Here is a 284302-nt window from a genome sequence, read left to right on the forward strand (position 1 = left end):
ATAGGAGGGAACAGAGGAGTCAGGAAGAAGAGACAGGAAGTGCTGGAAAGTGCATGGAAACCTGGTTAAGAGAGCAAGTCAAATTGTGTATGTTACAAAGGCATAAAGCAAAGAGGTGAAAAGTTTAAAAGAAAGAAAGAAAGAAAGAAAGAATCAGGAGAAGATAGGCAAACAGACTGTGAAATACCCCCTGGAAAGGTGAGAGACAACCTTGGTATCATCTCACCGTATTGAGGGTGAAAAGCCAAGCCTCATTGAAATATAATGGTGAAAACTTTCTTCAGTTAATAACTCGTGTTTCCAGGAAGCTAACTAGTTCTTCTGACAGGTAAATAGGTTAAAAAACTCACACTATTAGTCAGGGCTTTTTTTCAGGTGGAATGCACTGGAACGGAGTTCCGGCACCTTTTTTCCATTAGAACACCAGAAAAATATTTACTGCCAGTCCTGCAGTAGTGCGGGGACCAGGGCAGGAGCCCCCACTGGTTCTGCAGCAGTGTGGGGACCAGGGTGTTAAAACTGAACACCCTAACCTATATGAGGAATCATCAGACTTGAGTTCCAGCACCATTTTTTTTTTGGAAATAAGCAAGAAGTCCAATATTAGACCACAAGCTTTTGTGAGCTACAACTCACTTCCTCAGATGCTGAAGAGAAAAGAAATCAGAGAAGGAAGAGAGTGATTTGTATCTCATGAATACTTATACCCGAACACCTTTATACATTTTCTGGTCTTTAAAGTGTCACTGGGCTCCTTATTGGTTTTGCTGAAAAAGACTAACATGGCTATGCCTCTGAAACCTGTCATCTTGTTAGTTCTAAGGATTTCATGTGATGTCGCTGCCAAACCCCAGTACTGAACTGCTATCTTCTGCATTTCTAAAGGCACCCATCACCATACTAGTTAGGTACAGAATAGGGGCCTGCTGTACCTCTCTCCAAGATGCTCTCTATTCATTGTTAAGAAATTTACAATTTCTTTAGGTAGCTTCTGCAGTCACTATAGCACATAAAATATAGTGTAGGAAGACTTTTGGCCACCACATTTAGTTGTCATCTCTGCTAAGTGGTTGTAACTTGATGTTATGTTTACACTGCAGGTTTTTTTTCGATGTTACTTATTTCAAAGGTTCTAATGTCTAAATAAGTAATGTTGGAAAATTGCACTTCCACAGCTGCAGCATTGTAAAATGGAGTGCTCTCATTTACAGCCACAGTGTTGCAAAAGGAACCTCCACCAGCCAATAATAGCCATGTGCATTCCTTGTCAACCTTGAAAGTGGTGCGTGTGTGGAAGGGCTGGCAAAAGTTGTCCTCAGAGCTGGAGTAATGATTTTGAGCAAAATGGTCTCTTACCTCAAATTATCCTGTTTTGGATTTTTTTTTTATTTGAAAAAAGGTGTTGTTTAAAAAAAAATGTGTAGACAAGCCCTAATTGCCAGCATTTGTCACGTTACCGCAGTGGTGTCTGAAATGATTATTCGTACTTCAGTCACAGGTATCAAGTGCTAGATACTGACCAACATATGAAGACAATTTACTACTATAATTGAAATAGAAAATAACTACTAATAAAGATGGAATAACTATTAGAGAGTTACTTTTTAAATTGCAGCCACTCTGTGATAGCTTGACATCTTTTCACTTAAGAACTTATAAAGTGCATGTCAGCACTTCCATTATAAACCCATATTCAGAAATTGAGAGAACCAGAACTGCCCTAAGATTTTCAAATTTTCACTTGCTACTCATAAGTGATTGCAGTCCAGACCATCCTTTCCACCACAAACTATGTACTGCTAGGCAATCTGCAAAGACAAGCCTTGGAAAATGCAAACATTTATTTTAAACATGTAAATGAAAAGAGGAAACCAAAAAAAAAAAAAATCCCTCTGAAAGTGAAATTAGTATATCTTGTAAAGGATTTTTCCACATTTTTGTTACTTTGTATAGGATCTGATGTTATTTACTATTTTGTTTGTTTATTTAAACATTTGGAAACACCAGCTCCTTCCTTGATTTTACTGGAGAACCTAGAGAAGCAGCCTGAGAGCTTTCCTTTCAGAGAAAGAAGTAGTTTAACAGTTCTTCTCTCTCCATTATTAGACAGTGATTCTCACCTCTTCAAGATTAACTACATGAAAGACAGTAAATGGAGGATGTATAGGTGTATTAACTATACTAAATGTGTGCAAAAAAAGAGACATCCCAAGCAAGCCCTGGAAATTAGGACTGAACACAGGTGACTATCTAGAACACATAACACTTGTTTATAGCAGTCATTATACCTGCCCTCAGCTAATCAATTTTAAGGTGTAAACTATCCCCGCTTCTCATTTATTGACTTGGTAACCTAGCGCAGACTCACAATTAAATTATCTGTTTTAATAAACACTTTCCACCTAGGGCAATCTTCTCTTTTTTAAAAGCGTTAAAATAATCCCCCATTAAATTCAACTCATTATTGACCACAAGAGTCTCTTATTCATTGTGTGAGTCATTTCTTAGATACATCAAGTTTAATTAATGAAATAGCTTGAAGGGTGTGTGTAGTTCCATGATTGACAAACATAAGTCAGCAATTTTTTCTTAAATCCTCCTTTTTTAATGTAACTTTAAGTTTGATCTTGGAGCCACTCAGTCATCTAGATCCTCAGATAAATTAGTTTGATCTTGTATGACTGCCTGCCAACACGTGGAAGTGTGTTTTATTTAACTTTGTATTGTATTGGACCCTCTCAATTTCTCAGTCACTGGGTACATTGACAGCCACTTCCTCTATGTAAATTACAGACAAATCGCCCAGGAGGTTAATTGCTAATTGATATAAATTGATATCAGTCCTTTGAGTTCAGCCTTTATGCTTAATAATAATAACAAAAAGTAGAAAATTTATAGGCCTCATGGCTGTGGGGAAAGCTTCAAAATATGACCACAATGCACTTTAAACACTCAAAAAGCAGAATGTAAATTAAAAGAACATCAACTTTATTTTTGTTATGTAAACTAATGATTTTAAAGCTAGTCTCATGCATTTTGAAAACATAACTCATGAGTTTTGAGCATGCAGGTGGGGGGATTTAAAAAATAATGTTATCCTTCCACCAGGTTGACCACATGATAGCTTTAGAACCGTCTACTATCTATGGGAAGTAATCTCCCTTTATATTGGAATTTTCCACAGCATGCTCCAATTTTTGCAAAGGACCTTTAAATTACAGGAGAGGAAACAACATGAGCCCCTATAGCAGACTTTTAGAAACAATGAATGGATTGTTGCAGGTGGGAAATATTTCTTTCTCATGGTAAGCATTTATTTTTTAATTTCAGGTTTTGGTTACAATTTTTTTAAAAGCTCAGGTTTGTTTTTTTAATAATGACACACTCTTTATGGGGCTATAAAAGTCTGCATTTGTTTATTTCTCCCTAATTTAACCTTTATCTTCATCTAAACTAGTTCCTTACTGGCTAGAGAGCATCCAAGCTCTTTTCTGTTTCTGAATAACAATAAAAAGGAATTGTAGGCTCAAAAAAATCTGTCATTGCCAGTCATCTTCTTGTGCAAGTGCTTATGCTCACATTATATTTTGTAATTATAATTAATTCAGTAGCAGAGGCAATAAGATTTTCACCTAAGAAAACATTTGTCCACTTATCCTTTTACGAGAGCTTCTCTTTCTAATAAGAAAAATAGTTTCTGCTCCATAATGTCTCAAAATTACTACTTTTTTGAGGCGGGTATGATATTTTTCTTTTTGTATGAGTGAATCTCATGGGTCTTGTGGAAACACTTTTAGTACCACATCCTCATATTTTATATTTCCTCTCTCTTTAGCAGATTGCATATTTTCTTTGGTATCACTCAGTTCCTTCTTTGTGTCCCAAAACAATTATTTCCACCCTAAAGATGGCTTTTAATTTTGCTACCTATAAGCTAGCTATATTAGTGCTGTCATTAATAAAAAAAATGGTTTAACTTAACCCATTTGCTTTTGTGTTCTTGTAATTAATAATTTAAGGTAAAGAAAGTATAGTTTATTGCACTCTTTTCCACACACACCCCTGGCTGCTTTAAAAACCTCTATCCTGATCATTTGTCTGTTGTAATTGGTTTTTGCTGCATTTTTTTCTCACTGCTCATGAGAAGTTCCCAACTGTGTTTTATATTGAATACTCATTATTGTGTCAGAACTTTTGCAGAAATATTTCCACAAAATGTGCACCTGACAATTTCCACAATTCTGACGTTCATGTCTGGGCTCTTCAGTGAGCAAACTGCAAACCTTTGTTTTCTCAGGGTACGTTCTTTATGTGCTACTTGAGACTGAGTCTATATTATTTGGTGACGCATAGTATATAATCACATAACTACAGGTCGAATCTCTCCAATCTGGAACTCTCTTGCCCGGCAACCTCGGTAATCCAGCATGATTTTAGATAGTTGCATGACCACTTATTATGGGTGTGGACAAGCTTCCCATGGTCCCATAAAGTTTGTTCATGGCCACCAGTCCTGGCTCTGTGTTGTGTGCTGTTATTTAGCTGTAATGTACTCTTAAATGTCTAAGAGCCCAATAAGCAGTGGAAGTGTTATTAATGTGCTGTGCATGGTGACAAGTATCAGAGAGGTAGCCATGTCAGTCTGTAGCTTCAAGAACAACAAGAAGTCCTCTGGTACCTTATAGACTAACAGATATTTTGGAGCATAAGCTTTCGTGGGCAAAGACCCACTCATGCATCTGATGAAGCAGTTCTTAGCCCACGAAAGCTTATGCTCCAAAATGTCTGTCTATAAGGTGCCACAAGACTTGTTGTTGTTCTTAATGTGCTAGACACTACCGATGTCCTGTTGTGTGGAAAATTCTCTTGTCTGGCACTAGTCAAGTCTGGAGGGTGCCAGACTAGAGAGGGTTAACCTGTAGATTATAGTAAACAAATGTAAGGGAAAATTTAATTTTCTGAATTCTATTCATTTTTACATTTCCTGATTTAGGAGTGTCTGTGTAAGGAATGATGCACATGAACTCAGTGAGAGGCTCTTGTGTAGGGAGAGCAGCGTACTATAGTTGAATAATATGAGGATCAGGAGAACTTGCCTCAGAGACTTTGCAATTTTGCTTCTCTTGGTTTGCTTGACCAAATGCTGTCTGTTGATCTGCCCCAAGCTGCAAAGACTCATTTATTACTTGTTAAAGTTTTTACATTTGTAGTTAAATTGTATGTATAATTACCATTTTGAAGTAATTTAATTTGTTAAAATGTAGATTATGCAATTTTTCCAATTTATAAGTATTAGTATAAAATGTTCCCTTTCCAAAAAATAAATGTACAGGAGAACTAAACTGAAATTATTCTAGTCAGGGGATGGGTACCAGATGGTCAAGCAGTACGTGTCCCTTAATAACTGGCAGGATGACAGAACTCCTCTGGCTCCAGAGCAGGGGCAGGGAGAGTAGGAGAAACTTCACTAGGAACTATAAGCTGTGTATTTGTCAGAGTTCATCAGAATGTGCTGCTGTTGTTCCTTACTGTGTAGGAGACAGTGATAGATCCAGGTAAAAAGTTTAATATGCTCAGCTCCAATTCTTAGATAACCTGCTTTAATCAAAACAGAAAGGGTTCTGAGAGAAAAGATGGCTTTCCAACATGTCTGGACCTGTCTGGAAATTTAGCCGACTGCAGGCTGGCTCTGGTGGACCAAGTTGGAAGCAAACCCCAGAATCAAGGGGCTCTCACAGAAAATGCCCCACTAGCCACTACTTCACCTTTCTCTCATTGCTTCAATCAATAAGATAACAATAGGAAGGAAGGAATATTTTCAAAAACAGGGTTGCTGGATGGATATTACATTGAAAAGATGAGTAAAGTGTATCATAGAATCAATGTATCCCTGCCGTGGTATCTTTGTTTAGCATAGCCACAACCTACAGGATGGCAAAATGTCATAAATTAAACTCCATACCTGTTTATGATGGCTGTGGGGTCCCTGGCCAGGGCATGGGGAGACCGACAGTCCTGTGGCTGGCTCAGGTCCAGCCATGGGGTACCTGGCTGGGTGGGTGGGGACACCTGCAGTCCCATGGCTGGAGTGGAGCCATCTGTGGGGTCCCTGGCCTGGGCGCTGGGAAACCTGCAGCCCCACCCAGCCCGCTCCCAACACTCCCCCTGCAACAACTCCCTGTGCATTCCCCCAGCCCACTCTCAACACCCACCCCATCCCATTCCGAACCCTGCAGCCTGCCGCACCTCCCCTGGTAGCTCTGCTGCAGCCCAGAGGAGCAAGCTGCCACCTACTCTACCAGACTGCCTGCAGGTTTTAACCCTCCCTCCCTGCTGATGGCCCCAAACTGACCCCAGCCTTTAACTGGGCCTGCCGCCCCCACCCCAGGTTTACTTACCTTTCAAAAGCAGTGCCACCAGCTGCCACTCCGAGAACTTGGAACCAGAGACTTTTACATGTATTTCAATAGTAATTTAATGTCTCTCATGAGTTTTCGCCTATGAGCAGAAAATTGGGAACCAATTGCGCTAGTAAAGCGAGGGATGAGTGTACAGTTAACACCATCAGTTTTCAACCTATAAAATATTTAACATTTTGCTCTTGTGATGTGTGACTAGTTAAGTCAGAAAAAACAAGCACCTTAAAGACTAACAAATTGATTAATTAGGTAATGCACTTCAGTAGGTAAGACCCACTTCTTCTGATTTTTCTGAAAATTTGAAGTGGCTCTTACCCACGAAAACTTGTTAGCTAATAAATACATTTATTAGCTTTTAAGGTACTACAGGACTGCTTATTTTGTGAAGTTATAGACCAAGATGGCTATCCCTCTGAGACCAAGGATACATCTACACTTATTGGAAGATAAACTCAATCACAGATGACCTTCTGGGTTCTGATTTAGTGCACCTAGCAGGGACATGCTAAATCAAACCAACAGGGCTCTACAGTCGACTCGGTGGTACTCATTGTCAGGAGGTGTAAGGGAGGTTGATGGAAGAGTTTCTATGGTTGACCTCCTGCTGTCTGACATTCCTTTGATATCTTACACTGCTGGTATATATTTTCTGTTGTTAAAACCAGATACAATGTTACTACTTCATTGCTATGATCCCTGATTAAATTTTTGTTTTTGCTGTTTATATTGCTGTTTGGTGTTCTTGGTCTGACAGGAATTTTTTTAAAGAAAATTTTTGTAGATGTTCCACATAAGAAATATTATTGTTTGTTTAGTGTTCCGTGTCTCAAAAAGTTTAAGAAATGGCGCAATAAAAGATACCACATTCACCATGTCTCTTCCTGAAAACTTATTTTATTGCAGATTTGTAGGTAATACAGAGAATCACACAATCTCTTAATAGCACTGTATGAAAGTGTACAAGCAAAGGAAACCAAAACAGTTAGAGGGACACTCATCTTAACTTTGATCCAAACTTTAAACTTGTTAAATAAGATTGAATAAGGACTAAGAGCAGTAAAAACAGTTCCACAAAACATTTAAACAAACAAAAGTAATGTTGCTGGTTTTTAATTAAAACAGACCCTTATTTAAAACTCAAATATTAGAGCAGTAGTTTTTCAAACTGAAATGACTAGTGGTTTAAATTGTCCAAATGACAGCGGGGGGGGGAAGTGTAAACAGGGACAAGCAAATAGGTTTTACAGTTCTCCCCCCCCCCCCCAATCAAAGGTGTGAAGAATATATGTAAACTTTGTTTGACAACATTTTAAAGCTTTGGTCCTAACATTGTACCATATACTCTATATTCACATACATCCATCTACCCAGAGGAGAGGTGGTAAGAGTATAAAAATGTATCTCATAAAAAGGGTAAAAGGTGGCTTTCCCACTGATGAAACAATGGATAAAAAGATCTTCTGATCATTTAGATCATAGTGCAGCCAAACTAATATTCTCAACTTATCTCTTCCCTCAAGAAGGTGAAGGCTGTATACAAACTCAACTTGTCGTCAGTTTGATTATTTGCCTCTGAAAAGAGCTGCCACAGTGAGATAATAGAATACAATTGCCAATAAATTTAGCTGTGACTAGAGCAGACTATGAACTGCTAATGAAAAAACCACTGATTGAATGAAAGAAAAAGTCAGTAGTGCAAGAATAAGAAAAATTCTAAAAATTTATAAAGAATGTAATAGCTGCACAAAATTACAAATTTTGTTTCCTCTCTCATCTGTTAAGATGACAAGACAAGGTTCCAAATACTTAGGCTTTCATACAAGCAGACATTCCAGGCATCCATACTCTGATGGAATCACAAATGAGATGGGAAGACCGTATCACTGCAATGTCAGATGGGCAATTCCCAAAGATGTTTAATGATGAGTTAAAGGAGGGAAAGTGCTCTCAAGGAGGTCAGAAGAAACATTTCAAGGACTCCTTCAGGTTATCCTTGGGACATTTAAACCCTAGCACTGACCCAGAGCTTTTGGAAGATCTTGTTAATGACCGTTCAGCCTGATGCAGCCTCACACTGGAGCTACAGTATATGAGCAGACAACTGCTGGGAAAGCATAGAAGTGCCAGCAGTTTCAATCTCTCAACAGCAGCATGTTCTCCATTAATCAAGTAATCCACAGTGGCATCTCCTGATCAGTGTGCCACAGACAATTTAAACTTTAAATTGTCCTGATAAGCCATTCATGTTTTCACAGAACTCAAAGCAACCTGTGATTTTTTTATAAAAACAAGCAGCCCTATAGCACCTTAAAGACTAACAAATGTAAAAAAACAGTGCAGAACAAATCAGTACACTCAACCTATGGGCATACCAAATTTTCCAAGACTTGTTGCAGAGTGAGAAAAATCATTTGCTAGCTTCCAGATATGTTCTATCTGGACCTTGTGAACAGAGATTAAGAAAAGAAGTTGGGACTCTTCGAAGTTCACATGGATGCTAAGAGCCTTCTGGGTGTGTAAGTGGAATTATTTTGGTGAACTCTGTTCATGTGCTATTAGATTGGAGTCTATTTACATAGACACTGCAGTTCATTTGAAACTAAGGTTAAGGATTGAATAGGCAGAGAGTGTGAACTGCTTTAGAATCATGGAATACTAGAACTGGCAAAGACTTCAGGAGGTCAAGTCCAGTTCCCTGCCCTCATGGCAGGACCAAGCACCATCTAGGTCATTGCTGTTAGATATTTATCTAACCTGTTCTTAAATACAGTGAACACTTGATTTAATGGACTAATGGGGGAGAGGGGTGTCCATTAAATCCCAAAGTCCATTAAATTGGAGGGTTTACTGTCCATCCACCCCTGCCCCTCCCCCCAGCCAAAATCCCCACAACTCACCTCTGCTGGAACTGCCACCACTGGAGGAGCTGCTGGCACCTGTCGTGGCAACAAGAGCCCCACTGTGGCAGCCTGGTGGGAGCCGATGCAACTGATAGAGCTGCCACATGCTCTCCCACCAGGGGTGGGGTGTGTATGCAAGTGCCATCTACCCATGTATGTGCCCTACACTGGTGGGAGGAGCATGTGGCGGCTCTGGTGGAGGCTCCTTCAGGCTGCAGCAGCATTGTCTCTTAATGTAGTTTTTGAGGGGTGGGGAGAATTTAGGATTTTATGAGCCTGGTTAAGCGGACTTCGAGAACAAGGGAGGGGTTGGCAAATGTTCTTGAAGTCTGCTAAATTGGGATCCATAAAATCAGGGCTTCCTGTTATTTCCAATTATGGAGACTTTACAACCAAGCAAAGCAATTTGTCCTAGTAATTACCTACCCTGACAGTGAGAAAATTTCTCTTAATGTCCAATCTAAACCTTCCTTGCTGCAATTTAAGCCCATTGCTTCGTGTCCTATTTTCTGAGGCTAAGGACAATAATTTTTCTTCCTTCTTGTTAACACCCTTTTAGGTACTTGAAAGCTGCTATCATGTCCCCTCTCCACCTTCTGTTTTCCAACTAAACAAGCCTAATTAGTGTAATCTTCTCTCAAAGGTCATATTTTCTAGGCCTTAAGTCATTTTAGTTGATCTTCTCTGGACCCTTTCCAGTTTCTCAACACGTTCCCTAAAATGTGGGGCCCAGAACTAGACACAATATTCCAAATGAGACCTAATCAGTTCAGAATGGATTGAAATCCTCTTCCCTCCAAAGTAGTGATGTGGAACTCAAAGGTGAAACTAAGCCAGTGAGCACACCAGTAAGAAAGTGAATGGCTGGAGTTGGGGCTCTGATCCAGTCCCCTTATACCTATCCTTTCTCCCCCTGCCCCAGATCTGACGCCAGGATCAAAACCTCAGTTGTGTGGAACCATCAGCCAGCCAGTAGGAGAACTCCAGGCATGTGGGGCCAGAACTGGGCAAGGAAGCTGACGGGTGTGTGCTGCAGCTCCCTCTGTACCTTTAGTTCCCTTTCTGGGCCTAAGGGCACTACCTCCACAGCTCTCATTTAGCAGGGAACAGGAGCAGCATAGGGCATGGTCACCAACTGGGACTACCCTAGTCTTGAGCCTTCTCTCCCGCACTCCACCCTAAATTCCACCCAACCCAACACCCTGACCTGACTGCACCCCATACTCCACCCCACACTTAAATTTCTTACAGGCACTGTCTTACAGCAATCCATCCAACCCTCTGTCCTGAGCCCCAACCCTATGTGAGTGATTGCAATACAACAGTACCTGTAAGAAATTTGTTACTTTACTCCTTGTGGGGATTAACGGGCACAGTGGTGAGATAGTAAAGGAAAATTTGCATAAAAATTTCCTGATGTGCTTGATGTGTTCTGTAGAAAAACATAACATTTCTTTTTGTTATTGTATTAACAGCTCTTCTGAGTGCTAATACAGTAGGCTGAAACAATATTACACGCTTTTTACACTCAGCGTACCATAAAATCTACTACTAACTGCATTCTCCAGCCTGAGTGTCCTGTCTTTTTTTTTTTTTTTTTTTTTAAGAATTTCTTAATTACTTTCTATGGTGTCAAGTATAGGAGGAGTAGCAGTGTTAGTCTGGATCTGTAACAGCAACGAAGGGTCCTGTGGCACCTTATACACTAACAAAAGTTTTGAGCATGAGCTTTCGTGAGTGCAGACTCACATCACTTCATTGCTGATGAAGTGAGTCTGTGCTCAAGAAAGATCATGCTCAAAACTTTTGTTAGTGTATAAGGTGCCACAGGACCCTTCGTTGTTAATTACTTTCTGTGATTTCTATACAGGGCTTGTCTATGCTAGCTCCCTACTTTGAAGGGAGCATGGTAAGTAAGGTGTTGGGAGTTTATTAATGAAATGCTGCAGTACATATGCAGCACTTCATTAAGGAAATTCGCCCCCTGCGGCAACTTAAAAGTTTTAAACTTCGAAGTGCTGGATCAGCTGTAGCCACGGCTCACTGGCTGGTACTTCGAAGTTGCCCAGGCACTTTGAAGTCCCTTAACTCCTCAAAATTTTGAGGAGTAAAGGGACTTTGAAGTACCTGGGCACTTCGAAGTACCGGTGGATGAGCCGCGGCTAGATATGAGCTGGCACTTTGAAGTTAAACTTAGGGAGCCAGTGTTAACAAGTTCCACAATGAGTTACTCTTTGTCACTCTCTAAGAAAAATATAGATGAACCAACAGTTTGGATACTTAAAGTCTTTAAATCAAGATTTAGGGATTTCAGCAACTGAGCTAGATGTTATGGGTTTATTACAGGAGTGGAGGATGAAGAGATGTAGCCTGAAATGTGCAGATCACATTAGGCAACCATGTTGGCTTCTTCTGGCCTTAAGTCTATCACCTAGTTGTTGTGAGAACACTTCTTCCACAAAAGTTTTCAACGGTGACATTATACACTCTCTGGCATCATTGCCAGAGTTGGATGAACTGGAGAGGCTATGAATTAAAGGAAGAAGGAAATCTTTTATGCCTGTGGGGAGCAGTAATCACTCCCCACAGCCATGTCAGCAAAACAAAAGGAAATGCCTGTGCTTGACCTTCATTCATACAAGAAAGGAGATACAACAACACTTCAACACAGCTTTTGCAACATATCAATGTATAACTTGTATGTATAATATATAAATCACCATTCAGTAGAAACAAATATATAAATACAATATGCAGTAGTGGGCCCTTAGTGGGCAATTGCTACATCTAAAAATCAAAGAATGTTAAGTATGGACTGAGCTTTTCCTTTTGAAAATCACACACACACACACACACACACACACACACACACACACACACACACACACACACACACACACACACACACACACACACACACACACACACACACACACACACACACACAGTGTTGAGTGTGTGTGCGTATATAAAATGTTACTTTTAAAAAAGTTGCATTTTAAATACTGAGAATTTTGAGCATACATTGTGTATATAAAGATGTAAGGATTTTAATAGTATTCTAATGATTCAGAATAGTCGAGTTTAGTTTTGTACTTAGTTATCAGAACATTAATGGAAGGTATTCATAACTTGAACTTAGAAAAATAAGTTCTGATTATTTTTCTGTGGCTCATGTTCATAAACTTTTGTCATTTACAGATGTATGCAGACCAATCTTTCACACAAAACAAAATAGGAAAAAGGATGTATTTTTTCAGTAAGAAAACAAACTTATTGCAAAATAGAAATTAATGTCCCACAAAGTCTTGACATTTTGTGTCATTGGAATAATATATTTAAAATATTGTTGAATTACTAATTGAGAGCACATCTCAGTCTTTCATCTGTGGTACAGTATTTTCCCCTGTTGACTACACTAATTGTGTCACTTTGTCTATGCTCCTGAATTGCAAGAGAATTGTAATGCAAGAGTGTATTTTCTATGGCTAGCTTCATGTTGAGAGTCAGTAAATATATAGCTGAGAAAATTTTGCAACTCCATGGAATCCTTCTCTATTCAGTCACTATCCATTATATGTACAGAGTATAGGATATTTACATACATATAAAGAATATGTATTTTTACAGCCTGAGTTTTTTAGTTATCACATTAACTATTACTGGAAGAAAAAAAAAAAGTTGTTTGAGACTGATTTTGACACTGATTTTTCCAACATAAGATTAGTTTATAACCAAGAGATGTTCTCTTACAAATAGGGTGACCATGTAAGTTACCAAAGGGGGGAAAAAGACAATCATTGGTGGTGGTGGGGGGGAAGCCCTTATTAGTTAAGGAACAATAACTCTTCAATATATAAATGCTGTCAAAATTGAACATATCCTTGCATGATTATTGATGAAATACTAGGTGAAAGTACATGCTATGTTAACTAGAGATATGGCAAAGGATCTCAATCAGGCAATGTGCTGAGCATTTTTTTCATATCCCCAGCACTCAAGTACAGGCTTGCCTGAGTAAATGTGCTGTCTCAGGTGTGAATGGGGTAACACAAGCTTAAGTAACTTGCTGGATTGGGGCCAGCAGGCCCAGGAATTAGCCCAAAAAAGGTCGCCATTTAAAATAAACCTTAATGCTAAGGGCAGTAATTCACATTTGTTTGAAAATCAGATATTTTTCATTAATATTCTTTTTGAAATAAAATGGCACATTTTATTTGTGTGTGGGGATTGGCCATAGTTTCTGAAAGTTGTTTTGGGTCAGAGGACACAATGTTTGATAAATTCAACTAAAATATATAAACATAATAATCTGTAGTGTTTGCAAACTTAACAGCATCCATATTTTCCACAATGTACTCCTAGATAGAATTAATTAATATATACCACAGCAGTAAGTTACAAAAGGAGAAGAAAAAGATGGATTCTGAAAATGTTAGTACCTTTTTGGTAGGTTTAAGGCACTTATCCAAAGAACAGTACACCTGATTGAAAAAACTGAGTTAGAAATATTAGAGGATTTTTAAGTATAAAAGTAACTGCAAAAAAGCAGAATATAGTAAATGCTACAGTAAAGGTTGCAATTATTTTTCATTTTAGTTCCCTGTTTTCACTCACCCATAACTTTGCACAACATTTCTTTTGTTAGTTGAAACTTCCTTTGTTTGGTCTAAACTGAAAGATGAATATTTTGGGAATATCTGAGTAAAAATCAGTCTAGCTATTTTTAAATAAATAGGAAAAAGTCTATAAAACTGTTTGTTTTTTACAAAGCTCACTCAAATGGCTTTATCTTAAACACAAAACTTGAAGTGTGGCTAGTACCATTTAATGAGTAATCTCTCTGTAAGAGAAGGCCCAAACCTGCAAGCAGTCTAATCCAGGTGAACATACTGAATTCATTGGGGCTTTTTGTGGATTCAGGGTATGCCCGAGAGAAATTTTGCAAGATTGGTGGCCTACATTTTAAACAAAACATATATATTGAAATAACACATTTATAAATGAGCATTTTGCTTTTCTGCATATTGCTATCATTTGTTATCTACTGCTGGGGAACCACAAGAGTGCAACATATATTTCATTTTAAGCTACTCAATGGTGTAGTTTAAATGTTGTGGAATTTTGGAAAACCCATTTGTATTCATCTATAGTTTAGGAAGTAGGGATTTGTGCATTCTAAGAAAATGTTTTGTGTCACAATCACCTCCTATCTTTTGTGCAGACAGAAGAAAACATATCTTTAAAACACATAAGAACCCCTTTTTTTAAGCTCAGGTACCAACAGCTATATAAAAAGGTACTTATTAGCGGGGCAAAGCTATGCCAGTGGGGGAAACGATATGCATTTTAGGGAAATGCCAAGTGTTGACTGTTTGAATTTGTTTATGGAGCTGTACAAAATGTAACCGCACAACACAACTTCATTACAAATATTTTGTTTTCTCTAAAGTGACATGAAATCAAGACATGTTAACTGAAAGTGTCAGGAAATGCAAAAATGTCATCTCATATTTTTGATTGGTAGCTACCTATATAATTTCATACATGACTACGCAAAAAAGCTACACTAAGCATGAAAATAATTCCTCAAAAGTTAGGAAATGTCAAAATTAAAGCTGCCTGTGCAATTTTAATTCATCCCTCTTCTGTGTATTATAATAGTCAAATTATATGATATACTATCTTTTCCACTGGATCCTTGATTTTTTTCATAAGAATATAAAGGCAGGTAATGTGGTAGTTCTAGTTTTTGCAGTTATATTGAATACTTGCATTGTGTTGCAGCAAGATGTGTTCATGTGGACACTTTTGTCTTCCTAGAGATGCCTGTATTTGGAAAATGCACTTAACACCTCTGCAAGTAAAGTGAAACAGTTGGAGTCTGGAGGGCTCTTGCAAAACAGAAAATTGGGACAGAAGAAAGTGAAATGAGGCAGAATTGCAGACATTCTATAGACTTGCACTTTACTGTTTGCTTGGGGGGGAAAGGAGAAGAGAGGTTAATGACAAAAAAAAAATGCAATAGAAGAAATGAATGATCATGCAAAGGGAGAAAAGGGATAGTAAGATATGAGACATCAAAATTACATTGTAGGAAGTCATTAAAACTAAAATAATTGGGCTATGTTTGATGCAGTTCTGAAAAGCAAAGGCTGTTAGGCCTAAATTTTTTATTAACTCTTACAGTGCTTATAGTTTGAAACTACTACCTTTTTTGATTAATTCCTTGCATTTATTTTTTGTTGGTGGTAAAAATATTGAAAACTAGTCTGACAGGAAACAAACTACTGCATTTGTATTTTGACAGGAAAGCAGTGTGTATAGGCTTGTTTACTAAGTTGTTAACGCTACAGGCCTGATATACACAACAAGGTATATTAACGTATACAACTTTGCATTTGCCAAGCTGTGTAAGGGTCTTGCTTAAACTGGTCTCCTGCCAATGTGGGCCCTCTTCATGCTCATTTAATAATATCACCACCTCAAGTGGTGCAGAACCACAGCTGATGTAGGTCAGGTCTACACTAAGGGAAGAAAAAAGATTGAGATGCAACTCCAGCTTCAGAAATTGTGCAGTTGGAATCGACCTATCTTAACTAGACTTTTGCCACTAGGCCACAGTAGGTGGCTGACAGGAGAAACTCTCGTGTAGACTTCCCTTACTACTTGCTCTTGTGAAGAGTACTGGGGGTGATGGCAATGCCCTAATCATTCGAATCAGTACCGCCCTACTAGGTGCGTTACATCAAACCCTAGAAGATAACCACCAGCACATCAACCTTCTGAGTAAGTACAGGTGTACCCATAACTAAGTAAATATGCTATCAGTGTTTTATTCTGATTTTTTTTTTTTTAGAGGCTTTCAGGAGGCATTGCGTTATGTTCCACACTGACAGTACAAATGATACAAGTGTTCCTAGTGAGGACAGGGATGACTGACACAAGCCTGAAGATTGGCGGGAAGGGATAGGTGGACACAGGAGGCAACTGTCCTGAGGCCTAGCAATACAAAAGCATCCAGAGCTTCTGGCCACTGCTAATGCTACTGCTGAAGTGGCTAAAGCCCCCTGCCTTTTAAATCACAGACTGAGTACCGTACCATGCATTTCTGGGCAGCACTGTGGGCTGGGAGGGATGCCGTGGGCTGGGCCGTGCTGATGTCTGGCTGCTTCAGCCCTGCGCCTTCTGGGGGGCACAGAGTGAGGTCCACTAACTTGCTCAGTGCCCTGGTAAGGCTGTTGGCCCCACTGCTCACACAAGGAGCCCCAGTGCGCACACAAGTCATTTCACAACTATGGTGGCATAAACTAGGTTAAGATGTGCTTTTGCTGTCCTGTGCAAATGGTAAGGATTGGCAGAAAAATGTAACTTAAGTAAATCAGGAAACTGCTCCATAATTCACTCTGCACTGTCAATGTTTTAAAGACTATTTAAAGGAGAATCCCCCTGAGCCCTATCACTATGACTAGCTGCTGTTTTGGTCTTTATAGATTGCAAATAGCAGAGAGAAACATTTTTCACAAGTTAGGGTCATTAGCTCTGACCTCCTGGGAAAATAATATCTCATTACCCTACTACATAAAGCTACCCATTCACTTTTAATTAGATGCTATTGTCTTCACTTCCTGTCCTGAAACTATGATCCAGCATTATTTTGTATGATGCTAAGGAAAGACTATCAAGTGGAAATATATTTCTACAGGTAAAAGTAGTTTCAGGTGCCAGATCTGGATGATGAGTCTCCTGGTCAATTTTTGTGGTTTTATAATACGCTTTCCTATTTTTAAAATCTCCCTCCTTACTGTAGAGGAAGCCTGCAGGAAGGGAGCAAAGGGATTTTTTTTTTTTTTTGTGAATTTACTATGTAAAGACAGAGCAGTCAGTGCAGTTCCCAGACTAACTTTTTTTTGGCGGGGAACATAAGGAGCCCCAGGCCCTCTGCTCGTTTTTGCAGCTAGACAACCAGTGCTACACCTCTGATATATTCTAGAGATTGTCCAGAAGAGGAAACTGGAGAAAAAGAAAACCACTTGTTATAGTAAACAAAAGTGTTACAAAAAGGGGGGATAAAAAGAAGGTAAACTTGTGTTTACAGAGCTATGCTTCCATTGTTTAAAGGGCGTCTTAAGCTAGTGACAGCTGCACCCCCTGAAGGAGGACATAACTGCTGTATGCAGAGGCGCTTGGGTGCCAGTTAAGGGCTCCGTTTGGGGTAAAACTCCACGATCTGGCTCAACTGCAGCCGGGGCTCGTAGCTCAGGAAGGCGGCTAGGGCCGAAGGCTGCTGGAGGCCGGCGAGCGACGCCTGAAAAAACAAGTGGGGCAGCGCGTCCAGGCGCTCCGGGGCTAACCGATTTGGCCCTGAATTGTTTCTCCCCTTCCTACCAGCCGGGTCAGGCTGAAGCGCGGGGGCGGTGCTCGTGCGCGACACCGAAGCCCGGCCGCCGGCGTGGGGGGAGCGAAGTGCCGCGGAAATGCCCTGAGCGGGGCTGCCGGTCCAGGCTGTTCTCCGTCCCTTCGCCAGCGCCACCCCACTGGGCCGGGAACCGCGGCCCGCGGACGGCCTGCTGCAGTCCCAGCCCTTCCCTGGGCCAGCGACGCTCCGGGCCTGGGGGGGGAGGAGGGGAACCTCGGCGACTGCGCCCCAGCCCCCAGAAGGAAGCGCTGACGTCACTGCCCGGACGCTCCGCGCAGTGCGCGGGTCACAAAGGAACCCGAACGCGCCCAACCGACGTGAAACGGCCGCGCTGCCACCGCCCCTCCCTCCGCGCGCGCTCCTGTCTCACCCCCTCCCCACCCCCCGCGCGCCCCCGGCTCCGCGCGCCCCGAGGGGGCGGTGACAGCCGCTAGGCCTGCCCCGCTGCCGGGCTGAGTGACACACGCGGGTTGGGGAGGGGGGGGGTCACGCTGTTTGGGTGGCGGGGCCGCCGTCGCGTTGGGTCGGAGTCTGCGCCGCTGGCCCAGCGCTGCCGGAGTCGCCATATTGCCCAGGACGTAGCCAGACGCCAGCGCCGGGAGCGAGGAACCGGCCCCGCCACCGTCACTGTTCTCCTCCACCCCGTGCACGTAGCCACCGGCCAGTGCCGACCCCTCCCCGCCGAGCCCCGGCCAGAGGCGCGGGGAGCGCGTGCGCCCCTCGCCGTGTGTGTGTCGGAGCCCCGGACGGGGCGGAGCGCGCAGGCCCCGGCCAAGCCCCAGCCAGAGCCCCGGGCTGCCGGGCAGGAGGTGGTGACGCAGGAGAGACGCCCCGGCCCTGCTGCCGGAGGGAGCCGAGTAGTCAAGCCGGGAGCTGAGCGCGGGCAGCGCTGCGGGGCCTGGGAACGGGCAGCCTCTTCTGCCGCCGGCTCCGCGCCGAGTATGAGTGGCTGCCCTGCTGGCTGCCTGGGATGAGACAGACCCTGCCGGCGGGGCGTCGTCTGCAGCAGCACCCAGGGGGGCCGCGAGCCGCGGCATCAGCGAGAGGAGCGGACGCCGTGCGGCGGTGAGTATGGGGCGGGGGAGCGGTGCCTGCTGCAGCCGGTAGGTTCAGGGAGGCGCAGGCTGAGCGGGCCGTGGCCCTGAGGGACGCAGCTGCCCGGGCGGGGTGGGGAGCCCGAGGCCCCTTGGCCGTGGCTGCAGGGGGGAGGGGAAGTGGCGCCGCCGCCTCCCCCGCAGCCCCCGGCGTGTGTCCGTGCATCGCTGTGTTTTGGAGCGTGAAGGAAAATGGCTGACGGCGTCTCATTCTCTCCCGGTCCTGTGCGGGGTTGCGAGGCGAGCTGCAGGGAGAGCAGCCCCCCGGGCTCTGAGGGAGAGGGGCCGCCCGGCTGTCCCTTCCTGCGCGGTTGCGTGAGGCCTGAGAGGGGCTCCCCACCGAGCGGCACCCGCTTTTATTTCCCCTGAGTCTCGTTTCATTTCACACCAAGCGCCATTACTGAGGTGGAGTGATTGGAGCCGTGTAGGCCTGGGCTACGCCTGGAAATAAGGCCCTGCTCAGACTCTTCCTCTAAACCGGAGTGAAATCCGGCTGCACCAGCTCGATGCCTCCCGCTCTCAGCGTTGTTAATGCGTGTGCAGGCGAAGTGTGTCGTTCCGCTTGTACTAGCTGCTAATAAAACTGTTTCCATATGGAAAACGGCGTTACCCCTTTATGTCCTTTTTCTCTTTAGTTCACACCTGTTAGTTCTCCAAAATGACAACTTCAGTTTTTCAAGCTGCATTTCTCTTTAACGGTGTCAAAACTTTACTTTGAAACTGTAATGCCTCCGGTTGGAGGATGATATGTAACATCTAGGTCGTCACTTTTTAATGACAGTCTGAAAAATAACCAAGGAAAGGAACCCTTAGTCCACTCACCTCTACCTCCTTACCTACTGAAGTTGTCTGTCTGCTGTCTTATTTCACTTCGGACACAGTTGGCTGAGTACAGGGAGGATGTATATGGAAAAGCGGCATAAACTTGTTTCCATGTAGATGTCATAGAAATGCCATGGATTGTAAGATTTAAGTTATTGTATTTAATTTCATTGTTGTTCACCAATCAAGTTGTATATTGAATGATCAAATAGAAACATTAATTATCAGTATAAACACATTTACAATCCTAATTAGAATTTTGGAAAGACTCTACAAATCTTTACACAAGTTAGATGTTTGTTATGGTTCTCTTAGGCATGTTTATTTTTTATGTGCATTTGTTTTAAATCCCTGACCTTGCAATTAGGCTGAGCGTGGGCAGACCCTTGTATCTGTAATTATTTTGGATACATGCAGGAACTACACATGTGAACCCAATTCATGATTGAAGGCTGAATTTTTAAAATTGGGTCAACTTATTTTTGATATACGTTGCTAAATATACTGGGAACAAGGTGCAGACTTAGAGGTTGGTTTGTCACTGGACTTACTGTCCTTATGCTAGATACCTGCATTTGTGCTCTATCAGTGTTTCTCGACCCTCACCCTTTTTTTAATAAAGTACCCCTTTAAAAATACAAGTACCTCCAGACTTCTATAGCATACCCCTAAGGGTACCCATACCACCATTTCAGAAACATGGTTTTAAGAAAATCTGAGGTCTTGAGAAACAAATTCCATTGCACCTTTCCAGATAACTGTACCCTTTGCAGGGGTCAGATTTGGTTTGAATACCACCAAGTTACACCTCACTTAAAAAGTACTTAGAGAAACATGCAAAAATATCACAGAAGACTGTTACTGAAAACTTGCTGACTTTCTACCATCTTGTCAAATAAATGAATTGGAATAGAAATATTAAACTTAACATTTCAACATATGAAACAGTAGAAGCAATCACTGTCTGAATGAACTTGTAAATTGTGGTGAGTTTACTAGTGTTTTTTATGTAGCCTTTTGTAAAACTAGGCAAATATCTAGATGGGTTGGTGTACCCCCAAGCATACACATGCCACTGTTTGAGAAACACTATGCTGTACCAAAGAGAAGTCCTGTGGCACCTTATAGACTAACAGATTTTTGGGAGTATAGGCTTTTGTGGGTAAAGGCGTACTTCATCAGATACCTGAAGAAGTGGGCCTTTGCCCATGAAAGCTTATGCTCCAAAGAATCCATTAGTCTATAAGGTGCCGCAGGATGACTTCTTGTAATTTTTGGAGATACAACTAACATGGCTACCCCTCTGATATTGTACTGTAGGACTGGTTGGAAGTGTTGAGAGGACTGTCTTTTTCCTTTTAGATATCTGTAGTGGCATGTCTACTTTGAGAGGTTATGGGTAACAGATTAGCAGCTGTTTACAAATTTCAAACTGCTATTGACATCCTGGATCTTTTGGGTGCTGGTGCTTTAGTATTCCAGATTGAGGAACATGTAGGATGAAGCCATCTATTTCAGTAAAATCTTAATTCTACTTTTATGTTGAGGTTTTTGTTAGGCATGTAATGGTGTTTGTTATCAAGGCAATAAAATCATTTGTTTTCTCACACCAGAAGAACACAGCAGTTTTCTTGGTCATATTTCTCAAATACTAAAATTATTTCCCTCTGTTGTAGTGTTTGGAGCAGGAGAGTGAAGGACAGATGTGTTGGGTGTCATGGATACTTAAAAGTAGCTCTAAATGAAGACATGATCGTGTCTTGGTAAACTTGATTTCTGGTGGTGGGGGGTGGGCTGCTTATTTAGATACAAATGAATAAGGGCAGCGGGAACAAACTGTGGGTTTGTCTGTACTGCTAGTTGAGTGACTTGTCTTGCACAGGTGCTTAACCTTTCTCTCTCTGTCCCCCCTACCCCATTACAACAAATGGTATTGTAAAGGGTGTGTTGTGGGTAGAGAGTGCGCTCATGTTGACAACACACACGTCCCTTGTGTGGGGAGAGAGGAAGTGTTTTGTTGGCCAAAATGCCACAGTGTTTAAGTTGCCTTGACTTAGTAATGTGGCTGTATCACTAAAAGCTGGGTAATGTAGACAAAGACCATGTATGGTTATGCATCTTCAGAATAAAACCACCTTTAGAGGTGTTTTTGTTTTCTTTATAGTGCATTCATGTTTGAAGGTACCCCCCCCACGGTGTCAAGCAAACCATGTTTCTATTATGTACCCAGTCTTGTTATATGTGGTATTGAAAATGCTGGATTGTCACTAAGAAAATGGGAATAAATAAGTAAATAGCTACTCGAGGAACTAGAAATGCTTTTAGTAAAGAGACAATAGTAGTGTTTTCTTGCAGGAAAGTCTAAATATGCATTTCATGTAGGGTTTTTCAAAATGTCAGATATTCTGAGTAAAATTGAATAAGAATTTTGTTAATGCTGATAAAATTAAGTAGATGTGTCTACTATTAAACTTATTTCTTTGAGATTCATAAGAATATTTTTATTTTTTCCCATATATTCATCTGTGTTTAAATTATTTTTGGAATTTAACAATTGCATGGCTTTCAGGCAATGTAGGGTCCCCCCCTTTGGAGAAAGTGTGAGTTAGCTGCTAAATAGAATTGAAATTACAATAACATTTGGAAAACACTTACTGATAAACAGAAAATCTAGTATAAAATTAAATTACTTCCTTAGTCTAATATAATATTTTTAAGAAGAAAACTATGCTTTATCCTTATTTGCATTCTAAGACACATTGAAATTATAATGCTGAATCAGAGGAGTGGTCTCTCTGATACAATATCTTCTTACAGGTAGAAGTCAAAACTGAACATTTCCAGTGCAGTGTTGAAACCCTATTGGGGAGTAATTTGCACATGGAGAAATTTTCCTTCTAATTTCTAGTAGTTAGATTATAAACCCTTATGTTTATAATCTCTCTTCCAAAACTGTTGCATCTAAATGCTTAGGTGAAAATTCTTTACATGATTCAAGAATCATTATTTTTCTAGGAACATTGTGCTTTGGAAATGTCTGCTTTTCTGAACCATTCATTTGATTATTGGGTAAATCCTTAAAATGAAGTACACAATGGCTGTATTCCTCTTTTCATATTTGTTTTAAATGTAGGGGCTAAAGTTGTGGAGAAGTAGTAGGTGAACTAAATTTGAGTGGCCATAATTTTAATGTCATAGATAATTGATTTATTTTTGCAAAAAATAATTTTAGATATTCGTGGTACTGGGTTGTAGACTTCCTCCTTTGTATTTTACCATATGTTATCTAACATTATAATGTAATAATACATGCAGGCCTACTTAAGAAGCAGTTTGGATTGCTATGCACAATATGTTTGATACCAATCCAGACACAAGGAAACGTTAAGCAGTCTAAAGGTACATCAACAATGCATCTGTGTGCAAGTCTCCCTGCTTGGGTACAGTGACCTGTATTAATGGGGCTTACCTTAACTTCCTAAAAATACTGTTGTTGATGGTGCTTCGATGTTGTTTGGAATTTGGGCTGTGAAGCCCCCTTGTCGTGTGACTTCAGAGCCCAAGTTCCAGCCAGAACTGCAACATCTACACATCTGTTTTTAGTATTTTAGTGCAAACCTCACTAAGCAGGTCTGTGGACCCAAGCTAGGAAGCTTACTCTCATATGCAGTATAGACATGTCCTCTCAGTATGTATTCTCTAGTCCTCCACCTGTAAAGCACCTTATCCTTAATTGATCCGCTGTATACTGCAGACCGTACATCACAGCTGCATCTCAGTCATAGGCCCCTCCCCATCATCTGTCCAGGAAGTCTGACTGCCCCTCCATGAGGCTGGAGTGCAGGAACCAGCTTATCTTGCTGCCTGGAGCCTCAGTGCCCCGCCCCACCTCTTCCTCCTTGTACCCTCCTCCCCCAAGGAAAGCCCCAAGTTTCTCATGAGATAGGTCAATGAGGTTGGGGTTTTTTTGTTGAAAGCCAAGTTATTGGGTGGTCCTCAACTGATTTTTTTTTTTTTTTTCCTGTGGGTCAGTGGCTTCTGAAGGAAAAATGGTTCCTCACCCCTTTTTAAAAGATCTTTTAGATTCTTGAATTAGTAAAATTATCACTAGACTTCTCATAGTTAAATCTTATATTTTTTTTCTGCTGTGGATATGATGACACTTGAGGGGGGGAAAAAAGTTTTGATGTAATATTGTCATAATGGGTATAAATGGCCTTTTAAAAATTTTTGACCATGTTCCTAAGCAGAGCCCTGGTGATAGCTTTGATTGGGAATGCAATTAAAAAAGGATTCCCACCGTATTTTAGTACAGAATAATGTTTTGATTTGGATGGGAACAATTTTGTTCCAACTAGGTCCTTTGATACAGTTGTTGCTTAGTGCAGATAGGGTCTCTGCGTTCATCTGTCTTAATTTTAGTCTTTCAGAACTTTGCTTGTGGACCTTTGGGGGGGACTCCTGGTATTTCCCCCCACACCACATGCATTTCTTGTGAGTAGGATAAATCTGGCTTAGAGGCCTGCTGAATGATAGGTGAGGCTGGACATCAATAAAGATACAAGACAGCACGGGTTTGAGCATCTGGTGCAGGAGGAGGAGAAATAAAATAATTTAAAAAGTGACAGCATTTCAAGTCTCTTTTTTTAAAAGGAAAGTTGAATAATGCGCCTTTACTAATATTTCTTCTTTGTACAAAATAATGTTACTGCCATTATATTTCAGAACGTTCAGTCCTGAGTTACTGGGCATGACTTGCTATTTTTTCTTATGTTTGTGCACGCAAATGTTTGATTTTTATGTTGCGATCCAAACCATGATGGACTAAAACACAAGTTTTACATTTTGATGCATGGTTATTTTGAAAAACACCTTAGATTGTTATGAGCCTTTTTTCACTAGATTCTGGACTGTTTTCCAGTGGTCCCTGGAGTGTAATAGACATCTGCTTTTCTTGTAGACAAATGCTACTGTTTGCAACAAGCTGAATATAAATATTGACTTGAAAAGCTGTTTGTATTTACAAATTGTTCTGATGTGCCCACCTTTGATGCACAAGGCATATAGAATAAAATGTGCCTGAGGCACTCCTGTCAGGAGCAACTTTTTGCAGAAATCAGAATATGTACGCTGTCTGGCGTGCAAACCTTTGAACAGAGACCATATCTTACAAATGGTCACTTTTTGCCAACTCCCATGTGTGGCTGGTTTTGGCAGATTTTACTGTTTTTGCATCCCATATACCAGGGTGTGGAGCCTTTTTACAATCACAGGCCACTGACCCACAGGAAAACTCAGTGTTGGGGCACACACAAGTAAAAATATATTTGCAGTAATCCCTCATGTACCTTTAATTTCACATAAGTCGGGGAGGGCTTGGGAGGATTGGTTGGGCCCTGGGAGGAGGCAAGGGGGTTAATCCTGAAGTGGGTTAGGGCAGCAGAGGTGGTGGGAGGGTGCAGTTGAGCTGGGGCTTGCAGGGGGTTGGACCTGGGCAGCAGGGGATTGGAGCCTGGTCAGGGGGTTAGAACCGAGGCTGCAGGGGTGGTGGGTTGGATCTTGAGCACTGGGGGTTGGGAGCCCCAGGCGTGGGTTGAAGCTGGAACCCCACATGCTGGGGAGTGTGAACTGGGGCCATGGGGGTGGGGAAGTTTGAATAGGGTGAACCTGGGTGGGGGGATAAACTGAGGGTGTAGAGTCCCCTGTGCGTGCTGGCGGCCCCCTGTGTATGCTGCAGGAGGGTCAGCTGGGGATGGGGGGATTGAATGGGGATGAACCAGGGCAGGGCTGGGTTGAGCTGGCAGCGAGGATAGAGCTGCTGAGCACACCGACAGCGGTGACAGTCGGAGCCCCAAGCGTGTGTCTGTGTGTGAGAGAGAGCTGGTGCCATGGGCGGGAGGGCTTGAGCTGTGTGGGGGAGTTGAATGGGGGGCACACCAGGGCAGGGTGGCTGAGTGGAGGGTCTGGGAGCTGGAGCCCCAGGCATGGTTGAGGTTGGAGGGCTGAGCTGGAGCAGCGGGGGCGGGGGCAGAGGTTTGAGCCAGGCAGGGGAGGGGTGAACAGGGATGCACTGGGGCAGGGTGCTTGAACAGGGGGAATATTGGAGACCCACATGTGGTGAGTGATCTGGGGCCACACAAGGGCTGGGGGTGGTTGGATCTGGGTCTGCAGGGGCTGAGGCCCGGGCCTGCGCGTGGGCGGGGGGGGATGTTGGTCACAGTGGTTGGAGTTGGGTCCATGGGGATTGGAGGGGAGCCCCTGGCATGCAGCTGGAGCCCCTTCTTGGGAGGGGGAGTGAGCTGGAGCCATGGGGGAGTTGGAGGGCTCAGCTGGGGGGGGTGGCTTCATGGTGGTGAACTGGCATGGCTGTCAAGTGGTGCCACTCTGGGAAGCAGGGAGAAGGGGGTTTTAGCCCGCCTGGCTGCCCGCAGGGGCAGGTAGCTAGGCAAGCTAGAAGCCTTCTGTTGTCTTCCTAGCACACTGCCCTGTGAAGCAGGGGGAAGGGGCTTTTAGCCTGCTTAGCTGCCTGCAGCTGTGGGAAGCTAGGCAGGCTGAGAGCCCAGCAGCTTTGTGTTGTGTGAATGTGAAGCTGCATAAAGTGAGGGCTACTGTGGAAATTGGGGATCAGCTGTGTAAGAGTGAGGTCGCATACTCTGGATTTGTGTACTCTGAGACCTTATTGTAGTTAGTTTAGTTAGCTTGGAGAGTGACAGAAAATGAGCTTGGGGCTTGCCCCTGCAGTTGAGCAAGATAGCACTCATGCGTTGAGTCCACTGGGGAGAGGATGCTGATGCATGGGGCTTTGTTGCCTGTTGGTCCGGCCCTGTGGGGTAGGAACCAAGACTGCTTCAGATTGGATGAAATTAAATAGGTTAGATGTAGCCTTTGGGCGAGAGGTTCTCCATCCATGTCCTACTTGCTCCAGTGTGGCTGACGCTTAAAGCAGATGCTTTAGTTTATGCACATAACTTCAGTATGGCTGCAATAAAGTACATGCATTTGCAGTGTGGGAGCTTTAATATTCTAGTTTATGGGTTCTCAACCTTTTTCACTGGGAGGCCCCTGACATGCTGTAAGGCCTTTAGGAATAGGCCTTTGGCATAGGTATAGTTTGACTTTTGTTTTGGGGGAGTAGGGATCAGCAGAGCTTGAGCCATTTCTGCATGGTGAGGTTCAAGGAGGGAATACCTCCTCCACTCCGAGTCACTGAGCAGTCCACCCAGCTTGTTTGGAGGGTGGGGAGGGACACAGCTAAAAATTATAACCTAACAGTCAGGAAGCTTAGCTCAGAAAGTTTGAAAATAGCTTAGGGTTGGGGGAGAGGGTTGCTTTGTGCAGGCAGGCCTTTAAAACAGAGAGAAGAGAATAGGCAACATGGTAAAACTTTCAGCACAAAGCTTCCACCACCCTGTGCAAGATTAATCCCTGACTCCCAGAACATTTTTCATCATGAAGGACTTAAATGATTTGGATATTATCTCATGGTGAAGATAAACCTAGACAAATCAAAACTAAATGTGTGGTATCTTTTAGCTGGGGTACTCAGGTGATTAGCTAGTATGAGGAATACCGAAGCTGTCAAACTGCTAGGGGACTCTGTTTCTCCAAGGCACACACCTTGTCCATTTTTCTTTTGCTCTTCTGTGTGTTCTCTATCCCTCCATCCCTATCTTTTCTCCCTTCTTCTCCTCTCTCCCCACATTTGGTGAGAGGAGGGCATAGCTGTGGTTTCCAAATTGGCATGGAATAAGGTTTGTGCTTGCCTGTTTGCACTAAGTTATTTTCAGCTGTCCTGTTATTGACTTGGTGTCAGGAGTAGGTAATTTTACTGGTGTAGACTGGTGTACTTAAGATGTTGACTCCCTCTGAGACATTGGGTAAACCATTAATTGCTTTGTCTTAATTTCCCATAGATAAACTGGGAAAATGGGGTTTGGAATTTTGATCAGTATGAAAGAAGGGAATGGAGGAATAAAAGTGTGTGGAGGGGGAGGTGGGGGGACAAGACTTTCGAAGAGTCACACCTACAGCTGCTGCGATTACTTCCAGGATTCTGTTCTTTGATGCTGCTCAGAGACTCTGTCTTCAGTATCAGCTTTTGCTAGTATAGGTTGACTGCCCTTTGTCTGAGAAATAACTTCACTTGGGACCACTCATGTCCTGCGGCTGCCGGATGAGGGAAGTACAACCTGTAGTATTTCCCACATGGGGGATGAAGATTAATATGTGTAAAATATTTGTTTGCAATTATTTTATTCTTGATACTTGTCTTCCAAAGCTTTCAGTTTGCGAACATGGATTATCTCTGTTTTATAGGTGCAGAAATTGAGATAGAGAGACTACGTAACTTGTCTATTGTGAAACAGTAAGTTGTTTTGAGTTGTTACGCAGAGATGTCAAATTTCTTGACTCGGAGCCTGTGCTTTAGCCACTAGTCTGCTAAAGGCTGCACCGACACTCGCATTCCTCTAAAGAGGCATGGAAATAAACGAAATTGAAACTGCACGAGGTGCAGATTTACATATCTGGTGCCTTGTTTGCATATTCTTTCAAAAGAATCATCCGGCACCCTTGGGACCTGAGTGGTCCTGAATGAAAGTATTTGCCAGACAAAGGGCAGTCAACCTATACTAATAACCTATACTGCTCTTTTGAAGGTAAACCCCGTTTTCAAAAGAATCCTTCTTCCCAAGATAGAGTTTACTTTTGAAAGAGCCGTGTCTATACTGCTTCTCTTGAATGAATACGCAAATGAGGCACCAGGGATGTAAATCTGCACCTCATTTACCCTTTAGATTTGCATGCCTGTTTCCAAAGAGGAGTGCAAGTGTAGACGCAGCCTAAGTAGGGGTGAGATACACAGACTGATTCGGTGGATGAACCAAGATGAACAACCCCATCTCTCCTTAAATTCAGTGAGATTTGCCAAGCATCTCTAAACACTATGATAATATGAGCTGAAAACTGGTGTGTCAAATATATAATCAGGAATGGGTTCCAACTTCATCTTTTTATTATGCCAGCTGACTTTAGGATAACTACAATTATTTAAATATTTTAAAAAAGACTTGGCAATTCTAAATTCTTTAAATTCCAAATGAAAATTTGCTGATCAGAACTCTTTCTCACTTCAGTTCTTTTGTTTAGTCTAATCTCCTAGTTGTGTGTCTGGTACCAGAACAGTTAGAAGTAATACCTAGTTGAAAATAATATTCATTCAAAAAATTCTTAACTGTTAATGTTGGTGCTGTTTTGGCCTCAGCCTGGTTCCTATTATCTTGCTGCTTCTGGGATCCAGGAAACTGGCCAGCCATGTGCTGGGAGCTAGGAACCAGCAGCAGCCTGAGTCCTGGCTCTCTGCTGCTTGTGGGTGTCAGGTGTGGCTTCTTTCTGGCTCCTCCAGCGAGAGGAAGCTGGGGAGCTGCTGCATGATCATGGTTGTCTATGCTGTGCTTCTGCCACACCCCCTCCCTGCCCCCCACTAACCCAGCTGAGAGAAACTGTGCCTCAGCAGCTCTCTGGCCGCCGGGCTCCCCCAGCTGGGGGAAGCAGGGGAGAAGCCTTGCTGTAGTGGCTGTCTGCCCACCAGGCTCCCCTGTTGCAGTGGGGCTTCTCCCCTGGTTTCCCCCAGCTGTGGGGCTGGAACACTTTTGATTTGCACTTAATTTGTGTTTAAGCGCAAATTGAAATTACACATACTTGGGGGTTACTATATAGTGATTCTAAACCTTTGGGCTGCTTGTTACCCCATCGGAATACATTTGTGTCCCATGTAACATCTGCGGAGCCCTGTGAATAGTGTATGTATTGTGTGGCTGTGGCCCACATAACGCTTGGGGTTTTGCATGTGTGACTCATGGTGTTAGATAATCAGTAGTTCGTTTTACAGTTTTGTTCACTTATGAGGTTTGCATAAGAGAGAGTGGGGAGTCCTGCTATTCCAGGGGTGCTCAAACTTTGGTATCAGTGAACTCTGTCATATAGCAAACCTTTGAGAGTGAATGCTTTTATAAATTAACACTATCCAAGCCTTGCTGTATCAATGACTTGTCTTTAGGGGGGTTGCTGCCAAGCAGCTAGGCTCCACCATGAGGGCTGGGACTGTTGACCATGGGGCCATTGAGCATGGTTGGGCTGGGTGGACTCGGTGGTCACACTCCAGGAGTCTGCCCTGTTCCCAAGTGCGACTTTGGCTCCAAGTGGTCTCTGCTGCTTCTGTAGGATTGAACAGGTTGAGAATGGTGTAAAGATCAGTACGGGGAGGATGGTGAGGGAACGGGAAGCCACATGGGGAGGAGAGGTGGGAATTGGCTGAGCCCTGTTGGATCCTGAGGGAGCCCAAGCCTGAACAAGTCCCAGTCTTGCTGTGGCTTGACTGATGCCCACCATGGGACCAGCACTGGCTGTGCTGCTGGCTCAACCCAGCAGACACTGTCAACTCCCAGCAGGAAATGGGTCTCTGGAGGGGTGAGTGCAGGGCAGTAGGGGAGGTTTGTGTGCCATAATCTGGATCAAGAAACATAGGGGGTCTGAGAGACAGGATGCTGACTAGTGGGAGGACTCTGTGTTGGGGTTATGAGCTGTGAGGTGGCCTGGTTAGGGGGTGGTGGACAGTGATGGCATTGCACAGGGTGTGCTGCGATTCTGGTGGAGGGTCTGTGAGTGTTTCTAGGTAGGGGCCGGAAGGGCCTGTTGGGATCTCAGTAGAGAGGCAGTGTATGTGTGTGGGGGGTGGGTGTGTGTGTTTTTTTGCGGGGAGTGGTGTCAAGCATGGCCCCAACCCAAGAGGAAGGAGTGTGCTGGCAGTATATTGGTGAGTGTGCTGGTGTGTGTCTGGCAGCTGCCAGTTTGTAAACAGTGCTCTTGTGCTGGGTTAGGTGGAGCAGGGCTGCCCCTGTGACTCTGTCCCATTGCTCCCAGGTGTGCCCCGTGTGTATCTTTATCACCAGGCCTGCTAAAGGTAATCTAGTCCTGGTTAAGTGCTTCATCAGGTGGATGCTCTTGGAAAATAAATGCTGTATTTGAAACTTACCTGCCATGGGGAGGCTAGGTAGGTCCGTGGTTCCCAAACTTCAGCATCACGCCCCCCTTTTGATTTTTGAGAAAACCTCAAGCTCCTGCAATGGCTAGCTACCCAAGCCTCATGCTGCCAGGGTCAGCCTGAGTCAGCTCCCAGCCCGAGCCTTGAGCTGCTAAGGCTAGTCACCTGAGCCCTAGGCCAGCTGCCTGAGCCCTGCAAACCCCATGCTGCCTGGGCCAGCTGCCTGAGCCCTGCCAGGGCCAGCCCGAACCAGCTGCCCAAGCCCCATGCTGTCGGGATCAGCTGCCTGCCTGCCAACTACCCAAGCTGCAGGCCAGCTGCCCAAGCCCCATACTACTGGGGCCAGCCTGAGCTTCGGGCCAGTCACCCAAGCTGCCCACCTCAGTCACCGGAGCCTTGTCCAAGCTGCGGGCCAGCCGCCCGAGCTGCCCACCCGAGTCACCTGAGCCCCGTTGCTACTGGGGCCAGCCCTGCCTGTAGTGACCCGAGTCCTGCCCACAGCTGGAGCCAGCCCTGCCAAGCTGGGGCTCGGTATGGGCCAGCCACCTGAGTCCCATGCTGCTGGGGCCTGCCATGGGGCCAGCCAGCCCAAGCTGCCTGCACTGCCCCTGAACTTCCGTGAGCCACCCACCTGAGTCCCTCTCCTCCCCCAAGCCAGGCACCCCAGCCCCCCTCCATTAACTCCATCCCCGCTACCCAAACCCACATTCACTCACCTCTGTAGGAGACAGCTAGGTCCACATGGGTATTCACTCGCTGCCTGCTTTACAGCTGCTGTGTGATTGCCCATATCAAATGGCAGGGGCTGAGAGCTGGAAGCAAGGGCTGCCTGTTTTCCTGGGGTGGGGAGAATGAGGAGGGGGGCTGAGTTGCCTTGTGCCCCCCCCCCAGAATTTCTTCATGTCCCCCCACATTTGAGAATCCATGAGTTAGATGAAATTTTGAGTTTCTGTGAAATATTGGATTTTCGTTTATTTTATTTCAGGACTAGTGCTTTCCTCTCATGTACCACAGTTTGATCAAATGTTAGTAATTTTGTATGAATAGTTTCAGCTGAGTTTATTTTTAATGTAAAGGTGAATAAAAGTGGAATTTGGGTGGCAGTACTGTTTTTGGTCATGTATAGTGTATTTAATAAATAGGGTATCTAGTTTTTTAACACCAATATGTTAAAAGATATCTTAGCAAAGGAAACTGAAAAGCTCAGTTTTCTTGGTACTTATTCATCCACTTTCCACCCAATGCTCTCCCCAGGTTATCAGCTGTTTATTCTTGCTCACTGAAGTTTTATGGGAATAATGTGCACTGGAGAGCCACTGTTGCAATGAATTCTGAACGGCACAAATGTTTTAAAATAGGGATTAGTACAGTTCCCGCTGTAGATATTAGTTTCAACTAAGTTGGAAGGCTGCATACAAAAATTACTTTAAAAGAACATGAAGTTTGCAGAGCCATGCACTTGTATTAGGAAATGTCGGTATTGGGGTGGTCTTTGCATCCTTGTTTGATCAATTACAGTGGTCTGTTTTAACTGATCAAATACAACTTTTCTCATAGGATCCCTGTCTTGTTCATTTCATAGGATGGCTGTTGCTTGTTGAACAGGATAGCTTTTTTTTTATGTATTATAATTGTATGGCCATATGGTGATGTTTTAGATCATCCAAATTTTGCGTCAAGTTTTGTAGTATTAATTTCCTTATGGATTTTTCTTTAATGCTCATTGCGATAGTATCTGAGTATGTCACAAACATTGACATTAATCTTTGCAACACCTTGCCTACGTCTACGCTAGCATAAAACTTCAAAATAGCCATGCAAACAGCCATGTTGAAGATTACCAATGAGGCGCTGACATGCATATTCAGCTCCTCATTACCGTGCCGCTGGCCGCAGCTCTTCGAAATTGCCGCATTTCGCTTCCACGCGGCTCATCCAGACAGGGGTCCTTTTGGAAAGGACCCCGTCAACTTCGAAATCCCCTTATTCCTATCAGCATAGCCTGTTCAACAAGCAACATTCCCATCCTCCCAAGCTGCAGGCCAGCTGCCCAAGCCCCATGCTACTGGGGCCAGCCCAAGCTGCGGGCCAGCCGCCTGAGCTGCCCACTCGAGTCACCTGAGCCCCGTCAGATCTGCTGAGAGGAATGTTGCCTGTTGAATAGGCTATGCTGATAGGAATAAGGGGATTTCGAAGTTGATGGGGTCCTTTCCAAAAGGACCCCTGTCTGGATGAGCTGCGCAGAAGTGAAATGCGGCGATTTCAAAGAGCTGCAGCCAGTGGCATGGTAATGAGGAGCTGAATGTGCATTTCAGCGCCTCATTGGTAATCTTCAACATGGCTGTTTGCATGGCCATATCAAAGTTTTGTGCAAGTGTAGATACGACCCTTGAGATAACATGGTCATATTATCCTTGTTTTACAGATGAGGAACAGAGGCGCAAAGATTAAGATTTGAAGTGTCACGTGTGTTTGGGTTCCCGACTTGAGACTTCTCCAGTCTGATGGTTGAAAACTTAGCATAAGTATAGCATGTTGTGTGTTCAAAGCACAACTTCAATTTTAGTTGTTTACTCATTATTTCTGCAGATTAGGCCCCAGATGCCTCAGAACAGTCAGGCTGAACACCATGGATCAGATGATAGAGGAACAGAAGAAACAAGTTCTTATTCTGTGCACCAGGATAGACATGAGAAGGATGTAATGTTGAGTATCTAGGAAATGAAAAGACTAATGGCCAGTTTTAACATGTGGTTTTAAGTGATTTACCCGATATCACATAGCAACAGAATCAGAGTTGATTCAGTTTTCCAGGATGACATTCCACTGTCTTAACTGCAAGACTGTTCCTTCATTTCCCTGCCTCATTTGCAAAACACCTTTAGGCTTCTGACACAAGTAATGGAGGAGACCTGCAGACAACCTTATACTTTGCAAAACCATGATTATGTGAGTGCCATCTGTCCTGCATGCTGAATAAGGCAGGAGAATTGTGGAAATAAGTATGTAAATAAAAGATTTGTGATGTGTATGTTGAAGGGTGCTGAATTAAGGTTGCTCATGCATCTGTGATTCTTTCATTTCCTAATCTGAGTGCTTCCTTCTGCAACTTTAGAACACTTCTAATGTAGTTTTTAATTGTAATTTATTATTTAAGAAAACAAACCACAAATTCTGTCACATGGAACCAGGTTGGCTTTGTGAATCATCAACAGGATTGGGACATTTTGGAGCCAGGACACAGACCTCTATCACTTACGCTAATTAACTAGGTGGACTTTGTGAGTCATCAATAGGATTGCAATGTTTGGAGCCATAATAGGCTGTTCTTCAGGTGGACCATCCAGTAGAGGAGGATGGAAACAGGCCCTTTTAAAATAGGTTTCACAGTGCTTGCTAATCGGTAGAAGAATGATGAGTCAGAATTTGATTTAATTCTGGTTTCTGGAGGAGTGTGTGCTATAGTAGTTGCAAATCCATCTGTGCGTTACTGCTCACTTGCCTCTGTTTCTTTCCTTAGTGTCTTTGAATCAGGATACTTCCTTTTTTTTTTTTTTCCTTCACATTGCCATCCTGCCAGCAGGAGGGAAAACTGAGAGTACAGTAGAGGAGAGAGTGTGTCTCATCAGCAGTGAAAGGAACAGTTGTAGAGTGTGTGTGCTGTGTAGGGATGGTGTATGCAGTAGTGCAGCTGGCATATAGGAGCTTTGTGGGAGGTGGATCATACTTCGTGCAGTTTGAATTTGCACAGAATTTAGCTGCTACTCTAAGCCTCTCTGGAGCATGTAAAAACAATTTTTAGAGGTTTAGAAGGTAGACCAAATTTGAGAGGATTCACACTGGGAGAACAAAAGGCATTTAGACCCCAAAGTTCAGAATTCCTTGTTGCAGGGCATAGAGGTACTATAGGTTTTTTTTGTGGTGTTTTTTTTTTTTTTTTTTAAATAAAATGGTTGTAAGAATTTAACATTGGGAAAACAACTTTTTTCTTTATCCTTGTTCTTGGAAATGACTGAACCATTTTTTGTTGAAATTTTCCAATTCAACTGTAGGCAAGTGTCCAGAATGGAAAACTTCAACTCAAGGTTTTAAATTCTTAAAGTTTGGCAGAACTGTAAGACCCTGTTTTCAGTTGCTTACAATGGGAATTATTGGGCAGCATTATCTATGGGGCAGTGCCATCAGCGCAGTCTGTAAATATGTAGTCTGTATATGCAAGCAGGGAGGGTTTTTGATTGGAGTTGACATTGGCTTTCTCATTTTGCTGCATCCAAAGGCTTGTCTATATAGGGAAATACACGTGCATTACTATATTGGTATAACTATAAACCCTATTACACTGGTGTGACTTTCTCTGAGGATACTTTTAACGCTAGAATGTGTCCACATGGAGAGTTATGTTCGTACACTGATAGTATATTTTATGCCAGTAAATTTCTCCATCTAGGCAAGCCCCAAAGCAGAAATCTAGTTTAGTCTTTGAAATGTGATCACAGAAGAATGGAGATCACTGAGGCCCTGAATTATAAAAGCACTTAAGATCATGCTTACCTTTAAGCATGTCTGTTTATAGTTAACTGCCTTTATAGTCAGTGTGATTTAAGCACGTTTAAGTGCCTTCCTGAATTGTAGTTGTTATAGCATATAACTACTGTTATAGCATGTAACTAGTATGAATGGAGCTAAAAAGGTGAAATAGAATTTAAGAGGGAAAAGTTTGTGATGCAGAATGCCGACCTCGTAGAAGACACCATGATGTTTTTGCCAGATACGTACTCATTACTTGCCAACTCCAGGAATTTTGTACAGTTTCTGAATTTATGGAGAACTGTATATTTTACAAGGTTAGAGTAATCCGTGTAAAAGTAAAGATGGAGTTGAGAATAATTTTAATTTGATTGAAATGAGATCACATTAAAAACAAGATCAAATTAGCCTTAAAATCCGAAAGTACTCAAGCATAGAAAGGCAGTTTGAGCTTTGAACTCCTACTTCAGATGTATTAAAAATCTGCAGATCTGAAGGAGGGTGCCATGACCGTGTAAAACTTGTTGCCAAAAGTACTAGACTTAGATTCTTTGTCAGTTGTGGACAGCTTTATCAGCATTGGTTATTCAGGTTCTAAATCTGGGACTTATCTGATTTTTTTACTGTCTACATCCATGCATTCAGGCCTTGTCTGAACCTTGCCATTTTTTCCTACATAACGTTTCTGAAAAATCCAGTTTTTTTCAGTAGAGTTAAAACTTGTGTCTAATACTACTTTATTTCTTAACTAATGCAGCCTAGATTACTGCACCTTTATTCCCCTCAAATCTGTTGAAAATAACGCTGTTAAGATCACTTTCTGGCTTGTCATTCTGACCACATTATTCACCTCTTTGATTCCCTGTGGCTCCTTCTTAACTGCTCTGTCAAACACATGAATTTCTTGTCCTTGTCTTCCAAGACCTTTCACAGTTCAGTCCCATGATGTTCATTTGATCTGGGAACTTTTCATACCATCAACTCCTGTCTTCTTGCTGCCAGTGTTCTCAGTCTCTGCCATGTATGAGCAAGTTTCATATATAGCTGCCTTTATGTTCTCTCATGTTATCCTTGTGCATGGTGAAAATTCCTTATGATAGCTGTTTCCTTATTCTAGGCTTTATTCATTGTGAATCATTTAGATTCAACACTGAGTACAGAATAAATTATTTAGTTCTTCGCAGATTCGTCTGTGGTTGTCTTACTTTAAATTCATTAATGATTACAAAGCACACAGATGTTATCTTCACAACAGAGAAGGCAGGTTCTCACCATTTTACAGGTGGGGAATCAAGTCACATCAAGCCCTTCATCCATTTGAAACAGTTGCTATTGACTTCACTTGCAGCGGAGAGCATTTAGGCTCCAGCTGTCTCAAGATGGGGATCTAGAAAATGAGGAACATGCATTTAGTTGCAACCTATGGAAAATTTTAGTTTGTGACTTACCAACACACAGGAACTTGGCTCCAGAGACAGCGATAGAATCCAGTTTTCTGGAGTGGCATTCAACTCCCTTAACTGAAGGACCCTCCTTTCTCTTCCATAATTTCCTACCTCACAAACCTGTCAGCTTTCTCAGCAGAGGCAGCAAAGGTCCTTCAGGCAACTTCGTTCACCAAACAGTTCACCATGTGAACTGAATGAGGTAGTTGTCCTGTGGAAAAAATTCTGTGTAACTTTGTAACCACAGATTTTTATCAACATGCATGCACAAGAGGGCCAAAACTTTGCCCATGCAACCTTAGTTTTGTCATTTTTAATTGCTTAATTTTGTAACCTTAATGTTCTTTTAATGTAGTTTTTACAGTCTGTATAATCTGTTTTTTAAAGCATCTGATGAAACCAGAAATTATGAAACTATTGATTTCCATATTGTTCATCAGAAGGGATAGCTCTCTTAAATGCACAGCATAGCCCATGTGAGGGAACAGTTGAAGGCTGCAGTCTTTTCTGTGGATCTGTCATTAGAGGGGAATAATGACACACTTTGCCAGTGAGTTTCGCATTCATTTAGTAGACAACAAAAGAATGTTGAGAGCCTGGAATAATGGGTTAAGTTCCAAGTTCTGGAAGGGAAGGTGCTCTACGCGTTGTCAGTGGTTCTTCCCTTGTCCCTGTTTGCTTTAATTCCTTTCTTCCCATCCTGCCCACTATCTGTCCCTCACTACTGCTCACCCTCCTTATCAGCTCTCAGTTTCAAGCCTCTCTGCATTTGTCAGGCTGCATCCTTCACTTGGATGTTACCTAGATACCTTCAAGACAAACGTTGAAAACATAGGTGAGAATGTACCTGTTTGTCTGTTCCTGTGCCTGAAAGAGCACTTCCTGGAAAATTCCTCTTCAGCCGTGGGTTGGAGTATATGCAGTCACTTATTGGAAATGGGTATGCTTGGGCAGATCAGGTCCAAGACTTGTGTGAGGATAGAGAGTATTAGGGCAGACAGGATCTTCAGATTTTAGCTGTAAACCTCTAACAAACCTGTGAGCTTGTGTGGAATGTGGGTTTTTTTGTTCCAGAATCTAGAGTTTTTTTTGAATGTGGACCAAACATTTTTTTAAATAGCCTTTCTAGAAAACCATTTTAGTGGAAACTTAAAAAAAAATTCACTCAATGAGATATTAGATGTAGAAAATATCATCCTAAATGGTTGAAGTTTGATAGTTAAAGGTACTGAAAACTGTCTTTTTTATAATGAAAAGTTACCAGCTTCTTCTGTACTTGACCAGTGACCTAAGTTGTGCTTTATGATGAGTCTCTTTGCTCCTGCACTAGATTAATCTCTTGCTGTCCTGTAGTACAGTAAGCTCTGTTTTTAGTCCGGTATTTGAGTAACTGGAACACTCAAATAACTGGCATAACTCACAGCTACGTAGCTCTGGGCAGCTGACACCACACAGGAGCACGGAGAAGCAGCGTCATAGCTAAGGTTTGAGAGTTACTGAGTGCATGAGCAACACCTTGCCCTTGGGAGTTGGCCCATGCTGCATCCCGCCATGCTAGCAGGCTCCTCTACCCTCCCATGTGGTGTGTGGTGCCCAGAGTGGCTCCCTGTGAGGTGAGTCTTCCATCATCACCTTCAAGCAGCTCTCTGCCATCCCCACCAACAAGGTAGCGGTAGCAATTGAGCAGGACCTGGCAGTGGGGTGCCAAGGGCTAGGGGAAGAGGGTGAACTTTATTTTGCTTCCCTCCATCTGCTCTCCATTAACCAGAATATTTGAATGTTTGGCAACCTCCCAGTCCCAGGGCTGCTGGATTTGGAAGAGGTTTACTGTAAAGTGAAAAATGGGTGTTTAAAAACTACGGTACACGCATCCCTCAGTCCATGAGCACAGTTGGTTCCCAATTTTGTGCTTGTAGGCAGAAACTCTTAAGAGGGACATTAAATTTTCATTAAAATACAAGTAAAAATTTCTGATTGGGTCCTAGAGCTTGGGAAAGGAGTGGCAGCAGGTGGCGCTGCTTTTGAAAGCTAAGTGAGCCTTGGGTTTGGGGATTGGAAAAGAATAGAGGCTGGGGGCAGTTTGGGGTCATGAGTGGGAAGGAGGATTGAAACCTGGTGGTCGGTTGGGTCCATGGGATGGATAGGGGGTTCAGGCTGCTGAAGGTTGGGTGTGGGGGTCAGGTTGTAGCAGATTAGGTCTACCAGGCTGGCAGGGAGGGGAGGTGGGGAGTCAGGCTGCTGTGGGCTGGGGGAGCGTCAGGCTGCCACAGCTGGCAGAGGTACAGGGTCAGGCTGCTGTGGGGCTGGCAGAGGGTGAAGCTGCCACGGGCTGGCGGAGTTTTGGGGTCAGGCTGCTGTGGGCCACCAGAGGGCGGTGTGGGGGGGCATCAGGCTGCTGGGGGGGGAGGGGGGGTGTCAAGCTGCTGCAGGTCTGGCTTGGGTGCAGGGTCAGGCTGTTGCAGGCCAGGGGAGGGAGTCAGGCTGCTGTGGGGCTGGCGGGGGCAGCAAGCTGTGGCACGTTGGGGCCGACGGGGGTGGTCAGGCTGCGGTGGGTTGAAGCTGCGGGGTGGGATAAGGCTAGTATTAGCAGTGGGGGGGAAGGGGGAGTTCACTTGTAGAGTGAACAAAGGTAAGTAAACCTGTCCCTTGTTTAAGCGAGTACTCATAAGTAAAGTACTAGTTTAACAAGGGATGAGTGCACTAGATTGAACTGGGAGCATTAGAAAAGGAACAAAATATTTGTTAAATTGAGAAAACATTTAAAAGAAAATGTGGAGGATTTTATATCCTTGTGTCAAGATTTGAGAATTAAATTAAAAATTTGCCTCTGTTTTTCCTGTTGGTACAAAACCATTGCTGACTATCGTAGGAGAGCACGTGGATCACTGCTCTACAAGTTCTATGACAATAGAAGCTAGCGTGCAGCAAGTTGTTTGCTTACGTAGTTTGCGAGCATAATTTAGTCCATAATTAGTAAGAAAAATACAGTGTAGAATTCTCATTTTGTTCAAAGTATTTTTAAATATACTTTTTTGGAAAACTTACTTAGAAGAAAAGTCTGAAGTGGGATTCTTACTTTGTTTCTAATGCCATAGCAGTGTTTTTAATGTTGTTCATCTCAGGCTGTATTTCCATGTAAAATTCTATGGCACGTGACTGCAGTGCTCCAGTGTAGACACTTCGCACAGTGGGGGGAATGGTTCCTCCATTGCTGTAGTTAATCCACCTCCTAAAGAGGCAGAAAAGAAGTCGATGAAAGAATTCTTCTGCAGCTGTCTATGCTAGGAGTTAGATTGGCATAGGTACATCTCTCTAGGGCTATGTCTACACTAGCGCCAAACTTCGAAATGGCCACGCAAATGGCCATTTCGAAGTCTACTAATGAAGCGCTGAAATGCATATTCAGCGCTTCATTAGCATGCGGGCGGCCGCGGCACTTGGAAATTGGCGCGTCTTGCCGCCGCGCGGCTCGTCCCGACGGGGCTCCTTTTCGAAAGGACCCCGCCTACTTCGAAGTCCCCTTATTCCCATAAAATAAGGGGACTTCGAAGTAGGCGGGGTCCTTTCGAAAAGGAGCCCCGTCGGGACGAGCCGCGCGGCGGCAAGACGCGCCAATTTCCAAGTGCCGCGGCCGCCCGCATGCTAATGAAGCGCTGAATATGCATTTCAGCGCTTCATTAGTAGACTTCGAAATGGCCATTTGCGTGGCCATTTCGAAGTTTGGCGCTCTTGTAGACACGGCCTAGGTGTGGATTTTTCACACCCGTCAGAGACAACTGTGGCTATGTTTTCAGTGGAGACTGACCTTATCAGAAGTCATAGTGTGGGTAAGAGTGCACATTGTGCTAATGCTCAGGTGAAGTTTCACAGGGAGCTGGATGAGCTAAATTTATGGCAGGTGGTGTGAGACTGTTCATTACTGCTAGGTCACTTTTAAAAAACATGGGCGGATGTCTTCTAAACAGACACCATGCATGTGTACAACATATTGCACTTACACAAATCTTTATCTGCACAGTAAGAAGATGCAGCTGAGAGGGAGAGCACATTTAGCACCATCACAAAAGTAGTTTGGGAAGTACAGCCATTATTTTCTCTTCTTTCAGTGTGCTGTGTGCGCCTCTTTGAGAATTTGCTGGACCCATAATATATGTTCATATCCCCATGAAGGGAGAGGAAGACTAAGAACATCCGCGTGTACATTCTGAACATGGCATAATATACTGTGTGCCGTGTCTAATGAGTGGAAGTCAAAATAGTGCCCTAGTTGCATTTTGGTTTCAAGGATTCAAAACAGGTGTCTCTCTGAAACGCTGAAAGTATTTCTGTTCTGTTGCTTTTGTTTTTTGAATCCATCTGAATCAACTCATTTTCATTGTTGGGGTCCAACCCCATCACTTGTGAAGCCACTTTCAAAATGGTTCTATAATGTGTACCATAATTAACATTCTATGTCTGGAGCTCTTCTGGATCACTTGAATCCAGTGCCAAGAAGCAAGCATGTTTGTCTCTGAAACAGAGATTGCCAAAGAGGCAAGGATTCCCAGATGCATTTGTCTATGGCAGTGTTTCTCAAACTTAAAATATTTGCGTACCCTTCTCTGGACGTTGGCCTTATCAGCAGTGTTGTCCCAGTGCTTATCTCCTGATTTTTAGTTAATTTATTTTCTGCCAAGCACCCCTTGAAATCCTTTCACAAATCACCAGTAGTACCTGTACCACACTTTGGGAAACACTGACCTATGGTATGCTCTAAATGGGATGGAAGTCAGTGTTGGGTGATAGCCTGATGCTTAGGTTTCATCACTGCAGAGTGGCTTCTTAACATGGCTCTGAGTGAACATAGAGGTCTGTATGGAGGTTTATTGGTTTTCTTACTCATGCTCATGGATAAGACTGCAATTTGGTGTTTAGTGCTAGACCAGCATTTACTTCGCTCGTGTCCTATGCCATGTATGCGCCATCTATTATTTCTTTTGTAGTCTCTCTGTTCCTGGTGACCCACTGAACTACTGACTTGCTGCTGCAACTAGCTTCCAGTGCTAAACCAGGAAGAGCACTTCTTGGAGTTCAGTTCTGAAGTGACTCTCTGCTAAACCAGGAAGAGCACTTCTTGGAGTTCAGTTCTGAAGTGACTCTCTGCTATGGAGTGGGCAGCTGTTGTCTTTAGCATCCACTCAGAATATGGGTGTTATCATTGCTATTCCTGTGATGCTGATTCACACCTTCACGTTAGAAAGTTGTTCTGAGTGTCTCCTGGGATCCAGCAAAACAGTCATACTTCATTTATTTAACGACATCTCAGCTGGTCTAGCTTTAATTATTTAGAACTTGTTGGTTGCAGTCTATTTCATTTCCTTGAACATGTTTAAATACAACCAAAGATGGGGTCTTGGGAAGAAACACTAGTCAAGGAATGCATGGTTTTACAGCTAAGGATAAAGACTTTAATTACATGGGCTTGTTGATGGAAAAGGTTTATTCCTTAGCCAGCAAGGAAGCAGTGCTAACCATTATTTCTTTGCACATGGCTTGTGATTGCTCAGATATGTTGCCCTTCAGGGAATTGATACAAAAGGATGCTATTGCCTTGGGGATCCAACAAATAAAAGGCTTGCTGATTTTCACACAGCCAGAATTATTTCTTTTACATACAGTGTCTGTCCATTCAGCTTCATTGCAGCTTGCAAATTGCAGTTTGTTAGCACACTATGGTACAGTTTTGAAGATGCCTACTTTCATGTTTGGATCTCTCAAATTTAATATAAATTTGGTAAGTATAATGGAAGACCGCTACCAAATAACATAGTATTCTGTATTTTGGTATTCTTGTAGTACCACCAGTTTTCAACAAAGGCTTGGATATCACATTTTTTGTGAGATACTAATGCATTAAATTTGGTGTGTAGATTTCAGCTCACAGGAATGTGTATCTTTCAGTTCTTGGAACTTCACATAAACAAGCCGTTGTTCATTTTAATCCCTATGAGAAAGGAGTGGGGTCATGGAACCCTGATGGGGCCAAAACCATCAATCTTTTCAGCTCAGAGGCAGGTTCCTTGTGCAGCTGGGTGCAGCCTTTCATCAGGCTGTACTGTAGGCCTCTGTGGGTAGAGCCCTGTGCGAATGCAAATTAATCTGCATCTACAGAAAAGATCCAGAGATATCAGCATCCACAGATGTAAAATGGATATCTGACTTGAATGATAGGGTACCGGTAGAGATCAGTATGCTCTGCGAGATTTTCTTGACTGAAACCAGCTATTTTATCTTGTGTATACCGTTCGAGCAGGGGACCATCATGATATGCATCCCTTTTTTTGGACTTTAAGAAGGCAGCTCATCTTGGCTTTTTTTGGAAGAAGGCAGATTTAGTCCAGGTAACAAAAGATGCCCCATTGCTAAAGAAGCGAAAATGTTTCCATGTCTCACCTGTCAAATTGATTGATATGTAGATGTGTCATGTTCCAGGACTTCTCTATATACTTTGATACAATGCATCATTGTCAGTTACAATAGCCCAAATGTCGTCGAGGTTGAGCTGGTCTCTGTTCATTAATGCATGATGGCAAGAGAGAAGGTAAAGTGGTTGCTGCTTTTCATTAGTGTAATATCAAAGTATTTCAACTCCTCAAAAAATAATTTTTGTGCTTGTTTGTTAATAGAGGATTTCATTGAACAAACTTTAAATTCAGTAATGGGAAAAAATTCAACTTCAAATAACTATGGTATCGTTTAATATTAAAACAATTTTAGCATTATAATGGCATAATGTAACAGTTGCATTGTAATACACAGTTAAATTTACCAATGCATATTGAAATGAAATGTGATAAAATAGAAGGCCTTTTATAGAATAGCTCCAAAATCCCCATGTCATTTTTGGGCAAAGGCTATGTTAAAGGGTTACATCATCTTAAATGATCTGCACTTTCAGTAAATAAGTGGTTAGTCTTTCCTAACTACAACAAGCTTTTTCCTAAAAGCCAATGTACGCATTATAAAAGTCTAGTTAAGGATCGGTCATATAGTAAAAGAAGAAAAAAAGTAACCTATGACTGTATTACTCAAGACTGCAGTATAGTAATCTCTTGTCTCATTGATCACCGTTGAAATGTTTCCCCATGGATTTTGGTCAGCATTACTGCCAGATGTTCCTCATAAACATGTTGCAGCTGAATCTGCTGAGTACTTTTTCTTAACAGGACTTGTAGATCGGGGGAGATGGTAGATGTGGTATACCTAGACTTCAGGAAGCATTTGATAAAGCAGGGGTGGGGAACCTTTTTCAGGTTGGGGCCGTTGCCTTGTAGACAAATGAGTCAGGGGCCCATGGTAGTGATAAGCAAAACAAACAAATAAAAACCTCACTGAAGTGGCCCCCAAGTCTGTATGGGGGCCAAGTCCGGGTGGGAGGGAGGGTGGAGGCGCGAGCAGGCTGAGAATTGGGGGAGGTTTGGGAGGGAAGATGCAGGAGTAGGCTGGGGGTGAGTGATCTGGGCAGGTGAGGGTAGAAGAGGGGTGGGGATCTGGGCAGGAAGGGATACAGGGGCAGGCTGGGGGGGTCTGTGGGTCTAGGTGAGAGAGAGGGTACAGGAGGGTTTGGGGTGTGGAGTCTGGGGGGAGGGGTTAGGGTTCTGGGAGGGAGTGGTCAAACAGGGTGAGGGTGCAGGGTCTGTGTGGGAGGAGGATGAGGGGTCTGGAGTAAGAGTGTGGGTGGGGAGTCAGAGATGAAGGGGGTGACAGTCTGGATGGGAGAGATTGTAGGAGAGGGTGTCTGGAGGCACAGGGTCTGGGCAATGGTGGTGCACTTACTTTTACAGCACCCTGAGATGCACATGACTCTGTGCCCCCTCCCCCTTGCTCCCAGACATCACCCTCCTCAGTTCTGATTGGCTGCAGTGGACCCTGGCTTGCCTGGTCCAGCCTGGATGCCATGGAGGGGAGCCCTGAGTCTTGAAATCCAGATCCAGACAAGCCACAGTCAGGATCCAGACTGCTGTTTGTGGGTTCCATGCCTCTGTGATAGTTGTACATGAACTTCGTATAAGCAAATGAGGAAAATACAATCTAGATGGGGTTACTATAGGGTGGGTGCATAACTGGTTGGATATCAGTCATTGACAGTCATGCTGCAAGGGCATAGCAAATGATATTTTGCAGGGATCAGTTTTGGGACTGGTTCTCTTCAGTATCAACAATTTAGATAATGGCATCAAGATTATAGTTACAAAGTTTGTGGATGATACCAAAATGTGAGGAATTGCCAGTGCTTTGGGGGCTATGAGTATAATTCAGAATAAAATGGTCTGAGGTAAATAAGGAGAAATTTCATAAGGACAAGTGGAGGGACTAATCACTTTCACACACAAAATGGGAAGTGACTGTCTAGAAAGAAGTACTGCAGAAAGGGACCTAGGCGTCACAGTGGATGACAAGCTAAAAATAAGTCGATAGGAAGGTGTTGAGGGCTAACACCCAAGGTATTACAAAGCCCACTATTCACTGTTCAGTTCATTGTGGCAGTCAGGCACATTTGGATCTTATTTTTCAAAGAGACTCAGGGTGTTCTTGAAAGTGTTCTTGGAGAACGTGATCCAAGATGCTGTTACTTACGCTGCATGTGTGAAGTGGAAATCCGTGACTCCTATGGATATAGTTTATGCACTGAAACACCAAGGTCTTACTTTCTATGGGTTCAGAGGCTTAACGTATGTCAATAACTTTCAAGGAAAGAAAAATCCTCCTAACACCCTTTTAGGTACATGTCTGCTGCTATCATGTCACTTATCAGCCATTTTTTCAACACTAAACAAATTCAATTCTTTTAATATTCTCTTGTTGGTCATATTTTCTAGACCTTTAATACTTTTAGTTGCTCTTCTCTGGACCCTCTCCAATTTCTCCATATCTTCAGCGCAGGGTAGATTGGAAGAATTACTTGTCTTGCTCATAATACTCCAGTTAGTGCGTCCCAGAATCATGCGTGTGGGTTGTTTTTCTTTTGCAACAGTGCCACTGTTGACTTGGACTTTTAGCTTGTGGTCCACTATGACCCATAGATCCCTTTCTGCAGTACTCCATCATAGTGAGTCACTTCCCATTTTGTATGTGTGAAACTGATCATTCCTCCCTAAGTGGAGGGGTAATTTGCATTTGTCCTTACTGAACTCCATTCTGTTTTCCTCAGACCATTTCTTCAGTTTGTCCAGATCATTTTGAATTCTGACTCTATCCTCCAAGGCACTTGCAGTCCCTCCCAGCTTGGTATCCTCTGCAAACTTAATAAGCATACTCTTTCTGCTATTAGCCAAATTAGGGGTGTGCAGTGTGTGGCTCTGGAGCCACATGATGCTCTTTAAGGATTTCTTGGTGGCTCCTGACACACTAATTGCAAAGTTTAAAAAAAAACAACCCTCCTGATTCATTTTGATAAATGGTGACTGTCTAAAACCCCAACAGTGAACAACTCCTACCTAAATAGCCAATGATATGTAATCTCAAAACATCAGATAACCCCCCCCTTTAATATGTGCAGTGCATTATGGGATATACTGTATGTGTGCTTGATTGTATTACTAATAGTTTAATTTTGAAATGGAAGCTTGTGGCATTCCTGCTGTGAAGGGCAACACACATTAAGACAGAAAACTGAAATTAAATGTGAAGTAAAATTGGCATAATTAAAGTGGGGTCAGAAGTGAAAGTCAGGAAGGTAGTGCAAACAAACACATGTAGAGAGTGAGGAAATAGAATGTGTAAAAAGTTTGTTAATGTCCTTCAACAAACATGTATCGCATGACAAATCGTGTATGCGCTGTTCTTAAAATACGGGTTAAAAATATGGTTTGATATTAGTTATGAAGGATCCTCTCATTCACATGTATTGCAGCTCTTGAAATACCAAGTTTTTACCAAATTCAGAAAAAATGGTTTAGTGCTATTTTGGTTGCTGACCCCTCATCTAAATTATTGATGAAGATATTGAACGGAACTGGCCCCAGATCTGACCCCTGTGGAATCCCACTTGTTATTCCCTTCCAGCATGGCTGTGAACCATTAATATCTACTCTCTCTGAATGGTTATCAAAACACATATCCAACTGATAGTAGCCCCATTTAGATTACATTTCCCTAGCTTACTGATAAGGTAATACTGTAGCAAATACCTTACTGAAGTTTAAGTATACCATCTCTGCTGCTTCCCCCTTATCCACAAAGCTTCTTATGCTATCAAAGGAGGCTGTCATGTTGGTTTGACCAGATTTGTTCTTGATAAATCCAGGCTGACTGATACCTGTCACCACCTTGTTTTCCAGATTTTTGCAGATGGATTCTTGTTTCCTTCATTATCTTTCCTGCTGTTGAAGTTAAGCTGTCTGATCTGTGATTTCCTGGGTTGTCTTTATTTCCTTTTTTATAGGTGGGCACTATATTTTCCAGTCTCCTGAAATCTCTCCTGAGTTCCAAGACTTTTTTCAAAGGTGATAGCTAGTGGCTCAGATATGTCCTCTTTCAGCTCCTTGTGTATTGTAGGATGCAGTTCATCAGGCCCTGATGACTTGAAGATACCTAAATTTTTCTTTTCCTATTTTAACTTCTTGACCTACCCCATTTCTAACATTCACTATGTTAGGCATCCAGTCTTAATCAGACTTCTTGGTGAAAACTGAAACATTAAGTACCTCTGCCACTTCCACATTTTCTGTTACTGTTTCTCCCTCTTCATTGAGCAACAGGTCTACCCTGGTCTTGGTCTTCCTCTTGCTCCCAAAACACTTGCAGAATGTTTTCTTGGTTCCCTCTGTCTCTGTCGTACTATTTATATGCCACCACCAGGGTAGCGGTGGGTGGTGGGAGCCCTTTAAATAGCAGCAATTTAAAGAGTTCCATGCTCGTCGCTGCCAGCCCCTGCTGCTATTACTCTGCCTGGCGGTCACCTGGGGTTCCTATAGATATTTTAAAAGATCATAGCTCTTGAACAGCCCTGCCACCACCCTGGTAGCCACAGATAATTAGTATGCAGGCCAGATACAAGTGTTGGGTGGGCTGGGTCCATCCCATGGACTATAACCATTAATTCATTTTTATGAGATTCTAAATCTATATCAAGTTTGTGATGAGATTTAATTGAAACTGATTTTCAAATGAGAAACTTAGTATTTTATTCATGTTTTAAAAAATAAAGAAAATGTGATTTTAAATAAAAATCCAATTTTTTTTTAAAATCATCCATTTGTATCCATCCTACTCAGATGATTTAGATCAGTGGTTCCCAAACTTTTTGGCATCACGCTGCCCTTTTGATTTTTGAGAAACACTCATGACTCAACCCCCCCTTTAACAAAAATGTCAATTTGTAATTTACAATAAACAAAAACTTGATATGCAAATTGACGATGTGCCGACCTACTCCGGGTCCCGTGGGTGCGCGTGGGGTGTGATACAGCGGGGGAAGTCGGGTGGCCCGGGACCAACCACCCCACCTTTATAGCAGCCTGATATAGTGTAGCAGCAATATGTGATTCAGTGTATCCACTTTAAAACCTAGGTTTCCACAGTATTATGAGTACCAGGAACAGTAACACTCTGATTGTGAACACCACAATGCCCTGTGGCTGTTCTAAGTCCCAATAATTCTCTATACAGACCCAGCTAGACCAGCTAGTGGTATTTACCAATAGTGATTTATTCATTTATTTGTAACTACAATTACTTAACACTTGTTACATATAGTTATTTATTTGGCATAGGCTAAATACTAGGTTACATATAACTATATATAATTACATGTGACTTACCAATAACATCCAGTGCTCCCACATCTCACCAATAACTACGTTACAGCGGCCCTTCAAGTCAGAGATACGGCTTGGTTGGGACCTTTCGTGGTGGTGACGTCCGGGTGATCAGGCCGGGGTCTGCTGTCTGGACTGGAAGTTGCTAGCCTCCGCCTCGTGTCCAGGAGCCCACCCCCTTATTCCTGCTAAATCACCTTTTATACTGTTTCTTACTTGGGGGTTCGATACCTGGCCAATTAAAGCATTTGTTACCTAATTTGGGCTTTCTATCCTCCTGGCCTGTCAGAACATGTTACAAGATTTCCTCTGTCCTTGGTCTTTTTCTGAACCTCCCCTGGGACCCTCTGATGTTGTACAACCAAGATGTTCTCTTTGGGGGGCTTCCAGCTACTAGCCCCAGCAGTTCTCTTTGGGGGCTTACTATCTGCTTGTCAGGATGTTCACTTTGGGGACTCTCCCACTACTTGTCAACTTTCTGATTTCTTTCTCCTGGCCTGACTTCAGACCTTCCCACCGTTGTATGATAGGGTTCCAAGATGGAGTGTATGGTCATTCTGCCTTGCGAGTGAGGCCCGGCCACCAGGTGCTCGTGCTCCCACACAAATGTTATTTAAAATTAAAAATAACCACAAATAGTTTTCCTTGGCCCCTGGTGGGTGCCTGGTGTAGCCCCAGTTGGCCAGCTGCCAGGGCTGCCCACGCCAGCCACCCGCCCACCTGAGACCTGTGTTGCCAGAGCCACCTGCATGAGCCCCACACACCTGGGGCTGGTCACCTGCTCACCTGCCAGCTGCCTGCCTCAGCTCTGGGCCAGCCACCCACCTGAGCTCCACACTATTGGAGCCGGCTGCCTGCCCGCCAGCCTGAGCCCTGCAATGCTGGGGCTGGCCACCTAAGCCCCGTGAATCCTGCAAGCTGGCTGGCCATGCAAGCCCTCTGAGCTGCCCTCCCGAGCCCCTCCTCTCCCCCAAAGCCAGGCACCCTCAGCTCTTACTCCATCTTCCTTACCTGAGCCAGGTACCCCCAAGCTCCCATCAAACCCCATCCCCATTCTCCTCCTCCCCCCACCCCAACACACACACACTCACATTTGCAGGTGGGTCTTCTCCAGCTGCCTGCTTTTTATAGTGGTTGCATCAGGTCATCAAAGTTAAATGGCAGGGGCTGAGAGCCAGAAGCAAAGGCTGGATCAATCTTCAGATGGGGAGAATGATGGGGGTGGGGTGGGGCTATGTTGCCTTGCACCCTCCGGTTTGGGAAACCGTGATCTAGATGGTGTTTGGTCCTGGCATGAGTGCAGGGGACTGGACTTGATGACCTCTTGCAGTCCCTCCTAGTTCTAGTATTCTATGATTTTATGATTGATTTTCAGGCAACCACTCTCTCTCCATCTCTGTCTGCAGTGTTTGAAGAGGAAAAGTCCAAGTTTCACTCTTTTCAATGGGTTATCAGCCTCAGCACAGATCACCACAGAATCTTTAACAAATGCCTGTCTGCCATCTGTAAATTTCATACCGTCTGCAGTTGTACTACGTAGAGAGCGAGAACTCGAGTCTTCTGATTTGAAACACTTCTTTAGATGGGTTTTTGACATTAGATGATTTTTGCAAGTATTTTGGGTTCAGTCTGTTGTACGTCGATAGCAGTTGCAGAATATTGTACTGCCTGATTCATAGACATCATTAGGGAATTGCTTGGCTCTTGGGTGTTAGCATGTCATTTTGTAGCTTTGTGGTTGGTCAGTTAGTTTATGGTGATGGTGAAGGATGAAACGGCATATATAGTATATTGTTGCCATAACATTCTTTGCAGAAGTGAATGTTGAGCTATAATTAACCTCATCCCTGGATCCCAGCTTGAATGGGTGGGGGCATAGTGCTCTTCTGGTTAGAGACTTTTTTTACAGCACTGGTTTCTGTTTTGGTTTAATTCTGCAATTCCATCTGTGTTCTCTTTAATACTGATTTCATAAGGACCTAGAGATTTGTGCTATACTATGGAAAAAGTGTCCTGAGCCACTTAGGATGAACAGACATGCCTGTAGTCTAATCTTTTTTTGTCCTCCATTGTCAAGTGAAATAAAATTATCAATGGTAGGGTGAGAAACTGTGATCACCACTCTTTTCAAGGTTTTGAACCCTGCAGTGGATGATGTTTCCCATTGATATATTGAAGCTGAGGTCTATTTGACCTCTAAGGCCTTCTCCCACTAGCAAATTTAAACCAGTCCAAATTCTGACTTGACACCATAGTATGGGATAACATTAGTTGTCAAGGAGGTGTGTGATATAGTTGGCAGTGTCAGGGCGATGATCTTTGAGGATAGTATTTAATCATGGGTTGGCTCTGAACTGTGGTTAAATACCATACAGTAGACCCCCGAGTTATGCAAGGGTTGTGCTCCTGTGCACCATTGTATAACTCAAATTTTGCGCAAGTCGGGGAGCAGGGAGAAACAAACCAGCCAACAAGCACTGGTCAGTTTCCTGGCTCCCAGAGGGATGGATAGCTGGGACCCAGGCTGCAGTCTGGCTCCTGGCTCTCCTTCCCTGGTGGGAGCCAGGAAACTGACCAGTGCTGGTTAGTTTCTTGGCTGCTGGGAGCCAGGCTTCTGCTTGATCCTGGCTCACCGCCACTCTGGGAGCAAGGCGTGGCTTCGCCCCGGCTTCCCTCAGCTGTGCCACTGTGGCTGCCTGCTTGGCTTCCCCCAGAGAAGCCGGGGTGGTGCAGCTGTCCGTCCACCCAGCTTCCCCCATCTGGGGGAGACAGGAGGGCATACAGCTGTGGGTGGTGCAGCTTCTCCCAGCCGGGGGATGCTAGGGAGAAGCCATGGTGTTGCAGCTGTCTGTCCACCCAGCTGGGAGGGCAGACAGTCGCAGCAGAGCGATTTCTTCCTGGCTTCCCCCACCTAGGGGAGCCAGGGGCTGGAGTGGGGCGGTGGGGTGGGGATTTCAACTTGTTCTTAACTCAAATTAATGCAAGTCGAAATCGTGCCTGTCAGAGGTTTACTGCATTTTTATAGTGCAAGTTGCTTAATTGCAAAAGAGTGTCATTTCCCATTCTGTTCCAAGGATGAACAAGACTGTTTAATTGATGCTCATTTTTCCTTGGCAGAGGTCAGAAGTTACTCTACATAAGCTTTCCAAATCTGTTTGTTTGTGATGTCCTTCTGTATAACAGTCAGGATAGAGCCAAGATGCTGTTAGTCCTGGGCTGGGGCTGGGTAATTGTGTTTGAGACATAGAGTCTGGTCTGATTTTAATAGCTGCAAATCCTACTTTACAAACAATTGGGTCTCTTGTTACAGGTTGAGATGAGTCTCCGAATAGGTCAGAAGTTCCTCACTTTGTCAGCCGGATTTCTGGGTAACTAGAGCACTTTGAGATCCAAGCAATCCTATTGAAAAGCAGGAGACTTTGATCAGACTGCAATATACTGGAAGCAGTTCCACATTAAAGGAGCTGAAAAGGAAGTATGTCCAAGAGGATGTATCTTAGCTTAAAACTTGACTGCCTATTATATTTGGGTTGTTATTAATATAATATTACCTATCCCTTAGTGGTTTTTCATCAGTAGATTCAAAGTGCTTTCCAGAAGTAGTATATTCAAGTTGGACTACTTTAGTTTGGCATCCTGAAGGGTGCTCTCACAGCTGGAGTACTCATGGGGGTGGGGGGGAAATGCTGTCCCCCTATGGTCAGCAACTCCTCTAATCTCTCTCCCAGAGTTCCTGGAGCATTATGAATGGCTCACTTGCAGTACACAAGCTCAGGGACGAATTGAGAGGGACAGTAGCATGCTTGGGGGTGGAAGCGGGAAGAGGCAGGGTGGCTATGGAGCCCCACGTGGTTGTGCTCCTGGTCCTTAGATATGGAGAAATAGGGAGGCTTTGGAATTCTGAATGCATACCTTTGCCCCAGTCTGTACGTGGTCAGTCTCCTGCTGGAGCATGGCTCCCCAGCCAGTGGCAGAAGAGGGGCTGACATTGTTTTCCCCGGGTCCAGCAGCTCCCCCCTTTAGAGACTGGTCGAGGTGAGGGTCGTGGACCAGGGAGGTACAACTTACATTTCCATTTCACAAATGGAAGGAAACAAGTTACAGAGACGTGAAGTGACTCATCCAAGATTACCCAGAAGACCAGAGGGATAGCCAAGAATCTACTATTGCTACTCTGTCTTTAAATCCATACTACCTCTTGGACTCTTCTGCTAGAAAGCATTTTGCTTCTGTCACAGCTTGCTATTCTCTGAAATACAGTTCAGGGACCTTTGTTCCTCTTGCAGTAACATTTTTGAAGGGGTTGCTATTTTTTCCATAAGATTGCCCTGGACCACTGCTCTATGTTAGCAATAGGAAAAAGTTTGACTTTTCTGTTGAATTTATTGGTGTACCGCAATGGGACAGGTTCATTTATTCCCCCTTTAGGGAATATTTCTTTCAGTGTATGAACCTCCGTAGCCACTTGTTTGTAATCTTGTGGTTTTCCAAGCTCATGGAGCCTCTGGTTTAACACTGGTTAGACTGCTTTCTTGTCCATATAACTGAAAATGCTGTTTGTTAAAACCACAGCTTCAGCACAGAGAGAGTGAAGTACAGGCGTAACGATTAGTCCTGCATGGTAATTACAATAACACCTAGAGTATCTTGTCCCTTGTAATGGGAGGACATAACCTGCAATGATGGAAAGGTATCTGTTGTAGGCAAACCCATCTTCCAAAGCAGTGGTAGCTAGGTGGACTGAAATTTCTGTTCCGTTGGTAGAACTGTATCTACACTGGGGGTTAGGTAGGCATAACGTTCTCTCAAGGACGTTTGTTTTGTTGTTCATTTCCCCTCCCCACCCCCGCTCATGCTCGAGAACTTTGGATGGAAAGTGCCCAAGATATGCATGTTAAATATGTACTTTTTCCTTTAACCTTAAATATATTGAAATGTTATACTTTGTGTTATTTCTTATACTAAAATAAATGCACGTTTCTTGTATATCTTATTTTATCCAAAACTGTCTGGAGGAATTGTCTGTCTCCATTGAAATTTCCTTTAATTTTGTTCAGAAAATCATCGTCCTACCATGTTGATATTCAAGTGGGTATGATTATGTTGAATTGAAACATCGTCCAGTCGTTCTCTTTAGGCCGGAAGATTGAGAGGAAAGGTAGTGAAGTTCCATTCCTTTCAGTGTGTGAGGAAAGTGGAGCTTGTCTTTCGGCTGGCAAGAAAAAGGTGCTATTCCTTGACTTGCTTAAGAGACCTAAATAAAAGTTGTACAGAGATACAGCAAATTGCAGAAAAAAACTTCAAATAACAAAAGTTCTTTTAACATACTAGCATATTTTGAACAGGCATATAACTACTCGATTGGTTACTGAGTGTTGATTGATGTTCCTTCTGTGTTCATTTTCCCCTAGGAAGAAGGTGATATTAGGTTTTTTAATGGAAGATTACTATGGAAATCCATAATCAGTGACCCGAGTAGCATGAAGTTTACGGAAATGGTTAGACATAATTAAAGCAGTTTAGGCACTATGTCTGGATAGTAGTACATTCATGAAAAGGAAGCATGGAGGGAAATTGGCAAACCTGTAGTGGATACTTTTAAAAGTTCTTCAGAAGGGGTGGGTTTGCAAAACTGGTGAAGAGATTAAGAACATTACCAACATGTAAACTGTGGTTTGTGAGAGCTTTCTGAAATTTATTTTAAGGGAGATGGTGGATGAATACTTCGAGTACAGTTGAGGAATAAGCATCAAATAGTCTCCTGTGGGCAGTCCTGCTGAACTACTTTGGAGCTCACTGAAAATACTGCTTGTCTCAGGGAAATTGAATAAAGTTTAATTTTGAAAAGCATCTTATTACTGTTGGATAGGGTTCCACTAAAAGATTAATGACTAAGGTTGGGGAGTCAAGGAGTAGAAGATGGAACAGGTGCTTAAAAAACACCTGTAAGCTGGTTGATTAGATTTCCATCTGAAAGTTTTGCACCTGCTGGTGTAGGCAGGTACCATCTAAGATTGCTGCAACTGAGAGAGTGAGAGGATTATTTTAAAAAAAAAAAAGGTCACCATATACATTTGCTGGACTTCGTATATATATTTTTACCTATTTTTACAGTTAGCTGTGTTCATTATATCTCTTAGTCATTTGCTGTCGTTCTCGTGTGTTTCTTTGGGGTACGCATACAACTTCCTTCTTCCCCAGGCTCAAAGAGATTGTTTACTAAAAAGAACAGCAAAATTACTGAAATGGTGGCCAGGAGTTGTGTGTGCACTGAGAAAAAAGGAAGAAGAATTGCCTGAATATAAATTTTGTTTTTAATATTGTGTTATCTGCTAGAGGCCTAAATCAGGCAGGTCTCATTTTGCTAGTTACTAGAAAATATACAGTAATTGACAGTCCTCATGCCAGAGAGAGTGTCTTGTTCACACACTGATCCCTATCCAAAGAGCTTTCATACCATCAGAAGGGAACAAGCTGCTAAATCCTTACAGAAATGACCATTTCAAAAAAGGTCACAGCATTACTGAGTAGGACTTTGAATTTCTAAAAGATTTTTTTTCCTTCAAACAAAATTCAAACTGAACAGTGCTTCTGTAAAACTTGGAAGACTTTTTTAAAAAAAATTACACAACCATCAGTGTACTATTTCAGTCTTGGAATAGGTTACACTTGCTTATAGTTCCAGAATAAGTTTTTTGCTTTGTTCAAAATGCAAAATTTTATTAGAGTGAGACTGTTGAGAAGAAATCTCAAGTTTGCAGGTTCTATTAAAATGAGAATCAAGGTGAGTTGGAAACAATGTTCAGAATTACAGGTATTTAGATTGTATAGGTAATTGGTCTAGCAAATTTACGTATGAATTGTAGTAAAGTGTTTCAGTCAGCGAGCAAGTAATCGATTGCACTGATCTGTGACTTTTTTGAAGGTCTAATCAAATGGAGTGATACACTTGACTAGTGTAGTGGTTGTGACTTACTAGATGTTTTATAATTAGTCCATGCAAATTAAAATGTGGCTTTTTCTGCTTAAGTTTGTTAAGCTGACAAAGTCAGGCTGAAGTTTGATCACTGTTTATATAGCAGCCAAAAGTATACTAGGTCTCTCAAAAACGTATCAGTTTGATTTTTGCCTTGTGTATTTACATAGTGCTCCAAGTTGCTGGGATAGATTAATGAGATTTTTATTAACAGTTTAGTCATCTTGTTCATACTCAGGGCATTTTTCATAAATTTAAAAAAAGTACTGAACCCAAAAAATTTTATTAATGTTTACAGTTATTGTAATATTACTACAAAACCAGCAAGTTAGATTTATGCCCACGCTTTCTCTATATGTTCTACTTCCACACTAAATAAATGGTAGGGGAACTGATGAGCTTTGTAGTACAAGTTGAACCTCTCTAGTCTGGCACATTGTGGTCTGCCAACATCTGTGATACGGTATCATTTTTTTTGTTAGCTGAATGCCCACTTACCATGGCTGTGGACAAGTTTCCTGTGGTCCCATAAAGTTTGTTTACAGCCATTAATCCTGGCTCTCCATATTAAGTGCTGTTGTTTAGTGCTGATTTACCCCTAAATGCTTTCGAAGAGCCCGGAAAGGCATGGAGGTGGTGTTAATGCTGCTAGATTATATTGACCTCGTGTGGTTCAATAAATTCTCTGGTTCAGCACCAGTCATGTCTTAAGGATGTCAGACTGGAGAGCATCAACCTATGTGTCTGGAAGGTTAATAAGTCTGGGCTTTGGAAGATCAAAGGTGGAAGAAAGGAATAAATATAAGTGGGCATTCATAAAGAGCACCTTGCTGGCAGTCCCCATGTCTCTGTAATTGAGAACTTTATCTTCAGGGCCTTTGCTGATCTTAACAGAAAGTATCTTGAAGAGAAGAATCTCAGGTAACCAGACCCTAAGCATGTTTGGCACTATATGTTTAAACAAGCAACTTTAATTCTATCTGGAAATCTGATGATGGCCAATATAGTACTGTGTTAGGATAATTATTTTTGTCCAGGTACAGAATTAATTTTGTTTTGTGCACCAGAATGGAGGTAATGTGCAACACATCAACTCTATTTTGGTACACATAGCAAAATTCATTCTTCACAGGACTGACGTATGTGAGGGCCAGGGTCAAAGGGTCCAGTGTGGAGGAGGGGGCTCAGAATTGGAGGGATGAGAGTTCTGGCTGGAGATGATCTGTTTGCGGGTGTAAGAGAGAGCTCCAGGTGAAGGGGCTTGGAGTGTAGAACTGGATTCAGGGAAGGAGATTGGGTTGGGGAGGGCAGGTTCTAAACAGGAGTTAGGGTGCAGGAGGACTCAAGGTTTGGGCATGGATTCTAGGAGGGAGCTCAGAGCTGGGGATGGGATTTGTGGTGCTGGGTGCTTGGAGCCACTTCTGTTTGGTGGTAGGGAATAGGTATCTCTGTCCTGCACCACTGTCACAGCTCCCATTACCTGTTCATGGAACCACCTTTCCTTTTGCCTGCCCGCAAGGGCTGGCCTAGAGCACAGAGGCTTTGCAGAGTGCAGCCCTAGACCAAGGATGCTCCTGTTAGTCAAGAGCCCTGGGCTGCAGCCCCTAAAGCCCCTTTCTTAATCCAGCCCCGCTGCTGGAGCTGGAAGAGATGTGCATTCCTCCAGCCCCAGAAGCAGGGAGCAGCTGCAGCTGAAAGCTGCACTTCTCTGGCCATGGCACCTCTGTGCACTGCTGCCCTGATAGTCCCTTTACAGGGACTCATCAGGCAGTTGCATGGCTGCGCAATTTAGAGTGACCCTTGTTCAGGATGCTCTTTTTATAATATACTGCTGCTTAAATGGTGGACAGATTTCATTTTCTGAACAATCTTGAGGCTGGTACTAATGTAGTTTTATATGTAGCATTACAGTAGTTGTGCATTATTAGAAATGCTGCCTTCTGACTGCCAAGGTGTGTTATACTGTGTGAAATGAGTGAGTTTTCTTTATTGAAGTTGTATTTGACTTGATACTTTTGTTTCTTCCTTGATGTGGATTTAAAGTAAGTTTTGTATCAATTCTAATATTTTTATGTTTTTCAGGTTATGCAATGGTCTCTGCAAGATGGCTTGTTCTTGAGTTGGAGCTTTTCAAGGCAGACATATGCTGGTACTTCAACTTTATTAAGCGGACTATAATTTCTTCTCTCACAACAACTACATAAGCTGACAAAATTGCAAAGATCTGCCCTGTGTCGAGTATGACAGCCACGACCCGTGGCTCTCCAGTAGGAGGGAATGATAGTCAGGGGCAGGCTCCTGATGGACAGTCCCAGCCTCCCCTACAACAGAATCAGGTATGATACTAACACAGTTAGTAAAACTGTTTAGAAAGACAATATGTAGTTCTGGAGCATATTACACTTCCTAGGAATCCTTTCAAAATCATCTCATGGTATGATTTTTATGTCACGTTAAAACAGGGTTGGCCCTACTTACACTTCATTGAAAGACTGTTAGTGAGTCGCTGCTGAACAGCATACGAAGAAAGCTTGTACTGCAGAAGGTGCTGCCTTTAGATAAAATACCATAGTGTTGAAGTAAGCTGCACTTCCAAGTGTCTTTATTTTGGGAAAGAAGTCTGCTTATCAGGATATCAGATGCTCTTTCAGAGCCATGGGTGATTCACCTATTTCAGAGTTTTATGATATCAGCTTGGGTACTTAACAGTCTGAATATCTATCTGACATCCCCTCCTCACCCCCCAAAGGAAGGTATGCTTATTTTCATTCTTTAAAATTGTAGCTGATACATCCACCCAAATGGCTTCAGAACTGGGGGGCTCTATTCATAGAAGAGCAGTGCTCTGTCTTCTGTTTGGGTAAAGTAATACACCAGTGTCATAAACTTCATTCTGCAGATCAGTTTAATCTTTCATCATTCACAGGCAATAGTTGTTCCAGAAATGGAAAGAGAAACTCTATCACAATCTGCATCTATCAATAGCCATTTCATAAAGTCCTGCACCCATTTTGTTACCTTCATCATAAAAGGGATGAATGCTTCAATTGTACTGTGTGAGAATTAGGAATATTTATGGTTAACTCGTTAACCGATAAGCCTCATCTGTTTAGGAGGTCAGGTTGACAGGTAGGGGCTGGAGCAGCTCCCCAGCCAGCATGGGCAAGGGCTTTTCCAGCCCCACAGGGCCGCCACAGGTGGGGGTGCTCCATCACCAGTCCCGCGGCTGCAGACAGGGATTGTTCCAGCCTCCCCAGCCACTCCCTAAATTGGTTAACCAGTTAAATGGTTGGTTAGTCTACTGGTTAAGCAGTTAAATGGGATTTTACATCCCTAATCAGAATGGTCCATTTCCAAATGCTGTAGGTGGAGAAGAACTGGCAGTTCACATTTGCTGAAGGATTTACAAACTGTGGATCCAGTTGTTTGCCAGAGGTAGGACATCATTTCATTCTGTATTCTTCTCATATCAGAGAAGTGGGCTAAATAGTTCTGTCCTCCGTGAATGTACGCTGCTATAAAAACCCCCGCTCTCAACATCCCTGTTGATTTTAAAGTGGAGAACAGAAAAGTTGGATCCTTGTTGATCAGAAAAATGTCTTTCTGGGGTGGTAAGGGGTCAGTGATCTAACTTTCCCTTTTCAGAGTTTTACATAACTTTAACAAATTTCAGAACTTTTCAAATTGGAACCCTTAAATAGCATGGAAAAGTCTTAGTGCTGCATTAAATTCCATTTTACTCCAAATTTAAGTCGACAGTGATGCTTTTATGATGAATAATTTAGGGAAAACTTATTTTCAGTTATTAGTAAAGTGTAGCCTTTTCTTCCTTAGATTTTTTTTCTAAGTATTTCTTCGCTGTTTCTACGAGTAGAGTAGTTTTGGTAGTAAGAATAGCAGGTATTTTAAGAAAAGAAGGGGTGGGGTAGACAAGGCAAGAGAGTTGTTCTTAATTTGATTTGACTCTGACTTATGTCACTACTGAGTAAAAATGAACTGAATACAAAACAGCTGTGAATATGCAGTTTTCTTAGTGAAGAGAAATCCAGGTCAAAACCCACCTTTATAATTGGCATCCTTGATAGTAATCTCACTCCTGGGACCAAGGATTACATCCCATTTTTATTGTCCTGTGAATTGTAGATGATGTCATCTGCAACTTGGAGCAAATGAATAGATCAGTGTACAGAAACTTATGCTACTGGACATACATGTTAGACTTTGAAAGCTCAGTTGTGGGATATAAAAACAGCACAGAAATGTAAATTATACAGATCTTTTCTTTAGCAAAGATATCTTTTTCTACCCTGCAGTTTTCATGAGTCAACATTTCTGATGAGAATTTAAATAGTACAGATGAAAAGTAGATTTGTGTGCGGCAGAAAAGATAAGTCAGGGTATAAAATTCAGGAATAGTAAAGAGTTCCTGTTTAAAACTATATTTGAAATTGATTAACTGAAATCTTAAACTTACTATACTTGATTAGAATAATTTAAATAGAGAGGGGCTGAATCAATGAGTCCTCTCCAGTGTTAGTAAGTTAGAAGGCACTGCTTTTTAAATTATATTTAGAATTTTGAGACAAGTACCTTAAATTTTGAGATGAACTGAAGTTATTTAAATGGTAGACTATTATATGCACCATTAAGTATATTATTTTCAATCATTACTGCAGAGAAAATTCTGGTATTGTTTTTGCAGGTGTAAGTATACAGTAAAAGCTTTGTTGTTTAGCACTTTAATATCCAGAAAACTTGGTTAACTGTCATCCACCATAGATGGCAATACAATTTCTCCTTCAGCTAACTGGAAGAAATTCCAATAGATATCTGGCATTTTGTAGAATTTGCAGTATTTGCATTTGTTTGATGTCTCTGAGGCAGTAGAGGAGCAGTATATCGCAGTACAGCATACTGTGTCAAAAAGGCATATTGTTAAGTAAGGTTGTTCATATTTCTTAAATATTGTTGCAGTTAGTGAAAAACCTTGAGTAACCGGCACGATTGAGGAACTGGCAATCCCAAATCCCTGTGCATGCCAGATGATAAAGGTTGTACTGTACTTTGTTTCCATTGTACAGAAAAGCTTTTACCTGTATTACTTCATTTCATTTTAGCTGAAGTTGGAAAAACAAGGAGACAGGAAACCTCACCTTTTCCTTGTCTGTGAATAAAAAAGAGGTGCTTAAAGGATAAGATGTAGCTTTCAAGCTCTAAAGAAGTGGGGCAGATTTTCCTTCAGATGTGTAATAATCTTCAGGCATTCATGATGACACAGTTCATCAGTTCACTCACTACAAGTTGAAGCTTTCCAGTCCAGCACTCTCTAGTCTGGCCTCATGTGCAATCCAGCATGATTTTAGTTAGCTGGTCGATGATTTATCTGCATGGCCAAGTTTCCCATGGTCCCATAAAGTTTGTTTACAGCCACCAGTTTTGTATCTGTGTTCTGTGCTGTCATTTAAGCTCTAATTTACCTCTTAAGAATTACACCTCCACTTCAGCATCTGAGAATGGGCCACATCCCCCCGACTGATCTGACTTGTTCTCTCCTCTTTTGATGGTCACAACTCCACATTAACTGCTGATAATGGGCCATGTCCACCCTAAATGCGTAGATGACATCTCTGGCCCTCCCCTTTACTGAGAACCCCCTCTTTAAATCTTCCTCTGAAACCGCCCCCCACTCATGCATCTGAAGAAGCAGGTCTTTGCCCAGAAAGCTTATGCTCCAATCTGTCTGTTAGCCTATAAGGTGCAACAGGACTTTTGTTGTTTTTGAAGATACAGAGTAACTTGACTACCTCTCTGATACTTGAGAATACAGTAAGCAGTAGAAGTGTGGATTGGGTAATGCTTCTAGATAATACTGACCTCCCATGATCTGGCAAATTCTTTTGTTCGGCATTAGGTGGGTGCTGGATTAGGTGCCTGTTCAATTTTATTGAATAAATCAGTTTAAATAAACATGGTTTGATCTAACTCTCTTGTTTTAGCACATATTTAAGATAGTTATATTTAATAACTTTAAAGTGCTCTTTCTGTGTACTTTGAGTATCAGTTTTCATCCAAATGTATCTTAACATGATGAATTTGGACTAAAAAAGTTATCTAGTGAATAAATGCATTACTCATTATTTTCTAATATACTGAAAAAATGAGTGACTAAATATGTTGAGCAGTATAATTGCTTAAATATATGTAAATATGTCAGTCTGGTTAGCAAAAGCTAAGCACCAAATGCAGCGGAAAGGTTTTATTTAGTTGCAAATCGGCGTGTGTAAATCGTAGTGCCAACCAATTGAAGTCTCTTTTTAGGAGTATAAATAAAGTACAGATGTAAAAACAAGATGAAGGTAGTTAAATCAAGGTTCCTGTTTTATTTAAATCATGATGAAATTGATGGTTTGTAATTTGACAGCTCCTGCAAAAAGTGACCGAATATTAAGTTCACATTTGCTCACTTCAGCAAGGCAGGAACTTATTGCTGTGTTTTGGACAAGTAAAGAAATTGTCTGCAGCTGGCAAATTGTAAAAGATGGACTAACAATAGTCACAGTAAAAGAAAACAAAGGTTTGAGTGGCAGTTACTGGATTCCCATGAGAGAGAGAACAGTGCCAAGCATGTTTATATAAATATAAATCTTTACTATGTGTTTCTTCATGATCAGAGGAATGCCTGTATAGTCTGTGTGTAAGCTGTCATAACTATTTGTGAGCTACACAATCAGAGCATAGAATTCATAGTGGCAATGCTTAATTTTGTCCACTGCTGATTCTGTCTCCTTTTTCAGTGCGAGTCAGCTATCTTGACTGAATTTAGTACAATCTCATTGTCATACAACAAGTCAACATTCCCCTTCACAGGGGCTCCTGACTGGTGGAATCCATGTGGAATATATTAAGGATATAGGAATGTTAATGGCTAACTGATAAGCCCCATCCTGATGCAGGCAGGCGTTTGTTCTAGCCTGACTTTTCCCTGGTGTGCCAGGGTCTGGCTGGCTGGAATGTCTGCAGTACGCCAGGGGACCCAGGCTGGTCTAGCTGGCTAATAGGGAAATTCCTGCTTGCTTGGAGCCACCCCGGTCCCTGGTGCACCACTGGGGGAGGGAACAGGGACACCTAATTGGTTAGTCGGTTAAACCTATGTTCAACAATTAACAAATTAAACAGGATTTTACATCCCTGATTAAGGAAGGCTTGTAAGGCTTGTATAACTGAGTCTTCAGAATGTGTTGCTTTCAGTGATACTACAGTCTTATAAATATGGAAGTCGGGGAAAGCTACAAGAAGATAAACTAGGGCTCCGATTTATACTGGACAATCGGCGCTTGTAATACAAACAGATTTGTATGTGCATTGGTGGTTGACTTGTTTTGTCATAAACACGTGGAATGATTTATTGCCTAACAGTTTTCTAGTTTGCATGTTCCCACTAGCTGTTCTTTACGCTTGAGTCTCAACATGCACACTTCTCTCTCTCCTAATGACTTCATCCATTTTGAAATGGGATGCCTCATCTCCTTACACTTCCATCATTCCAAACAGGATATCTCCACTTTTTCTGTGCATCCTTGGAAGCCCTTCTTCCTGCAAAAAGAGCACCTCTCCTTTCATTAATACTCTTTCAAACACACAATTCCTAGAACCCTCATTTTGACCTGTTTAGTGAGAAACAAAGTTGGTCCACTGTGAAGAAAACATGTGGTCCATGATTTTAAGGAACTCCCTTTTCTCTCTTTCAGGAAACTGGCTTTGTTTTAAACTAATGGAATAGTACAGAAAATATTTAATTGGACTAATCATTCTAATTAGGAAATCTTAAAAGCTTTAAACCATGTTTTCTGGTGAATAAATTTTAAGTGTTTCTACGTTTTGACTTTTTCTGTTTTCTTTTAAAAGTCATATGAAATTTGAAGGTGAAAAAAGGAAGCCAAGAGTAAAGAATGTACGTTTACTACTGTGTTTGAGAAGTAGTGTGACTATTGTGCAGACTGTTGAATTTAAACCCTTAATATTTTGGATTCAGACTTCTTCACCTGATTCTTCCAATGAGAATTCCCCCGCCACTCCCCCTGATGAGCAGGGTCAAGGGGATGCCCCACCTCAGCTTGAAGATGAGGAGCCTGCATTTCCACACACAGATCTGGCAAAGTTGGATGACATGATCAACAGGTAATTTAAGATTGATACACTATTCTGAATCATATGGGTTACAGGTAAAAATTTCTTAATATTGTCACCAAAATGTGTGGGTATTACCTTGTTCTTCCATTAGATTACATATTTGGGACTTGGGGGGAATAAGCAAGAGATGTGGATTGGTGATTTTTTTTTTTCTTCTAAAGTTCAATAATTTTAGTGGATTAAAACAGTTTTTATACTTTATCCCAACCTAAGGGCATAGTGAAGGGGAAGATACTCTTTAATTTTTTTTCAGAAACGTTATTAAAATGAAGTACTTTTTTAAAAATTCAGACCTCGATGGGTTGTTCCTGTGTTGCCGAAAGGGGAGTTAGAAGTTCTTCTAGAAGCTGCTATTGATCTTTGTAAAAAAGGTAAGTTGAAAATGTAGAATGAATGTTTGCTGGAGGAATCTGTATATCTTAATCCCTAAAGTCCTCTGTGTGTCTGTTAGAACTTTAGTTCTGTAATAAACAGGGATGCAAGTTTCTCAAACTGTGGACTAATGTAAAAAGCTGCATAGATCTTGAGCAAACAGCATGCTGTGAGTTTTTTGCCTTGATACAGGTACTGGAGAACACTGAGCCCACAACTATCAAGTCTATAAGGTGCCACAGGACTTGTCATTGTTTTTGCAGATACAACTAGCACAGCTACCCCCTTGTTTTTTCCCCGTATGTTTCAATAGTTGATGTTAAATACAACTGGTCATTCTGTCCCTGAGGTTCATGATGTGGATGAGTTACTTTCCCACAAGTGGAAAGAAAGGGTTCAAGAAACTGTTGCTAAGCATATTGCTTGTATGGGTGCACTTCTGTCTTTTTTTTCTGCGTTTACTTATTGAAGTAATGAAGGATGACTGAGGCTTTTGTCCTTTTTGTAACTCCAAAAATTAACGTTTGAGCTATAAAGCATGTATTACAGCAAGTGAAAAACACTACGTTAAAAATGACCTCTGACTCTCATGCTCAGCTTCCCCCACAACACCTCATCTATCATTTATCTCACAGCTGCTGGTTGTTCCCATTCTGATTAGTGCTATGGTAATTTAGTGTTATGGGCTCATTCTTCATAAAGCTGATGTTCATTTATTTTGTCATATTGCTTGCACAACTCAGGAACATTTTAGCAAGAGGAAAGGAAATATCACGTTTAAACAGCTTACAACTCAAGCCTTTATATTTTGCTGAACTTTCAAAAATCTGCTGCAGTGGAGTTGTTAATTTCTCACAAATATCAGAAGAATTCAGTACTTTGTTATAATGGAAGGTATCGGGCAAACTATATATAGGCATTGCTGCCAGCTCTCCGTATGGAACTCTTTTTCTGGTGACATATTGATTCTGTTGAATTGTGGAGGAGGCAAATTCCTGCTCCCAAACCTGTATCTTTGTAATGCCTCTTTTGAAGACACGTCTTGATCGTTATTGCTCAACTGAATAGAAAAGGAAATATTTTTTTTCTGGAGGTCCCGGTATTGTCACATCCGTATGGAATGTGATACCAGAAGGCCAGTTTAAAAGCATAAATGAAAATAAAACAATCCTGCACAATAACAGTGCAGAATACAACCTCTAACCTATTATTATGGTAGGTTTGTATTTGCATGTATCCTCTTTTAATAGATAAAGCCGTAAGACACCCTTGTGATTATCTAGTTTGAGTTCCTGGCTATTGATTTCCCTGAATGAATGTGTTAGAATTAGTCTGCAAACTGTTGTTTTCAATGTATGTGTGACTCAATGTATAAAGGTATATTTTCTGTCTCTAGAACTGAGTTATTTTCAAATGAAAAATAAACCTGAAAGGACAATGTTGGCTTAAAACTCCATTTGTGTGAAAATTTAGTGCCTATTTCAGGTAAACCTGAAGGTTAATATAATTGAAAGTGGTGGTAGTATTTTGCAATTTTTTTTTTTTTATATATGACCAATTTCACTGTTTTTGTTGATCGGTTTCACTTTGTCACCTTCACTAGCATAGCTCTCAGGTACTGCACTGGAGAGAGTTCAGGGCAGAAACAGCAGCAGGTTTCACCTTTTTCTCACTTCCCTGGAGAGGCAGGATAGCAGCAAGGGTTGGGTGGGGGAACCTTTAGTGTTTAGCCCGATGGGGTATTATATCTGTTAGGTGAATGAGCAGGGCCCTTTCTAGTTTTCCCTGTGTCTCACATTTTTTCTGGGATAGTGTTGGTGAGGCCTGTTACAGTGGTGGTTCTTAGAATTAACTCTGCTTTGAGATGTGCAAACATTGTTTCAGGCTCTCTGCAATCCTGATTAGCTCTCTCTGCATTTGTTGTGCTTTGGTCATATTTTCAAGTGTTTCTTTGTAACACAGAGTGGATACTTTTTTTTTTTTTTTTTTTTTTTTTTTAAGAAAATGCAAACTTGGGGCCCTAGGGATGGGTTTTTAGTGTCTGCGACTGTGACCAGGTAGCCTGAAAGCAGGTTTTTATCACTAACGGCAAACTGAAGAGACAAAAGGCAAGTGTGTACAAAATGAAAAAAGGAACAGGAAGGGGTGCTACTTTATATTCTTGATTTGGCATGCTCAGAAGACTGTAAGGGTCAGGGGAGCAGAAAACATCTACAATATTGAAGCAGTTTGAGTAAAAGACATACTATTTAAAAGGGTCAAAAAAGTACTTCAGAAAGTACTTATTGAAATTAAAGTTTATCATGTAATTTAAATAAAACTCTGAAGCTGACCCATTAAGTGAAATTTGATTGGAGAAGAGAAAATAGAGGGATCATTATTTGGAAATTTCAATATTTGGTTACTTAATTTTGGTGATTTGTAATATGAGAACACTAATCCTTCTTCAGTGTGAAGGCCTCTATCACTTTTATTAAGAAATCTCTATAGTTGAGCGAAATTCTTCAATGTATATTGAAATTGCTGTTTGACTATTAAGAGCTGAGATCTAAAAGTAGGGAGAGGACAGTCTGGTGGTTAGGTGACTGGGAGCCAGAGCTGCTGTTTCATGTTTGGTTCTGCTTCTGACTGTGTCTAACAAGTAGGGAAGTCACTGAAGACCCCCAGTACCCCCATTTCCTGTGTACCAGTCTATGAAACAGACAGGCTACACCTGGTTAGAACTGGAAAAGATGGTCCAGAACACAGGACGCTGATGCATGGTTGTTAGTGGCCTATGTGCCAAGATGTAGGAGTGGAAGAGGCTTATTACTATTACTACTAATCTATGAAAGGAGCTTGATAATAGCTATCCTACTCTGTTTTAAGTCTTCATTTTTTTGGAATCCCTGGTTGTGGAAAGTGTTGTAAGTCCAAAATAAGACTCTCTTTAATGCTAAGTGAGCATTGTAGACAAACAATAAAATATTTTATTTGATTTTTTTCCATTTTTCTCTCTTAAACAGGCCTTGATGTTAAAAGTGAAGCATGCCAGCGATTTTTTCGAGATGGGCTAACAATATCTTTCACAAAAATCCTTACAGATGAGGCGGTGAGCGGCTGGAAGTTTGAGATTCATGTAAGCTTGTGTTCTATTTACGAAAAGCAAATAAGTTAAACCTAGAGTTGCAGAGGCTATCTGCTTATTTGGAGTTATGAACGACTTTTGAAAATCTGCTTCTTTCTGCCGGTTCTCCACAACTCCATGATTTAAGGGAAATAAATTTTTCTTCCCTCCCTTCACTTCTCACAGCTTCATGGACTGACCTGTAGAGGGAATGGTGAATGAAAATTAAAATTGAGTTAGTAGGAAGTCACACCTGAGCAAGTAGTAAGTTTGAGTTGGAAACAATTAACATTTGGAGCCTTGTATAATGGGGTATCAAGGTTGCTTTTGTGTTTATCTGTGCAACCCTTCATTGGGCTTCTGGTTATGCTGGACACCTGTCTGTCTTTTCTACTCTCCACAATTATCATCATCATTCAGGGGCATGGAAGCCTGGTTTTAGATTTTGCTGAACTCTGTAGAAACTTTGATTTATGCATGTTCATTATATGCCAAATTTTTCCTCTAACTAAGGACTGACCATATTGGAGGTTATGGAGTTAACTGGCAAGTAAGTCTGGAAAAAGATTGAAGTAGAAAAACCTTGTATTTCTCCTATCCACTGACTGATAAACACTGAGAAGATTAGCTCTGAATTTATTTTAATTCAGGCCTCCCCCAATTAGGAAAATATGTGCAATAGCATCAGGTCAGACAAGCAAATGACAAAGATTTATACATAAATTAGTTTTGTAAATTTGCTTCTATGAATGCGGAATTACGGTTTGTAATTTGTTACATTTCAGTCACTGGCCAAAACTTAAATATGTTTTTCTTAATAGAGGTGTATTATTAACAACACTCATCGTCTAGTAGAGCTATGTGTGGCCAAGCTGTCACAAGATTGGTTTCCTCTTCTTGAACTTCTTGCAATGGCCTTAAATCCTCATTGCAAATTCCATCTCTACAATGGTACACGTCCTTCTGAAACTGTTCCTGCAGGAGTTCAGCTGCCTGAAGATGAACTCTACGCCCGTCCTCCTGACCCACGATCGCCAAAGGTAATTGATTTTTTTCAAATTTAATTCCTAAAGCCTTAAAAACAAAGTCCATACTAAAATCTGTAATTAAATAAAATCACTCTGTATTCAATTAGAAAAAATAATTTAGGCAGAAGGAACCTTCGTAAGACTTATATCTTTGAAGACTTGTCGCTTTTGGTTTTGGTATTTGATTGCCTTGTGATTGTAAGACTTTTTCCTTAAAATCAACGTATCTTTTTCCTTCTTCCACACACTTTTAATCTTTGCTTCACTATCAGGGTTCACATGGTGATATTCCCACACATGATCAGTGCTGGCATAACTGTATTTGGAATGTCAGTCCCACTGCTGTAGTTGGCCAGAAGTAATAGTTAGTGTGACTGGATTTCACTTTTCATGCCAATTTTACTTTGTAGCTGTAGCATGATTGTAAATACGCTTCCTCTGATTAAAAATAGTCAAAAGCTTGGTTATATTTCAGATAACATCTACATGTTTACACTTGGCTGTGGCATTGATTCAAGTTGGATCAGTGGATCTAGCTAGTAGTAGTACATGTTGGAGTCCCCTCATGCCTCCACTCCGTTCCTTGTGGCTTTGATTGTTCAGAGTTGTATCCCTAAAAGATGGAGCATGGAGCAGTGACTACCCCAGTTTGTTTGACAGTAGCACGTGCTTCTGGAGCCTTGCTGAGCCCTTGGACCCAACTTCACTGGACTGGATCGCTTCTGGTGTTCAGTCTTAATTTTGTCAGCTGCTACTTTTTTCTTTTATTTTCTTGTTTTTACTTCCTGTCTGTCATTATGGATACCATATGTGACAACCAAAGACAAAGAAATCTGAGCTGCAGAGATGAGCTTCTTGCCATGCTTTTTTTTTTCTTGCTTTGGACCTATCATTTGGCCTGCTTGTGAGGAAGGTCATTTTGCCTGAAAGTTGCATCAGAATTACCTTTAGGTTATTTTATTGCATGAAGTATTTTAGCAAAGCCTTCTGGCTCCCACGTGCAGACATCTGTAAGTGCTTGGAAACCATCCTCATTTCCCATCATCAAAGGATTTATAGAGTACTGCCTATTCCAAGTGCAGGTGTCTGCTTCCTTGGCTGGAGTGAAACCAAAAGGCTGGTCATGAAGATTCATAAAGGTTCAGTCTGACTGAGCATAAGTGTGTGGCTTCACCATGTTAGTTTTTGCTTAAAGACTTTAAGCAACTTCACAGTATACTTGTAAAGGTTAAGTACATTCATTTCCATGAAATGATATACGAAAGCATATCCGTAAGGCCTCACCGCAGAAACGACAGCCTATAGAGGGACAAAAGCTTACTACAGAACTGCAAATACCTTGGAGCTGAGGTCATGAGTTCCATGCTTGACACTTCATTGTAAGCTTGATAAGGCCTCTGATACTTGCTTGTTTCTCTGGTTTATTGAGTTGGAACCCTGAAACAGCTTAATTTGTATCTTCTTTGGATTTGTGGGCGCCTCATGCAGGCTGCCTGCAACATTCCTCTCTTCCTGAGTGGATAGAGCTTGCTTTACATCTGCCTGCTTTGTGATATCCCAAAGACCTGCCCTCGCCACACTTAGTTTTGCAATACTGAGTGAGAAGGACAGTCTGTCAGTGTCCCCATTAGAATCTCTTCTCTCCACTTCTCCCCACTCCGTGGTAGTGATTTATGTCTTTATTATCCTGTGGGGGATGGGGGAAGCACTCCAAGATTTTGGTAAGTGATCAAGGGCTACATTTTCCTATGAAGAAGGTGTGGGATCTAGGATGGTGATTGGGTGCAGAAGGTAAGGGAATGCAGGGTAGGAGACTGGGATGCAGGAGGGGATGTGAGGTCTGAGAGGGAGCTTGGGTGAAGGAAAGCGGTTGTGACCTGGGCTAGGTTATTGGGTTGCAGGGTCCCGGAGGGAGCATAGGTACAGGAGAGAATTTTGGTCTGTGAAAAGGATGTTGGAGCAGATACAGGATCTGAAAGGAAATTGTGATTGGGGATGGGAGGGGGGGAGGTGGTTTAGAGGGTGTCCTGGGGCAGGGGATGGGGGTGCAGAGTCCAGGAGGAAGTGTGGTGCAGGAGAGAATTCTGACATGTGAAGGAGGGGGTTCAGAGTCTGGGGAAAAACTTGTGTTGTGTTGCCAGAAGCAGGCTTTGGCCAGGAGGTGCTAAGCAGCTCCTAGATGGCAGCACTGTCAGACAGGCTTTCCTGCCTGGCAGCAGCCACAGCCTACTGACTGTTCCATGTGTGTGTGGTGGGAGGACTTTCCACACTGTTCCTGCCCCAGCAAAAGCTCTCATTAAATACTGGACAAAAATAGGTCAATGGGAGCTGAAAAACTTTATTGCTCTGCCTCCCCACTATAATACCTCAATTTCCATTGGCTTGTTTCCAGTCATTAGGAGCAGAGCTGTATTGCACAGGGTGTGGGAAATGAGGAGAGGTCTCTGCTTCATTTGCAGTTCAGATTAAATGGCTTGGTGGGCTGGATCCAGCTGGATCTTGCCTGCCTCTGTGGTGTTGGTTGCTTTGGACACCAAAACCAACCTGCCTGTGCTGTTGGGGAAGGGTGTGACTGGTCTCATAGCTCTTTCATTCTCTTATTGAAGTGAATTTTCTGTAGGGGACATGGGTCTGCAATGCACAGTGTTGCAGAAGTCCCCAAAGAATAGGGATTGGGTGGTACTGGGAGCTTCAGTAAGCCAGTTGCATCCTAGAAGGCCTCCATTGTTCAGGTGGTTCACAGGCACAAGGGACGTGGTCCTGGAAATGGTACATGGGTCACAAATAGAGTATGATGCCCTTGGTAGGGTCACTGGAGCAGACTGCAGCTCTGGGGAGGACAAGTGATCCTGCATGGGTCTCAGCATATCACTTGATCCCTGCATGTACCTTTTATGGGTTGGCCAGCACACTCTCTCCATATGGTCTTTCATGTACGTCTTTCTATGGGAATTAATAGAGTTAATTCTTCTCTGATTGTTATGTAGCACCAGTTGAAACTCTCTAATCTGGACCTCTTATCTGGCAATTTATGTAATCCTGCATGTTTCTAGTTATCTGGACAGCCAATTATTTTGAGTTTGGCCAAGTTTCCAATGGCCCCATAAATTTTGTTTACAGCCACTTGTTCTGGCTCTCAATGGTCTGTGCTGTTCTTTACCTTGAATTTATCCCTGAATGTCTTCTCAGAGCCCTGTGAACAGGGAGGTGTTGGTAATGTGACTAGAAAATATTGACCTCCCATGGTACAGCAAATTCTCTCATCCATTACTGGTCAGGTTCCGAGAGTGCCAGACGAGAGAGGTTCAACATGTAGAACTTAACAGGATTGTCTACGTTATGCTTTGCTTTCTTCACAGGCCATAAAGCACTTTGTATTGAAGTCAACAGATAACTGATTGATTTGTTACATGAATAAAACTTGAAGCTGCCACAAGATAGAACATGGGACAATATTTTAATTAAATCAAACACTTCATTATTATAAGAAATTAATCTTTTGGGAAAGTGCCTGGCTTAAAATATGTTGCTTTGTATACATTTTGCCAGATTCAAATAAGTCATTCCTTCAGAAAAGTAATGAATAAACAGCAAATTGTATAAGGTATCTGGAAATTTAAATTTCAGCCTGGAATTAACTGTATAATTTAAGTGTCAAACTGTTACTTCCTCAAATGGGAAAAAAAAAATAAAAAAATTGAAATGCTGGGAGAATTGTGGAAATTCTTGTCAGGGAAAATAACCATACAAACATACCAAGACTATTCCAGCCTTTGATACTCTCAAGTTCATTATGAGAAGCCTTGCATCTTCTCATTGGAAATTAAAATTCCTTATTCTCTCTCTAACTGTACCCCAAACCTAAAGGGTAGTTCTTCAACACACAGGTTCATATTTATGGAGAACATAATTATTAATGATCCAAAGTAATCTAAAAATGTTAATATTACTGCTATTCGCTGGTTCACTGGTGATGAGCATTCTACCAAGCCAAAAATCAGTATGAGCTGGCTGACTTGGAAATGAACATTTTGCTTATATTATCTCCATCTCTGCCCCCTGATTTTCCTGTACTCATCCCAGATAGAAATAATAGGTATAGGGAGGATGACACTATAACGTATACCAGAGTGGGCTAGCTGTTCCAAACAATGTGTTCTTGTTTTTCCAAGTCAGCCAGCTCATACTGATTTTTGGCTTGGTAGAATGCTCATCACCAGTGAACCAGAGAATAGCAGTAATATTAACATTTTTAGATTACTTTGGATCATTAATAATTATGTTCTCCATAAATATGAACCTGTGTGTTGAAGAACTACCCTTTAGGTTTGGGGTACAGTTAGAGAGAGAATAAGGAATTTTAATTCCCAATGAGAAGATGCAAGGCTTCTCATAATGAACTTGAGAGTATCAAAGGCTGGAATAGTCTTGGTATGTTTGTATGGCCATCTTACTAATGAGACTTTAGTCATTTTTAGATGTCAGAATGAACGTTAGTCTGCTTATCCAGAAACTTCCAGGTTAAGCTTAATGTTTCTCTTATTTTCAGCGAAACTGTTTATTGTATTGGAAACTAATTTGAATAGAACTAGTGACTTCAGGATGAACAGGAAACAAACATTTCTTTGCCCACTAATTTGTCACTTTTTGGTAATTACATAAAATAAAAAATTAGCACTGGTATAGTATCCAAGTTTCATGTGATCAGTAGAGGTAAAAAGGTTGGGCAGACAAATGACCCTGGAGGAAAATGGACTTTCACGTGGAAAAGAGAATTTTGATTTGCAGCTCAATAAGACAAAATGTATTTAAGGTTGTTCAAAGGCGATTGGATAGGAATAGGAGTTGCTGAAAGGAAACTTTATGCAATTACATGGTCAAGTATTAAAGAATATTGGGAATGTGTATTATAATTACAATTTTTTGACATTTATTACCAAACTATTAATGGATTATCTTTCCGGGACTTCCTCGTGCAAAATAGCTCGGTCCTGGAAACAAATTGACGGGCAAAGTTCTTGCCATTTTGAAGTCAGATTTTTTTCAGTGGTGTTCAAATCTCACTTTATGAATCGTTAATCTTTCTTTTAATTTGTTAGTGTCTGATAAATTAATTTAATCAAAATTAGAAGAACAATTTTAAAATATATATTAAGAGAAAAAAATCAGATGCATAAACAGGAAAATGAGTAAAGAGCAGAAATATGTGTGATACACTCATATGCAAACGAGAGAGCCATCTATATACTATCAAAACAAAAAAGCAGTCAAGTAGCACTTTAGAGACTAACAAAATAATTTGTTAGGTGAGGTTTTGTGGGACAGACGGTGTTTTCTGTCTCACGAAAGCTCACCTAACAAATTATTTTGTTAGTCTCTAAAGTGCTACTTGACTGCTTTGTTTTACTCATACTAGTGATTTATATTTTACGAAGTTCCTTGAATAAGTATGATACCCTTGCTTGGTTTGTTAGTTAACGAAGACAGAAACAACACAATCTAAACACAGTATGTCCTGGTTTGTGTAGAATATGAATAGCTAAGCATGAATGTGTATTTTTGTGAGAGTCTCTAAAGAGGTGGTTTTACAATGGCTAATATTGTACTTCTGTCAGCTTCAATGGCAACAGTTCTCTTTTTAAAAATGAGGAAGTAACTAATTTATTGTGTTACAGGGATGGTTAGTAGATCTCATCAACAAGTTTGGCACATTAAATGGGTTTCAGATCCTGCATGATCGTTTTATGAGTGGCTCAGCATTGAATGTTCAGATAATTGCAGCTCTCATCAAGTAAGTTCCTCAGATAGCAGTGATTTTTGGGGATATGTTCATTGAAAATAAATCTGAATGTTGAGATAAGGATTTCAAGTATAAAATTACCTTTTTCTTTTGAAAAGATGTATTATTTCTCTCCAGCAGTATTCACTTGAATATCCAGAATCTGTTGCCTTTTAATGTTTCGTTTGCTTGTAAATAAACCAGTTTCCTGAACAAAATATTCTAATATCTTAATAAAAGTAGACATATATTCATACTACATCTGATGTTTTATTTTTAGACCATTTGGACAGTGCTATGAGTTTCTAACGCTACATACAGTGAAGAAATACTTCCTTCCAATTATAGAAATGGTTCCACAGTTTTTGGAAAACTTAACTGACGATGAACTGAAAAAAGAAGCAAAGAATGAAGCCAAAAATGATGCTCTGTCAATGATAATAAAATCTCTGAAGAATTTAGCTTCAAGAGTCCCAGGACAAGAAGAAACTGTAAAAAACTTAGAAATTTTTAGATTAAAAATGATACTTAGGTAAGGCCTTCTTTCTGTTGGAAAGGTTATTTTTTGAGTTTTTTTGCATTTCTTACAGTTCCTTTTTCATACAGGTTATTGCAAATTTCATCTTTCAATGGCAAAATGAATGCACTAAATGAAGTTAACAAGGTGATATCTAGCGTGTCATATTATACGCATCGGCATGGGAATCCTGAAGAGGAAGAGTGGCTTACAGCAGAAAGAATGGCAGTAAGTGTTTATTATCCGAATTAGGTTAAGACTTTCTTTAAATGTCCATGGTAATTTTTAAGAGGTGGTGTAGTATGTACATATTGTGAATCATCATTGTTGGGTTTTATCCAACATAATGAAAATGAACTGCTGGTTGAACCTCTCTAGTCCAGCACCCTTGGGACCTGACCGATGCCAAACAGAAGAATGTGCAAAGCCACCAGGAGGTCAGTATTGTCTAGCAGAATTACGAACGTTTCCATTGCTTGCTGGCCTTCTGGAAGATATTTGGGGGTACATTACAGATGAACAGCAGCACAGGACACAGAGAGCCAGGATTAGTGTCTGTAAACAAACTTTATAGAAGTATGGGAAAACTGACCATAACCATGATGTGGTCATCCAACCAACTAAAATCATGCTATATTATGTATATTGCAAGATGAGAAAATTCAAAACTGTAGACTCAACCTGTATCTATATAATAAGTCACAGTTGTTATTAGTCTCATTTGGGCTTTGCTCTTGGTGTTTGTTTTTATCTGTAGTCACTTTATTTGTGTCAGGGTTACTATTAAAAGATATTCAGAGATTTGTAAGAGATGGCAAATTTTTTTCTTTAAGGCGGCTCTTGTATACCAAAGTATAGAACAATTTACAACATTTTTAAAACTGAATGTAAAAATAGGTCTGCACTGAAGTTGACACCTTTGTACCACTATAATTAATCATCAGTTTAATCAAAATTTCATGAGTAATTGCTCAGAGAGAAATGTTTAACTTGAAAAGAATTATTTAAACATCTCAGATTAAATTTTGAGTGCAGTTGCTCTGCATGTGATAGTTCAGCATGTGTCCTAATTGTTTGACTGAAAAACTTTGCAGAATAGGTTTGTGGTTAGGTAAATTTTTAAAAGTCTTAAGATATATTTTACAGGTAGAATGGCTCATTCTGATTTGGTGTAAATAGATTGATAATCCTTTTTAAATTTGATTGTAAATTCACATGCTTTGAGTGCCAATTTGTGCCTGAGTAGAGTTGAGGCATTGCTGAAATAGAATTCTTATCAAGTTTCGGCTTGCTTTATTTCAACAATTATGTGCTATGTGTTTCTGGTTGGAATAATGTTCCAATGGGTGCTCCGCTCTGGGTGTTGGTGTGTCCTCGTGTGCTGCTCACATATTCTTCTGTAGTTGTGGTTCTCCATCAAGCAGTCCCTGCGGGTGCTCCACTCAGGTGTTGGTGCCTCCTGGCACCAGATATTGGAACGCTTTTAGAGCAGTGTGCTGCTCCTCACTCCCCTTTGCTGCATATATGCACTGGCCATCTCGATCTACCACTGCTCTGAAGAGTGTGTGCACAGCACTCCTCAGTTCCTTTTCTACCGTCGTCGGCTGAAGATGAATGCAGAGCAGCTCCTCTACCTTATCTGAAAGAAATATCAAATTTTTAGTTACCCTCCCACTTTATCTCATAGTTTTTACAGTTATACCTTTTTATCTTTTAAAAAAAAAAAAAAAAAGAGTGGCTCCTGCAGCAGCGACTTTCTTTCTTTCTTTCTTTCTTTCTTTCTTTCTTTCTCTTTACAGTGCTGGACTTTGCAGTGACAAAGAACTGTGATTCTTGCAGGAGCTGTATGCCCAGATCCAGTGGGCATGCCTCCTGTGTAGAGTGCCTTGGGGAAACTCATAATGCCAGTTAGTGCTCCCATTGCCTCAGTATGCCAGCAAGGTTTTGGAAATTTAGGGAAGTGTGACTAAAGATTCTATTCTGGCAAAAGCCCCTACCATTCAGGGACAAGCCAGACAACAATCAGGTGCAGCAAAAGCTGTCAGATAGGGCAGCTCTGTCACCGCAAAGGCTCCCAAGCTATAAGAGCTTCACCAGCATGCTCTTTATTGGCATTGCTCGAAGCCTTGCATTCCATGGTGCCACAAGTATCAGGTGCCGTAGAGACAAGGCGAGACATGTCAGTTGTTGCCATTGAGGTATCAGCTTCAGAAAAGCTACGTGTGCCTCCACGGGTAACACCTACTGCCTCTGTGCTAAAATAACGGTGAACAACAACGTAGGAAAGCGCCGTGAAAGACGCAGCATCCGCAGGGACAAACCAGAGGAGAGGCAAGTGCAGCACAAGCCCTTTGAGAGAGGGCAGCTCTGTCACCCCAAAAAGGCTCCTAAGCCACAAGGGCTTCACCAGAACATTCTCCATCAGCGCTGTCCAGAGCCTCGCTTTCCCTGGTGCCATCAGTATCTGGTGCTGTGAGGAAATGCAAGTCCACCTCAGTCAGAAGAACTGAGGCAGAGACCAAGTGAGCCATGTCAGTTGGTGCTACTTAGGCATCAGCTTTGGAAAAACTACATATGCCTCCACCGGCAGCTCCTACCAGCTCTGCCTCTGTGCAAGAACCAACACCACAGCACAGAAAAGCGACATAAAGGGTGCGGCACCTACAGAAATCCCCCATTCCTTTCAGCCATTTTTCTGTCTTTACTGCAGGGAACTGTTTCACATTGGTCCTCTCAACCCCTGCCCCTCTTCCACTCTTTCTGCTTTACCTCAGGCTTATAGCAGCTCCTCCTGCTCATACTTTACACCTCTTGCTTTTGTGTTTTACCAGGTGAGGGCCTGTTTATTTGTCTGAATGGAGGCTCAGTGAGCACAAAGGCTGTTTTTGAAAATGAGTCCTATTTTGTCTCAGCATTTTACACAGTACAGCAGTATTTTTTTTTTCAAATGCTGTTTTTCTTCAAGACTATCAACTGTGCTTTAGACGAGCATTCTCTCTGCTTGTATTGCCTGCCAAGTGCATCGAAGTTTGTCACTTGTGATTGACAGAGGTAGGAGAGCCTTCCCCCCCGCAGTCAAACTGTTTTCTTTCAGGTGCTCCCTCAGACCAGCGTCAGATCCTGGTCACACCCACATCCCTTCTGCCATTATCAGCTGCCTACTCTGCCACTGCCAAACAGAGGAGAGCACATTCAGCAGCTGACAGGGAATCCTCTTTGAGTAAATAAAGGGAAATCCCTGAAGTCAAAGCCAGCTCCATTCCCCCACTGGGGCTTTGGACAGGCATTTACCAGGGCACCATTTGCCACCTCCTCAGGGGACGAAGGAGCTGGCCAGCGTGTAGATGAGGGGTAGCTTGGTGGTTTGAGCATTGGCCTGCTAAATCCAGGGTTGAGAGCTCAGTCCTTGAGGGGGCCATTTATGGATCTTAGGCAAATAGATTTAAAAAATGGTGGTGCTTGGTCCTGCTTAAAGGGCAGGGGACTGCACTCGATGACCTCCAGGGTCCCTTCCAGTTGTGTGAGATGTGTATCTCCATTTATTATTATTATCTCTCTAAGCATTCTGGAAAGTCCAAGCCTACAAAAGCTGACCACAGGACTGTTTATACCACTCTCTGCTATTCCAACACTGAGCAGTGCTGTGCACTAATTTTTTTCATTTCATCTTTTTCAATTTTTTTTACCTGAGACCACCACTTCAGACTGGTCCCATTAATCCCCACCTCCCTGTTTACTTAAGGCTTATTGCGGCTGCTGCGTTTACTTTACTGCTCTTGTCTGCATGTCTTTTATTTGCCTGTGGGGGTCTGGAGGTGGGGTGGAGTGGGGGAGGGGTTTGCTGAGTATATGGGGTGTTCTTGACTGAGCCCTATTTTGTTTCAGCATTTACATAGCACACGAGTTTTTTCACCTCAGCGCTTTACTGCTTCTGAGTTTCCCTGCACCCCATCTACATTATCGATACAGCAATGTCGGATAAAACAGCTACTGCTACTACAGCTGCGACCTTTGCACCCTCTAAACCATCTACGAGTGTGTGCAGATGCTAACAGGGAATCCCTCTCACCCAAGAGAGGGCAATCCCATACCACCAAGCTGGCTCCATTCCCCTGTGGGGCCCCAAACAAGAGCTTGCTGGGACTGCCATTTCCTACCACACCCCAAAAGTTGCAAGACCTAGCTGTAAGACTCAAACAAGCTGGCAAGACTCAGCCAAATGTGGCTCAAAAATCTAAAGCTGTGGCTTTGCTGGCACAAACACCATGCTGTACCATTGGCAAAAATAGGGAGAGCAGAGCCCCATGCTTGACCCCACCAGCTTGTGCACTTATCCCACTGCATGACAAGGCAAGTGTACGCAGCTGAAGTACTGCCTGCTGCCTCTGCCTCACTCGTACCCTTTTACCACCTTGGATTAGTTAAGGACAATCACAGCACCTTCCACTTTGTTTTTGGTACTGTTGCCTCTCCATCATGGGCAAGGCTATATCCATCAAACATGACAGCCCTGCATCTTCCGTATACAGTGAGGAGGTGGTGATGTCTCCATTGAATGTTGTCTCACCTAGGGGTCCCTCCCCTAACAAAGGGATGTGTCAGCCACAATCAGTAATGCCTCAGTGGCTCCCTGGCCAGGGGCAAGCACCTGTTAGGTCCATGCCTTTTGCCTGGCCCCACTGCAATCTGTGGATACCTCTCAGAACACACAACCAGCCTTTTCAAGGCACACTTCAGACACATCTTTGGATGTGTCTGAAGATCAAACTGAGTGAGACCAGTCCCTCAGTGGTGATGGCTTCTATGATTTATCACACACTCGGTTGCAGCTTTCCCCCTCTGAGGGTACGCTGATGCCACCATTTCCCTTTAGAGACAATGACTTCAAATTATTCCTGTATCTCTTCAGAAGGGTGGTTGACATGCTATGGATTTCACTAATGCTGTACCTGACACCCAGCATAAACTTAACCAGCAGACTCCATGGCATGCTGCCAGCAAAACTGGCTTTGCCCTTGTGGATCTGCCTAAACCATGTGGCAAACACCAACCATGATTTTGCCAGTGGGCAATAACGCAGACAGAGAATGTCACCTCACAAGGTGCAGAGTTCCTGTTCACACCACCCCCCACTGCTGCCAATCAGAAGGATAAACAGATGTTTAAATAAACCTTCTTCTGATAAGGAGTGGAAGCAACTTGATAGCATGGGTAGAAAAGCCTTCTCCTCTGCTTTCCTCCAGCTACATATGTCAAATTATACAGCATTGCTGGCAAAATATACACATCACACATTTGAACAAATGTTTGTCTTTATTGAATACATTACAGATCATAAAAGCGAGCAGTTCACAGTCAATCCTAACGAGGGCTCAATCATAGCGAGAAAAGCCCTACAGGCCTCACTTGAGTCAGCTTACATCTCCGCGTATTGCTGAGCAGTGGCAGTGGTTATGAGGAGAGACTCGTGTACATATTTCTTGTTTCCTAAAGGTGGATCAGACAAGGCTGGAAGACCTCCCTTTTGAAGGTCTAAATGTGCTCTTGTGGAGTCCACAGACACTTCCTTGCACTCCCTGGAAAAACTCCACAGCCACCCTTCACAGGTTGGGCATTCAGGTCCCTGTTGAAAATAGGAGGGGAAGGGGGGAAGGAATCCTACTTATACAGTAAATCAGATATTTCACTTCTGTTGTTTCACTGATCAATTTCTGCAAGTGCTAAACAATCTAAGCACATAAATGTAGATGTTAACGGGGAATCCCCCTCACCCAACTCTGGGTGATCCCACAACTCCAAGCATGTTCTGGTCCCTGTGAGGGCTTCAGACAAGAGCTTGACGGGGCTGTTATCACCTAACGTGCCCCAGAGGTCGCAAGACCTGGCTTCAATGCCCAAACAGTTGGGCAAGCCTAAGACTAGCATGGGTCAAATACCTAAATCCATTGCAGCGCTGGCACAAACACTATGCCCTGCTAGTGGCAAAATAGCAGGGTCTAACAGAGCCCCACTGTTGACCCCATCAGCATGTGCTCCTATCCTATCGCATGGCAAGGTTTACAGCTGCAGTAACACAACTGCCTGGCAGTTTGCGACCTTCAGATATTTCTTTCACATATTTCCATGTGCCCATATAGGTTGCCTCCAGGAAATACCTCAGACTTATTGGGTGGACAACACTTTCAGTACATGGTACTCCCTTTCAGCCTCTCTACTGCACCCAGGGTGTTCTCTGAGGTGCTGGCAGTAGTGGCAGCTCATCTGCACAAGCCGAAAGTATGCATCTCATATCAGGATGACTTCCCTGCAAAACACACAAACAGCAGTTTGTAAACAAACAAACAAAGGTAGCAAAGAAAAGTAAAACTTTCCTAGGTACGCCTGTCGTGCCACCCTTTGAGCCACTGTGACACCACAATACCTGTTTATGAAGGTGGCTTTGATGGTGGCACTAACATCAGCAAGATTGCTAGCAAAAATTGTGGTCCTCATGGCTAATCCTCCTTTGACCACTTTCACCAGGGACAAAGGGATACTCAGGTCCAATCCAAAATTTCTCCCCAAAGTTATAACCAGTTTTTACATAAATGAACCCATCTACTTTCCTGCTTATTTCCCTAAACATCCTACCTCCTCCCTAAACATCATCCCTTGCAAGGTGGGCAGTTGTGCTCTACCTTGAGAGAGCTAGAGCAGCAAGAGAAGTGGACAGAATCTTTGTGGCGTGATTGGGGCCTCGTGCAGGAACAGCTGGTTTGGCACAATGCCTGTCCAAGTGTATTGCAGGTTCCATATGCACTGCATACCAACTCGGAGGGAAACGGCTGCCGCAGACTCTCTGGGCTCAATCCACACAGGCAATGGCCACCACCACAGCCTTCCTGAATAATGTGTTCTTAGTTGATATCTGTACAATGGCCACATGGTCTTCACACCATACACTCACACAGCATTGTTTTGGCAAATGGGGTCCTGCCTCCATCCATATAAGACTCCAATACCCACCTCCACCAAATGGGTACTTCTGCAGAGTCACCTGAGTGGAGCACCCACAGGGACCGCTTGGAGGAGGAGTAGTTATTCTCCTCGTGCAGTAATGATGTTTCTCCAAGATATGCTGCTGTGCGTGCTCCACAACCCTCCTGTCCTCCCCTCTGCTTGGAGTCTATAGGAGCTTCAGGTACAAAAGGAACAGAGGATGGCTGTGGTGTTAGCACACTCCTCAGAGTGGCAGTGGCTCGAGATGGCCAGCACGCATGAGGGCTGGAGGGGCAGGCACTGCTCTAAAAGTATTCCAATGTCCAGTGCCAGAACATGCCAACATCTGAGTGGCCCCCCCGCAGGGGGACATCTCAGATAATCATTGTTACAGCACGAAGGTGAGTAACTTCTTTCCTGTGTCACACATGCACCATAGCGCCTTTTCATGCTATCTGGCATGTGCCTGTCAGTTCCTTCTTTACTATCCTCAGCTGCAGATGGAGCTTCACTCCCTCTCAGAAAGACAAAGAAGAGTTTAGTTAGTTTTGGGTTTAGTCTGTCATTATCCAAGTTCTCTCCTTTTCAAAGTTCAAATAACCAAAATAAAAAAAAAAAAAAAAGACAGAATTAGTTGCTGTGTCATTGCCATGCAGGGCTCCCCAGGCTTCAAACAATGCACAACATGCAGGGAAGCCATGCCAGACTCAGAGAGCCATGTCTTCTGCATCAAGTATCTGGGTGAGGGCCACCAAAATCAATCCTGCACCCACTGCACCAGTCTCATGGTGGGGGCCAGGATGGGCCAAACCAACAGGCTCAAGTCTTATCTATATGAAAAGCTCTTCCAATCACTGGCCTGAGAGCGGCCCTCCACCAAGAAACTGGCATGGGAGAGCGGGGTGTGGATTCTGCGCATCCCTCGACCTTGGTCGGCACACCATCTGGAAAGGCAGTCCCTTCTTTGGCGCATTCCTGGACTCCAGCACCATCCTCACAGGCCACACCAGTTAAAAAGACTGCTGTGATGTCCCTGGCACTGTCTAAGCTGGCACCGCTAAAGCGGCTGCACTTGGGGCCAAGCTGTCAGCATTCGGCACTTCAGATGCCGTTGGCACCACTGGCTTTGGCCCTCGGCATAAGAGGCTCTCAGAAAATAAGACCTCACCATAGGTACTGGACCTGGAACATAAGCAGCACTGCTCCAAGTCTCCGTGCCATTCACACAGGGTACTGGCCTTAGCACTGTGCAAGTCCATGGCTGAGGCACTGCCCCATTCTCATGCTGCAACCAAGAAAGCACCAAAGCGACACCAAGACACTGCTGTGCCAAAACCCCTGGCACTGGAGCATGGCACAGTGTCCAAACAGCACTGTGAAGACTCCAGAATTGGAATACCCGTGGACAAAGCCATAATGAACCATGCAGATGTTATCTGGCAGATGCTGGCATCCATTCCTCCCACTAGCAAGAGGGCTGACAAATGATACTTTGTGACATTGAAGGACACGGAGTTTCTCTTCACCCATCCACAGTCAAACTTGTTAGTGGTGGACACCATCTGCAACAAACTATGTCCTCCTTTTCCACTCCTCAGTACAAGCCAAGTAAGAAATGGAATATCACGGGATGCAAAGTTTATTCCTCTGGCATGTTAGTCCTGCTGATGGCAAACTGTGCAGCCATGCTGGCTGACTATTCCTACCTGCAACTTGGAGTAGTTCAGGTAGGTGTTTGTTCCCTCCTTACCTGAGCATCAGCTCCCAGCCCTCATGAATGTAATACACAAAGGGCACATCATCGCCTGTATGGCACAGTAGTCTGTGATGGACGTAGCGGGCACATCAGCTAGGGTCACAGCCTCCACCATTGTCATGAGTCAGGCCTTGCCCTCAATACTATCTGGGTGCATGCCATGGCAGTGGTGGTCATCGTCCAAGTGGAGGATGGGACTTCCTTCTTCTTCCATCCCATCAATAAAATGTTTTCTGATGGATCTTCAAAACACCTTTCTCTCAGTACGTCCTCTCATCCCTATTTGGGACCTTAACCATGTACTCAATTGCCTTATGAAACCACCCTTTGAACCCCTGGTGATGTGTTCTCAGTTTTAGTCACCATCACGCTGGCCAGGAGAGTTGGGAAGCTTGCCGCTCTTATGGTTTGAACCTCTTTATACAGTGTTTACCAAGGATAGGTTCCTAAGTTTTTCCCTAAGATTCTCTCTCTTTCACATCAGTGAGCTTATCCACTTACCTGCATTCTTCTTGAAGTTGCACCCAGATCCTGTGCATGTAGTGTGGCACACTCTGGATGTTTGTCAGGCATTGGCCTTCTGCGTTGATTGCATGAAGCCTTGTCACAAGTCTGCTAGGCTCTTCCTATCCTTCGCGGAGTGATCCAGGGGCCTGCCGGTTTCATCTCAACAACTGTCCAAGTAGATCTCCACTTATTTTCACACGTTACGTGCTTCACCGAAAAGAGCTTCTGGGTGCTGTCACCATCCATTCTACCAGGGCTGTGTCTTCCACCCCCGCCTTTCTCAAAAACGTACCCCTTATGGACATATGCAAGGCGGCGACATGGTCTTCCAGCATGTTTGCACAGTACTACACTCTTTTTCATCTTCCATTGCTTCCTGCATTCAAGTGGGTCAAGCAGTTCTGTTGACTGTGATTGTTACTGGGCTTCAAACCCACCTCCAAAGTGCAGCTATTGCTTTGTAGTCACCCAGAGTGGAGCACCCCTGGGGATGCTACTTGACGAAGAGGGAGTTACCTTGTGCAGTAACAGTGGTTCTTTGAGAGATGTGTACCCAAGTGTACTTCACTTCCCTATCTCCTTCCCCTGCTTTGGAGCATCCTGCTCTATTTGCTAGGGTAGAGGAGTGGAGGGGCCCGGGCCATGAGTGTACCTGATAGCATGAGACAACCCTTCCATGCATGCGCTGTGTGTGAAACCACAGCTATAAAGAATCTCTGAGCACTGGTGTGAGGATGCACCAGAACCCAGAGCAGAGCACCCAGGGGTCGTGGGGCGGGGGGGCACATGGTGAGTAACTGCTTGCTTTAGCGAGTGAGAGAGAACCTTAAAAATTAACGTGCTGTCTGAGTTTAGTGTCTGTGTTCTTCTTGTGATGTTCATAACCAGTTGAAAGAATGCTGAGGGGCAGGATTAACAGTCTTGTATGTACTATACTAGCCAATAGAGACTCTTCTAAGACAACTGAGGGATTTGGTATCTTAATCAAGATTGATTCTTTTAGAAATAATTTTTTGCTTATACTTGAAAAGACATGGTACAGATAATTCAGAAACATTGTTTGTCCAAATTATACATAGGGTGCCAGATACAATCTTTTATATACTCAAGTATAGCAACTCTGAAGAAAGGTTACCTCCTCTCATTCCCTTTTGGTTGGGACACTCGGCAGACATTCTGATGATGCCTCAGTCTGAATGAAGGAGCTGGACTACATTGTGTTCCTTGTGCTGTATCAGTGCTACTTTGAAATCATCTTAATGTTTATCTCCACTTTTTAAATTTTGCTTGAACTTCTCCCTAATTCAAATAGAAGTTGAGACTGTTTGAAAGAGCTGAAGCTGGTTAAGGAGTACTACTACTACTAAGTGAAGTAAAATTATCCTTCCCTTCTGGTTTGTTTTTCATACCTCTATAAGAGAGTGTGATTCAGGCTTACGTTTTTGTTTAATTTTAACTAATCTTTTTTTTTCAAAACTTCGGTATCTTAAAATATGTATTTTAATTTAAAATTAGGAGTGGATCCAGCAGAATAATATTTTATCCATCGTATTACGAGATAGTCTTCATCAGCCTCAATATGTAGAAAAGTTAGAGAAGATTCTTCGTTTTGTCATCAAAGAAAAAGCTCTCACTTTACAAGATCTTGATAACATTTGGGCAGCTCAGGTAAGGAATTTTAAATGATTGCTCTGTCCTTACACAGGACTGAATGATCTTACTTTATAGCACCCCTTGACAATTTTAAGCCGAATTATGAGTAGCATGCCATTTGTTATGTGCAATCAATATCGGTAGATAAGGAAGGATGGTATTGAATTTCATGTAGAAAGGAGGAAATGTTGATAGTTTTGTTGGTGTTATGCATTGATATATGCAAAATGAAATAGGAGGAAGATCCTGAAAGCTAAATTTAGACTGATAGGTAAGCTCAAGTCCAGGATCTCAGACTATTCTCAAATGTGTTGAAAGTTGAATGGACAGGACAAACTGGGCAGGAGATAAACTTTAAAGGTGTGGGTGAACGATGGCACAGAGGTGGGCTTAATATTTATTAAGTAGCATGTGATTTTGTGTTTTCTGCTCACTGTGGAATAGGTGAGGCATTTAAAATAATTAAGTACTGTGAAGCATTTAAAATGAAAATTTTGTCCTAGGTTTACTGTGGAATACAAGAGAAATTCCTTCTTTGGAGAGTTGTTTAATTTCTGTTGAGAGTATAGCGTCTTTTCCATTGAAGTGTCTAGGACTGGTCGACACTGGACAGTTAAGTTGGCTTAGCTGTGCTTCTCTGGAGTGTGAAAAATCCACATTCCTGAGCAGTGCAGTAACATTGCTTTAGCCACCGATGTAGATAGCACTAGGTCAAAGGAAAGGTCTTTCTGTTGAACTAACTACTTTTTCTTGGGAAGGTGGATTACTTACACACACTGGAGGATGTTTCTGACTGGCATTGGTAATGTCCGCAGTGGAGCGCAACCATGGCTCACTCACAACACCATAGTTGTGCTGCTGTAGTATTTCAAGTTTAGACAAGCTAAAAGAAGAATTTATTGGATCAAATGAAGTGCAATGAATCTGGGTCAAATGAGTGTTCTGAAACATCTGAAAGAGAAATAGTGTGAAACAGTGAATTATGAATACATGGTATATCCATAAAACTAGAAAGTTGTAGTGTCAGTATGCTTATCTGTATTTCTTCTTTTTTAAAAAGACGAAAAAGTCTGGCAGTTTCACTGAGTCCTCGCTTTGGTCCCGAAGAAATAGTCTCTTTACAGCACTAAAATAAAAATGTGGTGAAAAGATCAAACCAGCACATATTGTGGGGAACAGGAGTTCAAATATTTATTGTGAGGATTGGCTGTAGACAATGGATCATGTGATATATCCAGTTGTAAAGGAAGGCACATGAACTGGAGTTTATTTGTAAATTCAGTACAATCAACTTAGGACTGAATAAGGTTCTTAACTCGTTAACATGCTGGAAGGGCAGTTTCTTCTTTCTTGATATTCACAGCGCCATAACAAATTTTTCAAATGAGATGCATTCATACTGATTTGATTAGCCTTATTAACATGGGTCCTACACTTGACAAGTATTTCTTCTGTAGTTCTTCTTACTTTAGCGAGTGAAAGAGAGAAACTTAAAAATTCACATGCTCTCTGGATTTAGTATCTGTCTCCAGGCTGTGAAGTTCATAACCAGTTGAAAGAGTGCTCTGTAATTTCCACTCAAGCTCATCTGATGAAGTGGGTTTTGCCCATGAACGCTTGTGCTGTAATGAATCAGTTAGGTTCTAAGATGCCCCCAGACTCCTTGTTGTTTTTGCAGACAGATTAATATAATATGTCTGCCACTCAGGACATTTGAAGTATTTAGTGTTTTGATTGCCAGTCACTTCCCCCTTTTTAAAAAAAAATCTGGATCATAATATGAAAGTAAGTTGCTGCATAAAATTCAGAAAAATATAAAGCAATGCATTGCACATGATCTAATTTAAGATACTGAATTTAGTACTGCAAGGAGTAAAGTGAAGTGCTGATGCAAAGTTTACAAAGGAGTAAATTTCATTGCTGTTAATGTATTTAAATATTGGCTGAGATTGAAAGTATCTCTAAATTGTTTTTGAAGCTTTACATTTTACAATAATGGGTTAGTCTTGCAACAATACATATTAATTATTTGAAATTAATCTATTTAGAAAAATACCACATCAGATTAGACCACTGGTTCATCTAGTCAGGAACCCTCCTTTTTGATAGGCGTAGAACCCAAGTAAGGAATCTGTTTGGATTAAACCATCCCCCTCCAAAAACACGACATCCCCATCCCCAGAAAAAAACAAAACAAAACACCAAATATCCTACATTACCTTCTGATACATGTCAAAATTACAGGTAATACCTAACTCCTTCCTTCTCTGCCCTCCAAGTTTTAAGGTCTGTACGTGACTGTCATCTTCCCATGGTGGCTTTCTGCTGTTGCACTGCTGATCAATGAATAGGTTCGCCTTTTCAGTACTGTCAGCCAATTTTAAAAAATTTCAAGTAGCCATTAAACATCCTCCCCCATCACTTCAGGAAGAGCCCAAGACGCAGTATGGAAATACTGTATTAAAATCCATTTAGACACTGAATAAAGTAACATGATGAAACACGTTGATATGTAGGACATTTATTTGGGTTGGAAATAATGTTTGTCCTTTACAGAAATCATTCTCTTCTACATTAATTTGCCAAAAAAAAAGTAGGTAACAGAAGTAGACAATTGGAAGCCTTCAGTGTATATCGGGGTTCTCAAATATCATTGCACTATGACTCCTCACTCCCTTCTGATAACAAAGATTACTACTGTGCAAGCCCAGGAAAGGGGCCTGAAGCCTGAGTCCTGACACTCCGTGTGGGGAGGCCAAAGCTGAAGCATAAGAACTTCAGCCCTAGATATTGCGGGGATGTGTAACCTGAGCACCAGTGTCCAAGAGTGAAGCCGAAGCCTAAGCTCTGCTGCCCAAGGCTGAATCTCTTTGATGAAACTTGTTCTTGGGCTTTGAGCCTGAGTCCCACCAAGTCTAACGCCATCCCTGGTAACCTACTTTGCATTCCCGGTCCACAGTGTACTCTTCCTTCCTACCCACTTCAGGTTTTCATATCTGACATATATGAAGCATGGTACTTAACTATGTTTATGTTGGTATCATTAAAAATGTAAGTTTTGTGTCTTTTGATAGGCAGGAAAACATGAAGCCATTGTTAAGAATGTTCATGATCTCCTTGCAAAATTGGCTTGGGATTTCTCTCCTGAACAGCTTGATCACCTGTTTGATTGCTTTAAGGTAACACTGCATTTTTCTGCTGTCCTATTACTGTAAATCCTGAAATCAGTTAACTTGCTTTTAATGTACTGAATGAAGTAGTCCAAGAACATTTTTATATGTTCAGATTACCATAGTAGGACTCTTTAATCTGTCTGTCATACTTTTTAGATAAATCCTGTGTAGTCTCCACAGATGAGACTTCCTGTTGCATGTAGTTATTGAGTTCTAATTTTTTTTAAACTGCTGTACTATTTAAGGCACACAGCATAAGATATTTTCAGAATATTGTTTCTGAAATAAAACAGACATTTAGACTGGCATACGTTACACTAGAAAATTCAGGCTAGTTTAACTCTATTGCTCAGGGTGTGAAAAATGAACATCACCAGTAGAATTCTTGAGCTGACACAAGTCCCTACGTAGGTAGTGTTTAAGGTCAAAGGAAGAATTGTTCAATTAATTTATCTTTTGCCTGTTGAGGAGACAGGTTACCTGTGCAGACTCGAGAACCTTTTCCTGTTGGGTATAGGAAGTATCTACACTGAAACTTCATGGTGGTGCAGCTATGCTACTGTAGCATTTTAAATGTAGATATTAGCAACTTGGTCTTCTGGTTTTCCTTGGCTTTTTCAGTTAATATACCTTCACTGGAGATTCAAGCTCAGTAATTATTTTATTCCTTGACCATTATAATGTCATTTGGAAAGTAAATCAAATTTAAAAGTATAGCAATTTGTAAGTCACCTTCTATACTCCAGGGTCTTACCTTCATTGGGTGGGAGGAAGGTAGGTGTGTTCTTAATGTAAATTAGTTAACTTAAGGTAATCTCCTAGTGAAGATAAGACAAATTGTAGTTTTCACTTAAGTTATCAGGCTGAATACCATGTGGAAGCCTATTCTTTAAATCAGCCTGCTTGCTTGTATGAAAAAAGCTAAGCTTCTCCATTGTCTTAGGACAGATTTACACCTACAGCAATGCGTTGGCACAGTTGCAGCACTTGTGTGCAGATACTCCTGTGTCAACAGTGGAGAGCTATTCCTGTCAGTGTAGTTAATTCACCATCCTGAGAAGCACTGTGCTGTGTTGACATGAAAGTTCTGCCATTATAGAACTGTGTACTTGGAGCGGTTGGTTGATAAAGCTATCTCACTCATGGGTATGGATATTTCACATCCTGGGTGACCTAGATATACTGATGCACACTTGTAATGTAGATCTTGCCTTGAACTCAACCTGCTTACTTTGTAAAAACTGAAAGCCACCTCGTGTTTACTAAGAATTTTGCCCAGAGTTAACTGACTCAAGTTAAAGAACAAGCTGGGGAAAAAAAGGTAAGTCCCAAAAGTCTGAAGTACCCGTGACTTCATATGATTAATTTATTATGCATTGCAAGACTGTGTCTGAACCTTATCGTTTTGCATTTTAGCTATTGTGTGTTCTTAGAGGAGTGCCTCTGCTGTGCTTCACTGTAGGCACGATTGCATCCCTGTGCTGCTGATTGGAGAATTTTGGTAGCTATGTCTGTTGAATGGTAACAGAGAGCCAAGTTAGTCTATATTCTATCAAAACAAAAGCAGTCCAGCAGCAATCTAAAGACTAACAAAATAATTGGAGCTAATCAGGTTAAGACCGTAGTTTTCATTGTGCATTTTTATAGTTAGTCTACTCGAAGGTGTAGTTTTTCCTCTATTTGTGTCATAGTTTGTCCTTGTTAAGTGAACCATCTCTCTCTACTGCCCCCCGCCCCTGCATTTTTGCTCTCTGAAGACCCTTCCCTCAAAGAGGTATGCGTGGTTCACTGGGCTTCACAAACTGCCTTTGCTCCTAAGAGGCTATTTTATTGCAGACAAACCCTCCTGGTACGTACCATCTTGGAGAAGGCACAGTTCATGAGAGTGTCTTGCAAGGACAAGGATCTGAGATGGATGATCATCTTCATGAGAAGTGGCCTTTTGACCCTCTTGGGACCCATGCCAAGAGTCACTTGGTGGATGTAAGACTTCCCACGAAACTCAACATAAAAAGGTTGTGGGCTGAATTTAAAAAAAAAAAGGCAGGAAGTTGGAATAGTGAGCCCAAAGCTAGATGCGGATGTTCTCCAGAACACACACTATCCTTGATACTATTGCTAGAGACAAACCCTGCTACCCACAGTTTATGAAGACCCACTGAGGCGGCCACTGTTGGCACATTTGTGGAGCCAGTAGGAATAGGCACCAAATCAATGTCAGCAGGGGACAAGGACAAGAGTAAACACTCTTCAGTGTTTCCAGTATATGATACTACTTTGAGTGCTTGCTTATGTTGATACCATGCCGTGTGTGTAACCACGTGCAGAATGGTCAGGGTTTTTTTGCCTTAACAGCATCTGTAGTATTGGCTGTGGCACCTTCTTGAGTGCCATGCTCGTGAGTTGCTACATTAGGAGCTGCTGGCCCTGCACACTCTCAGGCTGTCTCTACAGAACAAGATAAACTAGAATCTGTTAATATCGATTTGGTAATTCTGGAATTTATAAGTTCGAATTTGGCTATCCTCACCTCCCCACATATTTCTCACAAAGTCAACTTACTGCTGTTAGTCAATTTTTGCCAATTGAGTGTAGCAGTAGTGCATTCTGGGAGCCTATCCCACAGTTCCCTCATCCCTGTGGCATTCTGGGAGTGCTTGCTGGTCTGTGAGATTATCTTCCCATGTTGCGTTTTCCTCATTGCTCCTCCTGTAGTAAGCGAATGTCCATTTTTCCCGTTGGAAGGAAGGAAAAGTAGGACATCCACAGAGATGGAAAAGAAGTATACAGAAATGTCTTTCTTCTGTAGCTGAATTCTCAACTGGCCATCCACTGGGTGTCCCTCCTCCTGTAATTGCATCAGATCCCTGGAAATAATACAGGGACCGAGACTATATTTTCAAAGTTAGAAGGAGGAGGATAGAACAGTCAAGGAGAACAGTGGAATATCCCTGAAAAGCCTGAAGAATGAGAAGATAGAAAATTTTTTTCAAAAATGAGAATTGCTGAGGGGAGAGTCTTTGGCTTTCACTGGCACTATAAGGCTCTGTTCTCAACTAACTATCCACTGAGTGTCCCACTTCCCATCATTGCATCTGGTCGCTGAAAATAGTACAGGGGCTCAGACTGTATCCTCAAAGTTAGAAGAAAGAGGATAGAAAAGTCTAGGAAAAAAGATTAATATCGAACTAACTGCCTTGAATTTGAATTTCTCGTAGTGTAGGTGCAGCCTCAGTTCCTCCTTTAATGACCATGGTGTTTGGTTAGCGCACCTTTCCCTTGCCTTTCAAGGGCTAGTGGTGGTTCTACTTCAGTCTTTGACCGTTAAGGTCTTGTAAGTAGTTCTGTTTACATTAGGTAGTAAGTAGTTGTTAAGTAGCCTAACTAAAGAGAGACTCTAGGTGGGGATTTGCTCCAGGCTAGGCGTGACCAGGTTTCTGGGTTTTAAATCCTGTTCTGTCTATAACAGCCTATGCTTGTTAGCGACTCTCATGGTGGCTGCCTCAAATGCTTGGGAGAATCACATGTGAAAGACAAGCATCACATCTGTAAGAACTGTCATCTCAGAAGTTAAAGAGCAAGACATCCACTTGATGACCCTCTTCATGGAGGTGTGTCTCTGTCTGGCGTCTGAACCTTTCCAGCCAGACTCTACCCTAGCACCTCTGCTTCTGTGCCCAGTGCACCCCTCGTACCATACTCTGCCCATAACCACTCCCCATCACCAGTGCTCAAGAAGAGTTTGAAGAGTGACTCTTCAGCATCTAGCAAGAAGGGCCAACAACCCAGTTTGGGCTAATAGCCCATATCAGGATCACACGGGGACACTCCCACAATGGGCTTCCAAGCCTCTTAGGGATCTGCCACTGATGTCAGGGAATTGTAAGGAACCCAGATGGATGGTAGTAGTGATGCCTTCCTACGCTCTAGTGGTGCCCAGAGAACAGAGGCCTCTACTAGTGCTGCTGGCACTGTGTGTGTGTCAGGTCACAGCAAAGGCTTTCAGTGAACAACACATGCCTCTGGATAACGCAGTGTCTTCATTTCTATGCCCCAGGTCTCTGTCTTCTGTGGGACATACTACATGGCTAGCGCCACATTCATGGTCTTCGCCCACTTGATGTGTGTTGCCTGGTGGAAGGCACTGCTCATCCTCCTGCCAGCTGTGTCTGTGGTGCAGATTCCAGTCTCCCAGACAGCAGGAGCAGATTCTGTTGCCGTACCATTCTCTCTGTCCCCATTACTCCCGCTTGCGGCACCAGTCTCCCATGGTGAGATGTCAGGTGCACAATGTGGTGCCCTAGATTGCAATTTCTCCGGCTTGGCAAGGGTATTCACCCGTCATCATGACAGCAAGGAGCATGTGGAGTATGCTTGCAATGCTGGTGGCTCCATGAGTCCATTCATCAGCCACTGCCTCAGAGCAGCAACCCAGTGGCATGTGTAGCACTGAGTTTTGTGCATGAGGTACACTTTGAGGTCAGGGTTGAGGATCAAGTGCACACCCTTCCCTCTACACCTCCCATAGGGGGGTGATTCTCTGGGGCCTCCCTCAGTGACCTAATTGTTATCATCCTCAGATGAGGTGGTGGGAAGCTGCTCCTGTGCCAGCCAGGTGAAAAGTTTTAAATATGAGACCCTGCTTCATAAGGTGGCTATGAATTTGGCCTTGAAAGTTGAGCAGATGGCCAGATAGATGGGCACCCTGTTGAACGGGCTCTCTGCTTCTCCCTGCATTCCCTGTTGTGCTGTCAGGGCACAATGGGGTTCAAAATGATTCAAAAGCCCTTTGGCAAACTCCCTTTTTCCAGTCCATCTGCTTCCAAGACCTAGCAATAGTTTTTTGTCCTGGCCGGAGGTTTGAGTATTGGTAAACGTATCCTTTTGCAGGCTTGCTGACCATTTTGGCAGCCCATGAGAAGGACATGTAAGGGAAAAAACAGTTGGAATCCCAAGATTGAAGAGGCCAAGAGGTTGGATCTTTTTGGAAGAAAGATTTATTCAGTGGTAAGACTTCAGTTCTGGATGGCCCACCACCAAGTTCTGTTGGGGAGATACAACTTCAACTTACGGGGCTCCCTCTGTAAGTTCAAGGACTTGCTGCCATAGGCATTTGGAGTCCTTGTGCAAGAAGGGCATAGGAGCTTCGAGGTGCTTCCAAATGGCATAATGGGACATGGCTGATTCTTCAGCAAGTTGGTCGTGTGGGCAGTGATCGTCAGATGCAGTTCAGGGTTTCAGACTGCATTAGACAACATTATTGTTTGCACTATGATCTGTCCAGATACCATTCATACACACTCCTCAAGGTCAGTCTCCCCATCTATCGTTGTCTTCAAATGTATCCTCTTCTGAGACATTTGTTGAGTAGGAAAAGGATACCACTCCACACCTTTGCAGACCACTATGTGATCATTAGGTACTCAGCCTCCAATGCTGTCTTTGCCTCCATAGTACGGTAATCTGTAACTGAACCAACTTGAAAGCCCCAGATCTCCTGTAGGGGAACTGATGAAGAGTTTTCAATAATGGAGCACCAATAGAAACACTGCTTACTGCACAAAGTAACAATGGTTAAGGGTTCATCAAGAGGTGTCCTTTTATGTTCTTTGCAACACACTTCTGTTCCTCCACTTGGGAGTTCTTGGCTGTTACTGTGCTGTAGAGAAGGAACTGAGGGGGTTTAGCCTCTGCTCTCTAGGTAGCCTTGTGATGGGGCACAAGAAAGAAGAGCATGTGTGTGGGTTTAATGGATGTGGCTACCAAAGCTCGCGAATCAGCAGTACAGGCACACAAGCACAACCTACTGTTGAGCACCTGTAGGGCCACATCTCAAAGAACCATTATTGTGTCAATAGACAGATCCATACTAGTGTGACTTTTTTTTTTTAAAAAGATTTCATAGTAGAGCTTCAGTATATGTAAATTCACTATACTGAAGCTCTTGCAATAACTTCTCATTGTGTGATGGAATGATACTTCTAAATTTTAAGCTTTTTCCAGTTTAGGTAAATCATTTTTTACTACGTTTTCTATTTGTATTGGAATATTAGTCTTAAGAGGGATGTCTCAAATGTTTCCTTCCCATTGTTAAGCTAGCTTTTATTTGGTTGCAGGCACTGAATTTATACATGTAAATTGTAGACATGAAAAGTTTTATATTTCAAAATACTGTATTTGTATACTTTCAACTAGATAACATGTAATCACCTTATACTGAGTGATGGTGAATTTAGTTTACTAACATACATTTATGCCAGATCCATCTGCTTTTTGAGACCCAATTCTCTGACATTGTGGCTGGATATAAGCCTCTTTATCCATGTTTTCATGTAACTAAAGGATTCACATACACATTTTAAATGTACTGAAAGTTATACTTGTATTTCCTAAAGTAATTATTCAAATGAATATATAAATAACATTAAAAAGAAGGGTAAATGATTGTGGCCTCTCTTAAATGGGGTTTGAAGTAAGTCCAGATCTAAAACTAATTTTGGGTCTGGTGTGCTATTAACAATGAACTGTGTATTGTCTGGCAGTCTGTTTCACTGGGGAGATCAGTGTAATAAAAATAAAATTAAATAATTAACAAGTAACATTTTTTGATGATAATAAGCAGGGGAGTCTTTAGAAATCAATAACCAAAATCAGCCAAGGGCCACTCTATTCTGGTTATTGTTTAAAAATTCAATATTAAATAATTTATAGACTGTTTCAAAACAATAGAATATATTGATCATAATTAAGGAACGTTTAAACCCTTAAACTTTTTAGTTCTCACGTGTAATTTTTCAACAGTAGGCATTAACCACTGAAATTTGTGTGATGTCTTGATAATTTGACAAAGTTCATTAAAAATAAATTAGGCTGTTCATTTTTACAGTACACTTTTGTAACTGGACATGTCAATGCATAGGATCAAACTTAAAAATCTGGTGTCTTTCCATTTGAATCACATGCTTTCCTTACTAGGCAAGCTGGACAAATGCAAGCAAAAAACAACGGGAAAAATTACTTGAATTAATCCGTCGTCTTGCTGAAGATGATAAGGATGGAGTGATGGCACACAAAGTATTGAACCTTCTGTGGAATTTGGCACATAGTGATGATGTACCTGTTGATATCATGGACCAGGCTCTTAGTGCCCATATTAAAATTTTAGATTACAGCTGTTCCCAGGTAAGAAACTGATTGCAGTTCTATTAGTACGTAAGAGCTGCCATTGCGAGTCAGAGCATGGTTTATTTTACCTGGTATCCTGTCTCTGGCAGTGGCCTGTACTAGAGCTTGAGGGAAAGTGTTACAGACAAGGCTACTAGTGAAGTGATCTGCCCAGTGTTTCGCTCCACACTGTGGTAGTTGAAGATTTAGCGCAGGGGTCTGCAGCCAAAAATACCTAAAAGAGCCATTTTTTTTCAAATTCACTTACAAAATCAGTCCTTCAAGAGCTGCAATGCACATGAATACACGACAGTCCTTAATAATGGCAAACCTCTTTAGAACAGCACACACGTAATGATTTGAATGAGTTAGAAAGTTAAGGTACCCCATCTCCAGGCTTTACCTGTCTCAGACCCCAAATCTGCTCCCTATCCGCAGGCTTTACCCCCCCCATCCCGCAAACTTGCCCCCCAACCCCAAGCTTAATCCCTCCTGAGCTCCAGCTTCCACCCCTGCCACCACTAGATTAACTCACCTCAGCATGCACGGCTCCTCTGGCCACTCCACTGCTCCTTACAGCTTTCTCAGTATGGCTGCATGGCTCCATCAGGGACAGGCTCAGCTACTCCTTCCCCCAGCTCTCCTGCGTGCTTAGACTTCTGCCCACGTGGGGCAGCTCCCTGCCCTGCTGCAGCTGACTGCTGAGCAGTTCCAGAGGCTGCTGCTACTTAAACAAAAATCTAAATTCAGTTGGTTTAATGGTGCGCAGCTGAATTTATTTTTTTTTTTGTTGAAGCGATGGCAGCCTCTGAAGCCACAAGAGGGGTCAGTGGCAACTTCATTAAAGAGCCACATGCGGCTCCAAAGCCACAGAGTGCTGACCCCTGATTTAGGGTTTCTTGAAGTGTGGGAGTTGTGTCCTTGAACATCTTGGGTAATAGCTATTTGATGGTTCTGTCCTCCATGAACATACCTACTTCTTTTCTTCAACCCTGTTTTAATTTTTGCCACTTCAACATCCTATGGTAAGACATTTTACTGTTAATTGTAAGTTGGGGGAAAAAGTAGTTCCTCTTGTTTGTATTGAACCCTCTGCCTATTTCATGCAGTGACTCTTGGTTTCTGTTGTGGGAGAAGGTAAATTATCTCTATTCACTTTCTCTATGCCGTTCATAATTTTATAGACTTTCAGTCATATATTCTCTGACGTAAGCATCTCAATTCTAAGATGATCAGTCCTAATGTTTTAGGCTAGGTCTACCGTACATGATGGATCAACACTGCAGTGATTGATACACCAGTAGTTGATTTACCACATCTACTAAGACACACTGTATCAACCTTAGAGCAGCCTCTGCTGATCTTACTGTGTGTTCGACGCTGTGGTAACTGCATCTCTTTCAGCTATGCTATTTGCCTAGCTGCAATTGTGTAGGCTACATCGGGTGGCAGGGGTAGTGTAGACCTAGCCTAGCCTCTCATTGTGTGGAACCCATTTCATATCCTTAACCAACTTTGTTGCCTTTTCATTAATCTTTTGCGTTCTACGATATACTTTGAGATGGGACAACCAAAACTGTACACCATATTCAAGGGATGGTTTCATCATGGATTTATATAGTGATTGATATTTTCTATCCCTTTCCTGATAGTAACACACTGTTGGCCTTTTTGGCCATTGTTAATCACTGAGCAGAAGTTTTCAGAGAACTATTCAGTGACTCCAAGATCTTTCTTGCATGCCGATTTACTAGTTCGGCGTCTATCATTGTATATGTATAGTTGGGATGATTTTTCCAAGTCAGAGCTGTCCTGTGCATAGAATGGTTTGGCGCAGTGGCCCTGGGCCCTGTGTTTTGGAGATCCATGTGGGATCCATGATGGCTGGGGGACTAGTGGAAGGACCTGCTGCTGGCACTTACTGATGGCAGTAGGAAGTGGAGCAGCCCAGCCAATTCTACTCTGCTGCCTCCCAGATACGTCACTTGGGAAAAGCTGTGGGATTGCCCCTGAGATCACTGGTGGCAGCTGAAAGCAGAGGGGTGCAGTTGAGAGTTGGCAGAGCAGCGTAGGCTCGGTTTGTGTCATGCTTGTTCCTGTTTCTTCCTGTGAGTGAAAGAGTGGGTCTTACCCCGCTGTCAGTGCCAGGCCCTTAAATCATCTGGGCCACATTGCTTGGCAGGGCAGGAGGAGGGGGTTGTGAGAAGGCCTGGGACTGCTCCCACACTCACTGGCAGCAGTTGGAAACAGAGGGACACTGTAGAGAGCCAGCAAAGTGGAGTAGGCTGTGTCTGGGTTGCTCTTCTTCCCACTTGCTGGTGAATGCAGAGGTGAGCCCAACCCCTACTGCCAGTGCCAGGTCTCCCTTACCCTCCAGGCTTCCTTGCTCAAGAAGAGGGAGTTTGGGGGAAGGAGTGGATTGAGAAGAGGCAATGATGAGTCCTGGGCCAGGAAGTGCTGTTGTGGGCCCCATTTCCTCCCAGGATGGCCTGTTCCACATATACTACTTAGCAGTATTGAATTTCATCTGCCATTTTGTTTCTCCATTGCACAGTTTTTTGAGAGGTGTCTTTGTAACTGCAGTCTGCTATAGAAAATTAACTAATTGAATAGTTTCCTAGTATGCGCAAACTCTGCCACTTCACTGTTCACCCACTTTTCCAGATCATTAGTCAATATGGTAATTATGATTATAATATGGTTACTATGATTATTATAATTAATGAGACTGGAAAAGGGCAAATATAGTGCCCATTTATAGAAAAGGGGAATAAGAGCAACCCAAGAAATTACAGACCAGTCACTTTAGCTTCTATGCCAGGGAAGATAATGGATCGAGTAATTAAGGAATTCATTTGGAAGAAAATAAGGTCACTAGGTAGCAGCCAGTATGGATTTTTAAATAGCACATCATGCCAAATCAATCTGATAGCTTTTGATAGGATAACAATTCTTATGGATAAGAGAAGATTGGTGAACGTGGTATACCTAGACTTTAGTAGGGCATTTGATACGGTCTCGTGATCTGTTCGATAAACTGGGCAAATAAAACTTAGCTGAGGCTATTGTAAGGTGTGTACATAACTGTCTGGATAACCATTCTCAGTCTGTGCCTACACTAGAGCATAAAGTCAATGTTAAGGTACTTAACTTGAAATTACAACATGACTCTCTCTACTGCACATGCCATTAGATTGATTTTAATGGGTGCTAAGGTTGACTTTTTCGTCGTCCTCCCCCGCCCCCCCAGTCACCACCACATAGCTGCCAGGCTATGTCGACCATGTCTGCAGGCAGCAACATGACGTGTTCTGTGCGGGGTTCCAGTGCTTGAGTGCTTCTTTGCTGCACAGGATGTAGTAGGAGACACCAAGAAACTTGTTTTCTGCACTTCATGTTTTTATGGGGCTGCCTCCCCCTTCCCCAGGGAGCTGTGCAGCTGGCAGGCTACGCCCCTGACTACTATGTGACTGGCTCCTCCCCTGCACACCCCCCACCATATGGCTGCCGAGCAATGTGGACCATGCTTCCAGATAGTGGCATGCCCTGCCTGGTATGGGGTTTCAGTGTGTGAGAGGGCAACATAATCAAAAAGAGTTTGCAACTCATCTTAAAAGCTTCAACCTCTGGAATATACAGCAGCCATCCCACGAGCATTTTATGGAGCTAGCCCTCCACAAGGTGCCAGTTCCCTGCAACCACACCACTAGGCAACTGGGCAGCGCAGACTATGCTTGCAGACATGGTCTTATCCTACCCTGTGCGGGGTGAAGGCTTCTTCCCTGTGAGAAAATGGTTTTCTCTGCTTCATGGTTTAGGGGGGCTGCCCCCCCCCAGGTGCCATGCACCTGGCAAGCTAACCTCCTTCTCCCTACCACAAGGCTTGCCCCTGTGCCACCACACCACATGGTGGTCGGGCAGTGCAGACCATGCCTGGAGATAGTGCTATGTTCTATCCTGCCCTGGGGCTTCACTGCTTGAGAGGACTTACCCTCATTGGGATGGAGGCAGAATGTGACTGGGTGATATATGGAGTATTCTCTCTCTCCAAATTGTGTGGCTCGGGGAGGATTTCCTGTGATGAAATGGAGCTTGTGGGCTCACTCTTTCCCTTTGCTCTTGCATGCTGGCAATTGTTGGGACTATGACTTCTTTACTAGAAGAGGCAAGGGAATCCTTTCATTCTTCCCTCAACTTTTCTGTCTTCTAGTGCTTCTTTAACTTTTCCTTCTCTTCTCATGCCACTACTACTTGCGGGGTGAAGGCTTCTTCCCTGTGAGAAAATGGTTTTCTCTGCTTCATGTTTTGGGGGGGCTGCCCCCCCCCCCAAAGTGCCACACACCTTTTTCCTTCTCTTCTATTTAGTCTTGGGGATTCATAATGAGCCTGGAGCTAATACTTCTAAAGGTCTCCTCACCTCATGTTGGACATGACAGTATAATGGCCTCCCTAGAGCATTCTTCACTTCTGTGTGATGATGACTCTCAGATTTTTCTCCCCGCTCCCCTTCAAATCTAGCTGCTTCAGCCAGATATACTACCACTTTGTCATTGTATTATCTTTCCTTGAGAATACTCTGAAATCTTTCCCTAATTGCATGGAACCTGTTGGTGTATTTTCACCAGTGGAAGAGACAGTAACTACTAGAAACCAACACCCTTTCTTTACTTTTCTACTTTGGAATAACTATCACTAGACACCAATGCCCTCGGGGATTCCATACTTTTCCTTCTTTCCTTGTGAATAATATGCAGGCTTTCACTGTTTGCATAGACCTACTTTGTTTTATTTGGGTATCATGAACTTCAGCTTCTGAAGCATTCTGCTAGGTGTATTTTCACTCGGGGAAGAGACTTCTGAGTGGTTGGTGGTGGCCTATAAATTTCTCTCTCTAGTTCAAACATGGCTCCTTCAGCCTCTCTCTCTCTCCATTTGTACTTAATGTCAATTTGAAATCTCTTAAAAAAACTCTTTTGTAAAAAGCTGCCTCTTTCCGAAAAGATTATTTTCAGTAAGAAAAAAAAACTGCCTACTGGACTACTCAAAAATCTGGACTACTCAAACGACTTCTCTCATTGGGGAAAGAGACCTCTGAAAAATGGCCGTTTGGTTTCAACAGCGGGGGGAATGAAGGCAGTGCTGTCTGGGAAGGTGACCTCACATACCCGCTTGCATGGCATTTTTTCCCATAACATACCAGCAAAAATAAACAGGAAAAACAAACAAACAAACAAAAACCCCCAGAATGCAACAGGGCTGAAGGAATTGTGGGATAGGTGCCCACAATGCACTGCTATAACAGTTAAATTTTGGCAATTTAGCGTAGACACACTGTGGACTTTGTGAGCAGGTGCAGACACTCAACTTTGTAACACTAGATTTTATAAAGTCAAAGTCGACTTTAATAAATTTGACTTTATTTTATAGTGTAGACATAGTCTCAGAGAGTACTTATTAACAGTTCACAGTTATTCTGCAAGGGCATAACAAGTGAGCTTCTGCAGGCATCTGGTTTTGGACCAGCTCTGTTCAAGATCTTCATCAACAATTTAGCTATTGGCGTAGAGAGTTTGCTCAGTAAGTTTACAGATGATACCAAGCAGGGAGGAGTTGTAACTGCTTTGGAGGATAGGGTCATAATTCAAAATGATCTGGACAAACTGGAGAAATGGGCTGAGGTAAATGGGCTGAAGTTTAATAAGGATAAATGCGAAGTATTCCACTTGGGAAGAAGGAATCCATTTTACACATACAGAATTGAAAGCGAGGGCTTAGAAGGGAGTACTGCAGAGACGGGTCTAGGGGCCATAGGAAACCACAAACTAAATATGGGTCAGTGTCATGCTGTTGCAAAAAAAGCAAACATGATTCTGGGCTGCATTAACACAAGTGTTGTGAGCAAGATCCAAGAAATCATTCTTCTGGTCTACTCTGTGCTGATTAGGCCTCAATTGGAGTATTGTCTAGTTTTGGCATCACAGTTCAAGAAAGATAAGTTGGCGAAGGTCCAGACAAGAGCAGCAAGAATGATTAAAGGTCTAGAGAACATTCGCTGTGAGAGAAGACTGAAAGAATTGGGCTTGTTCAGTTTAGAACAGAGAAGATTGAGAGGGAGGGGACGTGATAGGATAGTGGTTTACAAGTACCTAGAAGTGTGTTACAAGGAGGAGGGAGAAATATTATTCTCCTTGTCCTCTGGGGATAAGACAAGAAGCAAGGGGCTTAAACTGCTCCAAGAGAGGTTTAGGTTGGATATTAGGAAAAACTTATTGTCAGGGTGGTAAAACATTGGAATAAATTGCTCAGGGAGGTTGTGGAATCTCTATCACCGGAGATCCTTAAGAGCAGGTTAGATAGACTTTTAATGTGGATGTTCCAGGCAGTACTTGGTTCTGCTGTGAGGGCAGGGGACTGGGCTCAATGATGTATTGAGGTCCCTTCCAGTTCTAGTGTTCTGTGAAACTATGGTAAACTGTAGTGGGACCCATACAGATTCTTGGTGGATGTTGCTGTTCACCTCTTCATTTTGAAAATTCGTTTACCTTTTATCTTTACCCTTTATTTACTATATTTTAAACTATTTTTAACTAGTTACTGATTCATAAGAAGAATTTCCCTCTTTTCTCCAAAATACTTAGTTTGCTTTAGAACTTTTGGTGAGGGACCTTTTCAAAGGCTTTCTGAAAATCCTAGTATAATGTGTCAGTTGTGTCACTGTTATCCATATGTTTGACTCTGTCAATAAAGAGCTTCAAGAGGATCTCGCAAAACTAGATGAGCGGGCATTAAAGTGGCAGATGAATTTTAATGTTGATAAATGCAAAGGAATGTATGTTGGGAAACATAATCCAAATTATACGTTCAAAATGAGTACCTAAATTGGCTGTTACCTCTTGAGATCTTGGAGTCATTGTGCATAGTTCTCTGAAAACATCCAATCTGTGTGCAGTAGCAGTCAAAAAAGCAAATAATGTGAGGACTCATTAAGAAAGGGATAGAGAATAAGACACAATATCTTACTGCCCTTACATAACATGGTACACCCACATCTTGAATACTGCATGCAGATGTCACCTCATCTCAAAAAATATCTTAGTACTTGAAAAAGTTCAGAAAAAAGCAACTAGAATGATTAGGGATATGGAATGGCTACAATATGAGAAGAAATAAAGACTGGAACCTTTCCGCTTTGGAAAATATGACTGAGGGGGGATGACAGAGCTGTCTATAAAATAATAATGGATGTAAAGAAAGTGCATAAAGAATTATTTACACCTTCCTATAACAAGATCTAGGTCTCACCAAATGAAATTAAAATACAGCAGGTTTAAAACAAAAGGAAATAACTACTTTGCACAATGCACTGTCAGCCTGTGAAACGCCTTGTCACAGGATGCTGTGAAGGCCAAGACTGTAATGGTTTAAACAGAGCTGGATAAATGCATGGAAGATAGGTCTATCAATGGCTATTGGCCAGGATGGGGAGGGATGGTTTCCTGTGCTTTTGTTTATTAGAAGCTGGGGATGGGTGACAGGAGATGATCACTTGATGATGACCTAGTTATTTCCTCAGGGCTAGCTGGCATTGGTCACTCCCAGAAGACCCATAGTGGGCTTAGATGGACCTTTGGTCTAACCCAGTATGACCATTCTTATTTAAAGGTGAAAGGACACATTTTAAAAGTCATGGAACTAGTGTACAGAATGAACAGATTGGAAAATTTTGCATCTGTTATACCACTGAAGTATTTCGCTAATGCCATGAGCCACTTAAGCTTCTCTCGTGTGATTTGAAATTTCAGAGCTCGGTAAAATGTCAGTTACTTCTTTGTCAATCCCTGTATATGGGTGGCAGAAATGAAAGAGGATGAAGTAGCTTTAATTTGGATATTTTATGTACAGTAAACTGAACATTTGCTTTTTAAGGATCGGGATACTCAAAAGATCCAGTGGATAGATCGTTTTATAGAAGAGCTTCGCACAAATGACAAATGGGTTATTCCTGCGCTGAAACAAATTAGAGAAATTTGTAGCTTGTTTGGTGAAGCACCACAGAACTTGAGGTAAGGATGTAAAGTTAATGGGATAAAGTTGTGAACAACATGGTTTTTTTTGTAAAATATTATAGGCAATGAATTTTGAAGTTGAAGCTTGTTTTTGCTGTTGAAGTACACCTGCACGTGTATATGTGCAGTTCTATAAACTGCTTTAAAATCAGATATAAGCATTCAGAGACAAGAATAAATCCTTGTTGATGACTTTATTACTTCAGATTCATATAGACTATTAAAGTGAGCTCTTACAATCTTTACTCATTCTTAATGTGATTATTATGTTAAGTCAGAGGAAATTTGAGTTTTTTCTACTTCCACGTAGGCCTTCTCTGTACCTTTTGAGAAAGTTAGTCCGTGTCTGAGTTTTCATTCTTTAGCTGTTAAATGAGGATATTTCCCTTTTTCATAGTGGTATTGAAGGTATAAATTTGTATTTTTGACTCCTTTGAAGATAAAGCTTATATACTTACCAAGTTAAAGAGAAAAAGCTCAGTTATATTTTTTTGTTGATGCAAAATGGCATTTTATGGTGGAATTCCTGACTCTTTTTTTCTGTAATAAAAGCCATTTGGAGATTACCCAGAACTTCCATTAGTTTAATTTTTCTAGTTGTAGCAGTTTGGTTCTTTGCTTTGCTTTTATCATGCTTTTCTGGAATAAAAAAATAGAAAGTTGAGCCTAAGTAGGTTTTTATATATTAATACTTTAATGGAACTGTTGAAATTAACAATCTGTTACTGTGCCCCCACATTCCAAAAATATCTGATGTCTCAAAAATGAAAAATTCACTACTTGTGCTGGAGTTTCTGCAGTCTTAAGTTTGTATGCTTCTGTATGTATGTTTCATTATTCCTTGGTTTGTCTTACCTGAGTTGTTCCGTGAGCAGGCTGAGTATTTAAGTGAGTTTCAGTCCCCTGTGTTTGAGAGTGGTTAATATTGGGTGCGGGGTTGGGGGTATGGATTGTATGCATATTTGCAACAGATTACAGCATTACAGAGTGACTGCCAGGGCGGGAGTCCCAGTGGAGGGATGAGAGCTGCAGCCCGTCTGTCTTGCAGCAGCAGGAGCTGGGAGCTGCAGCTCACAGCCTGTCCCGTGGCAGCCGCAGGGGTTGGGAGGCTGCCAAGGCCAGGAGCCCCACGATAGCCCTGGAATCCTGGGCTGGGGCCATAGTCTCTGGGGAGTGAGGCTGGAGCTACAGCAGCTGCAGAGCATAGAAGCCCCAGACCTCCACTTGTTCTGGACCTGTCAGGTCCCAAGCATGCTGGATAAGTTGCACTACATTCCTGGTTTTTGGAAAGTTACTCTCTTATCTTTTTTGCATTGGCTAATTTTTTAAACCTTAGAAGTGTTGGTTTACATGGTGTGTTTTGCACATGTCCCAGAGTTTTCCAGCAGTCAAAAAGGTGTCTGGTCCACTTAGATTTTTTCCCAAGCCTTGAAAATTTCATTAAGATTTCATGTGGAATCATTTCCTGTCTTAGAATACAGCATGCTGTCCCTGGGACTGCTAAGACTTGCTTGTTGGCATACTGTTTTAGTTGGATGCTTTTCATCAGATTTTCCACTTAATCATGAAGCTGACTCCTCTGGTTCCTTTCATTTTGAAGGGAATCTCAGTATTGCAACGTAAGATCATTCCGTGAATTCTCCATGTAGATGTGAACTATAAGGTACTCAGCCCAAGATTACTCTTCATGGTACTGAGCATTTCAAGCCCCAGAGTCAAAGATGATTTCTTCTGTGTACAGGAAAGTTCTTATTACTCAGAATGAATTTATGAAACTTCTACCTATTGAGAAGTCATTACAGCTAATCTTCACATACTGTTAAGGAGCTTTTTTAGGTCAGTACTGGAGCTAATCAGTTAACTGGACTTTCCCAATAAAAGCTCATTTTGAAATCATGAGGGCTTTTTCAGTTTTTCAGGTCTTCAGGGTTCAGATAACTCTTGATATGAAAGCTATTAAAGTTAATAATCCATGGTTTCTGTTGACTAAAATGTTTGACTACGCTTTGAGTTCTTCCTTAACATTTAAAACCAAATAATAGAACTTAACCACATTGATTTGTCTCGAGAGAGCATTACAGTATGAAAAGGAGATATACCTAGCTTCCTCCTAGTAAGCAGTTTAGATCTCACCTTACTCAGAAGTTTTAAAGATATTCATTTCAATGTGTAATAAGTAATAGATGTGCCAGAGGTATAACACATACTCATCCCTCATTTAACGAGTACTCTACTTACGAGTACTTGCTAAAACGAGGGATGCATATACTTACCACTGTTCACTATCTGAGTGAACTTGCCTCGCTCATACGAGCCAGCCGCGGGGTCTCTGGCTGGGGTGTGAGGAGATCCACAGCCCTGCGGCTGGAGCTTAGCTGGCCACGGAGTCCCTGGCTGGGGCGTGGGGAGATCCTCAGTCCCGCCCAGCCCAATCCCCAGCGTGCCCACAGCTCCCCACACACCCTGCCCCCAGCCCGCTCCCAATACCCACCCCGTCGCCTTCCAAACCTCCATTGCTGGCTGCAACACCCCCCGCCCTCCGTACCTCTGCTGCAGCTGGGAGGAGCAAGCCACCACCTCCTCCACAGGATCCACCTGTAGGTTTTAACCCTCCCTCCCACTCATGGCCCCAAACTGCCTCCAGCCTTTAACCCTCTCCAGCCCCCCCCCAGCTCCAGCCCAAGGTTCACTTACCTTTCCAAAGCAGCGCCACCTGCTGCCACTCCTTCACTGAGTTTGGAGCATTGGGAACCAATCAGACACTTTTACATGTATTGTAATGGTAATTTAATGTTACTCTTGAGTTTTTGCCCACAAGCAGAAAGTTGGGAACCAGTTGCGCTCATATAGCGAGGGATGAGTGTACGTGTTTACTGACAGTGGTTATCTGCTGATTCTCAGTGGACATGATTATGGATGCTTCTCTCGAGTCTTGAATTTATTCTGACTTTGGTTTGAAAAACGATGAGCAAAGTTATTTGAAAGTGTCTTTGAAGAACTCAGCATAGAGCATTGCATGCAGTATTGATGTGTGCAACCTCTGTGTTAAAGTATCCTGCTTCCCACTTGGGTATCTGAACCATTGGCAATTGAATGGCTATTTAGAAAAGATAAAGGCTTTGAGTTCACAGCAGCATGTTCAAGTTAATTTCTTTATCTCCCTGGCACAGGAAGGATTCTCTTCAGGGGCGTCATATTTATCCCATATGAACAAGTCTTGAGTGCAGTATAAATACTTGGATAGTTACTTTCACAGCAGACTCTTGGCTAAAAGGAAAAGGTACAGCTTTTGGGAAGTTTACAGAATGCCTGCATGTACAGTGCTGCAGCTGTACCAATGCAGCTCTGCCACTGCACTGTATCTGCTGGAGATGTTCTGTGCTGTCAGGAGAGTGCTTTCCCATCAACATGATAAAACATATCTACAAAAAGCAGAAGGTGTGGTGAGAGACGTTGTCCCACTGGCACAAGTCTGTTTACACAAACATGGGGGGGGGTGGCTATGCCAAGATTGCTCATATATGGCAAACTATAAAGAATGGGGCAGACAGTGTCCAAGCTTAGACCTTCCAAGCTGGCAACAAAATACCTTTTTGGTTACCCAGAACCTGAAACAGTTCTTTTAAAGAGCATTTGTGCTCCCAACCAGACAGCTAAAGTCAAATGTGACCAGTCCCAGGGGTTCAGATACATTACCCACAATATGTCAGATCTCACCGAAAAACATGCTTACAACCAATTCATAACTAAATTGATACTTCTTAGAAAAGAGAGTATTGATTAAAAGAGAATTTTATTCGTCTTTCTTCAGTTTTACAGTAGGGATGGTGAGCTTCAGAGTTGCAGAGTCCTTTCCAGAATCAGTTTATCAGATTATAATCCAATGTGCGTATCCAATATCAGAGTGATCCAAAATTCACTAGAGATCAGTCTTGTAACTCAACTTCCCCAAGAAAGCGTAAGCATATATGAGGTGAAAAGATCAGGTCCCAAAATTCTTCATAGAGTTAATTTTCAGCCTCTTTGTGTCAGCAAGTAGTCCTTGGGTGAATAGTCTTCTGAAGTAACCTTCTGTTTCCTAAGCAGCATCCGTAATTAGATCCTTTTACTAGCACAAGGTAATTATTCATTAAGCAGTTCATATGCAACTTGAAGCTGCTCTGCTGTGTGATTGTGAGCCTGGCTAGCTGCCTGCAGCTAGGAAGGCTAAAAGCCCCTTCTCCCTGCCTTCTCCTAGCAGTGCCGCTGTCGGGCTGACAGTGGCACTGTTGGAGGAAGGCAGGGAGAAGCAGCCAGCCCTGGTGGGCTGTTCAGCTTCCCGAGTCCTGCAAGTGGCAGGGAGCTGGGAATCAAGAGGCAGCCTGGTTCCTGGCTGCCCAGCTATTTAGGAGTTATAGCCCCTAATTACCATTTATATGCTCATTTCTATGTCGTAGCTTATTTTGGTGTAATTTATGTCACTCAGAAGATGATTTTATTCGCATCTGAGTCACATAAGTTACGCCAACATAAGCTTCAGTAGACATACAGCTGTATGTTACCCACAATAACAATACAGTGAAATGCCTATTTATGTGATTTCAATTTGCGCCTTACTAGGATTAATGGCGAGTTGAACTTGTGAGTGGTGGGGAGTCAGGAACCAGGCGTGTCTTGGGTGCTACCAGCTGGTTTGTGGCTCCCTGCCAGTCCCAGGAGCTGGGAGTCGAGCTGCTGTGTTTTCTGCAGCTCCCTGCCAGTCCTGGGAGCTGGGAGTCAGGCTGCCTTCTGGTTCGTGGCTCCCTGCCAGACCTGGGATCTAGGCTGCCTCCTGGTTCACAGCTCCCTGGCAGTCCTGGGAGCCACAAAACTGACCAGTGCTGTTGCACTGGTCAGTTTCTCAGCTCCACTGTGTTGCATGAAATTGGACTTACAGGTGGTTGCCCAGGAACACAACCTACTTGTAAGTCAGGGGTTTGCTGTCTCAAGAAACCAAAGTTTTAAATGGTCAAAAATCTCCTGTCACTATGGCATCAAATTTAGTGGGGATGTGCACTGTCATAAGACTAAGGAATATGACTCATAGTCTGCAGGTTCACAAAGTGTAATCTGCTTTTGGTCTGGTCTTTTTGATTGTGGGAGAGAAGTGGTGATCTTGGATCATTAGCCTTTTAGTTCTTGTTTTTAAAAGATATAACACTTGCTAAATTTGAAGGAGAGCACTCAGTTCTTCCTTGAGCTCTCACATGAGTTGCAATCAGGTTCATGTACTGTTACCTTCAAGATTTTACCACAGAAACATCTTTTGGGTCAACGTGGGCTACCCCGGAGTTGTCTTTATGGCCATATAGGTTATAGGAGGAGGTTCTCAGGATCACAGGGCCAGGAATTTTTTTAATCCTGGTATTTTCTGATGTAGAGCGCTGCCAGCCACCACCATCTCAGTTCCTTCTTACTGCCAGTGACTGTGTGGCCCTTGCTCTTGCAAGTGCTTTCTACCTAGTTGCCTGTGTAAAGTTAATCATGGTTATAGCTTTTCTTATGGTCAGTGTTAGTTTTGTGGGAGATTTCCCCCTTCCTGGAACCATGGTATGCCACAGTGCTCGGGTTTCAAAAATGGCATAGGCTGCAGAAAATGCATACTGAAGAGCAATCCACATTCTTCCCACTTTGAAGTGCTTTGAGGAAACTCACCAAAGTTATCACTGTTGTTCCATCCTAAAGAGAGGGAACAATGACTCAAAGTAACTTTTAGGCAAGCAGGTTTAAACCCCATTCAGACCTGCGCTTGTCAGGACCTGTCACTGAACACGTACTCGTTGGTGCAGAGCATTCTGGCACTGTCCTCCAATTAGGTGCAGGAAAAGACTGCTTTCAGAACTGACATAGAATTTCCCTATGTCAACTGATGGACAGCAATCCCACTCATCAGTGTTTCAGAAGAAAATAAAGCTGGAGAGGCAAGCCTCAGCTACGTGTAAGGAAGTGAGAACCCAGTTGGGCCATTCCTTTAGCTCCTCAGAATGGCCTGCCCTGGCTCCTACTGAGGCAAGGCAGTTGTGTGCGAGGTCCCCACACTCATCAATCCCATCAGATTAGCAGCTGCTGCTTCTTCCCTCAACATCAGAAACGTTAAAAGCTGCTCTGGATCTGCTGCACCTTCCGGCATGCTTCCCCCATGTGGAGACACGAACCTCCAGTGCCAGCAGCTCCACCACACCCTAATGCAGTTAAGAGGAAAGCCAGCAACGATTCCAATATTCCTCTTCTCCTTGACCTGCAGCACCCATATGCTTGGACAGAGAATTCAGTTGTTCTTCAGGCTCCCATCACACAGTACCTCTGTGGTCGTCTTTCTTAGAAACCTGAGAGTCAGTGTCCAGTTGCTGTCGTTCCAGAACGACTTAGAGAGAGTCAGGACAGAAGACAGCCCCAGACACCATGGGTTCCCTACTGGACCCACTGGGTGGTTTGCACGGCTCAGCACTGTCTTCAGCAATCTTGGCAGCCCTCATTCTGCCGTTGATAAGACACAATACTTTGGTGCCTACCAACACAGATGCCGTCAGTGTCTGTGCAAGCAATAGTCCCACCTACCATGCCAGCAATGGCAGCAGTCTGTGTCAGTAGCATCTTCAGCACCCATTGTAATTGTGGCAGTGGTGCTTTCATCACCTTTCATGGGATGGGTACCCCCGACATCAGCATCAGACATCAAGGCTGTGTCTAGACTAATCCCCAACTTTGAAGGGGTCATGTTAATTAGGGTGTCAGGCGATTACTAATGAAGTGCTGCAGTGCATATGCAGCATTTCGTTAGGCTAAATCTCCCCCACAACAACTTCGAAGTGTGAAACTTCAAAGTGCTGGCTTGCGTGTAGCTGCAGGCCAAAGGAGTAAAGCAACTTTGAAGTAGTGTGGGCGCTAGGAAGTACCCACAGCTGACAAGTGGCTACATGCAAGCTGGCAGTTGGGAGATTACTAATGAAGTGCTGCAGTACATATGCAGCACTTCATTAGGCTACATCTCCCCCACGGCAACTTTGAAGTGCAAAACTTCCATCACCCTAATTAACATCCCCCCTTCAAAGTAGGGAGCTCGTCTTGACACAGCCCAAGTTAGGCATTGGAAGCCACAGCCATTGCCCCGCACTTATGGACACCAAGGTGGTAGAATTCTGCACAGGATTTAGAATTTTTTTGTTGTGTGTTAATTTTCAAAATAACAGTGTAATCACACCAGTGTCAATTATTTTGGTCATTTATTTCAAAATACTATCAGTAAGTATGTCTATAACAACTAAAAAGATTCAGGAAATGTTTTTGACAAATAGACTCCTTACTGGGCATACTAATGCAGAACTGAGTAACTAATTTAAACTACAGCATGTCAAGCTCAGGGCCCTAATATCAGAGCCCTTCTACACAGTGATAAATAAGAAAAAGATTCGTTTCAGCCTTACCTGGCTTTTCTTCTGAAGGTTGTGTCCCAGTTTCTCATAAATCAAAACATCTTTCTTTTTTTTTTTTTAACCCCAAGCTGCATTCCAGTGTCAAGGAGCAAAAACTTCATTTTCTAAATGTCCTCTTGATTTAGAAGGCTAATGCCCTGATAACCTGCCATTCAGAAAACCAAGAAAATTAAAAAAGATGAATTAACATCAGATTGACCATGCCAATACTGATCCGAGTAGTTTTAAGATGATACTGGCAATTTAATTGAAGATAAAGTGCTATAGTGGCTGGATAAAGGGTAATAAATTTAAAGCTCGTACCCTGTGTATTACAGTTTCAAAAGAAGACTCAAATAGAATTGATTTTTCTCCTTGATAGGGCTAATTCAAGATACATTAAGTTGAAAGATTTGAACATAGTTGTTTCTGCAGTTGCATAATCTAGTACATAAGAATGGACAGTGGGAGAGGTTTGTTTAACTTTGTTTCCTTTTACTTTGTAAATGTCTGTCTGAAATTTTCAAAAGTTCAATGATAAATGTTAACTACACGGAGCATAGAATTAATTTTTTATTTTTCAAATCTGGAGATGGAAACACAAACCTGTAGGTTTGTTTTAAGAATCTGGAAGTCAGATACTGATCAACTGGGTTCTCATGCAATGTATTATCCTGCAAAGCAATTTTTTTATTTTTAAAGGAGAAAAGAAATGGCTTTACAGATTTTTGAAGCCTGACATTTTAAATTTCCCAGAACTACTTTGAAAATTACTAGTTTCTTGTCTCCACTAGAATGATTTAATTTTTAATGAAGATAACTGGTTTTGACTGTGCTAAGACTCGGTTATTTCTAGGTCTTCTCTGTGGGAATACTACTTAAGCAAATTTTAGTTTCTGTGCCTCAAAGAGACACTTAAAACCTTCAGTATTCTGATTAGCACAATGAAAGTAATCAGCTACCCTGATTCAGCAAAAATGACTTAGTCTATATATATTCCTCCTAGATTATGTGGAGATATTTCTAAAGGTACAATTAAATATTATGTTCTGAAGATGAATTATTTGATGTGAAGGTACTACATCTTCTCGTTCTTAAAAGAACAGCATGTTTCAAGGGAATTGTGCTTTTTTTCACTCCCTTCTGTTCTTGTCCCTTATGATTTTTTCTTGGTGACCACTTCTCATCAAAATGGATTGGTGGAGATGGAATAAAACAAGAATGGGAAAATTCTTTTAAAAATCAAGAACCAAGGAAATAGCCCTTGTGATTTCTGTGGAGCTGTATGTAGTTTTGTTCCTCCATACCTCCCCTTGTCTTGATTTGACACCCCACTCCTTTGAATGTCAGTCTCAACATACAATTTGTCTGCTTCTTTCAAAAATTATTTTTCTTCAGTGCAATCATTTATGCATTGAATGCCCTTCCTAAACTGGTTTCCAAGGCCACTACCCATCCCTTAATCAGGAATCTCCTGAAAGTCTGTCTATACCTTGTTAGCTTGTTGTGGACATCAGAAGATAAGATGATTGCAGGGTGACTGGGAAAAGATTCTATATCTTCCATTTAAAAAAAAACAACAAAACTTTTATCAGGACTGTATCAATGATCAGTCGCCTGGCTACCTTACTTGTTTGGGACTCCTTTTTCTATCTTATAGCTCTTTTTTTGAGCATAAGATCTTTAGGACTGTGTTTGTACAGAGATTTTGTACATTATGGTTATTACAGGTTGCACCTCTCTACTCTGGCACCTTCAGGACCTGACTGGGCTGAAGGAGAGAATTTGCTGTAGCCCATGAGGACAATATTGTCTAGCAGCATTACCAATGCTTCCATTGCTTACGGGGCTCGTAGAAGATTTTTATAGTTAAATTAGAGCTATATAACAGTAGAATGCTGAGAACCAGGCGTAGTGGCTGTAAAACTTTATGGGACCAGGAGAAATTTGGCCACACCCAGGATATGTGGTTGGTTGTCTAATATCATGACACATTACAGATGTTGATAGACAAGAGGATTCCAGATTTGAGGGCTTCAACCTATATTAGAAATACATTTATATAATATTTTGTGACTTGGATGGAGTTATATTTTTTGATCTAAAAATCAAAACCGAGTGCTATAAAATGTGGAAACTTGGCCAAAATACAAGGGATGAGTATTAACACAAGTAGGTAGGAGCAGACTTAGAAAGGTGAAGGCAAAAAATGAGGTCACTCTTGGTGGAGCTGTGAAGGGGAACAAGAGAAATTCTACAAATATATTAGAAGTAAGTGGAAGATTGGGGACAAAGAGCCTTTGCTAAATGAAGAGGTAAAACCAATAACAGAAAATGTAGAAATGGCTGGTATGTTTAGTAACTTCTTCATTTCAGTTTTCACCAAGAAGCTTGGTGGTGATTATATGCCCATAATAGTGAGTACTGGAGAAAAGGAGATAGGGTCAGAAGTTAAAATAGGAAAGGAACAAGTTAAAAATTACTTAAAAAAAGTTCGATGTCTTAATTTCACCAGGGCCTAATTTTTTGCATCCTAGAATATTCAAGGAGCTGATTGAGGAGGTATCAGGCCCATTAGCTATCATCTTTGAAAAGCTGTGTAAGATGAGGAAGATTCCAGAACACTGGAAAAGGGAAAATATATAGTGCCCATGTGTAAAAAAGGAAGTAAGGAAAATCCAGGGAACTACAAGCCAGTCATCTTAATGTCTGTGCCAGGAAAGATAATGGAGCAAATAACTAAAGAATCCATGTACAAGTATCTGGAAGATAATGAGTTTAAGTAACAGCATGGGTTTGTAAAGAACAGATCCTGTCAAATCAGATAGCTTTCTTTGATGCAACAACAAGCCTTGTAGATAAGGAGGAAGTGGTACACATATCATACATAGATTTTAGGAAAGCATTTGATACTTTCACATGACCTTATCAGTAAACCAGGGAAATACAATATAAGTGGGGCTGCAGTAAGATAGGTGCATAACTGGTTGGATAAATGTTCTTAAAGAATAGTTATCAATGGATCACTGTCATGCTGGAAGGGCATACCAAGTGGGGTTCCACAGCCATAAGTTTTGGACTGGTTCTCTTCAATATAGTCATCAGCAATTTAGATAATGGCTTTTTTTGCAGATGATGCCAGTTTTGGAGGGGTTGCAGGGGCTTTGGGGGATAGGATTTCAATTCAAAATTATCTGGACAAACTGGAGAAATTGTCTGAGGTAAATAGGATGAAATTCAATAAGGACAAATGCAAACTACTCCGCTTAAGAAAGAACGATCAGATTCACACCAGCAAAATGGAAAGTGGCTATCTGTGAAGGAGTATTAAGGGTACTAAGAGTACTAAGAAGGGGAAATAAGGGTCTTAGCTGACCACAAACTAAATGAGCTTAATAGTGTGATACTGTTGGGGAGGCGGAGGAGAGAAGCAAACACCATGCTGAGATGCATTAATAGGAGCGTCATAACGAGACATGAGAAGTAATTCTTCCACTCTACTCTGCTCTGATTAGGCCTCAACTGGAATATTGTGTCCAGTTCTGGGCACCATATTACAGAAAAGATGTGGAGAAACTGGAGAACCAGAAAAGTGCAACAAAAATGATTCAAGGTCTGAAAAATATGACCTCTTAGGGAAGACTGAAAGAATTGGGTTTGTTTAGTTTGGAAAAGAGAAGACTGAGGGGACATAACAGCTTTAACTAACTAAAAGATTGTTACAGGGAGAAGGGAGAAAAATGAATGTCCTTAATCTCTGATGATAGGACATGAAGCAATGGGCTTAAATTGCACCAAGGGAAGTTTAGGTTGGACATGTGGAAAAACTTCCGAACTGTGTGATTTAAGCACTGGTATAAATGGCCTAGCGGGGTTGTGGAATTTCCATCATTGGAGACATTTCAGAGCAGGCTAGACAGACAGCCATCTGGAATGATCAAGATAACTAGGTGGTGGTTGGTCTTGCCTTGAGTTCAGGGACTGGACTCGTTGACCTCTCGGTCTCTTCTAGTTCTAGTATTTTATGTTTCTGTATTCTCGTATGATTTTGAAAAGACCTCTTGAATTGTCAGTGTGGCACTAGGCATGATTTTACCTAATTGGGTAGTTTAAAATCCTTTATTCCCACTTGATCCTCTTGATTTTCTTTTTTTGGTTTTTAAAGTAAACTTGAATTACATGTGTGATTATTGAGGTTTAAGAGAATAGTACTATCCCACCATCCTTTTCCCCCTTCTTCCTCAACTTGATGTAATTTATTAATTCTCTTTGGATTTATGACTAATTACTAAATCCCTATCCACAGATTTTTCCATGCTTTTATATATGTTGCTTTCACTCCATGTTTCAATGGCCTGTCAGAGTTCTTACTACCTTGCTTGATATTTTTTTCTGTTTATTGACTCAGTCCTAATATAGCTGTTCAGTCTTGCTTAATTCACTGCTATTAATGACACTGACTAGTATGCATTCCTTTTTATTGTTGTGTTTTGAGGTAAAGGGAAAATTAAGTCAGAGGCTCTAGTTTGTATGTTACAAAATATATAGAAATTGAATTTCTTTTAAATGGAGGTCAGTTTTTAATCCATTTCTGAAAATGATTTAGATGTGAGAAGTATTTTATTTTTCTAACATTTGTGTGTTAATTACAGCCAGACTCAAAGAAGTCCCCATGTGTTTTACCGCCATGACTTAATCAATCAACTTCAGCACAATCATGCCCTTGTTACTTTGGTTGCCGAAAATCTTTCTGCATATATGGAAAGTATGAGACAGTATGCTAAAGGTGAGTTATATTTAATTCATTGCTTCCAAAATCAAATGTTTTATAATGCCAATTGAAAATCAGTATTTGAAGTAAATGCTTGCTAATGGGGAGAGGGCAGTGTTTTATTTCACTTTCACATATTTAGATATTGGATGCCTACATGTATAGATCAAACCAAAAGAAATAATCAGATTTAAATTTTAATATTACTTTTTGTACATGTAAATATTTTATAAGTGTTTTGTAGTGGAACTTGGAAAGTGGCAGTGCCATTTTTGCCTTCTGGTTGAAGATACCTTTTTATGCTTTACTTATTTATGATAGTTATGATAGTTATGCGGAGTTATTAACAGTGGTTTGTAACCTATCCTTTAAATCCACTTTGGTACCAAATGACTGGAAGACGGCCAATATAACACCAATATTTAAAAAAGGCTCTAGAGGAGATCCTGGCAATTATAGACCGATAAGTTTAACATCAGTACCAGGTAAATTAGTAGAAACACTAGTAAAGAGTAAAATTGCAAGGCACATAGAAGAGCACGAATTGTTGGGCAAAAGTCAGCATGGTTTCTGCAGAGGGAAGTCGTGTCTGTCTAATCTATTAGAATTCTTTGAAGGGGTTAATAAACATGCGGACAAGGGGCACCCAGTGGACATAATATACCTAGATTTCCAGAAAGCCTTTGACACGGTCCCACACCAAAGGCTTTTATGTAAATTAGGTGGTCATGGGATAGGAGGAAAGGTCCTTTCATGGATCGGGAATTGGTTAAAAGACAGAAAACAAAGGGTTGGAATAAATGGTAAATTTTCACAATGGAGGGGGGTAACTAGTGGTGTTCCCCAGGGCTCAGTCCTGGGACCGATCCTGTTCAACTTGTTCATCAATGATCTAGAAAATGAGGTAAGCAGTGAGGTGGCAAAGTTTGCAGATGACACCAAGTTGTTCAGGACAGTCAAAAGCAAAAGGGATTGTGAAGAACTACAAAAAGATCTCAGCAAACTGAGTGATTGGGCAGCAAAATGGCAAATGAAATTTAATGTGGGTAAGTGTAAGGTAATGCATGTTGGAAAAAATAACCCAAATTACACATACTACATGATGGGGTCAAATTTAGCTACGACAGATCAGGAAAGGGATCTTGGAGTTATAGTGGATAGTTCTCTGAAGACATCCACGCAGTGTGCAGCGGCAGTTAGTAAGGCAAATAGGATGTTAGGAATTATTAAAAAAGGGATCGATAATAAGACAAAAGATATCATACTTCCCCTATATAAAACTATGGTACGCCCACATCTCGAGTACTGCGTGCAGATGTGGTCTCCTCACCTCAAAAAAGATATATTGGCATTAGAAAAGGTTCAGAAAAGGGCGACTAAGATGATTAGGGGCTTGGAAAGGGTCCCATATGGGGAGAGGCTAGAGAGACTGGGACTTTTCAGTTTGGAAAAGAGGCGATTGAGGGGCGATATGATAGAGGTATATAAAATCATGAATGGTGTGGAGAAAGTGAATATAGAAAAATTATTTACCTTTTCCCATAATACAAGAACTAGGGGACACCAAATGAAATTGATGGGTAGTAGGTTCAAAACTAATAAAAGGAAATTTTTCTTCACACAGCGCACAGTCAACCTGTGGAACTCCTTGCCCGAGGAGGCTGTGAAGGCCAGGACTCTATTAGGGTTTAAAAAAGAGCTTGATAAATTTTTGCAGGTCAGGTCCATAAATGGCTATTAGCCAGGGATAAAGTATGGTGCCCTAGCCTTCATAACAAGGGCAGGAGATGGATGGCAGGAGATAAATCACTTGTCTTCTGTTCTCCTTCTCTGGGGCACCTGGCATTGGCCACCGTCGGCAGATGGGATGCTGGGCTTGATGGACCTTTGGTCTGACCCAGTATGGCCATTCTTATGTTCTTATGTTCTTATGATAGTTATTTTTGTGAAAAATGTTAAACTCTATCCCATTTGTAATTTTGTGCAAATCACTGAATATTCACAGGTGAAGTTTGTTGACAGACTGTACTTGTTTAGAATTAAGGGGCTGGAGAAGAGTGCCATTAAATCTATTTAACAGACTATTAATTTTTAATACAATAGTGTAGCTTCCTATGAAGGAACATTGTCCAAAGCTCTTGCTCCTTGAATTTTCCTTTTCAACTTATTGGTACAAGGGTTGATACAATTATAAAATCTGTTATAACAAATATTGGTGCAGATACATAAATCTTGTGTGTATTCATCCCAGCATTACAAACATTTTTTAATTACAATAAAAGTTGCAATTTATGAAGTAGCTTGAAATTGGTAGGCCAGGCCATTCTAAATAGTGATCTGTATCAGATTTTTTTAAAAAAGTCAAGGTAACCTCTTTGAGATGAGACCTCCAAAGACTTTTTTTCTTAGAAAACATTCTGTGCACCCAAACTTCACCCACCAGTTGCTCTGCTTGAATTTCCTTATTAATATATATTTGTTTTGGATCATTGATGATGTTGATAACCTTAATTAAAGGCATTGCTAACTAATACTTATCTGTATAGGGCCGCATATAAATATGCCAGATTTTAGTTTTTGCATTGAATTTTTTATACCTAGCGTTTTCCTTGGGCTGAAAATATTTGGAAAGTTCCTGCAAATATAGTTGAGCCATTTCTCAGAATGAAGTTGGGGAGAAATGATATTTTCCTTATATTAATTGAGAAGCTCTTGGATCTCTGAGATTTGGCAGGGAGCTTGCCCTTGGGAATCAGGTTATTTTTTACTTTTCCTGTGAAAATCAACCTAAATTTGGCCAGGATGTAAACCTGTGAGAATCACTGTCTAGCTGGGCTCAGTAGAGGTATGTAAGAAGAAGGGAGAGACTATTCTGTGTTTTCGGTGTTACAGTGCCAGCATCCAGGCAGCATTAAAGAGACAGCAGCCTGTCTTGATGTACGACCCAGGAATCTGTGTCAATTAAGGGGGTCCGAATTTTACAGGGAATCCTGCGTCAAGTACATGCACAATAATTCACCAAAGGGTGTCATTTGAGGTGTCTCCTGAGAGCCAGTAACCTACTGTCATAATCATTTTGAAATGAGTGCATGGATGATACTTAATGAGTTACGTGTGTCTACTGAAAAATGTTATGAAAGTCTTGAAGTCAAGGCACATAAACAGGAAGTGATGTGTCCCAGCTGGTTTTCTTCCAGTCAGGGAGTAATAGACACTGAAACAATACCAAGTCAGGGAGATATCACCCTGTTCACAATATTTGCATAGTGAACCAAAATGCTAATCAGGGGATATAAAATCTTTGAGAGAAGTTCACAGAAAAAAATAAAATAGTAGGAGGGGTTCCTGTTTACAAGTAAAGACAATGGATGGGAGGAGCATATCTGTGGAGAGAGGAGGCAGATGAAACCATATGTATCTTTCTACTGAGGAGGCCAGCAGGTGCAACCCTGGATAACCCTGCGAAGCATCATATGATAGTCAGCTTGCTGGTATTTTGTGCTCCCATGCAATGCATTACACTGGCTCCTGGTCTGATGACCACATGGTACATAGTGTTGTCTCCTTGAGTCTTTGTCCACCAAATAGTCATCAATCTGTTATATGCTGAAAAAAGCTGGATGCGGGTAAACTTGAAATACTTGAGAGACAAAGTGCTGTTTCTGTGCAGTCTTAACTCTTCCTTAGTAATCAGCAAGGAAGGTCCAGAGTGGTTACCCACCATTGAGGATGATTGGATTGACATCAAAGAAACAACCTACAGTACTGATTTCGAGATCCTCTGTTTCCAAAAATGCAGGCACAAGGGCTGGTTTGACAACAAATAAAGAGCTGCCCAGGGTTGAATCAATGATAAAGAGAATACCTCCAGGAAATTGACACACATTTGAGCCAAGCAAGGGCCACAAGTTGAATTACAGCAAATGAAAGAAGACTGGTGAAAATATCAAGCAGTTAGACGCAATCTTAAAGCATTCTATGACAGGCTGAAGGCAGTCTATAGGCCTCATACTGTTGGTTGTAAACCACTGTGCTCTGCTGATGGCCTCACTAAATTTTAGCAGTAAGTAGTATTGAACCTGATTGCAACTTTTGACAGCAGCATTCTTGAAGAGATTCCTCAGTCGGCTAATGATTTACATCTGGTCATACCACTAACTCTTGATGAGGTACAAAAACCTGTTAACTAGTTGAAACTTGAAAAGGCACCTAGCAGTGATGGAATTCCATCAGAAATTTATAAAGCTGCTGATGGCCAGTTGATGTATTGTCTCACCCATTTATTTACTGCCATTTGTGGGAGAGAGCTTGTCCCTCAGGACATCAAAGATGCTCTGATCTTACTCACATACAAGAGAAAAGGTGACTGTGTATGTTGTGGTGACCATCAGGGCATCTCTGCTCTCTATAGCTGCATCCTTTACAACCAGCTTTTGCTGAATGTGTTCAAAAATGACACAATTCCTGAAAGCCAGTGCGGATTTCATGCTGGTCAAGGCTCTGTTGATATTTTTACAGACAGATACAAGAGAAATGTAGAGAGCAACATCAGGACCTCCGTGATCTTCATCTACTTGACCAAGGCATTTGAAATGGTCAGTGGAAATAGGTTCTGGAAAATACTGGGGTGAATTGGCTGTCCTGAAAAATGTATCACCATTGTTTGGTCTTTTCATGATGGCATGTTTGGTTGCAGCCTAAATAATAGAGACACATCAGCACCTTTTGAAATATCAAATGGTACAAAGCAAGGATTTGTCCTTGCTCCTCTCCTGTTCAGCATCTACTTTTCAACGATGTCATTTAGTTGCTTTTAAGGACTACCCATTGGGCACGCGTATTCAGTTCTGAATGGATGGTAGTATTTTCAATCCTTGGAGACTTCATGGTCACACTGAAATGGTTATTACAACTATCCCTGACCTCCTGTTTGCTGATGATTATGCACCGTTGGCTTAGTGAAGGATGCATAGGAGCTTTTTGATCACTCTGGCTACGTCTACACGTGCACCCAACTTCGAAATAGCTTATTTCGATGTTGCGACATCGAAATAGGCTATTTCGATGAATAACGTCTACACGTCCTCCAGGGCTGGCAACGTCGATGTTCAACTTCGACGTTGCTCAGCCCAACATCGAAATAGGCACAGCGAGGGAACGTCTACACGCCAAAGTAGCACACATCGAAATAAGGGAGCCAGGCACAGCTGCAGACAGGGTCACGGGGCGGACTCAACAGCAAGTCGCTCCCTTAAAGGGCCCCTCCCAGACACACTTTCATTAAACAGTGCAAGATACACAGAGCCAACAACTAGTTGCAGACCCTGTATATGCAGCACGGACCCCCAGCTGCAGCAGCAGCAGCCAGAAGCCCTGGGCTAAGGGCTGCTGCCCACGGTGACCACAGAGCCCCGCAAGGGCTGGAGAGAGAGTATCTCTCAACCCCCCAGCTGATGGCCGCCATGGAGGACCCCGCTATTTCGATGTTGCGGGACGCGGATCGTCTACACGTCCCTACTTCGATGTTGAACGTCGAAGTAGGGCGCTATTCCCATCCCCTCATGGGGTTAGCGACTTCGACGTCTCGCCGCCTAACGTCGATTTCAACTTCGAAATAGCGCCCAACACGTGTAGACGTGACGGGCGCTATTTCGAAGTTACTGCCGCTACTTCGAAGTAGCGTGCACGTGTAGACGCAGCCTCTATTTCTATTCACTGCTTTGGACTCCCAGTGAGCCTCAAGAAGACAGAAGTTATGTCTCAGCCTGTTTGGAAATAGCCCAGTACTCCAGTGATTACTGCTATTGGTACATTCCTTTAAGGCTGTTAACAAGTTCTGCTACCTTGGGAATGTACTGTCCTCTACCATAAGCCTGGATCAAGCTGTATCTGATTGATTAGCCAAAGCCAGCAGTGCCTTTGGAAGATTGACCAAATGCCTATGGAATAACCATGGTATTAAACTCCATACCAAGATAGCTGTTTGAGGCAGGTGTCCTGAATATCCTGCTGTCTGGCTCGGAGTCATGGACAATATATTGCCGCCATGTTTTGAAACTCGGTCAGTTCCATACGTGCTGTCTGAGGAAGATTGCTATGTGAATTGGTAGGGCAAAACTCCTAGCATGGAAGTTCTTAAGTTGTATGGTGTCATGGGCATAGAAGCAATGCTTATGAGCAGACAAGTTTGCTGTTTTGGTCACGTTATGAGGAGGGATGATACACAGATACCAAAGATGGTCTTCTAAGGCCAGCTTGCTCATGAAAAGCACTTTATCGGTGGTCAGTGTAAGCGCTATAAAGACATCTTAAACACCAGCATGAAGTCATGTGGCATATCTCCCAATGATCTGGAAACTCTAGTTCACGACAGATTGTCCTAACAGCAAACCACTGTACAGGTTCTTAATTGCTTGGAGAGTCAGTGTGTCAAGGCACTACAGGAAAAACTTAGAATCTGAAAAGAATGTCCAGTGCCTGCAGTTGATGGGTTTTCATGTGACATCGGTAATCTATTCTGCCAGTCAAGGATTGGTTTAGTTGCTCACCAAGGGCATCCTAGAAGATGAGCTCCATCAATCAACGGCTCAGTCGAAGAAGGAAAAAAAGATTTCATGCTCACATTCAGATGCTTGTGGCAGAGGTTTTTGCTGAAATAACATCAGTGGTGCCAACTCACTTTTTCTGGCAGGGGGCAGCCATGTGTCCTTATTGGTTAAAGATTCTTATTAAGCAATATGAGAAGGAACTGCTATGCTTTTGGACCTGTTCAGGAAGATGGGTCTCAGTGAATGTGGAGAAGTCCACTACTACCATTTCCACAGATGTAATTCATCATGGTAAAGACCACATAGTGCATGACACTAACAAACAGAGAGGAGCATGCTTCTCGTAGCACTGTGTTAGTCTTCTCTGGAACTTATGTGTATCTTTCCAAAAGAATTTCACCTTGACAATCGGACATCCCAGGTGTGGTGGACTACTTTTTTTTCCCGTAAGTTCATGTGGTTTCTGTCCTCAAAGTTTCTGGTGTTTCACCTACTAGTACATGTCTACTCTGTTTTCACACCCAGCCACATCCCAATTCCTGAAAGGATTAGTCTTCCGTTCAGTGGTAACCCTGGTGAGCCTGGTACTTACATGTGGTTTTATCAGTTCTGACAAGCCCACCAGTACAGCCAAGGTCTGTTTTCAGCAGCTTGGATACATGGCATCATCTACCTATGTGGTCAGGTTCACCAAGCTATGAATGCATCTCTCTCCAGCAGTGGTTGGCATAGTATATGTCTCCACCTCTCCCCCCACTCCCCTTGCCCCCCAGCAGCCCCTAGACAAGGTAGTGATAGTCCCTGCTCAGATCCTTGCTGCTCTTTCTTAGTGGATGGATCCTGTGAAAGTTAAGGGCAGGATTACCCTTCCAAGCCCCTTCTCTCTCTCAAGTTGATATTGTATGCATAAGACCTGGGCTGGGGTGCCATCTCTATCTCCGGGCTCAGTGTACATGGACTGTTCAAAAAGTGGTATTCATGTAACTGTCAAGGAGCCGAGGGCAGTTTGTAGGGCATGTGAGGTCTTCCTCCCTCACTTGGAAGGCAAGGTGGTCCTGGTATTCAAAGACAAAATGGTCCCCGTGTGTTCTACAGCAAGTGCAGGGCCAGGAGCCCAAGGGGATGTACTTTGCCAGGAATATGTCTGTCTCTGGAACTTCTGCATTCAGCTCAGTACCTATCTGGTGGCCTGACACCTCTCAGGTGTGGGGAATCTCCTGCCCAATCATTTGAGCAGGGGATTCTCATTATGAGTAGGCTCTGCATCTGCAAGTCATGGCCTTGCTCTTCTGCAAGGTGGCATACTCCTCTGATGGACCACTTTGCAAAACAGTGTTGTGCCTTCTGCTCCAGACAACAGGTAGACATGGGGTCCTTGGGAGATGCCTTCCTCCTCTCACTTTCATGTGCTCAATTCTAACGTTGTATGTCCTGTCATCTGCTCCCCCTGGATCCTACTTGCTTGCAGGATCCTGGAGAAGGTCAAATGGGATGGGTCCAAGATGATCCTAGTCACACTGTTATGCCAGCATTGGTCTGTCACTCTGCTGAGTCTTGTGATGTTCCCCCCGACCCCTGCCTCTCCTCATGACTCCCTCCTCCACCCAGAGCTATGGTTTCTCCATTTCACAGTGTGGCTCACAGAGGAGGAATGCTCCTGCTCCGATGTTGTTCAAGAAGTCCTGCTGCGGAGCCATAAGCCATTGACCAGGCAGACTTGTGTAGCCAAGGGGACCGAGTTTTTGGTATGGGTGCAGCAGCATGGCCTGATCCCAACTGAAGCTCCCATTCAGGCCATTCTTGATCATCCTTCACTTGAAGGAATAAAGGCTAGTGAGCTTGTTCATTCAAGTGCACTTGACAGTTGTCTCGGCCTTTCACTTGCTGATCCAAGTTGTTTGTTTTTTCCCACAACATGACAATGAGATTCTTCCATAGCCTTGAGAAGCTTTTCCTGCAAGTGCGTTTATGTATGCAGCATTGGGACTTTAGACTTTAATCTGTTATTCATCAGATAGCCATGTGTTTCCTCATGCATCTGTCCAGGAATATGGCCTTCCTTATGGCTATCACACCCAGAAGGAGGGTCTCCAAGTTGAGGACCTTGACTTCGGAGCCCCTATTCAGTCTCTTATAAGGACAAGGTGCAGCTATGGACCCACCCTGCCTTTCTGCCTAAGATGGTCTCTTCTTTCATGTAACCAGGATAGCTTTTTCCTTGTTTTCTCACCAAAGCTTTATGCAACGGCTGGGGAGTGGCAGTTGCATGCCCCAGAGGTCTGCAAGACCCTAGCGGTTCTTCATTGACAAAATAAGGCTATTCTACAAATGTCCACAGCTGTTTGTTGCCTGTGCTGAGCAGAGGAAGGGGTTTCCAGTTTCTGCTCAGAGGGTTTCTAACTGGATAATCTCCTGTATTTAGGCATTCTATCAACTGGTGGGTAATCAGCCACCGCTGCTTGTAAAGGCTTTTTTGACCCAAGCACAAGCCTCCTTAGTGGCCTTTTTCATAAATGTTCTGGTCTTGTACATTTGTAAGGCTGCAGTGTGGTCTTCAGTGCCCACCTTCACTCTGGACTGTGGCCTGCTGCATTAGGTGATGAGCTTTCATAGGACAGATACACTTCTTCAGATCACAGCCTTACCAGAATATATATGATGTATTGAGTCTGTTCTGGTAAGGCTATAATCTGAAGAAGTGGATCTGTCCCACAAAAGTTCATCACCTAATAAATTATTTTGTTAGTCTTTAAAGTGCTACCTGACTGCCTTTTTGTTTTTATTTCACAATAGCTCACCATGTGGGGACACTTTTTGTGCAAGTTTAATGCCCTTTGGAAGTGCAGGTGTGACAAAAGTGGGGTCAAGTGGGTAGTACTTAACAAATGGATTGTTATATCTCACTAGGTGGATTAGCTATTCTGCTTTAAAATTCATGCCCTAACATATTTTTCAATAGTTTTCCTGTGTAGACAAGTCTCAAAAGGTCCAAGTTCTTTCTTTGCTCATTAAGTGATTTGGCAGTGTCATGGCTGATAGCAATATGGGTAAAGGGTCATTCTTTTATTATTATTGATGGAACATGTTATCCAGGGAGAAATCCACTTGTGGTCATAAATAACACTATATATCACTTGGAATGGGGAAGTAGGAGAGTCAATCAGTAGAATTTATTTTTGGGTAAACTGATACAACAAAATTTATTCCTATTTGTCATTGAAGCAAGGAATCTAGAACACACTATCTATTATCTTTTGGTCATCTATTCAAGTACTAGCTGGCACATATTTACTGCTTTTAGCAATCACATTTTTCCAAGAAAAAATTTGGGTAAAAATGTAAAATATTTGGAGGATAACTTGCATTTTATTTAGAAAATGTTTGTTTAGAATGCTTTTGGGCAACTCTGTGCATGTCAATCCTATATATTCATGTCTATTCTGAGCTTAAGGAGGAGAAAAATTTCAGGTGCAAAGTTGATATTTAGTAAATGAAATTGAAATTAGGGACTTGAAATGCAAATGATTGTGTTACTTTCATACAATGAGGTTCTAAACTATTATACATTGGAGCACAAGATTTCTTCCTGGTTTTGTGTCAGAATAAAACTATTATATTGTAGCTGCACTTTCAGGATCCACAACTGCCAAAATAAAACTTAGTGTATAAGATACAAGAAGAAACATTTTGTTAAATGTTGAGAAACTCAAAATACATATCTTGGTCTGACAAGCGGTATCATGCTATCTGCATATCCTCACTTGTACTCTTGTGCGCTCACTCTCTCTGCTCTTTCTTTGTAGCTTTGACTTTTTGTTCATAACAGACTGAACCTCTCTAGTTCAACACCCTTGGGACCTGACTGGTGGTGAATGAAAGAATTTGCTGAACCATGGGAGGTCAATGTTTTCTAGTAGCATTACCAGCACTTCCACTGCTTACTGGGTTCTTGAAAGGCATGCGAGGGTAAATTAGAGCTAAATAACAGCACAGAACGCTGAAAGCCAGGACCTTGGAATACTTGGCCATATCCATGATAAGTGCACATCTGGCTAACTAAAATCATGGTAGACCGTGAATGTTGGGGGACGAGAGAGGTTCAGCCTGTCCTAGCAAAGTTGAAAAAGCTTTTATTCTAATTAAAGGATTATAAATACTAATTAGCCATTAAGATATTGTTGTATGTAGAATAAGATATGGTTCTGTCCTGTCTTGAAATTGCTAATTTATGGCAATCTTCCTTTGTGTAAAAACTAGTTAACATAAAGATTGCCTTGGACAGCTGTCATGTGCCTCCCTACTTATGCCCAAACTGTGGCATGAAATGTCACTGGTATTTTAGGGTTGAGTTAAAGAAATATTGTCATACTTGGTTATATCCAATATATATCTCATCCTTAAAACAAAGTGCTTTTTAAAATGATATTCTGGGGGAAAAATTTAGCCACAAGGACATCTGATTACAGTATTGTTAAAATTCCGACATTGCTCAGTAACCTATCAACAGTATATCCAGTATGCTGAATTTCACCTCTGCTTACTTTGCTTTTGGAGAAATAAGAGTATAAAAGATGGAGAAATTGAGCTGAGTACACAGTGTTGTAGTCTGGAATATTTTTAATATTCTGTTCATAATGAAAGACAAACATACACGTCTGGAAGCAAAAATACAATTTGGGTCTAATTATAAAGCACGCATCTTTGACAGCTCATATTAATTTAATCTTTAATCATAAATTATGAGCGGGTCTACAGATTGATTTATAACAGATCTGTAAATCACTTCCATTAAAATGGGTTTGATTCTCTGCAGAGCAACAAGACTTGAAGTATCAGATTAGGCATCTGTTTTCTTTGTGTATTTAATAAAACTTCTTAAATTTGCAGAGCATGGAGAGTATGATCCACAAACTGTAAGACCAGGAAGTAGATACAGTCACGTGCAAGAAGTACAGGAGCGACTTAACTTCTTACGGTTAGTTTTAAGTAACTTAAGTCATTTTCTCTAGAGGGCAAACAAATTCATAATGTAAACTTCTGAAATAGAAGCAATTACGTTGAACTTGTTTGTTTCTTTGGTATAGTTCCAGTTTATTTTGTGGCATTGGAGTTTAATTCCAACAGATCAAGATACCATACGAAGGTAAAAGGCTGAAATTCCTGGAGTTAGGAAAGGACATTGTATTGGAACACTCGAAGTGTTAATAGCTCTATGCATAAAGATGTCATCACTCCCCTCTAGAACTTAGAGTACTGCATAGGGCTCTGATTGTGCACTAAACTGTGCAAGCACACCACAGTGCATATGAAAAGTATAAACTTATCCAAGAGCCTTGACATTGAAGGATATATAAAGAGTTATTCCATCTTGGTTTCTGAACTATGAATGAGGTACCCTAGAATTTTACTGAAGATTTCAGAGATTTTTTTCAGTTTACTCTAATATTCAAGTTAATTTAAAACTCCAGAAAGCCATTTCCCGCTCTTCTTCTTCCCACCTCCAATCCCTTATCAACAACTCAATCCATTGTTAGATATAATTTTTCATTTCATACTGCTCTTCAGAATTCAGAGGGCTAAGAAAGTGTAGCTAATCCAGTAACATGTTCACTGAAACATAATTTCGCTCAGTATGGAGAGAGCTTGTGGTAATGCATATTTTGGTGTAAGTTAGTTTCCTTACACAGTTAGAATTCTGGAACCCGATTCTGCAAACTTTAATGAAGAAAATGAGGCTGCTTGTGTGAGTCACTTTGCAGAATCAGGCCTATAGCATTTATTATACTATATTCTATTTTACTGTAATTTGAAGATGTCAGCATTATTAATTCTCTGTTTTTCTCAAGATTTTTATTGAAGGATGGTCAGCTGTGGCTCTGTGCACCTCAGGCGAAGCAAATATGGAAGTGTTTAGCTGAAAATGCGGTCTATCTTTGTGATCGAGAAGCCTGTTTTAAGTGGTATTCCAAATTAATGGGCGATGAACCAGATTTAGATCCTGACATTAATAAGGACTTCTTTGAAAATAACGTTCTTCAGTTAGATCCTTCCCTATTAACAGAAAATGGGATGAAATGTTTTGAACGTTTCTTCAAAGCTGTGAACTGTCGAGAAGGGAAGCTAGTAGCCAAGAGACGAGCCTATATGATGGATGACTTGGAATTAATAGGATTAGACTACCTTTGGAGGGTAAGTATAGAAAAGGGAACATCCAAATAGATAACTTCAATGTTTTTGTTTTTAAAGTAAGACTGTGTAACTCCAAATGCCTAGGCTTAAATTACAAAAACGTAAGTCTTTTCTGAACAGCATACATGAAAATTGGCATTTGTTTTCCCTTTTTACTCCTGCATATTTCCCAGAAATGAACCCTGATCTCAGACTGTGACAGAGAAATGAAAATTAATTACTTAAAAAAGAAAAAAAACTGTGTATTTAGAACGTTTGTGCATGTGAAGTTAAGGTTTTGCTTATACCATAAAACTAATCCTATTTGTTTAATTATAAAAAAAAAAATTTTAGTTGTGCATTTTTACCTTGTGCACCCATCCACCAGTGATTTTTGCTTATGAAATCACTATTTCTTCTATTGTCAAGTAACATCTGGGGGTTGGGAGGGAGAGTTGTCTTTACAGTTAGCAAGAAATGGAACCAGACTTCATTTTGAGCATGTGAGAGGCTGGCTCGTATAATTAGTTGCAGTATTGCGTAAGTAATGAATGGGTATTGTGTTCTCTTTGTTGAACAAGATCATTGTGGCTTTAGTCCTTTTACAAAAAAAAAAGGAGGCTTGGATATTTATTGCAGTTATTAATGCAGTCTTTTGGATGGAAATGAGACATCCTTTTTGTCCAAGGTGGTTTTTAGGTACCCATTGATGATCCTATGGCATTAAATAGAAGACAGTGGTTATTCCCTCCAACTTTCAGCATTCCATTTCTCAGATACTTTTAATGTCAAGTACATAATGGCTGCACTATGGCATCAGCATTAAAATTTTATTTTGTAAAGTATTTGAAGTACCTAGAATATAATCCAGTCATCTAGGAATCCCCAGAGCAGTGGTTGTCACAGCTGTCTTTTGTGGACAGTTATTTCTTTGGCTCCGTCCTTCTGCCTGGTGCTCCTGTCCTCTTATTTGAGACCAATTTATGACAGCTCTTCAGCTTCCATTCAGGCAAATGGCTAGCTGTTAGTTTTCAGATTTTCAAATTAGGTTCCACATTGCTGTGTTCTGAAGTAAATTTTAAGCCTCACTAGCTTAAATGGTGGCATAGATTGTCTTGAGAGGTTTTTGATTCTATTAATTCAGGGGTGTCCAATACATTCATCACTTGCCCCAAGTAGTGAATAGGACACTGCGTTGTGGCAAATGCAAGGGTGGTCAACCCATGGCTCTCAAGCTGCATGTGGCTCTTGGAACCTTTAAATGCGACTCCTCTTGAGATCCTCATGTGAGGAGTTCTGTCTGTCCGCTCTGCACACGTGCCCCACTGCTTGGTGGGAGAAGCACGTGATGACGGTGGCTCTGATGAGTTGCAACCATTGAATTAAAATGGGCAGTGGGGGGAGTTGGAGTTGCATGGCTCTTGGGGGAGGGCATTCAGTTGAAGCCAGGAGAGAGCTAGGCAAGCCTGTCTTGGGGGGGAGGCATTTATTTCGAGCGAGGTGGGGGAGTGACTGCATGTGCCTGGCCCTATAAAGTTTTGTATAATATAATATAGCAGATATGGAAAGATGACAACCACAAGTGTGGCAATCTTTACATTCCTATTAGACACCACTGTATTAAATTGTTAATTAAAGCATTATTGTAACTTCCTTTCTTAATTGCCCAGAAATTCTAACTACTATAAACACAAAATCTGTAATTTTTGGTACATTTAGCTCATTGGAAGGTTAAGATTTCATTGCAGCTAAATAAATATTTTTTGTGGGTCTCAAATTTAGTTAGAGACAAGCATGCATATTCTTTAGAACTTGACTCTAGACACATAGCATGGAGATATTTAAGGTAGATGTTATGTTCCATTTTTATGCTTTGCTAAGCATCTATTTTTGCAGATCCTGGTCACATGGACAGATAATTTACATTGATGGTATTTTATATGCTCTAGTCTTTTTTCTGATAAATAAAAAGAAATATTTTATCCAGTGTTATGATAGCATGTTCATAATGTAGATCTTCTGCTTTTTTAAACTAGATACCACAAAGCGTAAAATGCATTTTTTTGTTTTAGGTTGTGATTCAGGGAAATGATGACATTGCCAACAGAGCAATAGATCTGCTTAAAGAGATCTATACTAATCTTGGTCCAAGATTACAAGTTAATCAGGTAAAAAAAAAAAAAAGCAATGCAATATTGAATAAAGGTTACTGTAGAACTTAACAATTGTGATATTTTGATAGCTTGAATATTTGGAAATATGACAGTTTCCATCCCTGGAATGCCCTCTTGGAGAATGCACGTTTGCCCATGTGCATATTTTGGTACACACAGCATGTTTGTGAACTTACCCTTCAGTTCCTTTAGCTGTTTGCAGAGGTGCGGGGATCTACAAGCAGAGTTTAAGAATGAAAATTACTGGCTTTTGAGGGTACCAAAGTTTTATGTGCTTGTTATGTTTGCTCTATTTCTGTTAGCAAGATAGTGGCTCATAACAAATACTTAATTATACATTCTTCTGGGGTTTGAGGTGTGATATTTTTGTCCAGTGTGTTCTATAACTGTGGTTAGGTCATACTAATCCTGGCTGATAGAACCCTTGAGTTTATTTCACTTCTCGCATAAGAGAGAATTGCAGAACTCTCAGAAGTGCACAGTCTGAACCAAGCCCTGGAGAATTAAATCTTGTCTCTTAGGATGCCTCCTTGCCTATTAGTATGATTATTATAAGGTGAGGGAGACTTGCAAGTTTCTGGAAGTTCAGGGAAAATGTAAACTGTTAGGATTTCAGAAATCTTTTTTGTTTTGATCGAGGTAGTACTTGTAGGTAGTGTTATAGCTTGCTTATGCATATTGTAACCATGGAGCAAAGGAGGGCCGTGCGGTAATGGAAGGCTTTTCTGCCTTTCTTGAATTCAGTAGTTTTAAGTATTAACATTTGAAAAGAGTATAATCTCAAAATTTTGGGGACTTTTATGACCTCCAGATTGCCTCCAACCATTTCCTTGCTTTTAATGGTAATTTTACAGCTTAACCCACAACACCTTGCTATATTACCCTGTCCTCAATTATCCCATTATGGACACCTTTTTTAGTCTTCAACACCGGTAGTCTGCAAACTACAGGCTAAAGATGTAGACGCTGCCTGCCAGTTGGATATGTAAGTATTCCATGTTCTGGTCTGTGGTGAGCAGCAACTAAATGAGAGAGTAGTCCAACTTAGGTTCCTGTACAGAGCTGCACTTTGCTTACAGTTTGATTCAAGTTGGAGGGATGGAAGCGTAAGGTTTGTACTATACACACAGGTGTAATGTTACCATTAATGCATACTTTTCAAGGAAAAGTACGCTATCTCTTTGTTATCAGCTATAATGTTAGTGTGGAGAAAACCAAAGTTGTGATTAGTCTTGAGTAAATATTTGGTTTTTAATTGAGTTTTCATAGCATGTAATGTTTGCTTGATTGTGCAGCTGAAAGATAGTAATGTAATTATTTAGTAGTTTTCCTGATTTGTCTTGTACATTACATTAGGTAGTGATCCATGAAGACTTCATTCAATCATGCTTTGATCGTTTGAAGGCCTCCTATGATACACTGTGTGTTCTGGATGGAGATAAAGACAGTATTAATTGTGCAAGACAAGAAGCAATACGAATGGTGCGAGTATTGACAGTTTTAAGGGAATATATAAATGAATGTGACAGTGATTATCATGAAGAGAGAACAATTCTACCTATGTCAAGGTTTGTGAAGACCTCAGAATTATTATGATTGTTCATTAAAGTGATCTTAACTGTGGGAAATGTTGGTTCAAAATTCATTTCTTTCTTTACCAGTGTGTAACAAATTTCTGTAGAAATTATCCTAAGTGAATATTAAACTGATTTTGAACAAATAATCTTTAATTTCCTTTAAAAATGCCTTTAATATAATACTTATTAGGCGTTCCAAATAACTAACTTTTCACAGTTTTGTTGTGAGGTACATGGGCATCCATATACAGGTGGAAGCTAATTGGGTAACAGAACTAGGATGAAATCTGAATTTCTGGCACTTGGTCCTATAGTTGACCAAATATTATTGAAGTATATTTTTGTTTTTCTTTTTTTGCAAAAATAGTCCTTTTATAATGAAGGAAAAGGCATTCTTGTTTTAAGGGATCTGTATGTGTATTCCACATGATACACATGCACATAATGTGCTTGGATCCATAGATTTTAAAACTGATTTTCCATTGATCTGCATATGTACGATTGACCTCATGCTCACAAACAGGGGTATAAAAAGCTGTGTGAGTTGATGCCTTCTTACTGCCATGTGAGTCAGACTCCAGTGTCCATTCAAAAAACCTGTAAATAAGATTGTAAATAGTTCTTTAGCTTAGCTCAGGTAGTCTGAGTGAAGTTAGTATAGTTTGTTTCCCTGGACTGGAGACTGTGAAGAGTCTTGGGCTTCAAAAACTGCATTTTCTGTCTAGACCCTTCTCCTCAGCAGTGAAGACCAACGTTACCTCAGCTGTCTTGGTGAGACCCATATATCAGTGAAGTTCAGTATTTGTTGCTCATTTCTGCCAAGAACTTGGAAAGGTCATCAACTTTGCCTTAAAAAATGCTTATTGGAGAAGACTATGAAGTCTCTCCTTCTTGCCCAAACTACCACAGGCATTGCTTCAAAGAGTGGCTAATGAATGTCCAGATACCTCTGGAGGAAGTTTCAGACCCACCCCCCTGAATGCTGGACATTCTGAATACTTAGGGCCCAAAGTAACTTGCTTTTCCCAGTCAAGGAAGCTGTTTGGTTTTTTTTTTCTGGCAAAGGGAGTTGAATTCCTGTTCTCCATCTTTGCTCTCACCTCCCTGCTAGGGAACAAAGCAGGTCTCAATACATAAGGACCACCACATCAGAAAAGAGCTCCAAGAGATTTCACTTCCTGGAGAGAGAGAGGTCTTCCCTCTGGATTTGCAATTCTGTATGTCCAATTACCATGACTGTAACCCATTCATAATCAATGTTTAGGACTTGTTTTTTAACATTTTAGTCAGGACATGTCTGATGCCACCTTTGGTCACCTTTAGAGGCCAGCTTATTCTGTTGCCCAAAATTTGGAGTTAATCTTGACTGACCATTGGGTTTTAGAGATTATCCATAAGGGATTGTCCATGGAGTTCATTTTTTCTGTTCCCCAATCTTTTTCATGGACCCCTCTCATGAGGCAGCTCTTCAACAGGAAATTAAGTCCCTGTTACACCAAGAGAGAATAGAACTTCAGTATCAGGGAAGAGGGTTTTATTCTCTATAAACTATTGACCCAAAAAAAGAGGGCATGAGGAGCTATTCAGGGTTTGCAACAACTTGCCACCTTCATTTGGAAGATGAAGTTCACGATCGTCCTGTTGGCATCAGTAATTCCCTGCCTTCAAGAAGGGATGATTTGTGGCTGGCTCTGTAGGATGCATTTTTCTTCTACACGTTTATACAACCCAGCAAGAGTTGTCCTATATTTTGTCATATGTTAAGTTCATTTCCAGTTCCAGTCCCATTTGGACTAGCAATAGCACCCAGATAGTTTACGAAAGATTTCTCTGTGGTGGTGGCCCAGGTGAGATGTTGGGATCACACAGTTTTTCCATATCTTGATGGCTAGTTGCTTGAACATCACTTTTGGCAGGGGATCGGGATGGCTATTCAGTATCTCTTTCAAAGCCTTATAGCCATGGAGTCTAGCGGGAACAGAGAAATCCTTTTATCTCCCATGAGAACAAATTTTAGGAGGGTAATGTTGAGCTTTGCTTAAAGAAGTGCCTTCCTCCCTGCAAAAAGGTTTCCAATGTGCAACCAGATTTCCTTGATTTGCCACAGAACAAGGACTACAGTGCTAATATGCCTGTTGTAGATTGGTTGTGTGGCAGCATTTACTTGTGTAACTCCCTTTGCCAGGTTTCATACAGGTCGCTTGTGCATCTGTCTAAGTTTGGTCTACTTGCCCAACAAAAACTGCATCAGCTCCAGGATGACTGTCCCCCATCCACTCCTCATGTCACTGTTGAAACAGGTGTGTTCTTTTCTGATGGAGAGTCTTCTGGTCACACTGCACAAGTCACATGGACCAAGCAGAAGGCCAGACTACATATCAACATCCTGGAACTGCAGGCATTTCACCATGTGTTCTGGGCCTTCCTTTCTCATTCAGTCCTTCGCATCCAGGTAGTGTCAGACAATATCACCATCCTGGTCTACAAAAACAGGAAACAAGACTTTTCTCTCTTTGTCTGGAGACAATCAGGGTTTGGAGCTTGTGATTCAGGAACACCACGACCACCGTTCAGGCTGCGTACTTTCTGTCTATGCATAAGTCCTTAGCAGGCAAACTTACCTCAGGCATTTCTCAGCAGTCCACAAGTGAGTAATCTGTGATTCTGATAGACATGTGTGCGTATCATACAAACCAACTCTCTATTATTCCAAAAAAGGTAATGTGCTTCTGTAGTCAAGGGTGAGTGATTTTGAGTATGCCTTTCTTCCGTCACCTGTTTTCCACAAGTGCTGAGGAAGTTTTGGTTCTCAGAGCTTCAGTCAGTCTCTTCAGTCAAGATCCATCCTTTCTCACAGCTCTTGATGCAGGACAAGTGAAAACTCAAACTCCCCAAACAGGCTTTTCTCCACTTCATAGCTTGATGTTTGGATGGGCATCAGAGAGAGTGCTCCTGTTCTACCCTTGTCCAGGCTATACTTACCCAGAATTAAGCAACAATTGAGCAGTAACAGTTGTCTGGCTAAATGGAAATCCTTGTCAACTGGAGTGCAGCACAGTCACTCATCCTCTCCCTGTAAGGGTTGTCTTGGTAGTTCTTGGGTATCTCCATAGTTCCTGTAAACTGCATGGCTGCACAGGATGCAATTCAGACCTGTCCACCACATTAGTGGCTCAGCGCAGCATGACTCTACTAATTAGTTACTTCCTCTTTGGTCCTTCTGTTATAGGTAAGAGATGGTAGAAATAGTAAACTGGCGGACTTGGTGGAAAGGAGGGGAAAGGGATTGAGAGGGAGAGGTGACTCCAAGAGTCTAGCTGGGTCCTGGGTAGTTCCTGATTCTATTACTGTGTGTGTAGAAGCCGCACTTCCTGATTCTCAGTGAGCCCCAGCTGCTTGGCTATCTTTGTGTGCCTGCAAACAGAAGCTGCACCCCTTGTCTACTCCCTCTCCCAGGCAGCCCCACTTCTCAGCTGCTTTGGAGTAGCACGTATGACCTCAATATTGGTGCACATAACAAGTCTCTCTCTGTGCATGAAAAAGGTCAGAGGGAACAGTGGATGCATCTTGTCTCTTTTTAAAAAAAAAAAAAAAAAAAAAAAAAAAAAAAATCTGATGTCTTCATCACCTAGCAGCCGCTAATAGCTTCCTCCACTCAACTGTAGCACAGTTCATGAAGGGACTCAGGAAGGCGTCTCCAGCAGTCTCTAACCCACATGTGTATGGGGCCAGAACATTGTGCTGTCAATGCTTATAAAACCTTCTTTTGAACCCTTAGCAATGTGTTACATATCTTGTCTATTCATGGAAGCAGATATTTTGTCCTGGCCAAAGTTCAAGGAAGATGCAAACATGGTGGACTTTTCCAACCTATCTCCTTCCCCTAAATTTTTATGTGGGGTCATTTTCCAAAATCCACCTTAACCAGTGTATTCACTTACTTGTCCTTTTTTCTGAAACCCTATGCCTCTCCTGTAGAGAAGGGACTTTCAGCCCCTTGATGTGAGGAGTGTACTTGCGTTTTACCTGCCAAGAAACAAGTTTGTCAGAAAGTCTCCAAGAAACTTTGATGTAAAGAGGAAAGATCTTGTGGCCAGAGTATATCCCTTCAAAGAATTTCTAAGTGGGTTTATGGCTGAATTATCAGATGCTAGGAGTTTAGCATGCATCCCACCATCTGCCACTGTAATGGCTCCAGCACAGTAGTATCCCTGAAGGAGGTCCTAACGCACAACGTGCAGAGCAGCCACCCCAAGCTCCATAAATATGTTTACAAGACATGCACTGGTCCAGTGGTCCTCAAACTGTAGGAAACCCTGTTTTAATGGGGTTGCCAGGACTGATGCTAGGCTTATTGGGCTCCAAAGCCAAAACCCAAGCACCATCTGGAGCCTGAGGGCTTCAATCCTGAGTGGTAGGACTCAGGTTACAGGCTTCATGCTTCTGGCTGAAGTCCTAGGTCTTCAGCTTTTCCCCACTGCCTTGCTGCCCAGGACAAATGGGGCTTGGGTGAGTTCCAGCTTCAGGGACTCCTCCTGTGGTTATAGTAAATTTTGTTGCCCGAAGGGTATCATGATTGAATGAAGTTTAAGTCTAAGACTCTGCTACAGACCTACATGCATCTTTGTTGTCAGCTTCCTCACGCTCACTTCTGATCTGAGAATCACATGTGAATCTCCCACATGTGGAATACACACCATATCAGCACCCAGTGAAGTGGAGGTTACTGTAACAGAAGGTTCTGCAAGATTCATGGTCTTCCAGTATGTGTCCTCCACTCACTGTGTTTTGGATCTGATTAGATTTGTAGTAAGAGGAGGAACTGAGAGGACATTGACTTGTGCCACTTCTTATAACATCTAGTGGGAGCAAAAGGATCGGTGGGCCAGTGGACACTGCTTATTAAAATCTCCAGATTTGAGTGCATGGTGCGCTTGCATACGATGTACGGGATACAGATAGGGACTACGAATCTTGAAGAATCTCCTTTTATGGCAAGTAACCTTCACTCCTTTCATACAGTTTGTAGGTGAAAACCAGTCCTCTGCTTGACATGATCGCTGTTGCCACAATAAGCACTCTTAATGATGTCAGTGAATTTCTTACTCAAGAGATGTTTACTGGGATACTGCAGAGTACAGAAAGGCCTCAGATTATGTGAGTCTAGAGTACAGGACCCTCTCCTACCCATGTGACCGCGATTCATATGTATACAGTAAACCCTTGAGATACACACGTGTCGAATGTGCATATCTCACATTATTGCAATTGGAGGGGGACCCCAGAAGCGCCAATCCCAGGCAGCTTCTGAGGTGCAAGGTGGGAGGAGGTCCCCTGTCAAAGGGGAACAGAGCTGGCAGCAAAACATGAGTCTAGTTATTTCATTTCATCTTTTTTTTAAATGGAAAAAATCTCAAGCTTTAAGTCTGCATGACTTGCTTCAAGATGATGTTTTAGTTTGCTTGACTTCATACTTTCAGCAGATAGCATTTTCTGACAAATAACATGTTGAGGCTGTTTGATTACTGGAACAAAAACACTTGCGAAACCAAAAGATATATAATTTTCATCATAGCTTCTTGATTTAGGCCTATTTTTATCAGCAATATCGGTAGATTTGTCATCAGCTTTTCACTTACCATCCAACAAAAATCTTTCCATGTTGTAAGGCTAAAAATTTAAAATAACAGTAAGTTTTTATAAATTTATAATAATTGATTAAAAAAATGGAACTTCACATACACTCCAAGTACTAGTAAAGACGTTGTGCTAGTAAACACTGCGCCACATCGGCAGAGACACTGGAGACACACTAATATTTGCAAATGAAGCCAAACTGGACCGTTTGAGATCACAGGATTGGCGTTTAGATTGTCAGTGGAGATGTCAGAGACACGTGAACATTTGCAAGAGAAGCTGAGCCCAACTATCGGTAATGTTGTAGTCTGTGTCAGTGCGTTGTCAGGTGAGATGCTGAAGACACACCACGTTTTTGCAAGAGAAAAACCGAATCCAGCTGCAGCACCCCTGCCCCCCCCCCCCCCCCCGGAGGGATCACGGTCCAGTGTTTGACAAACATGGCATTAAGGAGAAATGGAAAATACTCTTATTAGGAAGGAACAGTCAGTTGCACACATACAAAATGGAATTGACTCCATAGAAAGGAGTATTGTGGAAAGGAATCTGGGGGCATAGTGAATCACAGACTGAGTCAACAGTGTAACACTGATGTGGAAGGTGGGGGCGGGCAAATATATTTTTCTGATGTGTTATTTGGAGTGCTGTAAGTTAGACATGAAAGCTGTTTTTTTTCCCTCTCTGCCCCATGCTACTTAGACTTCATCTGGAGTATTGTGTTTAGTTCTTGGCACCACATTTCAAGAAAGATGTGGACAAATTGGTAACAAAAATGATTAGATTAACTGCGTAGAAAATGACCTATGAGGGAAGATTAGAAAAAATTTATTGGTCTTCAGAAGATAATATTGAGTGGGGGATGAAATTTTTAGTATATCAAAGATTGGTCCAAGGAGGAGGAAGAGAAATTGTTCTTTTAACTTCTGAGACTAGGACCAGGAGAAATAAGCTTAAATTACAGTTTGTTACACATTAGGAAAATCTTTTTGTCAGGGTAGTTAAGCATTGACAGAAATTGCCTGTGGAAGTGGGTTGTTGTGCAGACTACATCACTGGAGATTTTTTAATAGCACATTTGACAAACATCTGTGCATGGTCATCTAGATGGGTGTGCCCCCTTAAAGGGTCCTGGAGAAACGCTTGAGAGTGGGGCAGGGTCTGGAGCCAGCCCCCATGGTGTGTGAGAAGGAATGCCACCCAGCCTTCCCCTGCCCCAACCTGTAGCCCAAGCCCCAGTTGCAGTTTGGGCTCTGCCCTCACCCCCGCTGCAGAACCCCACTGCAGTCCCACTCCCTGATCTGAATGCAGCTCTGGTCCTGATCCTGGCCATGAAAGAAGCACTAGCTATGACTTTTGACCATGATCCTGGAGTGTGTGTGGACAGATTGCCTTCTGGGTAAAGGGGGTGGAGCAAGTTGGGGTACCACTGTTGTAGATAATACTTATTCCTGCCTTGAGTTCAGGGGACTAGACTAGAAGAATCTCTCAAAGCCCCTTCCAGTTCTGTGATCCTATATTACCAGCCATTTTCTGTTTCCGCTTTGGTATTATTTCAGCTACGTGTGCTGGAGTAAAAGATTTTTTTCATATGCTTTTCTAGTTCTTTGGTGTAGCAATAGTCTTGCGTTAGTTACTTCGTTCTGTTGCTCTGGGAATAATTGTCAGAAGTAGAGCAAAGTCAGAGAAGACTAACTCCTGATCTTTCCAGATTTACTCAATAATTAACAAATGAGAAGATATTCTGAGAAACAAGTAAAGGATAAATTGATGTTCTTAAAGATTGCTCACTATGAAAATCCCACATAATTATCTGGTGAGAGTGTTCTGAAATAAATAAACTTTTCTTAATTCACCATTGCTGCCAATAAAAAAACAGCACTTATAACTTATGTATTTGATCTTGTACTCCAGTAGTGAGGGCAAATATTAGGTTACTATACTAATAACAATCAGTAATTGCAACAGGAAAAGCTCTTGTTGACTTACGTGCTGAAAAAAGAATAAAAAATGTTTGTTAAACTGGACAGAATAAATCAATAGGACTGAAAATGTATTTCAAGATTTGATCAGAGGACTGTAAACAGTGAAGCAAATTAAGATTGAAACTGTGTAATTTTAGATTTGCTTGAAATTCAGCATTCAAATATTGCACATTTCAGTAGTTATAGTAGGTCATTCTGTAATAGTTTCAGTATAAATGACTGCATGAAAAAATAGCCACTTCTGTTCTGTGCTACTCAAATGGCTTTATTTAACATGTGCTCTCCATTTGTTTTGCAGAGCTTTTCGTGGTAAACATATCACACTGGTGGTTCGTTTTCCAAACCAAGGTCGGCAGGTGGAAGACTTGGATATTTGGTCTCACACAAATGACACAATTGGTTCAGTACGGCGCTGTATTCTGAATCGTATTAAAGCCAACAGTGCACATACAAAAGTAGAACTGTTTATTGGTGGTGAGCTGGTAGATCCTGCAGATGATAGGAAGTTAATTGGACAACTAAATCTTAAAGATAAAACGGTGAGTGGTGTTATTTTAGTTCATTATTACTCCATTTCTATCATTAGAGGGAAATGAGAATAGGAGTGTCATAATCAGAAATGAGAGGCAGGTTGGGTGAGGTAATATCTTCAATTGACTAAACTTCTGTTAAGGTAGAGATGTTCTCAGGCTTTCATAGAGGAGCTCTTTTTAATTACAGTGATAATTATAAATGTAAACCATAATGTCATTATGGATTATTACAACAATCTGTAACACACAGTTTGTCTTCTCTTCTGTGGCGCCCCACTCCCCCCGCCCCCCATACCCACATTTCCCACACACCAGTGACTGGAGAGTGGTTGCTTGAAATGTGATTTTTATGGACCCCAATTTAGCGGACTTTAGGAACAGCATATGTCCACCAGCCCCCCGCCCCCATTGTTCCCAAAGTCCGCTAAATTGGGGTTTGTAAAATTGTAAATCCCGCCCCCAAAAAAGAAACTCAAACCTGTATGACCACTTGCTTCTGCTGCTGTAGCTGGAGGAACCATCACTTCCAGATGCAGGAGCCACCACACACTCCTCCCAGGGTGAGGTGTGTACCCAGGCAGATGGCACTTGTGTACATACCTCGCCTTTGGTGTGAGGAGTGTGCGGTGGAGGTCATGGTTCTGGCTCCAGCGGTAGTGGGTTGTGGGCATTTTTTGGGGTGGGGGAAAGGTACTGGGGGTAGGGGTGGGTAGTAAACCCTCCAATTTAATGGCTTTTTGGGTTTAAAAGACACCCCCCATTAGTCGGTTAAATCCAGGGTTTACTGTGCTTACGCAAAACAATGTGTTTTGCCTTGAATTTTTTGCTGTAAGAGTCTTGAGTAAATTTCCCAGACCTGAAGCTCTGTAAGCTTGAAAGCTTATCTCGCTCACCAACAGATGGCAACCAATTCCTTCTAATATCTTAGAGCAATCACTATTATTTATTTACTTCTTTCATACTTTCTGTGAAATGTTCCATTCCAACTTAATGAAGTATTGTTTTAGTACAAAAAGTTCTAAAGTTCTATAGTTTTTGTACCTGTTACTTTTTTTAAAAAGTGTAAATCTTCATGTTTTTTTCAGCTAATTACAGCCAAGCTTACACAAATAAGTTCAAATATGCCTTCAAGCCCTGATAGTTCTTCTGACTCTTCTACTGGTTCTCCTGGCAACCATGGCAATCACTATAGTGATGGTCCAAACCCAGAAGTTGAAAGCTGTTTGCCTGGAGTGGTAAGGTTTTTGTATTCATACATATAATTTATGCTGTTAAAAATGACGCAAATATATTTTTGTGGCCAAAATTGCATGACAAATTTTTATTTTTGTTTTTAGATCATGTCACTGCATCCTAGATACATCTCATTCCTTTGGCAAGTTGCTGACTTAGGTAGTAGTCTAAATATGCCACCTCTTAGAGATGGAGCACGTGTCCTTATGAAACTTATGCCACCAGGTAAGGCTATAATTTCAATTTCTTTATTTCTTGAGGTTGTATCTAATCTGTTTTCTGGAAATGAATATTTATCATATCCTAAGACTTTAGGGTATGGTAGTCATTGCTGTACACTCATTTACTTCCTGTATTGCTATATCTTGTCCATAATATAAAGTAAAATATCTTAAGTTTTCAAGATGTCATTACCTCTTTATCTTTGAAAATGGGGATAAGTGTTTACAATTTTAAACTATTTTGCAGCATTTTAGACTGGATAGGAGGAGTTTCTAAGTGCTGTCAGTAATAGAACACAGCAAACTCTAGTATCTGGTTTTGTATAACCCAGGTGTCGGCAACCTGCAGCTCTTTAAGGAGCGACTTGCGGCTCTGGGAGCTGCCACTGCTGACTCCTCTTGCGGCTCCCTGCACCTCCCCCCACTGAAATAATGGAACTCAATTTAATTGGTTTACCGGTTGACTCTTAAACCAATTCAGTTGAGTTCCATTATTTCAGTGGGGGCAGCGCAGAGAGTGGCTTGTACTGCACATGGGGGAACTGAGCGGGTGTGGGGGGGGGTGCACCTGTCCCTGCCAGAGCTGTTCAGCTGCAGTAAGGAGGAGGAGGCTGGGGGAGGCCTCCTGTGAGCACAGCTTCCCTCCCTGCTGGGCCAGTGCCTCGTCCCAGACAGTGCAGCGCCCCCAGCTCCCTCTCCTGCCAGCTGCAGCAGCACAGCCTGGAGCTGTGTTAAGCGGTGCAAGCTTAGCTCCACCAGGACCCAACCCAGCTCAGCCCTGCGACCTGGTGAGGCTGGTGCTGGCACCGCTGAGTGGGGAGCGGCTGGGAAAGTTGTTGCAGCACTTTCTGGCTGAAGTTTGGGGGGGACCCAGAGCAGGGTGAGGAAGGAAGGCAGGGAGGGGACTCAGTGCGCTTGTGCGTGGAAAGCAGAGGGTGAGTAAGTATGATCTGGATACGGTGGGCAGGTTGCGCATGGCAGCTGAGGTGCATTAAACCTGCTTATCGGGGGGGGGAGGGGGGCGCAATTTTGCACCAATGGGCGCTATGCCTAAGGGTGGTTGCAGACCTCTGGTATAACCATTACAATTCCTGTATCTTTTTTTACCTGATGTTCTGTGAAATTTCTCAGATTGATAGGAATTAATTAACTCTAGATTTCAGTGACTTGTTTTGTTAAGTGTGGCAGTAATATTTAGATACTGTGTTTTTATTGCAGATAACACTACAGTAGAGAAACTAAGAGCTATTTGCTTAGACCATGCAAAACTTGGTGAAAGCAGTCTTAGTCCATCCCTTGACTCTCTTTTCTTTGGCCCATCTGCCTCACAAGTGCTATATCTAACCGAGGTGTGTAATGCTTTTCTTTAAAAATAAATTTAACCTCCCCAACCTTTTTTACTATATTTCAAAGCTTTTTGGCATTAAACTTATATTTCCTATGGTGGCATTTAAGAACAGGATGAAATTTTGGTGTAAAACTGAAAAGATGGAAGATGCCTAGTAGATTGTGGGAGATGTGCATGGGGAGACCATCGGTACAATGTAAAAATGTACACCTGTGTGTTTTCATTTTTTGGTGTCTGTTTAGCAAAAGCGTATTGTTTGCTAATATTTTTTACATCCTTCCGACAGGTAGTTTATGCCTTGTTGATGCCTGCCAGTGCACCCCTGGGAGAAGATGCCAGTGACTTCCAGTACAACTTCTTAAAAAGTGGTGGTTTGCCTCTTGTATTGAGCATGTTGACTAGAAATAATTTCCTGCCAAATGCAGATACGGAAACTCGAAGGGGTGCCTATCTTAATGCTTTAAAAATAGCCAAATTATTGCTAACAGCAATTGGCTTTGGCCATGTTCGAGCTGTTGCAGAAGCATGTCAGCCAGTTGCAGAGGGCACAAGTCCAATCTCACCGGTAATGTAATTTTTTTAATGTTCCCCCTCTTTTTTTTGTATAGAAGAGTCTTTTATAGAAACAGTAATACACAATAATTGCACTCAAGTATACAAGCTGTCTTCCTATAATACCATTTTTACTTAAATTCCTGTCTTGGGTAAGTATTTCAATGCTACTATTCATCAAGAACTCATAATACTCACTTTTAAATATGTGACATATGGTAAAAGATTTTGCTTCACCAGTTCCTAGCACCTACATTGTTGCAAATTCAGTTCATTGCTCATTCAGGAAAGTAACAGAATTCCAGTAAGAAGAGTTCTGCTTTACTGTTCCAGCTTGTTTCAGTGGGTACTTGGTTTTGCGACCCTTTATTTATGTGTATTTGTGGGTTCAAATGACTATATGAATTCCACTTTTGGGAAAAAATGCACTCTGTAACATGCAACCTAGTTCGACCTGGCTGATGCCGAGTGAGAGAATTTGCTAGTCCTCAGGAGGTCAGTATTCTCTAGTAGGATTTCCCACCCTTCCACTGCTTACTGGGATTTTAAGACATTTAGGGGTAAATTACAGCTAAAAAATAGCACATAACGCATTCTGAGAGCCAGAACTCATGGCTGTAAATTTTATGGGACCATGGGAAACTTAACTACACTCATAAGGGGTTATCTGGCTAGCTAAAATCATGCTGGATGAAAGAGTGCTGGATTAGAGAGGTTCAGTCTATTTTAGGGCGGCAATGGACAGCCAAGGCTAGTGAAGTGGGCCATGTGAGTAGCCCTCCTTCATCTTAGGGGACCACAAAATTGTAGTAACCAAGGCAGTCTTCTGAAATAGTGTAAGTTTGCTGACTACATGCACTGCACACCCAGAATTTGTGGGGTGTGCGAGTTGAACTGTAACAGAGCTTTGATTAGATGCTGAGGGGGTGCACAACTCTGATAATCAATGTTGTGTGCAGTCAGCACCCACCTCACTTCACATGCCCTTGCTTTACATGTGTATCACTTTAGTAATACCAATAAAAACAAAACTGTGCAGACAGAAACCAGTGGAATCTGGCAATAGTAAACAAAATGTCTTGAGCCCCAGAGAACCCTGATAAGCCACAGGTTGTCCACTGCTCTTTTAGGGGGTATGCATGATGTGAAGATCCTTGTCTCATGGCTGTGTTGCCTGCAATAGCAGGAGATATGGCTCAGTGACTGGAGGTCTCTTCCAGTCTACCCATTAGGTGGGTGGAGGAACCTGTGAAGTACCTTTCTCTGTATTGTTGCCTAGTAAAACATTGGTGACATATCGCATATGGATGGGAAGCTCATCTTTACCACTTTCAGACATAAGGACATTAGGTCACCCCAGGAAGTTCAACTTCACATAAATGTCTTGTAGCTCAGAGCCACGTATCTTCACGCATAACATTTCTGCTTTTGTTATCCAAGTGATAATGAGCAACACCCAAACAATGCATTATGTCAAGAGCAACATTTATCATCTCTGCTCTGCAAAGAACCATTTAACAAATGTGAAGCCAGTGCTGGGGTGGGGGTAGGGGCAGCACACACAGCTTCCCTGATCACTCCTCCACTTGGGGCTACAGAAACACGCCAGCGCTTGCAACTCCAGACCCATGGGAGAAGTGGGGTGGATTAGACACTCGGGCTCCCAGTCTGTGGTATGGATACTTTCAATGGGCCAGGTGAAACGAAGCAGTGCACTAGATCGATTCTGCATGTTTTCCAGTCCTGCAATAGAGGGACACTCAAAGTCCCAGGAGTTTTCCTAGTATCATACCAGGTCTTAGTGGACGAAGAGTATGTCTGCACTTACTGTGTGTTTGGTGTGCTGTGTTCAATCCTCCAGAGTTTGATTTTTTGCTGCGTCTGTGAAGACCTTGTAAAATGGATCTTTCTGGGCTCGCCTATTGACCCTGGTACTCCATGCTGTCACATGGAGTAAGGGATGTCAGCACAAGCCCGAAAAGCCCAGGGAATAAAGTTGATCCTGATGCATAGGTTCTAGCTATACTAATGACATAGCTAGAATTGCGTAGCTGGGATCAACTTTGCTCCCTGGTGTAGACCAGGCCCGAGAGAGGTTCAATGTGTATTTGAACTCCAAGGCTGCTTCTACATTATGAGAGAAACTCAAATTTCATGCAGTTAGCTTGATTGTACCAAGTGACTGTCTTCACTGTAAATACCACTAGCTGAATTTAGGGAGTACTAATATTGATATAATATCATTGGAACTGGGTGTGTGTAGCTTAAAGTTTGAATTTAAAATCTCTAATAAAGGCCATTGTGGACATGCCATGTCTTTAAATCAAATTTATTAGCCTCCAGAGGTGTCCCGTATGTATCCTACAAAGCTATGCAGTTACCCACCAAGTATAGCTGCTTCCTTCTTCGCTTCTCTCCGTCCAGGTGTGCAAGAAGAAGGTCACAGGAAGCCTGCAAATTTTTTATTTGGATTTGAATTTGAATTCAGTGGCAACCAGGCCTACAAATATACAGGGCTCCCATAATGGCAAAATTCTTTTACCCATTGCCATCGCATCGCATGCATTGGTAGCAATCTCATTGTTAACCATCCACTGCAATCATGAGTATTCAGGGTTGTGATCAGCCTAGTACTTCTCAGGCTCACAAGAGAGCCCCAATGTGGACCCATCAGGAGCTTCTGGATCTTCTTGCAGTTAGGGGAGACCAATTGGTGGCAAAAAGACTTCGAGTGGTCAAGAGAAACACAGTAATCTATAAGTGGATGTTGCACAAGATAACCGTCAAAGGTTATTCCTGGGACTCTACGCAGTGCCAGATGAAGGTGAAAGAACGCCAGCAGGCCTCCTCACAGAGTCCGGGAAGCCAACCAGTGGTCAGGGTCATCTCCACAGACCTGCCACTATTATGAACAGCTGCACGTGCTTATTGGGGCTGACCCCACCAAGGAGCCCGGTTTTAATTATGACTCTTGTGGAGGACCTGGTCTGGAGTCCAGGGTAATCCAAGATGAGCTGGGGGCCTAGGAGGAAGAGGCCAATCGACAGAAGGAAGCGGGCAATGAGCAGAGGCCTGAAGAAGTTATTCCCGACAGCCTGGAGCTCTTCGCCCTGGATCTGGAACCAGTTGCCCCATGCTGGTCCCCCTCTTCTCTGGTCCCCAAGCCATTGGGACCAAGCAGTTCTGTGTTTGTTTTTTTTTTCCCCTGAATGCTACAAGCAGGCTGTGGGTGGGTATAGGAATAGATGTGGGTACAGGTTTTCCATGGACCTGTGCCCTCAGAATAGTGTGTTAATATTTCTGGGGATGGAGCACTTCTCCTTGGATATCTCCTCAAAGACCTCATCCAGGGCACTCTTCTATGTTTTGGGCAGGCCTGACTTATTATGGCTTCTGCAGTAGCACACCTTGCCATGCCAGATGACCAGATAACAATCTGGTGTCATGGTGCCACACAGCACTTTTGCAAATTTTCCAGGCTTGTGGTCACACAGGATGAGCAGTGCTTCTTTGTTGATGTGTCAGTTTTAGGAGGATGATGTCTCTTTGGCAGCTTAAAGAAGCATGGCAATTTGGATCAGATTTTTTTTCCCCGTGCTTCCTGCCCTGTTACATTTCCCTGGGAGCCCATAGCCACACTAACTGGCTGATGGGTGCGCTGTCTCCTCTTCTTCTTTCCCTCCCTCATCATGCGCGCAGGTTGTAGGCTCTGCAGGCCTTCTTCCTTGCCATGCAGCTGCTGGGCTGTGGGGACCCTGCTTCTGCAAACCAGCATGTGAAGCACTGGTGGGTTTTGCTCTCCTTTTAAATGGCATTTTTTCCCTGATGAGGGCTGCTCCAGTAAGTGTGGGGAAACTCCCCCCCCCCTCCCAACCCAGGAGATGACATGGAAAAAAAACCCTTCTCTTCTCCTCTCTCCCCTTCCTGGGAATTTTGACCTTCACTTACTTTACAGCTGCCAATTCCAGCGTGGGAAACAGGGCAAGGAAGCGAAAAAGATGCAAGCAGGATCTCATCCGGCAGCACATGGAGCTGTCTGAGGCAGAAAACAATAAAATGACAAGGGACACAGCTCGGTGGCAGCAGAGTACAGCTCAGTGGCATCATTCTACAGCTTGAGTGGTAGCAGAAAATGCAAGAGTAAGGAGCAAAGTTCCTAGCAGCAATGAGTGATCAAACCAAGGTCCTGCACTCCATGCTTCAGCTGCAGAGCGACTCCCAATGCAGCACTGCTGGCTCCTCTAAATGCTTCCTGGAGTCTCTGAACATAGGTTCCCACCCCATCCTGGCATCGCGGTCCCCAAACATGGGGAGGGAGGGCAAGGGCAGCCTTCTGCTCTAGCCCCAGTGGCCACTGTAAAAGACTATTCCACCAACCTTGACAAGGCTTCTTTTCCCTGTTGCTTAACCTCTTCTCACCCCAAAATAAGCTTACTCTTTTGAGCTCGGTGTGATTTCTTGGCACCGATGAGTAGTAGGGTTTACAAATCATTGTGCGGAACCAGGCGGGGAGCTGGAGGGTTGAAAGCACAGGTGCCCACTGCTAAGCCAAGGTCCACAGAGGACTGGTGGCAGACTGAACTGGGCCAGGGGAGTGGTGGGTGGAAGGCTGAAAGCACAGTTGCCTTTTTTAGGAAAATAACCTCACTTGACATGCTTTCTACTTCGTGCAACTTCGCCCCCTCCCACCAAGTAAAAGCATTGATTCAGTAAGACAAGGTCTGACTTATTCTTTCCCAGTTGGTGGGGAGCACAAATCAGTTTGAAGAGTGGGGCTTGGTTTGTAGTACTACAGAAAAATACATCACTGTCATGTGAGTGACAAATCATTCATGAAGCTGTGTTTTAAAGCATCCCTTACTGCTGCTGCCTGTGCATAGTTATTGATGAATGGCCCTGCTGATGGTCTCAGCCTCAGAATTCCAGATGGTTGGGAAGTTTTCCTGCCTGTATTCAAAAAAGTGCAAAATAATGCACAGTGTAATCATGGTTGGGATAGTAGTTTTAGAAAGGTCCAAACAGGTCAGTAAGCATCAGAACCTCGCTTTTAAATGGCCAAAGGCACATTCCACTACCAATCTGCACTGCTGAGTCTCTGAAGTTTTCCTTGCTGGGGTCCGGGGATCCTGTGTAGGGCTTCACAAAGCAAGGGATCAGAGAGTAAGGAGGGTCACCCAATATTACAATAGACATCTCCACATCATCAGTTGGGATTTTCCAGTCTAGGAGAAAAGCCCCATCCGTGAGCTTTCTGTACAGTCCAGAATTTGTGGAGATGTGTGCATTGTGAACCCTCCCCAACCATCCCACAGTGTCGGTGAAACGGCATTTGTGATGTAGCAGTGCCTGCAAAACCGTGGAGAAGTGTCCCTTTCAGTTTATAAACTCAGAGGCCAGGTGGTCTGAGGCCACGATGGGGATGTGCGTGCCATCTGTTGCCCCACTGCATTTACGAAACCACATGGCAGAAAAGCCATCCACTATGGCCTGTTTTTTCCCCAAGGTCATGGTCTTCCTGAGGAGATGCTGACAGATTGCATTGGCTACTTAAATCATCACGGATCCCACTGTAGATCTGCCCTCCCTGAGTTGATTAGCCACTGACCAGTAACTGTTGGGTGCTGCAAACTTCCACAGGGCGATTGTCACTCACTTCTGAACTGTTAAAGCGAGCTTCATCCATGTGGTGTTGCATCTCAGAGCTGGCGCGTGCACATCACAAAGTTCCATACAAGTGGACTCACATGTGAAAGTTCTGCAGCTGCTGCTAATTGTCCCATGACTCCAAAATAATGTGGTGCCACCAGTGTGTGCTGGTCTCACGAGTCCAAAACTGGTGCTCCACTGCCAACAGTGCATTCAGGGCAGCCAGCGCATGAGTTCTTGGGCTGCAGTTGAAAGATTTGCTCTTCAGAACCATCATCCTGAACCATCACTGCACTTTGTAATCGGAAGCAAAATTTTGCAACAGTCCAGGAAGTTGCTGCAATGGTGTGTGCAATGACTTGCAACAATTGGGGATCTATGCTTGTACTAGCGCTGTGCCAGAGAAAATGGTGGACAAAATGGCACAATCTCCAGTTCATTTTTGCATGGTTATGGGGTGCTCTGAATTCTGGGCAGTGCTTTGCATTCTGGGATTCCTGACATGAAACACTCAGAAGCAATTGGAGCTAAGGTACTGTGGGACAGATAACTCACAATGCACTGCTCACATAGTCAAATTTGACTAAGGCAATGGGGATGCAGAAACTTGACATAGAGAAACAGTGGCTTGAATTTCCAGAAGGTTTGTAAACACTTACATTCGAATTCATAAGAACGAAGCTAAAAATTCAAATTTAGTAAACATTGATTTTTATCTTGTAGTGTACATATAGCCTTAGAAAGCTGAAGTAACAAAAGTGTTTTGTTTTTTTTCCCCCACATGTATTAAATTTAAATAGAATTTCCATTTATCTCTCCCCTCACACCTACCTTGTATAATACTTCATTACTTGATGGCTTTGTATCTTTTTTTTTCCACCCATGTAAATAATAAAAATAACTTATTCCAGATAAACCAGGCTACCCATGACCAGGCTGTGGTGCTGCAAAGTGCCCTACAGAACATTCCCAATCCAACTTCAGAGTGCATGCTAAGAAATGTAGCACTACGTCTTGCCCAGCAAATATCCGATGAGGTTAGTGTACTTTAGCTATAAAACCTAAGTTTTCTGTACTGGATTTTCATTTTGTTTTATCACGTTTCTTAGATTTCCTTTTATAGAGTATTTAGCTTACTTTTAATTCTTTTAACACTTTACGGTGTTAAATTTTCTTCACAAAATTTATTACATGCTTTTCATGTGGATGCTTGGGAAAACCAATATGTATAATGGAGTTGAAGAGAGGATTAGCCGAGTAAACTAGGTAAAGGCCTGCAATCTCAGTGCTAAAATACAGTATATATTTGCAAACATGAAGAAAATTGATGAAGAGCAACATCTGAAGTATATTGTGGTTTATCCTGCAACATTTTTCTTGTATATTTTGGTGGCCAATTATTTTTTTTTGTCAGTTGTATTTTAAGTTTGAGATACATGATACAGACTGCAAGGGCAGAATAGAAGAGTTGAAAGGCATTATAAAACTACGTATTTTTAAAATTATAATACTTTTAAAAATTATCTTTTCTCCAGGCTAAATTGAAGTATATTTTTATTTTCTTATAAAGGCTACAGCTACACTGAATAGTTATACTGAAATAGGGCTGCAACACACACAAATGTACTTTGATACATAGCGCGCATAGTGCATACTTTGAAATAGTGCCTATTTTGAAATAACTATTTGGAAATAGGAGCTGGTAAGGCACGAAATAGCGCTTATTTTGAAAAATAATATTAGGTGTTCTTGTAATGAGACTGTTGCTTATAAAACCAACCTGGCAGTCTGACACAAATGTGGTCAATGGGGAGGGAGATACAGTCCTCTTCAGATCTAAAGCTTGGTCATTAACTTGTGCCTTGTGTTAATTCAGCTTCCTGAAGGAGAATGTCAAGGGCTTGATGCTTGTGTAAGGGCTGAGGTTGGACAGGAGGGAGGAAGGATGTAATATTTCTCTGAATGCATATTTTGAATTCACACAGTTCACAAAGCATGTTTGTTTCCTAACAGCTCTTTTGCAGCAGTCACTGATCAAAACACCCCTCAGGCTAGAGTTTAAAAAATTTAGTATTTGATCTAGGAAGTATGTTCCAAAGTTACTGTTTTTCAGTAAGTCATTCGTAAAACTAGATTCAGATTACCTTTACAGGTGTTTGGATCAGTCATAAAAGTATGACCTGTGCATATCAAGTCATTTTGACTATTTGAGGGTTGCATCAACTCTTCTGGGCTTGGATGGTGGCTAACATGCATATCTTGATTATTTTTCTTAATACCAAAATTAATTTCTAAACTTGATTTCCAAATTATAGCTGTTTTGGGGTTGAGAGCTAAGCAAACAAATCTGAAAAATGTATGGGGTGTGTGTGTGTGTGTGTGGGTGTGTGTGTTTTCACAGTGAAAATGGCTGAGCAGATTACTTTCAGAATGGTTTTTAAAAAAACTAATATTTCTGCTAAATTTTGGCCAGGATCAAATACTTTTGTCACTTGTCTAATAACAAGGGCATGAAGGAAGATCCTGAGATACTGAACAATACAGGCTTTTGGCTTTCATGACCATTGCTGAGTTGACAGTGAAATGTCAAATGCTGAGTGAAGATACGAGCATTTCTAAGTTATAGTATCATTTTTGTTTCACTATATAATGTCTTAACATAGTGTTAAAGATTCTGTTTTTTATGAAGTTAGTTGTCATAAAGGTGTAGAGTCCATTTTAATATTATTAACTGTATTTTAATGTAACTGTGGTTTTATATTTCTTTGTCTCTAGGCTTCAAAGTACATCCCTGATATCTGTGTTATTAAAGCAGTACAAAAAATTGTCTGGGCATCAGGGTGTGGGTCAGTACAGCTGGTGTTCAGCTCAAATGAGGAAATTAGTAAAATTTATGAAAAGGTAAGAATTCTTAAGCAACTTCTTTTTCTATTATTTGGTCAGCAACTTCTTTTTCTATTATTTGGTCAGCTAACAAAAGGACAGCGTCAAGTAAATTAGGCTCAAGATTCTTGTTGGAATTATATTTTCGATTCTAATATAGGGTCACAGTTGTGGTACCTGAGTTAAGATTGTAGTATGGGTATTTTCAGTTAATTTGGTGCTGAAAATTCTTAAGCTTGACCTCAGCTCAAAAATGGCAAACATTTTGGAGGACGCTTTTTTTTTTCCCTTGTATCCAAATATGAATTCAACTGTTAACATGCTAAATTTTTCAGGTGTAATTTTGTAACTTAAGCAGTTGAAATACTTAAGTCTTTATAGCTCGTCTGAGGCGTATATGGAAAGAAAAATGTCAGCCTGCCGTTTTTGGAAGAAATTTTGATTTTGAAATTGACACTGAAGCATTTGCAAAACTGAGCGATAGCGTGTATAGCAGTTTATTTTTCTTAATTGCTTATGCACATGCTTGCAATGTAAAATGTCACATCTTTGCATACATGGGATTTAAGCTATATCAGTATGAGTTGCAGAGATTTGAGTATTACACAAAATGTTTGTATTGTTTCAAGGCTTGGGATTTTCTGTTTGTGTGTACGCTGCTCAGAATCCTGTAACAGTTGCCTTGAATTTATCCACAACAGTTTACAAAATTTTAAAAGTAATGATATAACCAATTCCTAAACTTGTAATACACATACATGTGTTTCATGGGATGATGTAGTTGAAGTTGCTGAATTCTGGAAAGAGCAAGTTCTATTTATCTGACATGTCTTTTCACCAGGGTTGCCAAATGCTGAAAATAATTTTTATGGGTAATATAGAAAATAATCATGGATACATTCTTATATCAAGATGGCTCAAAAGAACAGAAATGAACAATTATTCCACATGTATGCAGACATAATCCTACTCCTATTATAGGCCCTCTAAACACGACCCCCCCACCTCTGCAATCATCCCTCCTCTGGCCCTTCTCCCATCGTGGGATGGGACATCCAGAAACTGCTTGCATGGCTGGGACCTGGGGGGCCGCTACCAGTGACCCACCCACTGTAAGTTACAAGTGGGAAGCTTGTGGGAGGCTGCTATACCCCGCCTGCTGTTCCCCAACATCCTCTGCCAGCTGTAGGAAGCCTGGCAGAGGTGTGTGCTGTACATATGTTCACCAAAAGTTACTGCTGGGCTGATGCTAGTGATGCCAAAGAAGAGTTCAAAGCTTGGGGAGAAGAGCAGTGCTCACCAGCCAGCAGCAGATCAGAGGAAGCCCCACCACCACGAGACTCTCCCTCTCCACCACTGCCCCAGGAATTGTAGGCTCTATGTAGCTGCCCTGCAGTGCAGAGCTCATCCCCGAGCCAATGGAGAGGAACTACTTAGCTCCATTGTAAGTTCAGCAGTTTTTACTGATTTCTAAATGTTATGAATTTTATGTGCAGGTCCAATTTTTAAGCTTTTTTTTTTTTTTGTATTTACTGTCCTTTAATTTACTGATGGCTGGCAACCATGACTTTTTGATTTTCCAAAGTTAAGCAAGTCTGGCGCTGCTCGGTGCTTAGCTAAATCAAGGAAGAAGGAATATGGTGGGCTCCTTTTATTCATTGTGTACTAGACCTTTCATTTAAATTTTTGATTTACAGAAAAGTAGATTTCCAGAAAAAGCTTAATGAGATGCTGCTACCTCAGCCTTAAAACTCCAAACTGCCTAGGTATCATGTTCAGTTTCTCACAAAACAAGTTCCTCACTAATAAGAATAATCCTTCATTTGAAGTTCACTAATGGGGCTAATGCTAAATTCTAGCTAAGCTGGTGTGATGGCATAGGAGCAGAAGCTGCTCCTGTACAGTTCTGCACTTCTTACCTGTATCATGAAAAAGTCTGTGGGGCGGGGAAGGAGAATCAATATGCAGGTGTGTGGAAAGGGGCAGGCCAGGACAGAAGTACTTGCAGGCTTGACACTCTAGTCAGTACAGCTGTGCTGGCATACTGGAGAGCCTCCATTGTGCTGTGCTATGCATTTGGTTCAGTTTACTCCCTCCTTAGAGCACTAAGGAAGCCAGGTGGGAGGGGAGCAGTGTAAGTGTGCTTCTCTTTATGAAAAAAAAATTTTTAAAGATGGCACACTACTTAGATTCTAATTGCTGGGGGATGGAGACCTTTTACAAAAGAGGGCCTTCTGCTGCTAAATAGTTCAAAGAACACTTTTTTTCATTTTTGACTATTTTGATTTTTTCAGTGGAGTTTTGAGTGACAGCTCTCATCAGTGTAGTCCTAACTCAGAGACATAGCAAAGGACATAACTTTTTTCCAACAGAATTTAAGCTTAAGAATATTCAACACTACAGACTCTAACTCTAAAAGAGAAGGGTTTTTTACATTCAAAATCAGAACTCACTTATTAAATCCTCAGCTGGTGAATTTATTTTCTTTTCCGTTCTTTCTTTATTTTGTTCTAATTTCAAGTTGACTTATATTAAAAGGTGGGCTCAGGTTCCTTTGAAATCCTTCCTTACCTTCCCAGTAACCTTAAGTTGCAGCAGTCCTTCTGGTCAGGGAGGGACTATATTTGGTTTTCTACCCAGCTGAGGTAGCACCATCTTAAGCCATGGCAGTGTGAGAGATTTTTTGAAGTGCTCTTTATGCTGGGGATCTGAGTGATACTTCTGCAGCCCAGCCAGCTCTTGGCTGCTTAAACAAAAGAGATAAGTTGATACAGATAAATTATTGTGTAACACGTTATCATGATCTAGAAATCACACCCCAGTAGCTTATACGGCTACCTATTGATGAACTCTAAAGCACGCTTTCTTTTGCTCTGCCCTCTTCTTTTACCACTTGTTATCTCTTTCACACTCTACCCTTTCCTTCTTCCCACATACTTAACCCTCTTCTGTCATCTAAAATACATGTTGTGTATATATGCCTGTATAATGCTATCATATAGTAATCTCTATTGGGGATTGATAAGGCTGAAATTTTGCATACGTTCTGTTGACTCCAAGCTATTTTGAACAAATTAATTTTGAGTTATATTTTCTGTACTTGCTTTCCTGCAAAAGCTTTAGGAAAAATCAGTCCTTGCATTTTTTTTATTTGTGCAAGAAAGGGTGGGGAAATTCCTATAGCCCAGTGAGAAAATTACATATCTCAGAAATGCCCCAAAGATGATTCAAATGCAGCTTATTTGACCTGAAGTAAATTCTGTTGCTTTCTGATTTTAAGAAAGCAGTACTAAGACCTTCTCACTCAAATTAGTGCTGGACATCTTAGAATCACAGACCAACTTCCCAGGGGTTTCTAAAGCAATGCAGGAGTACAACTCTATGTTCCAAGAGCAGTACTGATTGCAAAATTTTAAAGTTCACCAACTGCCCTGCATTGGACACTTTCCATTTTATTAAAGCAGGGTAGGGAAGTGAGCAACTAGCAGCAACATACAGTGAAAGTGACCTACTAGCGCCCCCATTTTTCCACATAAATTCTTCAACAAAACTACCATCTGTGCTTTCTTGGTCTTTCCCTATGCTCCCACCCAATATTCATTCCTCCTTCTGTTGGTTTGTAAAGTAATGGTTCTTCTGAGGCGTATAAAAGCATCGTGGTGTTGCCCCCAAAGGTGTATAGAAACTTCCAGGGGTCTTGGCCGTTCATGCAAATCCTGAAGTGTGCTGCTGAGTGTCCAGTCCCACAGGCTTGGGTTCACATGATCACTAATGGCCTTGTGCCTCAGATGACCCTGCAGCTGTTGGCTTTGGGAATCCATTGGATAGCCCTGCAACTTTTTTTGCTAGAGCAGACTTCATTTTCATTGCCTAATTATGATCAGGTCCCTTAACAGATGGGAATTAGTGAAGCTCATGTCAGCAGTTGCTAACAGGTGCAGCTGCCAAGGGGTTTTGTGCCTGTGAGTTACCTTTTCTGGGTCCTTGAGTGCTTAATTTTTAGTCTTAACATTGTATTTAAAATATACATAATTCATTTGCATAAGCTGTATGTGTGCATATGCGCACTCTAAATGTTGGTGTGCATAGTCATATAATTTTTGAAGAAGGCTGAGAATATACCTTTTTAGTTTTTTTTAAATGGCTGGCTGAGTGCCTTGAATTGTTCGTTTAATGCCCCAGAGATTTGTATTGTTGCTGTGTGTTAGGGGGCCTAGAGTCATAAGCACATTTTAGTGCGCCCACTCCCCTCCCCCCCGAATTTTTTTTCCACCAAAGCTACAATAAACTCTTCCATGTCCGACAGCACCAGGACTGGGAGGTTACTGGATATTCCGATGTTCTGGATAATAGAGAGGTGTACCTACCAGTGCATAACACTAAAGAGAAACAAGATTAGATATTAAGAAAAAAACAAAAATGTAGGCAGAGTACTTTATTTGCCACCAACAGCAGTATTCTCCATTGTAAACTTATTTGCTGTATTTATTTGTGTTTACTTTCACCATACTGTATTTATGGAAAAACCTTGCTAAAATTTACTTATAGGTAAAGTGCCAGTTATTTAAGAGTTCTGGATAATAGCATGCTGGGTATGAAAGAGTTTACTGTATACTGTTTTCTTGCCTCCTTATAGGGAATGATTATTGTTGTGTTGGACTGGGTGAACTCTCTTGCTCGGGAGGATTTGAGTTGTGTACCAAAAACATGGGCATCCTCTCACCATTTATCTGGATTTTGCCTTTACTAATCTAGCATAACTACGCACCTTGTAACATGGTGGCTTATACAGTGTGTGTCCTCATATGCTAGTTTGACAAGTAGTATTGAGAAGGATGGGCAGAGGAAGTAATGTTAGGGCGTGCTAGATTGGAAACATGGGGAAAGAAATGAATGAAAACTTTATTTGACGTTGCCAGCATTAAATGTGGAGGGAACGGTAACTAAACGATTATAACTAAGAGCCACGTGTTTGAAAAGTATGAAAAGACATGTCTTCTGCATTAATTACTGTGTATTAACACTAGCATCCTAATCCTTTCCAAGATGCTGTGTGGGTATATAGTAAGATAGTTTCTGCCTCAGAGAACCTGTAATTTAAGACAAGATGCAGGAGGTGAGTTAAAAAAGAAGTATGCAAAAGAGAGGACTGTATCAATTTATGTGATAACTTGTACTGTTGATTTAGATGGTCATTTTTGCACAAAATCTTGGTATTCCCTTATGTTTAAGGGTACAGTTAGAGGCCAGGTAGCTTGTTCCACATTTCCGTATTCATTCATGCTGCTCATGTGATTCACTTTACAGACAAATGCAGGCAATGAGCCAGACATGGAAGATGAACAAGTTTGCTGTGAAGCTTTGGAGGTGATGACCTTGTGTTTTGCTTTGATTCCAACAGCATTGGATGCACTTAGTAAAGAAAAGGCATGGCAGACATTTATCATTGACTTGCTCTTGCACTGTCACAGCAAGTAAGTGATTTAAAATAAATAGTACTTATATAGCATTTTAGCTCTTCAAAACACTCTACAAACTAATTTAAAACACAAGGTAGACTTTGCCGGTACAATATTTATCTTGTCTTTTAACCACAGGGTTTTTTGTACAGAAATATTGAAAAACTTTCACAGTTAATTTGCTTTGGGTTAATTTTTGACAGGCTGTGGTAAATTTAGCACCACTCAGAATTGTGCTGTTTAAAGTCAGCAAAATCAGAAAAAAGTCATTTAGTGTTTGGGAAATCCAAAGGAGGGTATTTGGCCACTCTGACTTCTGTTCATAATGTGATACATGTGTTAGGAACACTAATGTCATGTTTTTCACTTGTATTCATTTATTCAAAACCCCAATTATTTTTCCTGGTAAGAGTGACAGTTAATGTATTATAAATGTCCAGCTGACTTAGCAGTGTGTTCATTAAGCTTTCAAAACGATGTGTAGAAGTTGTATTTAATGTCATTCAAAACTTTTAAGTATGTTAATTACCTTATTTAAGGAACGTCAGTGGGATAGAACTTTTTCCACTGGTTAATTTTCTCCTGTTATATGAATGCATAGGCAGAGCCTTTTCATGTATAGAAAGATGTTGACAGCACTGAATTGTAAGATCCTCTCATGCTAAATCTTCACTGCTTTGAAAAATTTTATTGTCTCTTTTTTGTGGATTGTTAACATATGTTACACCATTTTACCTGCACAATCATTGGTTTATCTGAAAATCTGTACAAGTTTCTTTTGCTAGTGAATCTGGGGGAAGTGGAAAGTTTTAAAGTGGATAAAAAATTTAAAGTATATCTGAGAACAATGTTGCTAATTGTCCAAAAATAGTTTTGACAAGCAGTAAATCTAACTGCTATCCAATGTAAATCTGTAGTGTTCATTTTGGAAGACTTCTAGGTGGCAACACTTTGTTTTAGTAACCTTTGGCAAGTAATGACATCATCATCCAGAAAACTATTTTATCAGCCTTACTAGTTTTGGTGTTGTCAGTGATTTCTGTGACTGTAACATCTGATGTTTTAATTCATTTTAAAAGAAGATAAGCAATAGGTGTAAATGTGAGTTAATTGTCCAAGTCCATGGTTGTCCATGGCTGCTGAACATTAGTTTTCTGGGTTAAATCCTCACCTCACTGAAATCAATACAAATTTGAAATTGATGTATATGATAAGATTCCATCCCTAGTGTTTTGTTTTTCTTTTTTTCCTAGATGTGACAATCTGTAAAGATTTTTACTCTACTCTGCATGAGGTTCTGTGATTAACGTCCCACACTTTTTCTTCAATATATAACACATCTTATACACTAGCATACAGGAAAAAAAGTTTTTTCCAATACATCTGACAGATATTTTATCTGTTAAGAAACACTTGTAAAGTAGTTGCATCTTAATATAACAGTTCACATCAGCCAGCGTGAACATTACCTTAAACATGTTTTAAAGACTGAAGCACTGGTATCAGAGTAACTGAACTTAAGTGTATATGACTTGAGGATAGCCACAAGGAACATGAGGTATAGCTGTCAAGTTTTTGGGGTAGTGGAGAGACTTAGTGCGGAGAATAATACTTGAATGTTGAGCTGAAGCAAGGATGAGTTCTGTTTGTTTGCTTGAAAGTATTCAAAAGTGCAAGAATGGGCATGAAAGCAACTGCCACGCTGTTTTAAGATGTTGTTTTTCAAATTCTGAAATCATTTAATGCAAACAAATTCTGTGAATCTGGAACAGAACAGAAAAATATGACCTGAAGAACAGTAGTAGGTCCCGTTCCCAGAGTATTTTGTTTAGGAATAGTTGGAGAATTGGTCACAACAAAATAGTGAATTTCATTCCACGGTACTTTGTTACAATTTACTGGTTACAGTTGTCTTGTGTAGCCATACTAATAAGTGTGTGAATTATCAAGGGCTGCACTTAACAAGGTTGCTAATAGTTTGAAGCTGTTAATGCAACATTCAGTTTCACATAGTTTGATCCACACCCAATTTACACATTAGTTTTCATAGTGTGTAGTAAAAAGAAATGGAAACAATTGGCTTAACTTTATTTTTATCCACCATTACAGATACTAAATAGACTTCTATTTTACTAAAAATCTTTGTTGTTTTTTTAAAGCAGTTTTTCTGTAGTATAAAATAAAGGGGTTTTTGCTTCCACAAGTATGGACTTCACACATAAAACTTGGAGGGTGATTGCAGCAGATCTATGAAGAAATGTTCATTGTTCACCTGTGCTTAGACTTCTGATAGCAGTTTTGGAACATTTTTCATATAAAGTGTGGCAGTCCTGACTGTGCAAGCTTAAATAAGGCCTGAGGTTTCTGGGGCAGTTTAGTGTAAAGAAGGGATTCCCAATTTATGGGTCGGGACTCAAACATGGTTCACCATTAGATTGGTTAAGAGTCGCCAGCTGGGCAATTCCAAGCTGCATGTGGCTGTTAAATAAGCTGTTTGCAGTTTCTTAATACTGCTGCCTCAGGCAGTCCATAGAGCTGCCATCTCCTGCAGCTGTCTGTATCACTAGAGATAGCCATAGAAACAGAGAGTAAGCTGTGCTAGTCTATACACTATCAAAACAAAAAGATAGCCATGTTAGTCTGCATTCTAGCAAAACAAAAAAGCAGTCAATTAGCACTTTAAAGATAACAAAATAATTAATTAGGTGATGAGCTTTCGTGGGACAGGCACACTTCTTCAGATCATAGCCACAACAGAGCTAGAGATAGCAATTACCTTATGCCTAGGTGCTGAAAGGTTGACACTTGAGTTAATTGGTTTTAACAACTGTTACCTGCTGGGAGTAGGAGGGCTGAGGGATCTGCCAAGCCTAGCAGCCCTAGTGAAGAGGCTGTGGGAGGAAGGGGAGTGTCTAAGGCTGGGGCTGTTTAGGGCTGCATGGAGTGGGGAGGGGATCTAAGGTTGGGTGTTTGAGCATGTCTTTTCCCCACCACAACTCAGATTAAGCATAGTAATAAAATAGTAAATGAACAGTGTTATTTTATTAATGTTTTCCCTTTTTTGTGGAATAACTATTAATATATAAATGTGAGGGGGCACAATTTTATATTCTTGCCTCAGGCGCACAATTAGCTAGTTACAGCATTACTTTCCCCACCCTCCTCCATCTGCAGTTTTTGAATTGCCTTGGGTCACCAAGTCTTCCTGAATTGTCAAAATGGGTCCCCATCTGGAGAAGGTTGGGAATCGCTGGTATAAAGTTATTCAAGAATCTGGCATTTGCATCTGGTTTAATAGTTTGCATTTTTCTTTACATAAATGCTCACATCATCTGAATTCCAGGAAGTGATCTCTCAATTCACATGTAAATGATGAAGTGTGTTGCACTTACTGGGAAACTAAATGCTTCATAAATCCATCAATATTTTAATCTTGTCAGGCCTTTTGTGTATATGCAGAAACGTGTTTTCCTTCAGAGATGGAAAGACAGTCAAGTGTAGATGAGGCAAAATATTCATTCCCATCATCCTTGTCCAGTTAGATCTAGTTTGCGGTATTTGTGCAGCAAATCAAGGCTGTAAAGAGAAGGTTTTATTTAGGGATACTCGTCTGCAGTATGTTACACACAGCTTCATATATTATATCCATTACTATATGATTTAATGCTAGGTTAACTCCATAAATATTAAATGTGACATAATTTATTTAAAAATGTTCTATATGATCTTCATGAAATGTGAGTGACTGTTTTGTTTTTTCCAACAACATAACTATTATAATTTGTTGTGACTTTCCAGCACTATACATTTTTTGTCATCACCATGCAATTACTATTTCTGCATCCTCTTTCAACTCTGTTTCCTCCCTCTGTTCTTTTGTTCCTGAAAAGTGGCCTGGTTTTCCTCTGTTATATGGTTATTTTCTACTGAAACTATCAAGTAGCTGGAATTATGAGCTCTGCATGGCTAGAGTTAGTCTTCAGATCCCAGTCAGGAAGAAAATAGGCACACAAATGATGGGCAATAGACAGACCTGTCATAGGAGTGGATTATAACCTAAATCAAAGCGTGCCAGATTTAGAGAGAAGGCACAAAAACAAATCTGTATGAATCTCTCCCATCTTTAGCAGTTTGGCCCATAAGCAGTTTTACAGACAACTTGCAACATGCCCTAAAGTGATTTTTTTTTATTACTAGAGCTTTAAGAGGCTATCAGACAATAAGAAGTCTTATTTCCATTTTACAGTTTAACTTGACAAGGCAAGGGATTTGTGATCTGCAGTTATGTATTTTTAGATTTTTTTTTGAGAACTGGCAGTTTGTATTTGGGCATCCTTCGACTATTTTTTTAAACATGGGTATTCAGCAGTCCACCTTGCGTTAGGTTTCCTTTCAATATATGATTTAATCCTGGGATGACCAAATGTACTAAGTCGCACATGGCAATCCCTAGAAGTTCAGTAACTGGAGCATGTTGGCTGGGGATCAGGGCTTCAGCCCCTTGGGAGGCGCCTGCCAGGGTTAGGCATTTCAGGTCTGCTCTTGCTGAAGCCCCAAGACCCTCCTTACTGCTGGGCAGAAATGTCTCTCTCTCTCTCCTCTACTGCAAGGTAGAGGTTCTGTGTTCTTCCCCCACCCCGCCCTGCACAACACAAAACCTGGTAAGAGGAGAATGGGAGAGGTTGGTCCGGTGTGGGTAGGGTTAGCCATGAATTGGCAACTGCTGATTTAATCTGTTGCTGTTATTCTGATATTGAACAGAGCAACAAAAAGGACTAAATAGGCTACTCTGGAATACTGTGAATGACCTTTTTTATTTTCTAATCACATCACATCTTGATGATGATTAGCAAATCCTTAACACTTACATTTGAAATTCTCATAAACATCTGTTGCAAATAAACTAATAGTATATTTCTTGGTGCTAAATCCTATAATTGATTTGCAGTTGACCTAGACAGTTTACAATTCAGTAATTAAAATTTGTTCTAAATGTAAAGTAAACTTACTTAATAAAAGAGACTCAGTGGGGTAGCCACGTTAGTCTGTAGCTTCTCAAATAACTAGCAACCTTGTAGCACCTTAAAGGCTAACAAATGTATTAGCTTTCGTGGGTAATAATCTGAAGCAGTGTCTATTACCCGCAAAAGTTCATGAACTGATACATTTGTTAATCTTCAAGGTGCTACAGGGCTGCTTGTTACTTGTGAAAGGTAAGTATTGATTGCACTAGAAAGTGAAGTAACCTGTTTGCAGAACACATACATAATGGTATAACAACGCTACCTGTAAGCTGAGTATTCATAGCCCTTCAGTCTTAGGAGACTGCTAAAACTGGTTAACAAAGTGTCAGTTGTGGTGATTTTTGTTCTGGGTGTTATGTGCATCATTAATGATGAGCTAAGAGCCACTATTTACTTTTGATTGGTGTTAACTGAGGCCAAATTTGAAGTGATGCTTTAGTTTAGAGGAACTGTTTCTGTATCCTGACCACTTTCCCAGCATGAGACATCAGTACTTATCTGTATCTGTGTTTGGAGGACCTGTTCATCAGAACAGCATTCCTCTGGAACTGCTAGAAGCCCTTTGTGCTTTTTTGATACATTTAAATGATACCGCTTTTCAGAGCCAAAGTGTATAATTGAATTTTTGTAAGGGGAAGAGGGGTTAGTAAGATCCAAGTACTGACCTTCACAGTGTTATCCTTCCATCTTTATCCAGGTCATAGGTTTTCTGGTCCCATGCAAACAGATGATTCCACTGGCAAGATCACATACTAGAGAGCTCCTGGGGTTATTTTTAGATGGCTGGAATATAATGGCAATCTTGCTCTCCATTCCCCCACATTTTGGCGACATTTGTCAGGATTTGGAATTGGGAAGAATATCTGAAAAGCAGTAATACCAAGGAACTAGGTCTAGCTCCGGGGTCAGCAATCAAAATAGCAAGAGCAGCCATTTTTTTTTCCAATTCAGTTAAAAAAAAAATCAGTAATTCAAGTGCTGCAATCACGCGAATACATGACTATCCTTAATAAATAATATCAAACCATACTTTTTGTACACCTATGTTAAGAACAGCACACATGCACACACACAACTTTAATATGATACATTTTTACTGCAGGCCATTCACAAACTTTTTACATATTCTATTACGTCACTCTTTACATGTGTGTTTGTATCACTGACTTCCTAACTTTCATTCCTGAACCTTCTCTCTCTCTGAGGGATGTCAGGGGGAGCTAGTCAGTGTTTTGAGATCACAAATAATATCACAGATAATTTGCTGGTTAGATATGAGTTTTCATCTTTAGGCTTTTAGACATTCATCATTTATCTAAAATAATCAAGAGGGTTTTTTTTTTAAACTTTATAATGTTGGGAGCCACAAAGAAGTCCTTAAAGAGATGCAGGTTGCAGACCCCTGGTGTGGCAGAAATCTTCACAGCATCATATCCAGAATTACCACTTTCTAGCAACCAGGTTGAAACCATTTTTGTAGGGAGGGTGCTGAGAATTATTGAAACAAACTTTTCAGTTTTCACAACTTCAAGTCAGGAGGTGCTGTTAGCACCCTTCCCTCCCGATACCCTCTCTTGTTCCACTGGCATCTGTGCTTTCTTGAGGAAAGTGATTTTGGCTTTTTAGGGTTTCCCAGATCACCAAAGTGCAAAGCTCTTGCTGGCTGTTCGCCCACACAGTGCTCCTGGCATACATAAATGAGCAGCAAGGAGTAAGAAGCTCAGATCTAAATGTCAAGGCAGTTTTGAGTCTTTTCTGCAAAATGTCACTTTACCTTGTTTCATGGTAAACAAGTGAAAGGGAGAGGAGCCTGGCTAAGCAATTAACAGATCAACAGCTATGGCCTTTAAATTATCCGTGTAACAAAAGTGTTTCTGCTCATGTTTCAAAGCTGTAACACTCAGATGTCATAGTTGCCTGTATCAGTGGCTCTCAAACTTTATTTTTCCAAAGACCACTTAAAAATTGTTGAGCATCTTGGCAGACCACTTAATGATTTATACAGTTGCTGTTTATACCGTTAGCTAACTATTATGAAGAGTTTTGGATAAAAGCACTATATTAGAGAAAAACCTTTCCCCCCGCCCCTACAAATAAAGCCAACAACTTATTTTACAATCAGTAGGGGTCTCTTCTGCACCACAGCAGCCACAGAGCTGAGGCTGGGAAGTAGGACCATATCTCCCTGGCAGTTGCAATTGCGGACAGTTGCTTTTCTTTCTCTAGTCATTGCAGCCACTTGGGAATTATTTGCTGAATTTTACAAATAGCAAATGGCATTCAGTATATAATTTGTACTAGACTGTTTTCTCATGCCTCTCTCTGAAGTTCACATGTTCAGTTTTGGTTTCATTTCATGCCCCAGTGTCTAAAATGCAGGTGAAGTTACATTTGCTATGAAATAGGGAGACAGTCTAGTAATCAAATGTTCTTATATTTTGTAGTTTTTCAAAGATTATTTTTGTATCCTCTATACCATATGGGATAAAAAATATTTAAAAAGAAACTTTGAAGTCTTCAGATTTGGTGTGGCCTTAGGTTTTTTTTAAGTACTGAATGGGCCATTCCAGTCCAGTGTGAGGTTAATGTTCACGTGTTGATATTGGGCCATGGAACAAGTGGTGGCAGTCATTAATATGTGTTGGGTGTTTTGTTGAATCAGTTTGTGCATCTCTTTCAAGTACACTGAAAGCAACACACTGATTTCTTGCTCATTTGTTTTAAAGAGCAAAGTGAGATATTTGAAAATTTGTTGTATTAGAATTTGTTTTTGTAGTTTTTGGTTTATAAATAAATGAGATTGTGCAGTTTGGTACATAATTTACAGTAGTGTGCATTTCCTCTTTTTAATAAATTTTTATTTGATTTTTGAGAGACATTTTTTGCCCATATTACAATTTATCCTTTATGGGAAAAATTAAATATATCTTTTTCCACTGTTTTCAGAACTGTTCGTCAGATGGCACAGGAGCAATTCTTTTTAATGGCTACCAGGTGTTGTATGGGACAGAGACCTCTGCTTTTTTTTATTACACTGCTGTTTACTGTGTTAGGGGTAAGACATTTGAAATTAATTCTGTAATTCATTCTAATGTGGCTTGATCCATAAGGAATGACTGATGGGATAAAATAGTTTTAATAGAGTAGAATGCTGCCATATAAAATACACTTGAATTTACATGTTTGAAATGTTTTTTTCTTGAATTATGCTGATATGGACCTTATATTGCAATGTTTTTAGATAATTCCACTATGACATGATTAAAATTGGTTTCTTACGCAAACAGTAAAAATAGTTTTTTTTAAAAATGCAGCTGTCTTAAGTTAATAGTAACATTTGTTAAATGGTTTATTCCTGGGCAAGTTAGATAAATATGCATACATTATGAATAAATTGTTTTAGCTCCATATTAGTGAAGTGGTTCATTCTTTTTTTACTCTACCTGTTAGGACTTTCAAATTCAATGCAATTCTGACTTTATATTATGATTGATCGCCTCAGTTGGCGTTTGCAGGTTTGTGAAAGAAACTGTTTTTCAGATCATTATTAGTACAAGAAGCCTTTTTTTTTAAAGTTTATGCACAGCTGTTAATCTCTTTAAATCAAACTTTTTTCCGTTTTTTTCTATTAAATCGTTATTCAGTTTAGGCAAAATTCATGTGGGTTTAGTGGCTCTGTAAATGAAAAAAAAAGTATTTATAAATTGTACCTATATATTTTTGTGTCATAGAGTACTGCAAGAGAGAGAGCCAAGCATTCAGGAGACTACTTCACACTATTAAGGCACCTTCTTAACTATGCTTACAACAGTAATATTAACGTGCCCAATGCTGAAGTTCTTCTTAATAATGAAATAGACTGGCTTAAAAGGATTAGGGTAAGTTGTAATATCAGGTGAATAGTAGAGGTTTGCCTTCAGACATTTCATATTAAAATCTAATTGTAGATAGCAGAAAAGATTTGTAACTTCAAGACTTAACTTTTCTTAAAATGTTAGGATGAAGTGAAAAGAACAGGAGAAACAGGTGTTGAAGAGACAATCTTAGAAGGCCATGTTGGAGTAACAAAAGAGTTATTGGCATTCCAAACTCCTGAAAAGAAGTATCATATTGGTTGTGAAAAGGGAGGTGCTAATCTCATTAAAGTAAGTTACAATGTGTATTGCATGTTAATTTTTGAAAAATATTTATTTTGAAACTAGTAAAAATATTTGGAGAAACATACTTTTTAAATTGCAGAATGGAATCACAGAAGCACTGTATTCTGTGAAACTTGGAATTTTTTAAACTTCTACAAGAACAATGGACATCTTAATCTGTTAAGAATACTTAGCATTTACATTGCCTTTTATATCTTCAGACAACTCTTGATTGATTTGTTACAACTCAGTGAAATAACTTTATACCTGAGGCCCTAGTTAATGTGAGATGTCAGGAAGATTGCAGTTTGTGCAATATTAGGCTTCCATTATAATTTTGACTGCAGGAGTTATGCCATGCAAGGGACTGACAGTGAGCCCTGGCTGCCCCGGAGCCAACAGGAGACGATTTGAGGAGGAGAGAGAAAACTTGCAGAAAAATAATAGTGGGCTTTATTACCACAAATAATCAGTTCTGTTGTTCCTTTTTTCCAAAATTCTATGGCTTGTCTGCGACTCAGCCACAATTTTTAACAATTTTTCTGCAGTTCAAATAAGGCCTTATTTTTACGCTGCTTTGCAGCTGGGGAAACTGAGACAATAAGTTAGATTGACACAGTGCATAGTGATAAATAATAGACCACAGAGGTTCTTTTCTTTCTTGTTCCAAATTCAGTCTATTAGCTCTTGCTCCTTTATTTACTGTCCTTTTATGTTCAGTTTTTATACCACATCATCATATTGTCTGAATTCCTGGTTAATCAAGGGTTTTCGGGGCATATCCAGTAAGGTGATAGTTCTGAGCTGTGACGTTCTTGTTGAGAATACTAAACAACAGCTAGCATAGTGCATTCCGAAGGTGACTGATCCAGATTGAGTAGAGATTTACAACTCAGTTCTAAAAGAAAAAATATCTTGAAGGTAGAATATTTTGCAAAATTACCATTTTTACTTTTTTTAGGCTCTTTCTCTTTTATTATAGAATAGAATACATTTTAGTTTACCAATATTTTTTTTCAGTGATGTCTCCTAACATATGAAGCTTTCCAGTCTGTTGAAAAGTACTTCTGTTTTTTAAGTGACAGGTAACAACTTTTCTGTTTTTCAGGAACTGATAGATGACTTCATCTTTCCAGCTTCCAATGTTTATTTACAATACATGAGAAATGGAGAACTGCCTGCTGAGCAAGCCATACCAGTCTGTAGTTCACCAGCTACCATTAATGCTGGTTTTGAGTTGCTAGTTGCACTCGCAGTGGGGTGTGTCCGAAACCTCAAACAGATAGTAGACACCTTGACTGAAATGTATTACATAGGTACAGCAATCACTAGTATGTAATATTTTTAACCATCTTTTTTCTAATTATTTAATCTATATTTTGTTAATGTATATAACTTTTTTGTTCCAATTATACTATATGTTGAATCTCTCTCATCTGGCACCTTTGGGATTTGACTAGTGCCAAATGAGAGAATTTGCTGAACCATAGGAGGTCAACATTATCTAGCATGTTACCAGTATATCCATTGCTTCCTGGGTTCTCAGAAGATGTTTAGGGGTAAATTACAGCTAAATAACAGCACAGAACACTGTGAACTAGGATTGATGTCTGTAAACAAACTTTATGGAACCCTGGGAAACTTGGCCACACCCATGACAAGTGGTCGTCCAGCTAACTATAATCATGCTGGATTATAGATGTTGCTGGACAAGAGATTGAGAGGTTCCACCTCTAATAACTTGTGCTGTCAGATGATTTTGATGCCAAGTACACCTTCCCATGTGCACAAATTGAAAGAATATTTGTTTGCAAAGTCAGTCACTCCAGAGTTAGGCAACTGACAGTTAGCCTGTGTCTGAAGTAAGTTTGCATAAGCAAATGTATGTATGCATTATGGTAGTCTTTAATAACTCGAACACATCCATGTTGTCCCATTCCCTTCCCTTCCCTACCCTACCCAGTACTCCCTGGTGGTTCCCTGTTAGTTTCCTTCACTGCGAGACTTTCATCCTCTGATTACTTGTCCTACTTCTCTCATTGCACTCCGACTCTTGACCAGAATCGTCTTCCTTCACCTCTTTCTTCTTTGATTAGACAGAATCATAACACTTATCACAGCTTCCTTGTCTGTCTGCATCCACCCAAACCCACAGGTCCACTTATTTCTTTTGCATTTGAATCTAGCAGCTTCCTCTTTGATGCTGCCTGGCCCCAGCAGGATGCTCTACATTGCCATTTAAGACAATGTAAAATACATGGCATGTTAATCTAGGTTAAGAATTAATTGTTACTCAAACTGGGCTGGGGGGAGATCATCTCTCATTCATCATGCAGGGCAAAATAACTATATACCAGCATCACTAGATGGCCTGTGGCTCTCTTCCCCTCTACACCCAGCTTCGGATATGGGTCCCAGCTTGCCTCAAACATGGGGTCTTACATCTTCCAGGGTACTTGGACAAGTATCCAAGCCCTGGGTCAGAACATTTGCTGTATAGATTGAAGGGAAGGGCATCCTTGAGCCTGGGCTCAAGTGAGGGCTTATTTGCAGTGTAATATACCCTGTGAGTACAGGATGCAGTCTTCCTTCTCTCTGTCCTAGTGCTCAGACACACAGAAGAGTCTGGCGCAATTGAGTGCAGCAGCTGAAGGGAAAGTCCTGAAGAGCCTTGGTTTGGAGCCTGCTCAGTGCAGATGGAATCTTGAAGGAATTTAGTTGCTACAATCTAAAGTCTACTGAGCATATGGAGATTAAATTTTTTTTTTCAGAGGCTTATAACTTTTCTCCAAATTTGGATTTTTATAGGGATGGCCAGGGCAGAGAGCCTAAGTATGATGTACACACAAAGGATCACATGCCCAAGAAGACAAATTACAGGTCACTTTTGATCAGAGCTGCTGGCATTATAGTGATGTTGGTACATTACTAAATTGGCCTATTTGTAACTTGGCGACAGTAATATACCATTGTCTGGATGGAAGGAATAGTTCAAATACTGGTTCCTTATGTACATTTCACATATAGCTAGGCATGTGCTGCCTGCGCCCGAAACTGAAGACTTCTAGTAAGTACTGTCTGTTGATCTGGCTTCTGAACAGTTGCTCCCTTCATGCTGTATACTGGGAGCATAAGGGGTGATGCAGACCAACACCTTTCCAAATCCTGCTTAACACTTTATGGCCTGAGTCAGCATCCTGTGTCTGAAGCGATCTTTCAGTTGTCTTTCAAAACCTGTCACTATAACTCTATATAATTTGTGTTCATATTTTTTTAGGATTTTTGTGTTTTTATAGTCTAACTTAGTTTCTCCCTATCTGGGGATTGTTGTGTCTGTGGAAAAGGACTATGTTTAGAGATTTGAGATTTAGTAACAAGGAACAGTTAGCGATGAACACCATTTACATTTACAATCTTGGGGAGTGTGCCACTCTTTCCTTCCCTAAACCTGTGAGATACAAGAGCTGTGACTGAGGAAGTACCTAAGGGAGAAATCCAAACCATGGATACCTTTATAACAATATATAACCTGCAACATTTTTTTACAGCTGTCTTGATTTATGAGCAGTACACCTTTGAAATACACAAGCAGAACAGGCCATAGCTGCTTTGCTCATAGAATCAATACATCTGGGCTTCTGAGAAGACTTCAGGGCATGCTCATAAACTCAAGGACAGATCTCCTTCTAGATCTTCCCCTAAAAGAAAATATCCTTCACCTACTCTGTCCAAGTCATTGAGTCCTCACGCATGGATCCTATAGACCTATGACCAGCTAAACTCCCCAGTTATGAGGGTAAGGCACAAGGGGCACAGGATCCATTGGTACCAGCTATAGCTCTTAACATGAGGGATTAAAATCTGCCAACACCTCCTCTAAGAGCTCCAAGTAAGACTCCCCTTCTTTGATATCAGTTTGTCACCAGAAGGACTCACTGACCACCACCATGACCATGGATGTACTGGATCCATCAATCCGAACCACCATGACATTTCACTCTCCAGGATAGACTGTAACCTATATCTTCCAAAGGATATTTTCACCTTTCTTTACCCTCAATCTTCTTTCCCTTTGAGTTTGGTCCTTCTGAGTGATGCCCTCACACTAGAGGGGAAAACAATCTTCAGGATAAACGGATATTCTGTATCCATCCACAAGTTGGAATGTTCATCTGCTCATACCAACAGCACTGTTTATAGAACCAGAACTTACTTTCTAATTGACCAACTCTGGTGGTGTAGGCAAGCCATTGTTTGTTTCCATATAGTGAGGCTTGACTGGACAGAGATGCTAGGAGTGCTTGGATCCATCCTTCACTCAGGTATGACTGCTCAAAGGACCAGTGGTACCTAGTGCCTTGGGGTCCTGCCCCAATTGGTAGACTCTTCAAATTGGCCATAATGGGCTGTGTAAAATCACTACATTAAGCACCCCAAATCTGTATGTGGATACCAAAGGCTTTCTTCCTCTAGCCAGTGCCAGCTAGCTCTGGGAGTCTTCAAGGTGGAAGAAGTTGATCTAGGTTCACAGGTATGGTTTTGTCTGATGGGGTGTCATCTTTCTAACCCAATAATGCAATTTTTCTCCACTTTCCTGTCCACCCCTGCCTGCCACAGGCAACATCTGAGCTCCTGTAGATGGTAGAGAGTAAGATCTTGATTCCACTTGACAGTTTGCAGCCAAGAAGTCTGATGAGGTGATCTTTCTAGCAAACAAGGCCATTGTGGAACCAGCCAGGACAGTTTAGTTTGCTCTTGCTTTCTGCATTCCCACCGTGAATTTGCTGTGAGGCAATTGTTTGTATCAGCTAAAGAGGCAGTTTATTTTTCTTGCTCGCTACTCTCTAGGAGTACAAGAGACCAGTAAGACATCCAGGCTTATACAGCACTGTAAGACAACCCTTGCAGACAAAGGCACCCACTCTCTTGACCTTCTAGAGGGAGAAGGTATTTTTATCTATTAGGCTTCTGTTTAAAATTGCCAACCATGAGGTTCTATCAAAAATATTTTCATACACACTTTTGAAGTTCAAAGACTAACTGTCCTGGGAGAACAGAGCCCAAATTCAAGTCCTCATTGATGAAGATAAACTGGCAGCTAAGAACTCTTTTAAAGCTGGACATGGCTGATACTACATCTAGTGGTATAGTTACAGCTGTAGTGATGAAACATGAATGTTGGTTCTGCTTCTTGGGGTTCCTTTGGGAAATCCAGAATACCAATGAAGATTCTCCCTTTGAGGATTCTTATCAATTCAACAAAAAGACTGACTAGTTCTCATGTTTGCTGAAGAATCCAGGGGGATTCCCTGGTTCTTGGGGATTTTTACTGCCACCCCAGAGAGAAAACAGCACCAACCAAATATATAAGCTAAGACCTTACCTCAGCTGTTGTGCCGCCAGTTCTTTACAAACTGCTATGCAAATGTTTGAGGGCATAAATCTCTATATATGCACCTTCTTCTGCTATAGCTACATCCATTCAACCCCCATCCACCGACCAGCTTAGTTTTTCTTTGTGAATATTTGAGAAATATGTTCCTTTCCTGATCTCTCCCTATTACCGTCCAAACCTTTAGTGGTTGACCTGCCACAACTGAAAAACAGGAACTGGTAAGTGGGTACTAGAGATCATTTCCTTCAGCTAGACTGAGGCCCCTCCCCCAGCTCCTTACTGACCACTTCTTAGGGACCTCAGTCACCAGGAAATCCTCTCTCTAGAGGGGGATTTTCACCTGGAGCAAACAACTATAGAGCAATATATGTGCCAAGAAAAACCAGGAAAACATTTAGACTGTTTTTCATCATAGCAGAGCAATTGTGGGGAAAAACATCATTGGGTCAGAATGTGAGTTGTGGATCAGCTATGTTGTTCTTTATCACCTGTGTGTAATTCTTCCCCAGGAAGGGTGAGGGCCCTTTCCACTAGAACATTGGCAACCTCAGTAGCATCTTTTCAGATGTATGTAAGGCCGCAACTTAGAGTTCCATCTGTACCTTAATTTAACATTATCCCTTAGTCCAGGCTTCTTCTGCAGATACAGGTGTTGAGACAGAAGTGTTAGACATCTGTACTAGCTGCATCTTTGCCTCCTGTTCTTGGTTGAACACTACTTGCCAATTACCCACATATGAAATACCTGTAGAAACCAGCACTCAAAGAACAAATGGAGGTTACATATCTGTAGTTGGATCTGCTTTGAGATGTGTGGTCCTTCTGTAGATGCCCTATAGCTTTCAGTCTTACCTGATTTCATGGTCAAGAAGGAACTGTAGAGGCATTGATTTGCATAGTCACTTATGCCTTTTGTGCGGAGCATGAAGGGAGCTACTGCGTGGCGGGGCATACCGACATCCTCTACTTAGTAGACATGTCCAGCTTTAGGCACATGGAGTGAATACACACATACAAATAGGGACTGTGCATCTTGAAGAACCTCCAGTTACAGGTAAGTCATATAATCCCAAGTTTAAGCCATATCGATATTTTTATGTGAAATTGCTTTCAACTCTGAAGTGAAATGTGTGGCATAAATAAAAATGATGTAGAATAACATACTTGAGTAGTATAGTGTGACTTGAGAAGTATTCTTGTATACATTTCTACTTTAATGAGGAAGCAAGTTACAGGACCAAAGTGGTGCTGTACTCTGAACTGATGCCTTGTCCCAGCTAATTGACTTTGAGTCTTCAATCTAAGTTTCTTTTAAAAAGCTTGATCATTGGTCTCAAGGACAAGAAGTACTTCTGTTGCTAATTTGGCATTAACTACATTTGTTTTTAATTTGGTTATATATGATACGGTACTTCAAGGTTGCACTTAATTGTCATTGGCAACAAATGAGAGCATTCATTTTAGACATTTTAAACTATTTTCTGTTTGATGATTTGGTGAGTGTAAACTTTAGTGTGACATTGCCAACAAATAGTAATATCAGTTTTATATAATCACCTTGATTATCATAGAACATATAGTTTTGTAAGAAAATAATTTTCTAATCAACTGCGGTTATTCTCTTGTAGCTTGTGAAGCACTTACAGAATGGGAATATTTGCCACCTGTTGGGCCTCGGCCACCAAAGGGATTTGTAGGATTAAAAAATGCTGGTGCTACTTGTTACATGAATTCTGTCATTCAGCAGCTATACATGATACCAGCTATCAGAAATGGTATTCTTGCAATTGAAGGCACAGGCAGTGATGTAGATGATGATATGTCTGGGGATGAGAAGCAGGACAATGAGGTAATTATACAGAACTTTCTGGTTATCTGTTTAATACTGTCAATTTATAATAACTTCTTTAATTAAATAGAATTTTATTTGAATTGGTTTCCCTGGCATTTCTTGAAATAAAAATATAATTTAATATTTTGTACTTGAAAATCTTAGTGAGTAGCATAGATGGTCCAAAAGAGTAAAGGTCAGTCTTGCTTTTTCCATTATTTTTTTCTTCATCTGGAATGTATGGTTGAAAATGTCAGACGCTGTCTTTCTGTATCAGGAATAAATTAAAATAGAGGTAAAAATACATAACTTCCTAGTTTACTCCAGTAATCATTCAGTTACTCCAAATTGAATGCACCATGTTCTAGAAGGTTGCCTTGTTGCTAATTGTAGTTATCTTATATTCTGTTTATACTTACTATGTTAATGAAGATTACATGATGGCTTTTGATTGACAGAGCAATGTTGACCCACGAGATGATGTGTTTGGTTATCCACATCAGTATGAAGATAAACCAGCATTAAGTAAAACAGAAGATAGAAAAGAATACAATATTGGAGTTCTCAGACATCTCCAAGTCATCTTTGGTCATTTAGCAGCTTCCAGACTACAGTACTATGTACCAAGAGGGTTTTGGAAACAATTCAGGTAAATATAAAATTGCTATTGATTTCTGTACGTTGATGCCATTATAATATAGTGGAAAAACTAATAGACATAAGCAGTTGGTATAAATTTTAAGATTTACTTGGCTTTACATGTACTATTTAGAGTGGTGAAAAATTAATACAAGTTGAGATGGAGTAACATATTTGAAACTAGCAATTTCTGAGACTCATCAGCCTGATAATTAGGTTATATGCGAAGTGGAATATGTAGTTTAATTACTAGTTGACGCACCACACTATAAGTAGAACAATCAGTTAACTGTGCTTAGTAAAAGTGAATGGAGAGATTATAACAACTTCAGTTTATTTTTTCTGTGTAAAAATTCCCCCCAAAACATTTAATTTTTTCTTTGTAGACTTTGGGGTGAGCCTGTTAATCTACGTGAACAACATGATGCTTTAGAATTTTTTAATTCCTTGGTGGACAGCTTAGATGAAGCTTTAAAAGCTTTGGGGCATCCAGCCATGTTAAGTAAGGTTTTGGGAGGGTCCTTTGCTGATCAGAAGATTTGTCAAGGATGTCCACATAGGTAAGTGTTTTTTTTGTCCCCATAATAAAATTGTCTACGTTTATGTAAGAAGGTTACTGAAGTGTTGTAAAACAAATTGTCTTAAAAGTCTTAGTTGGTGTAAGTGTACACTGAAATATTTCATTAACATTAAGGACATATTTTGCCCTTACCTGAATTTGCTATCTTGTCTAGCCAAACCCTTAACATTATTTGTATTGCATTGAAATGCATTTGTATTTCCATTAATTGTGTGTTTGCATGTAATGCACTTAGCAAAAGCCTACAACATGTTCCACCTGTTTTTCACTGTGGAGCAACATGATGAAGACATAGCTGACAAAGTTGCAAGTTTATTGCTGTTCAGTTCCAGCACAAAGCTATTTCCATTAAGTAAAGGTGCAAATCTAATCAAATGTTATAGTAAATACAATTATTTCTTAATTTGTTGAAAATGTGTGCTTAAATATATTTTTGAAAAATACAGCCATCTCCTAAATTGCTAATGTATTTTTGTGTCCTAAAATTTTATGTACCCTTTAATTGGGAAATATAACTTTTACTGAAAACAATCAGAAAAGGCAGAGTTGGTCAATAATGATGCAACTGCATTTTATTCTGATTACACTATTGACACCAGCTGAGTTATCTGACATGCACTCTAACCACTTCAAGTGTGAGGGGAAAAAATGTTAAGAGAAGTAGAAGAAAGCAAAGAAAAAGAAAGCAAAAATCTTGTTTTTTAATTAAAAATTTGTGTCTACCCATTTTTTTAAAAAAGACTGTGTAAAATAAAAGTGTATAATAACCTGAGTGTTTCTCAAAGTTTTAAGAATTACTAAGGTTGTATATTCACTTCTTGGCCTTTGAAAATATTTGGTGTAACTGACTTACGGGTCTTTGAGACTTGTGTAACAGTCCCTATTAGCACAAAAATGCCTGTGGAAATACAGGCTCTTGGGAAGAGGAAGAGCCTGGTGATAACACTGAGAGGTGACAGGGCAAGTTCCAAATTGTGTGTGGTGTGTAGCCAATGTCACTGTATGTTTTGAAGGAGTGGATTCAGAATAGTAATAATTTTATCATAGAAGGCCAGAATAGAGGAGAGGATACAGATGCTTATGGGTGAGAGAAAAGGGTACTTTTATGTTTGTGGAACAGGCAGAATATTTTGATCTATTCTCAGTTTCCTTTCATTTGATAAATATAAGTTAGGTCAGCTACTGTCCAAGATAGGTCTCAATTGGTTGTCTCCATCTATTGCTGCTTCATTCCTATAATTATAATTTTGAAACTCAGAGTGGAACACATGGGCTGTATCTACATGGGCACAAATATTCAAAATAGCCATGTTTCAAAGATTACTAATGAGGCATTTAATTGAATATTCAGCACCATATTAGCATTAGGATGCTTCCGGCTCAGTGCGGCTACATGGGGCTCCTTTTTGAAAGGACCCTCACCTTTTGAAATTCCCTTATTCTGATCAGAGAGCGGGATAATGGGATTTCGAAAGGTGCAGGATCCTTTTGAAAAGGACCCCTGTGTAGCCGCCCTGAGCTGCGCGCTTTCGAAGCGCTGTGGCCAGAAGCATCCTAATGAGGCGCTGAATTTTCAATTCAGCGCCTCATTAGTAATCTTCGAAATGGCCATTAGCATGGCTATTTTGAAGATTTGTGCCCATGTAGACACACCCATGAGGGTCAAAGCTGTATAAGAAAGAGTTAAGTGGTTTGTAAAGCCTCCTTGAAAGGCTAGTTAGGTCTAATATGAAGTACTATAGTTTATCAAATTGGGGAATCCTAACTCCCGATGAGAAGAAGTCAACTATGGAAAACTGTATTGCTTGCAATTGGATTATGAAAGTGGTATCTTGCATCAGCGCATTCTTGTCCACTCTTTTATATTTTTGAGTTGTTATTCTGTCAAGGTACTTAAGATGGTTAAAAACTATGGTGCTCAAAAATGTATATGATGAATACATCCTAAAAGACAAATATCTGCCACTCTTTTTTTGTGAAGTTTTAAGAAAAACTAACTTCGATGAGTGTATTAAAATAAGTGCCTTTAGAGTAAAGATTGAAATGTGTATAATTGATAAATAGTACCATAGTATGGGAATAAGATGACTGAAGGTAGAGCAAATAGGTAAATTTATATACAGTACAGTAGCACATTCCCACTAGGCTGTGTTTGCAGCTCTAAGGTTACCAGCAAATTAGACCATCTGCAGGGTAGAGGAGCTCTTCATGCCTGTGTTTTAAGATGTGTACATATTAAAATCTGTGCACAGGGTAGCCTTCCTCAGCTAGTTTCAGTCCAGCTATCCCAAAAGATAGTTAACTTTCTTGTTCATTTTTACTCCCTCATACGTGTTGCTTTTGGGAAAGGGTGTAATGACTTTTTTCTCGTGTTTCAGATATATGGCTTGTCTGTACACAGTTGCACTGCTTAAGCTAAAAGTACAGTTTTAAATTGACAAGTTTAAACCATTGCAGAAGGCTATGTGGGTGTCTATTTTGTGTTTAAACCATCATTGAAAAAGAAAGACTTACACTGACTGAAAATAAATGAACTCCACTCTGGGGTTTGCAGTAGTTTTAAACTAAAACAGTGCAAATCCGTGTGTGGACAACCCGTTGGCTTAAAGTTTAAGGACTGTGTGTCTGAAGTTACGCCAAAACCAGATGATACAATTTTGCATTTGTATGAATGAGTAAAGATTTTTTGTTCAGATGTCCATGCCAAATGTGGATTCTCTATTCTCATTTGCTGCTTTATGTATATTAATGTATATTTGGATCATTGGCATTCATCTCTGTTGTTGACGTTTTCTTGCATCTCATTCCAAAAAAAGGTTGTGTGAATAGAACAGCTTTTTCAGGTGTATCTGTGATAGGTACAATATCAGGAAACACAATTGTTCTACTCAGTTTCCTCGGGGTTTCATCATTTGTTTCAAATTTTGTTAAAGCACCTCTCTCACACACATTTAAAGGGAAGTATGTTTTCCTTCATTTTGGGACCCACTAAAGCAAAACTGCTGCTAGTCAAGGTAATCACTGCTGTGAATAGAGCCATTGAAGAAAATGGGACTGCTCACAGTACAAAATACATAATAATTTGTTAAAGTACTGAGCATAGGATGGTATAGACAAACCCGTTAAGGCCTTGTAGCTTGTTCACTAAAGGATCATAGCTATGTTATCCTTACTAAAAAGGGAGTTTTTTTAAATGTTATCCATAATTTAGCAAAAGACCGTTACATGTAACTTCCCTGTAATTTTCTTAATTATAATTAAAGATATATCAACTTAAAATATATGATAGGCTTGACAGGATTTCTATTTTTATAATTTTGGCATATGAATCTTTTTATTTTAAATGTTTTTGTTTTTATCTTTAAATTTTCACAGTTGTAAGAAATGCTGGAGGGGCAGACAATAATTACTTAGTAACAGATGCAGTGACTGAAAATTAAGTTCTTATTAAAGCTAAAAAAAAAAAAAAAGACTAACATCACATCAAAATATACAAAGTAAATATCTTAGGTTCTCAAATGTAATATTTCTTATTTCGCTTATCACTGCATTTTATTGGTATAACTTTTTCTTCTCTTGTATATGCATGCATGTAGTGAAATAGACATTGACTGACTTTTACCAATAAAACTACAATTCTTTTCAGCTTGTGTATTCACTTTCAAACAAATGAAATAAAAGTAGTTTCAGGTACTACACCTGCCTCTGAATGCCCCTGCCAATTCTGTCTTACAGTTTTCATCTTTCTAAAATATTTTTCTGTTGCGTTGTATGTCAGAGTTCTACTCAGCAGAAGACTGAGTGACTGTACAAAGGCAACTGTGAATGTGACTATACGTGTCAAACACTACTCTGAAAAAGCAGAGAGAAAATTTCAGCTGTGATCTGATGTGTTACTTATAACAATAATAGTTACATTTTAATAATTGAGCACTATTGAGACCAGCTGCTTAACAGATCACTTTTCTATGTGCTCTCAATTCTGTGTGCTTACTTGAATTGTTGTGAAATTTGCAATTCGTGATGATTGTCCAGGGTAGGATAGTGGTTGAAATTTGGAATCATTTGAGTAAGTGTGTTTTCGTAACACCTCTGTTAATCTGATCCAACTAATTCTGCCACCATTCAATGCAACTGCGCCTCACATGTCGAACACATTTGGAGTACACATAGGTAAGTGCTGTAAATTAAATCTGCAGTGCAACACAAAGAATGATGCATTCTTTTAGGCTATGTCTAGATTTCTGTGAATTGGCAGCAGAATATATGCAAATTTAGCAACACATTTGTGTTTCTCCTGATGACAGTTCTGTCAGGAGAGGCTTTCCCGACACATCCCTTCTTCCTCATGGATGTCAGCAGAAGGCTCCTGACACATCAGACTTCTGCAAGCTAGATGTAGCCCTAATCATTCTTCACATCTGCATACTCCAGTCCCATCTTTACTGATTCATTCTAAGAGAACGTTGTCTGCTTTAGAACATAGGGACGGCCATACTGGGTCAGACCAAAGGTCCATCCAGCCTAATAGCCTGTGTGCTGACAGTGGCCAGTGCCACGTGCTCCCGAGGGGGTGGACCGAAGGCAACGATCAAGCAATCTGTCTCTTGCCATCCATCTCCAACCTCTGACAATCAGAGGCCAGGGACACCATTCCTACCCTTGGTTAATAGCCCTTTATGGACCTAACCTCCATGAATTTCCTTATATTCTGTTATAGTCCTAGCCTTCAGTCTCCTGGCAAGGAGTTCCACAGGTTAACTATGCGCTGAGTGAAGAAGAACATTCTTTTATTAGTTTTAAACCTAGAGGATTATATTGGCTTGTATGGACTGTTGATGAAGGGATGAGGTTGGAGAAAGAGTTCATGTTGAAGTTTTATATAAAACTATTGTATTTTGAACATATCAGACTTCTAAAAATAAAGATCTACCATATTGATTTAGCACTTAAGAGGAAGGAATTTCAACTGCCAGCTTTGGCTGCAGCAGTAGGTTTAAATACATAGTTTTGTCTAATAAAATGTTTTATTTTAGAATGCCAATCTGTTGTAATCAAATATTAAACAAATTTTTTTATTAGACTGTTTTACAAATCAAGTAAAATTGCCCAATGAAAGCACTGGTATTTCTTAAATCCTATCTATAGGTATGAGTGTGAGGAATCTTTTACAACCCTGAATGTAGATATCAGAAATCACCAAAACCTGCTTGATTCTTTGGAACAATATGTTAAAGGAGACTTACTGGAAGGTGCAAACGCATATCATTGTGAAAAATGCAACAAAAAGGTAATGACCTTTTTTTGTGATTCAATTCTGTGTGAGTATGTTACTGGCTTACCAGAGTGTTAGTTGGTTTTAGCATAATATATTCAAATTTGATGATAAATGTATCAGTCAGTGGTTGAGTGGGGGCAGTTTTGCTGTGAATATTTCCAAGAAACAGTCATTTATTTAAATAAAATACTTTAGAATTTGTGTTGGGAAGCTAGATCTCAAATGATGAGCCTGCTTGTCTCCTAAACCTAAAGTTACTGCTAAATAGGTTTAATGTTGAATTTTTTGGAAAGTGTGTGTTTGGTTTGGTAAGCAAACCTTTCAGAAGTAACTTGGCAACTTGTTTGAAATTTTATAGCAACAGATAGCTTAACAGTAGCCTAGACAGATGGTATGGTGATAATAGGCTGTAGACCAGTGTTTCCCAGCCTGTGGTCAGGGACCACTGGTGGTCTGTGTGAGGGTATTGCAGCTGTTCTGGTGGTGGGGTGGGGGGTGAGATACTTTTTCCATAGTCCAGCGGCAGTTGCAGGGACTGTGCAGAAGTAAGGCAGAGGCCTGGGGAGATGGCTTTGCTGGAGGGAGTGGCTGGGGGGGATCTGTACTGGGGTAGAGGAGAGTAGGAACGCCCTTGTGGGGAGGCTATAGTCCACAAAAACATTCAATCATGATGTAGTGGTCTTCATAAAGAAAAAGATTGGGAACCACTTCTGTAGACAACTGCTACTGTTTTAATTTAGCCATAGCTCAGTGAGATGCTAAGGATATTATTTCCAAGTCCACTGTGTACTCATTTTATAAAATTTGAAATGTTGTTTCTACTGTTTTTGCTTTGCAGCCAAGATTCTATTGTTTCTCAAGTTTTTCAGTATATTATTTATAAACATCGGCTGGGTTTGTTACATGGGTTGTTTTTTCATCATTAGATCTTAGATTTTGTTTTTGTTTTGAGTGATAAGTACTTATGAATTAATATACTATTTGGTACCTTTTTTAGGTTGATACGGTGAAACGCTTGTTGATTAAGAAATTGCCTCCAGTTCTTGCTATCCAGTTAAAGCGATTTGATTATGACTGGGAAAGGGAATGTGCAATCAAGTTCAATGATTATTTTGAATTTCCACGGGAGCTGGACATGGAGCCTTATACAGTAGCAGGTGTAGCAAAATTGGAAGGAGATGACGTAAATCCTGAAAATCAGTTGATACAAAATGAACAGCCAGAAAACGAACACTCTGGAAGTACTAAATATAGGCTAGTTGGTGTTCTAGTACACAGTGGTCAGGCCAGTGGTGGACATTATTACTCTTACATTATCCAGAGAAATGGTGGAGATGGTGAGAAAAACCGATGGTATAAATTTGATGATGGAGATGTAACAGAGTGCAAGATGGATGATGATGAAGAAATGAAAAATCAATGTTTTGGTGGAGAGTATATGGGGGAGGTGTTTGATCATATGATGAAACGCATGTCCTACAGACGCCAGAAAAGGTGGTGGAATGCTTACATTCTTTTTTATGAACGTATGGACACAATAGATAAAGACAATGAGCTAATGAAATATATTTCAGAACTTACCATCACCACTAAACCTCACCAGATTAAAATGCCATCAGCCATTGAGCGAAGTGTACGGAAACAGAATGTGCAATTCATGCATAATCGTATGCAGTATAGTCTAGAATATTTCCAGTTTATAAAAAAATTGCTTACTTGTAATAGTGTCTACTTAAATCCTCCTCCAGGTTAGTATTTGAAGCATTATTATAATATATTGTTCGTTTAGAAAATAATCTGCTTCAGGAACTGTTTTATGAACATTGTCTAGAATTCTTGATTCACAGTAAGTTTTCTTGCATTTTGTTTTTGAACATCTTTTTTCCACCAATGAGTGTTCCTTTTTTAAAAAAAAACTGCTTTTCTTTAAAGTTACTTGCACTATTAGCATAATTTCCATGCATTCATTTTAAAAGGGATTCATTTTTAATCTGATACTTCTTAAAAATCAGTTTAAAAAATTCTTAGGAATACCTGATTTATTAAAATTTTATAACTGTTTCCATTTTTCATACCATCTTTCTTCAAATATTACATTTCTTGAAGTTACTTAGCTTTTTCTAAAATGTTTATTAGTAAAAGCAAAAGTAAATAGCAGCAGCTGCTAATTACATCACTCAGCTGTTACCTAACCAACTCTTAAGGTGCGGTTTAGTTTTTGAGAAGTGACCAACATCTCAGTTTGGTTACCTAAAAATACCTGGAAACAGCATTTATTTTCCAAAGAGTGGAACCTGAGCATTGTCTGGAAATAGAGCCTTTTTAAGATCTCATGTTAACCAATAATCACTGTTCGCTTTTGAAGATTAGGCCTGAATCACTAATGAGAAGCTCTGGACATTTTGTTTAGATTCTGTTTTGACCAGGTGTATTTTACCAAACCAGAATGTTTGTCAGTTACTTTGCGAATTTGAGGTAAAATTATTTTGTTTTATTTTGTCTACACTTAAGTTGTTTTAATTTTTCTTTAGGACAAGATCACTTGTTGCCTGAAGCAGAAGAAATAACTATGATTAGTATTCAACTAGCCGCTAGATTTCTCTTCACCACAGGATTTCACACAAAGAAAATAGTCCGTGGCCCTGCTAGTGATTGGTATATTTGTCTTTAACAATGACTCTACCATTTTTGCAGTTCAGTTTCCTTTAAGAAATCTAGGTTGAGTAAAAGTAGTGTTAACAAAGCTGTTTGAAGTATTTGTTCCATGTCTATTTCAAATGTGTATGTGGAGATGAGGGCTAAAGCTGGATGGAGAAGTACAGTAGAGATGTTGAGCCCTAAAATGAACTGATTTTGATTTACGTGACGATTGTGCAGCAGCAGCTGTACTACAGTAAAGGTGCTGTTACAAAATTCAGGTTTAACAGTATTTTGTGTGTTTAAAAGTATAATCTCTGAGAACATTTAAAATTTCTCATGTTGGTTTGGTGAAAAAGAACTGGTGCATAGAATTAAAATCACAACTCTTGACAGAGTGAGCCATGCTAGTCTATACACTATCAAAACAAAAAGCAGTCAAGTAGCACTTTAAAGACTAGCAAAATAGTTTATTAGGTGAGCTTTCGTGGGACAGACCCACTTCTTCAGACCATATCCAGACGAGAACAGACTCAATATTTAAGACACAGAGAACCAAAAACAGTAAGCAAGGAGGACAAATCAGAAAAAGATAATCAAGGTGAGCAGAGAGTGGAGGGGTGCGGGGGGAAGATCAAGAATTAGATTGAGTCAAGTATGCAGACAAGCCCCTATAGTGACTCAGAAAGTTCCCATCACGATTTAAACCATGTGTTAATGTTCCGAATTTGAATATAAATGTCAGTTCGTCCACTTCTCTTTCTAAAACGGAGCGATAATTTCTCTTCAGTAACACACATACCTTGAGGTCATTGACAGAATGCCCCATTCCATTAAAATGTTGACTAACTGGTTTGTGGATCTGGAGTGTTTTGATGTCTGTTTTGTGCCCGTTGACCCTTTGGCTAAAGGAGTTAGAAGTCTGTCCAATATACAAAGCTCCTGGGCATTGTTGGCACATGATGGCGTATATGATGTTCGTAGAGGAGCATGAGAAAGTGCCCGTGATTCTGTGAGTAACCTGGTTAGGTCCAGTGATGGTATTTCCAGAGAAGAGCTTTGTCCACATATGGTCTGAAGAAGTGGGTCTGTCCCACGAAAGCTCACCTAATAAACTATTTTGCTAGTCTTTAAAGTGCTACTTGACTGCTTTTTGTTTTGACAGCTCTTGACAGTTTATCACTGGATTAACATGTTTTCTTAATCACTTTGAAGAAATCTTAAATCTGGGTGACAAACACCTCACCTCCCTTTTAAAAATAAATTAACTGAGAGTTTATGCAACTTTGCTGCCAAAACCAAGCATGCGAGTCTACAAGAAATCCCAGCGTTATGCTCTGTACCATACTGTCATTCAGAGAGTATAACTCATGCTGGTTTAGTCGATCACTGATTATAATAAGACATACTCTTCTACTAGGGCTGGGAATAGAATCGCTAGTACTCAATTGACGACTAATAAATAGTTGGGTAACACACTATGAAAAAGCCTTCCTCCAGTGGTTGGTCTACAAAAGAGCTAGCATTTCCTCCTGTAGCTGAGGTAGTAAGAGAGATCTGTTGGCCAGAAAGTTCTGATATCCTCCCACTGATATGTATGTATGGGGATGGGATGGGATGGCTGCTTTTATGATTTATGTGGAAGATCTTTTTAAAGGAAATTTTGTACTTAAAATTACAATCTGTGGTTTGTCACCAAAGTACGCCTTTTGTAGTTGTTTTGTCCGACTTAGTGCTCACTTGATCAGTTATTCTTCTGCTTTTATGCCTGATCAACAGAGGAATTAAGTGTGTGGTGGCTCTCATCTTGGGAGCCTAATTAAACTGCATATTTGATTAAATTGATGTATATATTGGTTTCTGGCATCTCTTGGAGTTGGAAATGAAAACATTGTAGCTTAATATTTATCTCTATTTGCAGTATTTACTTCTTTTGGTATTTGCATGGAAAAACTCCAGTGTGTGTAACTTTTTAATGTTTAGAACTCAAACTGTTCTGTTCACTAGTTAAAACAAGTGATCATGTTTTCTGTGGACATGTGACAAGCTGATTTTAAAAAAAATCATGTTCAGCAATCTTTTTGTCCTCAATGTTTAATGGAATAGAAAGTTTGGGACAGTGCATGAAAGACATTTATGCTTCAGATGCTGAGGGTTGCATCTTGTATCTCTCATTATTTTAACAATGATGTTAATATGACACTTGTATAATTTCTTTCAGGTATGATGCATTATGCATTCTCCTTCGTCACAGCAAGAATGTACGCTTTTGGTTTGCACACAATGTCCTTTTTAATGTTTCAAACCGCTTTTCTGAGTACCTTCTGGAATGTCCTAGTGCTGAAGTTAGGGGAGCATTTGCAAAGCTTATAGTATTTATTGCACATTTTTCATTGCAAGATGGACCATGTCCTTCACCTTTTGCCTCTCCTGGACCGTCTAGTCAGGTATTTACACTTTTCAGTCTAAACACTTGTATATTTGTTTTGCAATTTGTTTAAATGCTCATAGGGAAGAATTATAAATTTGTCTCAAAGTTAAGCAATTAAATTTTGATGCGCTCACAATTTGGAGAAGGAATTCACATCAAAGGTGTAAAGTCAGGGAATTGGTCAAAAACATGTTAGTTTTTATTTTTTAAACACAATATCTTCAAGTTTTAAAGGAGGTGATCCCAAAGTTTTTCATTCAGACTTTCACCACTATTGGCACTAAAAATACACAATTGTAATATAGTTTAAAAGAAAATAATTTTACTACTTTATCTGGTCAGCCTGAATAAAACTAATATAATGTTGTAACTGTTAAAATTCCATTTAAAAAAAAGTCTCCCCATCAGATTAATAACTACAGAATTTAGGTATCAAAGCAGTGACTTTATTCATTTTCAATTTATATTCTTCAGAATGTGATAAATGGTGTGAAATTTAACAAAAGAGCATCTGTGTTGATGAAGGTAGGCATGTTTTAGTCACTGGTCATTTTATTTCATGAGGCAGGTTGAGTCTTACTATATGTAATGCATATTAGGTCTCCTTTCATAATCACCACTACACTCATCCCTCGCCCTACGAGCACAATTGGTTCCTGACTTTTTGCCTGCAGGCGAAAATTTGTAAGAGGGACGCTAAATTCCTATTAAATACTTGTAAAAGACTGAGTGGTTCCAAACGCTCGGAGGGTCAGCAGCTGGCACTGCTTTTGAAAAGTAAGTGAACCTGGGGTTGAGGGCGGGGGGGTTAAAGGCTGGGGACAGTTTAGGGACATGAGTGGGAGGGAGGGGAGGTTAAAACCAAAAGGCAGCTCAGGTGGAGGAGGTGGCTGCTTGTTCCTCCTGGCTGCAGCAGAGGAACATTGGGGTTGGGGGAAGGGGGTTTGGAACTGAACAGGATGGGGTGGGTTTTGGGAGTGGGCTGTGTGGGGGGTGTTGTGCGGGGAGCTGTGGGCTGGGGGAATGTTGGGACTGGCGGGTGCGGGGAGGCTGTGGATTTCCCTGCGCCCTGGCCAGGGACCCCACGGCCAGCTCAGCTCCGGCTGTGGGTCTTCCCATGGCTGGAGTAGAGCCAGCCATGCGGCTGCCACTCTCACTACCCCCACCCCTGCCCTGTGCACCAGGAACCCTGCAGCTCCAGCGTAGCCAACCGCAGGGCTGCCGCACTCCCTCGACCCTGCGGGAACCCTGCTGCTGGAGTCGAGCCAGCTGCAGGACCTCCAGTCTCTCCACCCCACCCCCTCCCCTGGTGGCCCCACGGCTGAAGCACCGCCAGCACAGGGCTGCCAGTCTCTCCGTCCCCTGCCGGGGATCCAGCGGCTGGAGCGCAGCCAGCTGAGTGGCTGTGAGACTCACTGCTCCTCTCCCCTTCTGGGGACTGTGCAGCTGGAGTGGAGCCAGCCGCGCGGGCCTGCTGGTCTCTGTCCCGCCAGCGTCTGGCTCATACTAACAGGGGAAGTTCACTCGTCTAGTAAACGTTGGTAGGTAAATGTCTCCCTTGTTTTAGCAAGTACTCGTAAGTCAAGTACTCCGTTAAATCAAATCTAGTACACTCATCCCTTATTTATCAGCTAGGCACTTAGAAGGGTTCATTAAACTGATAAGTGCCCTATTCGCAAGAGCTTTAGGCCTTGGACTAAGAGCAGAACCATCACCTAAAGCTCTTGCTTATGGAGGCAGCTCTCTGCCTCAGCCTGTTCCAGAGGTGGCACCAGCTCCAAAATAAAGACACTTGTAGGTGGGTTCAGTCATGTGGCACCATTATCATGCTCCAGTGCCACGTAAGAAAACTGAGAAGCCAATCCCCAGTCAGGTTTCCTCAGAAGGACCCTAGAAGGGTGCACCATCAGTCAGGACACTAGAAGGTGGGGCAGCGGGTCCCAGTGTTGTCGACTCCAGCTCCACCAGCGGGTTCATGAAATCTGATGCTTGTCATCTTCCTGGGTAGTAAGGAATTGGTGGAGAAGTTAGACTTGTTCTATACACCCAACACCTTCTGAGGCTTTCAAGGATCTTATCACTGTGACAGTATAGTCCCCAACACAGCAGATGCAGCTCTGACACAACCCCGTGCCAGTGATGGGGAGAGGGCCCTACAGGCAATGGACATCAGATGCATATCTTCACATTCTCATACATATGACCATTCCACTGTAGTCTGCTGAGATTTGCGTATGGCATGGCCACTGCCCGCGTCAATTTCACATGTGTCCGTTTGGCAAATGCAGGGTCTGTACAGAGGTTCTCATAGTAATAGCAGTCAGTCTTAAGTCTCATAACACTCAAGTGTATCACTATATGATGTGATCTGAACTCTGAACCAAGCACACTTTGTCCACAAGCCAGATGCTGGGTCTGTTTAAAATATATATATTTATGATAAACAGTAAGATGACCTTTTTGATTACCAGAAATAGTTTGCTGAGAATATGAGTTGACACTTCTGTAGCAAAGAGCCTTATGGACAAATTCTGTAAGATCCAGATACTTTCAGTAAGTTGTGCAGTGCTGAGTGTAGCTCAGATGTCTCCAGCTTCCCCATTGGCTTTGTGTACAGGAATTAGGACAAGGGCAAAGTCAGATCAGGTTCCTCTATCCCTTTCTCCTGAAAGTATGGAACCATTCACTTGGAGCACATGCAAGTTAACATAATGAGCCCAAGCAGGGGCTGAACTAAGGTGAACAGTCCCTCATGTGCCTTTGAGCCACAGGTACTCACAACTAGTGCCATCCTAATATATTAGGGAACACTTTTGGGGCACAGGACAGTGAAAGGTATCTAGACACTCTCTCAGAAAGACACAAGAGCATCAGTGCATTGGGTCTCAGAGCTGTCAAGCTAGCTCTGCAGGGGTTCCAGAACTACCTTACTGAGTGACTTTGTTCTGGTCTAGTGTGATGGATGTGACCACTATGCCATAGTGGGAACAAGGAACCGATGAGACTTACTTGTTATGGTTAGCCAATGGGAGTTGGGGGTGCTCCAGCCTGGATGGAGCAGCCCTGGTTCACAGCCACTCAGGATGTGCACCACTCCACCCCCTCCTCATTTAATCAGATAACTGGCGTGGCTTCAACACTCAAGACTTAGTCTCCCACCTGGGCTAAGTTTAGTTCATGATGTCAAGAAGACCAAAAGAATCCTGAGGATCCTTGTGATTCTAGATACTGTTCAGGAAGGTGTAGAAAAAGGACATGAGCAAATCATTATATCATGCCAGGTGTCAGCAATAAACATCAACCTATTCGCAAAATGTTCAGTTCCTTGACAGAGAACTTTCAGATAACCAGACTTATCAGTGTGTCTACATCTACAGCTAAATCAATCTTTCTTTCCTTCATGAAGCCTAATGCTCAAGTTAGAAGCCCTAACTCATGTATCTTTTTGAGCCATTGACATAAAAATATCCATCCTACTTATCAAAACTTATTTTCTGGTCACCATCATGTCTACTAGATTAGTTTCTGACCTGGCAGTTTTAATTGTGCATGATCCCTTCTGTGTTCCATGGTGACAAGATAATGCTAAGAATCCTTGAAGCATTCTTGTCTAAGGTAAATGCATCTTTTCATGCCTCACAGAAGATTATCACCTTCATTTTGTACAAATCCACATCATCTGATAGAAAAGATGTGACACACTTCAGACATCTGTATCAAGCCCACCAAACTGACCAAAAGATTGGTCTCCTTGTTTGACTCCTTTAATCTGAAGTGCCAAGAACTCAGGGTATTCATGCTGTTGCTAGCTAGCTGGATCAAGCTGTCCCACACTGCATCAAGGCATACACTGCCAGATCTGTGGTGACTTTGCAGGTGTAAAGAGTTTGTGCTTGTGTTTGTGCTTGCACCGCAGCAGTGTGCAGGTAACAACGTAGTCATCAGTTAACCTATTTATTAAACACAATAACTACATCTACACTAGCCACCCTCCTTTCAAAAGGGGGATGCTAATGAGACATATGGGGATATGCTAATGAGGAACTGCAATGAAGGCAGTGCCTCATTAGCATAATGGCTGCTTTGGCAATTTGAAAGTGCTGCTTTTGATCGCACGTGGCTTGTCTACACAGGGTCCTTTTCAAAAGGGCCCCGCAGACGTCGAAATTCCTTTATTCCTATAACCAAATAGGAGTAAGGAGATAGCTACATCTGTGGGGTCCTTTTGAAAACAACCTTGTGTAGACGAGCTGTGCGCAATTGAAAACGGTGTTTTCGAAGAGCTGTGGCAGCCATTATGCTAATGAGGTGCTGCATATTGATTGCAGCACCTCATTAGCATCTCCCTTTCAAAAGGGGGGTGTAGACATGGTGTAGTCTGGTGTAGACATGGTTAATATAAAATAGACATGGCCTCTTCAGAGGCCCCAACCGCCCCTTACAGATGGAAGTTGCTGCAGTTGGTGGTCCAAAAATAACTTGCCCTTTTTTTCGGTTCTTCCCTATCCCATTCTTTTTTTCCCTTATCTCACTCTGCTTCTGTTCACTATTTTCCATATTCCATACATCTCTGAATTGTGGAAGACCATTATGGAAACCCGCAGAATGATAAAATTCTGTCCTCATAATTTTTCCTGCTAGCAGCGTCTCCCACAGTTTCATCCTCATTGGCTTTCTAGCCAAGAGACAATATTCAGTTTTGATAGTTATGCTTATAGCCCACACCTTATTGTACCTGGGTTACTGGTTGACTTTGAAATTATTGTTGCTAATCATGTTCTGCAAGTTTTTATAAGTACTGTCAAAGATTTTTAAAAGAATCACAATTGAGATTAAAAATTGCAATCTGTTTTAATTGCACTCTTAATAAAATAACAAGTTAAACATTTTTTCAACATTTCCGGTATTTCTTGTTACAGAAAATACAAAGTGCACAGTGCTCATTTTGTATTATTTTGATTACAGATATTTACACTATAAAAAAGAAGCCAATAAAACAACCTTTATTTCATCTCAGAGTCTTCCAGGACCATCTGTTTATTGAGAGAGTGCAACTTATAAATGTAGAAATTTCTTCTACGTAATTGTTCAAAACTCTAAAACTTCTGACTCCACAAGTCCACTCCCTCCTACATTTTGTTCAGCCAGCCAGTAAGACACAATTTTTTTCACATTTACAGGTGATAATGCTGCCCATTTCTTTTATGCAATGTCACCTGAAATTGAGAATGGGTATTTTCATGGTACTTTTGTAGTCAGGGTTGCAAGGTGTTTATGTGGCAGGCTAAACATTTGTGTGCCTCTTCATGTGTTGGCCAGCACTGTAGAGGAAAAGTTTCCATGCCAATCAAGGGTTCTCTTTGGTAATGATCCAAAGCATTGTGGATTGATGTACAATTCATTTTCACTGCATCATATGCTACCAGCAGAAGATTGATGTATTTTTTTTTTTAAAGTGGTTTGGGTTCTGTAGTTTGTGCATTGGATTGTTGCTCTCTTCAGGCTTCTGACAGAATGTTCCATATGTCATCCCTCTCAGATTTTGGAAGTCATTTAGTGTTATTAAACCTTGAGTCAAATTCTGTAGCTATCTTTAGAAAACTCTCATTGGTGCCTTCTTTGCATTTTGTCAAATATGTGTATGCTATGTTGACCCCAGAGATTGCCATAACAGGAAATACAGGACAGAACTTGGGTATATCCACAGAGCCAGGAGACATAGTTATTCCCCAAAGAATTCAGACCCAAATACAATGCATTATTTTTAAATAACTTGCACAGAATGCAGGGTATGTCTTCACTTATCAGTGTTTTGGCGGTCAATCTTCTAGGGTTCGATTTAGCGCACGCTTGGTGAGGATACACTAAATTGACCTGTCATGGCACTGCCATTGACCCCAGTACTCCTAGCAATTGTGAGGAGTAAGGGAAATGGATGAAAAAATTTCTTCCGTTGACCTCCCACTTTGTGGATGGTGGCAAAAATAGATTTTAAGTCAACTCCAGCTAGGCAGTTCTGGTAGCTGGATTTGCTTATCCAAAATTGATTTTTACCTCCTAATGTAGAACTGCCCACAGTTATACTTTTTCATGAGGCCTATTGTCACAAGTCCGCTGGCTCCATTTTCTTGTGCCAGTTCAGGAATTGGTCTTCGTTGTCAGTGCTACTAAAGGGTCAGATCCCAATTTATCATATCCCCGATTTCTGACCTGCCAAGACAAATACACTTTTGGACATGGCAAATCACGAAGCGTAGAAGGAATATCAGTGGAAGTTACGCCATTCTTGGTGGAAGCAACCCAGCCGAAGAGCAAACTTGTGTTAAAAGTTTGGTCTAGTCGTGTGCAAAGTGAGAGGCAGGCCCATGGGGTAGGTGGGTGTGTACATGTGAAATTTTGAAAGGGAAGGTGTAGCATGCTCAGCTGCTGGGTCTCAGGCTCATCCATTAAAAATGTAGAAATATGTTACTGTTTTTATGTATGTGTATTCACATTTATGTACCCATTAATAGTTTTTACATTTCACATATTTTCTTACACACGCCGAAAGGGTTTTTTATATATATGACTATAACCAAAATTTCCATCAGTTTAGATTACATTAGAGGGATGGAAGGGGCCTTGTTAATCGCAAGGATCAAAAGTGAGGCCCCATGTGAAAAGTTTGCTCACCCTGGTCTAGTTAATAGTGTTACTACATTTAGAGAGTGCTGCAAATCCTTTGACAAAACTTTTCTGTCACAATCAAACCCCGTTCACTCTGCTCATTTCCCTAGTCCTCAGTAAAAGGAGTGGGGACCTCTCACTCAAGTAGTGCTTCCCATAACAAAACAAGCGAAGAAAAGTCAGACTTAATAAAGGTGACTAGGGTACCTCGCTGTAACAGCTATGATTCTGGGTCATGCAAATGTGTTATAATGAAAAGTAGCAGTGCTAAATCTGGAGAGAGGTCTTTCTTAGTGAACTCTTATTTAACATTAGGAACCTTAACTCTTAATTTTTTCCCCAGGGAAGTAAGAGTGAAGTCCCTTAATTCTTTTCTTTATTGGAGGCTATTTATACTGTCTAAGAAACAATTGATTACTTTTTATTACGTTATCTATGATGATTGGTCACATTCTAATTAATGTAGAGGTTATATATGTTACATATATAACTGAATTTATTTGTCTTAAGTTCTTCAGGAAAAGATCAAAATACATGCATACAGTTTTTCCCTTAAGTCCTGTTTATAGAAGAATACTGCTTGCCTGTGAGAGTTATGAATGGAATTTTCTAGTAATTATACATTTTTTTATCAAAAAAAAAAAAAAACCCCACAGTAGTTTGAGCACTTTGGTGTCTTTCCCAGTGTAAGTATTGCATCTTAATGGGAAAGGAATGAATATTTTTCTTTGGTTGAAAAAGTAAGCTGTGAACCATTCGTATTTCTCTCACTGTGCGCACAGTAGTGTCTCTTTAAAATTTTGTTGACCAGTTTTTTTAGCTATTCCACTGTAAAAGGGCTTCACCTTGTACTATTTTGCTGCATGAAAAACAACACCTAAATAGGCCAACACTAATCAGTTACTGAGATCCCATGTAAGAATTTACTGAATGGAAACTGTTGAGATCTGCCATAATGTTAATTTTTTTTTTGTTTTGCAGGCCTATGATAACTTAAGTTTGAGTGATCATTTGTTAAGAGCAGTACTAAATCTTCTTAGAAGGGAAGTGTCTGAGCATGGACGCCATTTGCAGCAGTATTTCAATCTGTTTGTGATGTATGCCAACCTAGGTAAGCAGTTTATAGAAAGTGATTAATGGTGTTTCTGTAAAGCACTCTGGTTTTTAAATATAATCAAGTAATAACTATGGTGACTCAAATAATCAGATGACCAGAACTGATAAGAAATTGCAGGCCATATTATATTTGTTGAGGTTTTAATACTTTTGCGAATATTTGGATATCTAGATAGTACTTCTAATTGAGTGTTTTAAAACATTTCAGACAATGGGCTTATGAAATTTCACAACACTCTTTTAAAATAGTATCCCATTTTACAATTGAGTAAAGTTGAGGTGTAGAGAGGCAAAATGTTTTGCTCAAAGTCAGTGCCACAGCCAGGAAAGAAACCCATGTTGGAATGTACCAGTCTCATTAGACTGCATTTTCTGTTGGGCAATATGGTCCAAGAGATAGTTTGGTACTAAAGGCTTCTAATGGCAAGTCAACAAAGGGCTTGTTTAACCTTGAGTTAGTCAATTAATCACTATGATTTCTTTAGCTAAAAAGGTAAGAGGAACAATTGTTTTTACAAATAGCCCCTTGCCAAATTACTCCAGTAGTATCTGAGGATGATGGGGTAGGAGATTAGTTCCTACAGCATTTAAACAGTGCAAAGAAATTATACAAAGAGTAAGAATTGTGATGATGAATCACAACTTGTTACTCTAGTCTTGCTGCTGTGATCTTTGTGTGATGAGATAGAAAGTTATGCTCTGGCAAAGATCAGCTGAGCAAAGCAGTTACTTGGAGATATTCTCTGCATCATACAACCAATTTAGAGAGACAAGCTTAAGAATTGGAATTAATGTTCAGTTTCCCAAGATTGCAAGGCTTGTTTATTTTCAAATCTAGATACTGATTTTGGAGCAACATTTGCTTACAATGTCTTTTTATTTTTACTGTAATACATATATGGTGTCAGTTTACTTACTAGATAATGCAAGTATAATTATTTTCTAATAACTGATGTTGATGCTATACAGTGATACGGTCATTCCTGACATGCTGCCTTCTGAACGGCTTGTAGTGCTTACCTATTTTGTGCATCAATCAATAGGCACAGTTTGTTGAAAATTTTAGTTGTTTACTGTGATTTGATGAATTAAGCTTGTCCATGACTGCATAATTTTTTTTTTTCATTTAAAATATCAGTTTTTGTGGTCAGCAATCTGAATGATACTAAATGATTGTCATGTAGCATAAAGTAGAACTTTTGCAAGGGCAGGTCAGTCCTTCAGGCAATTACACATGTTGATTCCATTTATGTGTGCGCACACCGCATGCACGATTGTCAGACAGTTTTCCCTCAGCGGTATCTCTTGGGCTGGCAGGGGAGCCTCCTGAAGTGGTGGCTCTGTGATAGCATATATATATCCTTGCTGCCTCACTGCCCCCTCAGTTTCTTGTTGCTGCCAGTTATTGTTGTGGGAGCATCTCAGTCCTTGTGTTCTGCAAGTTCCTTTCCTAGTGGTCTTTGACTAGTGTGTATATATTTATTGTGTTTGTGGTTACTTTAGTCTGTGCGCCCCCCTGCCAAACCCCTAAGGGGCGTGCCTTGGTCTAAGGGCTTTAAGCCTTGGCAGTACTTGCTCAGAATCTATGCTACATGGTGACCCTGCTTAATCATAAATTCCGCTTAAAGTGCGTAGGAGAGGTTCACCAGGCCAGGAAGCACAAGATCTTTAGGGGCTTTAAGCCTTGTAATGAGGAGGAGAGGGACTCTGTTGTTTAAAAATCCTTCTCATGGAGACAGCTCTTCACCCACATCTGGCACTGGAGCCAGCATGAGTGGCCTCTGTTTGTAGCCCACATGCCTCAGCACAGGACTCTCAGCACTTCAGAAGGATCATGATAGAGAGCATCAGCATTCCCCCCACAGCACCAAGGTCCAGAGCTCAAGTGCAGCGCTCTTCCCAGTCTCCCATGTTGTACAAGAAGAAGAGTGTGGAGAGGGGCTGCTCACTCTGTGTGCTTGGTGAGTGTGTCCTCAATCAGGATGGTCCAAGCCTGCCGTGCCTGTCGCTCTCATTTCCTGAGTCTGCTCTTTGGAAGTTGTCAAATCCACTGCTGGTGGACTCCAAGCCAGAGGACATGGTGGCAGAGGATTTGAACTTCCCATCCAACACCAGATGTCTTTGAGGCTGGTAGGAATTTGATAGAGGTGACTTGGTCCCTGGGTCCTGCCATGAAATCTTCTGTGCAGGACTTGGAACATGACCCAAGGCACCATGCTCAGCACTGACCATGAGGGCACCTATGCTGGCACTGTCAACGGAGCCTCAGGAGAGGGGCTATTTCAGCAGCACTGATGCCGGTACTGCCCATAGCCTGGCATAGGGAAGGCACCTATGTTAAGCCAGTACTCCCTCTGTTACAGTTGTCCACAGCATTGCCCTGGTCTGCCTGGGAGTACTCATCTGAGTTGGAGTTGATGTTTTTAAAGCTACAGGGCATCCCTCCAGTTCCACACCCCAGACCCCACAGGCACTATGGCTGACCCAATGGCAGGGGCCTGTGCAGTACCCCTTTGGAACCCCATGGACATACCACCAGGTCAGTGGTCACTATCCCAGGTCTGCTTCAGTGTATTCTGCTCAGTTGCATTCCTTGAGCCATATCGGTCATGAGGGACTTCAGGTCAGAGTTTAATCACAATCACGTGTGCCAGCCTTTGCCCCCACACTCGAAGTTGAAAGCACAGCAACCCACCAACCCTTAGCAGTCCAGGAAGTTGTACAGCCAGCTGCAGAGAAGTTCAAGGGCCCAGAGGACCCTGTTGTTCTCTAGGAGGAGTTGTACTTGCCAGAGGAGATTCTGGCTGGCAAAGTTATCCACCTCCCACATTTCCAGAGACCCCCCAGGACCAGTTATGAAGGATGACATGCAACTTGAGTATTCAGGCTGAGGAGATTAGGAGGAATCTGACTTCATGATTGTCATCCTCACTTCTGAAAGGCCTTTCCAGGGTGGCATTACCCTTAATTTAAAAGGTGCTCTGACAAACCCTGTTCTTTTTTTGCCGGGAGATCAGGGAGAACAATGAACTGTCTGTTAACTGTCTGAATCAGCTTCTCTGTACTTCTGCCACCAAGCAGAACAATTCAGAAGATTAAAATTAGGGAACAGTTATTTTTACTGCCCTCACTTTGGTCATCCCTATTTCTGTACTGATCTGTCTCAGAGGTCAGCACTCCCCAACTTTTCAGAAGACAAGGTGTCCTCTAAACACACCTAAAATAGGTGATATTCTGCCAGTCTCTCCTGGCACACCTTTTCCCATCTAGTCCTAATGCAAGACAATTTGTTTCCTACTTGTATCAAGAAACTTCAACCCTAGGAAAGAGATTGTTTGTTTGTTTCCATTCCTCTGGATTTCTTACAGAATGGCCAAAGCCTGTGATTAAGAACAACAGCCATCACTTCATCCACCTTGTATCTGATGAAGTGGGTCTTTGCCCATGAAAGCTTATGCTTCAAAATGTTAGTCTATAAGGTGCCACAGGACTACGTGTTGTTTTTGCAGATACGGACTAATACATCTACCCTCTGGTACTTGCAACCCTCACTTCTTATTTCATCATGTGAACAGTTTCATAAATGTAGTCTCATCTAAGCATCTGATTCCATCCTGTGGTTTCAATGTTTGTTAAATCAGCACATCTATCCAGACCAACAGTTTAAACCATACTTCCCTACATAGCATTTGCTTGCAGTGCTGGAAGTGCTCACAATTCATTCTGTCTAACCAAAGGCAGTTAATTATATTTACTTATTCTTCATTTAAAAAAATAGCGTTTTGTTTGCAGTCAGATCAAGAGAGTGAAATTGATTTAAGATGCAAGCCTTACTAATATTTTCCATGAAGACAAGGTAGTTCTTTGGGTTTACACATTACAAAGTTCTGGCCCTTGTTTCCATATCTCACAGGAAGTCATTCCTTCTGTTTGAACAGATCTTCATACCTGAAAGAAAAAGCAACTACATAGTAATTAAAACTGATCAGTTCAGTAAAACAGTCTTAGTAATTGATTCCCACGCTAAGTGCCTGTGTATAAGAGAACCCAAACTCTCTTCAGCAAGATCTCCCAAGGGCAGTGTCACAGAATCATTTCCAGTAAGAATCAGAGCCCACTTAAAGCATTACCTGAATATATCCTTGGCAGAAGGGGGTGCTGGCTGTCTCAGCAGAAGTCTGTAAGGATTACATGTTACTCAGTCAGCTCTTTCATAAAGCATTGCAGGTTTACTCATTCAATCTCTGGAAGCATCCTTTCTTTGGAAAATGTTAAATGGTGATACCAAAATAGGTGTACTACTTGTAATTTAAGGGAGAGACGCACTGAATTATATTAAATAAAGATGTAGATTATGAATCTGTAAAATACAACATTCTTATCATAAATTTTATCTGTATTAGCTTTTCAGAAAATGCAGTTTAGTCACTTTTTTTTTTTTCTAAACTTAAAACTACTTCACAAGGTTGTACGGTTGACCATCTATTCAAGGCTGTGCACTGGAACACCAAGAGTGTTGTAAATTGGTCAGGAAGTGCATTGATAATTTTGTGGTGATCACATCTGATGCCATTCTCTGCCTGCTAATAAATGTATTAGCTTGTTTTTTTAAAAATGGAGACTTATATTATAGATTCCTAACAACAGAAGTGCACAGTAATATCAGAGCACAAAATATATAGGAATGACAGAGTAGTTTGTGCTCATGGGGCAGTGGCATGATACATGAAAGAAAGCATAGTCTAATAATATAAAAGTCATAAATGAATCCAGCTGTACCCTAGAGACTCTATGCATAGAAATTCTGTGCTTGAATAGTAGTAGAAGAGCAGTAGGAATATAGTGATAACCACCTGACTCTGGTGGTGGTTATAAAATATTCCTGAAGATCAAAGATGCTGTAAAAATAGAAAACTAATGATGGGAGAGTTTAGCTGTCCGTAGCTTCACTGGGTATCTGTCACCTCAGGACACAGAGGTAAAGTTTATAGACATTATTAACTGCTTCTTGGAGCAGACATTCCTAAACCCACAGGGGAAGAGACAGTTCTTGATTTAGTCTCAGTTGAAGTGCAGCATCTGGTTCAAGAGTTTAAAATAACCATGCTGTAATAGCAATAACATCCTTGTGAAGAGAAAATGAGCTTTTCCACTACTGAAACATTTAATTCAAGAAAGGGGAGCAAATCCTAAATAAAGAAGCTAGTTAAATGGAAATTAAAGAATAGTCACAAGATTGAAATGCCTGCAACCTTTATGATTTTTTTAAAGATACCATAATAGAGAGGCACAAAGTGTATGAATGATTTTAAATTATTCAAGATAGTGAAGTCCAGAGCTGTCTGCAAAGAGTTAGTTACAAAGGGATTTCACTAAACTGGGTGATTGGGTAACAGAATAACAGATTAAATTCAAGGTAACACATGATGGAAAACATCTCCACTTTACTTGCAAAATGATGAGGTCTAAATTAGCTGTAAGTACTCAAGAAAATGAGATCTTGTCATCATTGTGGATTGCACTCTGAAAATATCCACTTACTGTGCAGCCGTAGTTTTTAAAAAATGTTATGAATTGCTAGGAAGGGGATAGATAAGCCAGTAAAAAATGATGATGTTATATAAATCTAGGAAGTGCCCATGCCTTGAATTCTTTGTGCAGTTCTGGTCTCCCAATCTCAAGAAAGAGACATTGGAAATGGAAAAAGTACAGAATGACAACAAAAAAGATTAATGGTTTGGCAGAACGTTCATATTTCAGATCTGAAAGACTTAGACTATTTTAATTGGAAAAGGGATGACAGGGTGGGGCTAGTATGATGGAGGTTTTTACACTCCTGTGGAGAAAGTGAATGGTTAAGTTTTATATACCCCTTCATGTAACACTGGTACTACAAACACCCAATGGAGTTAATAGGCAACAGGTTCAAAACACACAAAAGGAAGTACTCCTTCCCAGAATGCACAGCTAACCTGTGGAACTCATTGCCAAGGGATGTTGTTTAGGCCAAACGTGTGTAAGTTCTTGTAGGATATGCCCATTAAATGGGTATTAGGCAACCACCAATTCAGAAGATCCCTGAGCCTCTGACTGCCAAATACTGGGACTGGACAGAGGGGATCACTTGATAATTGCCTTGTTCTGTTTGTTCCCTTTGAAAATGTCATTGACCGCTGTCAGAAAACAAGATTGTGGGCTAGATGCACCATTAGTCTGAGTCAGTATGGGTGTTCTGACATTTTTAGCAACTGACCTCTAGTTATGTGAATTTTAATGAGTTTCTCTGTGGAATGTTTTTATTTCAGTTCTGTTAGTGTTTGCAGTTTTCAGTTTAAGCTTAAGAGTCTAGTTCAATTTCTTCCCCCTGCTGCCTTTCTTCTCTCCCACCCCACCCCAAAAATATATAAATGAAAGAACCAGGAATAGAAAATTTTGGCTTTCAAATTTTTCAGGTTTTATAACCAAAAACTGTATGTTAACAGTAACAGGCTTATAAAAACAAATTGAGTACTATTCATGAGGTGTAATTTTTCTGTCCCCTCTGAAGGTGTAGCAGAAAAGACACAACTTCTGAAACTAAGTGTACCTGCAACATTCATGCTTGTGGCTCTGGATGAAGGCCCAGGTCCTCCAATCAAATATCAGTATGCTGAGTTAGGAAAATTGTACACTGTAGTGTCACAGCTAATCCGTTGTTGCAATGTGTCATCACGTATGCAGTCTTCTATCAATGGTATAGTGAATTTTACAAGTTTTCTTTAATTGAAAACATTGGTTATAACTTGGTAAATTTTATGTATATTGTTTCACGGTTCATAAAATGTATTAACTGGATCACCAATTTTTGGGGTTTAGTTATTACATTTAGTAGTTTCTTATACTTTGGCGTAAAGATTTTCTTGATTCTGTAGTGGTGGAATCTTGATATACAAAACTCTCAAATTACAATTCATTCTTCACTAAACCTATTTGGACCTTTCTGAAATAACAAAATTAGGATGGTATACTGGGTTTATTAATATCAAAGGTATTACAAATTGGTGTTTTAGTTTTTAAAAGAATAGGGGTTAAATTCTTATAAAAATGAATGGGGTGGTACTCATACGTGACAAGTCATCAGAATTTAACTAAAAATTAATTCTGCAGAAAGCTTCTGGTGGCTTTGCGTGATTTGGCTTAATTGGCTTAGTGTTCATTTTTTTAAGCTTTTATGTTCAATAATTGGAGTATTGTAATATACATTATTCACTGTTCATAATTAACAAACATGGTTTTGTATGCTGTTAATTGTTAATTTTAGTACATAGTTGATGGCCAGAAGTCAGTGATTTTGTTTTGATTTGAGGATATAAACATAGAATCTGTCTGAGTCTCTAGGCAGCTTTGCAGGATATCTGAAAATACAACCCTAACTAAAACATTGGGAGCAAAGCACAATTCTTCTCCGTAGAAGAGAAATAAGTCCACAGAAGTAAATCCACCACCACTGTTTCTGCACAGCCTCTTACCTTCCTCACCAGCAACCATCCTCCATATGCATTCAAACTACCCCTGCATATACCATTCCCAATTATCAATTGGGGTTTTCAGCATGCTCTAAATTTTAAACAGATTTGGACTTCGACAAGTGGGACAATGAGTATATTCCAGAGCTGAATGGCCCTCATTGAAGATACCTTGCTAATAAGTCCTTCTCTAATATACCAAAGGAGCTCCAGTACTTTCACTGATCTCAACTGGTAATGTCTAGGGTGGCCATTTGTCCTGTATTTGGCAGGATGGTCCCCTATTCAGGGATCCAAAAAGGCATCCTGACTTATTTTTTAAATGGGACCAATTGTCCTGTATTTAGCCCTCCCCCACTGACCTTTCCCTGTGCTGGCCAGAGACTCATAAGGCCTTTTTTCCCAGCCACCGCCATTTTTAAAATGTAGCCCCCTGCCTCTGCTGCACCATTGGGATACCACTGCTAGTCCCGTCCTTGCTCAGGTGCATGGTTGGGCTGTGGGGTGGGAAAGTGGGGGCTGGACCAGGGAAGCTGGGGCCAACACAGTGCAGGACTGGGACCATTTCTGGAGCCCCTTTCACCCCCAGTCCCTGCTGGTGGGGGCTGGAGTGGAGCCAGAGCCCTGCACAGTGGTGGGGGCAGAACCCCTCCCCCCCTACATCACAGGGCCAGGGCTGGAGCCCTGTATGGTGCGGGGCCGGCGCCCCTGTCCTGGAGTCCTGCCACAGAGCTGGGGCTGGAGCCCTGCCAAAGCATCCCCTGCTGCAGACCTGGGGCCAGAGCTCTGCGTGATGTGAGGGAGTCCGCAGCACTGAGCCCTGAAGAACCTGCTGCGGGCTTGTTTCTCTTCCCAGATGCAGTGGATTGGGGGTGGGGGGGGGCGGTACGTGGATTTGGGCTAGGAGGGAGGGTGCAAGAGCAAGCTGGAGGTGGGTGTTTGGGGTCTGGATGGGAGGGAGAGTGCAGGAATGGGCTAGCGTTTGAGTGGGAGGTAAAGTGCAGCAGTGGGTGGAGGGTTCAGGAGCAGGCTGGAGGTGAGAGGTCAGGATGGGAAGAAGGGTGCAGCCATTGCCTGATGCAGAGTGATCATCTGTCCCACTTTAGCCAGGACACCCCCTGTCCTTAGGGTGTCCCGTATTTAGCCTTGGGGAGTATGGTCACCCTAGTAATGTTCCATGAGAGAAGAGGTAGTTTGCTCACACACAAGTCCCCTGCCTCAGTGTCGGAGGATCTAGCTCTTCATACCAGATAACTTTTCACAGAGGGGATAGATCATCATCAATTCATTATCTGATTTTAAGTCTTATCACTGAATATACCAAATGTGTCTTTCATTGGTTAAGTCCCAGAAGTTTAACTAGGTATTAATTTATATTAAAAAGTATGTAAGTACTGTTCATAAGTATTAACTGTTTATTGTAGGTAATCCCCCACTTTCAAACCCTTATGGTGATCCTAATTTGTCACAACCTATAATGGCACTTCAGCAGAATGTGGCAGACATTTTGTTCGTACGAACTAGCTATGTGAAGAAAATTATTGAAGACTGCAGCAACTCAGAAGAAACTATCAAATTGCTTCGTTTCTGCTGTTGGGAAAATCCTCAGTTCTCTTCCACTGTCCTAAGTGAACTTCTCTGGCAGGTAAAAAAAAAAAAAAAGAAAACAAAAACCGGGGAAGCAGATGTGGGATGAGTTTGTGGATCTGTAAGTGTAAAAATATTCCAGATAGGAAGAGTTGATAGTAATCTGAGAAATTGTTTTGATAATCTTCTCTTTGGGTGCCTTCTGTTAAGATTCTCTTGGTGCTTCATACTGCAGTATTGATAGAATTCCTCTAGCTCCTAAGAATTAAGATTTCCAAAAGCAATAATAACTGGATATATAGTATAACCAGATCAAATTGGACTTTTTGTGTCACCACCTACAGACTGTAAACACTTCATCTTTAGCAGTGCAGTTAGTTCCCTGCTAGCTGCAATTAGCAAAGGAGCTGCAGTTTCATTAATTTATCTCTTTCGGTGTCCTTTTTTGTTTCTACTAAGTATGTTGCAAAACTTAGGTGCATTTGCTAAATCATCTGCTCAGTACTTTATTTTTTTAGCTGGCATGTGCATCCCAAGGAGAATTTTCCTTATAATTTTGTTTCTAAAAGGTCTTACAGGGATTATTTGAACTGCAGTAAATCTCTTACAGTACACTCTACGTAGTTTCCTTCAACAGGAATTCACTGGGCAATGGTATTACTAAAAGGACTGTGTAAATAGTCATCATGCATTTTTGTTATTACTACGCAAAGTCCATTGTGAAGCAGTTGGATTTCCTATACACTCAGTATACCTGACCCAAACATACACAAGGAAATAAAAATTAAGACACCCAATGGTATAGACTAGAGGTGCACAAAGTGGGGGGGTCTGCTTTTGTTTCTAGCGCCCCGCCCCCCCCGACCCTTCACATTTTGCAGAATCATCTGAGTTGGGGTGAGGTTTAACCTGCACAGCCCCTGATTTCAGCTTCCCTTGAGAGAATCCAGGCCTTTTTTTTTTTAAAGTGCTATTATGTTGCTCTTTGATACAGTTCTTTTGTTTACTTTAAAAGGCTGCTTTTGTGGGCTGGAAAAGGGGGAAGGGGAGGACTCTCTAAACAGCAGGGAACTGTTGCTTTTCCTCTGCCAAGCTGGGTCAGGCTCTTGAAACAGCAACATGAAATACCTGAGACTGCTGGAGTTGGCAGCGCTCTTTAAACAGAGTGAATTTTTTGTTTTAATAGTGGATTGGGAGGGTTGGGGAAGGTGGCTCTTCAAATATGCTTTGTCTCCATCCATATAGCAAGTACCCTCTCTCCCATTCTGTACATTATTGGCCTTTCAACATTGCAGTTTGTTACTGCCTCACATAGACTGGCACATCCAAAAGGGTTCGCTCCCCCCCCCCCCATAGGAATGTAAGAGAAATTTCCATTAGTTTGGATTTAATAGACAGGTTGGGGGCCCGGCTGATTGCAGGGATGAAAAGGGGAGTCCGATGTAAAAAGTTTGCTCACATTGGTATAAACTCCATTCACAAACATCCACCACAGTTTTATAACTATTACTGTGCACCACAGACCGTACACAATTTTTCTTTCTGCATTCACCACACCAGATTTTTCTCCAACACTATTGATTATGGGTGTTTTATATAGTAGTTTAATAAAGGGTGACTAAAGATTACATGTACCCTTTCAACAAGTCATATTTTCACATACTAGGCCTGCCCATGAATCACCCGGGCTTCTGTGAGTCAGTATCTTCCCATCAAGCTGACTTACACGCACAATATGTAAGCTTCACATTTTAGTGTGAGTAATGGCTAAAACTGACCTTAAATCCAGCATTTAACCCTTCCCCTTTGCACTGGGTTTCTTGAACCTACTTTTGACAGGTCTTTTGTAGATAGATCTTGAAAAGCTTTCTCACCAAGAATGAAAATTTAGGACTGCCAAGACAAATTTTCAGTCCGAACCCAACGTCAGATGTCCTTTTAAAAATGTGTTAATAGAAACAAAACCAAATCCACACAGATAATTGAAGGGTGTATATAACCCATTGTGAAATTTCACACCATTAGAGCCACCCACTCTTGAAGAGAAACAAGGAATGATTCCTTCTTTTCAGTCTATTTTTGAATGCAAAGATAACCATGAAGATGATTCCAGAGACATCCATATTGATGTGGCTGGTGTGAAGATGAAAAGCTATGTCAGGGCTCCCCTGGTTAGAGCCAAAGCTATGATTGTCAGTCTGAAATGTCTCTCTCATAAAGATCTGCAAAACAGCTATGTAGTTCTCTCACATATTTACAAAACGTATTTACTTGGATTCAGCCTTTAGGGGAGGACCTGATGTTTGGATTCCAGCCTCTAGTCTAACAAAACAAAACAGCAGAAATGTAGCACTTCAAAGACTAACAAAACGATTTATTCAGTGATGAGCTTTTGTGGGACAGATCAATGATCTGATGAAGTGGGTCTGCCCACAAAAGCTTGTCACTGAATAAATCGTTTTGTTAGTCTTTAAAGTGCTGCATTTCAGCTGTTTTGTTGTGTTGGACTACAGGCTAAACACGGCTACCTCTCTGTTACTATACAGCCTCTAGTCTAGAAATTCTTTCCTAGGTAAGCGAGGTCACATTTCCTTCTCCCCTCCCCACCAGTAAATGTTTTGGTTTATATTTGGGTGTCCCTTATTTTAAGATGGACTAGTTTTATTCCCCATGACATTTATATTCCTCAGACAGGCTGGAATGTCCATTGATATTTTTAAAAACTTTCACATTAGTATTAGTGCTTATTACAGTTAATTGCAGTTTACGTTCGCTTTTGGGATAACCTTTATGTTGCTTGCTCTCGAGAAGCAAGAATTGCAACAGAAGGTATTCAGTTCTTGTTCTGCTTCTTTGAAGATGCATTTTTTTCACACAGCATTCTTATTCTTGCACCTTCCTCCACTCAGATTTCAGGTTTTTTTTTTCATTTTTGCAGGTTTTTTTAGTTTTATTTTTGAGCCATTTTCTTTTCTTTTTAAATCACTTTGGTCTTATCTCGAGATTCACCTGCTATACAGCTGAAGTAACTAGTTGGATTGCTGAAATATCACTATTTATATCTTTCAATAGAGAGAGATGGTTTGATGCAGCAATCAGGAAGGGACCTGATTCATGTTTTATGCTCCACTTGCTACCACCGTCATATGTGTCAAAATTCGCAGGAGTTGAGGGAGTTTTGCCAAACTCATCCTGGGGAAACAAAGGCCCCAGAGGGAGAACTAACTGTCTAAGGGAGAGCAACAGAGAAGCCAGATTAAGTATTCAGAACATAAATATTGCAACCATCTGACTCCTGCCAGTTATCTCTATTGCAACATCATGTTTAAGAAATGTTTTTCTTACATGTAATTTTCACTTCTTTTTCACTTCTTTTCAGGTTGCATATTCATACACCTATGAACTTCGACCTTACTTAGATCTGCTTTTGCAGATCCTGTTAATTGAGGACTCTTGGCAGACCCACAGGTTAGTATTCTTTTTTTCCCATTTTGTGGTAAAATCCCATCTTTTTATAATTTGGGGCTCCACTGTTGAAGAGACATACTCTACTGACATAAGGACAAAACTGATACTCATCTTACTTTACTTTTATCCCTGCTTTTAAATTCGGCAGCTTCTGTATTTGGAGCTTAGAATTTCATTTTTTCAGAACTGGCAGAATGTTGCTTAGCCACTTATGCACCGATTGAATGCATCTGTGTAACAGTGGAACCTTTACTAATATTCCAGTTAAACAGCTTTATTGGTACTCAGTGTCATTAGGTCATACAGTTTCTTTGGAAAAATTCTAATCAAGTACTTATTCAATTTAAATGGCAAGTACTGTGTTAATAGTGCTGCTGTTGGTCATGACACATTCCTGTGTGGTTAAGACTGTGACATGCATGAAGTTGAGAGACTTGTGGTTTTCAACGACACAAACATTCTATATTTGGTCACATTTTAATCGGATATTTTTTCTCTCAAGAGTGTCAGTTGTGCAAACCAGTTGAACACTGATTCTCGTCAAATGAGAAAATAAGGAGTTTTTAAATGCTTTTTCTTTGCAACTTTTATAAATATTTTTCACTTTTTTTCTGGTAGCCTTAGTCAAAAGCACTGTTTAAACATGAAAAAAGGGACTGACCATGCCTGCAATCTGAGACAAAACATTACATATACAGTGTCATGGAAGTGGTCTACAAGTTGTAATAAATGTGGTTTATGTGGTAGTTGGTCATTTATTGAAATATAGCCATGGCTTGATGGTAGTTAGATTTTAATAAATCATTTTAAAGTGTTACAGTGAAAACTGATTGCAAAAAATGGTGGCATATGTGCAGGGATCATTGTCATTCCCTTTGGAGTTGGATTGGACTTGATGGTTTTGGCTGCTACTTGGACATATCTCTGAAGACCTTCTCTGAGAAGGCAGTGGGGCTTGTTGAGCTCCAAAGCCTGGGGATTGATCTTATGTTTATTTTGTAAGTTGTGATTTGCATGTTGAGAACAAGTTTCTGTACAGAGGAAGCCTACCTCCCAGTGCAGGTAGACAGATTTGTGCTATCTCAGCTCAAACTAGTGCACTAAAAGTAACTCTGAACATTGTAGCACCAGTGCAGACTTGGGCTAGCCAGCTGAGCTGGGACCTACAGTGTGGCATAGGCATGAGAGCCTGAGCTGTCACTCAAGCCACATCACCCTTGCTGCTGTTTTTATCTAGCTTGAGCCAGGCTATTCGGAATCTGTCTACTCAGGCTGGGAGGTTTGTTTCCGGCTTCAGTGTAAGCATTTCTTAGAGTCTGAACCTCTCTGTGGTGTCCATATATTTGTGTAATCAGCTTAGCTAGATGTATAAAGTTTGCATAGCTTTTAGATTGAAGAACATTCCTTGAAATAATAAGAAATATCAGACCTTTGCAAAAGTGCCATGTGGGTTTGGTATTCTGAATAGTGTGACTTCTTGTCATATATCCACATTGTGGATATTCAGACGTGAGAGTTTAACTAGGATTTTTCAAGTATGCAAACTGTGGCTCTCTCTGTATATGTGCATGTACTTCATGCATATTCTGTTCAGTGTTTTGAGTGTCAGTGTCCATTGGTCTGTGCCACCTTACGCTCCCTTATCAGAGTGTATAAGGTGGAGTGATCATGGCCATTTCCTAGTTCCTCCTCATCTCCTGGGTACATTTCACTATGTCAAAGTGTACTGCCATTTAGTTTCACTGATCTGGCTAAAGAATTTGTTTTTCGTACTCTCCACTAACAAGTGGACTGCTTTGGGTCGAACAGCTTCATGGAGGCAGCATTTCTGTGCAGAGGGTTTAGGCACTTTGCACCAAATACCGTGCTTTATAGCAAACCAAAATTCCCCCAGCTTCGTTTTGCTAACGATAGCCTTATTCCACCATTAGGCATAGTCACTACCTGTTTTGTCTTGAGAAAAGCCACATAACATACCAGTGCTCTGCAATTGTGTGATGTCTAGAGAGAGAAGCTCAACCACTAGCATGGCTCAGGAAACACACAGCATGTTGCCACCCTCAGTGTTTTGTCAGTTTTGCAGACACCATCACAGACACTGTCGATAGAACCCTAAGGCATATACTGACAGAAATCTACATCTCCACTCAAAATATCTTCTGTGGTGATATTGACACTGGCATATCTGGTACCAAGATCACCTCACGTTACAACATGCAACTTAGAGATGTGCTCGTTGTCACCTTCACTGAGCTTTTCCTCTGCGTTCAGCAGAGATCTGTCTCCTGTATGATCAGGAGGGGACTTTACTTAAGACAATGAAGACTCCCTTCTAGGAGCCCATCATAAACTGATGGTAGAGCTACACTGAAAAATTCAGTTGAATTTAAGGTTGATTTTCTAGCACTTGATTTTACAAGTCATGGGTGAATGTCCACACTGGCACACAGTTTATGGAATGTGTCCCCATTAGCATTGCCAGCTTTGATTTTTATCAGCAATGCACTGTGGGTACCTGTCTCTCAATTCTTGCTACCCCATTGCATTATGGTTTTCTGTTCCAGTGTCTGATGGGACAGAAATGTGCCCCTGAATGGATGCAGGTGTGTGTTGTCAGCATCCCATTATGCACTTCTCTGCTCCTGCTTCCCATGGAAAGCAATGACAAAAAATGTTTTTGCGCCCATTGTTCATATCTTTGTATACGCCATTGCAAGGCTACCATGGAACCTACAGAGCATGGGTGTCCAACCTTTTGGCTTGCCTGGGCCGCATTGAGTGAAGAGGAATTGTCTTGGGCCGCATATAAAGTATATAATATAGTTAATGTGTATAAATCACATAATGTTAAAAGTTTACGATCTTGTGGGGCTGCATTACTAGCTGTCCAGGGCCACGGCTTGGACACGCCTGCTATAGAGCTTTCATCTGTTGTGGCAGTATTGTGAGCTCCTCACGCAATGCAGTATGTGCAGAGCCTGAGCAGCCATGAGAGTGATAAAGACTCAGGAGGACACTAGAGAAGATGAATTGGGAGGTCCTGGCTGCACTTGATGCTTTGTACACAGTGGAGCACCAGTTCTGGTGCCGTTGAACCAAGCTCACAGTGGTGGGATTGCATTGTTCTGCGGGTATGGGATGATCAGCAGTGACTACTAAACTTCCACATGCATAAGGTCACTTCTCTGGAACTTTGCAAATTGCTTTCCCCCGCTCTAAAGGACTATGATACCAAAATGAGACCTGCTTTGACAGTTCAGAAGCATGTGGCAGTGTCCCTGTGGAAGCTTGCAATGCCAGACAGCTACTGGTCAGTGGGCAATCAACAGGAGTGCACATATCTACACTGGGGGGCTTCTGTGTTCCAAGTAGCTAAGGCAATTAATAACCTTCTGCTCCAAAAGACAGCCACTCTGGGAAATGTTGAGGACAGTGGACAGTTCTGCCACAATGGGGTTCCCTAACAGTGGCAGGACAATAGATGGAATGCGCATCCCTATCTTGGCACCAGACCACCTTGCCACAGAATTTCATGAACTGCAAGGATACTTCTGCATGTTTTAGCAGATGTTGGTGGATCAAGAGAGTCATTTCACTGACATCAATGTGGGGCAGTCAGGAAAGGTACATGACATGTGCATCTTTAGGAACTCTGGTCTGTTTAGAAAGGTGCAGATTGGGGCTTTCTTTCCATGCTAGAAAATCACATTTGGAGACATGGAGATGCCAGTAGTCATTCTGGATGATCTGGCTTACCCCTTGCTCCTGTGGCTCATGAAGCCATACACAGGCAACCTGGACAGCACTTCAGTTACAGGCTGAACAAGTGCAGAATGGTGGTAGAATGTGCTTTCAACCATTTAAAACCCAGGTTCAGGAGTCTCCTGGCTTAACTAGATCACAGTGAAGGCAACATTCCCCTCATGGTGGCAACCTGCTGTGCGTTTCATTATTTTATGTGAGAGCAAGGGGGAAAATTTCATGCCAGCCAAACACCAGCACAATAAGAACAGCACAGCGGGGGGGCTCTGCTAATCAGGGACACTTTGAAAATCAGCTTTATAAATGACTAGACAGCAACATGACAGTCACGTCTGTTGCTCTTGAGGAGATTTCCCTTCCCTCCTCCTGAATGATGTGTGGTTGTGTGTAACACCTCCACTCCACCCCCAGAACATAAGCAATAAAGATGCATTTTTGGGGTTTTTTTTTTAAACGTAATTGTTTTTATTCAGGCTACACTAAAGGAGTTCATGGCAGGCTCTGGAGGTGGCTAAGCAGGGGCATTTTGCCATCACAGGTAGGGGAATGTCAGCCTTTTGCTCTCAGGAGTGTCCCTGCGAGTGGAATGCTGCCCTTGACTTCCTCTCCTCCCACTGCCCCTCCGCCTTCTGTGGTGACGAGTCAGGGAGGTTAGGGATCGTGCTCTGCAATGGGGCTCTGTACTGCTGTACCAGGCACTGCAGGAGCTCTGCTGCCTTATCAGCTGCAACATATTCTAGGTTTCCTATTCACGCTGCCTGTGCTCTTTTCCGCACCTCATGATCCTCTCTTCACAATCAGCCTGCTTCTCTGTGCATTTAAATCTGCCTTCTCTGTGCAGGTAGATTCCATGTGCTCTATGAACATATCTTCCATGTTTGTTTTTCTCCTGTGGCTCTGTGCCAGTCTAACAGCTGTGTTGGGGTGGGGAGGAGCGGTTGTCAAAGAGCCCGCTGTTGAGCACACTGCAACAAACCATAAGTGAAGGCCAGGCATTAAGAAGATACATTTACTGTAGATGAGTTTAACAACACACAAAGGAATCTCATGAATGAACGTCTGTGAAAGACAATGGGAATGTATTCCATACAAGGACAAATTTTGACTACACAGAGATCTTAAGGGACCTGCTAGACGCGGTTCGCTTCCATCCATGGTAAGGCATAGATTGGGGACATGCTTCCAAGCCAGTGATTGCCAAAGCTGTTTCTGCGGTTGTGCCCGCTTCAAGTAGATGAGGGAAGGGGCACGTAGGGTCTGTGGCAGTCACTATGTGGTCCCTACCCCCTTGGCTTGGACAGTGAAAATTTCCTTTCCCCCTGCAGCCTGGGGAAGAGGGGAGTGGTGCAATGGCTCTGCCATGCCTGGGCTTTCCTGTGGGTAGCTGGTTGCTGTGTGGTTCCCCCTGGCCTGCTCCATTGCCTGGGACAATGTAAGTTTTCTTCCCCCAGCAGCCTGGGAAGAGTAGTGGGGGTGGTCGAGGCATGACGAAGCAGCTTGTGCTGTCATATAGTAGCTTAAGGCTTCTTTCCCTGCTTCCTCTAGGTTGCAGAAAGAGATATTATCCTCCTTGGACTAACATTGATAAGGAACGGCTGCTGAGTGTGTGTGGGCACAAAGCCAGTTGTAATGCTGCACTGCTCTGTGGTGCCGTGATGCCAGATTACTTGCTGGTAGCTTGGCATGGAAAAGTGTCCTATCGAGGAGATTGGAATAAGGCAGACCTCTCCAAAAACCTTGTGAGAAGGTTTGAAGAGTACCTGTCTGAGAGCTGTATGGAGATGTGCAGGGAGGATCGGTGTTCCGTCCCCAGACACATTAACAAGCTGTTCTGAGGCCCTGGGTTGTGTAGGTACAGCAACTGCCACAGTTCTTAGCCTAGATGTAGCTTACCTGAAAATGAGAACTCTCCATAGGTGCCCTTCCTGCCATTATGGTCCAGCTACAGAACATTCTGGGAGGAGGGGATGAGATCTAGGGTTACACAAACTTCCTGGCTGTCAGCGAGATCAACTGCTCCAGTCATCTGCTGACCATTGTCGTCGTCCTTGTTTGTCTGCTAACCATTGTTATCCACCATGTCCTCACTATTGCCAGAGGATTCCTGAGGAATCTCTTCATAGGTATCCACAGACTTTGGGGACAGTAGTTGGATTGCTCCCTAGAATCCCATGCAGCCGCTCATAAAAGCATCATGTTTGCAGCGATGACCCAGAGCGTCCATTTGCTCCAGCAGCTCTTCCTCTCATAGCCAAGAGGATTGAGGAGATGTGTTGAGTACCATATAAGAGTGTTAATAATTCTGTCTTAATCCAAGACGGGATCTTGATGATTGGAATTCATCTGGCATTTTTTGTATAATGTGTGTACCCCAAAAGAGAGACCTTAGAAAGCTGGTTCTCTTTTGACATAAACCCTATCCCTCTGCCTTCTTACAACTTCATAGACTGTCATGCTCGGTTTGTGCAATAGTCACCTTATTTGTGACAGTAATCACTTTCCTAACCAGACTGTCACAGGGCAGCATTGAAGACCCGAAGACCTTTGTAAAGAAGGGCCACTTGTTACTAAAGAGCCATATCATCATGGATGCCTTGGGAAAGGGTTGACAGGTTAATGGTCATGGGCTTTACCATGTACAGGGCCTGCTGGTTACAAGTGAGCATTGCTAAGGTGCAATGCACAATAGGGGAGCTATCTGTTGAGGGAGTTGAGTTCTTTTTGTAGTAAACAGGTGAGTGTTCCATTCTCTGAAGGACTCTAGAGTCACACTGCAGTCTTTAGGAATACAAACATTCCTGATCACAGCTAAGACAGAAGATACCCTCCTGTTCCCAAAGTAGGCAACCTGAAAACACTCTTGCAGAAAGACCTTGGTAACCAGGAGGCATCAACTGTTCTTTTCTGTAACACACAGTCTGCACCTGTTCTGAGGTGGCAGGTTTGACAAAAGCATTGAGTCAGACCAGAGCTTACTCTTAGCCATTACCTCGGCAAGCCAGCTTTGCCTCCTTTCTGTTGGCCTGGTCTACAATTTTAGTAGACGGTAAACAGATGAGTGCTAAGCATTATTGCCTGTGGGTATCCCATCCAATTCCAGTCTTTATCTCCTGCCTGCTTCTCTTCCCCCTCTCTTTCGAGGGACCCTTCTTTCAAGAGCTTTCTGCAAACAGAACTAACCTTGTACTTTTGTGAGACTCAGAAGAAGTCTCACAAGAATATAAGGGAAGAGTATCTATCTAGTCCTGAAATCTCCTGATTCCAGAAAAAATGGAGTATTTTCATTTTACCTAGACTCGAGAATTCAGAACAAATACACACACCATTTAAACTTCAAAATGGTAAAATTGCCTCTATCGTTCTATGCCGTAGAGACTTAGGTACCTGAGATCTTCTCACCTATGGAAGTTTAAACATTCTTTCATTTCATCTAGCTCTACCACATTGGCAGCATTTTCATCTTCTCATGCACCTATACAATAGTTCTTAATTTTTTTCCCCGCAATCAGTTGTACTCTCTTCCTGTAAAGATGGCCTTTCTGGATCCTATCATCTTGCTTAGAAGAATCTCTCAATTTCAAGTCTTTGTGGATGAATTGCTACATGGCATTTTAGAAACATCGTTGTACTGAGACTGTGGTATCAGAATTTCATTGAAACTAAATTTACTTAATGTTTTTCAAAACCACATTCTGCACCAAGGGGAAAAAAAGCTGTATACTCTGGACATTTAAAAGGCTTTCATTCACAGAGTGAACAGTTCTAAACTTTATTACTCTTTCCTCATTTTGGTGGCCATACCAGTGCATTCAGAATGTCGGGCCGTTTTTTCCCAGAGGATATTGAAATGGATCACTCTTTGCATCTCAGTCTGGTATCAGATGACTGGTATACTTCCTCTCCCCTCCCAGAAAAAAAAATATTAAAGCCCATTCAAGCGGACACAAACACATCATCTCAGTGTTTCAGAAATGTGCCTTTGTTTTGTAGAGCACGAACCTTGAGTTAACTCACTGACTTCAGTCAAACATTGACTTACTAGCCAACTCAGATGCCAGTTTGTGGACAACTATACTGTATTTGCTGGTCAGCCAAGTCAGCTCAAGCTCCTCACCTCCCAGAAGAGATACAATTTGCCAGTCTCCTGTAATGGAATTCACACGGATACCGACTCAAAAATGGTTACTTTCCCTAATGTAACTGTGATTCTCAGAGATGTCCATGTGGCTCTCCCAACCCCTCCGCCACACCACTTTTGTGGTTTCCACAGCATATGGGACTCTGAATTGATCAGGGATGTGAGGGACAGTTGTAGACACTCTGCTTTTTATGCAGGAATGTGAAGAAGCACATGGTGCTTGCACACACTGATGACAGCATCTCAAACAACCTTTCGTGTAAGATAAGCAACTTTCTAAAACTTAACTGTGTTCTAACATTGTAGTGGGTGGAAGATGTTTATGGAAAGGGTTTGTTTTAATACGTTGATTTTGGAGAACTAATGGGTGATGGGCTGCCTATTTGGAGAACCTCCTCTATTTTGTGGAATTAGTCCTTTTTGTATGTAGCTTACAGCACCGTATAAACTTTATTGCTATAACCCATAGTAGAAATCATGCCTTTGTGATATCTATAATTACTCCTATTTTATATATCCAGGAGCTCAAGCTGAACTAAATTGTTACTTAACACTTTTAGATTCAATACATTGTTATAATTACTCTGATCTTACGCATTTTGATGAACCCGTCTACTGCAAAATTCTGTAATAAAAACATAAACTTTTGTAATTTCATTGTATGAAGTGTAATTCCAATCATTGTTTTATAACATGTACCAATGAACAAATATGAGGACAACAGTTCTGATCCTTGGATTTTTTTTTCCCCCCCAGGATTCACAATGCACTTAAAGGAATCCCAGATGATAGGGATGGGCTGTTTGACACCATTCAGCGCTCTAAGAACCATTATCAGAAAAGAGCTTACCAGTGCATAAAGTGCATGGTAGCACTTTTCAGCAACTGTCCTGTAGCCTACCAGATCTTACAGGTGATACCTTCTTCTCTTCTAATTTCAGGTTTCAAAATTTTAGACAACAAGTCAAGCAAATTACAACAGAATAAATTATCATCTTCTAACCAAAGCCTATTTGAATATTTCTTGGCCAAAAGACCAGCGGAAGGAAGTGGGATTGTGGGATTCAGCTAAACTTAACATTAGTATTCAGGCCATGTTAATACTTGTGTGGGAGCTGCTCCAAACCCACCAGTGCTTCCTGTCATATTACCTTTCTGGGGAAAAATTGAACTTTTGTTTAAATGGTAGGCTAGCATGAACATGGTAACCTGTTTTCCAATAAGTAGACTTTGTGGCAATAGACAGCTATTGGTGTTAGAAGAATAAAAAGGATTCTGAATTGTCAATTTTCTATCTTTGCAGAGCAATGGAGATTTGAAGAGAAAATGGACTTGGGCAGTAGAATGGCTTGGAGATGAACTTGAGCGTAGGCCATATACTGGAAATCCACAATACACATATAATAATTGGTCTCCCCCCGTGCAGAGTAATGAAACATCGAATGGTTACTTCTTGGAGAGATCACACAGTGCTAGAATGACCCTTGCAAAAGCTTGTGAACTCTGCCCGGAGGAGGTAAAGAATTACACTTCACAACAATTGAAAAGTTAAAAGAAGTTACAGCTTTAAAAGCTCAAAATCCTTTGTTTTTTATCCATTAGTAACAACATTGAGTTGTGCAGCAGTGTGTTACCAGTATCTTCTGGCTTGAGAAGTAAGAAGTTCTGTAACTTAATTTGCTAGAGTCGGCCTAAAATTAACAATCATTTCCACTGACTGCCAGCTGTATAATGCTGATGGGTTTGGCAGTTATCTTCTCTCATGCTATTTAGTGTTCGTACTGGCATTAACTTATTCCAAAATTGAAAACCCCTAACTGAATTAGAATGGTGATATTCAATCCCAGGAAAAGATAAAGTAGTATCTGGTAACTGGGGCCCTACCAAATTGATGGCCAGGGTAACTGTCACAGACCTGAAATCTACGGTAGGTCTACACAGCAGTTATTTTGAAATTACTAACCTAGTGGCTACACAACATGTCTTACTTTAAAATTGATAAACCTCATTTCACAAGGCTGTGCATCCTGTTCTTAAGACAGTGCCAGTAACAGCACTGAAGTAAGGGTAGTAGTATTGCAACCCCTTCTACACTAACCACGTCACTCACCACCACCACCACAACTCCTTTTGGGTCGGGGCCCCTACAATTACAACAGACATCATGAAATTTCCAATTTCAATTGCTGAAATGAAATTTGATTGTTCTAAATCCTATGAACATAAAATGGACTATGAATTTGATATGGCCCTACTAATAACTTATATCAAAAGGAAGACTTATCTCTGATATTAAGCAGGCTGCCATTTAATGTTACTTTTTAAAAAAAACGTTGGAGGGTGTGGGGGGATATGTTAGTCTCCCAGGAACTGTGAGATTACATTTTAAGGACAGGATTGGATTTGACTGGAAAAGTAATATTTTACTTCAATTTTAGGAGCCAGATGACCCAGATGCCCCAGATGAACATGAGTCCTCCCCACCAGAAGATGCCCCATTGTATCCTCATTCACCTGGTTCCCAGTATCAACAGGTAAACAGTGCAGTTTCACTTCCTTTCGAGGATCTAAACTTTCCAAGTTTTTATTTTTGGGTTCATGCTAACTCATACTGTAATAAATCTTTAACTAGAAACACAGTGTAGTTCAATGCTCACATCTCTAGAGTAATCTTAAGGATGAAGATTCAGCACAATTTACTAAAAGTAATTTCTCCATCAAAATTTCACATGAAACACCACATTTTACACACAACGGATTTTTATAATTCACAGGAAGAGCACATATGCTGACTGCTAGCCCCTAGCAAATGCACATTGAAATACTGAAAGGTTAGATTCAACTGTGCTGTTTCTTTATTTACGCTATGTCTACACTTCATGATAAAGTCAAATTTAAGACCGTTAGCTCAATGTTAGTGTCAGTGTCTTCACTGTAAACATCGTTAGGTCAGTTTTAGACAGTGCTAAAGTCAGTATTATAACACCATGGAAAGCTACTCAATATGGCATCAAGTTTGACTTTAAAGTTCAAATTAAGGCTAGTGTGGAAACTCAGTGTCTTTTAATAGACTTTATTAGGCTCCAGAGGTGTCCTGTATGTATCCCACAGTGCTCCACTCTGGCTACTTTCTTCTCTGCCGCTCTCCAGGTCTGCAGGAATTAGGTAATAGGAATGCAGCACCAGGAAGCCTACGGCTGTGGGGTCATGATTGTGTGAGAGGCTGAGAAACTTGTTTGTTTCTTTGCTATCAGTGCGGTGAGCATATCTACCTATTCAGAATAGCCCCAATACAGAGTTCATGGTTCTGTCTCTACCTGTGCAAGCTGAGGGCTTGGATTCCCTCCCCCTCCCCCCAGTACTGGTGTCAGCCCCTGCCCCACCTGGCAGCGAGGCTGTCAGGGCAGGGGTTGTGCTTGTATGAGAGGCTGAGAAATGTCGGCAGTTTACATTTGTGCAACTCCACCCCCGCCCTTCCCTTTTCCCCCAGTGCCATGCAGTCAGGGTTTTTCCCATGCCCAACCACATCACGTGGCTAGTCCCCAACCCAATAAAAGGATGTGCCTGCTGTTCAGTGCGGACCATGCTGCCATGGAGTACCATGGCATGGCTTGTGCACAGTGAGGGCTCCAAAGGCAGGAAAGATTTTCACAGGCTTGCTGCCACCAATGGGAAGTGTCCCCCAGCAGCTAAGATTTTGGGGGGCTTGCCCCTCCACACCTGAGCAACACTGAAGGGACCATCTCAACTGGCCCTTCATCCTTTGATCCCCTGAAAAAACCTCCCCGTGTTGAGGGGCCCCCCTTGCACCTGAGCAGCACTGGTTGTTGAAATTTGACAAGCCCCATTGCCAGTGTTGGACAACTCTGTGTAGTACAGTGGGAAGCAAAAAATCTTCCTAACCTTTTCTGTCCTTCCTGTCTTCAAGCTTTGGCAAATTCCTTATCGAATGGCCCCTTAAGGCAGTGAAAAGTGGCTGGGGGGCCAGTTGAGAAGACAGACTCCTGAGTGCTCCCAGAGCACAGAAGCATTCGTGTGTGTGTAAATTTGGCGAGCCCTATTCCCCATGTTGGCCACCTCTGTGTAATGAACTAGGAAGCCAAAAACCCTGATGCACAAAATCTCTTCACAAACCTTTACTATCCTACTCTTTCTTCAAGCTTTGCATTGTCCCAGTGTTATTTCCAGGGATTATGTTTCTGTAAACAAGAGCAGGGAGGCAGTGGGTGGAGGGCCAGTTGAGAAGACTGACACCTGCTGCTTTTTATAAAATCTTCGATAATTCAGTTACAGCTACAATTATAAAAAAGCAATTCAGTTACAGAAGCAAGAGATTTCAGTTAATTTGGCAATCTTTGTTGATGCCCTACTTTTCCTTCTTTCCTCCTGGAAAAATAGCCATTTGCTTTCCATGAGAGGGGAATGAGGGCAGTGCGATGTGGGAAGATGACATCACCTACCCAGAACCACTTGCGGGGCATTTTTTCCCATGCTGCACTAGTGAAAGTACCCAGAATGCTACAGGGATGAGGCAACAGTGGAATAGGTTCCCATAATGCATAGCTGCAACCGTCAATGTTTGGCGATTGAGTATGGCAGCAATAAATTGACTTTGGGGGGAATTTGTGGGAGAGGAGGATACTCGACTTCAAATTTATAAAACCCAGAGTTACAAAATCGATTTTAATGAATTCTAATTTATCTTGTAGTATAGACATAACCTATGTAACTTACTTTGTGAATTGCACCATTGATTTAAGTGACAGAATCCAGCCTTACATTAGTAAATTGTTTCTAGTAATTATTTAAAAATTACTTTGTCCCATATATAATTTGTTCTGTAAACATTGATATCCAGGTTTAAAGTGTGTGTGAAATTTTTAGGATTAAGTGACTATTTTGTTAGTATCTTTTTTAATGAAAAGCTATGTCTGCAAGAAATACATATGTGCATTTATTGAGCTGATACTTAAATTAGCAGGTCACACAGCTAACTGTGGTTATTTTCCTACTTTTCTCCAAATCACTTATATTCTCAATTTGCTGATTTAATTTCCTCCCTTGCCCAAACCCATTTCCTCTTCATCTTGCTTTCCTTACTGATGTTCTCAGCAGAGCAGTTGGTAAGTGATATAGACCTCTCCATCCCCTTAGTTACACCACAGTTTATCACAAACTCACTGATTAATTCTTTATATCTGTGATGTGTTCACTTTCTTACAACAGAGGGCATTACTCCTCCTGTAACACACACAAACTTTTTTTTCTTTAGTACTGCAGAAATAGGTTTATACTGGGTCAAATCATCCAATTCCTTGAAATATCATAGACAGATTGTTTCACATTTGACACTTGTGTTTGTGATCAAAAATTGTACTTGCTTGTTTTGATGCAAGGCATCGGGGAAATTAACTCTGGCTTAAGTTATATTCACTTCTGTTTTGCCATCTAAAAATAATTGCTACATGTTCAATTATAGCTAATTTCTTTTAATGTATATTTGTTTTTTTTACATTGTCTCCATGCTGCTTTATCTTTGGCAGAACTAGATACTTTTTAATCTAAACTGTACACACCACAGAGGCAGTCTTCCATTTGTTTCTCCTTACCCCCCGCCCCTTTTGTTGCTCTGTGTTGCACATAATTGCATCTTGAAGTCTTGAATTACCATTCTTTCACTATGGCTTAATCTTTGCCATTTCAGTTCAGATTTTTATCATCTTCAGCATACATTCATTTAAAAGGTAAGGGTGGGAGACTTCCCAGTAATAAATAAACAAACTGAAATACGTATTATTTACCCCAAAGCATAGTGAGCTGGTTATTTTTTTTTCAGTGTTTTATGTTCGGGATGGAGAGGAAGAATCGATATAGTTGCTTAGAAATAATTCACAAGTTTTAAGCTCTCTCTTGAAAATGTTTTTTCTTTTTTGCAGAATAACCATGTGCATGGACAACCATATACAGGCCCGGCAGCACATCATATGAACAACCCTCAACGAACTGGCCAACGAGCACAAGAAAATTTTGAAGGCAGTGAAGAAGTTTCCCCGCCTCAGACAAAAGATTAGTTAAATGCACATAATCAATTAACTTGCTCCATCAAGACTGTGCACCCAGGCCTTACAGTCCAACCTTTCTCTGTGTCTGGCTAATATTTAAAACTAGAAAAACTATTCCTAATCAACATGGAGTGGAGAGTCTATTCACTGTCTTATCTGCAGAAAATTGCTGTCAATATATAACCCGCCTGCAGTGGAAAGTGTATAGTGTTTTGTAATAAATGGCCTGATGCTAATGTGTAAATGGCAAAGGTGTATATAGTATATTAATGTTTGACTGTTAATTCTGAAGCAAGAAACCTTTTTTTGTCTTGATGAGACTCACAGATCTACAAAAACAAAAAGTAACTTCTTGATATATCCGCTGCGCTCTGCAACCAGTGTTGCCTGCCTGATGGCAGTTGGATCAGCTCCTTTATGGAAAAAGCCTATCCATGTCAACCACAAAAATAGTTTCATGTTAATTATTTGCCACTGGAGTCGATTTTACTATGAGCAACATAATGGCTGGTAACCTTTTAATTATTTGGTTGATGTGGAAAATTGGTGATGTAACATTGTTTCTAGATCTTTTTTCATTGCCTTTTTCATTCTGGTATTAGGTTAATCACTTTGAAGCTATAGTTATGCTGTAACATTTAGCATGGCTTCACACCAGGTTAGTGTAGCCAATGAGGGGAGAACAGAGCCAACCATGGCAGCAGTTGTCCCAAAGTGACAACTGTATTGCTCAGAACTTTTTCTTCTTACACCTAGACTACAAAATGTGGGAGGGAGGGAAATGTGACAAACAAGTGGTTTTCAGTTGCACATATGTTCCTCACATCTAACGTTGGACAGTTCTGTCTCTGGGTGGGATAAAAACACTTAGTTTTCAGTAATAGGAATTTAAAAGATTTCAAACAAATATGCAAAAATTTTGCTATGCCAGGATGCCTGGAGCATAATAGACTGTATTTGGTGTGCTTGTTTTGTTTCTTTGGTAGAGCTTATTAGATAAACTTCTAACACTTTCCTTCTACTGCATCCCAGTGAAGTGGAAGTCAACAAAATCACACAGTACTTGTGAGTGCCACTGCACCAAGTTAACTTGCTGGTTTTCCGCTGGTTCACAGTTCTACTTGAAAGCAAGAATTGTCTTAGCTCTTCAACCATTATACAAGAAAACTTTAGACGCAGGGTTTAATTATAAAAGAAACTACTGGTTAGTCTAATACAATTCTAAGGTCTCTCTAGTCTGGAATAAACATTTGTTTAAAGACTTCAAGAAATACATCAGTAAATACTGTATTTAAACGAAAATTGGTAACTTGAATGTGTGTAATTTTTGGAACCTGTCTAAAAACCAAATACCCCTGCAAAACAGATACAGCCCACCCTATACTATTTAAATATTTTGCTGTTTTATTTTATAGAAATTATTTTGCTGAATTCACAAATAGAATTTGATTTAAGAAGAATATTTGTCCTGTGTTTTTTTTATTTTTAACTAACTGCAGAGAAAGTTTAATTCTGTGCAGTGGCACCCCATACTGAATTCTAAAGCTACAGTCACACAGATTTTTGTGCACAGAAAAATTTGGCCCTTTACGAAGAAAAAAGAAATTAGGATAATTACCCTGTAAAAGTTTCTTAATGTGATTTATCTTGTACTTTTTGTATGTTTTTATATATACATATATATATATTTAATGAGCACAAGCTTGATGGTGTTTTTTATGATTAAGTTAATAGAAACAAAGCTGCTTAATTGAACTGAAGGTCTGTAGTGTTGAAATGAACAAAGAAAATCACAAGTGCATTCTTATGCATTTATGTAATATATGGTAGCTATATAGAGGGAAATTCATTTTTTAAAATATTCTATAGGGGCAGTGATCACTTCTGTGCTTCCATGTGTCCTCAAGTGCTCAACAACTAAATTAATTTTTCCATGTTTTTCTAACAACACCATTTTACCTGAACTTGTTCAATTTGGGGGACGTTTTCCCATATGTTTGAGGATACTGGCAGTTGTAACACAAAATATTAGCCTTCATCTTAAAGCTAAAATAGTTCATATTTATTTGGACCAGTAATTATTGTTAAACATGCTATATCAGAGTTTGTGTATTTTTTTCTGGTTAGCTAAAAACATGTAATGTGCTAGTTCAGTTTTGCCAAATGTGACTCATTTTTACAGTGCAATGATTGTGGAGACATGTAAAAACTTGTGAGTTTTTTTGAAGATTGTGATTTCTCCCCCTATCCTGAATTGGGGGATCATGAATGGTAGCAGTTAATTTTCATATAGCAGGTTGAGGTTATCCTGCTTTTGCCACTTTGAGGAAAGGCAGCCTAGATTGTTGTTTGCTTTTCAGAATAGAGAGCTACAGCAAAAAGCGTGATGTGGGGAAAATATTTTCTTCTCCCTGGGCATATTAGCTTTAAAATTGTATTTTAAGTTATGTTGTATTAGCAAAAAGCTTAGTATGTATGTTACTGTTGCAGCAATATGGCAGTGGTCATTTTCAGGCTATATCCAGTACCTCAATATTGATAAGGCACATGTCCTCAAAGTGCCTAAATATTTAATTTCCCCTCCACTCATTTTTGGATGATATTGTCTGTTTAGAATAATTAAAGGGGAAACTCTGGTCTTCCATAAAATAAGAGCCAATAAATGCTAAAACAATTTCTGGTTTTCCTGACAGTTTGACATTTAAATGCATACAAACTGAAAATTCAGTGGTAATGTTATGTGATTGTGATATGTGGGTTTTACTCTGAAAAGTGTAAATTATAAAAAAAATCTGCTTTTTACCTAACAAAAGTTCTCCCTCTGTGTAGATTAAGTCCTGCTGCCATTAGTGACTACATTTTCGCTGTTGTTACTGCAGGGGCTCACAGATATGTATGAATAAGACATCATTCCTCCTCATGCATCAGTGAAAGTATTAAGTTCTAAATGTATAGGGTTTATCAGGTACACCTGTGTAAAGCCATTGGAGAAAGTGGGATTTCACAGGGTCAAGAGGACATAATTTGACCTGGAGGATTTGTATTACTGGTGGTAGTGATGCACAAGAAGGAAGGCCGCCCCGCTTGACTTTGAGATTTCTGTGTGAGTTTGCAGGATTGGCCATTAGGAGAGGAAGCAAATACTTTTGTTTGTAAACTAGTCTATTTTGATGTGGAAATTGAGGCACGTACGTACAGTCTTGCAATGACATTTTTGTGGTGTCACTTATCAGAGTGAAACAAAACCATTAAGAGACAAACCAATTAAAGAAAGTGAGCTGAGATTTCTGCTGTATGCTTTCTCAATTGTACTGTTGTGCCTAGTGTGCATGGTTCAGCATATACTGCTGTGGAAAAGCACTTACCATTCCAAAACCCTCCTAATAATACTTTGCACTCCTAGCAAATCAGATTTGCTATTCTGCCAAAGCTAAATTGGCTGAAATTAGACCACTGTAGCAACTTAATTTATTTAGATTTGCTTTGGTTTTGATATGCTTCTTAATTGATTTTCCTAGCTTTCAAGATCTTTTGCCAGCAATCAGCAGGCTGGCAAAATGATTCAAAATGCTTGCGTGTTTTTTCATGTTTTAAATAACTCCTATTAAAATAATGTTCAGTACGTAAGTGTTGCTTTGAAGTTTGCAATGCTGGCATTGTATTGTTAGAAACAAATTTAAAAAAACTACACGTACAGATTTTTAATTGTATAAAAGGTGTAATGTTAGGAAAGCATCAGAATAGTGGGCAACTGGCTATGTATTTTTAATTTAAGCAAAACCTTGCTAGCCCTGTTTGGCAAATGGTAAATCCACTTTGAAAATGTATTTGCTTTATTGCTATTTGCTGGCTCTCCTGGAGATAGGGCCACTATCTTAGATCTTGCATTTCCCTTGGGCCAATTAGGAACTTCATGTCAGCACTCTATAGTGTCCTGAAACAGAGCACATGTAATGGTTCTTTACTTTCCCAGCTCCACTTTTTTGTGGTGGTGTTAGTCTCTTGCTGTTCCAGCAGTCACAAAATGACCTGCCTTTTATCCTGGAGGAAGACAGAGTTCTTTATAAAAATCCCTAACTTGTAATACTCCATGCATCACTAAGACCTGTATAGGAAGGGAAAGTAAATGTGACTTGCAAGTTCTGTGCTTGAGCGAGAGAGAAATGCTAGTTTTATCCCTCCCCTCCAGCTATGTATCATTGGTCTCAAAAGAAATCTGAATGCAGCAGGGAAGCAAAGAGGCAACAGATGAGCATTTGTTCTGCTTCTCTTTGTGTCGACAAAAGAGGACCACTCTGCTGCTGCACCAATACTGGTAGTAAGAAGGAGCACAGCAAATGGCCTATCTGCACTGAGCTTCCCCTATGATAAGAACATACATTTTCTGTTGTGCAATAAGGGCTTTAATCCCGTGTAATTCACTCAGTTTGTTTTTACACAATCTATTTTTAAAGTTAGTACATGAAATATCTGGTGTCTTTGTTTCTATTTAATCTGTCCTTTTGACTGTCATTTAAAATATCAAGTAGTCCTTGTTTTTCCTTCCCACAAAGCACATTGTTTGCTACTGGCTCTTCAGCACCAATTCATAGGCTATACTTAGAATTGTGCTAACATAAATGCAGGTGCCTAAAATGTGTGGGATGCTGTGAAAGACCTGGAGATAGATGCACCTAGTCCCTGTCTTTAAAGAAATAAGGTCCCCATCCTGCAAAGCCTGATTGGATCCCGTACTTATTAGAGCCCCATGGACATTAACTGGATTTGCATAAATTCCTCTTTGAGGAATCCTGTTTAAAATAGTTGGGCTCTTCAGGAATCAGATTGTTGGACTTGGGACTTAAACCAAATGTGACATTAATAGCATCTGCATTTAAATGCAGCTGGAGAAATGGTATCAAAACAATTGAAAACAGACTTAACTCTTGGGAAGAAAAACAATGTGCTTCTGCAAAACTTTTAAGTATCCAAACGAAAAGCTACTTTTTGACAGAAACTAAATTAATCTTGTAGACTAACTTGTATTAAATGGAACTTCAGCGTAGAAAATCACTGTAGTATTATGGGTTTGTCTACGCTTGCCCCCAACTTTGAGGGGGGCATGGTAATCAGAGTGATGGGAGATTACTAATGAAGTGCTGCTGTGAATATGCAATATTTCATTAGGCTAATTCTCTCCTGCAGCAACTTTGATGTGCCAACATGCCAAGTAGCCGCAAGCACTTCAAAGTGCTTTGGGGAGTAAAGGACTTTGAAGTACCCACAGCTACGTGGCATATCGGCACATCTAAGTTGCCGTGGGGGAGAACTAGCTTAATGAAGTACCCCGTATTCACTGCAGCACTTCATTAGTAATCTCCCATCACTCTGATTACGATGCCCCCCTTCGAAGAAGGGGACAAGTTGTAGACATAGCCTGTTACTTTTGAACAAAATTTCTCAAAATACTATACTTAGTTCACCTAGTTTCTGAATGAATGGTGAGTCATGAAAGTGCAAAACATACCGAAGTAAATAAGTTTTAAATATTACCCAAATCCTGTCATCAAGCAATAACATTTGGTGAAGGAAAATCAGACCATCCTGTCCATCTTTGTCCCTTATTAGGTTTGTTAATGTTTTGTCTCGTTTTAAAAAATACGAAGTGATGGGGCTTCTATCATGTCTTTTGGAAGAGAGACATGTTTTTTTATTCTTATTTTTGTTCCTTTTTTAATGTAACCCTATTAGTCCTACTGAGTAACTCCTTCCCCCCCGCCCTTTAGTCAGCAATTAAGTTATATGTATTTAATCTATCCACTGAAATCAGTTCTGCCCTGACCATTTTCGTTGCTCTTCTCTGAACTCTGTAGTTTTCTGGTAGTGAAGAGCTTACAAGTGTGTTTGGACTTCCAGGTATGGTTATAGTTGAGCCATGTAGAGAGTTTTCTTCTTTTTCAGTGACGCCTCTGTGTGCGCAGTCCCAAGTGGTCTTGGCTTTGCTTGCTGCCTTATTGTACTGAAATCATGTTAAATATTTGACCACTTTTTAAATCTCTTCCGGATTACTGCTTTGTAGGTTTCTCTCCTTGAATTGATGGCATCGGTCTTTTATTTTGAGGTTGCTACCTTTGCTCTTTTCATGTCCTCTGGTAATCCCTAGTTTCGTGTCCAGAAGTAATTTTCAGGCATATAGTACGTTAATTTAGGTCTTTTCATATCGTATGATAAATGTCTGGACTGACTGACTGGTATAGTTTAGTGCTACTGCAGGCGTTGTGTAATTTCAGTTGTTCATGATTCTAAGCTGCCTCCTTTTTTTCATTCTCAGCAATTTCTGACTTGCAGGAAGTAGATCCAGAATGGATTCTCTAGTTCTCCACTTTCAGATCATAAAGTCTGCCACTAACTTAGGAATCTCTTGCTGTGTTTGGCTATATTTATTTTTAGAAAGAGAAACTGAACTTTTTTGACAGCAAATCCCAAATCTTAGAATTATCTGGGCTAATTGCAAAGTATTTCAAATGCAGGAGCAGAATCTATTTCATTAACTGATCAGAAAAATCTAATTTTTTGGCCAATTATGTGGGGAAGGAGGGTCAAAGGTTGGACATGCGTAAGAGGGCTTGGAAAAGTGTTACATGTTACCAGTTCCCAAAACACCATTTTCCACACCACAGTGAACACTAGTATTTGACACCTGTCCTCATATAAACCCGGTGTCCTCACAGCGCTCTCAACCTCCATCTAAAACAAAAATTCCTGTGTATGGCCTCTCTTAAAATCTCCATTGAATCATGTGTAAGGCATTCACATCTCCCCAGATGGTCCTACAGATCTCTCCAAACCACTACACAGTGGTTTTGAGGTTTCCATCCCACAGCTAAACCTCATGGAAACTGAGTTTTAGGACTCAGCTGTTGGTGAATCCAAAGGCTTTAACCATGTGCATTAATATTTTCTGCCTTGTATATCCTGAAACTCCTACAGAGAGTCACTATTGCTTGAAACATGGCAGTGGTCTGATGACAACTGAGTTTCTTCCTTCTGTCAACATTCTGTTGAAAGACTTCCTGCAACTGACCTATGGGTCACTTATCTTGGCATCTGCCTTCCATTGCTCTATGGAGCAAAGGGTCTAAGTCATTTGGACTCTGATTTCAGGCATCATGTGTCTGTGGGTCACTTAAAGTGGGGGTACTCAAACATTCCTAGCTGGGACTGTCACTTAAGAAACTGTCTCATGGACCGTTAACCTCCCATTCACAATCTTGCACGTGCTTGCCTCTGCCATTTCATTTCAAGGAGACATGCAAGACTGAAAATTACATAACATCACTGTGGCAATCATAGTTGTCCACATGAAATATGAAGTATGGATTTGTAGTTGCCTTCTTGTGAGTAAATAAGGACAGGCAGAGTAATACCATGTGAAGAACCTGTTTTTCAGATCACAGTTTGAGCACTTAAATTGCTACACTGATTATACGCGTAATGTAGCTATAATCATGCTATTTCAAGCAGAGTTAAGCAGTGGTTTTCTGAACATTTCTGCAGTTTAAACCAAAGTATTGCTGTCAGAGTGTAGTTTGCCATGTCTGTAGAATAAACTAGAACAGATTTGTATCATGGGCCTTATTTTACTGTCTTTGGAGTAGCATGATAATGTTCTGTAAATAGGTTTTAACTGAGGTAAAGGATTTGTCCCTACAGTCCAAAATAGTACAGTACCAGCAAACAAAAATGTGAAGACCAGGCTATTTGAGAGGTTCGTTGTGGATGTATTGAACTGCAAAGAAAATACAGTCGCATCTGCTTTAAGCATCTTGGGAACAGAAGCAAAGTGTGAGGTGCTTTCGGTGAGGAGCAAAATAGCTTGAACATCCCCTGCCCTTGCAACCAGGACAGTGATTGAGGTCAGGCTCTCTGTTACATTGCGCTGTGCTCAGTGCCCAACAGGGATGGGAAAGGTAGCTTTAAGTTTCTCTGGTCCCTGGATCCCCAGAGGCAGACAGGACCCGTCTCCATTAGAGCTCTCAAAAGGCTGATCTACTTTATAGTTGTCCACAGCAGCAAAGAGGTGCTTTCAGCCACTGGGATCAGAGAGAATGCAGATACTCGGCCATGTCTGTTGCCCTCAGGGCTGCCCAAGGGGGGATGCTGAAGAGTCACTGATAGCCATATGCCTCCTCTGGATTCTTCCTACAAGTTGTTTGACTGCTTTGCACCTTCAGAGCTAGGGCCAGAATCTGAACTGGACTGCACGAAGTGAAAAATGTTGCCTCTGATCTAGTAGCTTTTTACATTCACTTTGCATAGATGTGATTGTGCAGGGCGTTGAAGTGAGGCACAGTAAATAATTGTTGATGTACACCCACCCACGCCAGAATTGTGTGAAACAAGTCAATCCTCAGAAGTGCATGAACTTGGAATGTGCTCCATTTTTTGGTCACCCATTATCACAGTGTCTGAATGCATGTTGCAGCACCAGCCATTAGTATTTCAATGAAAAAAAAGGCACGTTGATGAGAATTAAACTTTCATATGCCCCAGTGTATGTTCATTTCCGGTTACTGCTCAGTTTTATGTGCTAAACACTGGGAAAGCTTTTGATCAAGGCAACTCAAAACTTTCAAAATTCCACAAATGTTTCCTATTTTGCAGTCTGCCTTTGCCCCAGGAGTAATCTCTAGTTCTAAGGCGGATCAGATTTTTAAACTGTGAACTTTCTTTTACTTGTGAAAAAAGTTAAGTGTAGCGATTTATTCATGAGCTCCTTAAAACCTTTGAAGCAGTCACATCCTGTCATTTTACACCAGTGCAATCTATGGCCCAAATCACTTTTCACATTTTTTTTGTATTCACTTGCATAATTAGATAATGCTGAGTAGACATCTATGGGGTATACTTCTGAAGATTAGACCTTTTACTTTCTCAGGGCTCCAAGGATTAGCAGCTGTCAACTTTCAGGCTACTATACCCCTTTCAAATGTCTGATTTTTTTTCACATACCTCATATTTTGCCACACTTGAAAATAACTTGTTTACAAAATCAGACAAAAATACTAAAGTATCACACCACATTATTAGTGAAAAACTGATCCTCATTTTTACAATGTAATCTATAAATCAATTGGAATATAAATATTGTACTTACATTTCAGTATATAGAGCAGTATAAACAAGTCATTGTATGAAATTTTTTATTTGTACAGATCTCTCCAGTGCTTTGTATGTGTAGCCTGTTGTAAGACTAGGCAAATATCCAGGTGAGTTGCTGTACCCTCTGGAAGACCTCTGCCACCCATCACAGGTACATGTACCTCTGGTTCACAACCACTTTGGATCATTTAGCTGAGTTCTCTTCCTGGAACACACACTTTCTACATTTCACTCGAGATCCCTTGTTTCACCTCTCCTAGATTAATAGCTGGGGAATGCTCCAAAGAACATGGACACTTCTGAATAGGCAGGCAGGGTCTGCTGAAATATCCAGCGTGGCCTGAGGAGACACTACTAATGAAGTAGTGTACTTCACATAACTGATAGTAAGATCAACAGAGAGGTGAGGGGCTGCAAATTAGCATCACCCACAATGTTTCTGACAATCCTAAGAATGGGGTAGTTCCTTTTTATACTAGTAGGTGTACTTTCAAAGAATGACATACTTTATGGTACAGCATCTCTGCTTAGAATTCGGTAATTCACAACATACGCCCTTATAAAGGTGTAAAGAAATTGCCATTTGTCTCTTAAGCGTACCACCATTAAAGTGTCTTGATTTTCAATGTGCATGTATCCCTCTTAGCAAGCCAAGCCTTGTACTAGAGCTAAACAGTGGACACTCATGTAGGAACGTTCTGATTTTGGTACCTATCTTCTGCAGTGTGACTGCTTCACATTTGTCTCCACCATGACTGTATCTTTGGAGGTCTTAACCAAAGGTGGTAATTTACAATTTTCTTGTCATTTTTTAACGACCAATGCTATAGTTCTTATAAGCTCATCTGTGCTGCATTAACACTGGATTTGCTTTGAACCAATTTTGACACTATATTAATCATGTAATATAATTTTTGATCTTTGTAAATTTTGTGAGCAAATAAATTGTATAATCTGGGTCTCCTCCATAACCTGCAACAGTTGGCTTGAACAGATCAATGGGTGTAATATGCATTTGTTACATACTAATACTTGCTGTACAGATAAATACTAGTGTGTCTTCTGGAGTGGTAGGGTTAGGGGAATCGTCTTCTCCACATTCGCTCAATAGCAAGTAGGACATTGTCATGTCAGCCTCCTGTTTGTGAGTCCATTGACGGCTGCCCAGCCTGATCACAAAGGCCACAAAGCTGTTTTTAGTGTAAAGCACTTGACATGTTTTTTTCTGAGTTATTCATGTTTATTTTGCTTGTTTATAGTATTTACATATTTTTACAAAGCTGCTGCAGTGAAGAAAAGTTATGGAAGGACAAAATTACTGTCTTACCACTGAGCTTGCATTTCCTTACCAGTGCTCTGGGAACTGCATGATTCCATCCTCTCTGCAAAACTGAAGCCTTTCAAAAAGGAAAGTGGAGGAGCCCTTGGTGACACCTGATGACTGTAATGAGTACTGATTGCCACATCAGGATGTGAATAGTTTCACTTGCATTATATAAATATTTCAGGTGTGAAAATACAGCAAACTGTGTAACACCAAAGTCAAATAGACATTCATAGACCAAGACAATGAGAAAAGTTAACAAAAAGAGAACAGGATAAACCTGGCTATTTTGTTTGGAAGTGTCTGCTTAAGAACTGGAATTTCCATACTGCCTCAGACAAGTGGTCCATCTAATCTGGCATCTTGTCTGTGACATTGACCACTGGCATGCTTCTGAGGTTGTAGGACACCACAATGCAAGCAAATACAAAATGAGAGAGTCTTATTTATCTCACCATCCCTCAATTAAGTGGCTGGTTTCTACAGACAGTATTATTCTATTTTTAATGATTTCATTCAAATAGGTACTAAATTGCCTACTTTTCCATTCTTCGGCATAGCAAGTGATGAATGGAAGTTGGTGTATTTTTCTCAGGCCCTCAGCCAATTTGTAATTTCCTTCAGAGCACTTGGATGTATACCGTCAGCTCATAGTGACCAGTTTCACACACTCAAAACAAAAAGCAGTCAAGTAGCACTTTAAAGACTAGCAAAATAGTTTATAAGGTTTTATAAGGCTAGTCTTTAAAGTGCTACTTGACTGCTTTTGGTTTTGATAGTGTATAGACTAGCACGGCTTACTCTCTGTTACAGTTTCACTCTAGTGTATACTGATTTGACACTGTAATCTCTGATAGTGCTTCAACTTTTCTCTTTCACCTGAACAGGACAGGATTGGGTGGAGTATCAGCCCAGCATCCAGTGTGGAAAGAATTGTGTACTGCTTTTCTGTGACACCCTTATTTTATTTAATTTTTCCCTTTACTCCCTGGTAGACTAGTGAACCCCGATTGTTTTGTAGTCTTGCTTCTGAAATAGTCAAGAATTTGTACGTTTTGGCTGTTTGTCTTTCAAATTCCTTCATAGCCCTCTTAATTTCCACTTACAATTATAACTGCCATAAATGTATGCTCTTTTCTATCACTTGGGTTAAACTTCCGTTTTTGAACTGGTTGGTTTAAAAGGAACCCTTAACTTATGCCATTTGAGTCCCACCATCCGTTTCCATGATTGTTTAATCATCTTTTGTGCTTCTAATAGAGTGACAGCAACGAAGGGTCCTGTGGCACCTTATAGACTAACAGAAAAGTTTTGAGCATGAGCTTTCGTGTCTGTGCTCACGAAAGCTCATGCTCAAAACTTTTCTGTTAGTCTATAAGGTGCCACAGGACCCTTCGTTGCTGTTACAGATCCAGACTAACGCGGCTACCCCCCCACCCCCCGATACTCTAATAGAGTGATGACTCAGACTGTGGAATCAAGTATTTTAATATGCTTTCTATAGAGCTTCTTGATTTAGCTTCCTAATTTTTTCATTTAAATTCCTCATTCCAAGCTTACTGTTGCTGTGGTAGGTTTTGGTATGATTTCTCCACAAGAACATTCAACATTATTGTGTTGGGTACTTACTAGCTGAGTTGATCAAACTAGTGTCTTACCTGAAGCTATGTTGAAAATACCCTTTCCCTTGGCATACTTTAGAATTTGTATTTCCAAGGAGTGGTATAGGTTGTCCTGTTGTCATTTGATCAGTTTGTGCAGTAGCTGTAATCACGCATTACTACTATTTTACTACTCTTATGTGCCCTTTTTATCTCCTCCGTACGATAATACTCATGTCTATCCAAAGCTGAATTAAGTACCATTGAGTTTCTTCAGCTTTGGATCAGAACCACAATGTGACTTTTTCATAATCTGGAGGCTGGTGATACAATCTTATTAATATATTTGTATTCCTGCAGTCTGGAATTGGAATTCATACGAATTCTACAGTATGGTTTTCCACATCATTACCTTGTTTGAGTCTCTGGAATCTTCTAGGCATAGCACTGCTACTCTGCCTCTATAGGTAGAGTATTGGTACGTCTTCACTACAGGGAAGATTGACCTTGTTGCAGTCCATCTTCTGGAGTTTTATTTAGCGTGTTGTGCGGACATACTAAAACCTATAGGGCACCCCTGTTGTCCACAGTACTCCTGTCCCCCATTAGGCATAACAGAAGTTGACAGGACTGCAGGCTCCCTGCAGCCTCCCTTAGTGGAATTGGCTGTGGAAACCCAAATTAAGGCATGTCAACTCTAGCTATGTAATACAACCTTTCCCTCGAGCGTAGACACCTCATGATTTAGTATTTCCTGTGCAATTGTTTCCGGGTATTAGTGTCTCACTGGTGGTATCATTCCACCATGTTGCAAGAAATCTATTTTTATATTGGTACATTGTCAGTTCTTATTTTTGTCCCCGGGACTATTTTTATTAAACTTTTAGCATGTCATTTTCTTTCTAGAATGAAGCTCTGAAATCTCAACCTGGGCCTCATCTGTAGAAAGTGAATGGTTGTTTACTACCAGACAGTCACTTTTCAAACTTCTGTCTGACCTGACTTTTCCTGAGCATAAGCATTTTTATACATATAAGCTCTTTCTAAAATGAATGCTTAAAACTTGCTGTTTATAGTCAAGGATGTTACACACAAACCATAGCTATGTTTACGTACAGAACGGAAGCTGTATCAATTACAGCCACACAGCCTTTAGGTTTGCATTAAAAGGGTGTTCTTGATAAGTCCGGTGAAGAATGAACTGACAAGTCTTGAAAAATCTTTCTGGATGTGTAAACGTATAGGTTAGTGGATTCTTACAATTAAGTTGCATCACTTTTGACAGTCTTTCACATCAAGAGTAACTTCAATGCTATAGAAAAAGCTTCCAAGGGCTTAGACTTCATGTGTAATATATTTACCTTTACCTTTACCTTAGTTCTTGTCTTTATGTTTTGAATCATCTTTCTCTACCTGTTCTAAATTTGATGCCATAAAGCTGAATTTATATCCAGAGCAAGAGAGCATAATGAACTACAATTTCATGGCTGGTATGAGAGTCACACCAACCAGCTCCCATACCAATAGACCATACACAAAGACTGGCCACTTGAAGTTTGTTATATAATTTGCTCTACAACTTAAGCAGCAGTTGAATACTACCAGAGAGGTAGCCATGTTAGTATGTATTCTAACAAAACCAGCAGTCATGTAACACTTAAAGACTAACAAAATAACTTGAGAGATGATGAGCTTTCATGGGGCAGACCAACAAAATCTCATCACCTAATGAATTATTTTGTTGGCCTTTAAAGGGCTACCTGACTGCAGCTTGTTTTGTTAAGCAGAAGTTGTCTGAGACAGGTCAAACCTGAGGCGGTTTTCAAATTCCCTTGTATTATAAATGCCTCTTTCAGGCACTTGTAACCAGAGCTGGCCATAGGTTTCTCTTGAAAGCTGAGTATTTTCCTCTCCTTCCTCACCCCTGCAAATGTTACATGTTTGTCTTGTAATTGCACCATTGTGTGTTAAGATGGCATTAGCATTTGGGGGAGGACCAGCGATATGTTTAGTAGGTATTTAATCAAAAGGACATGCAGTGTGGCAGGGGTATGATGGATAGGCAGGAATAGAGTGTGCGTACAGGGGTAGCAGGCGAAGGATTCAGATTCTGTAAGGTGTGGACTGTTTCCATATTGCATAGGTGCTTAGAAAAGAATGTTTAGGTCAGATCACTAATTCCTTGTATTGATCACTTTATATTTCTAGTGGAGGGGGCTAGAACTTTTACTTTCTCCACCTTAGTGAAAGCTAACCCTTTTCTTCATGTTTAATTTAGACACCTGAGGTACTCAAAAGTAGGGGGGAAGGCCTAGCCTGTAACTGGGATTATGACCCTTTGGGCTGAAATTCATACTTGTTTGCTCAGTGGTAGCTGAGGGAGAGGGTGTTGGGTTTGTCCTTTCTGAATCAGGTATAAAATGTGAAGGGACATTTTAGGTATTTTAAACTCTGCATTAGTGCTCAGAGGAAAGTGACTGTCATATCTGAAACTATGTGATGGTAGTATGGAAATTACTGATTTTTAATGCTGTTAGTGTGTAGCACATTGAACTCTGATATGGTGGGTAAAATAAACCATAGTAAATTTAGATGGGCTTTAAGCCTGCTATTCCTCTTGAAGAATTATATTCCATAGAGTACAGGGGCAAAGTAATTGAATAAATATTAGAACTCATGAGAGGCTTCATACAACAGCACTTGTTACATCACCAAAATTGCTACAGGTAGCATCGAGTGCTTGTTTGAAATGAACTTTTCTCATGAAAGATACTGCTTATTTTCTTGGGGCCTCTACCTCCAACATAGCAGTACTTTTACACAAACGAGCATACACAATGTCCATGTTGTATAACTCATGGGGTAAGTGAGGGAGAGGTCAGAACTCATCTTTTTGAAGGGTGAGCCAGCAACAGCTTCAAAATGAGCAAGTTTATGCCCCTGTAACTCAAGAAAAAACGACTAGAAGAGTCCATTGTTGAAGGAATTTTTGTGGTTTGTACCAGCTGATGTTTAAGGACACACACCTCTTAAAGACAGTGAACACTGTATACAACATATCCAATTCTGACTGTACAATTACTAGAAGTATTTAATCTTGCAGCTGCCTACAGTGTTCTAGGCTTTCCACCCTACTAATGCTATGGGAAGTGAGAAAGTTGCATTATCAGTTGACTGAAAGTGCTCCTTCAGTACTTCACATCCTCACACTTAAAGATTCCTGTAGTGGCATCCTATCACGAGCCCATTCTTTTCCATCAGTTCCTTGGCTGGTGGTAGGCTTAGGTGATGTCTACACAGGACTTGGTCACATACTTGACTTTTTTTTTTTTTCCAGCTAAAAAGTATATGCAAGATTCATGCAACAGCTTACCTCTTCCCAGCAGCTCTAACTACATTTTATCCCCTCCAGGGAGGCACAAGGGAAGGGTAAGGGGTTTTCAACCTTGACATCCTGCTGGCTGCTACCTTTCCAAAAAACTGTTCAGTTTTATTAAGGAGAGAGAGAGAGGAGTAGATGTTGGCTTTTATAAGCCAGTGCAAGGTTTCAACCAACTTCCCCTTCTACACAAGTTATTTCAAATGATCTAGTGCATGAGCCACCGTCAACCAGGAACTTCAGTGAAAGAACCACCACCTATTAATCCCTCCTTAGGGTGGGTAACCAAGTTTTAACTGCCAGTTACTTAACACTAGGTGACAGTTTCAATTTTTGGTCTCTCAATGAAGCTGAAGGCTCTGAAATCCATTAATCATACACTGATTGCACCTAAGGACCCATTTATGCTTTCAAGAAAAGCAAGAGTTCAACAACCCCCCCTCACTAATGAGTGCGAAGAGCCAGCTCACTCCTTCAGAAGGCTTCATGAGACAAGGTTTTTAAAGCCTTTTATTGTTTAAACTGTATTGCAAGATATTAGTTCTCCTTCTCCTGCACAGTCTTGGTTCCACGCAGTCTGCCAGTACGCCGGGCAGCAATGAGACCAACCTTGCGACCAGCTGGTGCATCTCTCCTGATGGTTGAAGGCTTACCAATATGCTGATGGTTACCACCACCAAAGGGATGTTCTACAGGCTATAAAGGAAGTCACCAAGGTCAAAAATGTAGACAATGTTCCAAATTAAACTTAAAACACAAACTAAGGCAAGTGTATAATAGTTCTTGTTTTATACTTTTCACTTTTTCCTTTCGATAAAGGAATAATCTAACCGCACATACACTTAAGCAGCTGTTTACAACTGCAGAGATATATGTTCATTTTATAGGCACTTTGTACAGCCTAACTTCCACACCTCCTGATAGAAGTACCACTGACTCTTGAATGGCATGCAACTTGAGCCTGCATGTAAACTATAGAAAGACATTTGAAAGCTGAGACTTACATTCATAGCCACACCACGGACACGTGGCCAGCAGTTTCGCTTTGCCTTGTATTTGTGATAGGCACGACCTGCCTTTAGGATGGGCTTGTCAATACGACCTCCACCAGCAACAATACCTGAAATTCATTGAAAAATACAAAATTTGTTGGGAATTCAGCATAAGTAGCTTTAACTCATGAAGTGTGTCTTCACCAGACTTCTCCACTACAGCTGGGATCAACCCATCAGAAGCCAATTTAATGGATCTAGTGAAGCCATGCCAAATTAATCGCAGTTCACTCTCCAATCAATTCAGAGAGCTGCAGACACCTAAGTCTGCAGTCGACCTAAGGTATTTTGACTCCTGCTCTTTTACTGATGAAGCTAGAATTGCCTACTTTAGGTGGACTTATTGTAGTAGACTGTTTAAAATAAGCAAATGTTTTACCAATTCAGACTAAGGAAAAACAGACTTTTCAGATTCTGAACTGTTTTAGAAATCTTGTTTAGTTAATCTGTGAAAGGTGAGTCAAATATGCAAGCACCCACACAAGCATTTCACAGCCAGGCCAGAGAGCAGTATAGATTGCTTTTTGATAAAGGATATTCTAATATCTATGCGCCCTAAAGATGGGCTGCAAAAGGTAGTTTCTTGATTCTAATATCTTGATTTCATTTAGAGATACTATATCACAGGATAGTCCTAGATCACTGGTCATCCTTCCCAGAATTCCTTTCAAAATATAGACAGGTGAGTGGCGCAATAAGACATGACAACCTTTCAGGTAGAAGACCATCAGATTGAAAGATCATAACATACACTTAAGACCTACTATCCACCCTCAAAACTTGGGTCATAAGTTGGACTGGGCACTCACAGGCAACATCCTTAGGATATGTAATGAACTAACTATGAAAATCAGTTACACTAGATAGACTATGCTAATCACACTATCTTGCTTCCCCCCTAAGCCTTATTCTGTACAAATGTGTTAACACATGCAGCAGCTGTCAAAGTTCCTTGTACCCCCGATGTACAGTTGCCAACTCTCTAGGACTGTCCTAGAGCCTCTAGAAATTCAATTAAACGTTGTCATGGGAGAGTGCTTCCAAGGATTATGTCCAATCAACATTAGCAATCCTAACAAGATGTGACAGGAAATGAACAGGAAAGTAACTGGCTTGCTATTAAAACTCAAAAACTAAGATAGCCCCTTTCATCCTAAAACAGTTTTAAAAATAATTTTCTGCTAACTACACAGTACCTGCCATGGAAGTACACCAGTCCTATTACAGTTCATGCCAAGTCATGTAATACTGTACCCAAAAGCAATTTCAAGAGAAAAGGTTACCACCCTTAACTCAGATCATCTTGTACTAGTGACTATGTTGGACTTCACTGAGCTGAAGCCTGCCACACAGGGCTGAAGCATGTAACAGCAGGGACCAAAGGCAACTGTCCTGCTTGCCGCCACCACCCCCTACACCTATCCTGCAACCTCCAGGTTGAGAAACATGGCCTTAACTCTCTATTCAGACTGTAGAATGGACACCCCAGTAACTATCCTTACTTTTGCAAATGGTACCATGGGAATTAGTGATTGTATGGTCAGGTTCTGCTGTATGTCGTCTTGTCCAATACACACTAACTAACTTCAGTGCCTCTACCCCCATGGTGGTGTGCTAGCTTTATACTTGTTCAAAAGTAAGCATGCTACCTCTTGAAACATCAATACTGTTTCCTGCAAAACTGAAGTTTTCCTTGTAAGTCTCCCAAGCAAGGGCAGCAGAATTGCATGCTTTCAGAAAGCAATTCACCCTCCGCTCAGGCTAGGAGCATCTACTTTTGATCTCTAGTTCCAAGCCTACACCTATCTAACTTCAACACAATCAATTCCTACTAACTTAACATGTTATCCCCATGTTCTGTCATTAAGTTTTGGAGGCTATGAATGTCCTTTTTTTTCCCCCCCCTTGTATAATGCCAACCCTGGTAGGGTATTGGTCCACTGCTCTGGTGATACAAATAACTTGTGCATTAAGCTCCCATGTACACCTATAACACACAGGTACACAAGGTGTGAAGTGCTAATGATAAGCCCACAAAGCACACCACACACTAGATCAGCAGAGTTTGAGTTAAGCACTGAGCCCATTTACAATCACACCTTTCACTACCGTTTAGACACCTTAAGATACATGTGACAGTGGTCAGTTTGTGTAATGTGACTTACCAACAACAGCTCTGTTTGCAGAAGAGATCACCTTCTTGGAACCAGAAGGCAGCTTTACCCTAGTTTTCTTGGTTTCAGGATTATGGGAGATAACTGTGGCATAGTTTCCAGAAGCACGGGCCAATTTACCACGATCACCAGGCTTCTCTTCAAGGCAACAAACAATGGTGCCTTCAGGCATAGTGCCAACAGGTAAGACATTTCCAATGTTAAGCTGAGCTAAAAAGAAGAAAAAAGCCATTTAGTTCTCTGTGTAGGTCCATGTCATAAGACTGCAACAATGGTCCAAATATTTTATCTTCTGAAGTCCAGAAACTTACCTAGCCAGCCTCAGCTACAACTAATGTACAGATGCCAATAGGAAATACAGAATATTTTAAGCTGGAACCTTCATACTATTAACGCATTACTAGAAGCACATTTTTCCTGTGTAAATGCTATCTGTGTGAATACCTCCCCTCCCTCCACTTTAAACAAACGTGACTTTAAAAAATTCAGCTGATCAGAGATTAAGGGCTAGAATATCAAAGGCTTGAGCAAAACATGCATATTATTAGCTTACCCCTAATTAGCTTATCAAATGTATAATTACACAATGCAGAAAACTAAACGTTGGCTAGTACAATATTTCCAGCTCCATATAAAACCATACTGGTGGTGTGGAGTCAGGGCAGGTGGGGAGCTTGACTTAACACCACTGCAGCACCACACTGAAGCCACCTTAGACAAACAGTGCCCAGCCTTCACTCCCTCCAGCACCCAAGCCCACTTTCACACTCCAAACCCCTCATTTCTGGCCCCACCAAAGCCTAGTAAAAGCCACATTCTCCTCCTCCTCACCACTGACTGATTTTTCATCTGGGGGTCAGTGGCCCCCACTGGAAGGGTCCTCACCCCCATCTAAATGAGTTCATGTACACCTGGTTGAGAACTACTGGGCTAACTTACCAAAGGCCCTGGAAGCCACTTTAACCATGACTAGCTCCCATCTTAACTCACCTTTCTTGCCACAGTAAACAAATTGGCCAGTATGAATACCCTCTGCTGCAATGAACAACTCCGTTCTTTTCTTAAACCTGTATGGATCACGAAATGCTATCTTGGCAAGGGGAGCACCTCGGCCAGGATCGTGAATGATATCCTGATTTGACAAAAAGCACAGGCAGTCACATCATTTATTCAGGATTATAGATAATCTTAAATATTTATAAATGTCAAGCTCTTAAGACAAGTAGTTTAAGCATTATTTTAACTCCAACAAATTAAAATAGGGTACAAATCTTTACTTATGCACACTCCTGGTCTTCTTCTCAACTCTCTCTCTCTACTGGTATATCTGCACTACACTTTTAGCAACACGAGGGTTGGGGGGCAGGGGAAGAGTTGAGAGGCTTTTTGTCATTGGGGAAAAGGAGGTTTAAGCACATGTGAATTACAAACTTTGTTGCAAAATAGCCAGTGTAATCTAAGCCTCAGCTGAGATCAAATTCACTTCTGCAACGTGGCTAGGTCAAACACCTAGCTGTAACAAAACAAACCAGCAGTCACATAGCACTTTAAAGACTAACAAAACAATGTATTAGGTGATGAGCTTTTGTGGGACAGGCCCACTTCAGATCATAGTCTTACCAGAAAAGACTCAATATACAAAGCACAAGTCTAAATGTGGTTAAGGTTGATTAACAGTTCTCAATTTAGCATTAAGTAGTAATTTATCATGCCTAACTGCCCTTATTTAATCACTCCAAACCTTCCAGCAACCATTTGGTTTGCACCAACACCAATATTAAATAAAATACTTGCACATTAACTAAGTATCAAAGCTGTACTGAGAACCATTTAAAAAGAAAAGAACTTTTCCAACTTGTCACAACTAACTTCATGCCTTCATAACTTCCCACTTACTGTAACTTGGAAATTCCAAATCACTGATTTGGTCTTCAGTAGATGTATGTTTTTATTCTAATGCTCCTTTTCCTCCACTGTATCACACAGTCTTACTGCACCCATTCTTAAAATAAACTGTATGATGATTAGTGAGATCCTCTGAGCAGGGAACACTGTCACCTAACACATTCTAGCACGCAGAGGTTTTCAACTTGGATTTCAGACTAACCCGCTGCTTACCCAACAGCCATCTGAAGCGTCAAGCTAAGAGGAACTGGTAGGAAAATAACTTCAATGACTGTGTGATAGGTAAGATGACCAGAAAATTCAACTGACCACGCTACATCACTCAAGGGTATGAAAAATCTAAGTCAACTTTCATCCGTGTCTAGAGCTGCACTTGGTCAAAGTAAGTATTTTATAGCCACCTATCAGGCCCCCTTGAACCCTACCATCATGCCCTGCAGCAGCTTAACTATGAGTGGTCCCTTAGCCAGCTGGGAGTCAGATATAGCTTCTACTTCCAGCTCTGCCACCAGCCTACAAAATAACACTAGGCCAGTGAGGATGGAAAAAACATAAATACTGCATTGATGAGCCCTCAACTGTTAAATGAATAAAGATGTGTATAATTATATAAAATCAGTAAAATTAAATTTTAAGCTTGAGGTTATATTTTAAATTCTTTACAGTGGAGTAAATGGTTTGTTCAACAAGCAGGCAGAATATTTTAATTTGCCCCCAGCTCAAAGTTGAGGAGAGTAGTGAACATATAAAAGCACGATGCTCCTCTGCTAGTTTACCAATAAAAAACATGAATGACAGTCTAAAAATTTGAAGTAGATTGAGTTAGTTTTTCTAATGCCCTGAAAATCTTTACGAGCTTACAGCAGCACTTAGACAGGTTTGGTTTTAACTGCATTGGAAATCAAACAGTAAAGGCTATAGGTAGCTGCCAATCATGTTTTAACCATTACACTAACCGAAGAGAAGGTCCTTACAGCCAGAACAGAACCGATACAAAGCAAGATTAATACAATGGTGATACTTCGCTGATTGGGGATTTCCGTAGCCGTTTAAACCGAGAACTTAGATGGATCGACCCCGCCTTGGGCACCAGATACTTTCCGAGTGCGGCTCCCCTACCTCGCCGCGGGAGATGCCACCGATGGGAAGCGCGGCCCCTCCCTGCAAGCCCCGCGGGGGGCCCGACGCACCTTTACGATGCCTTTGATGTAGCCGTGCCGCTCGGCGAAGTCGATCGCCCTCAGCTTCGCAGGGCCCTTCCGGTGCTTCACGTGGGCTCGGAACACAGACCCGGCGCCCTTGCGCTGGCCCCTGATCACGCGGCCCATGGTGCTCTGCGGAGGAGAGGAGCGGAGCCGAGCCGGCTCGAGACACAGCGGGACTCCCCCGCCCGAATCCAACCGTCCCGCCGCCGCCCCCCTTCCCAGCGCGCGGTCGGGCCGGTCACCAGGCTAGGAACTTCGGGAGACGGCTGCGCCCGACCCCTGCGCCGCGCCCGATCCCCACCCCCGGCCGCAGGGGAGTGCAGGGAAGGGCCGGGTGCAGGCTCGCGGCTCCCGGGGCCGGGGTTTCCCCGATGACAGCGGATTAACCCGGCTCCCGCAGCGCCACCTCACTCCTACCTTAGCCGGGACTGCTCCAGAAAGGCGGAAGGAAGAACAGGCGGGGGTCACGGGGGCGATAAACCCTTCCGGGGCCAAGGGCGGGCGGTGCGGGCTGACGTCACGCCGCTCAGCACCCCGGGAAACTTAGTCCTGTCGTCTTCGCAGCTCGTAGCACGCTGAGCACGGGGTGGTGGGGAGGGGGCGCCTCGCTCGCGCGCGCCTCTCGCTGTGGAGCCGGGATCGTTCCTGGACCCGCTGATGGTGCGAGAAGGGGAGTCTGTGAGCGCAGCCCCCACACGCCGTCTCCATGTGACGTCATCGCCGCCGGGCGCGAGGAGCTGCGGCTCATTGGGTCCTGAGGGCCTCGGCCCCCGCAGTGGCGCGTCTGGGCAAGTCAGCAACCGTCGCAGCGCAGAACGTCGTGACCCCCCCCCCCCCCCCCCCCCCCCCCCCGCCTCGCCGCACCCCCATCGTCAGGCTCTATTCCCTCTGCAGGGCCGCCGGGTCTGGCTACAGGGGGGGAAGGGGAGTGACACCAGTTAGGCCAGGTCTACACTAGGGCATCCACAGGGCTGGCAAAGAAGTTTACAGAAATGTCTTTATTCTGCAGCTGAATTCTCAAGTGGCCGTCCGCTGGGTGTCCCTCCTCCCCTGATTGCATCCAGTTCTGCGAAATAATACAGAGCCCCTGAAAAGCTGGACGAAAGAGGTGGTAATGAAGTTTTTGAAAAAAGAGAGTTGCTGAGGAGAGCGTCTTGGGCTTTCCAGTGGATTACAAGGCTTCTCTGCACAAGCTGTGATCTAAGCTGGCCATCTGCTGACTCTCCCGCCTCCTGTGATTGCATCCAATCCCTGAAAATAACACAGGGACAGACTGTATTCTCAGATTTAGGAAAAAGAGGATAGAAAAGTCTAGGGGGAAAAAAAAACCTTTGTCTTCCCTGTTCACTACACAGATATTGCCAGCACAGGGGATGGCAGTGAAATCTCATATGCTGAACTTATAATGCAAACAGGAATCTTAACTGGCCTGCTGCCTGTGTTTTTGAGGGGGCTGGTCAAAGCATGAAGACAGATAGGAAATGTTAGGGAAAAGATTTTATAACAGATATATCAAAGCAGCGGGTGTCTACAGTGGACAGCAAGCCCCTGAAAATATTTTTGGCATGGAGAGGTGGCTGTGGTCCAGGACTGCAGAGCCAGTTGACATGCTGTAGTAGCTGGAATATCTTAGCCACCATGGGAGATTTCACCCTGGTGTCAGCAAGCCCCATAGATCCAGTGCTAAGGGTGTCGGGGGGAGCAGTTGAATTATCCCATCCCCCTGAATATCTTAGCCACTGGGGAAAACGTCACCCCTCCGCCCCCGGTGGCAGCAAGCCCTCGAAAATCTGGCAGCACAGTGAGCACCGAACAGCAGTCACATCCTTTTGTTGGGTTGGAGGCTACCCACGTGATGTGGCTGAGCATGGGAAAGACCCCGACTGCATGGTGCGTGTGGGGGAAGGAGGGAGGTTCATGCACAAATGTAAACTGCTGAAAAGAAGTTTCTCAGCCCCTTGTGCAAGCGTGACCCCCACAATAGCCTTGCTGCCATGTGGTGCGGCAGAGCAGCGGCTGATGCCAAGCAGCACAGAAAAAAATAGCAAGTATAGAGACAGAAGGATGAACTCCCTCCAGCGGCTATTTGTAATGGGTAAATGCATTCACAACGCTAATTGAAAAGAAAGAAAGAAAACCAGTTCTCAGGCTCTCATACAAACATAAGCCCATAGCCACAGGCTTCCTGGTCCCGATTTGAAATTCACAGTCTTCCTATTACCTAATTCCTGCGCACCTGGAGACCAACGGCCAGAGTGGAGCACTGAGGGGCATTGTGGCATCTGGACCCATGCGAAAGAAGATCTTGAAGAGTTCCACTGTGATTTCAAGAGTTTCCACCCCGCCATGAACCTTAGCCCGGACCAGTCCACACAAGAGATCCACTTCCTGGACACTACTGTGCAGATAAGTGATGGTCACATAAATACCACCCTATACAGAAAACCCACGGACCACTATGCTTACCTACACACCTCCAGCTTCCATCCAGGGCACCCTACACGATCCATTTGTATACAGCCAGGCACTAAGGTACAACCGCATTTGCTCCAATCCCTCAGACAGAGACAACATCTACAAGAACTTTATCCAGCTTTCCTCAAACTACAATACCCTCCTAAGGAAGTGAAGAAATGGATTGACAGAGCCAGAGATGTACCCAGAAGCCCCCTGCTATCAGACAAGCCCAAGAAGGAAAACGAGAACACCACTGGCCATCACATACAGCCTCCATCTAAAGCCTCTCCAACACATCAACCCATCCTAGACAATGATCCTTCACACTCACAGACTTTGGGAGGCAGGCCTGTCCTCGCCTACAGACAGCCTGCCAACCTTAAACAAATTCTCACCAGCAACTATAGACCACAACACAGTAACTCTAAACCTGCAACCAATCCCTGCAATAAACCTCGCTGACAACTCTCTTCGCATATCTACACCAGTGATATCATCACAGGACCTAACATCAACCATACCATGAAGGGCTCTTTCACCTGCAAATCTACTAATATAATATATGCCATCATGTGCCAGCAGTGCCCTACTGCAATTTACATTGGCCAAACTGGACAGTCTCTATGTAAAAGAATAAGTGAACATACATCGGACATCAGGAACAGCAACATACACAAACCTGTAGGAGAACACTTCAATCTCCTTGGACACTCAGTAACAGCTTTAAATGTAGCAGTCCTACAACAAAAGAAAAAAAAATCAAAAATGGAAAGAGAAATTTGAGCTGCAATTCATTTGCAAATTTGACTCCATCAACCAAGGATTGAACAGAGACTGGGCATTGTTGGCCCATTACAAAAACAGTTTATCTGCGCTTGATGTTCACACCTCCACATTAGCATCTGACAGTGGGCCACATTCTCCCCCCCTCCCCCCGCCCCGATGAACTGACTTGTTTTCTTCTCTCTTGATGATCGCAACACCACATTAACTGCCGATGATGGGCCATTTCCACCCTGACTGAATAGACCTTGTCAGCTCTGGCCCTCCCCTTTACTGACACCCCCTCTTTAAATCCTCCTCTGAACTCCCACCCCACGCATACATCTGAGGAAGTGGGCCTTTGCCCATGAAAGCTTATGCTCCAAAATATCTGTTAGTCTATAAGGTACCACAGGACTTCTTGTTGTTTTGAAGTAACACAGCTACCACTCTGATAATTGTGGGTGACCATCCATCCCATATTAGGTGGAACGGTCCCATATTTGGGATGCCAAAAAGGCATCCTGACTTATTGTTTAAAAGGGACTAATTGTCCCTTGTTTGGGGCCTCCCCCCGGCTGACCTTTTGCCCCAGAAGCTGCGCAGGCACAACTGCTGGCGGGAGTCACTTCCCCAAGCCTCGGGGAAGTAGGGAAGCGCGGGCAGCAGCTGTGTCCCTGCTGCTTCCCCAGGGCTTCTGAGGAGGACTGGCAGCTCCCTGGGGCTTGGTGGAGCTGGGAGGAGCCGCCCCTCCCCCCATACTTCCCTGTCCCATATTTGGGACAGGAAGGTATGGTCACTCTAATTGTGAGTTACATACGGGACACCTCTGGAGGCTAATAAATTCAATTTTAAAATGGGGCACTTCCACATTGGCCTTTAATCCAACTTTTGAATTTGAGCTTGATGCTACACCCAGCAGGTGTCGATGATATTGTCATATCGATATTCGTGCTCCCTGAATTGAGCTAATGTTGAAAACAGTCACGTGGTAATATTGAGCTAACTGCCTTACACTGGAATGTACTTTGTCATGTAGATACAGCCTAAGTGAATTGTCTAGCCAGAGTTGATGTGTTGGAAACATCTGCCCTCCCCACAGCCAGAGGTTGGCAGGAGAAACTCCTCCGTCACTGTCGCGACAAGTGTCAGGGTCAGCAGTGGAGCCCTGTTGATTTGCTTTAGTGTGGTCTCACTTGGCACACTAAATTGAACCTCAGAAGATCAACTGCCACTGCCTCAATCTTCTGGGCAACATAGATGTACCCTTAGCTGACACACACCAGGCTCATTCTGTTCTGTTTGGCTCTAAGCCCCTCTGGTGTCTGGCTCCCCATGCCTGTAGTGTGGCTTAAGGTGCTGTGGCCCCACCCGACACTTCCCAGCCCAGTCCCAACCTGTCCCCCACCAAGGGAGCAGGGAACGGCCAGGTGCAGACCCTTGGCGCTGAGGGCCGGGGCTCTCCCGGTAATGGCAAATGAAACCGGCTCCCATGGTGCCGCCTCACTCCTACTTGCCCAAGTTCTGTGAACAGCTGGAAACGGGCTGTGGTCATCCCACTGGTCATTCCAGTATGGAGCTCAGAGCCAAACTAGAGAAAGCGGCTTGGAGAGCTGGTGCCTGGCCTGGCTGTCATCGTGTGGCCAAGGTTTGGACCCATGCCAGTGTTCCCTGTAAGCTGAGTGCGGAGTGCCCAGGAGAGATTCAGGTGCTGCCCACATTTCTAATGGTGGCGCACCTCTGCACATGGCTCAGTACACATAACAAAATTTATTCTGCACACGGATAATAAAAGTTAGAGGGAGTGACCCCTTCATGTTGTGGGCAGCTGGGTCATAATGCAGTGAACAAGCTGGTTCACAGGACTCCCAACTCTGCACTCACATTTGGAAGCAGCTGGTGTGGGGTGCCACTGCAAACATCTGGGTGGATGCTCTTATGTTGGGGTAAGCCAGTATTACTTCAGCATATGTCAGTTAGGAACAGGTTTAAGTTACACCAAAACAAACCCATCATCAATTGAAATGAATGTGTCAGCACAAGGGTTTGCACCAGTCTGGTGAAAGTTTGTGTGTAGAAAACCCCACACTCAAAATATTTTTTGATCTAAAGTCCACATTCACTGCTGTTCTACTGAAGTTATGTTGTGCAAGGATGGGTGTTGCTAACCAGGCTCTGACATGATTTGCTGTGTAGCCAGGAAGTATTTTCTTCAAACTGTGTTACTGAAACCTTGCCAAGGTTCCTCCTCTCTGCATATAGCACTGTTTCAGTACATCATTCTAAAAATTAAGGTTTAGTTACCTTTTTAAAAGTTTGTACTCTTAGATCACATAAGTAATGATCTATACCTTGTGCCTCTCTCTCTCTGTGCCTCTCTCGCTCTCTCTTTCTTTCTTTCTTTTTTTTTGAGACACTTATCTCTACCTTTTTAAATATTTGATGGTTATTTTCATTTGTAACCTTGAAGACCTGTATAAAAATACCCTAAGCTAGTAAACCCATTCCAAAGGTAGGATGACACTTGGAAACCCTGTCATTGGCTTGATAGACAATGCTGTTTGAAGTGGGCACCTGGGCTGACTTTAAAAAAGAGAGAGAGAGAGAGAGAGAGACGTTTGTCTCATTAGTTTAGGTTCAGTAATCTTTGGGCTGAGAAGTGAATCAGGATCTTGATGAAAACTCTTCACCAGTTATTTTAGGTGCCTTTGTAAGATTTTAATCTATATTAATTAGGAGATAAACTTCTGTTATTGCAAACTGGAGGTAATCCCTTCAGTGGCCATCATCAGCCACTGCTCCCTTATGAAAAGAAGAACTGAAGAGTGTCTAAACTGTTGTTACAGACTGTGCTTTCAGCATGGAAGAGGTCCTACACCCTCCTTATGGGATCACCAGTGCTATTACAACTTACCTTCTTTCTGCACAGCAAGTCTATTGTTAGTTTAAGTTTGGGTCACTGAGGAATTAGAATGAACACAGCAGGTGTAAGCTCAGATGCGCAATTGTTTGTAGATGAGAGTTTTCCTCTCATTGAACTGAGCTAAATGGAAATGTCCAGAATTTCTTTTGTGCTAAACCTTCTGCCTTATCATTTCCACAGGACAAAAGGAGGTTAAAATCCTTCCCTTATTACAGGCAAAGCATCTTGATACTAAGGCACTGTATGAGTCTCCAGATGTTAGCCGTGTAAGTGGTATATTGTATCGGTCACTCCTGTGTCCTCGGGAGCAAGAGAGGTAACTACTTACTAATTAATAATAGAGACATAGCCGTGTTAATCTGCACTCCAACAAAACAAAGCAGCAGAAATGTAGTACTTGAAAGACTAACTAAATGATTTATTCAGCGATGAGCTTTTGTGGGACAGAGCCACTTCTTCAGATCAATTTCACTTCCAATACAGACTGACATATATAGGCACAGAGAACCAAAAGGAAAGAAAATTACAATAAAAACTGACAAATCAAATAGGATAGAAGAAAGGGGGTGAGAGGTGGGAGTTAGAGAAAATATTCAAATGCAATACTTTAATACATGATATGAACAGAGACACTAACTACCTCATGCATTACAAGAACTGCTTCTCTTCATTTGATGCTCATAATTATCTCAGACAGGAAAATTAACATCCCCCCACCTCTCACCCCCTTCCTTCGACCTTATTTGATTTGCCAGTTTTTATTGCATTTTTTTTTTCTTTTTGGTCTTCTGTGCTTATATAAATCGGTCTGTATTGGAAATTAAATTGATCGGAAGAAGTGGGTCTTTCCTGCGAAAACTCATCACCAGATAAATCATTCTGTAAGTCTTTAAAGTGGTGCATTTCTGTTGCTTTAGTTACTAATTAGATAAGGATAAATATAGTTGCATAATGTTCTAGTATAATTTGTCACATTTTTTATTATTTGTATTTCCATGGTGCTTAAGAGCCTTATCCATGGACAGGTACCCTCCTGTGCTAAGTATTTTACAAACAGAACAAAAAAGGGTCCCGGCCCCCAAAGAGCTTACAATCTGTTACCTCTCAGATTCTAAGAATGTCGTTTCTGTTAGGGCTTGTCTGTGTAGTGCAGCCATGCACACTAGAGGGGTATGATTTCTAAGTGCACTGTGTTGCGCACTAAATGGCCCAGATAGATCTTGCTGGTGTGCAACTAGGAATTATAATGTTTTTTCAGATACTCTAGGGCAGTTACTGTCTAACAAGATGGATCATTGCTGCAGGGCATGTTTAATGGCACAGGCTGTAAAATATATGATGGGACTGGCCTGTGCCCATCCCATTTCCAGTGGGAAGTGATTGAAATGATTACTGGACAAAGTCTCAAGCTACAGTTGCTGCTAGTATGTTTTCTGAGATCCTGTTTCAGCAAAGCCTTTGAGCATGTGCTTAAATCCCGTCAGTTTTGAGGAAGGGGAATGGATATTAGCTAAACATTTGCTTACAATTTAGCACATGCTTATATGCTTTACTCTGCCAGGGTTTCAAAAATGGATCAACTCAAACTTAAAAAAAATTGTGCATTAACTTAATACAAAACTATGTGCACTAGTTCCACAGAATATACAAGTAATGGGTATATACTCTGCCTTATTGAATCTCTTTGTGACAGTTATGAACAAAATACACTAATTTTAGTAAAAGCCTGGGATATACTGCTTGTTTTAGATGGAGATATTTAGTTTTTGACAGAATGGTATTTCTGGGAGATTACCCTCTGATAATAGGACAGGGAGAAGGGTTTCCCAACAACTGCATTTTAAAGGGGGAGTCAGTAGGACAAGTAGCGACTAGATTCTCTTTTTGGATTTGTCACTTAAAAAAGGAAAGTGTTAGTAGTTGATCAGTGATAAGACTCTCTGGCTACGTCTACGCTAGGACGCTATGTTGAAGTAGGCTATTTCAAAGTAACGACATCACAATAGGCTACTTCGACACGTATCGTTCACACATCCTCCGGAGCTGGTGCTGTCGATGTTCAACATCGAAGTAGCGATGGGGAACGTTGAAAGGGGCCGCCCCAGAAGGAAAAGCAGAGCATCCACACACGCAAGCACCCCCCCTTCAAAATAAGAGGCCAAAAAAGCCTGCGGACAGGGTCACAGAGCAGACTAGCCCTTCTGGGGCAACAGCATGCTGCTCCTTTAAAGGACCCCTCCCAGACAGACCCAGCCTGCACTGCATGAGCCCTGTGTTGGTGACACAAGCCTCGCAGACCTCGAGCCCACAGACATGGATGTCCAACAGCAGCTGGAAGCCCTCCAAGCCACCTCCTGTGGGGCAGGCGCCCTGCTAGACGCTGCCTGGGCAGCCGCCCAGCAGCTCCTGGCAGGGGAGCCCTCCCCAGGGGCATAAGGGGATGCTCCGGACCATCAGGCCCTCCCACTCCCCACCCGCTGGGTGCCCTGATTATGGGCTAATGGGATGATGACCAGTGGCTGCAGAACTTCCGCATGCGCTGGCAGACCTTCCTGGAGCTCTGCCAGTGGCTCACTCCCGCCTTGAGGTACCAGAACACACGGATGCGGCACACCCTCACCGTCGAAGAGAGGGTCGCAATAGCAGTCTGGAAGCTGGCCACTCCAGACAGCTACCACTCTGTGGGCCAGCAGTGTGGCGTTGGCAAGGCCACAGTCGGGGCTGTTGTGATGGAGGTAAGGAGGCCTGGGCCTGAACCCACTGGGGGGTGAGGGGCCCAGGAGGGAGACCTGGGGAGGGGGGCCCGGGATAGGGGCCTGGGGAGGAGGGCCCAGGTGGGGGTGCACTCTGCATACCCTCACAGACACCCATGTCCCCTCCCCGCAGGTGGTGCATGTGCTCGATGCCCTGCTGCTGCAGAGGGTCATCCGAGTTGGGGATCTGGATGCGGCCATGGTGGGATTCACTACCATGGGATTCCCTAACTGCTTTGGGGCCCTCGATGGGCCCCACATCCCCATTCGCGACCCGGACCACAGTGGTGGGCACTATATCAACAGGAAGAGCTATCACTCCATAGGCCTGCAGGCCCTTGTGGACAGCTGTGGCCACTTCTAGGCTGCATATGTGGGCTGGTCTGGCTGTACCCATGATGCTCATGTGTTCCACAATTCAGGACTGTGCCGCTAGCTGGAGGCAGGGACCTACATATCCCAGAGGGAGATCCCTCTGGGGGACACCACCATACCCCTCTGCCTCATGGCAGATGCGGCCTACTCCCTCCAGCCCTGGGTTATGTGCCCCTACATGGGCTACCTCAATGCCAGCCAGGAACACTACAACACCTGACTGAACCACGCCCACCAAGTGGTCAAGCGGGCCTTTGGGCGCCTGAACAGCCGGTGGCGTTGCCTCCTGGCCTGCCTGGACATGGGCCTCCCAAACATCCCACAGGTTGTGGGTGCCTGCTGCATGCTCCACAACCTGGTGGAAAGCAACGGGGAGGCCTTCGTGCAGGGCTGAGCGCTGGAGGCTGGAATAGGCTACCCCCAGCCGGCCACTGCCCTAGCTGCCAGGCCCACTGAGACAGGGTCCAGGTCTGGGAGGCCCTCCGGGAGTACTTTGACCAGGGGGCCTAGTGAGTGCCACCCAGGCCATCCCTGGTGGGTCCCCTGCACACCGCCCCTAGTACCCACACACCACCCTCACCGAAAGCACACGGGACACGGGGTTTTTGAAAAATAAAACTGCTTCATTGTTTAAATAACCAAAAACCTCGCCTCTGTGCTTATAAAACTAATAACAAACAGCATCATGGAAAATAAATATATACGGGGGGACAACTATAATAACTATATACAGGGGGCAACTATATACACGGGGGAGACATGGGCAGGCCAGCCATCAGCCCATCATTCCGGGGTGGGGGTGGATGGGCATGAACCCTGCCATGTTCAGGTGGCTGGTCCCCTGCCTTCAGCCAGGGTCCCTGGTGAGGCCAGCTGGGGGCTGGGAGGCCGGGGAGGTATGGCCCAGGCGGTTCCTCAGCCCAGTCATCAACCCCAGTGGGCTCCTGCTCTGTGGCGCTGGCGGGTGGGGCAGCAGATGGGACATCAGGCAGGGTGGCAGGGAGGGCAGCATGGAGGACAACAGGGGTGGGGGTAGCCGGGCCACCAGCTCCTCAAAGGTAGAGGCCACCCCGGTAAGTGTGGCCATAAAGTCCCGCCAGGCCTCCCAGTGCCAGGCGGCCTCCCGCTCCTTGAAGTGGAGCCTCCACTCCGTGATGTCCGCCTGGTGCCGCAGGGCAGCAGCCGCCTAGGAGTTGTGGTTGGTGCACGTCTGGCCCCGACGGGGGTGGGCCCATCCCGGTGCCGGTGGTGCCCGTGGGCGGTGGTGGTCTGGGGGCCTCCGGGGGCTGTTCGGGACCACAGATGGTGCGGCTGTGGAAATGGGGGAAGGGGAGAAGGAGGCTGTGAGTACTGAGCCCTGACCCATGGCCCACCCCCAACCCATGTCCCCCATTGGTGTGTGTGCAGCGGCCCTGTGGGCAGCCCCGTCCAGTGGTCCACACCTCCTACCTCCCACCGGGGGTGAGGCACAGCACTGTGGGTGAGGGTGCTGGTGGGCAGTGGTGGCTGTGGCATCATCCCTGGGCCATGCTCTGCCCAGGCCCTGGCAGGCTGGAGTCTGCTGGGGATGTGGGGGGCCCCCAGTCAAGTGGTGCCCCCTCCCCATGCCGTGGGGGGTGCCCTGTGGGGTACGTACCCGACAGTCCACCGCCATGGTCAGGGGAGGCCTGTCTGGTGGATGCCCATCTGGAGCTGTGGGAGGGGAAGTCTGGAGCTGTGGGAGGGGAAGTCCAGCATGAGCTCCCCCTCCTCACTGGACCACTCTGTGGCCAGGGTGGAGGGTCCCGGCTCTGGCCCTGGGGGGCAGGGCTGGGCTCCGGACCTGACCCTGACTCCGAGACCTGCTGGGGCCCCTCGGACGTGGTGTCAAGAGTGGCTGGGGTGGGGAGGAGGTGTCCCAGGGGCCCAGGATAGCCCATAGCTCCCGGTAATAGGGGCAAGCGGCAGGGGCAGCCCCAGACCGGCTGGCCGAGTCCCAGGCCCAGGTGTAACCCTGCTGCAACTCCTTGACCTTACTCCTGACATGGTCAGGAGTGTGGGCAGGGTGACCTGGGCGGCCAGGCCCTCAGCCAGCCGGGCGACTGCCTCCGTGTTCTGCCGCTTGCTCCCCATTGCGTGGAGCACCTCCTCCTCACCCCAGAGCCCCAGCAGGTCACAGAACTCAGAGTCAGTCCAGGAGGGGCCCCACTTCCTGCCCTGCTGGCTGGAGGCCTGGGAGCCCTGGGATGGCCCGGTGGGGAGCTCTGGGGGCACTCGGGGGGGCTGGCTGGCTGCCATGGTCTCCCTCTGGGCTGTGCAGGGGCACCTTGTAGCACAGCTGCTGCCTGCATGGTCTCAGGTTCCTGCTACGGGGCTTCTGGGTCCCTGCAGCTTCAAGAAACGCTGGGCGCAGCGATCATAGAGCCCCGCAGGGGCTGGACAGCACATCTCCGCCTAACAGCTGATTGCCGCCATGGCGGACCTCACTATTTCGAAGTAGCAGGACGTGGAACGTCTACACGCGTCCTATGTCGATGTCAGATGTCGATGTAAGGTGCTATTCTCATCTTCTGATAGGAATAGCGATTTCGACGTCTTGCCACCTAACTTCGATTTCAACTTTGAAGTAGCGTGTGCCGTGTGTAGACGCAGTGCGCGCTATTTCGAAGTTGGGCTTGCTACTTCGACGTTGCATTCTAGTGTAGACACACCTTCTGTTACAATTGTTTACAAGTATTTATCTTGGTTTTGTACCCTCTGGTAGTAGTAGTAGGCATCCTTCAGTCTGCATAGACTATGGATCGCGCCCTTTAAAGTTTCAATTGAGGACTTCATTTACAGCGTCTATTGTGACTATAAAGACCCACATGAGAGTGACAATCCTTGCTGCATCTCTTGCAGATGTAGTGGGTGTCTGGCAAGTCCTTATTGTGCTTTCTGTGCGCTCGCTTCTCCTCTGCTAGCTGTCTGATCTTCAACTCGCCCTTCTGAAGGCCCTTGTGTAACCCCTGCCTCCATCTGCTGCGGTCGTCTGCGAGTTCTTTCCAGTTGTCCAGCTCGCTGTCTACCTCTCTGAGGTCTCTCTTGCAGACATCTTTGTAACGCAAGTGGGGGCGTCCGGGAGGTCTTTTGCCAGAGGCTAGCTCACCATACAGGATGTCTTTTGGAATCCTTCCATCGTTCATCCTGTGGACGTGGCCAAGCCAGCGGAGTCGACGCTGCCTGAGGAGGGTGTGCGTGGTTGGGATTCCAGCTTGCTCGAGGACGGCAGTGTTGGTAACTCTGTCCTTCCATGATATTCCAAGGATGCGCCTGAGGCAGCTCAAGTGGAAGACGTTCAGCCTCATTTCCTGGCGGGCATACAGGGTCCAAGTCTCGCTGCCATAAAGGAGGGTGCTGAGGATGCAGGCTCTGTAGACTTGCATTTTGGTGTGAGTGTACAGCTTGTTGTTATTCCACACTCTCTTGCTGAGTCTGGACAGAGTTGTGGCCGCTTTTCCGATCCTCCTATTTAGCTCAGGTAAAGCCTTGCAAATCCCCACTTATTCCCTTTATATCTGCAGGTGTTTGCATCCGTGGATCATTTTTGCCAGATGTGGACGTGGATACCAATTTGGTATCTATGCTGGGCTTTGCCCTTTAGAAGTAATTAATAGTTTGTAAGAGCGACTAAGCCATGGGCCAATGTGCAAAAAATTAAGAGTCTTATGACTTCACACTAAATCCAAAATTAAAAAGAGGGCATCTGCTCTGTTCACAGATACATTGTCAGTGCCTATCAAATATCCTGTTTTGTGAGAGGTTGTTTAAAAAAAGACGGCATCTGGGACAAAAATACAGACAGTCATTTTGAGCTCAAGCGGCAATACAAATTACAATATAAGACATAATGAGGTGCACCTTCCACCTGCTCTATGTTGCATGAACATAGATTATTATATTTTCATATTTTATTGTATGCCAGTAAATAATCTAGCTGTATGGATTGAAGATGGCAAGATGTATAGCCCTTTTGTAGCATGTTATTAGACAAACTGTCTAAATAGCTAGCATACTGGGAGTCTTTTTACCCAGTGGGAACCAAGGTGACATATTTGAAATTGAAATAACTGCCAGATTCAGTTGCTTATTAATATTCTCTATTCTTGACTTGATTTGGGATTGCACATTTTTAAACTTATTTTGATTTCTGAGCTGCCTGGAGAACGCAAAGAATTTTGAATATGCTCTAACTAGGGAAATTTATGTGAGAGGCCTGCTGAGCTGTGTGTGAATACTATGAATATAAATCAAAATATGCTGTTTCACTTTCACTGTCTTGGCTCTTAAGAGCAGCTGGGGTATCATTATTGGGAAACTATGAATCTTCCTAAGAAATTTGTTTTGAATAATTGCGAGTCACTTGGGATAATTCCATCCCCACGTTTCTGCACCATACAAAATTTCAGCGTATACATTAGCCTCAAATACACTAAGGGCTGGTGCAATTAAGTTGTTCACGTGTGCCAAAGTATAACCTAAGACAGCCTGCACTGAAAGTAAGCTCTTCCCTTTTGTTACCTGACTATACTCATCCCACAAACCATTCAGTGAGAATGACTTATCTCTTGGTGTGATGATTTCTCTGTATCATGCATGATGAAGATTAAGGCCCAATCCCACAAACAGACCCCAATAGGTGCACTCTTACTCTTGTGCTGAGCCCTACTGGCTGCATTAGGGCTTTGAAGCAGATTAAGGGTCCAGCCGTAAGGATCAGAATGACAGATCAATGCCTGAGTATATTTAAAAAAACCCAAACCATTAACACTAAGCTCCTATAAAAATGTCACAGGAGAGATTTACTCATACAGGGGCAAAACACACTAATGTGTGTTGCAGTTCACACGGGCAAGATACAAGAGATGGAGTCAACCTCCTATCACCAGAGGAAGAGGGAGAAAATCAAAATGGCACATGAATTACAATCTCATGTAAGAAAAAATTAAATCGCCATACAGACCATAGGAGTGACATCTGTTCACATACTATAGAGTGTTCGAAAGAATCTTCCAGTCACTGCCAAAGCGGAGAAAATTATCTGGGGCTGGGGAGTGGGGATTGTCCCCTTCCTGAGAAGGGCTCTCCAGGGAAGGAAATTGCTCAGGATCTCCTCACAGAATTTCTCTCATTCTTCTGGGCGAGGGTGAGTAGATTGCTCTGCGCTCAGATTCCTTGAATTGCCAAGAATTCTCAGAAGCCTTTTGTTTCCATTCCTTCTGTGGCCCCAACCCCAAAACACACCTTTGCTCAGAAGCAGCTATTCCCTGGGGTTTCGCTTAACGGGGTTTCCTGACCATGAAGAGGGAATCTCTCGTTCAATCTTTTGTGCAGGCAGGGATGATGCAATCCCTGCTGTAGCTCTCTTACTCCTCACCCAGCCTACTCGCTCCCCAGATTCTGAGGAGCCTTGCATGAGGCCTTGGGGAGCACCTTTCTACATCTGGCAGAGAAGGTCTTCAGCAAATCTAATGGACAGAATTTAAGCCCTGGTTATTGCTCTTAAACGTATTTACAGTGCAGCTGCGTTGTGATTGTAAGTGGCATTGTCAAGTTTTGTGTTTTAATCTCACTAGTTCCAGATCACATCTAGTTAATTTACAAGTAAAATATTTTTTGACTAATTGCCAGCCCAGCAAATTGAGGTTCCATTTGAATACCCAGCCTGGATCCTTTCCTTTCATGATCAGCAGAAAACCTTTGCATGCCAAAGTATTTCCTCACTGACACTTACATAATCTTCTTGCCTTCGATGGGTTGTCAAGAATCGTAGGGGATTAGTGAAGAATCCTGTTGGCTGTTGAGAAGGAGCAGACTCAGCTGTGTTGGTTATGTGCTGCTGTCAAGGACAGAAAGCAGTAAAATGTTTTTGTCACTGAAGTCAGTGGATGTGATTCTGGACACAACCTGTTTTGTCAGTAAAGTGACATTTTTAGTTACTTTAAAGCAATGCCTTTTTTGTAAAAATAGAGGAGCCGGTATTCAGCCAGCTCCCCAAGACAATCCCATGGCTGGGGCTGCTGAGGTGCCAGTACTCAGTACTAGCCAGTACCAGCACAAAAACCACTCCTTTTCAGGGCAACGCTTTAAGCCAAAGGTACTCTGATTGCCATATTTTAAGCCTTCCCAGGAACTGTAATTTCAGAAACATTCTATGTATATCAAAAGTGAATACAACCTGTATATATTGGAAGATGGGGTCTTTGAGGTCCAACAGAGAGATGGGAATGCAAACAAAACAGAGCAGTATGTTGTTCATTCCTAGCTGCCTACAGCTTTCGTTCATTTGTAAGGCTATGGGGACCCCTAGAGGCCTTAACACAAAATGTAGTTGTAAAGATCAAACTTTATATCTAAAGTATGAATGTATATTAATATATAATGTACAACGAACGGGAATCATATTATTCTTGGTGCATTCGGGGGATTTTTGTTTCTAACCAATGTTCACTCCAGGCCTAATGCTCCAGTTGCAAATGAAGAGTAGCATGTATCAACTCATCCCCTTTCATACAGCATAGTAATAAACAAATAGTATAATAATTTCATAATAATCTTCTTAATTCACATGCCACAGCCACAAGCTTAATATGACAAGTTTAGTTGCCTTTACCTATTGCAGAAATCCATCTCATGCATTCTCCCACTGAGACATGGTCTACACTTTAGTTAGATCAACCCAGCTACATTGCTTAGGGCCGTGAAAAACCTGACACCCTGAGCATCATCACTAGGCTGACCTAATCTCCAGCATCTCTTCCATTGACCTAAGTATGGCTTCTCAGGGGGGTGGATCTAATACATTGATATAACAACCCCCAACCCCCTTCTCTCTGCAGGAGGTATCTACACAGTAATGCTAGAACAGTACAGGTGAGCACTGGAGCTGTGCCACAAGTAGTGACTACAGGGTAGACATGCCCTTAGAAAGGAGGGCCTCTGCAATTTCATTGTCCCTGGAGCGAGGCCACACCTACAAAACCAATGTGTTCATTGGTATAGCAGTGTTGATTAGATGTGATTTTTTTTCTTTTTTTAATACCAGCAAAAGTCACCATAGATAAGGCTGAATGTCTTTCATTGAGGTCATGGAAGTGACCTCTGCAACAACTACAGAACAAACCTTTCCTAGCGTAAAGTAGGCTCTAATAATTGATTCTGCAAAGGTTTGCGTATAAACGTAACTTCACACATGAGTAGTCCCGTTACTCTCATGTGTCTTGTCTTTTCAGAACTGGGGCCTCTGGGGACTGCTCATAAAGGCTATGTCTACACTAGCCCCAAACTTCGAAATGGCCATGCAAATGGCCATTTCGAAGTTTACTAATGAAGCGCTGGAATACATATTCAGCACCTCATTAGCACTTCGAAATTGACACGGCTCGCCGCCACGCGGCTCATTCAGACAGGGGTCCTTTTCGAAAGGACCCCAGCAACTTTGAAGTCCCCTTATTCCTATGAGCAGATGGGAAAAAGGGGACTTCGAAGTAGGTGGGGTCCTTTCGAAAAGGAGCCCTGTTGGGACGAGCTGCGCGGTGGCGAGCCACGTCAATTTTGAAGTGCTGCGGCTGCCCGCCTTGTAATGAGGCGCTGAAAATGTATTTCAGTGCTTCATTAGTAAACTTCGAAATGGCCATTTGCATGGACATTTCGAAGTTTGGGGCTAGTGTAGACACGGCCAATGCGTACTAGAATGCCTCGTCCGTTCTATTCGATTGTATTTGACCCACCTACTTCTCTGAAAAGTTGTTTTAGGAAGGGAGACTGTCAAGAACAAAAAAACCCACATGTAGGGTCAAGCTTAACTATATTTGAGAAAACAATAGTGATGACACTGAACAGTATTTTAAAAAAAATAAAATAAGCTTAGAAAAAAGCAGTTGCATGAAGAAATGATTCATGAATGCCTGGATGATAGGTTTTGGAGGGTTTTTTTTTTCCCCATTGTGTGTATTCCTTGATATATTTTTGTTTAGATAAGTGCAAGGAAGGGTAGCTCAAGGCATGAAGAGAAAGTGTTTGGGGTGATTGTTCCTCAGAAAGAAAGCTTTGAGTGGATAGCTGATGGAGAATTATTTACTGAGCTAATTTTCTTTTCGTTGGAGCAGCTGAGACGTAGACTTGAACGAGTTTTGGAGGGGCTGAGAACACTGGAGCAGCAAGAGAAGAAAGAGCTGAGGGAGAGGCCTGGAGTGGCACAGGGGAGTTAGCTGACAGTTTTACAGCCATGGAGAAGCTTAGCAAGACAAGCACAAAAAAGCTGGAAAAGCTGAAACGGATTCCCAGAGCAAAGTGTAAGTGTTAAAAAGCAGTGCAGACCCAATGGCTTTCGCGAATGCATAATACTATGGTGACCCCACAGAGACCTTTGCAAATGTGCCTCATTTAATGTTGCTTGGTTCTATCAGGAATTTGTTTTTTACTTGCCTTGTTTTCCCATCTGCATTTCCTACTGGACCCCATAACAACAGCGCAGTGACAATGTTTATTTGGTAAAAACATCCCTTGAGCTTAGAGTCAGAGTAGCCTGTGCATGCAGTCTTAGAAATCAGGTGCAATCTGAGAGGATTCCTTCATCTCATAAAGGTGATCTGACAATGTAAAACATGTTATGGGTTTGTCTCTTCTTGGTTTTGTTAAGACAAGTGATGGGTCTTTTAAAATAAAAGGTGCTATTTCTTCTTGTTTTTAACTTAAAATTTTTAAATCTCACTGCTTTTTGCTCTTTAGTTAACTAGGGAACTAGTGGGATTATGGACTCTCGGGGGACAGAAACCTGAGCAGTTGAGAGAGGAATGGATTTTTAGTCTTTGAGGTTTGTCTGATTGTGTTAGCACTCAAACACCTGACAAATACACAGGAAAAAAGCTGTGTTTTAAAAATTCAGGCTCCTTTACTCCTTTCTGTTGAGGGTCTAGAAACTCCCTCTGCAGTTCTTGGTTCGTTAGTCCTCCAGCCAAAACAATGTAGGTAAAACTTTAAACTTCTGATATTTGTAAGATAGAAACAACAACAAAAACTTTTAAGGCCTTTTGAAATTGGTAAATAGTAATTTCATAAGAATGAGAAAGGCAATATCTTTGCAGGACACATTTAAATGCTGACTGTACATATGTTTTTAAAACCTGCATATTGGATGGTTATTTTTTGTCTGAAGTATAAGCTGGTTGGGAAATGGTAGCTGTATTTTATTAGAAAGGTTGATAATTTGATTGTGAAGCCTTTTGAAAATTCCTTTTCTTTTTGTTTCTTTTCAACTTAGTCAGAAGCCTGCTTGCAAGGTGTTCAGGATGTTTTCCCCTTCTGATGTTGTTTGCAGTAAAATTAGGTACTCTAGAACCTTGAGATACCCAGAAAGTAGCGACAATGGGTGGTAGCTTGATGCCTGCCTTGGGTCTTTACCAGGTTTTGGGAGGCCAATGGTTTTTGACATGCACCAGATAGTCGAAAGCCTTCCTTCACTGATGACCCTTATGCAGAAATGAGCCAGCGAAGAGTGGGCTCATTGGCCAACATTTTTGAGGAACTCTGAAAGGATGGTGTCACAGCCTACAGCAGTGGCAGACTTAATGTTATATAAGACTCTGGCCAGCTCTGGACCCATGAAAGTTTCAGGGCAAAGCTCTGGATTATACTAACCATGTTAATTGAAAATGGTTTTTAAAGAAACCTGCAAACAGACGCTATTTCCCTCAGCCTCCCTATAGCGTATGACATCGTATGGCACACAGGTCAGCTTGTAAAAATATCAAGAATCCTCCCACCGTGGGTTACTGATGCCATCAAACTGCTGCTCTGAGACGTGTAGTTGAGAAAACAAAAGCTTGGAAACAGGTTAACCCAATGGGTCTGTTCCAGTTGTAACCTTGTTCTGCTGATATATCAATAAACTGCCATAAATCCAGTCATGGAAATTCATCTACGCAGACAACATCTGCTGTGGGCTACTGTCGCCAGCTTTTTCTGAGCTGGAGCAGAGCCTGAGTAACAGTGCTGCAAAGCTGACTGGCTGCTGCAAGATATGCTGCCTTTATCCCAGCACCAAGAAGAAAATCTCTAACATGTTCGACCTCTGCCACACCAACGCTAAGAGGGAACTAAAGAGCATAATGGATGGCTAGAGGCTGAAGGCTGCCGGCCCTCTTTACTAAGGCATCACCCTTGAATGAACTGCGACATACAAAAGCCACCTGCGCAAGATAGCAGTGGAGATCAAGACTTGCAACAGCTTTCTCTGCAAATTGGCAGGTTCTTCATGGACAGCAGATGCTACAACTGTAAAGGGCCTCAGCCCCTGCTCCCTTGAATTCAGTCACAGAGTACTTTTGCCATATAGAATCAGTTGTCACTCACCAAACTTGTTGACGTGCAACTCAGTTTAATAACACCTATCATCTTAGGAACTCTCCAACTGACTCATCTTTCATGGCTTGCAGTTTTGAGCCCCATTGCTCCCTTGCTTATGTCAAGAGGGAGATTGCAGCTGGCACACTGCTTCAGTAAGTAGGTGCCAACCCTAGCTTGCCTTGTACAGAGACCTCTTTGGCCCACTAGCTCCCCATCATGACACCTACGGAGGTTGAAGCTGCCATGCTGGGGCATGACGGCCAAATACTTGTGGGTTGGAAGATAAGTGCTTATCATCAGTCACTAATCCTTTCCTCATCTCAGACTCTGGTCCTCATCACAGACCCACCCTGCTCCAACATGGCATGTCACCCTTCTGAACAGATTCTATACTGGGCAAGGCCTCCATGCAGACAGCCAGCACCACTGGAGTCTTTGAGACAATCCAAAATGCATCTGTGGCACAGATCAAGCAATGATACACATGGTCGAGGCCTATCAGAGGGGTAGTCCAGGGGCTGTCTTGAAAAACAACAAGAAGTCCTGTGGAACCTTATAGGCTAGCAGATAGTCTGGAGCATAAGCTCTTGTGGACAAAGACCTGCTTTGTCAAATGCATGAGTTGAGGAGTGCCCATTAAGCAAATTCAGCAGTGGGATCCAAGAGCACCACTTGGCCACTAAGAACACTGTTGCTTGTCTTGGCAAATACGCAAATGCTAAATAAATAAATGCCCCCTAAAATTAAAAATTATTTTTCAAGTGGTCTTCATTTTTTCAGGGTCAAAATGAAAAAGGTTAAGAAGGGGAGGAAGAGGAAAAGGAAAAATAGAAGGGAGAGAAATGAGGGAAAATAACTCCCAAACTGATTTTGTTTATCAATTAAAAACTATAAATTGCACAAAAATTGGAAGTTATATAAAAATAAAAAATTAAAAAGGTGTAATGAAACATTTGAACAAAAAAGGTGATCAACTTTAAGTTTAATAACCATAAAAATCCCATCTTGACAGTGATAGGTTTAAAATGTGCAGTAAACCATAGCAGAAAACTTAGCATTTGGGAAACAGTGATTAGAACATAAATGATCTGATTTCTTGTTCTACATACTTCATAAAATAAACACAGCTGCACACACTCCCCGCTCCAAAAAACAGTCCTGAGGGCTTCTCTGTGATTACACAAGAGAGAAAGATTCTGATGTGAAGTTATATTTAATTCCACCAATCTTGCTTCAAAATGTGTGTTCTGTAACTAAGTGTGGGATCAACATATCCATAAAATTAAGAGCATCAAAGCAGATGATGCAGTTAAAGTTCAGAGCCCTATCCAGGAAGATGGCTGGTAAGAAGTTCTGCATACCAGACTCTAAACATGGAGTGCACTTTGTCTTTTGGCAGCCTTATGCAGCAGTCCAAAATTGATGCCGTTAAATTGTGGCCGAGTCAATGTTCTGACGGATGCCCTCAAGTGCCCTTGGAAGGGTGTATAATTGCCTGGGAGCAGGTCTGGCCCCCCCATCCTATCCTGGAACCAAACCTGCACCTAGGATTCCTGTGGAGGTAATGTAGATGCATGGGTGGGAGGCGGGGAAGAGGAGAAGTTAATTCCAGTGTTGGGGTGTTGGCACACAAGACTGAATTTTATTTTCTGCAACAGGTAAACTTATCTTCTGAATGAATGAATGAGAAATGTAGGTGTGACTCAATGAATGAGAAATGTGTATGGTGGGTGGAGGGAGAGTGGCTGGATCAGCTTCATGCCTAGCACCTAAAACAAATAGGAAGAGGGTCCCCTTGAGACTTCCACATGGATCTCTCCCTCCTTGCACAGAAGGAAGGTCAATCCCTTCGGTTCTATGAGCCATCTCCAGGAATCTACACAGATCCATCTTCAGGGCTGGGATCTGCAGAGGGCGGTGAATGGGCTGTGCTGAATGGGGGCATGGTTGAGGTACACACTTCACCCCCGCCCCCCCCAGTCCTGAGGCCATTCCAAGTTAAAAATACAACCTGGACTGGCTGCTCTGGGATCTATATGATTTCTGCATGGGCCTCTCGGCCTGTTTTGCAGTGGGGCAAATTCACCCCCTGCCAGAGCAACAAAAGGAGAGACCCATGGCAGGATGTTTATAGTGATTTCCTCCCTTAGCACCCTTCCTATGACTTACTGCATGACAGAGATACTCTGAACCAATAGGTTCCTATTTAAACCAGTTAAACCACCAACTTCTTGAAAGGGAGATCATGGAATTTAGGGCCAGAGGGAACCACCAGATCATGCACATCTCAGACCACTAAATCCTACCTAGCCACCCATATACTAACCCCAACAACTGAAATTAGACCACAGTATTACAACCCATCATAAGCTATGGTAACTGTGTGCCATAGACAGAGAGTAGAAGGGACTGAAGTACTCCATTGCCTGAGGCCCCTGCAATGTTAAAAAACTGATTGAGCTATAGCTGGATAATCCTAGCAAGTGATCCACACCTCACGTGACAGAGGACCAAACAAACAAAGAAGAAAACCCTCCCAAGATCACAGCCAACGTGACTTAGGGGAAAATTCCTTCCTGGCCCCATATATGGTGATCCGTTAGACCTTGAGCAAGTCAGCAAGAGCCAACCAAGACAAGTTGCCTGAGACAGAGAGGATTCTCGGTATCATTCTCAGCTCTGTCCCACCCAGTCCAGTGTTCCATCTTCAGTAATGGCCATTTCTCATCTTTCAGAACGAGACCAAAAAAGACTAAAACAACTAGTGCTGGAATAGACGGGGGTAGGCAGTGCGGGGGTGGGGGATGGGAAAGAAGGAAGCCCTTCTTGGCCCTTGCAGGTGGCTGACTGCAGACCTCCAGCATGAGATCTTGGGGCCATAAAACATAAACCAGAAGGGACCCTGAGGAATGCTGTGGTAGCTGTGAGGTACACATTTAATAAAAAATGTAAGATGTTGGAGAATAACTCTTAACATGCATTGCATTTCTTAAAATTCATTACCAGCGTGTACTGAGGTCTAAATATAACACAGCTCAGATCCAGTAGATTAAAAAATTAACTGTGTAATATGAATTAATCTTCTGCATTTTGTTTTGATCTTTGATTACATAGATGATGATTTTGTATTACCTCACTTTCTGGTTTATTCTAACCAGGACATTTGTGTGCTAAGGACATACAATTTCAATATTTTGTTAATTATTATGCAGCTGACATCTTGAAATAGAATTAATTGTAATTCTACTTCGAAAATATGACAGTATTAAAAAGCAGTCTATTATTGCTATTTACTCTTGCCTTTGTTTTTCTTTCTTCAAATATTGTATACCCTACAGATGATCCTTGTTATAAAAAGACCCTACCTTCATTCTCTGAAGCATGAAGGCCTTCCACTGGCTCCATATAGAGTGTATCTGGCCACACTTGCAGCCTTCCATCTGCTGATTCAAGGCCGTTCATTGTTTTCACAGGATCTAATAGCCAGTTTCCTGAGAGGCCTGGACAGGCTCTTCCCACAGGTTTGAGCCCCTCCAGTGCAGTGGGAGTGCTCGGTGTTATCTATGCTGAATGGCCGTGAGCAAGCACTCGCGGCAGAAAAGTCAGTTACCTGTTTTCCATAACTGGTGTTCTTTGAGTTGTGTTGCTCATCTCCATTCGACATCCCACCTTGCTTCTCCTCTATTGGATTTTCCAGCAACAAGAAACTGAAGTGGGAGGAGCGTCCAGCAGCTCCCTATATAGCACAGTATGTGCACAACACCCCAAGGGTCACCAAAACCAGTACTGTATGGATACTACTGATAGAAAATCTTCTAGCACTGGTGTATGTGGTGAGCACCCACATCTATCTTGAACAGACATGAGCAATAAACACAGCTTGAAGAACACCAGTTAAGGAAACAGATAACTGTTTTTTTTTTCTGTTTACTAAGGGGGCCTCTGAACCACTCTCTCCCTTGTGTGTGAGGTGGATCCTGTGCACCCAAGCAAGAGAAGATGACACCAGAGTTGGATAGATTTATTTGACTTACATATCAGTCAACTCCAGTGGTTGTTCTCATTCAGCTGAGAACATCTCGCCGAGATGAATGGACCTCATCACCCCACTCTGAATCTCCTGTGCCACTGGGGCTGCCAGGTGTCTGGTTTTCAACCAGAATGCCTGGTTGAAAAGTGGCCGTGGCAGCTCCAATCAACACCGCCAACTGAGTCATTACAAGAGTAGTTGGCAGCGCAGTGGGGCGAAGCTGCTGTGGCTTTGTGGGGCTCCTGGAACCTGTGACAAGTTCCCTTCTAGCTCCTAAGCAGAGGGTCAGGGTGGGGACTCTGCACATGATTCCATCCCATGTGCCAGCTTTGCAGGTCCCATTGGCTTAGAACTACGGCCAATGGGAGCTCTGGGGAATGGTGCCTGTGGATGGGGCAGCGTGCTGAGCCACCTGGCTAAGTCTCTATGTAGAACCCAGAGAACAGCATGTCATTGTGTCTGGGAGCTGCTTGAGGTAAGCACAGCTTGGAGCCTGCATCTCTGAGCTTTCCCCCTCCCATTCACCTCCTGCCCTCTGAACTCTGCTGTCCCAAACCAGAGCACCCTCCTGCACTCCAAAGTGCTCATCTTCAGCCCCCTCCCAGAGCCTGCAGCCCCAACTGGGGTCTCACCCCACTCTTCACCCTAACCCCATGTCCCAGCCCTGATTCCTGTCCTGCACTCAGTCTCCACATCTCACACTCCCAGGCAGAGCCCTCACCCCCACATAAACACCACCACCTTCTCCCCCCCAGCGTAGAGCCTCCTTCCACATCCTGAACCCCCCATTTGTGGCCCTACCTTGGAGTCCATGTCCCCAGCCCAGAGCCTTTACTCCCTCCCACACCCCAAGCCCCTGCCTCAGGCTGGAGCCCTCTCCCATACTTGAAACCCCTTAGCTCAGCCCCAGAGCCCCCTCCAGGACCTCAAACCTCTCCCCTCTGGTCCCACCCCAGAGCCTCCCTGCCCTGCAAACCAATCCCCTGAGCCATGCCGGTGAACATAAGCAAGCGCAGGAGTACCGCATAGAGGGTGTACAGGGGTCCAGATGCACCCCCAGCCTCCAACCCCTCCTCCTGCATTCACTGTCAGCACTGTGCCACTTCCAGCAAAAGTAGGGGTAGCCCCCCCGTTCCCCTGGAGCAGTGTGGCCCAAGAGCAGTGCGACCTGGGAAGCTCACGCTGCTCTCAGGTTGACACCGGTCTGTGGGGAGGGGAAGGGAACTGCTCCACACTCATGCTGGGGGAAGAGGAGGAGGGGGTGGGGCAGGGAAGGAGGGGCAATGGGGGAGCATGGGCGGGGAAGGAATGGGGTGGGGCAAACGCCCGGTGCTCCCCTGGAACCTCCACACCAGTCAACCAGTCACCACTGAGGGAGGGTGGGGATAGTACATGGCAGAGGGATGGGGTAAAAGGGGGCAAGGCCTTGGAGAAGGGGTAGGGAAGGACCTGGCTTCAGAGGAAGGGTAGAGACAGAGCAGGTGTTTGGTTCTGTGTGAGTGGAAATCTCTGTATGATGCAGCTGGATGTGCAGAGCCCCTTCTCCATAAGCTAGGCCCAGATCTGGGACAGGACATGTACCTCACCATTCTCCTTTGCCTTGCTGCCTCTAGTTTGAATATGTACTCCTCATGGTCCCACCATCTTTCCTGGCCCCCCATCCCAAGTCCTGCCACCCTTATGGGGGCCTGACCTGGCAAGGAGGAATATGGTGCTGATTTGGTGGTGTGGTGCTTGGAACAGGAAAGTGGTTGGAGCCTTAGGAATGACGGAGGACTTGGAACAGCAGTCAGGGAATCTGAGCAGGGCAATGAAGTTGTGTGGGAGGGATATCTTGGTGGTGTGAGCATCTACCTTCTAAACCTCAAATTGTGAGTTCAATCCTTGGAGACGCCCTTTAGGGATTGGGGCAAATAGATGTCAGGGGTGGTGCTTGGTCCTGCCAAGAGGGCAGGGCACTAGACTAGATGACCTCCCAAGGTCCCTTCTACTTTGTGGAAGTGTGTATCTCCAATTTTTTTTTTTTTAAATCTGAATGGCACAGGGAAGTTTGGGATAGAAAGGAGGTGCCCAGACCTGTATGGGATTGGGGGAGGTTTGGCATCACTTCATCTGTTCCCCTACAAGTCCAACATCTATGTCTGTCCCACGATCTTCAAAACTGTCCCATTGAATCCTAACTAGTCGCTAAAGTATTCCTGCATCTTCAGCCTGTGGGTTGACACCTCTCTCCCTCTCTGAGCAAAGAAAAATCTGGGCTGCTCTTGACAGAAAAGTGGGAGATGAAATGATGGCCAGGGTGAACTTTGCCAGGGAATCAGAGGCAGCAGATGGGCAAGCCGGAATGTGGTGAATGGGGAGTGCTGAGGGGGGAAAAATTAAAAGGAAATTAAATGATACAAAACTTCGTTAACACCAAGACAAGGTTCCCTAGTGATGTCTTCGACCAGGATGTGTGCGTTCGCAAAGAAATGAGTTTCAGCTCCCTGGTTCTGAGGTGTTTTCGAGGCTGCCCTGGGTTCACTTTAGCAGCCTGGGAGCTGCACTATACTATACCTGAAATGCAGACGTTCCCTTTCTCAGTACACCCCTTCTGCCAGAGATTTTGGGAATGGAGGTTTGGCAAACAAATTAGCTATGTAGTCTCTGGCTTTGTCCAGACTAGGCTAAAAGGTGTGATGTTAATACATGTGCTCTAACAGACTTTAAAAGTCTAGTGTAGAGGAGGCACACTGCCTTTAATACATGCTCAACTGGTCTACTTGAGGGGTAGGGGAGAGCCTAAGGATTCAACTCAACCAGCTCAAGGCTCAAGCAGTGCTAAAGGCTGCACTGCCTTGTCTACTCCAGCTTTTTCAAATCTCTTCATTAGAACATGTTATCTGACATCACACTTTTTAGCTAGCATTGAAAAGATCTGTCAGATGAGTGTGCAGTCCTCTGCCAGGGAAACATCCAGCTGGCCTACAGTAGCTCTCCTGCGCCTTTGCAATGCCAAAGCGAAGCCAGGCGACTGCAACAGTGGGAAAAAAATGTAGGCTTGAATTGGGGTGGGTTTTTGTTTTTGTTTTTGTTTTTTTGGCATGCTGTAAATGCTTTGATCTGAACGCACTTCTCATTCTCTTTCTTGTGTGTATGGGTGTTGGGGGGAGGGGGAGTTAGACTGGATTTGGAGATCTTCTTAGCTAACATCTTTATCCATGCAAAACAGCGACACTGACAGCTGAACCCACATAAGGTTGTTGAGCAGAGTCCATATTTGTATCCAAGGAACATGGAGACATTATTTTTTCTAGTTCTTAACATAAGCCAAGTCTGATTTATTATTTTTCAGTGAGTGCCATCAGTGAGTGAGCTGAGTGTTCTACAAACATTCCCTGCTTTGAGTTATTAATACCACCAGATAGGAACAGGCCCAAGATGGAAGTACATGAAATATTTCCAGACAAAAATCTTTAAGGCAGAGTTAAAGTTGAGATTACATTACATACATTTATACATAAAACCGTTACTGAAATTATCATCATAGGATTAAAAGTAAAGAAATTCCCACTTGAGAGTCTTCTGTTTCTCCACCTATCCCCTTCCAGCCTCCAAATATTGTCCAGAGAAAATTATCTTTTGCTATAATAAATTTGTCTGTTTTTTTTTAAAGTACATGGATTTACACGATTACGGTCTTTTGTTGTATTATAATGCATGTCTTTATATTCAGTATAACCAGATCTTTGGATTACATGGGTTGCATGGGATACCGATTACCACAGCAAATGTATTTAGGATGAAACAAGGTATGTGATGTTCTGTGGTCTTCAGTGGGACGCTGGGTGTCTGACCCAAGTGGGAAATCAAAAGAAGCAACAAGTGGTTCCCCAGGCCATCTTGTGATTGTAAAGAGAGTGCAGTGGGGTCTCCACTTCATAATGTGTTTGTGGGAGGTTTTATAGCAGTATTAATACAGTAGTCTTTGTCTCCTAGATGTGTAGTAAGAACCAAGCTGTTTTGACCCATGTCCATGCCTGGAAAATTAAGCATTTTTAAACTAAAATAGCTAAACCTTAGTGCTGACACATAAGTTGTAGTTTGTGCACAGTGTATCTTATAGAAGTAAATACTAAGAGAACCAGATTCTTTATATTAACCCCGTGGCATTTTATGCTAGACTAGGACTTGCTGGACATTCCAACGTTAGCTATTTTGTTTTTAAAATGCTTTTCATTTCAAAACAGAAAGTTGTCAAACTTGTTCATACTGTAGTTCTCAGCAAGGACTAGCCCATAGGACAAGTTGGAACTCTTTATTGTAAGCTGTTTTTAAAGGGGCTCTATCAGCTTCATCTAGCCACATTTTTTTAAATAAGTGAGAAGGAGATAACATACCTATCCCTTAGTTTCCTGGCCAATGGATGTAGTTTTGTAATTACATTCACAAGTGTTTTTCTTTCCCTTGTTGCAGTGTGAAAGGATACACATACACCATAGGGAAACTGACAATACCTGGAAGACGCTGAAACCCGCTATCAAATGGTGAGTGTAAACCAATTTTAAAACCCCAGAAAATGTTTTTCCTCTAAATTTGTTCAGTTCTAGAAATTCTAGGTAGTGTTAACAAGAGACGGTTAAACTTTTCAGAATGACGAATGATTTTGTGTATGATGTCCCTGAACATTTAATTTTACCAGTTTCTGTTAGTTCCAAAATGAAATGTCTTCTGAGCTGAAACAAAAACCAGGAAATTAAAATAAAAAAGGAATTTTTAGAAAGTTTAAAACACAGTCAAAACCTGGATTTAGCATGTTGTAGGAGGGGTGCATGATATCATCGCTATCCTATTTGTGTGGTCATGATTCAGGGCCTGACCCCACTATCCTGACATCTCTGGAGATAGTCCCATTGACACCAGTGGTTATTGGATAAGGACTAAATGAGAAATGGAGCTTTCAAACCCTTTCACACTAGAGGTATAGTGTACACACACACACACAGATATACCATTTCAACACACTTATCAGAGCTGCAGTCAGTGTTTCCTATAAGCTGCATGATTGGGCAGTTGCCCAGGAGAAAGTCAAGTGCTGCCCAGCTGATTAGCAGAGCACACACAGCCACCCACAATGGGCAGCATATTTCATAACAAAATTTATTCCACACATGGATGGAAAAAATTAGAGGGAACACTGGCTGCAATATAAGACTCTAATCCTGTAATCCAGTCTGTGTGAGTGGACCCTTTTGCTTGCACAGAACGCACTTGAGCCCCTACAGATTGTAAATTCAAGGCCCATGATTGCAACACAATGGTACTGGACAGCAGAGGAACTAAGCAAGATGACAGGAGTTGCAGGACATATGGCTCTGGGTATGCTGATTTTGCCAAAATAGTATCAGTAGTAGTCTTGTCTTCTGACTGAACAGAAAATCACCGGCTTCTTGGTTTCACATATCTTGGAATTTTTATCTTGGGACACAACAGATATAACTGGATGTTAAATCAGGTCCATACGCAGGAATTTCTGGGAAGGAGTGCATTTTTGTACATGTGAACACACACACCCACAGCAGGCCCTGCCCTCCTCCCACCACCATGGCTCTCCAACTGACCCTGCCTGACCACACCCCTCCAGCCAGTCTGACCCTGCCCTTCTTCCCCAGCATCACTGCTGCCAGCAGCCATGCCCATGCACACCAGGCCCCCTGCTGCCCTATCCTGCCCCCCGACCTGCCCCACACACCAGGGTCCTGCCTGCTGTACACTCTGGGGTCTTCTAGCTGCCCCCGGCCCCACACATGCACCAGAGCTCTCCTGACAGTGTGCCAGGCAGAGGGGCAGTGTTCACTCTAACATTTTCCATCTTTGACAGGTTGAATTTTCTTTTGTGGGGGTTTAAAATTTCTTATGAGCAACACCAATACTGAGGTAATAAATGTATAGAGATACACATCTCATGGAGCTGGAAGGGACCTTGGAAGCTCATTGAGTCTAGTCCCCTGCCCTCTTGGCAGGATGAAACACCTTTTTTTTTTTAAATCTATTTGCCCTAGATCCCTAAATGGCCCTGTCAAGGACTGAGCTCACAACACTGAGCTATCCCTCCCTCCTTGATAGTACAGGGATGTGCACCACCAGTACAAACAAAAAAAAATCTAGAAATAAATGTATGTTGTAAATAGTCCATAGATGTGGAAGAAAATATATTAAAATAAGGAATAATTAACAAGGAGGAATGCTTATAATGTTTATTTAATATGAAATCAAATAAAAAGAAAATGAATGCTTGGAGTACCTGTATTATTGTCTTCCTAAGGACACAAGCAAGTGAACCCACCAAAATGCGTATATCCACAGAAAGCTCAGCTTTAAGATGCTAAAAAAATCTATGTATCAATTAGAAATACTCCAAAAAAACTGTGGGCCAAAGCATGAGTGACTCAGGGTTGGGATTGTGGGGATGCTGGAGTCAGGGTTGGGAAGGGAGGGCAAGGCCAGTCTGCCACTCTACCAGCAAGAGCCACTTACCCCTCTCCCTGCAAAATCAACTTATTCTTCTGATGGCAACCACAGTGTGATTTTTTGGTATCCATGTGTGGTGGGGTACACAAATCATTGCGGGGACTTGTGGGGGACAGCTGCCCATCACTATGGCAATATCTGCAGAGGCTTCGTGGTAGAGGGACCTGGGTTGAGGGTAGAAAAGGCCAATAGCATTCCTGACTGCTGCAATTCCAAGGTTCGCAGAGAACTCATGGCAGAGGGACCAAGTCAGGGGATGGAGAGGGACGATAGCACAGCTGCCCACCGCAATGCCATGGTCCACAGAAGACTCACGGTACAGGGATCTGGGCGGGGGTAGAGAGGACCAATAGCACAGCTACCCGCTCCAATGCCAAGGTCTGCAGTGGACTCGTGGCAGAGGGACCTGGGTGTGGGTGGAGATGGACGATAGCACAGCTGCTCATGTTTTTACGAAAGTAGCCCTCCCTTCACATCCATTCATCTTCCTGCAACTTTACCCCCCCTCACCATGTAAAAGCATTCTTTTTGTGAAAGCATAGGTCTGATTTATTGGTTCATATTTGGTGGGCAGCAGAAATCATTCTGAGGAGTTGGAGGTGGTATTACAAAGTGAAATACAGTACAATCATGGGTCTGGCAGATCATTCATGAAGCTTTGTTTCAAAGCCTCTTTGATTGCCTCTGACTCTGCATGGTTATTAGAGAATGGCCATGTAGGTGGCTGCGAATAAGCCCTAGTCATGGCCTAAGCCTCTGCACTCCAGGCACTCATGTAATTCTCACACCTGGATTCACAAATGTTATGCAAAATACAGCACGCTGTTAATCATGGCAATGACTTTAGTTTCACAAAGGTCCAAACAGGTCAACAGGCACCTGAACCTTGCTTTTAAACAGCCAATGGCACATTCCAGTGCTGTTCGGCATTTGCTGAGTCTTTGATTGAAGTTATCATTGCTGCAGTCCAGGGCACCTCTGTGTGGCTTCATGAGGTAAAGAAGCAGAGGTTAAGCAGGGTCACCCAATGTTACTATAGGCATCGCCTCATCACCAATCTTGATTTTCCAGTCTGGGAATGAAGTCCCATCCAGGAGCTTTCTGTACAGACCAGAATTTCTGAAGATGCACACATTGTGAACCTTCCCCGACCATCCCACGTTGATGTCAGTGAAATGACCTTTGTGATCTACCAATGCCTGCAACACCATTGAGAAGTACCCCTTTCTGTTTATGTACTCAGAGGCCAGGTGGTCCAGGGCCATGATGGGGATGTGTGTGCCGTCTATTGCCCCGCCACAGTTAGGAAACCCCATGACAGCAAAGCCATCCACTATGGCCTGTACGTCTCCCAGCGTCATGTTCTGCCTCAGGAAATGCCAACAGATTGCTCTGGCCACCTGCATCACCATGGCCCCCATCGTAGACTTGACCACCCCAAATTGATCTGCCACTAAAAGTAACTCTCAGGCATTGCAAACTTCCACAGAGTGATTGCCACTCACTTATAAACCATGAAAGCCAACCTCATTCTTGTGCTGTTGCACTTAAGGTCAGGGGCCAGCAAATCACGAAGTGCCATAAAAGTGGACCTGCACATCTGAAAGTTCTGCACCCACTTCTGATCATCTCAGGACTCCAAAACGATGTGGTCCCACTGGTGTGTACTGGTTTCACAAATCCAAAACTGCCACTCCACTGTCAGCAATGAATCCAGGAAAGCCAGCATTTCTGAGTTCTTGGACTGCAGTTGAGCAATTTTCTCTTCAAATACTTCATCATCATCATCCTTAATCATTATCTCCCTTTGTAGTTGAAAGAAAAAGTGCATGACATTCCAGGAAGTTGCCGTAACCATTTATGCAATTACTTGAAGCATCTGGGATCCATGCTTGTACTAGTGCTGTGCTGGAGAAAACAACACCATCTCCCATTTGTTTTCATGCAGTTTGTGGGTGCTCTGAATTCTGGGACAGTACTTTGCATTCTGGGATAGTGAAATCAAACACCCACCAGCAACTGCAGCAATTTTTTCTCCTCCCCACTCTATGGTACAAAACTCCAAGAATGCAACAGGGCTAAGGCACTGTGGGATAGGTACCCAGAATGCATTGTTCACACAGTCGAACTTGGATAAGGCACTGGAGACGTGGTAACTCAACACAGAGAAATGCTGGGTTGAATTTCCAAAAGGTTTGAGGACACTTAAATTTGAATTTATAAGAATAAGGTTAAAAAAAAAGCAACTTTCCTAAAAGCTGATTTCATTTCATTGTGTAGATGTATCCTCAAAGGGAGAAAAATAAATATGCTCCAACTGATCTTGGAAGAAAGGCTGAGATATTCAGAGCAGTACAGAGCAAGACAGAATGCTGCAGATATTCAAGCTCATGATTGTACAAGAATGGCCATCAACAAAAGACCCAAAGTGAAAGTAAATGAGTGCACCCAGCTGCACAGCTCCATCAAGAGCTGTCTGAGCCGTGGCAAAAGCCAGCCAGGAGCTATTTAAAGAGCTGGCAAGGACATAGATTGCAAGAGGACAGGACCTGTAAGAAATTTTAAAGTTACTTTCACCCTGCAAAAGACCAAATGCTTAGAGATAACATGATTACTTTAGTAGAGAGACAAATTGTGTGTACAGATGACATATTTCGAGGAAAAGAACAGTTATTTCAGCAGCTCTTAAGAATGAAATTATGCACAAAGTTCATTCATCACATCAGGGAATCGAAGGTTGCTTAAAGCAAGCCAGAGAGACTTTATACTGGCCAGGAATGAATAAACAATTATGGATGTTCCTGGAAAACTGACATACAGATCCTGAGAAGACTGTCAATCAAAAGAGCCCCTATGGCAACATGGTGTTCCAGAAGGATTGTAAGCAAACATGGGAGTGAATTTGTTTACCTTCAGGGACAGAGGACACATAATCACTGTAGATTATTTTTCCAGTTTCTGGAAGATAGTCTATTTGCCAAACAGAATCAAAAACAGGCATATGGAAAAGAAAAGCACACTTTATACTGAATGGGATACCACATATTGTGTTTTCTGATAATGGCGCATACTATGTTTCAGGACAGTTTCAGAAGTTTGCCAAAGACTGGAATTTTGATCATATAACATCTTCACCAAGCATCCTCAAAACAACAACAAAGACGAGTCAGCAATAAAAACTGATGAAGTAACTGTTGAGGAAAGTAAAAACTGCAGAAGCTGACTTGTACTTAGCACTACTAGATCATAGGAATACTCCCTCAAACGACCTAAATTCTAGCCATCCCAAAGATCGATGAACCAGCAAACACTGTTACCAATAAGCAGAAGATTGTTGGAGCGTAGGTATTGTAGTGCTTCTCTTGTCAACTGTGGAGAAACGGACAAAAAAAGACAAGCGTTTTCCTACAATAGATCTGCCATATCTGGAATCAGGAAACAAAATGCAAATACCATTGACCCAACAGGCACAAAGTTCTGGCACAATGCTACCATGGGGCAACTAGGACACCAGAGAGTTCACAACCTGAACCCACACCCTCTCCAACCCAACACCCCTCCCCGTCTCCGACCCAACACCCCAGAGCCCAACCCCCACCTCTCCCGATTGCAACCATGGCAGAACCACCCCCAGGGCTGCGTCTACACGTGCACGCTACTTCGAAGTAGCGGCACTAACTTCGAAATAGCGCCCGTCACGTCTACACGCATCGGGCGCTATTTCGAAGTTAACTTCGACGTTAGGCGGCGAGACGTCGAAGCCGCTAACCTCATGAGGAGATAGGAATAGCGCCCTACTTCAACGTTCAACGTCGAAGTAGGGACAGTGTAGACGATCCGCGTCCCGCAACGTCGAAATTGCTGGGTCCTCCATGGCGGCCATCAGCTGGGGGGTTGAGAGATGCTCTCTCTCCAGCCCCTGCGGGGCTCTATGGTCACTGTGGGCAGCAGCCCTTAGCCCAGGGCTTCTGGCTGCTTCTGCGGCAGCTGGGGATCTATGCTGCAGGCACAGGGTCTGCAACCAGTTGTCAGCTCTGTGTATCTTGTGTTGTTTAGTGCAACTGTGTCTGGGAGGGGCCCTTTAAGGGAGCGGCTGGCTGTTGAGTCCGCCCTGTGACCCTGTTTGCAGCTGTGCCTGGCATCCCTATTTCGATGTGTGCTACTTTGACGTGTAGACGTTCCCTCGCTGTGCCTATTTCGATGTTGGGCTGACCAACGTCGAAGTTGAACATCGACGTTGCCGGCCCTGGAGGACGTGTAGACGTTATTCATCGAAATAGCCTATTTCGATGTCGCAACATCGAAATAAGCTATTTCGATGTTGGCTGCACGTGTAGACGTAGCCCAGGTGTGCCTGGGACCACAGACCACCTCCTGCTGGCTCTTCCACTGGCCATCATAGGTCTCTACAACCACATCTGGGGGGATGACCCCAAGAGACAGCCTGATGTCATAGTGCCGCTGCTGCAATCACCCCGTCAGTTGACCAGGTGGATCTGGCAGCATCCCACCAGCTGTGATGGGGGGGACTGGCTGCTTCTGGGACAATGGGTGACCAGCAATGGACACAAAATTTCAGGATGCACAAGGACATGTTCCTGCAACTGTGCAACTGGCTTGCTCCTGTGCTGAGACGTCACAACATCAACATATGGCTGGCCATCCCTGTGGACAAGAGGGTCGCAATTGCCCTCTGGAAGCTGGCCACCCCCAACAGCTACCGCTCTGTGGGTCACCAATTCAGTGTTGGGAGGTCCATTGTTGGAGCCATCATGATGCAGGTAAGGAAACCATCTGGCCACAGGCTGTGCACAGCAGAGGTGGAACAGGAGGCAAGAGAGAGTGGGCAGGGGGAGAGGAGGGCGGGGGGGGGGGTTGGGGGAAGATGGGGAGAGGGTCAGGGTGCAGAAGGGGGCTCAGAACAGTGGGGGATAGAGGGAGAGGGGAACGGGGCAGAGGGGATCGGGGGCAAGAGGAGGGTCAGGGAACAGAGGAGACATGGGAGAGAGGGAGGGGGATGGGGCAGAGAGGATGGAGGGAGAGGGGGATGGGGCAGAGAAGGACAGTGAGCAGAGGGATGTGAGGCTCGCTGTAGTCCAGGGACCCCATCCCCGCCAGACCCTTATGGGTCTGGTCTTGTCTCCCCAGCCCATAGGTGGTGCAAGCCATAAATGCCGTCCTGCTGTGGAGGTTGGTGCAGATTGCTGACCTAGATGCCCTCGTAGTTGGTTTCGACCGCATTGGCTTCCCGAACTGTTTTGGGGCAGTCAACAGGACCCACATCCCCATCTGGGCCCTGGAACACAGCGCTGGCTGATACCTGAATTGGAAGGGTTATCACTCCATGATGACGCAGGCCCTGGTGGACCACCAAGCACAATTCCTCAACGTCTGCATCAGGAGGTCGGGCCATAGCCACAACACAAGGGTGTTTTGGAACTCCAGCCTGGTCCAGAGAATGGAGGCGAGCGCCTGCGTCCCCTGCCGGGAGCTGGCTGTCGGGGACATGCAGATGCCCTTGTGCATCATCAGAGATGCAGCCTACTCACTCCTCCCATGGCTAACGAGACTGTACACAGGACACCTTGAGCTCACTCAGCAGCACTTCAATGGCAGGCTGGCATGGGCATGGAACCCCACTGAGCTCACATTTGGGTGCCTGAAGGGGAGGTTCCAATGCCTCCTGAATCAGAGGACAGTTCCCCATGTTGTGGCCGCCTGTTGTGCCCTCTCTTTGTGGAGAGGAAGGGGGAGGACTTTCTGCTGGGGTGGGGGCCAGAGGGCGGTGGCCCCTAGGAACAGCCAGGTGCAGCATCTAGCCATGAGGCACATGCCAAGGGGCGGGGGGGGGTCTGCATCCGGGAGGCACTGTGGGAGCACCTTACCCCAGCCCCTGATAACCCTCCCCAGGTCACGTCCCAGGGCTGCCCTGTGCCTACGGCCCTTCCAATCCCCCACCATCACCTCTCCCATCCTCACACACCACCACCACCACCCACACCCAAAAGGAAACAAGCGGAGACTGTCTTAAACCAACCAAAGCTTTACAACAAAGAAAGAAACCATATGCCAAATGATAGGTAACTGTGGAAAACCTAAACCAAGTAACTGTGCATTAATAAAAACTTGCTTCTGGATGCTGTACACCTATGAACTGTATACATAACTATGCGGGGGGGTCAGAATGGGGGGGTGGCCTCTGAACTGGAAGGGGGGCGCTGGATGGGGGGACTGTGAACTTGTGGGGGGGCTCTGGATGGCAGGCTCTGAACTGGGAGGGGGGGACACTATCCTAAGGAGAGGGTAGATGTCCTTGATGGTGGGTTAGGGCCAGGAGCACAGGGAGGTAGGGATGGGGGCAACCACAAGGTTGGGCTCAGCGGTGGGGGCGGGGGGGGGGCAGGAGGGGCCTGGAGGGCATGGGTGTGGGCCAGTGCCACGGCCCACCTCTAGGCCTGTAGGAGCACTTGGGGCATGGGCTTGGGGATGGCAGGTGTGGCAAGGGCGCGGGGGAACACTGGTGGCAGGGGTCAGGGCAGCGGCAAGGCCCCAAGATAATCAGGTTCAGGGCATGTTCCATCCAGGCCAGCCACAGTTCTGAGGACTGTAGTGGGGCCTGCAGCTGTTCCTGCTCCACCTGCAGCTGCTCCTGGTCCACTTGCAACCACTCCCAGGCAATGGCATTCTGCTCCCCAATGGCAGCTGGCAATGCAAAGTCGCCTCCCTGGGCAACACGCGTCCTGATCCTCCTGGCTCAGGTTCCTCACCAGGGCTGCCTGGCTGCATGGCGGGGCTGGTCTGGCCTCTGGATAGGGCAGCTGTAGGGTGAGAAGTGGGGAAACCCTGGGGGTCATACTACTGCGCAGCCCCTGTGGCCAACCCCACCCAGAAGCAGCCCCCGCCTCCGGCCAGGGGATGGATCCGTTCATGGAGTGTGCCCCTGTGCCCCCTGGATGGTGGCCATGTTGGACGAGGCACTGTGGGGTCCTGGGCGCAGACCAGACCATTGCCCTGGAGGAGGGCAGCCATGTAGCGGTTCCCCCCACACCATGGGCAGCAGGCATGCTGGGTGCAGCTGGGGCCTCCCCCCACATGCTTGCGGCCTATAGCACTGCCCAGAGGGGTAGGTGCTGGCCATCGCCTGCAGCCATGCCTGATAGCAGTGAGGTGTGCCTAGAGGTGGGGTGTGCGGGGTGAGCCCGTTGCACAGGTGGCTGACGTGCTCCCAAGCATGGCGGTTGTGGGCAGCTGCCTCCCCTGAGATCCTGGGTGTCAGGCAGCTTGTTGTGGGACAGCAGGCATCCCAGCAGCTGTGTCTGGGAGCCCCTGTGGGGTCCAGGTGGGATGCTCCAGTGGGCGCATGGCGCAGGTGCCATGACCAGGATGTGGGTGCCTGGCAAGGCTGTCCCATCGGGGCTCGGAGGGCGCCCAGCCCCACACAATGGATGTATGCTTCTCCAGCAGGGCTCACTGGAAGGTGCCGGGAACAGGTGTAGACACTTGAGGTGTTCTTTTGACACAGGGTCTCTTCTATTGACAGAGGCTGCCCATGTAGATGCAGCCCTTGAGAATCAGGAGGTGGAGTTGTTTGTGTAGCTCTGGCCTGCCTTCTTTGAAGACTTTGGTGGGGATTCCATCTAGTCCGGTTGCCTTGTTGCACTTAATCACTTTGCTGGCAGCTTGGACCTCACTCAGGGTAGGAAGTGTTGCAAGTCTGTCCCTAGAACAATCAAGCTGCACAAGGTGAACACCCAACAGCAGCAATCTTGCAGTTGCTGAGGGATTGGTCAAGAGATTCTAGGATCACGGTGGAGGGGTGGTTTAAGAGGTCATTATAGTGCACCCTCTAGCAAGAAAGAATGGCTTCATTGTCTTTCAAGAGTTGCAATAGCTAACCCCAAGCTGCTCTGCTGCCTAGTGGGATTCTCAGCCATGAGTGAGGTACCTAGGCTCTCCCCACGCCCTGCATTGTATGGCCAGAGTTAGGTATCAAAGAAAAGACGTCTCAGAAACTACCAAACTCAGCTTTCCATGGGTGGCAGGTGAATGAACCCTTGGGGGAGGACTCCTGGCCCCTCCCCTCTCCTTTCCTTTTCCCTCCCCCACCTCAGCCTAGAGAACTCCCCCCGCCACCTACATCTCCGCACCCTTGTATGTCACCAACTGAATATTGGGCAGGCAGTTGATGCCACTGGAGTGCTCCCAACTGCCGTGCACTGGGCAGGCAGCATAGCTAGAGTGTCTCCAGCCGCAGAACAGGGTGGGCAGACAAAGCACCCCCCAGCATACCAGACATATCGTGCAGCTGGAGGGCCCTTAACCCTGGAGTGCCAGGTAGGTGGTGCCACTGGAGTGCCCCAGGCACTGTTAAGGCAGGCAGCGTGGACAGAGCCTCCCCAGCCTTGCAGTGCCAGGTGAGTGGCCTGGTTGGAGCACCCCCAGTGTTGAGCGGGCAGCATGGCTGAAGCACCCTAAGTCATGGAGCGCAGGATGGGCAGCACAGTTCCAGAGCTGGGTCAATGAGTGTTGCCATGTGGCCACAGCCCTGGCATCTTGTGCACCCCAGTCTCAGACTGCCCGCTACAGACTCTTGGCCACAGAAGCGTGGGAAAGGAACAGCAGGCAGGAGCGGGCATGGGAATGGTTTGTGGGCAGGGACTCACCCAGCTGATTGAGGAAGGAAAAACCTTCTGCCGCCTATGCCGCTTGCCACCCATAACACTCTCCTCAAATACGGAACTTAAACTAGGCCAGCCCTTTCTTGTGAAAAGGAGCAAGACCAACAACAATCCTGTGGCTAGGGAGCTCACCTTTCGCAGCTTGATTAGGAGCCGGGACTTGAAACTTCATCTCTCGAACCTTCATCTCAACAGCTCAGGTGAGTAGCCTAACCAGCAGGCTATTGAGTATTCTGGGGGTGTGCTTTGCTCATTCTCTCAACTCTTGTAGACCATAAAGCCTGTCATCTGTCTCAGTCAAGAACAATCAGGGCCTTCAAAAGGGAGGTCCTGGATGGTCTCCCAGATTTCTGGGAGGAGCACTGATGCCTGTAACCACATTTCAAGGAACTAGCTGAAGCCATGGCTTGAGCTGCTGCTTCTGTGTTATCCAAACTGTCCTCGGCAGCAGTTCTAGCAACTGGCTTATCTTCATCCACCATTACTGCCAATTTTGTAATGTTCTCTTTGTTGCTGAAGTCATAGTGACTCTTGACTACCTGTTGATATGTATATGTGCCTGTTGGTTAACAATTCTGAGTTACAAATTCCCTATAGAATGGAATTTGCATCCAAACAAATCCAGCCTACAAATCCTTGCTGTTCAGCATCAGTGATTGGTGTTCTTGTCTCTCCCACTCACAGAAGGCACCAGTGCCAAGAAACACAGAGGAGAGTGAAAGTACAAATGCTCATACCCCTTACAGTGGATGCAGTACCTCCTTTCTGCTCGCTTTATGATGTGGAGTATGGAGGATCATAGAAGTAGTTTGACTTCTATTTTTGGGGAGACATTGGCCTTAGTAATATGAATCAGACTAAATTCTGGATTTACCAATTGACAGTGGTAGTTAACTTACAATGTACTTCAAAGCTCTAATATAATTTACATTCATTATTTAATTATCCTTATTTTTTTAATCTTAATTCCTAGTCACATTTACCAGCTACCACTTAAAAATCAACATTTACATAAAAATAAATTGTTGAACAGGCAAAACTAGGTAGTTTAATGAGGCCACAAATAATTTCTCCCTGGTTTTACAGTTACACAAACATTACGTTTAATATAGAAATACTGTATGTATCTTAATGTAGATGCACTTATCTTTCCCTTTAGTCAGCTTTTCTCAGTTTTAGATAGAGTAAAAAAGATTGATGGACCTACGTTTAATCAGAGTAAACCTTTAAAGATCACAGAAGCATCAGATGTTTCCAGATGTCTTCCATTATCTTGTAGAATGCAAAAGAAAATTGTGGGCAAAGACCTGCTTCATCAGATGCAATGTGAAAATAGAAAATTGTATCTCTGCTGTAGGTTTTTAGTGTAATTTCTCAACATACTTTATTTAAATCCATGGATGTCAACAGGAGTCTTGGCAAGGCCACATGACAGACACACTAATGTGTGAGAACATCACTCAAAGGTGTGAAAAATTTAACCCAGAGTGACATAGTTATATTGACCCTAATCCTCCCTATGCAGACAGCACTATGTCAGTTGGAGAGCTTGCATGAAGCAGATCTGCTTGCCTCACTTGCCACAGAGTTAGTTTTACTTTTAATAACTTTGTATTTATAAACCTTACTAAACTGAAATCCTTATAGGACATATGTCAAAATATGTTTTTCAGAAAGACCGAGAGACTGGGTTTTCTTTTCGGAAAGAAATTCACCCTCTTCTCTTGGGATGAGAGGGAGTACCTTTGGTTGTTCTTCAATAAATAAGTCTAAACTGTTTTCTCAGCACAAAACAGACCACATCCAGTAATTATTTTCTTCAGCACATGCAACCCACACATCAGGCAAATCTATTGCTAAAGTCTGTCCCCCTGCTCTTCCATGCCAGGTGCACCAAGATAGGTGAGCAAGAGGGACAGTCTGCCCTCTAATGCAGGCATGGGACTAGCCTGGCGGGACTCAAGTGTGGAGGAGCTTGATGGAGTGAGAACATTCTGTGTGGGGCAACATTGTTGTGATCGCTCAGCGAGGGGGTCCACATGCAGAACGATTTGGATGCACATTTTTGCAGCACCTATTCCAATATGAAAAAATGAAAAACTGGTCCTAAAAGTCTTAAAAGTTAAAACCTTAACACTAAACCTAACAAACATAGCTAAGCGCTAACAAAAAATAATACATATACAAGGAGTGAGGGAAGCACATATGACAAATATGAGATCTCTTCAACAGCTATCCCTGACAGAAATGGTGAATGAAGGCATTTGAGGGTGCCTCTGTGCTCTTTCACTAAGAAAATGGCATGTGACAACTGCACTCAAGGCACACACACACACACATCCGCTGTGGAATGAACACATGCAACCACTTAAAGAATACAATATTCATTAAGTAATAGAAACTGATTCTATAACGTGGTAGTTAGGATAGTCGTCAGAGCTATGGAGGAGGCAGGTTCAAATCTATACTAAGTATTCAGTTTTTCATAGAAAGTGGAACAACTTCAACAGAAAAGACTAGAGATCCCCACTGTTGAATAGCCTGTGTTAAGACTATTGGGTATGGTCTCTCTCTCTCTCTTACACACACAAAACACCTTCACGCAAGGGCCTGTGTCTGTGAGTACACTCAGAGCATGCCAACAGTACCAAGCTCTGCTGATACAGAGGCTATGTCTACACTATGAGATAAATTCGATCTTTAATAAATTAAATTTTTAACCTTGTTACAAATTCGAATTTAAGTGTCCATACCCTTCTTGACATTTGACCCATTTTTCTGCGTTGTCTCCACATCCCCATTGCCCTATGCAAATTTAACAGCGTGTTGCGGTGCATTGTGGCACCTATCCCATGGTGCTTTAGCCCTCATTGCTTGAGGGTGTTTCATGTCAGAATCCCAGAATTCAAAACACTGTCCCAAAACTCAGAGCACCCAGTAACAGAATTCAGACCTCCCTCAAACCTACTGAGGTTCCCTGTGCCACATATCCTCTGTGGACGTTGGCGTAGCAGCAGGCAGCTGTGCTATCAGCCCTGTCCACCCTTGCCAGGTTCCGTCAACCACATGTCCGGACCTATATATTTGCAGGCCTGGGCACTGCAGAATTCAAATTCAATCAAAAATGTGCAGGTTTCCTGTGACCTTCTTCCTGCACACCTGGATAGAAAGCAGTGGAGAAGGAAGCAGCCATACATGGAGGGTCACAGCGTAGCTTTGTGGGATAAATACAGGACACTTCTTGAGGCTAATAAATTCGAATTAGAGACACGGCGCTTCCACACTAAGCTTTATTTTAAATTTTAAATTGACGCTATACCCATCCTGTAATATCAGCATTTTGTTATCAGTATTAGGGCTCACTAATTCAAGCTTATGGTATTTACAGTAAAGACAGCGACGTTTTAATATCGAGCTAACTCCTTTAAATTCGATTTTGTCTTGTAGTGTACATACAGCCAGAGAGTGGAATAGGTAGTTTGAGAATCCTGCTTTGGGACTGCCAAGGCTTTGGCTTG

The 284302-nt window shown here is 42.3% G+C and overlaps 2 protein-coding genes across 3 annotated transcripts; one reads left to right on the top strand and one right to left on the bottom strand.

Moving 5' to 3' along the window:
- Window positions 1-18238: 18238 nt before the first annotated feature.
- Window positions 18239-221610, top strand: USP9X (ubiquitin specific peptidase 9 X-linked). 2 transcript variants are annotated; one of them, XM_074995034.1, is made up of 45 exons: window positions 18239-18803; window positions 57524-57777; window positions 63474-63619; window positions 63923-64002; window positions 67009-67121; window positions 67931-68149; window positions 73813-73928; window positions 74197-74448; window positions 74523-74661; window positions 85190-85342; window positions 88402-88506; window positions 95476-95682; window positions 103591-103727; window positions 115813-115946; window positions 127367-127454; window positions 128326-128668; window positions 130720-130815; window positions 132178-132389; window positions 140316-140556; window positions 141636-141785; window positions 141888-142008; window positions 143223-143353; window positions 143639-143917; window positions 150462-150587; window positions 152326-152451; window positions 157741-157907; window positions 165863-165971; window positions 166648-166794; window positions 166915-167061; window positions 168164-168371; window positions 174079-174299; window positions 174740-174930; window positions 175307-175480; window positions 180649-180790; window positions 181776-182526; window positions 183310-183433; window positions 185637-185862; window positions 193494-193623; window positions 200176-200361; window positions 202558-202778; window positions 206100-206188; window positions 214845-215001; window positions 215392-215604; window positions 216527-216622; window positions 220025-221610. In XM_074995034.1, exons 2-45 carry the CDS (start codon window positions 57682-57684, stop codon window positions 220157-220159), a joined length of 7644 nt encoding a protein of 2547 aa, XP_074851135.1. In that variant the 5' UTR covers window positions 18239-18803; window positions 57524-57681; the 3' UTR covers window positions 220160-221610. The 2 variants fall into 2 exon arrangements, with proteins under 2 accessions (XP_074851135.1, XP_074851126.1); XM_074995025.1 differs by having other exon boundaries at window positions 18240-18803; window positions 168164-168386.
- A 14477-nt stretch (window positions 221611-236087) lies between these two features.
- Window positions 236088-242475, bottom strand: RPL8 (ribosomal protein L8). Its single transcript, XM_074995047.1, has 6 exons — window positions 242349-242475; window positions 241917-242060; window positions 239812-239953; window positions 238813-239031; window positions 236600-236715; window positions 236088-236291 (listed from the first exon to the last, which is right to left on the bottom strand). The coding sequence occupies exons 2-6, from the start codon at window positions 242052-242054 to the stop codon at window positions 236133-236135; spliced, it is 774 nt and encodes a 257-aa protein (XP_074851148.1). The 5' UTR covers window positions 242055-242060; window positions 242349-242475; the 3' UTR covers window positions 236088-236132.
- Between the last annotated feature and the right edge of the window lie 41827 nt (window positions 242476-284302).

This window comes from Carettochelys insculpta, chromosome 1 (assembly GCF_033958435.1).
Source record: "Carettochelys insculpta isolate YL-2023 chromosome 1, ASM3395843v1, whole genome shotgun sequence".
NCBI lineage: Eukaryota > Metazoa > Chordata > Testudines > Carettochelyidae > Carettochelys > Carettochelys insculpta.

Coding starts and splice junctions, on each gene's coding strand:
- RPL8 (XM_074995047.1), bottom strand. CDS start 242,054: ATGGGCCGCGTGATCAGGGGCCAGCGCAAGGGCGCCGGGTCTGTGTTC. Junction 239,954..241,916: donor ACATCAAAGGCATCGTAAAG/GTGCGTCGGGCC, acceptor TTGTCAAATCAG/GATATCATTCACGATCCTGG. Junction 236,292..236,599: donor TCCGTGGTGTGGCTATGAAT/GTAAGTCTCAGC, acceptor CTTCCTTTATAG/CCTGTAGAACATCCCTTTGG.
- USP9X (XM_074995025.1), top strand. CDS start 57,682: ATGACAGCCACGACCCGTGGCTCTCCAGTAGGAGGGAATGATAGTCAG. Junction 57,778..63,473: donor CTCCCCTACAACAGAATCAG/GTATGATACTAA, acceptor TTTTGGATTCAG/ACTTCTTCACCTGATTCTTC. Junction 143,918..150,461: donor GCACAAGTCCAATCTCACCG/GTAATGTAATTT, acceptor AACTTATTCCAG/ATAAACCAGGCTACCCATGA.